This window comes from Stegodyphus dumicola, chromosome 11, assembly GCF_044657685.1.
Source record: "Stegodyphus dumicola isolate Sdum_Otavi_A_Nest chromosome 11, ASM4465768v1".
NCBI lineage: Eukaryota > Metazoa > Arthropoda > Arachnida > Araneae > Eresidae > Stegodyphus > Stegodyphus dumicola.
The window spans coordinates 135,727,741-135,986,768 of NC_140778.1; the positions used below are offsets into that span (position 1 = coordinate 135,727,741).

At 35.8% G+C, this 259,028-nt stretch overlaps 1 protein-coding gene across 1 annotated transcript; it reads right to left on the minus strand.

The window, feature by feature from the left end:
- Window positions 1-64,104: 64,104 nt before the first annotated feature.
- LOC118186143 (complement C2-like) lies at window positions 64,105-243,527 on the minus strand. Its single transcript, XM_085827237.1, has 17 exons — window positions 243,406-243,527; window positions 239,709-239,792; window positions 237,957-238,166; window positions 230,187-230,363; window positions 226,484-226,675; window positions 166,121-166,309; window positions 149,541-149,720; window positions 148,850-149,023; window positions 134,848-135,077; window positions 118,716-118,851; window positions 108,750-108,869; window positions 94,095-94,301; window positions 85,806-85,939; window positions 81,115-81,229; window positions 71,628-71,801; window positions 66,437-66,661; window positions 64,105-64,552 (listed from the first exon to the last, which is right to left on the minus strand). Exons 2-17 carry the CDS (start codon window positions 239,779-239,781, stop codon window positions 64,344-64,346), a joined length of 2,745 nt encoding a protein of 914 aa, XP_085683363.1. The 5' UTR covers window positions 239,782-239,792; window positions 243,406-243,527; the 3' UTR covers window positions 64,105-64,343.
- Between the last annotated feature and the right edge of the window lie 15,501 nt (window positions 243,528-259,028).

Below are 259,028 nucleotides of genomic sequence, written 5' to 3' on the forward strand. Positions count from 1 at the left end.
TATATAAATTATAATAATGATCTGAAATAGTTATTGACTCTTATGCTTCCATTCAGTCATGTTTAGCCTTTTTTATATAAATTATAATAATAAAAATGTATTATATGAAATTAACCTTTCATCTAAATTAAAACATCAATCTTAAATAGTTATTTACTATTATACTGGCATTAGGGTTGCCGCAATTATTTTTGGCAGCACTAGCATCAACAATAATTTGGCGATTTTTGACGGCTCTCAAAACCGAATAGTACCAAATTTTATTTCAAAAGTTAACACAGTGATATTATTTTTATTTCCTTAATGTCGTTTTCACATTTTATGTATTTGATTCTTTTAGCGTGAACTGAGAGGGAGAGCAAATGGATCACCTCGGACGGCAAAAGCTCTGGCTGTGACACTGATTTTTTTTGTGTTTGAAAATATAACAAAGTAAATTCAAAGTTATCTCTTAGGATGATCAAACATACATTTAATAACTTTACTTCGAAGTCTTCGGAGTGTTTTTCTCACCGCATTTGAATGTTTGCAGAATTAATTAAACAAAACTTTTACTGGAGATACCTATTCCTGGGGAAAATGAATTTGGGCTGATCTTCTAAATTATGCGGTATGTTATAGTTCAATTTACCTAATCGGTCTTTTAATTACTTTCAGACTTTTATAGTTTTAAAGTCTCACTACTACTGACTATTGTTTCTGAGTTTATGGTCGAAATATCTTTCATGAAAGTGAATTAAATGATCCAAAGCTAGAAATTTGCCGTATGTATTGCACCTAATATTTCATTTTTGACTGATAATTTAAAGTCTTATGATATGAGTCTTATGATTTATAACACTTGTTGCGAAATTTAATTTCATTAAACAACCTAAATCAAAATTCAGGTGCTGTGATGCAACATAAAATTCGGAAGTTTTACCCTTACCTGCCTACAAATATTTCGACAGTCGAAGATTTAACATTATTTAAACTTTTTTTAACAAAAATATGGAATTTACAGAGAAATTTATTTTGGATATTGTTAATTTAATGTTAAATTTTAACAAACATGTATATACGTAAAAAAGCAAATTTAAAGTTAAAATAATTAAAAAATGTGCAAACATATAAAAGATTTAATTTTCGAACTAATCTACAATATCATTTAAATTCAGATAGCATAAGTAAATCAAGTGCAAAACCAAACCATGAAAATATAGTCACCAATTTAGCAAATTAAAAATTAATCTAAAAAAAAAATTTAAAAATGCATAAGTGAATGACTGTTGAGCAGGCAGGAGACAGACTTATCAAGGAGAAGTTGCCTCCCAACCTAACTCTTCAATCATTCAATTCGTGTTCCGTCATTCATGCAGGCAAGGGTAAAAGCTAAAACCAAAAGTAAAGAGTGAAGAATGTCCAAAAAGAAATACCAATAAATTGGCACCTTTAGAAATTAGAAATTAAAAATTAAAGTTCTAAAAGGAAAATACTAATGAAGGTTTTTGAGAAATAAGCAATGTAAAGTATTAAATTAAACCTTTAAAAAAATAGTGAAATTTTTTAAAAAGTTAATTTTTCAGTAAAATGAATTTAGAAACCAATGCATTTTAAAAACCCTTGTCTACAGAAACCTCCCCGACACGAATATGCATATCAATAAAAAGACACTAAAAAGGAACTAGACATAATTTATAAAAAACAATAAGAAACAAAAAGAACTAATTCATAATTTATAAAAAACCAATATATACTTAAAAACATAATTTCATATTTAGAAAATACTTAAATATTACATAAAAAATACTTAAACCAAGTAAATAGTAAGTTTTAATTCTAACTTACCTACTATATTAGCGTTGGGGTCTGCAAAAGTATTTCCAAAGTGATGTAAGTGTGTTCTGCAAATTATATAGATGGCGCTTATGCAAGTAAAGTGAAGTGCCAAGGTGTTATCTTTGTTTTATTAAAAAAATTTTGTAAACTTTAATATTAAAATATTTAAGTAATATAAATCTAGAAAAAATTAAATACCCTAAAAGTATGTAATTCAAGTTTTAATTTTAACTGATCAACTATTTATGGTAGGGAGTTTAGTAGCTGAGCCAATCAATGTAAGTTTGCTTTGCAAATATCATAAAAAGAGTACTAATTAAATGTTAATTTAATGTTAGATAGATAAATTTCGACGATCTTCTTATGCAATAATTATTCCGGATAAGAGTAACAGAAATCTGGGATTTTATAAAGTTAGCATTAGGGCTCCTTCAGAATTCAAACTTATATTAGAATTTTGCAAATTAGTAATTTTTATGTTATGCACATTCAAAGATTAAGAAGATTGGCTCTGGCTCTCCTATGCTGTTGCTTTAGAAACTGACTTAAATAATCGTCTGAAATCAGACTAAAGTAAACCGATTTAAGTAAGTCTATTCGTTTAAACTAAATCGAGTTTTTGATTCCTTCTTTTTTTTTTTTTTTTCTTTTTTTTAAATGGAATACTTACTTTTAATAAGTCGGCAGAACCTCTCTTCACATTTAACATTTTTCGTATAAAGCCTACTTACCTAACAAAATATTTTCAGTTTGATATTGTTTGTTAAAAGGAGTGAAGCTTTTCTTTTCTTTCTTTCTTTCTTTTTTTTTTTTTTTTAATTTCTAAAGAGGCTGGCAGTACGGAGACAAATATCCTTATGCCATACAGAGATCCGAAAACTATGAAAAATGCAACAATAGTACAACAGAAATGGATAAAAGTTATATGTTAAGGTAAAAACAAAATCAAATCCAACAACCTGTTGAAAAGGTCTCTAGCCTCCCAGTATCTTGTACCTACCAGCGGCCGAGCGGTAAAAGCGCTGAACACTGGTAGCATGCCAAAATATGGTACTAAGGCAAATAACCAGCGCCGCATGGTATATCAGAAATAATCGTATACACCAGGAGTTAGGTGTGGAGCAACTTAGATCTCATTATTATAAATTAGCTAAGAATTTTCATGCAAAACAAATCACAATAGATAATCCTTGTATAAAAAATTTGTAACTATGACCATAATAACCTGGATAATATGGATAGGCCTTTGGCCCAACTGAACACCATGATTATGTAACCTTAGTATCATCTGATTACATGTACCATCATTTTACCCTAACACAGGAATCTGTGTTCCCTTGTTGGGCTCGGTGGTGGGCGGGGCCGTCGGACCCGAATTTTTTCTCTTTCAAATATGGCTTCTTTATTTATTCTTAAAAAACCCGAGTCAAATGAAATGAACCAAGATATTGAAATTGTAGACAAATCTATTAACAAGAAGATCCGTATAGATGCAAATGCCAAAGATATTGAAATTGTTGACAAAATCATTAGCAAGAAGATCCGTACCGATGCAAATGCCAAGGAAACTACTGAAAATCCTCGCTTCCTCGTTGTCCTTCTGGTGAACTGCAAAAGATGTCTCCTTTTCTCGTAAGCAAATACATTCAATCGTGCATAGGTAAGCCAAAGAACATAAAGCGTCTCCGATCAGGAGACCTGCTTATTGATACCATATCGGCCACCCAGTCTGCTTCTCTTTCCCGACAAACCAAATTTGGAGAAATATCTATAACTGTGTCAGCGCACAAAACACTTAATTCTTGTAGAGGTGTGATCTCGGAGATCGACCTTCTGTGTGTCTCAGAAGAAGAGTTCGTCTCCGAGTTAGCTGACCAAAATGTCTGTGGTGCTAGGCGGATCAAAATGCGAAAGGAAGATCATTTGACTGACACGAAACACGTGATCCTGACCTTCAACACGCCTGATCTGCCTAAGAATATTAAGGCCGGATATCTAAATCTTCCTGTAAGACCTTATATTCCTAACTCTATGCTATGTTTCCAGTGCCAGCGTTTCGGCCATTCTAAGATGTCTTGTCGTGGCAGCCTCACATGCGCCCGATGCTCACAGATTGGCCACGATTCTGAAAATTGTACCGCTGCGCCTTTGTGTATAAATTGCAGGGGTCAGCACCCAGCATTTTCACGCCTGTGCCCAAAATGGAAAACCGAAAAAGAAGTGGAGACTGTAAAAGTTACCAGGAACATCTCGTATGCTGAAGCCAGAGAAATAGTTCAAAGCACACAGCTCCAATCAAACAAATCATGTGCCAGTGCAGTTAAAACAACACGTAGCATTTCCACCCAAACATCAATAGGCACGCAGACTGTACCAAATAAAATCCAACCGACTACATCCACCAAGAATAAGGAAAGTGCAACTCATTTAATACAAAAAAAAAAAAAAAGAAAAAAAGAAACAGTCATTCAAAGTAAACCCAAAACTGCCACTAAAAAAATATCAAATAAAAGTAAAAGTTCCAGCAATAGCTCTTTTGATGAAATGATTTCTGAATCTGCGGATTCAGAAAGTATGGATGTAGAAGAGGGTTTACAAGTTCCCAGGCATCTACTTCCACGAAAAACAAAACAGCACAGAAAGAATAAAAACCATTCATAATGGCCACCCTCGTGTCATGGAACTGTCGCGGTTTCCACCGAAATTTGCCTGACATCAAATCTATAATAAATGCCTATCATCTTGTGTGCTTAGCAATACAGGAAACAAATCTGAAACCAGAACAACATGCAAAACTTCGGAGGTTTTCTTTTGTCAGGAAGGATAACCTTGCAGGTGAGCGTGCCAGTGAGGTCTCCTCACCTCACTGGATTATTCCTCAAATGTACTTTCTTTGACGACATCCCTCCAAGTTGTCGCTACTCAAATCAATTTTGATATTGTTGTTTCATTTGTTTCTCTGTATTTCCCTCCAAATGAGCACATTGATCAGCAAGATTTAAATGATCTTATAGAGCAGCTGCCTGAGCCCTATATCATTATAGAAGATTTTAACGGCCATAGTCCGCTCTGGGGTAGTAAAAATACAAATTCCCGAGGAAGACAAATAGAGCAGATGATCGAAGATCATAGCCTTTGTCTCCTGAATAATGGGCAGGATACTTACTTCCATGAGCCTTCAAGGACATTCCACGCTCTCGATCTTGCCATCTGTTCACCATCTCTGTTGCCATTTTGCACCTTTAGTGTCGGAAATGATCTGTACAACAGCGATCATTATCCCATTTTTGTGTCTCTTGCACGAAGAAGAGCAAACCCCATGTCGAGACTCCCTCGGTTTATACTGGACAAGGCAGACTGGGAACTTTTCTCTTCCGTTGCAGAGCTGACAGATGAAATGGTAGAAGATCTGCATATCGATGATGCTGTTGAAGCTGTTACTAATACTATTATTGCGGCAGCTGTATTTTCGATTCCTAGAACGTCAGGAAAAATACTAAGATATACGAAACCATGGTGGAATCGCGACTGTCGTGAAGCACTGAAGAAACAAAACAAAAAAAAAAGCATGGGGGATTTTTCGTAGATATCCTACTCTGCGAAACCTCATAGCATTTAAAAGAGCCAAAGCAAATGCACGAAAGGTAAGAAGGCAGAGCCAGAGGGATTCCTGGATTACATATGTGTCCTCAATAACATCTTCTACGACTAGTAAGCGGGTTTGGGAAAGAGTTCAAAAAGCATGCGGAATATATAAAGACCACTCACTTTCCTTTCTGGAAAAAGATGGCCGAGTCATTAACTCCTTAGAAGAAATTGCGAATACTATTGGTGAGACATTTGCTGCCGTTTCTTCCAGCAGAAACTATTCACCTGTATTTCTCTCTATCAAGCAGCACTCAGAAATAAATCCCATCGCATTCAACTCTTCCAAATCTGAGCCTTACAATAGAGACTTTACTATGCTTGAATTAAGGAGAGCTCTGTTGCAGACACATAGGTCTTGTCCGGGTCTGGATGGCGTGTATTATGAAATGCTAAAGCATCTGTCCTATAAGTCACTGACTGCCCTTCTAACACTTTACAATAGAGTGTGGAAGGAGCGTACTTTTCCCAGTGCATGGAGAAGAGCTGTTGTAATTCCCATTGTTAAGCCAGGGAAAGACCCGAGGAATCCCTCGAACTATCGGCCAATTGCCCTTACCAGTTGTGTTTGCAAACTGTTTGAAAAGATTTTAAACAACCGCCTAGTCTACTTCTTGGAAAAGAATAATATTATATCGCCTTATCAGAGCGGTTTTCGAAAGGGGAGAACGACCGTAGATAATATGCTTCTTTTAGAGACATCTATTCGAAAAGCCTTTGTCAGAAGAAGTCACCTTGTCTCAATATTCTTCGATATTGAGAAAGCTTATGATAAGTATACCGTATCTCCATGCCTTATGATAAGGCATGGAGATATGGTATACTCCGGGATCTTCACGAGAGTGGCTTGCGCGGCAACCTACCAATTTTCATACAGAATTTCTTGAACGCTAGAACTTTTCAAGTAAGGATTGGCTCCGTTTTTTCAGATGTTTTTGAACAGGAAGAGGGTGTGCCTCAAGGCTGTGTGCTTAGTGTAACGCTGTTCAGTTTAAAAAATAAATTCTGTATTAAAAGAACTTCCTCCCACCATCTTGGAATCACTATATGTAGATGATTTACAAATTAGCTGTCGAGGGACAGACATGAGATACATAGAGAGGCAATTGCAGATGGCTCTGAATAAGATCCAGGAATGGTCAAACAAACAGGGTTTTACTTTTTCCAAACAAAAAACTGTGTGCGTGCACTTTTGTAGGAAGCGAGGTCTCCATTCTGAACCTGAGTTATATCTGTATGGTACAATTATTCCAGTTGCGCCCGAAGTAAAATTTTTAGGAGTGACGTTCGACCAGAAATTGACTTTCCTTCCTCATGTTTTAAACCTGAGAAAGAAGTGTTTAAAAACACTAAATATCTTAAAAGTGTTGGCGAACACCTCCTGGGGTGCAGAACGTTCCTCTATGCTTCGCTTTTACAGAGCCCTTGTTCGCTCTAGACTGGACTATGGCTCAGTTGTTTATGGATCCGCTCGGTCATCAATTTTGTTAAAACTAGATCATGTTCACCATCAAGCTCTGCGGATTTGTTTAGGAGCTTTCAGGACTTCTCCTGTCCAGAGCCTGTATGTTGACTCTAACGAACCATCACTTTATCTGAGGCGTGAGCAATTGTCCCTTTTGCAATTCTATCACAACCTGAACATCCCAATAAGCTGTGCTTACTTGATAACGTATGTAACACTTTATTTGAAACACGTCCATCCTGTGTTCCTACCTTTCCTTTAAGAGTTCGTCCTATCATTGAGGAACATTCCCTCTCTGATATGCACCCCCACGCAATACAGAACTTTGAAATCCCACCTTGGGAAAATTCACGGATTCAGCTTCTTGATGTGTTCAAACATCACGTGAAGGCAAGCACTAACGAGATCGTATACAGACTACTTTTCGCTGAGCACAGGCACAAATATAGCAGTTATCTTCCAGTCTATACAGATGGATCTAAGTGAAAAGATCATGTTGGGATGGCATTTGTAATTGAAGATCACATGAAGGGCAGACGCTTGAACCATGCTTTCTCTGTCTTAACATCCGAACTAACTGCGATATATTATAGTCTTTTGTACATCTCAAGGCTCTGCCACAAAAAGTTTATAGTTTATACAGACTCGTATAGTGCGCTTAAATCATTAGAAGCTTTTTCTAACACTCAAAATTCAGTAATAGTGGATATTCTTAAGTTACATATAAACTTAACAGGTCGTAAATATGAAATCCTGTACTGCTGGGTTCCCGGGCATGTGGGAATAAAAGGGAATGAACTGGCAGATATCACAGCAAAATGTGCTGTTGAACTGTCCAGTCGTCTCATCCCTTTTGGAGACATGTGTTGTGTTGTGAAAGAGAAGATCCGAAAGAAATGGCAGCAACTTTGGGATGTTCAGCTTCAAAATAAATTAAGACATGTAAAGCCTAGAATTGAGCATTGGGAATTAACCAAAAATCGTAAGGAAGAAGTTCTTTTGACTCGCCTCAGAATTGGTCATACTAGAGTGACACATAACTACCTTTTAAAAGCTGAAAATGAGCCTGTATGTTCAAATTGTAATGTTTGTCTATCTGTCCGTCATATTTTAATTGAGTGTCCATGTTTTAACAGTCTTCGTCAGAAATATTTTAATAGCTGTCACTTATCTCTCGATCGTTTAGTCGGAAGAGAGGTCAATTGTAATTTATTTTATTATTTAAAAGAGACTGGTTTTTATCACCTAATGTAATTTGTTTTGAAGATTGTGTCTTGAATTTTAAATGTGTGGTTTTAACTTTTTTTTATATGACTTCATCCTCTGGATTTGATACATTAGTCTACTTGTTTTTATTTATTGTATTTTAATTTCATCGATTGTACACACCCCATCTCGTGTTTGGCGCACTATAATCATCTTTGGTTTTGCGCCATAATCTCTCACTCATCATGGTACAGTGAGTGAGTGATCACTCACTGTACCATGATTTTGTATGTTCTCTCTATAGCCTCTGCACAGTGTCTGTAAATATACGTTACTTAATTTTGCAGTTATAGTATGTATTCCATATGCTTTTATTATTTTGTATATACAAAAGGATTCAGATTGTGAAATTACTTGTATGCATGCTTACCATGTGTGTGTCATGCGTCACCAGTTCACCTGCTTCTGTGCCAGTCCTTCATACAGCTTATTTTCCCAACCCTACCTACTGAAAATTAAGTACTTTAGTTACTTAAGTTAGTACAGTCATATTATTAAGCTTATTAGTTCATAATAATAAAAGCTAAAATATATTACTTAAAAAAATAATAATGACTTAACATAAAATTAATAATACCAGAAGTTAATTAAATGCTTAATTGCTAAGTTATCTTTATTAAACTTCGAAGCTACAAAAATATTCTACAGGGGGTAGAGCCTAGGCTCAAGCACCTGGTGATTTTCCTCATGCATAATAAGCATACGATCCAGTTCCCTTAGAAAGTCCTCCACGAATGAATCCCTTCCTTTAGGCAACCAGCCTTCCAGGTTTTGCCGTAATCATATAACCCAAAACCCAGTATCTGGAAAAGAGAGCGAGTTCTGAACTGTTCTAATAAAGCGCTGAGCAAACGAGGAGATGCCCAGAGTTTATCATTGCATCAGAAGTCGCAGGCATGACTATAACTATTCGGAATCTGTGAGTATGTGCATATAAGCAGTCATCCATCGTAACTAGACGAAAGGCAACTACAGTGCTGGTTCTGGGATAGTCTGGGAGATTATGCATGTGACTCTCCAAGTGTTTATTTCTTGTTCTTCCTTTTATTTATAGCAGTTGCTTGGTCTTGAAGGCCATATTGATTTTTGTCAATACGTATTCATAACCGACCTGACCGTTTGAAACTTGAATAATATCGCAGCCTCTTTTGGCCAGTGAAGCTTTTCTTGATGCACTGATTTAAATAAATGGAATCATTATTTCTTATTCATATAAAAGGGTACCATACCACTACATTTCTGGCGAATTTTTCCTTGTACAATAGGTCATTTATTAACTGGGCAAATCAATTTTAAAGAAATCATTGAGAAAATATAAAAGGTGCCCCAAAAATCAGTAATATTCGCAAGCTCTTGTATTAGTGATTGATTTTTTGGCTTTTCTTATCAATAATTAGTTATTTAACGGCCTTTAACGGTAGCGGTGAAAAATATGTGTTACCTGTGTTAAAAGACGAAACCAACGCCAAATGATAATGAATTCATAGACATATTTAAAAGGATTCGAAGACATCGCTCAGTATGAAATTTTTGAAATGAATAATCAAGTTTTCAAGTTTTGAAAAGACGAAGAAATCACTCACGCCGCAGTTCCAGAGAGAAAAACAACTGTATTGACGACAGTGACTATGAGATGGAAAAAGACAATATGAAAATTAGCCAAAACTCTTTAAGAACAATGCGGTGGTTCTTCTTCTATGGATCTTTCGTTGATATCAAAAACTCGCTTGACCATGCAGCGGCTGACAGATTATAGGACTATATGCATGAAAGAAATTTGAAACTACTCTCCTGTCCATAATTAAGGATAATTCAGAACCACACGGAAATCTAACTCTAAAATATTTTTTTCCCTTATAGATTTATCGCACATAGCTTCAAGAATAATATGCAAATTACAGGAAGTCATCAGATGACACCGATAGTACATCGCAATGACGAGAATGTAAGAGAAGTGTACGTAAGGAATGGTAGCAAAGAAGTAAAATTGTTTTCACAAGCGTTCTGTAAGCCGCTCAGTACCACACCGAATAATTATGACACAGAGGACGCATATGGATGCTTTTTGGGTGGTAGAATTATCGGCTGCCTGATGGAAGTATCCGAAGAACTTGGAATAGCCCAATGTGTCATCTCTAGGCATCGGGAACGATTCCAAAATGGTCGACATTACAGTACAGGTCGCCTCCCCGCCCCAGAGATACAACCTCGAATGACTACCCGCACTTGGCAGTAATTGCCAATAGAAGCAGACGTACCACAGCACCAGACCTGTCTCGTCAGTTATCTTCAGCTACAGGTACGACAGTTTCAAGGTAAACTGTGTATAGACATTTGGGACAGATTGGTCTATATGCTCACATTTTTTCCGCTCACGACAACTCATTGTCGCCAGCGGTTAGCCTGAAGTAAAGAACATGCAATGCGGACATCATCATTGTGGGCTTGTCTGATGCTTTCCGACACGTCCAGGCTTAGCTTGCAGTCTGATTCACGTCCAACTTTCATATGGAGAACTCCAGGTATTCGTTGTCACCAAGACAAGATCATTGAACGACACCGTTACGGCGGTGGAGGATTGCTTGTTTGGAGTGAAATTTTACTGGGCTGCAGGCACAGGTATGCATGTTCAGATCGGAACCATGGCAGACCAAGCTTATCGGGACACCCGTTTATATTTAGAGACATTATCGGGACATAAAGATATTTATGTTTCAAATTTCGGGAAACGTGTAAGATATTTATGTTTCAAATTTGATAACAAAACTCAGCGGTTTAAAAGCAATGCAGTGCCTTTTGGCAAAGCGCAATATATTTATGATTCAAATTTAATAAGAAAATTCATCTAACAGCAATGTAATGCTTTCAGGAAACGTGTAAGATATTTATGTTTCAAATTTGATAACAAAACTCAGCGGTTTAAAAACAATGCAGTGCCTTTTGGCAAAGCGCAAGATATTTATGATTCAAATTTAATAAGAAAACTCATCCAAAAGCAATGTAATGCTTTCGGGAAACGTGTAAGATATTTATGTTTAAAATTTGATAACAAAACTCAGCGGTTTAAAAGCAATGCAGTGCCTTTTGGCAAAGCGCAAGATATTTATGATTCAAATTTAATAAGAAAACTCATCTAAAAGGAATGTAATGCTTTCAGGAAATGTGTAAGATATTTATGTTTCAAATTTGATAACAAAACTCAGCGGTTTAAAAGCAATGCAGTGCCTTTTGGCAAAGCGCAAGATATTTATGATTCAAATTTAATAAGAAAACTCATCTAAAAGGAATGTAATGCTTTCGGGAAATGTGTAAGATATTTATGTTTCAAATTTGATAACAAAACTCAGCGGTTTAAAAGCAATGCAGTGCCTTTTGGCAAAGCGCAAGATATTTATGATTCAAATTTAATAAGAAAACTCATCTAAAAGGAATGTAATGCTTTAGGGAAACGTGTAAGATATTTATGTTTCAAATTTGATAAGAAAACTCAGCGGTTTAAAAGCAATGCAGTGCCTTTTGGCAAAGCGCAAGATATTTATGATTCAAATTTAATAAGAAAACTCATCTAAAAGGAATGTAATGCTTTCGGGAAATGTGTAAGTTATTTATGTTTCAAATTTGATAACAAAACTCAGCGGTTTCAAAGCAATGCTGTGCCTTTTGGCAAAGCGCAAGATATTTATGATTCAAATTTAATAAGAAAATTCATCTAAAAGCAATGTAATGCTTTCGGGAAACGTGTAAGATATTTATGTTTCAAATTTGATAAGAAAACTCAGCGGTTTAAAAGCAATGCAGTGCCTTTTGGCAAAGCGCAAGATATTTATGATTCAAATTTAATAAGAAAACTCATCTAAAAGGAATGTAATGGTTTCGGGAAACGTGTAAGATATTTATGTTTCAAATTTGATAACAAAACTCTGCGGTTTAAAAGCAATGCTGTGCCTTTTGGCAAAGCGCAAGATATTTATGATTCAAATTTAATAAGAAAACTCATCTAAAAGGAATGTAATGCTTTCGGGAAATGTGTAAGATATTTATGTTTCAAATTTGATAACAAAACTCAGCGGTTTAAAAGCAATGCTGTGCCTTTTGGCAAAGCGCAAGATATTTATGATTCAAATTTAATAAGAAAACTCATCTAAAAGCAATGTAATGCTTTCGGGAAATGTGTAAGTTATTTATGTTTCAAATTTGATAACAAAACTCAGCGGTTTCAAAGCAATGCTGTGCCTTTTGGCAAAGCGCAAGATATTTATGATTCAAATTTAATAAGAAAATTCATCTAAAAGCAATGTAATGCTTTCGGGAAACGTGTAAGATATTTATGTTTCAAATTTGATAAGAAAACTCAGCGGTTTAAAAGCAATGCAGTGCCTTTTGGCAAAGCGCAAGATATTTATGATTCAAATTTAATAAGAAAACTCATCTAAAAGGAATGTAATGGTTTCGGGAAACGTGTAAGATATTTATGTTTCAAATTTGATAACAAAACTCTGCGGTTTAAAAGCAATGCTGTGCCTTTTGGCAAAGCGCAAGATATTTATGATTCAAATTTAATAAGAAAACTCATCTAAAAGGAATGTAATGCTTTCGGGAAATGTGTAAGATATTTATGTTTCAAATTTGATAACAAAACTCAGCGGTTTAAAAGCAATGCTGTGCCTTTTGGCAAAGCGCAAGATATTTATGATTCAAATTTAATAAGAAAACTCATCTAAAAGCAATGTAATGCTTTCGGGAAACGTGTAAGATATTTATATTTCAAATTTGATAACAAAACTCAGCGGTTTAAAAGCAATGCTGTGCCTTTTGGCAAAGCGCAAGATATTTATGATTCAAATTTAATAAGAAAACTCATCTAAAAGCAATGTAATGCTTTCGGGAAATGTGTAAGATATTTATGTTTCAAATTTGATAACAAAACTCAGCGGTTTAAAAGCAATGCAGTCCCTTTTGGCAAAGCGCAATATATTTATGATTCAAATTTAATAAGAAAACTCATCTAAAAGCAATGTAATGCTTCGGGAAACGTGTAAGATATTTATGTTTCAAATTTGTTAAGAAAACTCTGCGGTTTAAAAGCAATGCAGTGCCTTTTGGCAAAGCGCAATATATTTATGATTCAAATTTAATAAGAAAATTCATTTAAAAGCAATGTAATGCTTTCGGGAAACGTGTAAGATATTTATGTTTCAAATTTGATAACAAAACTCAGCGGTTTAAAAGCAATGTAGTGCCTTTTGGCAAAGCGCAAGATATTTATGATTCAAATTTATTAAGAAAACTCAGTAGTTTAAAAGCAATGCAGTGCCTTTTGGGAAAGCACAAGATATTTATGATTCAAATTTAATAAGAAAACTCGGCGATTAAAAAGCAGTATGCTGCCACTCGGCAAAATCGAGATATTTGTCCTTTCAAGCTAATATGCAAAGTTGGAGATATTTATTGTGTAATGCACTGGCGAATTCCCCCTAAATTTAACAATTAACTAGAGAATGTACTGATTTACAGTTAACTCCAAATTTTCAGGAATAATACAGGAACAGGTAATCATCGGCTTACGATTGTCCAACTTATAATTCACTTTTACGACGGCCGAAAATCAGGATTAAAAATCCTCTAATTTAAGTTCACAGATGAATTTATGTACCGAATCTTATGTTCACCGAATCTTATGTACGCGACCTTTAAAATGTAGCTGCGCTTATGTTTTCTTTTCCAGTTTTGAATGTTTTCCATTATTTGCTTGTTGGTTTGGATTATTAGATTACGGCAAAGCACTCGAGGGCTATCTGCCTTAAAGGAGGGATGCCTTCGTAGAGGACTTTTTAAGGGAAATTTGCTCGTATACACGTTACACATGGGGAAATCCACAAATACACCCATGCAGCCAGCCCGTTCGCGGGATTCGAATCTCGGATCGAACTACCAGTGTTCAGTGATATTACCGCTCAGCTGCTGGTGGGCCCTATTTGCTTGTTGTAGTGAGCAATAGAGATCTACAATAACTGCAAAAAGGCATGAGGCAGGTTGCACGATATCTTGAGAAGAAATTGTGTTAGGAATTGATATCTCCGAAGAATTTGGAAATAACTGTTACCTCAAAATTGTTGAAATAGCACCTATGCCGAATGTAGAATGAAATAGAGCACTTCAGTTCCTCGGAAATATGGACCAAAACAATTCCTTTCGCACAATTTGAAAAAGAAATTCGGGAACCAGTCGAAAGTTACCTCGAAATATGAGAAAAAGGAAAGGAAGGGGTATGGAGACACAGACAACTATTTTGCTTAAACCAAACAGATAAACAGAATTTCCTGATTAAAGAAATTATTCTTGTTCGCAGTTAATCATCCAAATGAATAATAATTATTCACTAGTTATTTTTAGTGAATGATATTGTTTACGTGCTTTGGTGTTTTTTGCTCGATTACAAGGCAAAGTTAATGTTTTATTCATCTTTCCTACTTTATTTAATTTTTAATTAGATTTTCTCACAGTTTTATTTACTATTACTTTCGTTCACCCTTCCCAGCAGCTTTCCACAGGGGTAATTTTAATATTAGAAATTGTGCTCTGCACAAGTTTATTTACTATCTGTAATTACATTATATTCATTTACATTGACGGCAGTACATCATAAAAAATATTTTTGAGCTAGAGACTGTGTATTTTTGAGCTAGAGACATTCTGAGCTAGAGACTGTGTGCGCCCTAGAAGACACCTTTTTGGAAGAGATATTTTACACGAGACACGTAAGTTGATGAGCAATAGTCATAAATTGTCTGCGCAGAAAGAGTATAGCGGTATAGTCGCTGAACACTGGTATTTCGGTCCAGGGTTCGAATTCCACGAAAGGACTGATTGCATGATCGTTTTCGGGAAATTTTCCCCATGTGTAACGTGTATACGAGCCAGTTGCCCTTAGTCCTCCACGAAGACATCCCCTCTTAGGCAGATAGCCCTCGAGCATTTGTCGTAATCAAATCAAATCGCATCGTAAATATTAAAATAGCGAACCGAAAAACAAAACAAATGAATAATAGAAGTTAAGGAAAAATTAGAGGAAGTCAACATAATTTGAGAAAGCTGAAGGAAAAGAAATAATTTTTAAATATTTAACGAAATATTATATTATTTCTTTTCCGCATATTTTTCATTCCCCCCCCCCCATCCTGAAGAAACACGATATGCTAAATCGAGGAATTTGACATCTTCATATTTTTCATTAGATTTTCTAATTCCATCAAAAATTCTGGTTGAAAAATACGAATGTTAAGTAGTAATTTGTTATTACAATGACATGAATTAAGAAAAATTCCTCGTTGACAGAGAAAAACTGCAGAGTTCTATTTTCTGTAACCGATAAGACAAAATCGGTCCGGTTCGATTACATGAATATGGCAACGCTCACAATAGCTATCTGCCTGAGGAAAAGCAAGCGTTTGTGAAGAACTTTCTAACAAAAACTCTCTCGTATTTATGATACATATGGTGAAAATCACCAAAATCTACTACGCAGCATCCCATTCGTCTGAGGTTAAACTTCCAGTATACAGCGGTGTTAGCCACTCGGTGCCACTAGTCGAGAGAAATGCAAAATGGGGAAGTGGAAATAAGCCACTCTGAGCTTTTGCAGTCAACGAATCAGTTTCCCCGCGTTAAAAAAAAAAAAAATCTTGCTATACTGTTTACTGAACACTCCACCAGTGGTCGAGTGGTTAAAACCGCTGAATGCTGGTAGTTCGAAATCAGACTAACGGCCTAGATGCAAGGTTGGTTTTCAAAGTTTTCCTCATGTGCAAAGCGAATAAGAGTCAAGTTCCTTTAGAAATTCTTCGCTTACTTTCCTCGCACAATTTACCATATTGAAGTAGCCTTACCGAACGCAATTGGAATAACGAACTAGAATTTATATACTACGCCATCTATGACTTCGCTAACAAAACGGCAGTGCCTACCAGCGGCTGAGTGCTAAAGTTGCTGGACACTGGGAGTTCCGACAATGGGCTGGCTGCATAGCCGATTTTGTGGTTTTCTCCATGCATAAAGGGTAAACGAGCCAGTTCCGCATAAAAAAACCCTCCACGAAGGCATCCCTGCCCTTAGGCAGATGGCCCACGAGTCTCTTGCCACAATCAAATAAATGAAAGCAAACACGTGCAATTTTTTTAGATACTAAACGGTCATCTTATCCTCGTGCAAATTTTTGGAGACTTTCTGATTTTACTTTTTCAAATTTTAAGCCTATCTATAAAATTGTTGTTTCTCTTAATATATTATCCTCTATGAATTAGCGTAAACAATTGTTTTGAATAAGACTTGACTTATTTAGAGTAGCACTTTACAAAAATAGGAATCTTGCAGGTAGCAAGATTTAAATTGGATGGAAAATTTTCAAAATGTTTAGGGGGACTGAAGCTAAATTTTAAAATTTTAATCCTATCATATTATCCTTAACGTATTATCCTCTATGCTTCCGAAACACAGCTCATATTTTTGTAATCTTTGAGGTGTTAAAAGATTCTCACTTAAAGAGCAAAGTGCAAACCAGCTGCTCTAATTGTGTCGGTTCTCTCCAGGGTGTCCGGGACCCCAGAGGGGGAAATGTTGGACATAATTTACCAAAGCAGATGTGATCAAGGATAGTTTATTCCTTTGTGTGACCCCCCTGTGAACTCCATGGTGAACATGATCACCCTTTGAGGGAAATAATGTCATTTCAAAGGAAAAATGCTCCCTCCCCACATAACGAAACATGGAGGACGAAACATAACGATCCGAAATACCCTTATATGCGGTCAGGTCGTAAATTTACAATTCATTTTTTCAGGGGGAAAGCAGACAAGAAGCGGAAAATCTCGCTCGGGATCTTAAGAAATTGTGGGGGTTGTTTAAACATCTAACTTCTCTACATTCAGTTTTATACAGAGGAAAATACAAATTGAATTCTTCGAATGAATGCAATTTTGTACAATGAAAATGTATTACTTAACGATAAACTGTAAGATAAATAACATCTTTTTTTAAAGCCATAGGTGTAGAAAGACAGATATTTGTTACACGAATGAATTTGTAGTAAATATTGAGTTTTTCATTTCGAATGCTGTGTTCCATGTATGCGAAGTAGCTGAGTATGTGAGATAATAGTCATAACCGAATGGCTTTCAACCTTTTCACGGCTAAGGACTGTTTCTCAATTACATCGTGGTCGCTGCTTTTTGGTTAATTTTCTAATGACATATAAAGAATAACTGTTTTTATTTGAGACTTATGAATAAAATAACGCAAACTAGACTGCAGAAAATTCTTTAAGATTGAAGTTAAATAAGGCTGAGAAATACATTATTGATGCACTTTTGTGTTTTATATGTAGTAGTATTAACTACTACTATAATTCTTAAACGGAATCTTTAAATTATATAATATCTATGTATAGGTATATATAAATGGAATCAAATATAGAACAAAGTATAAAATATCTTTATTATACAATGTTCATTACCATACGTATATTTACGTAATATCAATATAAATAGTTAGTTAGGTTTCGTACATATATAATTTATTTTTATATTTTGTATTTTTTGTATTAGATTCAGTATTGTATAAGTATCTGAAGTTTAATTTGTTCTCTTTTTGGGTTACGACTTTAAGTGAGAAAGAATTGTTAGGGCCTTCATAGGGATTACATTATATACAATCAGTTAGGATCCGACTTTTCCTTTCTTTTAATCATTATATATATTGAAATACTACTTAACGAGTATACATAAAATATAGCAGTTTTTTAAGCTACTTATTTATATATCTATTGTTTGGTCTGGTTTGTTTGATTATAGCAAAGCATTCGACGGTTATTTGCATAAGGGTAAGGATACCTCGTAGAGAACTTTCTAAGCAAAACTGAATCTTATGCACGTTACACGTGGGGAAAACATCGAAAACGCCAATACAGCCATCCCCGTCGATCCGGATTCGAACCCTGGATCGACCTGCCAGAGTTCAAAGACTTTACAGCTCAGCCGCTAGTGAGCCACACACACATCCACACGTATACATTAAATAGTATTTACATGTCGTTTATAAAGTATAATTGAGTGCAATTTAATCATAAAGAGTTAGAAAATATTCTACGGAATTACTTCACTTCGTATACTTTTTGTTAAGCTTCACCATATTTCTTAAAGAGAATCTCAATGCTAGTTCCATTTCCAAGCTGTTTATGTACCTTATTTTTCATGCTTTGAATTATATTTAGAAAATTATTTCACTTAGTTAAAGCTGAAAAGGCAGTTTTTTTATTGAAGAATTTAAGGATAAGAAGAGAATTATGTCCTTTTCTAATTAATTATTCTTGAAGCATTTAAATTTTTTAAAAAAAAGCGCACATTAATACGGATCACTGAACTAAAGTGGTCGACACAGGACAGATGAAAAAAATAAAAGAATTACAAAATATTGCAGAAATTACATAAAATAGCGAATAAACTTATTCGGCACAAGCTCGCTAAATGTAAAACAGATTGTACAGTCAGAAAGCTCACCTTGTCACAGAAATATGCTGTTCATCGGGTTTAAAGGTTATTCAGACTAACGTGCGAAGTTCAGTCAGTAACTTGTATTTTCCTTTGAATGTATAAACTAGCCAAAAAAATTGAGCACTTGACAATTAGATGCAAATTTAACAGATGGATTGAAGGAACCCTACTGCAACGTACCACTTTGTGTAAGCATTTTCGTGGATTTCCTTAAGGTATGTAAATATGAGCCCGGTTTCGTTAGAAAATTCTCCATGAAATCATGCCTAGCCAATCCTCATATGTTTTGCCATATTCAACACAAAATCATTCTTAAGATGATTAATTAATTAATTTTATGTTAGATGATACGAAGCTTTTCAAAAACTAGGATGCTTTCCGTAAACAATTAGTATTAATAAGCGCTGTTCAACTGGAACTGGGTTGGATTATTTGTTTATAGCAGTGCTTTTCAGCCAACTTACATGTACCTGTATGTATTGCTCAGAGGGGGGTGGAAGGAAATTCCTGAACGAAAACAATGTAATAATGAAATGTTAATAAACAAATAAATATAACTTTTCGTATCGTATGTAATTTGTCTCCATTCTGATACCATGTGCATCATTTATTTCTGATATACTGATACTGAATGAGACCTAAAAACACTTTTTTTAAAAATATATCTCCCCTTATGATCCCTGACACAGCCGTTTACTTTCCCCTTCCGTAATTAACGTCAGTCTCCTGCTCTTGACCGCATTTGCCAAGCCACCAACGATCCTACCTCCATGTAACGAAAGAGGGGCATGAAACTTCGGTTCGATGCAGACGCTCTCTTGGGTGGTTACAGCCGAAAACATCGCAGACGAAAACGTCGCGGAGAAAACAACGAAGGCGAAAACGTCGTGCTACAAAACATCGCTGGAGAAAACATCGCAAAGAGAAAACATCGCAAAGAGAAAACATCGCAGTTCTAAAACATCGTGGTACAAAACATCGTTGTCCAAAATAAAGCGGTTCAAAAACTTCGCAGTTGAAAAACATCGTCGTCGAAAATATCGTGGTAAAAAATAAAGTATCTACAAATCATCGCATGACGATAACATCGCAGATATACTTTTTTTCAGGTTTTAATAACTGTAAATGGATATTCCCATAATGATTTGTGAGCGCAAGATGGAAAGAAGGGTAATTTTTACTTCCATATTTTTTATTAATTAATAAATTTTTGCTGAGAAAATAAAAAGGAAACTTAAGCATAGAAAATTAATGCAACTTATAGCACTTAATAGAATTTTAAACCGACATTGTTAACTAACAAAGGCCATTAATAAATCATTTTTTATAAAGTTTTACTGGTAATTTTTCATGAAAAGTATAATCTATAAGTTGCATTTAATTTTCTATGCTTAAGTTTCCTTCTTACTTATTCAGCAAAAATTTATTAGTTAACAAAAAAATGTGAAATTAAAAATTATCCTTCTTTACACCTTGCGCTCACAAAACATTATGAGAATATCCATTTACAATTATTAAAACCTGAAAAAAAGTATATCTGCGATGTTATCGTCATGCGATGATTTGTAGATACTTTATTTTTTACCACGATATTTTCGACGACGATGTTTTTAAACTGCGAAGTTTTTGAACCGCTTTATTTTCGACGGCGATGTTTTGTACCAGGCCTTGTTTTGTACCTGTTGTTTGTACGACGTTTTGTTTCACCTTGCGTTGTTTTCTCCGCGACGTTTTCGTCTGCGATGTTTTTGCCGCGATGTTATCGGCGGACACCCTTTTGGGTACCTGCGATGATTTTCGCCATCCCAGGGTAAATAAAATTAAAGATTTTCGAACACATGAGTTTCTAATTCATTTAGCGGTTTGTGAAATCCGAAAACATGGAGAAAGCAATTATAACACATCGGGGTTGATCAGTGAGAGTTCAACGTCATAGTTATCAAGTGATGTATATGAACACAAACGAAACTTCGCTATAGCACCAACTGCAGAATGCCCAAATCAGGCAAATAAAACAAAAACCACGAGGTAGCGCGTAGTAGGTAATGTGCGAATCAACAGTGTTTGAAGGTTACAAAGAAATGCCAGTGAGTGCAAAAATCAATTACACAATTAATCAGTCACGCTGTCATGAATTATTACAAAAAGCAGTTAAGAATTAGATAGCACAAAAGTAAAGGTTGTTAATTATTTCACATGCGCTCGAAAATAAGTTTGATTTTCAATTGACTCATTTTTATCCTAAATTTTGTATAGCATCACTCTCCTTTATTGTAAATCTTGTACAATATGTGAAAGTGTGGGTTCGCGAGAGATTTTGTTCTGTGTGCCTGACAAATATGCTCTTTATGATGCCTGTTTTACGCGGAGAGAAACATCGGAAATGTTCAAGCCAAAAAGTGGATTATGTGGCCCCAAATTTGTATCCTTTATTATTATTATTTTATCCGTGTTTACATGTTTGTAAAATTAATAAAATTTATACCACAATTTTCTTAAATAAAAATCATTAAGTGATTTTTTTTCTTCTTCCACTTGAAAGAAACAGTTCATTACCAACGACATTTAACACCTACAGTGAGAATAATACGTGTATTTTAGGGGGAAAAATTAGCACGCTCGAAAACGTATCAGTATCGTGCTTTCTTGCACAGCAACAACACGCTGTAGCAAACACTTATCGAAACGCAGTGTAGAACGCTTTCCATGTCCTAACATCATAATTCTGTTGCTATTCAAAATATGTACAATCGCATTTGTAACGCGAATAACATGTAGTTTTTTTACCCCATGTCCAAATGTTATGGGGAAGATACCAATATTGCCCATAGAAAGCTACATACTATTCACATGGTTGTTCCACTAGAAATTTCATGGCACGTTTCGTGAATGTACTACAAAGACAAGTATTTGACGTGTTATTGTCCATACAGAACTGTAACATATACTGGTAATTTAGAACGCTCTGCTTCAACGTTCAAAGTTCGTGAAGCACTTGTTTTAAACGTCCTCTGAACGTTCTTGTGATAATTGGTAGATGGAATAGAACGAATGGCATGGTAATTGGTAGCTGGCATAAAACGAATGGCACACCCTTTGAACATTTCGAGAACGTTCTGTTGTTACTCCGACAGACTGTACAGGATTTTCTACATTATTCCATAATTCAAAATTCTTATTTTGTCTATTTTCTATACCTTATGGATAAATTAACATACTTAGGAGTACTTAATACTTAATACTTAGGAGTAATAATTTTATTTTTATTAAAATGTGGAGCGAGTTGGATTAAATGTGTGACTCAAGTGAATAAACACTCTCAGAGTGATGGATTAAGAAAATTATTGCCTTTTGAAAGGTAGGCAACATTTTTTAGACTAAAAATAAATATTGGAATTAAACAGTTTCTCTTTAAAGAGAGCGCCACTACAAAAGACCAAACATTCTTCTCATTCGAGCTGGATGGTTGTCACAGAAACTTTCTTTTGCTTCGAAATTATCGCATGACTTTAATAATAACAGCGTAAGCCATTAAAAGTATTTTCTTCCTTTATTTTCAGAAATGCTCTTCTACTTATGCGAAATAGTTACATCACCAACTTTTTAATTTAATTCGTTAAATAGTTAGACTTCTAAATTTTTTCAGTATCCTGAATTTTGCTTCAATTACTTCTTAATGAAGTAATTTCAAATGTTACTCTTAAAGAGCTGATACTGTTTATATGATTACTGCGAAATGGAAAAAAAAATCGACATCATTTCATCTGAAAAAATATGCAGGAACTTTTTAATATTTTTTTTGAATTCTAAATAACGTACATTGAATAAGCAGAATACAGTTTTTAAGTAACATTATTTTATCTATTTTTGGAATACAAGCCTTACGAACAGTCTTTACAATTTATTTAATGAAAATGTTTTCTATAACTAATACTGCGGCAAAATAAAAGATATTAAAGTATTTATGGAAAATGAATAATTTGACGGTTGCCTGAAAGCTAGGTAATTACTATAATTGTAATGTGAGCAGCATGTACTTTATAGCACATGCTCCAAATGCTTTAACGAAGACCATGGTACAACATGGCAGTGTTATATACTAAAATGTACATAAAACACAGGTATAACAAGCATGTCATGTAGAATGCGCTTGATAGCATGCAGTGAGCGATTCGAAAATTACCAGTGGGTGCTCTGAAACGAACATCCTAAGAAACGCGGTGTAATTAGCTTTAGCGTGTCATGAGTAATTTATACCACATTTTTTTTTATTTACGTGCTTTGCTCTTAGGCACTACACGGAAGAGGGGTGCCTTCGTGGAGGGCTTTCTAAGGGAACTGGCTCGTATACACGTTACACATGGGGAAAACCACGAAAGCCCTCGGACCAAACTACCAGTATCCAGCGAGTTTACCGCTCCGCTGGGGGCCCTATTGCACATGTTGAGAACGTTTTGAAAAATACCAGTATTATATGTCTCAATGTACGTTATAAGAACATAGTTGTAACACACACCTCTTTAGCACATCATGCAGAACGTACTTTATCGTATGTCTGGGAACGTTTCGAAAAATACCAGAGTTGTACTTTAAAATGTATGACCGAATAACACGGTTATAATACGCACAGCTTTATCACGTCCTGTAGAACGCACTTTAGCACATGGTGAGAACTTTCCAAAAAGTATAAGTGTTGTACGTTGAAATATGTGTCCTGAGAACACGGTTATAATATGCACCACTTTAGCACGTCGTTTAGAACGTATTTTCTAGCACATGTTGAGAACGTTTCGAAAAGTTCGTACGTTGAAATGTACGTCCTAAGAACACGGTTCTAACATACACAACTTTAGCACGTTATGTCGAACGTATTTTATAACTCAATCTGGGAACGTTTCAAAAAACACGATTGTTGTACGTCGAAATGTACATACTAAATACACGGTTATTACACGCACCACTTTAGCACGTTATGTAGAACGTTCTAACCGTTATAGAACTGTATGACATGGTCTCTGAACGTTTTCGAACGTTCCAGTGCTGCTTGGGATTCTTTAAAGCTCAATTGCTTAAGATATACACATAAGAGATGACGGGGGTAAGAATTAGGATGACACTTATTTTAATACATTCTTAAATATTCGACTACGTGTATAAGACGACTGTGATTTTCTGAAAGACAATTTTAAAGCAAAAGAAGCAGTCACCAAATAAAGACACTACGTCTCTTTAATTTATAAGGTTTTCGGGTGTGCTTATCAGAAAGTATCGAAATATATTCTTCAGTTAATAAAAGTTTCCAAATGTCTTGTATTAATGAAGTTGTAGTTTAATTGTATTTTTTCCTTTTATCTTTTAGGTAAGTAAATGGTTCTTAAAAGACATATCTAGCTCAGCAATAGTGGTATTTTTAACCTTCCTAAAATAATTTTAGTCCAGAACGGCTATTAATTTCGTTTTGGCATTTTGCGTTGATGCATCATAAACGGCGAATCACTTTTTAAATCGTTGTCAGCCAATATATTTAAAATCTGTCACCCTGTCTTATATTTAAAGAAATTAAATAATGCAGAATCTGCATAAATGTGTGTATGTTTCTCGCACTGTAATAAAACAACGGTACCTAGAGGCCTCCAATTTTGAATAACGTACGTCTCCACCCAAATATGGCATCTGGAAGCCCAAATTTGGAATTTGTGATAGTATCTATTTCATATTTTATAAAGCATTTATGAGTTTTTGATTAAGAAACTCAACGGTTTCAAAGCTATCCATGGCAACACTGTACGGGGAGAAAAAAAGAAATCTCCAGCCGGCGAGATTGTGTATCGGAAATTCTAAAGACGTGCTTTTTTAAAATTATTTTGTGATATTGCTGTTGCATTGAATTTTATGGTTTAAGTGATAAACATATTAAATATCATAAAACGAACATGATATTTAATAAATAAAGGTAACACACAAAACGTTAAAAAAAAAAAGCCCTTTTGGGCATAATATAAAATCTGAAGACTTTCATATCTTCTTTTTATTATTACTATTTTACATGTAATTTATTGCGTTACTCGGATTTCATGTTGTTCTCTTCCTTTTTATTTCGTTTCGTATAAACTATGTTCTTTTGCAGTCTAGTAAAGCATAAATGCATTAGAGTCATTTTGCCAATAGCATTGATTGTTTCTTGAAAGAAAGTAAAGAAGTATTCGTCACAAGATATATTTACCTTTCTTTATCATATAAATTCTGCTGGATAAATGTTTTACATTGAGCTGGAAATAAAGTGTATGTATTCTGAAGTAAAGATTTACATTCATATAATGATCCAATTCATATAATGATATAGGTGTACTGAAAATTGTTTCGTCAATTTATGGAAAATTCATCCAGCAAAAGTGGATTTAGAAATTTTTTTAGCATTGGCAATAATTTTCTCGCTTCTGCAGAGAATGATATATAAGAGAAACGCATTTTGTCGAATGTCAAATTACAGCATTTGTTTAGAACAGCTTACGTTTCTTTAAATGGCGTTCCCATCATGACTTTACCTAAATTATATTCTTATATGTTACTTGAAAGGGATAGAAGATTGAAGGTCATTTGTATTCTAAAGTCTTAACGAAAATACATAATGTAGCCCATTAGCGCACCACATGTAAGACCGCTTAACACTGATAGTTCGACCAGGGTTAAAATCCCAGAGAATGAGTTGGTTCCAAGAGAATTCCGTGATTCTCCTCATATGTAGAGTAAATGATAGTCAGTTTTCCTTAAAAAGTCCCCTTCGAAAACGAGGTTCGAATGCTGCGAACGGGCTGGTTGCATGGGCGTTTTCGTGGTTTTCCCCATGTGTAACGTGTATACGAGCCGGTTTCCCTTAAAAAGTCCTCCGCGAAGGCATCCCATCCCCTTGGAAAACATTCCACCTTTTAGACAGATATTCCGCCTGTGCTTTGCCACGATCCAAATAACATAAGAAGAAATGAGGGGAAAATGCAGTAAATATCAGTTAGTTAAGGGATAGAATTATTATTAATAGATGAAGCAGAACACTTTTTAAATCATTTCTTGAGTACCAATCCATTTAAATACGTTCGAGGATTAGGGAATTAATTAGTTCACTGCATTCACATTTTTTTTTAAAAATCAAAGTTGACCAGTACATGCTAAAAACTAAATTATTAATTTTGAAAATTTCTTTTATTTCGAAAAGAGATTTCCTTTCTACTTTCTCTTAGTTTTATTATAGAAATTTGTTTTTTAATTCAATCTTCTATACCAGGGGCCTCCATACTACAGCCCGAGGGCCAAATGGGGCCTTCGAGCACTAATGATCCGGCCCACCGGGGGTTTCTTAAAAATAATTTTATAAAATTTAAAGGAAAAAATAACGTACACATTACCTATTTTATATAACAGCCAATCTAGGAATGCTCTGCCTATCATGCACGTTCCTTTGAAATCATATTATAAACATTATAGAACCGTTTCTAAACCATTCTATATAGACTGCTTTTTAATCTCTTTAAATAAATTTATTCACTTCGAACTTTTTTAATTATTATTATTATTGTTGTTGTTTGACACATATTAAAAGTGGGGCTCAGACAGAAGGAAAATCCCCCTCTCCAAACAATAAATGACTATTATTTAGGTAACGCAGGGAAAAACGATCGAACGATTCATATTAAGACCTACACTCATGATGCGTGTGCTTGTGAAAGATTCAGTTATTTACATCATATATTATACCTGATTGATATTGTTGCGTGCGTACGGGTTCTTGATAGATTGAATGCACAAGTCCCATAAAAAGTTAGTAAAATTTATTCTAATCACAAGAAATATAACAAAACGCTGGAGCATTCTTCAAGCATATTCGTACAATATCACAATATCACGCAACATAAATAGTAGCTATTTTGTAAACCACTAAAACTTTAAATAGAACGCAATCCAAAGCACAGAGGAGGCTAATCCGATCCAACCGCGAATTCGCTACAATCAACAAACAACAGTTATCTAAACAACAACTGAGCTGAGATGTTTCTCTCCGGCTTTTATAGCTTTTTAAATCGGCCATGCGAGATAGTTCTAGCAATTTACGGGAAGCCAAAAGCATAGAATTACGGTTACAGATAACATCGTATCAATTACATTTATTCAAATTAAATATCAATTACAGAGATAAAATTTTACTTCAATGTTAAATGCACATGCTCTTGTATTTTTACTTTCCCGGCGTAGCTTTTTCTAAAAATTCGTGATGCGCTGCCTTGCACAAGAAAATAAAACAATTTTAATTATAATTATATTAAAAATATCTAACTAAATGCAAAATTTGTGACAATATATTATTAAACATAAAATAAAAACGAAATGTGTTAAGACGTAAGCGAATTTTTTTTTATCGCCCAACTTTCCGCAATTTTGGCAAATTACTTCTATAATTTAAAAGACAAATTAACCCTAGAATTAATTATTTGTCAAAATGACGAATTTTATCCTTTAGTCGAAACCATAAAATAATTATAAATGCAGTGTCTTATTAAAGGGATAACACATATTTAGGGTTCTAAAATCATGTCAAAAATATTAAAAAGGAAATTTAGCAGAAAAGTTTGTAAAATTTTAATTTAAAGCAGTTAACACAGTTTATGATAAAATTAAAAAGTTAATCAAAGCATCACAGGATTCAGAATGAAAGTAGATTAGCATGGTTATCAAATTAGATGGATGCGATAACGGCCTCTTGTGGGGGTTTGAGGCTTTCGGGGGTACGGTAAAAGACCCTGAGAAAATTAGGGGGCTTTGATATGGCACGGAGAGGCATAGTAAGATTAACCAAACATAGTCTAAAAAAAGACTTAAAAGTCCTGCTGATAATTAATTCCTTTCCATCACGTGTGCGAAAATTCACAGATTTCGATATCAGACTTCACTGCTGAGAGAAAGAGATATCATCAATTTGGTGAGAAAATCCCATTAATCCATCATCGCCAATGTCCCTTATTTGTCAAAACACATTTTCGAATGAAGCGATGCAACCTTCTAAGCTTCAAGATCTTCTAAATAAAATGCATCCGGATAAGAAAGACAAAGATATGACCTATTTTCTAGACATAAAAAACGAAGTTTGAAAATCAGCCAACTATACGAAAATTATTTTCATCAGCTTCTAAACAAGACGATGACGGACTTCGAGCTTCGTACAATATCTCATTGTTGATTGCTAAAACAGGCAAGCCACATACTGTTGGAGAAGATTTAATTTTACCAGCAGTTAAAGAAGTAATAACCAATATGCTCCATAAACCAGCTACAGATATTATCCGTAAAATTCCTTTGAGCAATAATTCTGCGCAAAGACGAATTGATGAGATGGCTGAAAACATTGAAGAATCGTTGTGCAATTATCTGCAGACTTGTCAATTTTCAATTCAGCTGGATGAGTCCACTTTACCAACCAATGAAGCATTGTTATTGTCATACGCCAGGTTTATCAAAGATGAAAAAAATATGTCCAGAAATGTTGTTTGCTACCAATTTAGAAACAGATAGAAATCTTATCTGACGCCCTGGAAGAATTTTTTGACAGTATTTTACCAGTTGCTGCGGATGGCGCACTGCCTATGACAGGGCGTCACAAAGGCTTCATAGCATACTTAAAAAATCTGATGTGTACACCACATGACTTTCTTGTACGGAATATTAAATTATACGCATTTTTTCTTGTATTTCATTTAAACTTATTGGATTGAATTAAATCTACTTCGCCGACAGCGCATAAACCACAATAGAATTAAATGCATTCTTTAAAATTAATTCTATTTTTTTATCATGGCGACATTCTGGCGCTAGGTTCACTTAACAGTATTATATTTCGTTCATATTATAACTCAGAATGCACAAAATTTATATCATTTAAAAATTATCTAATCGTTGCCACAACTTGTATTCAAATACTATAATAAAGCTAGAACGATGTATAAAAGAAATTAAGAAAACAAAACAAAAAAGAAACAGTTTTTCGCAGACGATTGAGTATTTCTCATTCAATTAATTCAGTTCTCACTTCGCGACAAGGCAAAAATACATAAAAACTCAAAATATCTGTATTAAAAATTACGAAGTGAATCTTAAACACTTATTTCCTCGAAAAAATTAAAGAAAGGATTAAGCATGATTTAATTGGCAATAATAAATGAAGGCGTTATCTTTGTTGTTGCGAAGCTAAGTTTCTCTAGATTGGCAACAAATCCACTATCCTGCTGTTTCAAATGTAAACAAGCAATGGCCGCTATGAAAAAAAATTATTAGGCTTAGAGGCACTTAAACAACTTTAAAATTGTTGATAATTCTAAAAACATTGCATACGGATTTACTAAAGGCATAAAAACCTTAACCGGAAGATAAGAACAACATAATTCAATCATTTTTAAAGCAACAAATGTACAATTAATAAACATATAAGGGTAAAGAAACTGAGATCACTGAGCCGGGTAACAGAGTGGACATACATATAAATATATTTATATACGTTTGGTGCGGCCGATCGCAACCAAAATACGAGGTGCACATCTACATGTTATAGCAGTTTTGTATACAAAATTTCAACGTTTTGAGGCTACTCGTTTTGAGTTATGCGAGATACGTACGCACGTATATACGTTAGTACAGACGTCACGAAAAATTCTCTTCAGAATTCATTTTAAAGCATTTTTATAATTTTTTGGGAGGAAAAGAGTATTTTATTCTGTCCTTAGGTACAGATGTCACGCAAAAACATCGTTAAATTGCATTCGATAGCGGTCAAAATGGATATTTTCGTTGAAATATGCTGCCTGAAACTTTTCGCGATTACAATACTTCCTTTTTACTTCGTACAAGGAAGTAAAAATAAAGTTTCGGACGCTCTTGCTGTGCATTGTGTAATTCATCGACAGCATTTGGATACGAAAAATTTGAGCGAACGCCTCCACACATCGTTGCAATATGTTACAAAAGCAGTTAATAAAATCAGAAGCAACTCGTTGAATGTCAGATTATTTAGTCAGCTTTGCATTGCAAATGATGAAATTTCAAGCGATTGCTGCTTCACACAGAGGTGCGCTGGCTTTCAAAAGGTATTTGACTCGATCATACAATCTGTTTGAATCTGTGATAGAGTTCCTTTCGGAATTGCGCGACAACCTTCATCGCCTCAAAGAACGATATTGCCTACTTAGTAGGACCTGTATAAATTGTTTAATCATGCCAATCTCCAACTTCAAGGCGACGACTTAAACTTGGATTAAGACTAAAAATAGCGTTGCTTCTTTCGTGTCAAACTGCTATTATATAATAGAAATATAGGAAGACGTGAACTCAATAACTTCCCATGTTTATCAGCAGTATCATTCAAGCACGACGACTTGCTTGTTTACTGTCAACACTTGGAGAACCTCTACAGTGACTTCAAGGAGCGATTCCAGGACATTTTAAACATGGGCATACCAAACTGGGTTTTGGATCCTTTTTCGAATGTCAATGCAGCAGGATCATTCAGTTAGAAGAACTAATAGAACTGACGACAAATGAGGAATTAAAAATTAAATTCTAGAATTTTGGCTGCAGAGGGCGATTTTGCAACTGTATTCAGGATTATGGTCGATTGTTCAACGATTTCTGATAGCATTCCCATCTTCATATTTAGCAGAACGTGGATTTAGTGCTGTAGCAACAGTGGTAACGAAAAAGAGAATTCGGCTGTATGCTACTGAACTTACGATTGTTTTTAAGTAAAATCGAGCCTGATATTAACAAGCTCCTTAAAATGCATCAAGTTCAGCCTTCTCATTAGTTAAGTTAGAAATTCGATGTCTTTAAATTTTAATAAAAGTACTTTTTAACATAATTAAGTACGCGTTTCTGAAACCTGTCAATTTATTTATTTAGAAAGCAATAGTTTATTATGCATTGCTGAATTACATTATTTAGAAAGCAATAGTTTATTATGCATTACTTCGTATCATCAAAACCCCTGCCTGTCCTTATAAAAAGTAAGCTAAAACTTTTATTCCTCTTTTTTAAATAAAGAAGAAATTCAGTACAGTTTCAATTCCAACAATATTCTCTCTATTAGTAATTTTTTTTATTTAATTCTTGTTTTCACCATGCATTATGTACGCTCTTATTTCTGTGGAGTGAGAGAGGGGCGGTATTCAAATATTCACTAGAAAAGGGGGCACCAGTTCAAAAAATGTTGGGAACCTGTGACCTAAGGGGATACGGAGGCCTTCATGGAGGACTGTTTATAGTGTGTGGGGGAGGGGGGTGTGATAGAAAAAATATTTCGCTGGTCTAATAGAAAGTGGCTCATATTCATGATATACACGGAGAAAACCACGAAAATTTCTTTGTAACCAGCCCACCTCCTGGGGATTGAAAGCCAGTCGAACTACCAATTATTGGAAAATTTTTAGCGCTCGGTAGCTAGTGGTCGAAGCTCATCAAACCTGTTCTCAGAATTTCGAAACTATAAAAAAATCAAATGCTAAATACTCCAGGCATGCAGCAGAACATTATTAATAATATGGAATAGATATCAATTAATCCAGAGAAAGTTAAAACCCAGTCCAAAGCTTTTATTTATCACAGGCGGTAAAGGGCTAATTTCGCAAGTATATTTTATTTTGTTATTAAAATCATATAAAAAAGAGAATTTTTAAGACAAGTTGAGCTTTAAATTATTTGTGACTTCTGTAATACTACTCAAAATGCGTGCGCACAGCCCGACCCAACAAAAGAATGTCTAGCCGGAGTCGGACAGGGGAGCTGGATGTCATCACCCTTTTCGAAATATAAAGAGTGAAAATTTGGTTGTTGCTTCAGTACTGAATAATAAAGACTTTTAATAATATTTTTCTTCTAAAATATCATTATACGACATTATACAACAATTCATTTCTCTAAATTTAAACCATTCTAAGTAACGTTTTAAGCGAGAGGAGTGGTCAGTAAAAATAATGTTACAAAACCACGTACTTAATTCCAAGATTTTTAGTCCCACAAACATGAATCAAATTGCTTATTCTTAGCTTAAAAATATCGGCACGAAGCGTCGCCCTAATATAGAGGTTACGAACAACAGAACAACATAGAACGAAGTGTGTTAGTAGCCGCAAACAATCATTTTTCTTTCCAAATAAAAATTTTGCAATAATTCAGCTCTCTCAGTATGAACTTTTGAAGTTTTAGCAAAATGGCCAAAGTTGGTAGGTAAAAACGAGTATACCCGATTCCGACACTTTAATAGAGGTGCTTGGTTTTATCCTAAGAATGGTAAAATGAGCTGCCTGTTGACGATGAGGTGACAATGATTTTTAAGCATCTCTTGTCAGTCCCCATAATCTTGAAAATTATCTTTTTTTATTATTTTTTAATAACAAAATAAAATACAGTTGCTAATCCCCCGAACGGACAGGCTGCATGGGTGTTTTCGTGGTTTTCCCCATGTTTAATGTGTATACGAGCCAGTTTTCCTTAGAAAGTTCTCCATGAAGGTATTTCTTCCCTTAGGTAGATAGCCGTCTGGCTTTGCCGTTATTACATAAACCAAACATACCTCTGTTAGTGGCCGCAGGCCACGAGGTACGAATTCCTGGGCCGGAGCCCTATCCCAGATTAATAAATATACAATGCCTAACGTGTAAATAGCATTTCAGGAAAAAAATATAGTTCCAGTGGGGCGAGGAGCAGGGCGAATACCTCTACTTCCTGACAGGAAAAGTGGTGGAGTGAGTGATTAGTGGGTGGAGCAAAATGACTTTATACGGGAATGAATGTAGCGTGATGTGTTGAGCAAAATAGTAATCAAATGTGAAAGTATTAGAAATTTGAAAGCATTGGGAAGAGCGAGACTCATTGTTGGCTTAATGTCTTGTCGGCTAACTGTCCGTGGCGGCAAAATGCCCTGTCGGCTAACTGTTCTTGTCGGTTAAGTGTTCTGTCGGCTAAGTGTGTCGGTTAAATGTCCTGTCGGCTAACTGTCCCTGTCGGCTAAATGTCCTGTCGGCTAAGTGTTCATGTCGGCTAACTGTCTATGTCGGCTAAGTGTCCATGTCGGCTAAATGTCCTGTCGGCTAAATGTCCTTGTTGGCTAAATGGCCTGTCGGCTAAATGTCCTGTCGGCTAAGTGTCCATGTCGGCTAAGTGTCCATGTCGGCTAAGTGTCCATGTCGGCTAAGTGTCCATGTCGGCTAAGTGTCCATGTCGACTTTGCATAGAGGTGGAAATAGATTAAGGATTTAGTAAAAATTAAACTCGAGGTCTAGTTTCATTTGACGAATATTGCTATTGTTGCTTGCGTACGGGTTCGTTATGAAATGAATACACAAGTCGGAGGAAAATTGAACAAAAACGAAAGAAATTGATTGAAGAAAATGATTGAAAGAAACAGCAAACGTTAAATTTAAAAACTGCGTAGAATTTTACTCTGCAGAACAACTTCATAAAAAAAAGTTATTACGTATAACAAAATTACAATGAAATAAGCAATATCCCTTAATACAAATATTAATTATCCTAATAAATAAATTAACCAACTTCCCTTTCCAAAATCTTAAGAACTCAAATGGTATAAAGGAGGTTAAGAACTTTGTTTCCTAAAAAAATCATTTAAAACTTTTCAGTATCTTAAAAACAGTGCAATGAGCAATAAATAACATAAAAGAATAGAAAAAACAGAAAATTCTGAAAAGCAAAGTATAATTAATGATACTTTATCGTATATTTTCAAGAGAAAAAAATTACAATTAAATAAGCTATATCCCTTAATACAAATATTATTTATCCTAATAAAAAAATTAACCAACTTTCCGTTGAAGGAAAAAAATCATGCAAAACTTTTCAATATCTTACAAACAGTGAAATGAGCAAAAATTAACATGAAAGCAACTCAAAAAACATAAAATTCCGCGCAGAATTTGACTCTGCAGAACAACTTTATATATATATATATATATATATATATATATATAAACTATAAAAATGTATTATATATATATATAAAAATGACAATGAAATATGCCAATCTCTTAAAAGCAGTGACATAAGAAATACAATGAAAAATTGTTGCCAAACCCATATTTCTAAAAGAATGAAACTATTCAAAATGATGCGATTTCATCAAAAATCTATCAGCAACAATAAGACAGGAAAATTGTTGCCAAAATCACATTTTTAAAGATGTGAAATGTGAGAAGTGTACTCGGAAGCTTCATTTAAAAAAAAATTTAAAAATACAAAATATCATTTTTCCAAAATTCTTTTTGTAAAAGCAGTCGCAAGGATGAAAGTTTAACGTGTCAAAAAATCAAAGAAAAATAAACTGTTTTTAAAAATAAACTTTTTTAGAAAACATCCCGTTGAAAAGGTGTTAAGCTCCCTTTATTAAATAAATTCGTATTTAATCGATTTATTGAAACACGAAATTTATTTTAAGTTCGTAAAATAATTAAGTACCTACGTTTCATGACGATGTGAAACTGGAGTGTTTAGAGTAAAATCTCACTTTCTCGTCCATTATATCTCAAAATGACGCGATTTTGTCACAAAACATAAAATAAAAAAATTCGAATTCGAATTTCGAAAAAATCGCTTCGAGGTGCACTGGCTCTTGTCTAGATGCACCTATGTACCAAATTTCGTAGCCGTGGGTCTATTAGGTTACGCGCAGCGCAAACGAAAGAGACGCACACACACAGACACACTCTCTCTTTTATTATATATGTAGAGATGTGTTTTACAGCAGATGTCACAGTCACTAAAAGAAAGCTTTTGCATAATAAACTTCAAAATGAGTTTGCTAAGGAGATCAAAAGTAGGCTTTACATCTAAAATCATTCCGCACATAAAGCATTTCCATTTTTATTCTGGCTTTAATTTTTTATTTCGTCTTGCTTTTTATTTGATCGAAAGTTTCGCAAATCATTCCAACTTGTATATACACTGCTTGTCTCTTGATTTTTCGCATGTATAACTTGGAATACGAATATCGTTCTCTTAAAACGTCCTTCATGAGGACTTCCTTCCTCTTCGACAGATAGCCCTCTTGTGCTCTACCATACTTCAATAAGCTAGTCTAGCTTGTAAAGATAAAATCACGAGATTATAATGATTTTGAAAAAGGAATGTACATGTCCGTAACGTGCAATTAAAATATATGCATAACTAGTGTCTAGATTATGTATTATATTTATTTCCAAGCAATTTTGATTTTTAAAGCGAGCTTTTGAAAATGCTTTAAATACTTAACTTTAGTTAGCGGAATAAGTACTTAATCTTGGGTGAGTAACTTAAAAGGATGTTAAATTATGAATTGCAAGGGGGAAAAACTTGTCATAAACGGTAAAATTAGTTTAATTTGAACCAACTGATTCTCGTTATTGTCTGCTCCGGTAAATACTTTTTGTAAGTTTTGCAATAATTATTTTTTGTTTATTCAGGCATTTTTAGATAAAGTAGAATCCCAGGTTATGTGTATTACCTCGCATTGAAAATACGAATAAATAAGCATCCATAATTATTTCGTTAAATGCTATCATTATGAAAATTTTCTGAATTAGGAAATTACTCACGGTGTTCGGATAAAGTCTTTAAAAATTCTCTTTTCACCATAGAACGTTACGTTAAATTCTCGATTATCTATGGGGAAATAACCGTTTTGCAAACTTGATTTTTGTCGTTCAAAAAGCTGTCAGATTATTCATAAAGGAAATATAGTCTCAAATACCGAACACCAAAAGGAAGCTGAAAAAGTAACGGTGGCCACGGTGGGGCTCTGGAATGTGTAGAAAAGTTATTAACTGTATAAGTGATTAAACTGATTTTGAAATCAATGGTATTTTAACTTTGTTCAGTGCGATATAGTATGCATCCAAAAAAGGGCGGAAGGAACGTAATATTTTACAAAAGAGAAATGAAAAACAGTCCTCATAAATTTTATTACTATTTTAATTAAATCTTGCTTTAAAGAGAATATTAAAAATTTCTGAAGGTTTCTTTATGTAGTGTCCTTGCCTTAATTATAAATTTTAAAATCTGTTCATACGTATGACTTAATCAATAACCATAATTGCGAATTTTTGTAGCTTGATAATAGTTATGCCATATGCTTTATGTTAAATGTATCATAAAATGTTTAATTACTATGGTATAAGTGCATGAATATGTGTTTTTAGAAAGAGATCAAAATGCTATAAATATATGCTATATATATATATATAAAAGAAATGCTATATATATAAAAGAGATCGCATTGCTAATTTTTGGATAAAGAAAATTAAAATGTGAATTAAATCATGCTTTTAATACAATTAATTACTGAAATTATACATTAATTAAACAAATCTTTCTTTTATTACATGTAGAAATGAAAAAGGAAAATCCCCAAATGATGCAATTTGCTTCTTTTTCGAAAAATCATTAAAAATATGTTTATCCATCTTAGCTGTCTTTTCCTCTGTCCTCATCCTCGGAGATGTTGGATTCTCAGATAAGTATTTTGGAACACCAGACAAAAATGCATGGATAAACATCGTTTACTATTTAGGTATCCTTTACAAACTTAAACAAAAATGCCTTCATCTTTTGATAAATAATCGTACCGAATAATTTCGTCTTCTCAAAAATATTTCTTACATAAAACGCTCACTTGGAAATTTTTTTAAATCTAGAAATCCCGTTTAATGTATCTTTTGGAAACTTGAATGCCTATATAGTATATTAATTGGTTTTATCGTAATTTGATTTGCAGCCTGGAACGCAACATCGTGCAGGCATGAAAGTAGACTTAACTCATTTTAGCTCCACATAGAAGTCCATAGCTACATTTACTAACAAATACTAAAGAAATAAGTAAACTTAACTATCAGCGTTAAAAACCCAAACAGCATAACTAAATTACTTAAATTACTAAACCCAAATTTAGTAATAAAAATACATAAATAATAATAATAATAATAATAATAATAAAAACACAGAGCGCAACGTTAATGAACCGCACACAAACTAACGTAGGAATTCTTCGCTTGCAGTGCCCACAGTGTAGTGCGAAGTTCAGACGCCTTTCGTGACGTCAGATCACGTGACTTTGAAGCTGACCAGGCCATCTTAATTCACGAAGCTCACGGTGAGAGGAAGATCAAACTATTGTGTTTAATTGGGACATTTTGGAAATGTCCCAATTAAAGACACGTTGGACATTTTGGAAATGAGAGGGCGGACGCACTGGCCAAGGAGGCAATTACCGATGTACAGGGATCAACAACGAAAGCTGTGACTATTATGAAAAATTACATTTATGATAAATAGAGGGAGGAGTGGGAAAGGTCTGATCGAAATAAAGGTTATGTGAAATTTGTTAAACTTAAAAAAGGTTTATGTTATTCAGACATTGACGTTAACCAAATCATTACAGGTCATGGCCGTTTTCCTTTCTATTTGAAAAGGTTTAAATTACGAGAGTCTGATCTCTGTGATATCTGTAAAGAACCGGACACTGCAGAGCATTATGTGGAAACATGTAAATATTTTACTGATATCAGGAAGGAGTTTAAGAAAAATGATGTTTTTAATATATATGATATTTTGAAAAAATTTGCCAGGAAAATGATGGAGAGGATTAATCATAATAAGCTTGCAGTAGGGATTTTAATCTGAATTTTGTTTTTTAGTTATGTTCTTTATGTCTGTTGAAGGTGTTTCTGTCTTGCTCTGGCGCAGCCCGCAAAAAGGCCATAGGGTGACGTAAAGTCTGCCAGGAGGGTCGGGCTGCGTCCCTCATATCATATCACTAAAGACTTTCCTTTCTGGGCGGCAGATATAAACATATAGCCAATAAATAGCCATCTGCCCACTGAAGAACTGATTGCTGATATTAAAAAAAAAAGAAAAAAAGAAAAAAAAGAAAAAAAAGAAAAAAAAAAAAAAAAAAAAGAAAAAAAAAAGAAATTAAGCTCAACTAAGAACTTGAAACTAAAAACTTTCACGCAAAACCTTGGATTACGTTAAGGATGTAATTTCATATTTTGTATCTGTAGAGTCTCAGCTTATTGGGTAGCATATATTAAAATGATATTCAAGCTGAAACTAAGAGACTTACCTTGCTACGTCAAGTACGAAGACAGAAGGGAAGAAGGGTGTAAAAAATTCTTTTATTAAATCTTAGCAATTTAACAGAAGGCAATTCTTTTGCTTAAAAAACAAACCAGCATTTATGGTGGAACTCAAAAGTTACGAATTCAAAATAAATCTAAGTAACTCGTAAGTTATCCAAAGGCTACACCGACTGAATATAGCGCAAGTTGGCTTAATCGTAGTCTAACGTGGCGAGAGAGCTACAACTAATAAAGAGGTCATCAGGAGGTATTTGAAGACGCGCGAACTAAAATTAGTATTCCGGTAGGTTGTAAGGATCCTAAGTTTTACTAACGTTTATTTTATTTTAAAACTGTACTATAACTTCTTATTTTCTACTTCCGGCCAGAATTAAATGCTTTAACTTGTTTATGCAAATTGTCTTGCTAACGCCAAGTACTTAAGCTGTGGCTTTTTGCCAAGAGGGAGTTTTAGGAAGCAAGCCGCTTGCCACTGTAGTTTTACGAGTTTTCACTCGGTTGCTGGTTGGCTTTAAGGCCAGAGGTTTAGCCCTCTTGATATTTGTAGACGTATCGTACTTTTAGCAGCTCGGCGTATTACATACGTACCTTTTTTAAATAAAGGCCTGTCTTAGTGCTAGGCATTTGTATACTAATTCAAAGTTAGCTTTTAGTTAGAGTTTTTGTTAGTAGTTTTTAAATTCTTACGTTCAGACCACAAGTGGTTGGTCTCTGTATTCCGAAGTTTCGGAAATACCTGTAAAGTATTGAAAATAAAGGGTTTCGTATACCCTTCTGCTTGTGTCGTCTGTTATACACAAATCTTGAACATAGCTTGAGTAAGCTCCCTGCTCCTAGTCAGGACCATTCATGTTTCCAGAGCAAATCAAGACAAACACAAGTCCGGACAAAGTAAACTGAAAAGGATAATGATAGTAAAGGTTCTTAACATGAAATAACTGGCTAGATAATTGAATCCTTGCATATAACTTAATTATATCTTAACTGACATAATTGAAGGTTTTTAGTTGCATCTTAAGGTAAGTTATTTTATTTAATTAAGGATTAAATATTGAGGCGAGATTTTGTTATTTTATGCCTCTGGATATCCCAAGATGCAAAGATTAATGTGATTCATTTCCTTTGTTAACTTTTGTTTGCCTGTCAGAGTGCTATGTGACGTAATGTATGTTTTCCGCCACCTGCCAACATAAGCTCTGAACTTCAGTATTTATGATGCTGATCTCTATAGCGCGAATGCTTACTTTATAAGGTATTTCTCCCACTTCCCTAGCGTGCCTTCGTGGTGTAACGGTAGCACGCTAGGCCGGTATTCCAGAGGTCTATGGTTCGATTCCCGCGAAGGCGGTAGCTAATTTTTCATCTTTCTGGCCTCCCCCCCCCAAAAAAAAGAATACCTAATGTCTCTACAACTTTTCCATTCTATTAAAAACCCTTTTATTAATACACTGCATATGAAGTTAATTTTCACAAATTAGACACTAATAGTAATCTGGAGTACAGCTGAAAAATGCATAACCCTTTAACGTAATACAGCCAATTCCCCGTTAAAGGGAGTAATACCGGGACGACGTTGAGGGTTCTGAAAAAAGGCTAATCGGAGGGCGGTTAAAAAAAAACCTAAACAGGAATAATCCAAGTTCTTTTTAACGAAAGTTTACTGTTAACAATTTACCTATATTTTCTACCAGAACATGTGAGTGTACTTACGTAAATTAAGTCAGTATTCTAAACAAAAGGACACTATAAATAACTATAAATAATGTAAGAATAAATATTATTGTTACGAATTTTGTGCATAGATAGATGATTTTTAGTGCAGTTGTATGTGAAATTGATGTATTTCTTTCGTATAATCGATGTTCTGCGTAGCTGTAACCGTAATTCAACTCTTATATACCTTCCAATAATTTCAAGAAACAGAAAGTACTAGAATTATCTCAGTGGTCGGATGCAAACTATATAAGACCGGAGACAGCATCTGCTCTGATTTGTGCTACTGCGTGTAGTTGTTGATACTTTGAACACCGTTACGGGTAGTTCTGTGGAAAGTTCCAGAACCCTGAAGTATTTCTCTTGATAAAATAATATTTATTAACCTATAATCGGACATATGTGAATTGAATCTGTTACGAACCCACATACATGCAACATTATTAAAAGTGAAGAAATTAAATTATGCATGGCATTAAGCAACTATATTTAAAAGAAAATTTGAAGGATGCCACTGAGTTCATTCTGGCTCAAGAAAAGTCCGTAACTTATCTTTTTCTTTATTTAGGCAGAGATCCTTTCTTCAGCAATAACTGTTGCCATTCCAGGAATTTTGCTTCAAAGTAAAAAGACAGCTCTATTCGATGGTGCAAAGAGTATCAAATTCTGAAATTTTTAGTTTATCAGTTAAATGAAAATATGTGCGAAAAATGGTTTCAATGTTAAAAGAAAATCAAATTTTGAAAAATTAGTTTCACCACATTGTATTGCCAGTCATGAACAGAATGCGCGCACAATTTAAACTCGATAGCTTATCATAAAGTTGTTTAAAATTCGATGACACCCCTTTGAACCAGAGCGACAAATACGAAGAGTTTATAATAGAGAGATAAATAAAAACTCGTAATAGAGGCTGACATCGATGTCATTTCCCTGCCTGAAAGGTATCTCAGCAGTGAAAGCTGTTTTATAGGCGAACGTTTTCCCTGAATTTCAGAACCCTTTTGAAATAGTACTTGCATAATCTGCAGCAGATTCTTCTATATATTGAAGTGAAGCTTCTTTAAAAATGACTTCAAAAAATTTTTTCTGCAGTTATTTATATATAGTTGCACATACAGAATAAATATTAAAACTGTTCTGTTATTTATTATATGATTTTTTTTTTTTTAGTTTTCTCGTTTATTTTTGCGTATTATTTGGTCCAGGTGCATCTCACGGAAGAAGTAACAGAAAGACGTACTCCGGAACGGCCGACGCAGTGTTCCCGAACTCTAAGCAAAAGGGGTGACTCTCTTATTTACATCCAGAGCACGTCACCTTGACAGCGATTTGGCAGTACTTCCACACATGACATTTCCGCACAAATGGAGACGCGAGGACACTTCCGCAAAATCAAACATTCATTGCTAGATGGCTAATAGCAGTTTGTTTAGTTTAATGGCATTTAGGCATATCTTGAACTTGAATGGTGGAAATATTATTGAGCGGAAATATACCGATTTAAGAGTATAAATACAAGTATTAAATACACTTGTATTTATACTCTTAAATACAAGGTAGGAGAAAAAAACTTGTTCGTATCTGCAAATGAACATCTGCTTGAAATTGGTACAATGTATAACTACATTTTGTACCTAATAAGAACAATCGGAAAACAATATTTGTACATAAAATGTACTTTGCAAAAATATTGTAAATAATTCAGTATCTAGGCTTCAATTGCATTCAAAATTTGTATAATTTCGTGATCAGTAATTAAAAGAGTTGTAAAGAAATAATATTGTTGCTTGTGTACAGGTTCTTAATAGATTGAATGTACGTAAAATTGATGACAGCTTAATGAGATTTAAGACACAATAACACTCCGAACAAATACTAATTCAGAAGTCAAACAACAAAAATCAGCGTTATATATTCAAATTTTCACAGGACTAGTTTCGATGATTTTACCGAACCGTCCTCCTCATCTGCAGAAGCGCCAATGAACGAGATACAATATTATGATTAAATAAGATAAGAAAGCCTGGACAGGAGACAAACTACTGGCGCCATCTGTTGGTAAAACCAGAACTAAAGCATAATTTCTTTAAGGGCTGAAGGCAAAGATGAATTCGAATTAGGGTCTTAAAACAAGAGTGTGGCTTTTGATGTGTTGAGATAAGAATTTTTTAACTCTTTGATTAATAATGTTAGGTGAAAATCCCCTGTCAATACCTGAATTCAAATATGGATTGGAATTAGGGTCGTCAACTAGAACAGAACTATTTTTTTTAATGTGAAATCCCTCTAGAAAATCTAGTTCACCAATGGAAGATGTTTTTTGAATAATTTTGGCAGCAGAAAAATTGAAAGTGTGATTTTCGGACCAACAATGTTGGGCAGCAAAAGACTTCTGATATGCATCATGTTCTTTGACGCGAAATTTTAAGGTACTCTTAGTTTGGCCATTGTAAATTAAACCACACTGGCAAGTAATCCTGTAAATACCACAGAAATTCATATCCGGTATGGGGTCCTTGAGTATGGAACACGGAATTTTATCGATAGGAGAATAAACGAACGGAAAGTTAAATTTCTGCAAAATACGTGCAACTTTATAGCTAATTGCTGGAAAGAAGGGAATGAACAAGAGAATTTTGATAATCACCTAAAACAAGAGTGTGCCTTTTGGTGTGTTGAGATGAAAAATTTTTAACTGCTTGATTAATAATGTTGGGTGAAAAGCCCCTGTCAATAGCTATTGCTTTTAAATAATTTAGTTCTTCATCAAGGTATAGTTTGGAGGAGCAAACTTGGAAAGACTATCAGTAAAATGAAGCTAACTTTTGTTTAGTCGCATGGCATGATTTAAAGTGTGGTGGAAGGCAAACTGATGAAGGTTCAAAGTAAACCGTAGTACTGAAGTTGGATGTGTTACGTGTGACCAGAATATCGAGAAACGGAAGAGAATTGCAAGTCTCAAGTTCAAAAGTGAACTGAATAGCAGGATGAATGGAATTCATTGTTCAAAGAACTTTATTTAAATCATCTTTATTACCTTCAAGCATGGTAAAAGTACCGTCTTTATTACCTTCAAACAGGGTAAAAGTATCGTCTACGTAGCGGAACCATACCGGGAAGTTTAACGTTTCAAACAATTTTGATTCATAATAATGCATGTAGATATCAGCCAGGATGGGACTGAGGGGGCTTCCCATGGCTAATCCCTCAGTTTGCTTGTAATATTTATTTTGGAAGACAAAATGCGTTCATTTCAAACAGAGTGAGAGAAATTAGCTCATCAATTTCGATGCAAGAGAAATGAAATTCGCGATGTCTGGTTTCTAAACATCTTAATGCCCCTCCACTAGATAATTGGTGAATAATGATTTTACATCAAAAGAAACCATGAGTAAATTTCTAGGAGAAATGTTTTAACCATTTTGCAAACTCTATTGAATATTTTATGCTGTAAATGGTATTGTCTAATAGAGTTGAAAATCTAGAAACTGAATATTTAGCTAATGGATACGAGGCAGTACCTAAATTTGATACAATTAGGCGGAAAGGAATCCCACTTTTATGAATTTTGGAAAGAGCATATAATCTAGCGCAATTCGCAACAGATGGGATAAGCGAATGTTTTAAGTTGCTTGAAAGGATTTGTGAAGATTTTATCGCAGTTTTTATTTCGGCGCAATTTTTTTGTTCGGCGTGTTATTGTGTCTTAATTATAGAAGCCTCAAAAAGGCTTATTTTTTGCTTTCTTTTTTTCCCACGTGGTTTTCGTCGTCTTGCGTTTGTATGTGTTTGAGAGCCAGAAACGGATTATTTCTTGCTTCGTTTTTTGCACATGGTGTGGCAGGCCATTCTGTAATTGCATGAGTTTCCATAAGTACTTTTTTGCAATTTTTATGTTTTGTTTCGCATATTTGGATATTGTGTTTTGCTTATCTGATTTCATGCATTTTTGTTGCAAATGTTTTGTTTTCTATTCATTTCAGTGTGGGATTTTTCTTCTGTTTTGTGCGTGCTTTATTATTGGTTAGTTAATTTAGTTTGATTTTCTGCATTGTTTATCATGCCTTCATCCATTAATCGTTTCATTAAATTTCGCGTGAAACGGCAAAACGTGCTGAATCATCTTGACATTTTATTTGGGTGTAAATGTAAAAAAAATGATCCCCAATTTCATTCACATCAAATCTAATCAAAAACCTTCCGGTCGCGTTTCAAGAATTGTGTTAAACTGCAAGCTAGCCTTACTTCGGTCCATCATAAGAGATACACGTCAACAGTTGTCCAAAATTGAACATGAGCTTTATAAGCTTCATCTGCAACTCGTTAATTCATATCCAAAATTCCCTGCCCTTGAACAAAAGTCTTGGTCTAGAACGGAGAATGCAGTTAACCGTCATAAAAACACCCTTGCAGTTAAATTCGAAAAACTTCTTTTACAGTCTTCCAGTTCAAGTAGTTCAAAAAATCTTCCAATTGCAAACATTAAGCCAATAGTTAATATTTCTAATGTTAGTTTATCAGAAGAACAAGAGAGAATTACATGCATTGAACATGCATTATTATAAATCAAAACTAATTGAAACTTTAAACTTTCCGCTATGTTTCCGCTATGTAGACGATACTTTTACCCTGGTTGAAGGTAATAAAGATTAAAAATAAAAGGTAGAAGTAATAAAAGGTTGAAGGTAATAAAGATTTAAATAAAGTTCTTTCAATAAGGAATTCCATTGATCCTGCTATTCAGTTCACTTTTGAATTTGAGACTTGCATATCTCTTTCGTTTCTCGACATTCTGGTCACACATAACACATCCAACTTCAGTACTACGGTTTACCCTAAACCTTCATCGGTTTGTCTTCCACCACACTTTAAATCATGTCATCCGACGAAACAAAAGTTAGTTTCATTTTATTCCTATGTTTTCCGTGCTCTTCAAGTTTGATCCTCCAAACTATCCCTTGATAAGGATCTAAATTATATAAAAGCAATAGCTATTGACAGGGGCTTTTCATCTAACATTATTAATCAAGCAGTTAAAAAATTCTCATCTCAACACACCGAAAGCCACACTCTTGTTTTAAGACTCTAATTCGAATTCATCTTTGCCTTCAGCCCTTAAAGAAATTATGTTTTAGTTCTGGTTTCACCAACAGATGGCGCCAGTAGCTTATCTCCTGTTCAGGCCTTTTTATCTTATCTAATCATAATATCGTATCTCGTTCATTGGCGCTTTTACAGATGAGGAGGGCGGTTGGGTAAAATCATCGAATCTAGTCCTGTGAAAATTTGAATATATAACGCTGATTTTTGTTGTTTGACTTCTGAATTAGTATTTGTTCGGAGTGTTATTGTGTCTTAAATCTCATTAGCTCTCATCAATTTTGCGTACATTCAATCTATTAAGAACCTGTACACAAGCAACAATATTATTTCCTTACAACTCTTTTAATTACTGACCACGAAATTATACAAATTTTGAATGCAATTGAAGCCTAGATACTGAATTATTTACAATATTTTGGAAAGTGTATTTTATGTACAAATATCGTTTTCCGATTGTTCATATCAGGTGTAAAATGTAGTTATACATTGTATGAATCTCCAGCAGATGTTCATCTGCAGGTACGAATAGGTTTTTCTTCCTACCTTGTATTTAAGCGTATAAATACAAGTTCATTTAATACTTGTATTTATACTCTTAAATAGCTATATTTCTGTTCAATAATTTTTCTACCATTCAAGTTCAAAATATGCCTAAATGCCATTAAACTAAACAAACTGATATTACCCATCTAGTAATGAATGTTTGTTTTGTGAGTCCTTGCGTCTCGATTTGTGTGGAAATGTCATGTGTGGAAGTACTACCAAATCGCTGTCAAGATGACGTGCTCTGGATGTAAATAAGAGAGTCACCCCTTTTGCTTAGAGTTCGGGAACACTGCGTCGGCCGTTCTGGTAGGAGTACGTCTTTCTGTTACTTCTTCCGTGAGATGCACCTGGATCAAATAATACCCCAAAATAAACGAGAAAACTGAATATATATATATAATAAATAAAAGAACAGTTTCCATATTTATTCTGTATGAACAACTATATACAAATAATTGAAGAAAAAATTATTTGAAGCCATTTTAAAAAAAGCTTCACTTCAATATATAGAAGAAATTGCAGCAGATTATGCAAGTACTATTTCAAAAGGATTCTGAAATTCAGGGAAAACGTTCGCCTATAAAACAGCTTTCACTGCTGAGATACCTTTCAGGCAGGGAAATGACATCGATGTCAGCCTCTATTACGAGTTTTTATTTATCTCTCTATTATAAACTCTTCGTGTTTGTCGTTCTGGTTCAAAGGGGTGTCATCGAATTTTAAACAACTTTATGATAAGTTTTCGAGTTTAAAGTGTGTGCGCATTCTGTTCATAACTGGCAATACAATGTGGTGAAGCTAATTTTTCAAAATTTGATTTTCTTTTAACATTGAAACCATTTTTCGCACATATTTTCATTTAACTGATAAACTAAAAATTTCAGAAATTTTTAGTCTTTGCACCATCGGATAGAGTTGTCTTTTAAATAAAATTTTCATGAAACTTTTCCCGTTTCCGTTCATAAATTATTTTATGAGTTTTAAACAAAAGATTATTTTAAAAGAACATTACTTTTTTTTTTTTTTTCTACTTTGAAGCAAAATTCCTCAAATGGCAACAGTAATTGCTCAGGAAAGGATCTCTGCCTGAATGAAGAAAACGATAAGCTACGGACTTTTCTTGAGTCAGAATGAACTCAGTAGCAACCTTCACATTTCCTTGTAAATATAGTTGCTTAATGCCAATTTCTTCATTTTTAATAAAATTGCATGTATGTGGGTTCGTAAGAGATTCAATGAACGTACATCCGATTATAGGTTAATAAAAATTATTTTATCAAAAGAAACACTTCAGGGTTGCGGAACTTTCCACAGAAATACCCGTAACGGTGTTAAAAGTATCAAGAACTACTCACAGTAGCACAAATCAGAGCAGATGTTGTCTCCGGTCTTATATAGTTTTCACCCGAACGCTGAGATATTTCTATTACTTTCTGCTTCTCGAAATTATTGGAAGGTATATAAGAGTTGAATTACGGTTACAGCTCCACAGAACATCGACTATACGAAAAAATACATGAATTTCACATGCAACTGCAGTAAAAATTATCTATTTATGCACAAATTTCGTAACAATAATATTTATTCTTACATTATTTATAATTATTTATAGTGTTCTTTTGTTTAGAATACTGACTTAAATACATTCACTTGTTCTGTTAGGAAATATATGTAAATTCTTAACAGTAAATTTCCGTTAGAAAGAACTTATGTTATTCCATTTTAGGGTCTTTTTAATGTTAAATTGACTTACACTTGGATTCTTATTTTTCCAGCAAAGCATCACCTCTTTTATTTATGTTAGATTATAAACATTAAAAATAAAAACATCCTACAATTTCACTAAAATTACAGTAGGACTCCAATTATCCGAATTAATTAGGACCGGTTCAGATAATCAAAAATTCGGATAACTGGATTTTTCCTAAGAAAGGGTCTAAGTAGACTTTAATTAATTACTGTGTGTACTGTATGTTCAAAATGGATGAAAAACTATTTTTAAAGAAAAAGTGGTTTTAATTAATTAAAATGAAAATGCAACACTTTAACGTACATGTTATTTAGGGTTCTGTACAGAACTTACATGTGCTGAAAGTCATTGTTTGCTGCACATCTCGGTCAAAGTAAGCTGTTTAATTGTCTTCAACCGTTTTCTGGCAGCCAAGTCGCGAATGCGCTTGAGAGTGAGAAGTTGCATGTGGTCTCACTCGGGCTGACGCTCCCTCCACATCAACGCAGTTTCAAGGCCTGCAAACGCTGCACTAGCTGATGGTCCCATGTCTGCTTCCACTTCGACTTTAAGGTCATCTTCTTCTTCGACACTTTCTTCTCTCACACTTTCAATAAGTTCATCATCATTTAAAATTTAAAAACCAGGGTCTGAGGAATCACACACTATTTGCTCCTTAGTGTCTGAAATCATCGAGTGTCCAACACCGTCAATCCCAGCCAACTGTTGACCCGTGACTCCTTTGTCTGATTGCTCCATAATTTTCAGTTTATCTGCTAACGATAACACAACACGTTTTCTTTTAGAAGCCGTGGTGAAAGACGAAACGCACTCACAAACAAAACAAGATGCGAAAGAGTACCGCATTCTGTACCGTACCTGTATACAAAATTCGTAACAATATCAAACTAAATTTCTGTCTGTCTCTCTCTCTTCTTTTTTTAAAAAAAATTATTTAGGAATATGTTTAATTGATGACTAAAAATACAAAATTATGAATAAAAAACCTTTGTTATTCGATACACATGATGTTGAATGAAAGGTAATCAATTATTATTTTTTAATCTAATCCCTAATGTAAGGAGGAGAGACTGAGTAATGTTCTGCTACCTAAACAGTTTCAAGACAGGAAAAAAAATATCCTGAATAGTATTAATGAGAATATCAATATATTTTAGCATCATATTACCTTATGGACTACACCGCCCAGATGGTATAGTGGTTTAGGAAGCCGACTGAGATACCAAAGGACCCGGGTTCGAATCCAGGAGATGGCAGGGTTTTAACTGATCGCAAAGGGTTTCCTGTCATAGGAGGCAACGGTGGTCGCCTATCATGAGTTGCCATTGTCAAGCAGACAATTCAATCACACACACACACACAAAAAAAAAAAAAAAAAAAAAAAAAGCGATACCTTGCAGTATGTAAATATCAGATAACTGTGAACTTAGGTCAATTAATTGTTTTGACTGTTTCAGAAATGAAGCAGTGTTGGTATGCAGAGTAACGCAATGCAGTTTTGATATGATGACAGTGAGGTTAATGTTTCAATATGAAATGGATTGTTATTTATAGTATTAGAAAGCTATTAAATTGGCTAAAATTGCTAAGGTACTGACTGATCTGTCAAAATATGTTTGCCAGAAATTTGCAATTGGATAAAAGAATGTATCCAACAATGTGTTTAAACTAAAAGTTTGCAACTTGATGGCTAAATATAAATGTAAAATTATGTATGTTAAAAAATTTGTAATTCGGCTCATAGGGCAGGCTCGTTTTCTAAGTAGACTAAAGCATACGACAGCTATCTATCTTCCTAAGGGGAGAGATGCCTGTGAGAGGACTTTCGAAGGAAAACTGACTTTTGAGAGTATTAAAAATAATGCCTGTAATTTTAGTTTAATTTAATTTATATTTAATTTATATATATACATTTCTTATGTAAACAGATCTTTTAAAACAGTTTTTTCATGAACAGATACCGTATATTTCGGCATATTTGCTGTATAACGCGCACCCTTTTCTTTATGAAGAAACCCGAAAAATACATAATTGATGCTGTTATCTTTTGAAGTCTTCATTCGAAGATTTTTCTTAGGCTTTCGAACAATGGTGTACTAAATTGATAAAGCTATAACGGAAAATTATACATGTGAGGAAGGAAAAGGAGTCCAAATGCATCATGCCACTGCAGAAACTGTACTGTACGGTACAGAAGATGATTATTTATGAATCAGAATAACAGTGATGGTGAAGATGAAACAGAACTCGGTGTGCCTGAAGATATATCGAAAGATGAATATGACGAACTTTTCATGTTATCAGATAAGGAAGTTTTTTAAGTTCATAAGGAATGTCATTTTTTTTAAACAAACAGTATTTAGGTACATGTAGAAATATATTTTTTGTATATTTGTCATTTTTATAATGGATGTGTAACTCGCACCCGTAAATTTCGATCGTATATTTTGTATTAAAAGTGCAGCTTATACTTCGGGTACGATGCGTAGATGTTTATTAAATTATTTGCAAATATATTTGGAAATGAAGGATTTATTGATTCGGAAACTCCAGGGAATGTTACTGTGGAGAAATCTAGTTATTAAATTTATCTAAATTTATAATGATTATAAATATTAGCTAAATATATAATAACTTTAACATTTAGTTGTAAACATAAATTGAAATTCTGTTGACAAATATATTTATAAAACTGTTCAAGCAAGAATTGTTCGTACTGGACAAACTATTAAAAGACGTAAAGCACATTCTATGAGATGCACTTGAGGAAGTAGTAAGGTAGAATTTTTAGAATGTGTAAGGTTGAAATGAAGGGAAAAATACTTGATAAGTACTAAAATGATGACTAAGAATGATTTCTTTACATTTATAAAAGTTCAGATGCAAGTTTTAAATAATGTTAATAACAATACCTTTTTATCCTCTTCAGAAATCATCATAGAAATTTAAGCACACATGGAAATCAGAAATCAGCAGCAATGGTTAACAAGTTATTAGAATAAAAGATGCATAAATTCGAAACGAACAAAACAGAGCACTAATCGTAGAGTGACTATGTTTTTTTATTTAAAAGGTGCATCACAAGATGGAAATCCTCTCTCATTGAAGAAAATACTATTTAGGAAAGGAGCTCTGTGAAAACAAAAGAAATCCTGCAGGATTTTAATATTAATAATACAAGAAAATGTGATTATAAATTTTATAATCGTTTGTAGATTCTCACGTGTTTGGCACCATACACTACGTCATGGCTCCAGATAGAGGTAAGCGACTTATCCGTATGGACTAGATTTGAAAACAGAGACGTACGGAGAATGTAAAAGACATTTTTATTTAAAACTCGGTAAATTGAACAGAAGGTACATCTGGTGCTTACAATTCAGACAGCATTTATGGCTAGAATTCAAAGCAAGGAATTCAGATTAAAACTGAGTCTAAATGAAAAACTAGCCAAAGGCTACGCAGGATATGGGTTCAAGCGTTATACAGTCTCCGTGTTCTTTTTGGTAGCTTACAACGTGGACTCTACGTAGAAGACGAAATAGCGAATGCTCGGCGGTAAGTTAGAATAAATATAGAGAGATTGGATTGGGTATAGAGAGAAACTCCCACTTGGCCGTCTGGATTCGGCTGAGCAATATGCCAGCGCATGTACTAGTACTGAATGTAGTTAATTACCGTTAATAAATTACTTATTTCTCTATTTATACAGTCCACTCATTAGTTTTGGAGTAATATAACCATAATACATGGTCAGCACAGCCGGGGAAGCGAACAAAATGCTGGCACTAAATAAAAATAAAATGTCGTTAAAAGGAAAACTAACTAAGTTAGAAAACGTAGTGAAGGCATATGATGGTAATTCGAATAAAAATGAAATTCAAATAAACTGTATATCCTTTCAAAGTATTCAAATGTATATTAGAAAGTTGAGAAATACTAGCTATTTCGAAAGTGTTGATGAAAAAGATGTCACAGCCATCGATGAAGAAACCTCCGACATAGAAGAAAGAACTGAAGTACTAGAGGCAAGAATTATGGAAATTATATCATCTATGGCACATTCTGAACATTAAAATGATTGTAGTAAATTTGACTCTACTGTTTAAAGGCTGCATTAACTGATGAAGCAAAAAGTCTTGAAATTGTTGATGATACTTTCAGTTCTCTATTTAAAACTCTTCAAGATAGGTATGAAAATAAAAGAATATTAATTCAGACGCATAAAAAGTCAATAATGCATTTACGTAATTTAACATTCGAAACGTCTAAGTACATAAGATATGTAATAGATAACGTTACTACAAAACGTTAGGGCTTCGAATGTTTTAAAGTATGAGAAAAATAATTCATGACATATTCTGTTATTAAATATAGTACTTCAGAAGCTACATTATGAAACTCGCAAACAGTCTGAATTAAGCATTAATGCTACGAAAGTTCCTACAAAACTGATAGTGTTCGGACTTGTGTTATAATGTAAAAATGATAATCAACCATTACATAAATGTGATTCACTTTTAAATATTAAATCCATATCAAAGATATGAAATAGTTAAAAACCATAAATTGTGTTTAAATTATCTCCGTAAGGAACATTTAAACGCAAAATGTAATTTCAAGTTCAGATGTTTGGAATGCCATAAATAACATCATTCATTAACTATCGCCTGCTCAGAAATGACGTCACCTATCGACAGTTAGACGAAACAAAAACGAAAGCAACGCGTGACGAAATTATAAACAAGAATGCAGATGGCTCTAATAATAGTCATTCAAGCTGTCTTTCGACACGGAGAAAAAATATGTTAATAGCGACTGTAATAGTATATGTTCGTAATTCAAAAGGAAAATAGAATTCCAATTCGCGCAATACTTCATAACGGCAGCATGAGTTGTTTTCTTTGCTGAGTTGCCAATTTGTTAAATAGAAAGAAAGAATTTATGCATCTGTATCCGGAATAAATGAGAACGTTATAAATATTAATTATCAATTAGATGTACAGATTTCGAATAAGGATTTAACGTACGTAAGATCAGTTAACTGCTTGGTGATTTCTAAAATAACCAGTGTAACGCCTTCAAGGAGTTTGGATTTGCAGTCAATAAATATTCCTACTGATATTGAATTAGCGGATCCGCAATTTGGAACACCTAACAAAATAAATATGTTACTAGGAATCGAATTGTTCTTTGAGATTTCAAAAGAAGGAAAATTTCAATTAGAAATTCAACCGTTGATATTCAAGAAACAGGTTTTGGATATATCGCGTCTGGTACACACAAGAGTGACTGAGAAGTAAATTATTGTGGCTTAGTTCTGAATAGTGAAGAAAGCTTGACGAAAAATAATTAGTCTCAAGCTTGATTTCAACGGCATGTTAAGTTAGAGTACAGCGCTACCTATTGGAACTGTAAAGGTACACTGTAAAAGTGTAAAGGAAAACCTGTCTGGCTTTGATTGTAACTTCAAATTCCTTTTTACATATTTCTCTGAGCATTTTGTCTATTTCAGGCCAATCAACATCGTCTTTCGGAATGACTTATGGAGGAATTCCGTTTTATTTTTTGGGTTATTCTGTGTTGTAGTCGTCTGCGTTTCATCTGTAACTTCCACAGCTTCATTATTTTCGTTAAGAGTTTCAAATCTATTATTTTACGGAATATCTGGTGGTGGGGTAGACTCAGTAATTTTCGCTCTTGTCTGTGGAGTTTGCCAATCGTTCTGATCTGTTCTTTTATCATCTGTCTTAGAATTTGTGAGCTCCGGGGTGTTCTGAATGCTTCCTAAAGTTAACTGATTTTGTTAAATTTCTTCTTGTAACTTTGAACGTATTTCTATCGCTGGCGGGGAGGTCTTCGTTGGTCTATCGCTGGTGGGGAGGGTCTTGTGTCTTCATAGACTCAATACAGTTTCATTTATCGGCGATTTCGTTTTCTAATTTGAGTGCAAGATCTTTGGGGTTAGTCGGAAGCTGAGTATTAAGATATTCTTGCGAGAAAGCTTCTGTTAAATTAGGAAGATCTTTTCTGTTTGCAGCAGTGTTTGTTAACTACTGCTGCAAAATTTGAAGGGAAGCTTTGAATTTCTTAGTTTTCTTTTCTTTTCTCTGAGATTTACTTTTCTTAGAAGAAATTAGAGAAGCAATTATACTTTGAAGCGCCGCGTCATCTGAGGAAATTACAGGCATATCTTTGGATGTAGTCGATTTTCTATAATAATTCGAATAAGTAGAATCATTATCGCTATCATAATCTCTGAAAGTAGCATGCCAAGGAATTTTGCTCCCAATGGCGGTTCGCTATTACTGGCCATATCGAGGAGAACAAGCAAAAATGATATTTACCAAAAATGAAGAGGAGCAGTCTGAGACTTGTGCGTCGCAAGAGGTTCGTCCGATACACAGTTCCGCGCACTCACAACAACTGAGAGCAGATGGTCTCTCTTATATAGTTTTACCCGGCCGCCGAGATGTTTCTAGCACTTTTTACTTCTCGAAATTACTGGAAAGCAATATGAGGGTTGAATTGCAATTGCAGCTAATATAGTGATCAATTACATTTATTCAATTACAATACCTATTTCTTTAATACATGGACCGGAACAAAATGTCGCAAAATGGTAGCTAAGTTAGGCGACTTTTGGCGATTTTCCACCAAATTTAGCGATAAAATAAATCGCCAAAACCAGCTTGTCAGCTTGGCGATATCTTGCCAAATAACCGAGATACCCATTTATTCAATGTTAAATGTACTTGCCTTTTGTATTCTTACGTTTCTGGCATAGCTTGTCTCTTTAAATGTTTGTCACATTACGTTACACAGAAAAATACAACCACTTCGCATATAATTTCATTAAAATCATCTAGCTACGTACAAATTCATAGCAGTAGTATTGTTCAGATGAACAATTTATTAAAATGAAAATAATAAAACAGCAGCTTCATGAACAACTCATTTACAACTTCATGAATAGATATTTGTTTTTCTGAAATGTCTTCAAATATTTGTGAACGAAAAATCTGGAAGTCAGATTTATGAAGCTATTCTTAAATTCCATATTTTACTCTCAATATTTCTTCTACTAATATCTTCAGGTTTGACGCTACGCGCTATTCGCGAATCCCAGTGTTAAAAGTTTAATACTATACGTTTAACTGAATTGTTTGAGCGAGTATTTTGATCTTCTTAAAATAGTTTTTCTTCATGCTTGTGGTTTGTGAGAAGAGTTTTTTATCGGTCCGCAATAAAAAAGTTGACTCCTTTTTAGACACTGCCAATTAATTCCTTCTCTGTTAATTAAAATTTTAATCCCGAACAAAAACTGAAATTGATGGAATGATCGGTTCATAAGGTTTTTTTAGTTAAAAACTGTCATTTATTTGTTATAAAATTTTTGCATCCCTGAGTATTCTCAGTTAATGATGATTCAATATTTTTCGTTTCAGAATAAAAAAACATGTTTTCAAATTTACATAAATAAAACCAAATTTTTAAATTTTCCTTAAATTCATCGATGTCATTCATTGATGATTCATTGATGTCTGCCATCAGAAATGCGACTAGTTTTCAATAAATATAGTTCCCTTTTTTAATACAAATAGAATTTGAAATAGAACTCATGCAGTGCTACTTATCTTTATTAATCGCTAATTTAATTTCTTATGTAAATATTAATCGCTAATTTAATTTCTGATGTATGTAAAGATTTGATAGACCACTGCTGACTGATCGTCAGAGCAACAAATACGTACATTTACAAATAATTCCATTTCTGGCAATCGCTATTCCTTTTTTGTTTATTCTTCCTAATATTTTTTCTCTCCAGTTAATTTTACTTCCGGCAGTATCTTCTTACTTTTCTGTGTGAGCTCATTGTTCACAACAGTTGTGATCCATCTGGAAGATTTGCTATTTGTTGTAGGGTACTATTTTTATTCAGTCCCTGAATGGCGTGAGTAACTGCTGAAGAAATCTATTTTGCCTTGCAACCCATACTTTAATCTGTGGAAGAATTTGACGAAGATTTTATTTTTGGAGTGAACTTTCAGCCTCTTATTTGTAAATATCGCACTAGGTTATAAGCGTTTTGCTGTCCAACATATCTAAAATATTTTACCCCTCTGCAGCTGCCACGGCTCTGACAGCATCACACTTCTTTTAATCTATCGATATTTTTTGTCTTCTGAATTTTCGATCATCATGTACGTCTGACACGTCCTTCATGAGAGCTTAGTAGCCAAACAAAAAGTTGTACAGCGATCCACTGCTTGATCACTACAAATTTCAGGCAATAATGTGAAATTTTGGTCCGTTAAGGTATGTGCCTACCCTAAACTCATCGTTTTGATGAACATTTTCGAAATGTTTTTTATTTATTCATTTTATAGGCCATACATTTAGGTTTCCAAAAATGCTTTATTTTTGTTTTTACGATAACTAGAAGCAAAGTTATAGTATAAAAAGTCAACCGGAAGTGAATTTTTTGGATGCCGGAAGTTGGCATTTAAATGGTCGTAAAAATGTAAACAATAAGTTTAAACAACTATTTTCTAATTATTAAACAATATAAAAGCTGTAAAAGCAACGCATCATCACTGGGTCACACCTTGCTGATAAAATGTCTACATGGGAAGGCTCAAAACAATAATGAGTGTTTTAATAAACTGTTGAGGACTATTTTACGTAAAGAAACTTTTGTCCAACTGAAAACATTGCTTTTAGGTGCACATATTGCTGTATTATTATTTAATTCAAGATATTTAGGACTTTTGCCTATTTTCAGGTATATAGAAATGGAAATTAATCCCATTATGCTTGAAAGCTACATGGGAATAGACAAACAGCGAATTCAGAAATCGAAACGCCAATCTCTACAAGCAACAAAGCTATCCAGAAAAATGCTAAAAGAAAGTCAAAATTAGTTAAGAATGAAGTAAAAGAGGGCCTAAGACGTAAATACGGCAAGTTTTAAAGGTCTGAAGTGGCTACAAAAGTTTTTGTGCCGTATTAAAATCTATAAATGCATTTTCTGAGAAATTGTGTTTTGCTTTACTATTAATTGCGATTACGTTAATTTCTCAAAATTTATTTAGAATATTGAAATGAAATTTTGCCAAAATGTTTTATTCATCTTTAGCTGTGTTCTGTAGCAAAACCTGACTTCTTTGTATTTATTGACAGTATTCTGAAGAAAAAAGGATTTTTCTTTGTTTGAATTTTGAGTTTTTGTACAAAGTTTTGAATATTTCAAAAATTTTATAAGTAACCGTTATAGGCACATACCGTAAACGTTTATTTTTTAAGTCTTGAGCTTTTCTTTTCTATAATATCTTCTGTTTACAGACTCCATTCCTCTATTTGTTTTCTGTACAAATCCATGGGTCTGGAGGTGGATGAGAGAGATGTGAAAGAACTCGTCGAGGAACAGTCTCAGGAGCTGACAACCGAGGAGTTACATTCGCAGCAGCATACGCTGGTTCAACGAAAAATTAGTTTTGAAGAGGAGCCAAAGATGGAGGAGGTTATCCTTACAAGAGATACAAAGGAGATCTTGGTAATGTGGGAGAAAGAGTTCGTGGATAAAAATCACCCCGAAAAAGTTGCAACTGGTCGTGCATCGGAGTTGTTGAACGAAACTTGCCTAGCTAATTTCCGCAATATCCTGGAAGGGAAGACGAAACAAACCTTTTTGGGCAGTTTTTTTAACCCTTTGACGCACGCGATATTATTTTTATAATTTTTTTTAACTAAAAACTCTAGAAATTGAATATTAAGATCCTAGAGACAGATAATATATGAATTAAAAAAAATCTACTCTTGCCCATTGTTTTGTGGTTGGGGGTCGCGAAATCACCTCATATGCGGTCAGGTCGTAAATTTAGAACCCCTTTTTTCACGGGGGGCTGAAAAGGAGGAGATAATCTTGCTCGTGGTCTTGAGAAAATGTGGGGGTCGTTTAAACATCTAACTTCTCTACATTCAGTTTTTATACAGAGGAAAATACAAATTGAATTCTTCGAATGATTGTAATGTTTCGTACTCGTTCAATTTATTAATGTTTCGTACTTTATCTTATGAAAACAAAATATCAGAATCTAATTAAATGTTTCACTTATTTGAAAAATAGAAAATATAAATATTTGTGAATAAAAAGAAATTATTTTTAAAAAAATAAAATGTAAATGAAAAAAATAAAAGAATTACAAAATATTGTAGAAATTACATAAAATAGCGAATAAACTTATTCGGCACAAGCTCGCTAAATGTAAAACAGATTGTACAGTCAGAAAGCTCGCCTTGTCACAGAAATGTACTGTTCATCGGGTTGAAAGGTTATTCAGACTAACGTGCGAAGTTCAGTCAGTAACTTGTATTTTCCTTTGAATGTATAAACTAGCCAAAAAAATTGAGCACTTGACAATTAGATGCAAATTTAACAGATGGATTGAAGGAACCCTACTGCAACGTACCACTTTGTGTAAGCATTTTCGTGGATTTCCTTAAGGTATGTAAATATGAGCCCATTTTCCTTAGAAAATTCTTCATGAAATCATGCCTAGCCAATCCTCATATGTTTTGCCATATTCAACACAAAATCCTTCTTAAGATGATTAATTAATTAATTTTGTGTTAGATGATACGAAGCTTTTCAAAAACTAGGATGCTTTCCGTAAACAATTAGTATTAATAAGCGCTGTTCAACTGGAACTGGGTTGGATTATTTGTTTATAGCAGTGCTTTTCAGCCGACTTACATGTACCTGTATGTATTGCTGAGGGGGGTGGAAGGAAATTCCTGAACGAAAACAATGTAATAATGAAATGTTAATAAACAAATAAATATAACTTTTCGTATCTTATGTAATTTGTCTCCATTCTGATACCATGTGCATCATTTATTTCTGATATACTGATACTGAATGAGACCTAAAAACACTTTTTTTAAAAATATATCTCCCCTTATGATCCCTGACACAGCCGTTTACTTTCCCCTTCCGTAATTAACGTCAGTCTCCTGCTCTTGACCGCATTTGCCAAGACACCGGGGTCGCACTGTGAAACCACCGCGCGTCTAGGACTTTGAAAGAAATACACCCATATGCGGTCAGGTTGTAAATTTAGAACCCCTTTCTTCCCGGGGAGGTTAAAATGTAGGGGATAATCTTGCTCCTGTTCTTGACAAAATGTGGGGGTCGTTTAAACATCTAACTTCTCTACATTCAGTTTTATGCAGAGGAAAATACAAATTGAATTCTTCGAATGAATGCAATTTTGTACAATGAAAATGTATTACTTAACGATAAACTGTAAGATAAATAACATCTTTTTTTAAAGCCATAGGTGTAGAAAGACAGATATTTGTTACACGAATGAATTTGTAGTAAATATTGAGTTTTTCATTTCGAATGCTGTGTTCCATGTATGCGAAGTAGCTGAGTATGTGAGATAATAGTCATAACCGAATGGCTTTCAACCTTTTCACGGCTAAGGACTGTTTCTCAATTACATTGTGGTCGCTGCTTTTTGGTTAATTTTCTAATGACATATAAAGAATAACTGTTTTTATTTGAGACTTATGAATAAAATAACGCAAACTAGACTGCAGAAAATTCTTTAAGATTGAAGTTAAATAATACTGAAAAATACATTATTGATGCACTTTTGTGTTTTATATGTAGTAGTATTAACTACTACTATAATCCTTAAATGGAATCCTTAAATTATATATATCTATGTATAGGTATATATAAATGGAATCAAATATAGAACAAGGCATAAAATATCTTTATTATACAATGTTTATTACCATACATATATTTACGTAATATCAATATAAATAGTTAGTTAGGTTTCGTACATATATAATTTATTTTTATATTTGTATTTTTTGTATTAGATTCAGTATTGTATACGTATCTGAAGTTTAATTTGTTCTCTTTTTGGGTTACGACTTTAAGTGAGAAAGAACTGTTAGGGCCTTCATAGGGATTACATTATATACAATCAGTCAGGATCCGACTTTTCCTTTCTTTTAATCATTATATATATTGAAATACTACTTAATGAGTATACATAAAATATAGCAGTTTTTAAGCTACTTATTTATATATCTATTGTTTGGTCTGGTTTGTTTGATTATAGCAAAGCATTCGACGGTTATTTGCCTAAGGGTAAGGGTGCCTCGTGAAGAACTTTATAAGCAAAACTGACTCTTATGCACGTTACACGTGGGGAAAACCTCGAAAACAGCCATCCCCGTCGATCCGGATTCGAACCCTGGATCGACCTGCCAGAGTTCAACGACTTTACAGCTCAGCGGCTAGTGACCACCCCCCCACATCCACACATATACATTAAATAGTATTTACATGTTGTTTATAAAGTATAATTGAGTGCAATTTAATCATAAAGAGTTAGAAAATATTCTACGGAATTACTTCACTTCGTAGACTTTTTGTTAAGCTTCACCATATTTCTTAAAGAGAATCTCAATGCTAGTTCCATTTCCAAGCTGTTTATGTACCTTATTTTTCATGCTTTGAATTATATTTAGAAAATTATTTCACTTTGTTATAGCTGAAAATGCAGTTTTTTATTGAAGAATTTAAGGGTAAGAAGAGAATTATGTCCTTTTCTAATTATTCTTGAAGCATTTAAATTTTTTTTAAAAAAAGCGCACATTAATACGGATCACTGAACTAAAGTGCTCGATACAGGACAGATTAATTAGCTACTAAATTTTGATTTTCGTTGAGTAAAAATGAATTCATCTGCATTCTATAAGAAAGTAAATATTCAAAAAATGTTTTTTTTCCTATTCTCGCAGTCATAATATTATTCTTAAATATTCAGCTAATTCATATTCAAATATTCCAATCCATTACAATAAATAATAAATTGATACAGTAAATAAATAATTAAAATCAATTAAATGGAATTTTAATTGCCATTTTCCCTCTGATAAACCCCTCTTTAGAGTTCAATAGCAGTCGATCAGCTTTTGTTGGGGGGTCATTTTTCTTTATGGTATGCTTACGTTATATATGTATGTATTATGCATTGCTCATACTTGTCAATTGCAGCTTTTAATATCTTTTGGAAAAAAATCAATATGAGAATCCAGAAAATGATTCTTAGCGACGCTAAAACTATTATTACTAGGCACTCTCATGCCACAGTGTTTAAAAAAAAAAATCCCATTGTTTAAAGGTAGATTCTATGCTCATATTTTTGTCTAAAATTAAAAGCTGCGAGCCAAAATTAAGGGGGTTGCTCTTAGAAAGCCTCAATTAGAAGTAGTTATATGAAATGTTAATCAATACTTATAATCTTACGGATTAAACACTTATTCACTATTTGATCACGTGTATGGCAAACAGATATTCGTCATTCATAAAGAAAAGAAAGGTGAATCAAAATGAGTTATATTCTTGTTTTTCCAACTGCAAAAATATCTTAAGATACTATCGGATTTCATCTTTAAATTATTCCAGTAATAATCAGAACAATGTTGGCCATTATTCTTAACTATAATTTATTAATGCAAATCCTATTTTGGTTTCAAATGGCTTTCATTAATTACGGTAATGATATGGATATTTAGCAATCTATTACACTGATACGTTTATGTACTATTTTATTAAAAAAGCGTATTTATTAATTACCTCAGTTTTTGTACTGATAAGCAATAAACTATTATAATATGAAAGAACAAAAGAAATAAAAACAATTGTTTCCTGATATTTGGGAAAATTTCACCAGGTAATATATATAAGAAGTATCTGTATTTGTTTTTAAACGAAATGAAAAACAATGCGTTGTATAGTTTGAAAGATAAATTAAACAGCTTATAGTCAAAGAATGCAACTCGTAATTTGCGATATAGATGAATACTTCATGATATAGTACTTTAACGCAGTATAATGTGAAACGAAACAGCAAGTGTTTTGCACATCTCTAAAAGTCAAAATTGATTTTCACAATCGAATAAAATTTATGACAGTAAAAAATTACTTAAAAGATATTTATCAGTTTCACAGAATTTTAAAAGCTTTCCTTCACACTTTATCCAGGCTTAGGACTGGCAGAACATAAATCGCTCTGGCGTGTTTAAAAGCATTTTTTTATTTTTTTACTTTATTTACAAAATTACATTATTAAAAAATAACTTTGTACACATTATTACAATAAACATGTATAAAATCGAGGAAATATAAAAGATTTACAAAGCAATCTACGGGTAGAATAAAAAAAAAAAAAAAAAAAAAAAAAGACAAAGGTGAAAGAAAACAAAAGAGCATTAATCGTAAATTCATTCAAATTTCTGCAAAACAGCTACTGCAAACCTTAAGAATTTTCTTAAATCTTTAGTTAATTCGTATTCGATGAAGCATTTTTCAATTCTTTCATCAATCCTAATATAATTTTTCCTTCTCCTTTTTCCTACAAGTTTGAGTTCTTTCCTGCAAATAAAAAAATCACTATATTCCGCCTCCTTTTTCAGAGTTGCCACTAGCGTGCGTACTGTAGGATGATGCGTCATTAAAGCATGGTTTAATTTGTTATTCCAGCCCTCAGCGGCATTATTTGTTCTATGCCGTCTGTTATTACAGTTCCACATTTCTATTGTGACTAATGCATTGTCCATCCACTGATTTACGAAATAATCATAAAACTCTTGAAGTTTGGGGTCTTCTGGCGAATATTCCTGTATCAGAAGCCATCCATCGTCCACATCTTCCAGTTTTAAAAACGCAAGCGCTGCGCACATCCGCGGGTGCATTTTAATTTCATCGTTTTCTTTGTATTTTTTCACTAAACCTAAACCTTGTATTTTCCTCCATAAGCACTGATTAAAGTGATAGTTACATCCTGCATTTTTAGCGGAAGGAAATACAGTTCTGAGAGCTAAAATGACTGCTTCTTCAAAATCAGTCATAATTAATGAAGGATTTCAATGTGGAATTGCTTCACATATCATATGGAGGAGTCTTTCATAAGTCTCCTTCCTTTTATTTGGAAGGAGAGCAAATGCAACGGGAAAAATATTTGTTTCTTCACGGGTGCTCCCAAGATCGGCATGGATAGTAAATAGCTGATGAAATTGCTTTGGGCAGCTTTTAAAAGTGCCATCCATGAAAAATGTATTGAATCTCTCCATGATTCTTCTTCCGTTCTTACTTGCAAACACAAGGATTCTGGTATCACTTAAATTGTCGGCTAAAAGAAAGCTTTCTCCATTTGCCATTTTTAATAATTCTTCATGAAGAATAATTTCTTTTGCATTTTTCGGCTCAGCAATCTGGCCCTGGGCAGTATGTCTAGATCGATAAAGAGCAAACGCCATTGTGAAGAGCAGTGGTTTCAAGGCGCGACCACCGTGCCTCTAGAGCATTGTGACACAATGCTCTAGTGGGGCAGTGGTCGCGCCATCAAACCACAAAGCAAATGCCATACATATAAGAGGTTTTTTTTTATATATGCAGTTTAATTTTTGCTATTTCTTATTGTTTATGATAGAAATCATGATGTGCGATGAATAACTTTTGAAATTTAAAGTTGTTTATATTAATAAAAGGAAGTTATTTTGTCTCGTTGAAAACGAATTTTAAAAGACATCCGATTTGAAGTACTAAGACCTAAAACATGTATGATTCTGTAGTCATTTTGTGTTTTAGAGGTAAAAGATCAGTAATCAATTGATTTTCACTCAAATATTTCGGAAGGAAGAAGAGGAAAAAAATTCGAAAATTGATGGTTTCAGGGCGCGACCACCGCGCAACAAAGGGTTAAACGATCTGCATGTGAAAATGAGCAAAGTGTGACGAAAAAAGCGAAGACCAGTGACGAAAATTAAGCGCTTCCGTAAGCACTTCACTTTTTCTTTTAATTACGTTTTTATAGAATATGTATTTGTTATTTATAAATAAATGTTTCATCTTGTAAATACATTTTTCTTATTCAAAAACACTTAACAAAAACAACTGAGGTGGTGTTTTGGGAGCTGGGACGGATTAATAGCATTTCGATTAATATCAATGGGAAACACTGCTTTGAGATACGAGCAATTTGACATACGAGCAAGGTTACGGAACGAATTAAACTCGTATGTCGAGGTACCACTGTAACATGTATATTTTCTTTCTGAAACATTATTTTTGATTTGCCATGTATTTGAAAAACAGCTGAAAATTAAACACTTAGGTTGAAGAGTTCGGCTGATAGACAGATGGAATTTATGTTGGACGAAGCGTTTATATAGCTCGGCATAAATTACTAGATTTACTAGCAATAGGTTTTGCATGTCCAAATTTTGGTAACGATTCAAGAGGTGGTTTCGAGAATTTTCAATGATGCGCATGAAGTTCGTTGTTTATGTCTAAAATTATCGGGATGATTCGGGAGATAGTTTCGAGAATTTTCAATAACGTGTTGTATAAAAATTACTAAACCATTCTGGCGGATTCCGTTGGATGCCACCCTGAAATACTGTATCAGTCACAGCTTCATGAGAGATAATGATTATTCAAACACCCCTTAAACTGCAATCGTATTCTTTTTTTCCTGTGAATTCTTTTACACTGGGAATCAGTAAAAGGATTTATTCCAAAGTTTTGGGAAAAAAATATTTAACGATTTCTTAGACCCAAAGATTCAAATGATCTCAATATGTTGGTCCTTATGTCAATTGCGTGGGGAAACAAAATTACTCTTTAAGCAAAAAGCCTAAACAAGTTAATAGTTTATTTTTAAACAACTATTTTTGTCTCGAATAATAGTTACTCTGCAGTGCACGTTGATGTATATCATTTAATTTACTCTTTTTAAAAGACTGCTCACGAGTTAAAAAGAACTAATCAATTTTCTATTAAGTCATGATTTGTAATTTACTGAAATAAAATGTTTTTATGTAATTGTAGACCAATAAATATGCTTCCGGTTAATTTTACTTCTATTGAAATAAAACAACAATAATTATAAACGGAGATGTATAAACGAAATCAGAATAATATATTTGGTTTCTGTACCTGGGGGGTGGGTGGGAACGCTGAGTTGCTCAGTGTGAGGGTTACAATTTTTTATTTTCTTGTGACTTAACTTTTCTGAACACAAAACAGTAGATAAGAATATGTTCTCTATATTTTGCCTACACGTTCAGAAATCTGAGTTACAAAATCATTTTCATAACTCCGAGTTGTTCAAAAATGTTATTTAGTGGTTTAAAAATGTGAATGTGCCTGCATTCTTTAATTATTTAATACACTTTAGTAATCATTCTTTATCTTCTGCCAGGTGCGTAAAAAATTTCGTTTATTTAAAATTACGTATTCTTTATTCATTTATTGTTTGTTTGATGGTTTCTGTTATCCAGGAAACCAGATTTTGTACATGAGTGTAATATCCGTACGAACTTTCGCGGCCACAGGGCCAGAAGCTCCAGCCCGTGATCCCGACTTGCGTCCAGTAAACGTTGCCATCAGAATCGAATCGTGGCTGCATGAGAGGACTTCCCCTATGACCTAGACAAGCCTCTTCTCCATCTAAAATAATAATAAAATAAAATGGTAGTTCAAAAAAGGAAAAACAAGGTAATTTTTAAAGATCTCTCTCTGACACTACATTTTAAATATTAAATACAGGAAATTTCCCTTAGTTTGATAAATTAGTATTTATAATAAGAATCTATACGGTATTTCTCCCACTTCCTTAGCGTGCCTTCGTGGTGTAACGGTAGCACGCTGGGCCTACTATTCCAGAAGTCCGCGGTTCGATTCCCGGCGAAGGCGGTTGCATATTTTTCATCTTTTCTGCTTCCAATTAACCTAATGTCTCTACAAACCTAGAAAATTCATTAATTTGGGAAAGAATTAGTGAAATGAAATTCTTAATCTAAATGAACAAACCGCTGTACATTTTCGTTAAACAGATTCAAACTCACCGTGTTGTGATTACTTTAGTTTGGATGCCAAACTGGAATCTGTTGTAGACAACACATGCTTTGAGAATTGTTAAATATTTTGAAAATTGCCAATGGTTCTCTGCTGTCTCTCCCAGAATTCTAATTAGTCTCAAAATTAAAGGAATTTGTTCATTTGGTCGATTATCTCCAGAAATGATGAATAGTTTTAAATGAAATTTTATATAAACGTAATACAATATGTAATACAACAACAAACATTAACTCGTATACTATACAAAAGTCATGGTACACACTCATAATCATGCATAAGGCTCATCCGCTCAGGAACGTCTAAAACAGGGCTTCTTAAACTTTTTTTCAGTCGCGACCCTTTTTTATCGCTGGGATTTTTTTCGCGACCCCAGGACCCCATAATATTTACGAAAATTTCACACAGCTTCACAGCGTGACTTTGGGGAAATGGGACAGTTTATAAATTCCTGTGTCAGTCGGTATCTTTTTATCAGTAACGTTTGTCCCAGGCTCTCGAGGGTTCTGGGAAAAAAAAAAAAAAAAAACGCGAGTCACCATTGTCCTTCCAAAAGCGTCCCATATATCGCTCAGCAAAACTATAGGCCTTAGGTCAGGAAACCTGGGTGGCGAATCCAACCATTTAATTTTTTTTAAAGAAAGTTAAATGGCTGTTGTCCCTTCGATCATAATGCATTTCAAGGGTTGCTATAAAAAATTGTATTCTAGAACGTCTGAACTGCAAATATATATTTGATTAAATTTTTTAACAAAAATTAGGAAACGAAACATTTTAATTTTTAAGACCTGATTAATGACTATTATTTCATATATTTTCCAAAAGCGTCCCATATATCGCTCAGCGAAACTATAGGCCTTAGGTCAGGAAACTTGGGTGGCGAATCCAACCATTTAATTTTTTTGACAGAAAGTTAAATGGCTGTTGTCAAGGGTTTGCATTCAAATCAATGCATTTCAAGGGTTGCTATAAAAAAAATTGTATTCTAGAACGTCTGAACTGCGAATATATATTTGATTAAATTTTTTAACAAAAATTAGGAAACGAAACATTTTAATTTTTAACACCTGATTAATGACTATTATTTCATATATTTTCTCATAGCATTTCTTTAGAGTTATTTATTGTATCAATTATTGTTTGCATTCTATATTATTAATAAATAAATAACTGAAATTTGTAAGGTTTGCTGCTTTCCCATCTCTCCTAATTTCAGCTTACAATTTCCTACCGGTGTATTTTTAGAATCACAGCTAATGCAAATGAGAAAGAGCGGCATTTAAGATGTAGTTCCACTGACTTCGTTAGAGAACCAGAGATTCTGATTAATTCGTTTTTTTAAAACATTTCAGTTTTATGACAATTAACTTGTCTGATGAGTTTATATTTTAATAATAAAATTAAGTAAAGCTTTTTTTCATAAGGAACGAAGTCTGTTTTATGTTCCTCAATTTTTAGTGCGAGATTAAGGCTTACCTCCACCGGCACATAGCATCCTTTCCGTGAATTTCACATTTTGGCTCTTGTTTTTTACAAAATCGACACAATTTTCTTTTGATTGCAGGGTAAGATTGACTTCCTTCGGGTATCTCCTCATTCTGAAGGCTACATGTTTTCTTTCATCCTCTCCGACATCCATACCCCAACCTGTTGCAATGGCGGTTTCATTAGGTTTGTACAGAATGCTGTCCAGTGGTAAATCTGCAAGAGAAAGTGGCTGTGAATTAAAAAGCACATGGCATATAATATGTGTCAGCTCATAACTAAGTACATTTTTGAACAGTAAATACATAAATCTCTTCCTTGAGGAAAGTCAGTGGCTATCTATAGAACTCATCCTGCATCTTTACTTAGTTGTGATCCACTATTCACCAGTTTAATAACTGTAATTTATAGAAGAACGACCCATATTACGATCTGTTTGAGTGCTCGCACACAGGGAATTCGCATTTAAAAAGACCAACTGCAATCAATATGCCAGCCTGGTTCAAGAACACAATTAAGAATAAATATACGCTCAGCCGCATTAGAGACTGCACTACCATTGCTAAAAGCATTGCTGACAACCTGGAGTGACTTCTTTCCTTGGACACCGTGCCGTCAGAAGCCTGCTCTGTACATATATTAATTTACTTAATGTCTTGTGTTTTTTTTTTGTTTGTTTTGCGGTTTTTAATTATATTTAATATTATGACTAATCCAGAACTCATTTAATGTATTCCACAATTTGTAATGTATTTGGTCATCTGTACATCTGTACCTGATTTTTATAGCACATCCTTAATATAACTGTATGCCTAACATGTACGATAATAGTGAAAAGTGTTAAGCTTAGTCTCAGCAGTCCCCACCATGCACCTTCTTTCCATGTTCTGGTTTTCACTTCAAGGTTCCTCGTTTCGTGGCCAATCCCCGGAGGACACAGTACTAAGCTCTTTATTTATATTTATTCACAGTACTAAGCTCCTTATTTATATTTATTCACAGTACTAAGCTCTTTATTTATATTTATTCATGTATTTTTTTAAATTTCATCGACGGGATCCAACAGGCTGAAAAGCACCTAACCCAGCGGGACAGCTGTTCCGTCGACGGTGAAAAGAAAGAAAGTCACTCTGTTGGCAGTATTGTTTTGTAGCGGGATGGAACACTTAAAATACTGTGGAGTTGAGTCCTCTCGGGAGGATGGTGGAAAGGGAAGAAAGATGGAAGATCCTCAGATTCTCCCTTTGGGGAGGGAGAATTTTTTTCAAAACTGGGACAGAATTTAGCAGATTCTTATGAATGCATGAGGCTAGTAGAAATATTTCACAGAACTAAGATTTTCCTTCTACCATGGGCGGGTTCCTAGCCGAAACATGTGTCACTATAACTGACGTCTCGGCTAGCTACGTTAGACACTTTGAAACAAAACTGAAAATCTTTCCTTTGAAGCTTCGTCCCTCATAAATAACCGGAAAGCTAAAATACCGAAAAAAGTCTTTCTTTTTCGACGCGCTGTTCAGGGTAGCTAGTGGATGCGATACCGCTTTTGCTCTCACCGTATAAGGTTCCCAAGATAGAAGCCAAGGACAATCATAACTTTCGTATCTAAGATGCAATAAAAATTCTAGTACTGCTGTCAGAAAAGTAAGATAAATAACTACAACAAAAAATGTGTAAATATGCAAGCAAAGTGACAATGGGGAGGTATGGAGTTCCTATCTAATAATCCCACATTAATCACATTCATGAGAGCCTTTAGTCTCGTTTCGGACTGGTGTGACGACTTAAAATATACCCTCGAATTACGTAAATTTTCAATTATATAATTGCACAAAAATTTAACATTGAAACTGAAATTTAATACTTAAAAATAAAACCATGTAAAATAATTCCTTTTTTTTCCATACCTGTATTTGTTGCATCCAAAGAACATCTGGCAATTATTTTAATCACTTTGTTATCACTCTCGGTATGTGATGTTTATTTAACTTTAAAATGAATTAGAAACGCGAAAGAAGTTTACATTACGAGTATTTGCTGAAGCGTTTTACCTAATAGACATGCTCAAAGCTTAAATTTCGTCGAAAAACATCACACCCCGTCTCTGGTGTTTCTCAATTTTTGAGTTACAGTACCCGGCGTTAAAAATGCAACACCAAGAAGGAATGGCCAGAAACTGATGAAACTCGGAAAACAGAGAGAATAATATGTGATCTTTATTTCGAAATGATATTCATAATACACAGCGAGAACAGCGTTGGCTCAGGAGGTTATAGGACCACCTTGGACGGCGATACACGAAGATATACGTCTAAGTACAACGTCAATGAGACTACGGATAGTGTCCTGAGGAATGGCTCTCCATCCCTCGTCAACCATTTAGCAAAGTTCGTCTTTTAAAAGCAGAAATGGCAGAGTCTTCAAATGGCATTCAATCACATTCCAAATGCGTTTGATTGGTGAAAGATCAGGGATGAACGGTGGCCACTGAAGTATATGTACACCTTTGCAGAGCACGTTGGCTGATACAAGCAGTGTGTGATCGGGTCTTATCCTGCTGATAAAGGGCACTGGGCACTCCCGGAAGTGAGTTTCACGGGCCACAGCACAACATCCACGTATCGTTGGGCTAAGATTTTCCTGACCTGGAATCGTACGCAATTACGCCCCAAACCATGACGTCCTATTCTCGCGCGGTTGGTTTCATGAACATGGGGCACTCCCCAATTACTTTCGGATTGAATCTGTCTCCACATTGAGGCCACACTCGTACACGGCGACTGTCATTAGAGAAACAAAAACGTGACTCATATGAGAACACGAACCTTGTGCCGTTCCATCGTCCACATCGCTCGAGCCGTTGGACATTGCAGACAATGGAATCTATGATGTGGGGTCAATGGCAGTCTTCAGTGGCTTTTTTTCTTTTCTTAACGGACGCCACGACTGCAGGTCACCAGCCACCAATCGACGGCAAATGGATCTGGACGATATGGGAACATCCAGGGTGTCTTGAACATGCTGCAAGATTGAGGTAGGAATGGCTTGAGCCTGCGCCACCGCTTAATGGCCGATGCGTCGATCCAGGCTTGCTAACGTCACCCTGGCTGCATCGGCATCCCTCGAACTTGCCACATATCCTTATTCCAAACACAGCCAGTGCACCTTTGACGCGTCCAGGTGTGTGTCAGCTGACATCTGCCGTGTGGACCAACCTGCCGTTCTCAGTCCGATCACCATGCCCCTCGTAAAATCGTCTGTGTGCTGGAACTGCCTCCGTTGACGAAGGCCTGGCATTCTGTATGCTATTATACGAGAACATACATCTTCTGAGACGAGAAAACATTTTCTACGATTATTTCCCTAGCAGGAATAACAGCACAAAAACTGAATATTTTGCAGATTCCTTCCCTTATATCTTCTTCAACATGCGATGGACATTTCACATTATTTGTGTAACATGGTGACGTGTGTCTACCCTGAAACTTGCTCAATTTTCGGGCCACTCCTTCTTGGTGTTGCATTTTTAGTGTCGACTGGTGTATATCTTAATTCTAGCTGGAGCGCACCGAAGCCCTCAGCAGTTCTTTTATGTAATCGAATCATAATTCCAGGAGAAAATGTTTTGGATTGCAAAAAGTGTGTTTTGATAATAAGTAAATCTTAGAAATCTATTCTTTCTCCACTGACGCATTCTACTTGAGGGTTTTTATAAGTTTTTAATTTAATTATCTGAGAGTATTTGTCTCTACGGTTAAAATTTTGCCATCCACTTTCAAACTATTTTCTGATAAGCTATAGAGCTCCCATTTTGCACACATAATAACTTTTGGTTGACAATAAAATGTGGTGAAGAAATGTCTTCAAAATTTGTTTGACTTTTTTAAAATTTAATGTTGAAACGTTTTCCTCACATATCTTAGTTTGACAACAAAGAAACACAAACTTTCCGAATTTTTTCCCTCCAAAATTGCTGGTATTTGACGTTATAGAATTCTTAGAAATAAAAAAGCGATTACTCATTGTTGAATAGTTTTTTTTTTGCAATTGAATAATTTGATTGATAACAGGTCATTGAGACTAAAAATACGAAAATTTAAACATTTAAAAAAAGCTTTCGCTAAAATAAGATTTTATTTTAGTATCATAAAATAATTGGTGAACTCGATAGAAAAGTCATTTATCATATAATGCAACAGCAGCAAGAGAATAAATAAAGACTATAAAGGTTACTAGCTAGGACTAACGCAATAATCTGAGAAGTACACAGTTCGAATCACAGATTATTTTGTCTCAGAGAAACGAGAGATCATGAGACATGTAATGTAACATTTTCCGGAAAATTCCAATCGGGATTTAAGCTAATAAGCACTTGGAAACAATTTCGCTGCTAAAGTGCAGAATCGTCCACTTATTTGTTTGGTGCTTTTTACAAGAGTAAGAAGAATTGAATTTTTGTCAATTTTCTTTGACTTTTTAAGTGAAAATAGGTCGATGTGTACATGGATAAAGTCAAGAGTGTGCGCAATGCCATTTTTGAGCAATTCTGGGATGTTTTTTTAAGTGAAAATAGGTCGACGTGTACATGGATACCGTTATATGCAATTCTTAAAAACGCGGCAAGCAGTGGGCGATTCTACAGTTTCTCCCAATTTCGCATCTAATCTTCATCATGATTAAGCACTTTTGTTCCATGAAAGTTCTAGCATAAGCATAATTCGGCTAGCAGATTGTTGGAAAAAATGTTGAGTAAAAAGAAAAAAAAATGCCTTTACTTCGTGAAAACAAAATGGCGTCTAGAAAAAAGAAAAAAACTAGCAGGTTGCTGTAGCAGGGTTGCTCGCCAAAATTTCTCCAAAAAATCGCCAAGTTAAAATAATCCGAAGATTGACCTAAAAAAGTAAGCGCCTGAATAACGAAATTAAACAATCGAATTGCATAGTCAAATTTAAATGATTAACTTTAGCAATTTATCATTGGCGATCTTCGCTTTAATTATCTGACTATTGAGTGACTATTAAATCGACTGCTCTCTTAAGTTTGTTACTAATTCAGAGTCTTGATTGTCTGTACTTGGTTTTTAAAGATTGATTGATTCAAGACTGCCAAAGAAACGGTATCATAAATTGTATACATCAGCACACGTATTTTGTGACATTCATAAGAACAGAGTTATACATACTTGTTGGTGGCAGACAGATAGGCCTTATAAAGGCATTGTATACGATGGGTGCCTCTAACTTCAGAAGAGCGATATCATAATCATAATTCCCGTCGTTGCTGTATTTTTCGTGAATATATATTTTCTCGACATCAATCACTTCCTCGTACGCTTCGTTCTGAATATCCGTCAGACCTGAAAAAATTGTAATTAAGCAACACTTACTCACTCTGCATGAAAGATAAAATTTATACGCTAAACCAATACAAGAGTTAAATCTAGTAAAGCTTCTCCAATTTTTGGCTACAACTTGGAACTTTTTAGTTTATTTACCAGTTTTCTTATTATTTTTGTTTTACTATAACTTCTCTTTCGTAGGCATCTACCAGGGTGCAAAATAGTTAATGCATTATTTGAGATGCTAAGGCAACAAGAATCAGCCTAATATCCATAAATTTGCAGGACTAGTTTCGAAGGTTTTTAAATATAGCACTTTCTTCATCAGCGGTAGACTTACAAATGGCGGAAGAGGAACTTGACTTATGCAAAAGAATGGAAGGAAGGCAAGCTACTAACGCCATCTCTTGACGAAAAAATGGAAATAACTATGAAATAATTTCCTTGAAATGTGAGGCTGAAGATAGACTGGAATAGAAATAAATACCTACTTAGAAAGATTTTTATGAATGTGAAACATCTCTAGAAATTCTAATTCGCTAATTAAGATGTTTTTGAATATTTTTGGGAGCAGAAAAACAAATAATGTGATTTTCTGAACAACTGTGTTGACCAACAGATGCTTTGTGTTTCTTTTCCTAACATATGCTTCATGTTCCGAGAAAAACGAAGTTTCGATTTACAAAACACTTATCAGACCCGTTTCGACGTATAATTCTGAGACTTAGACAATGACAAAACTGAATTGGATTGGATTGGATTATTCAATTATGGCAAATCACACGAGGGCTATCTGCCTAAAGGGAGGGATGCCTTCGTGGAGGATTTTCTAAGGGAAACTGGCTCGTATACACGTTACACATGAGGAAAACCATGAAAACGCCCATACAGCCAGCCCGTTCGCGGGATTCGAACCTCGGACCGAACTACCAGTGTTCAGCGACTTTACCGCTCGGCCGCTGGTGGGCGAACAAAACTGAAGGAGAATCGTATTGCAACTTTTGAAAGAAAAATTCTACGGAATATTCTGTGCTTTCCACTTTCATTACTTAAGATTACATATATTGAAGAAACGATTCTGCTTCGAAAACACAATTTCTATTCACTTCGCACTGAACAACTGATCGAATTTAGGAAAATAAGTTTTGAGCCAACTTTTTTTACTTCCTTGTACGAAGTAAAAAAGCAGTATTGTAATCGCGAAATATTTCGGGTATCATATTTCAACGAAAATATCCATTTTGACGGCTATCGAATGCAATTTAGCAATGTTTTTACATGACATCTGTGCGTAAGGACAGTGTGTGTGTGATTGTGGCAAAGCCTCGAGGGCTATCTGCCTAAGGGGAAGAATGCCTTCGTGGAGGACGTTTTAAGGGAAACTGGCTCGTATACACCTTACACATGGTGAAAACCACAAAAACACCCATGCAGCCAGCCCGTTCGCGGGATTCGAACCTCGGACCGAACTACCAGTGTTCAGCGACTTTACCGCTCGGCCGCTGCACTGTAAAAAAAAAATCTGCAAGGTTACTAAGAAAACTCATGGAAACTGGGATGCCATGGGTTATTTGAGTAACAGAAGCAGGTGTTTTCTTTGTAACATTACAAGAGTTTTGCCTGTAATGGTTACAGATCTTTTTCTTGTAATATCACAGCATATAGTTATGTAAGTAGAACATATTTTTCTCATGTAAATTCCCAAACGATATATCTGTAATGGTTACAGATTATTTGCGTGTAATATTACAGCAAATAATTATGTAAAAAGAACTATTTTTCTCATGTAAAATCTCAACAGATATATCTGTAACCGTTACAGGTTATTTGCTTGTATTATTTCAGCAAGTTATTATGTGAGTAGAAGATACTTTTCTTACGTAAAATTCAAATGGTTGTATCTGTAAAGGTTTCAGATTATTTCCTTCTAATATCTCATTAAGTAATTATATATGTGTGTAGAATATTTTTCATAGATGAAATATTAAAGGATATGTCTATAAAAGTAATAGATTTTTGTCTAAAATGATGCTTATTATAATAAAATACATTGAAATCAATATGTTTTGAGTAAAACAATGATATCTGTATGTATATATATAATTTTGATTAATAATCGATTTGAGCTTAATTTGATAATTAAGTTCAAATTAATATGCTACTTTTTACATTAAATTACATGTATATCCTTTATATAAAATAATGAAATGGCATTTGGAATTTATATTTGGCCTGTAAAATAGCTGAGAAAAAAAACAATATGCTTTATTTGCATGTTTTAGTGTCAATTATTAAGATATGTTCTAGAACTTTCTTTTTAGTAATTTTAGTTAAAATAGACACATGTTGCTTTAGATTTAACTTATATGAGTAAACATGTTGCATGTTGATATGATCATATTATTACTGTAAAAGACATTTTGTGAAATATTTCTATGAAGAACTCAGAACAGCTGTTCTTTATGTTTCAAAAATATTATATTCTCTTCTTCTAAAAAATGACATTTTCAGTAAATTAAAGAATTCAACATAGCAATGAACTTCATTTTGTTACTACAAGGAATTCAAAATTTTGTTCATAAGCTTGCATTACAACGTCCAACTAATCTTTTTATTCTTATCTGCACTTAGTGTTTGTCAACAGTGTGCTATTGTTTGAAATAATAGATGGTAAATGCATAACGTTTTTAACTTACCTTCAAATAATTTCCTTTGAATTAACAGATAGAAGTCTTTCATTAAAAGCCTAATGTCATGTTTTTTGAATAAGTATAAAACTTCACCAACTGACCATAATTTTCAAAGCCTTGCTTCCATTAAAATTCTTAATGCTTAATACAATTATGCCTTTAACAAATTTGTTTCAAAAATTAATACTTCACTTTAGCTTAAAATTTAATGCATTTTAATTTTACCTATAATTTTTTTACAAACATGATATGTTATAAATTTAAGCTTAATATTTACCATTTAGAAAGTGATACTAAAAAAGTATTCCTATTTATTATAAAGTTCGAGATTTGCATACAAAATTGTGAAATATACATGTGACACCAGAAAACAAACTTTATGCCCTATATATATATATATTACAGCATGTTAATTAAGAAGTTTATTGAATTTATAATTTTATTGTGAAATATTATGAAGCAAATAATATGCTAATTAAAATGCAGAAGTAAAAATAATTTACTTAATTCATAAATTTTACATAAAATCTGAAAAAAAGAATTAATCACAAATAACACAATATAATATTTCATAAAAATTCGTTTCGACTGCTTGGAAAAAATGAATGGTTTTTCCCTCTTTGTAAACCATGCCTCCTAAATAAAGAAAAAAACATTTTTTAAAAATCATAACCATGCTCTTAAAAAGCTTATAAAAATTATTTTAATAGATGTTTTAAACGTGTGCTTATATAACACTTTTAATCATATTTCTTTATAATATCTTAAGAAATTAAGAACAGCTTAAATTCTTTAAAATATTAGATTACAGTGAACCGTCTCATTACGACAAACTACCCCTGTCAACCACTTTTTAAATTTACCCAGCATTCCTCATAAAATAACTAATTAGTAAACATAACTTCTCTAGCATGCCCACTATCATTGAAGATCAAAATCTTCAGGAATCACGTATAGCTAGCTTAGAGAAGGTTCATTGTACGAAAACAGCCAATATGCAAATCTTTTCATAAATGAAGCAACCATAGTTATTAAATATAATATACAGTATACTTATATTCAGAATTCATAACTTGAATAAATTTCCCGAACTATTCTAGCATTAGAAAAATATTGTATTTATTACCTTAAATTTCTAAAACAATATTACATATTCGTCCAAATGAATAACTGGGACTCGGACAACATTTTCCCCCTAGCTTTCTTTTAGCACAGGATTCTGAATATGTTTTAATGATTTTGGTAATGTTTGTCTTCCTTAAGACGCTCACAAAACGAGTTACCCTAAATTTTTCGTCCGCATAGTAGTCGTTTTCATCTTACTAACTGATTTGCTAAGGGATTTTGGGTGCATGGCCTATCATTGATGAAACAATAATAGTGAACAGCTTCAAGAAAATGGGGATACCTAATGCTCTTGATGCCATATTCCCACTTATTTTACCCTGTCGATTTTGGGTACTTCAGATCGCTAGATATGTCCCTTAAGGATCGACCACATTTGTGATACCCGATAATTATACCATTCTCGAAATCAGAAAGCTCCGAACTGCGAGGCATCTTGCATGCGACTAAAGCAGATGCTGTTTCCTACACGATATATACCGGCGGAGTCCGTGACGTACCTTAGGACAGCAGATATCGTCACTTGCATAAGTGTCCAAATACTTATTGGTAGTCAGTGTATAACAAATGAAAAGTAATCATGGATAAACTACTACTATCACAATATTATCTCTTTAAAAGAAACCTATAGTTCAATAGGAATACACACAGTTGCAACATCTAATAAGTTATCTCATTTCTACTTCTTTATAATTTGAATTGCTTTCATTCTCATTGTTGTTCTTGCAACTCTTAGGCCTCAGATCATACATAAATAATTAGAGAAGGTGAGTATGCAGCTGATATGGCAAAATTGCACAGTGAATGGCAGTTGGTATTTGCTTTAACTATCATAGATCATTTTTTTTATTAGCCTGACATAATATTCAACAGTTAGAAGAGAAAGATTCAACGGGGCCTTTAGTGTGCAAAAGTTTGCCTTTGTTAGTATGACGAAAACAATCATTATGTCGACAAATCCATTTTAAAATCTTGGGATCTTCATTTTCTGAATGCATTAAAAAGGGGAAAATTCTGCAAATATTTTTTAAATTTTGAGAATCTGGTTCTAAAGCTGGGTGGGGTGGAAAATGCAACGCAATACGGTAATTCTGAAGATCATTGCTCGTGGTAGTAGAAACTGAACGGTGATAACTTGCATGCTGTAGAAGACGACACAAATTGCAGTTCCAGATGCATTAAATGCTTTGAGGTCTAGGGAGTAGTAGTGGACAATAATAAGAGTGAAATTCAAGGTATAGGGAAGTAGGAATGAAAATTATTATTAACAGATACTGAAATGTTAATGTTACTAAGCATTTTTATTGGAATGTAGGTCTCTTTTAAATAATAATATGATAGTTACCAGTAGTTCATTCATGGATATTTTTGATTGGTTTTCTTACTGTAATGATCTTACAGTAATCACATCCTTCAAAATTAAATGGATTGCTTAATTTCCCCCTTGATTTTCATACTATAATATTAGTAAAAAGGAAGAAAAAGTCTGCAAGTAAACATAACTCCTGTTTCTCTCTCTCAGTATATAGGCATGTATCTTCGTGGGCAACTAAGCAAAACAAATGCGACTTTTTCTTCTTTAAAAAAATTTGTGTTAATAAATATGATGAGAATTAAGTTTATTTTAAAGACTTATGACACATGAAATATACTGAAATAATAATGATCAAAATAAATTAGAAAATTATAAATTACGTGTTTAAGTTGCAATAATTCAGTTGTAATAATTAATACTAACAAAACCAAACATCATATTCCCGTTCTGCAAAGTATAAAAATTCTTCTGCAAAACTGCAAAAATTACCAACACTTTGATTTATTTGATAACTTTCAAATTCACTCCTTCGTTTGCATTTAGAATTTATAACTTTAATTTTCCACAGAAATTTGTTTTTGATTTAAAAAAATTTCACTGGCATAATTTTCTGCATATTCGCATCATTTAGACTGATAGAATATGGCAAAGGATGCAAAGGCTATCAACCTAAAGGAAAGTATATATTCATGGACAGCTTTGTAAGAAAAAATAGCTTGCATTTCCATTTATTCATGCGTGTGTGTATATATATATATTTACAATTGTTAATGCTAAAATCAATGCTTCATTAAAATTTTATTATTATTTTTTAATACTAACATACAGATATAGAATTGTTTTAAATTCCAATAAAAAATAATAATTTATTTTTAAGAAAACTTATTTTATGATTTATATATTATATTACATGAATAAGAGAAACATTTGTCAAGAAATGTATTAAACTTGTATTAGCAGATACATGCTATCCTAGTAACAAAACTATCATACTTCAAAACTGTATTAAAACTGGGCAAAATAAAATCAACATAAATTCTACATTAAATGTTTAAAACTTATAAGTATGCAGTGGTAGATATTTATACAATATAATAAATTTTGTCATTTATAAAATATTAATGAAATGATATTTTTGGAAATATTGTACAAAATTTTAGTTTTCGTTTATAACTAGTTTAACGAATTTTTAGAAAAATATTTTAGATCATTTCCATCTTTCCCCTGTTGATATTGGTATATTAAAATATATGGAATAATTAAGGTGCATCCAGTAAGTAAAACAGAACATAACGAAAAGTATTTGATGCGACATATTTTTAATCAATATAATTACTTCATTTTGGAATTATAACATTTTCGTAAGAAATTAATACCAGTGAAAAAAATAATATTATTACACTAAAGAATAAATGAGATTTTCGACCGCGTTGTTCAAGTTTTTGTAATTTTACTTCATAACACACTCGCACATAAACATATTATTAGACTGAATCATAAACCAAGTATAATTAATCAGGTAATCCTAAAGAAAGAATAAACTAAACCTAATAAGCAAAAAATATATACATTACATTCAGAATTCTAAATGTTTACATAAACGTTTCTCCCAAGGCCTGCCGGGAAAAAGATGTCAAACGTTCTTTGGTCAGACGATTGCTAACGAACGCTAACATAATTAATATTGTTTTCAAAAACCACATTACCGGTTCAATTAAATACCACAACAGTGATTAAATTTTGGAATAATTAGTTATAAATAATAATACGGGCAATTTAAGGCGTAATTTATCGGATGCACAATGACAAAATACTACTATTAGATCTGCATTTGGAATAAATATTTTGCACTCTTTCAACTCATTAGACATTACGAACACTGATATTAATTAATCGCTAAGCTTAAACGTTTAAATACTTACTCACTACATGTAACAGTGCAAAGTGCATGAGAATAATTTGCATAAAATGAACAAAACAAAAAAAAAATATTTCAAGCAGTAATTGTAAACATTTTCTTACTTACCTGCGCTATACAACCAACATGCATTCAGCCATGTTTTTTTAGCTTTCGAACACTTTTCTCCTGATTGGCTAATTTTCAGTCAGTCACGTAATTCATCCGAGCGGCTACTGAAACATTATCTGTAATGCTACAAGCAAATCTGCTGTACCCGCCACAGTTTGCTTTCAACCCGTTACCATTACAGGAAATTCTTGTGTAACTTTTTGATTTCTGTAAGTTTACAAAACTTTTGCTTGTAAAGAGCGAACTTTTTTCTTTTACCGTGTGGTGCGCCCTGCGTAAGGTCGCTAAAAAAGAACTCTTTTTCCCCAAACGAATTATAAAACTGATTTAACATAGATTTAGAAAAAAAAATTTTCTGGCGTCTGTACGTACGTATGTATCTCGCATAACTCAAAAACGAATAGTCTCAGAACGATGAAATTTTTTATGTGGGACTGCTGTAACATGTAGATGTCCACCTCCCTTTTTGGTTGCAATCGGCCACACCAAAAGTATGTTAATATATATATATATATATCCATTCTGTTACTCGTCCGGTTAAGGTTTTTATGTCTTTAGTTAACCTGCATGTTACAGTTGTGTAATTATCAACAATTTAAAAGTTGTATAAGTGCGGTTAACCCTATTTTTTTTAACTATAGCAGCCATGTTTGTTCACATTTGAAACTTAGCAGATGTAAGCAGAACAATGTAATAATGTTTGTTATTAAAAACAGTATTATAGCTTTGAAATATAGTACATCTTTTCCGAACGTCATTAATACATTACGGTATGGCAAAATTGCTTTCAGCAAAGTTAATTTTCCATGGAAAATATGCGTTAGCTATAATTCAGACTAAGAAGCCGTTGCTACGAAATTTGTCTAATGCAACATGAACGGCTTCATTCATGAAAGGCTTCATTCAAGATTACAGGGGCAAGTCTATTTAACATTCAGTAAATGGCTATCTCGTTAAGTTGTCGAGATATTACCAAGCTGACCATGTTTTTCGCGACTAATTTTCGTTCCCATATTTGGCGTAAAATTCTCAAACTCCGCCAATCGTGGCAACCATTTGGCGATATTTTGGTCCGGTCTTTATAAAACTATAATCCGGCAGTGTAATTGATCCCTGTAGGTACCTGTAACGGTATCCAGCCGTTATGTGCACCTTTAACCTTAATATACCTTTTAGTAATTTCGCGAAAGGAAAGGTACTGGAAATTCCTCTGTTTCCGGGAGAAAATTATATAAGACCGAGAAGAGCATCGGTTCTAAGTTGCTTAGTTCAGAATTCAGAGTACTTAGAGATCTCCGTTCAAGTTCCGCTCTTTGGTTTCGCTTTGCTTCGTTGTGTTTAACGTTAGTTAGAAGTGGTAACTACTGATTATTCTCGGTCATACTAAAAAGAGCTATACGACTACATTTGTGGAAAGTTCCAGAATTGAACAGTGTTTCTTTTGAGAAAGTAAATTTTATCAAGCTATCCTCAATTCTGTGTACACTCAATCCGTTACGGACCCTACGCACGAAATAATTTTTGTTGTCAGGACTGGGGTTAAATTCCGCTGACAAGAGCGATGGAGGATAACTAAGACAACTGGTGACTGCTGCATTCCAAGAAAAAAATGGAAAAGGTCATCAAGTCCGTGGAAGAAGAGATAAAAGTGAGCAAGAAAAGGCGGAAGGGGCCGTCAACTGTCTGTTAAGGAGGAAGTGAAGCGCGTCAAGACTTGATTGAAGCAGCTCAAGAGGAAATGAAAAGAGAAAGCTCTTCCGTAATAGAAAATATCTGCTGCCGAACAACAAATCGAAGAAAGAGTTTCTACTGTCCAAAAATAAATCGAAGAAAGGGTTTCTACTATCCATCAACGAACTGATGGCAAAGTTTCTGCAACTGTCTCTAAAGAAGTTCACAGCTTGAAGAAATCCGTAACGACTCCAAAACTTTCCACGTATAACAGTAGCCTGTTACAGGTCGATTGGAAAACATGCTGTTATCTATTCTAGCTAGCCGCTGATTGAATGGTGTTGAAGGGAAGACAGGAATTAAAGATATTTTCCTCATTCATACTTGTGGTACAGCAATGAGAACATCCAATTAGCAGTTGGAAGACTAGAATTTAATTCAAGGCGCAGGTGCAGTTGAACTTGAAATGACTCTGCACATGTATGTAAAAGAATTTCTCACCTAAATGAACAGTGATTTGGTTTTCCTTTCTTTCCTCTTCTATGGCCTCGTAGTAGACGCAATGAGCAGTTGTCAATATGTAAAGATCGTGAATGATGGATCCACTGCACTTTATCTAAATAAAGAAAAATAGAGATACAGAAATTGCTGATATGAGTAAGGTACTTAATACAGATAGACAGAAGAAAGTCTGAAATTGCTCCGAAAATCAATTTTCACGTATGTAATTTATTTTATTCAGAAAAAATGTAGTAAGACATCCTTTTTATTCGTATCAAATAATAAAATAATAAAATTAGAGAATATATTCTGCCTATTAATAAATGTTTTCACTTCAATTTATAATAAACTCATGATTTACAAACATACGAGAACGGCGACGGGCATCCAAAGGTAACAGAAAATAATTCATTTATTACATTGCCCGGTGGCGCACATAAGGACGTCCAAGGGGGCACAACCCCTCCCCCATCACCCTTGTTTTTGTTTCGATTGATTATAATTCTATGTAGATTGTACGTAAAATAAATCCAAATAAAGGTAACAATAATTTCAGTTCTAATAAATGAAAATATAAAACTTCTTTTCTCTTTATCTTTCCCTTCAAAACCGAACTTACATGCGAACATAAAACACCCTCTTATTCTCAGAACTGAACTATTGATAGCTGCCAGAGGTGGCTCTTCTACTTACTCATTTTAATCTTTTTCATGCCATAACTTCTTCTGAATTTCTAATCATTTGTTTATCTTCTCATACACTACACATATGTTAAGTTTTGTGATACTTCGTTTCTTTCTGAGTGCATGTATTTTTTGTGAAGAGAAGGAAATTTCGCTGGTTGTACTTAGAGGTGGTTAGACGTGTTTTAGATTGCTCGTGCTGATACCCTTCGCTACGTCACCCACGCGGGTTTGTCTCCTGCCATTTTGTTCCCCACATTGGAGTACAATCTTTTTCGATGTGATATTCTGATGATTCGGTTATGTGATTTAGTGACTGTGTAATTTTCTGTATTTTCTGTGCTATTTCGATGTTTTCATCATGGTGAGAAAGGAAATTCTCCCGTTAATTAATTTCTGATTCTGGAATTAAAATGATCGCGGCTTAGTTCCGTTACCTTTCTACTGCTATTTGCAAAAGACGCAATAACGACGTCTATGCAACAAAAACCTCACCTGCAAAGACGTAATAGAGACGTCTTTGCAACGGTTGCAAAACAGCGGATGTTCGCGGACACCTGGGCGTTTTAAAGACGACATATTGCAACGACATCCGCGACGAGTTTGCAACGTCGTTACGACGTTGCTGTGCTACTTGGGATATGGTGGCAATGATATGACAAGCGATACAATCTTTTAAAGTTTTCGACGCAAAATGCCAAAACGAAATTAATAGTCCTTCAGGGCAAATTGTCCCTTTGGACTAAAAATTGGTTAGAATGTGTACGATAGGATGGGGTGACAGACACTATTCTATAATCGTCATGATGAAGCTTTTCCCTGCCGTTATAACAGTCTTTGAAGAAATTTCGGTTTGGAAAGAGAGAAGCGTAGAAAGAAAAAAAGTATCAAAGCTCTAAATTAGAGATTGTAGAATTGTAGATTAAATTGTAGAAAGCTCTAAATTACACGAAATCAGTAATTGAAAGTCTCGAGGATTTTAAAATGTATGTCGATTGTATGTTTAAAGAAATATATGACGAAGCTGAAAATTCATTGAAATGATTCAGAAGGAAATAATGCAAAATTGAAAATGCCCATGTTTCATGCCGGAAAGTGCTCCGGTTATCGTAATAATTAAGACAGAACAACACGCCGAACAAACACTAATTCAGAAGACAAACAACAAAAATCAGCGTTATATTTACAAAATTTCCACAGGACTAGTTTCGATGGTTTTACCGAACCAACATCCTCAGCTGCAAAACCGCAAATCTTTCTCCATTTGAGAAGTCTAAAACATACTTAGGAAGTACCACGGATGATGAACGTTTAATTCAAGCAACGTCACCATCACTCCAGAGGAAGTTATAAATGAAACCGAAAAAAAGAAAAAACCCAAGAAAACTATATTTTATTCTGTGACTATTAGTAAGCCTATGCAATCAGACTGATGACTAAATGAAGACGCTGTAATTATGATGTTTTTAGATTTGTAATTTCAGATTAAAGTCAAATTTTTCTTCTTCTATGACTTGGTGCTTTTATAATGATGAATTTGCTTTGCTGTTTTTTTTTTGCATTATGAGAAAAGTAAATACATAAATTGATATGCTTTCTAGTAATTTAATGAAGTATTTGTTATTAATAATTTATTTTATAAATTAATGCTAATTTTATATTTTATATTCAATAATTTATTTTTTACTGTTTCTCGTTCTCGACAACGAAATATCGACCCTCGACTCCTCTTGAAACATTCCTGACTGCTCCACTGGCTCTGCCTAAGACAAAAATCCTAACTTGGGGAAGAAACTTACGTATCAACGCATCACGATTGTTACGAAGCAGGTCGTTTCGACGCCAACGTTTCGACACCGCGGCAGTTCGACGCCGTACGTTTCGACGCAGGGGCAGTTCAACGCCATATTTTTTTCGTATGTTTCTTTATTTTTAGAATAAATATAAAGTAATATAAATAAGTAATATGACTGATTTTTATTTATTGAATTAGCAATTGTTTGCATGCATATTTGAAATAAATATACGTGTGTACAGTAAGACCCCGCTTAACGCGGGGGATACGTTCCATCGAAGTAGAGCGTAATGCGAAACAGCGCTAAGCGATTATCATGTAAATAATGGGGTTAGGGAAAGACGGATAAAAAATGGTTAGGCATTAAATTTAATAATGTTTTTTTTTAATAAAAATAAAATCAAACATTTATTTCTTACAAAAATAAAAACAATATAAATGCATATACTTTTAAAAACAAATAAAATTCTCAGTCAGATCATTCAGTCTATTCCGGGTTTCCAATTTTCTGCCTTTTTGTCAAGAAGGCATTATGATAGATTGGCTTAATGGCATATTGCGTTCAATTTCGTCGTCAATCCATATAGACAGTCGTTTTTCCATTTCCTCTATAATGTTATTTCTAGAACGGGTAATTCTAGTTGCAGAGCTTGACGTAGTTGCAGTTGCCGATGACAGTATTTTTTCTTTATTCTTAAGAATTGTCCTTATTGTTGAAGTTGCCAAAATCAAATGCAGCACTAATTTGAGATTGACGTTCACCAGAATCTAATCTTCTAATCACTTGCATTTGAGTTTCCAGTGAAATGCTTTTTCTGGTTGCTTTCTTTTCTTGTGTTTTACTCGTATTATCACCCATGATAAAAACTAAAGATCATACATAATATTTGTCACTGTATTATTAATCTTTATAGTATTATATATCAAATTTAAACTTACAATAATGTCAACAAATGTTGTTTCAAATGATTAAAAAGCAAGAAACACAACTACACTGTTTCGGATATGTTATTTGGAAACCTAGCGCTGCGCACAATTTCGGAGAATCCCCGGGTTGAAATAAAAGAGCGCTAAACCGAAACAGCGCTAAACGAAACAGCGTTAAGCGAGGTCTTACTGTATATGTGTGAAAGTGTTCTAGATTTTTGTCAACGTCAACGTCAACGTCAAGGCCCCAGGACATGAGGGAGGGTTTTTTAAATTTATTTATTTCACAAAACAGCATCAAAAAGGCAAAATACACAAATGGTAAATAAACATATGGTTACAAAGTAGTTATATTGTATTGCAGACAAATATAATTACAGATAGATAAGATTACAGATAAATAAGATTACACATAAATAAGATTAGAGATAAATAAGATTAGAGATAAAAAAAAGATTACATCACAGAACTGTTATTATACTAATCCATTGCAAAGTTATGCGCCACACCCTTTCAGGTATTCCATTATTTCTCGATTTTCAAAATCTTCAACTATTACTTTAATTCTCATATCAGCTCGCAGTTACCTATTCGGCTTGTGCGGCGGTTCATCTCTACGTACAAATTTTTCATAACATTGATCAATTGATTTTTGAACACGCCTGAGACCATCTATGAATTCCCATAATGTGGGGTGGGAAATACCAAATGATGATGACACCAAATTTATTTGAATGATGATGCAAACTTATTCTAAAAATAAATAAAATTACGAAAAGTATTGCGTCAAACAAAAGCAAAAAAAGTATGGCGTCGAACTGACCCCGCGTCGAAACGACCTCGTGTCGAATTGACCACGCGTCGAAACGCTGGCGTCGAACCGTTGTCGTCGAACTGACCTGTACCGCGATTGTTCAGTCTGTTTTTAGTAAAGCGGAAAGCCTTTTCCTGATTATGAAACGACATTACAGAGTTAATAAAATAAGAGTAGACATATATATGAGAGAAATTAAAGTTATTTATAAGCAATTTCAAGTATCTTATTTAACAGCGGGTAAACTCCGGTTGAAACACTTAAGTTAATATCGCATTCCCCAAAATTAATCTTAGATGTGTGAAATGCTATTTGTGTTACTCGATATTTCATGGATGTATTATATCAAGATTCAAGAAGTTTTAAAACTGCAAAACACTTCACCTTTTTTGTTCCTACCACAATGTTTCGTACTTATGAGATGACGTTGAACATGCAACCATATCATTTATGTGTAACGAATTTTTCTTACCTTTGGTTCTTCAGATCCTGACGTAAAACAAAGTGCAGCTAACCAAGGCCATGTTTCAGTGTCTTGTCCAGTAATCGGGTTTCCTCCGTCTGTTATTGTACGATGTTTAGGGCGCAAACCACAACGAGAATAATCTGAAATATCAAATATATTTTGTCACGAATTTCTCACAGTTAAAAATTCCATTTTTATTATTTTGCCTATCCGTTTCTTTAGCACTCTGCTGCAGACTCGGTGTAATTTTTTTTTCTTGCTGAAGCCCTGTTAACTGAATCCAGGAATGCAGTGAAAGAAAAGAATAAAAAGTACTATATTGCCTTAAGAATACTATGGGGGTGACTGGTTATTCAATTCCGTTGAACTTAATTGCACACATGTGATCCAATACGTAAGTAGAAGTATCACAAGCGTGCTGTAGAAAATCTTCCAAAATTTTCATATCCCTCCCCTCTCAAATACTCAGTAATCCAATCGATATTATATTTCCTAGATTTGTATGACTTTTTTTTTTATATAACCAATATCATTGTTAATGTTTAAAGATAATTGTTCTCACTCATTTCAGCGAACTGCATTTTTAGCCCCGAATGGGATATTAGTTTCTCAACGGCATTTTGCGTCGAAACACTTAAATGCATTGTATCACTTTTCAAATTGTTGCCACTAAATATTATCGCCCTGTATTACATTTAACGAAATTAAATAACGAAGAATTTGCACGAATATATGTGCGTTTCTCACACTGTGGAAAACAACAGAACCTAAGAGCCGTCCAATTTTGAACAACGTAGTCCTGCACCCTGCACCTGGGAGATCGCATTCTGAATCTCGAATTTATTTTGCTATGATGTAAGGTTATCCTAAGTTTATAACAGTTATTTTGAAGTTAAAGCTCCTATCCTGTCTATCATAATTTCAGCTTATAAATTCCTTACCAGAATGTGCTTTTAGAATCGCGTTTAATGTAAATGAGAAAGGGTAGTATTTAAGTCGAAGTTCCACTGACTTCGAGAGTAAGAATCAGAGTTTCTGATGAACGCGCGTTTGCCACGTGTCTCTAAGCTGGGCCGTATTACGGGCCTTTGATAGCTTCACTAGCTAATTCGATATTTAGGGCCAACTACTTAGAATTGTGATTCGCTTAGCTGTTCCTCCACACTTAGTTAAGAGATAAAAAAGGATAACCACAATCTATTTCATATTTTGTAAAACTTTAACCAGTTTTCCATTGACAAACTCAACGATTTCAAAGCGAGCAGTCGCAACACTGTACAGAATAAAATACTTTTATCTCCCGCACGCTAGACTCTCTGTCGGAAATTCTAAAGATATGCTATTTTTAAATATTTTGTGATTTTGTTGTTGAAATAAATTTTATGTGGCTGAGCACCAAGAACGCAATATTTGAGTAAACACAAAGCGTTAATAATAGGTTTCACAAAGGCATTTTAGTAAGAAAACTGAGCATATATCAATGTTCAGTTTTCTGATTAAGATGGCCATCATATCAGATGAACTGAGAAAAGACTGACAAACGCTGCATCGGAAATTCATCTGACTTAACGCTGCATCTTGAATTTATCTGCATCCGACTTAACTTTTAGTTTCGAGAATTCTAAACGTATACTCTTATACTGCTTTTTAAAATTTCTGTGATTTTGCTGTTGAACTGCATATGGTGTAATTGCGAAGAAACTGATGTTTAGTAATAAAGCGAAAAAGAAAAAGGGAGGGTCTTAGTAGGTACCAATGTAACAGCAGACTGCGATTTCAGTGATTTCAGGGCCTCCTAGGCACTGGCTTTTGGATCCGCTAACACATGAAACAGAATTTTAATGTTCAATTTTTAATATAAAAATATATTGTTACGGATTTGGTATTTAAATAGATTATGTTACTTGAATTGTAAATTAAATGGTTTTATTTCCCGCTCAGTGCGGCGCGTGGCGAATATTAAAGGAAAGCTAAGCCACGTGCATTTACCATTAAATAAATAAATATCTCTTTTCGATTTCGAGAAAGTTCTCGCGCGATTTAAAAATCTTATAAAAAGGAGAAAAACCTCTCAATTGGTGATGATATTAGTTTAATTATTCCAATCTGGATAACCTGTTTCAAAACTTGATAATTATTAATATATCCAATATTTCTCATTGCACGCGTAAGCTGCTTTGCTCGGAGTCTGAACTTGGGTGGCAGACCACCCACGTGACAGGCTCCTGCCAATCATCTCCCTCTACTCCACCTGCATTTCACAAAATTTGACAAGTTTGACCTAGTTGGCGCGGCGTAAATCGCCTTAATTAAAAACTTAGACCATCAGAGACGGTTAAAGTAGCGGTTGGCTACTATTTGCCGCCTAGCTATTGACTCGATTTCGATTTCTATTTCAATTGGTGATTGTAGTTAGTTTGTTGTTGTTTTAAGAGTTTGCTTAGAAAACTGCTCTTGTTGACCGTAGCGAATTAGCTTTCTTTAGCTGTTTTGAATTAACTTCTGTTGAACGTTTGAGTAGTTAAGATAACTACTTTGAGTTATTGTAATACTGAAAGAATACCCGAGGAAATTTTTATTGTGATAGTAATAAATTTTGTCCATTTTTCACCGACTTGTGCATTCAATTCAAACGAACCCGTACGCACACAACAATATGTAAAAATAAAAAACAAAACAGTATTCTTCTAAAAAAATATTAAATATAAAAACAACATTCTAAAATATAACAAAGGTAAAAATAAAAATAACATTCTAAGATATAACATAACACATATCATAACATTATTTTTCGTGACTTAATATTGGCAAACTGACGTTTGATACCATCACTTATAAGATGTAGAGTTTACTTGTCTAACTTCTCAGTGAGAACTGTTAGAGTAGTAACTGCACAGAAGGAGTCTTAAAAGTATCCTTTATTAACTCTTTAAAATTTACCATGCGTCAACTCGACGCTAACACCCTACGCGTCCCTTGGACGGTAACTAAAATCACAGAACGAAACTAAAAATTCGAAGGTATGCACAAATAGTAGAAATAAGCTTCAGGGCTGAGATAATTCCTGTTTCTTAAACCTGCATCGGAACTAGTGGCAGCAAGTAAATGCTGTTATGCCACAAAAACTCGCAATAACTGCGGGAGCAGAAGCTTACGCAACAGAGGTAATGGCTATCCCTTTGTGGTGCACTATACTTTAAAGTCGGAATTTCAACAAAAAAAGTTGTATGCAGTCTATCTAGGCCTAAAGGAGTATAGAGGTAAAATTTTGTATAAAGTGCACTTACCGTTTTAATTCTGTGGGTGTTCCATGATGTGGAACACTGCGCCGCCAGATATTTTAAAAGTGCGACTAAGCGAGCATTGCAGTGAAGCACGGAAATGAGTAGAAGCGTTTTTATAGTAATAAAAAAAATTTAAAAAAAAAAAAAAAAAAAAAAAAAACACTGTATTATGCTGTATGCATGGTTTTCTGGATATACACAACATTCTTGAATAAATATGGATAAATGAGATAAATCTATGTATATACGTATATATAAATAATGGATAAATATAATATAAATAATGGATAAATATGGATAAATGAGATAAATATATGTATATACTATATACAAAGATATTTACAAATTTTTCGATTTCTTAGTTTTGTGAAATTGTTCAAAGCATGTCGCACCTTTTTGATAGAAGCACAAACCACCTTTGCAGGTTTTGAACACAAAACTTGTTTTGTGCCACTTCTTGCTCCGAGCAACATAACTCATCAAATAAATGAGTTTCATCCGACATATCAAAATAGGATTACACAAGTGGTTCAAGAGCATATATCTTAGCATAGCTGTAATCTTCATGCTCTGATTGAGAATAAGAGGGTAATTCATGAAGCACTTTTAGCGCTTCGGAAAGAGTTAGATCTCTCCGCGCCATTTATGGAAAGTTAATAATAAAAAATTAACTACAATTAAAACTAACAGTAAAGAAAAATAAGCTATAAGATATACATACACAAAAAATATCGACATAATTATTGGAAATAAACAGGAATGAGACTAAAAAGCGACAATAAAAAATTCGCGCAGCTCTAAGTAAAGATGACTCGAGCTACTGATAAAATTCCTGCCTGAAAACTACTCACAAAAATTTCAAAATACAGATATTAGGGCTTATATTAGGGCTAAACCACATCTCACCCCTCAAGACTGCTTTGTTTGAATTCATTCCCCCAAAACAACGGATATAGAACATATATACAACACATGTTTTCTCCTAAGACAGATGTTGTGGTGCGTAATGGCATGAGATCGCTAAAGGTGCAGTGTTTCCGCTAATGGAACACCCCGTTTTATTTAATGATTCTGCGCATGCTTTTCGTATGAAAAATATAAAAAAATATATAACAAATATTACTAGAAAATAAGTGGATTTTAATAACACATCATAAATGAAAATTCTGGATCTCCTTGTGATATGCTGCCATCGCTATTTAAAAAGAGAAGTTCGAAGTATATTATAAAGGCATTTTATCCATTTATGGTTGAATTTAACGATTTCAGAAGCGATTTAAGCTGGGTGTTCCATGTAGTGGAACACTGAGCAACAAAGGGCTATAGCCTAACTGTCTCTAACCTTCCTTCTGCATCTCGGTATTTAAACTCTTTCTTCAAGGTAGAATTTGCATTTCTTCCCGCGCGCTACCAAATTTAAATATTCTTACACTGACAATAAGGGAATGAAGGCTTATAGGAAAGAATAAAAAAATTAAATAAAATTGGTTATTTAAAATAAATATAAATCCTTTCAAAGTTTCTCCAGTCCGTTATACTCGTATTCTATATATAATAGTGACAATGCATCAAGGTTTTCTTTACTCAAATTAGACCTTCCGTATATTTTTATTCTTTTTAGGGCCGATAAAAGGTCGTTTGTCTGACGCGTTAGAAATGGGTATTGTTAAATAAATTTTCAATTGAGTTAGAATATTCGAAAAAGCTGCATTCACCATCTGGAAAGCCCGAAATTTTTCATGAATCGACGGATAATACAAGCAAGTGAGAGTCGCGGATTATTTTCGCAATATCTTTTACTTTTTTCTAAAGAATTTTTATCTTCAACTATCGAAATTTAGAACGAGAAATTGTATTTGACTTCAACTTATCGGGGCCCCTTTGGGCATTGGGGGCTCACGCCAAGCGCCCAATGGATAAACCTGCACTACACAATTAAAGAAAAATTCTAATATTTTTAATTCAGAGGCGTAGAGGCTGATCATTTTAAAGTCACTTAGGGTTCATGCAGATATTCAAATGCTTTTGAAAGTCTGACCAGTGGTTTCGGATAAATCGTTCACGCAAGCAAAAAAATTATGGTTATGAGAAAGCTTAATTTAAAGATTTAATTACTTCTAAATCCTGTAAATGCGTAATATTTTCTTAATAAAAAATATAAAAATGTACTTAGAAATTAAAATAACTTATAAACATGCATAGTTATATATTTAAAGAATGTTGCATACATAATTATATCTTAAATTTCGAACATTTTATGATTTAAAATTTTATTATAGTTATAAAGGAAAGCACAATAAGCATTACATATACCAGTTTTAAATAGATACAGTGTTTTTAAACCAATAATTTTGAAATTTTTATGAGCCAAATATGTTCTGTAGCTTTCAAAACTGCTTCATTTTGCTTTGTCATTCACCTTTTACATCTTTAGTTTGCTCTTAATACATCTCCACGTTGTCTCTTTAGTATTTGCATTAACATGAAACTACGGATTTAAATTAACATGGAACTAAGAATTTGAATTAACATGAAATGAACGATAACGGTCATAGACTACACATGGTTTGTCTTTAGATATTTAAATAAAGAGGAAATTCATTTTTCGTAAATGTTCTAAAAAGCACTCGGAAAGAAACTTGGAAAAAAAAAAACTTTAAGTTTATAAAATAATAATTTGTTATTATAATAAATAATCTGTTATCATAAAATATATAAGTAAATAAATATAAAATAAAATTTTTATAAAATAATCTGTTAATATAAAATAATGAAGAATATTCTGAATAAACATTTACAACAACCGTCACAGCAGGAATGAACACTAATTAAGAAAGTCAGGTCAACAGATCCTAAGGTTGATTGGTTGTTTCTGACAGGCTCTGTGCAAATGTCATTTATTGTCCATAATTGGTTGTATGTATTCGAAAATTTCATGTTCTTGCAATGATGGTGTGGGCAAATGCCACTTGTATGGAACTGTCATGTGTCCAAGTGTCACATCACCCTTTCTAAGAGTAAAATTATCTATGTTTCTTTGCACTGCACTCCTTGAAAAGGTCAGGACTGCTACAGGTATTTTCATGTAAAGTGGACTCGGCTTAATCACATCTACTCGAGGCTATTTTGATAACATTAAACGATAGTAAAATATACCCCTCAAATCAACAAAAAATTTAACTAATTTATTATAAGTAATTAGAATTACTTTAGAAAATTTATGACATGATGTGCTCAAATTTGTTTCAGAAAGCTCCTGGCAGACATCTTCTATCTGAAGAAGAGAGATCTGTATCTTATAGTTCTAGAAATCAGCAGAGCAATTCAAAATCTACCCCAAACTAAACAAAAGAATGCTTTTTGCCTAATTTTAAACGGTTGGTTAAAATAAATACCGAACAGATTGTTGGCTTACTTTATGACATTTTTCAGTCAATTTGGCAATTTTATATTGACCTTATTTGGAGAACTCACTTCGGTTTGAAACATTCATTAGCATTTTGATAACAATAACCGAATTGTTGATCACAGTAAGTGGTGTATTTTCTATATTTTCGTATATAAACAGACGGGACTTTGGAAGTTCGATTACAATATCCCGAATGATAACATTAACAACGATAACATTAAGCGGCGTCTACTGTGTGGGATTCGTTTACATATTTCTGAGCAATTGTGACTACTGTGCCTTTTCCTGCTAAGCAAATGCCTTGCATTAAGCTCAAAAACTACCATGATCGATGGACTCATTAAAATAGTTAAAAAGCAGAGAATAATATTTTTACGGATTTTGTGTTTGTTTAGTTATTTATAGTAGAATTTGTAATTAAAAAAAATTGTTTTATATTCCCGTGCAATGCAGCACGAGACTTATTCGAAGAGAAAGCTACGTCGGAAAAATTAAAATACAGCGGCACGCGCATTTAGCATTTTAATAAATAGATATCTCTTAATTGTACTCTTTTGTTATCCAGAAAAATCGAGAAAATACGAGAATGTTTCTCGTGCAGGATTAAAAAGATTATAAAAGCTAGAGGAAAACATCTCAATTCAGTTGTTAACTTAGTGCTGTTACTGATTGTAGCGAATTCGCGGTGAGATCGGATTAGCGTTCTCAGTGTTTTGAATTGAGTTCTATTCAAAATTTTAGTAGTTTAAAATATAACTGCTGTGAGATATTGCGATATTGTACGATTTGTATGAGGAAATGAGGAAATTTCAACATTTTGTTTTATTTGTTATGATAAGAATTAATTTTATTCACATTTCATCGGACTTGCGTATTCAGTTTATTACGAACCCGTACGCACGCAACAATATTATTCCTGGAAGTTTTATGAAAATGTTTGTTATGGAAAATCCTTCTATTATGAAAAGCAAAATATAAGAAAGCAGACTTATAGTTCTCTACTATAAATTACATTTCGGGAATTATTTACATTTCAAACATAAAGTTTTAAATAACTGAATTACGTTAAAAACTTTCTTTATTATTTTTAAATGTTAGACTGCATTTAGAGATGAGTCATTTTCATGCGAGTATTATTGTAATGAAACACTGTTTCATATGGTAGTTAACATAGTATTCCTATCAGTGTTATTATTATTTGACAGGGTTAAATTTAGGGCATGGTCTATATTGAATATAGATGGTATTAACGTTAGCAGAAGAAAGTCGATTATCCGTCGTACTTTAATTCGTTCATTTCTATTATCCGTCAGCCACTGTCCAATGAAAGAATGGATCTATATTGCGAAACCTTTTTTGCTTTTAAAAAAGAGAGATGCTTATGAAATCGCGTTCGAAATCAGATGAATCGATTAAAACTCTACGCCTGTCTATGCCTAATTTTAAGCTTTCTGCCTTGTTATCTGGGCCGTCATCATATAGATGAAAAAAATTGATGAATATTAAAAAAGTGAATGATAATTCCATTCACCTCTAAGTTTCATTTCGGGGTATTTGAAATCAAAGAAAGACCCTTTAAGCGTGAGATAAAGGGAAACTCACCTGCGGTGAAATCCGTGAGTTCTTGGCTTAGCCAATCCAGCGCAGGATAGTTCTGAAGAATAAAAGCGTGTTCATTCTTTGGCTCGGATGCGATTTCGATGAGAGACTTTTCTCGTGTGTAACTTGCAGTTCCTATAGTATAGATCTCCACACCATACTTCTTCAACACTTCAGCTTCCCAAATGATGTCTCCCATATTGTGTCGATCTGTGAGAAAATTCAGTTATCAGAAGAATAGAGTATACATCCAAAACGGCGGCAGTCAACTCCTCATTCACCAGGATATTAAAATGGGCGGTTTTCCCGGTCGGTTTGAAGTGATTTATGTGATTACGGCAAAGCCTCGAGGGCTATCTGCCTAAGGGAAGTCGTGGAGGATTTCCTAAGGGAAATTGGCTAGTATACACGCTACGCCTGGAGAAAACCACAAAACCTACCACGCAACCCAACAGTTCGCGGAATTCAAATACCGGACCGAACTTCACCGCTCGGCCGTTCAGCGACTCCACCGCTGGTGGACTCGGTTTGGTTTGGCTATTTTAGAACTAGAAAGCCCCGCGGTCATACGAAATGGCCGCTGTTCTAAGTATTATAAATTGCAATTAAAATGATTTGCGCAAAGGTGTCTGCTAATTCAAACTGAATTACCCAGGGCAGGCGGCAAGGACGCCCTTTTGCTTACTGCCCCACGGGTTTTGCCCCTTCTACTTGCTTAACTGCTTAAAGTAGAGTGCAATGAAGGAAACCACTGGCGGTACATTTCTGAAGAGCCACCGCTAGCCCGTTCTTTCACGAATTCTTGAACAGGCAACATAAAATTGACCGTGTCCAAATGCAGGCTCAGGTAAAAAAAATGCCAACACGCTTAAGCGTTTGGCCCTGAGACTCATGGATGGTCATAGCAAAGGCAAGATTTACATGAAATTGTCTACGTCTCAATCGAAACGGCAACCCTGTGCCGGGCAAACATCACCCCATTGGCTAGCCGTAAGCCGCATATATATATATATATATATATACCGGGTGGCCATAATTAAACTGACAGTGCTCACAGTGTTCTGTAGCGCGATCTACTTGCGAGAATGACGCCACATTTTGTAGGAAGATTAAACAAGACGGGAGACGAAGGATTCCGCGAAAAAACAAATTAGTTCCAAAAGTCACCGCTAGGCCTTTGGCGCTGCGGAATAGAAAATAGAGTGTTAACAAATGCAAATTAATACGGAATAAAATTACCTTTTGTTACGCACATTTTCTGATTTAGTTCAAGTGCAATATGGCAACACTTTTAAAAAAGCGAATTTAAAAAGACAATGCCTGGGGGAAATCATTTTCATGCAAGATGGAGCCCCTCCACACGTTGCTGTACGGGTGCAACAGATGCTACGACAGAAATTCACAACAGAAAGTCGTTAGCCGCTACTTTGCAATTGCTTGGCCACCGCGGTCGCCTGATCTTACCCCATGCGACTTCTGGCTATGGGGTTACCTTAAATCCAAGGTCTATCAAGGAGTGGTCCAGGACCTGGCTACGTTGAAGGATAACATATCACGGACTGTACGGGAGATTCCTGCAGATATGTTACTTTCTGCTGTTGTGCATACTGTGCACAGAATGCAATATGTGGTCCGCAACAACGGCAGCCACATTGAACCTCATTTGAATGTAAAATAAAAGGTAATTTCCGTATTGATTTGCACTATTTTCTATTACACAACGCTAAATATTCCCCTAGCGGTGACTTTTGGAACTAATTTGTTTTTTTCGCGGAATCCTTCGTACCCCGTCTTGTTTAATCTTCCTACAAAATGTGGCGTCATTCTCGCAAATAGATCGCGCTACAGAACACTGTGAGCACTGTCAGTTTAATTATGGCCACCCGTTATATATGGGATGAAGTAACATCGTCTCTGAAACGGCTGGCTTGCCGAGATATTAATTAAAAACTAATTTTCCCCTACATTTTCCACTTTCTTTCTTGGGTTTTCCCTATTAGAGGGATTTGGCTACGTGCGAAATTCTTTTTTCTCGAGTATCTACGAAACGGCTCCGAGTTGAAATTCGAGACGCATATCCTCGGATTCCAAAAATTTCTCCGAATCCATCGATACAGTTCTCATCTTCGTACGACTGTAATCGGTCGAGATATTAATTAAAAAACTGCGGAAACATTAATTTCCGCGCTCATTTTTCTGAGTGGCAACAATAAACTATCGGCGACACACACTTTAGCTGCTTATATATATATATATAAAGATATTATTACGGCTTATTAAGGCAAAATGCTAACTGGCTCATATCCACGTTACATATGGGAAAAATCTCGAAAACACCAATCTCCGGGATGATCATTACAAGTTAACACAGCTTCTACACCGCTACGCAGATAGAAGTGCTATTATCCGACTATGCACTATGAGAGCATTGGTGATTGTGATACCGAGAAGACTTGTGGAAAGTTCCAGAACTGTGAAGGGATTCTTTTGATGAAATAGATTTTATCAAGTTATTATCGGCTATTTGAGCATTCAATCCATTACGAACCAGTATGCACGCAAGAATACAGAGGCTGTTCACACATTTTTTAGACGATGTATATTGTATTCACAAAACTAAATTACATAAAATTCTTGTGTTTTAAATGTTCTATTTGACATTCCTTATTCTGAACTATCTTTCGACACCGCAATTTCCAGGATAATAATGCCTTTTGAAGTGGCAGAAGAGATATTCTATCCCATTCCTCCCGAACAGCTTTCCAGAGTCCTGTTAGGGTTTTGGGACAACGTTTGGATAATGCAGTTTTTAAAAGTCCGAAAGCACAAAAATCCGTAGGTGACACATCGGGAAATTTAGTAGGTATATCAGTGAAGGGTATCGCCTTGATACCAGATTTTGTCCCATTTCTTTTAGGAAATTTACAGTGGATTTTGATGTGTGACTGCTAGCTTTGTCATGATGGAGTCTCACAGATGGATGGCACTGTGGGTAAAGCGATGGTATTTCATTCAGAAAAATTGGCGATAAAATATGTTCCTGATAGTATTTGGAGTTAATCTTGACATTTTTTTTTTTGCACTCTCTTTACTTTTAACTTGTCATTATAAGAAAAACCAGCAACAATCATGAATCCCTTAGAAAAACTTTCTTTCGATTCTTTGAACCATGTACTTAAATTTTTTTCTCCCCTTTTATGATAATAAATGGCTCTTTTTTTTGTTACAATCATTTAAATACACCCAGGATTCATCTATTGTGACAATTGTTTTCCATTTTTCTTTGGATAAGTGTTTCTCCTATAGAATTCTGCAGCGTGTCCTGCGTTGAGCGATATGCTTTGGAAGAAGACGATGCACATTGCGTTTTTTCACTTTCTTAAGATTTAAATCAAAGTTTATCATTTTGTTTACAGTGGAAACCGAGCATTTTAATGATTTTGCAACTGTCCTTTGACTAGGGGGATTTTCTTTTAACATTAAACAACGTACCTTTGCAATAGTCGAAGATGTCCGTTTTTTCCTTTTTCCTTGGATACTTGTTTGGAATTTTTGTCCCACTTGAGGCTCCAATTTGACGTTTTTTCCTTTCTTGTTGATGATATTACCTATCGACGCTTTAGATGTCACAAAACCATGACTCTCACATCATTTTTTTATAACGAAATATGCATATTTCTCTTCGAAAAGAGCGCAAATGTAGCCTTCGAACCACTGCTTTGTTAAATTCGCCATTTTGAATAAAAACAAAACTTTCAAGCCACAGACGATAATTTTGACTTTTAAAAACATAGTACAATTGCAATTACTTCTTTTGCAGCAAAGGAATTTTTATTACCGCTTACCAAAATCGTCTAAAAAATCTGCGAACAGCCTCTGTACAGTTACATAAAATTAAATCGTTATCCAGTGCAAAAGAAAACGCAATAAATAACTGAACAGAAAATTAAACACCATGAGAAACGAAGAAGTTACGTTAAAAAAGTAGGTTTGAGCATTTAATTCTTAATTGTACAATGTTTATATATTACGGATTCGGTACATTTATGTTACACACTGTTGTTGAAACGAGATTAAGAAACAAAGAGAAATAAAAGAACTAAGTAAAGATAGGATAGATACATGCAAATACAGAAATGTGGCATTGAAATTATTATGTAATCAGTGGAAAATTTAGAAAAAAAAATTAACCTAATTGTTGAAATCACTTTTAATCAAGAGTTCGTGATCATTCATATAAAACTTTATTAAATTCACTTTTGTTCTTGTTCACAGAATATGGAATGTACAGGAAGGAAATGAGTTTGACACACAGAACTGAATGACAATTCATTCAAAACACACCAACAGACAAGTACGCGGGGATGCGGAAATCAGCAGAATTCAGAATGACATAAAAATTCATTTATAAGAGGTTCAGAAACAGTAAAAAAAAAAAAAAAAAAGAGAGACTTGAATAAAGTATCAAAGGAAGGTGTGAAAGCAGCTAACATGAAAACAGTACTTATGCTGCGATAAAATTTTTATTAGATATCAAAAGAGGAACACATTCCTGTTTCTAACGCTTCTTATTCACTGTCACTGTCTCTACCACGATATAGTTAAGTTGCCTGCACCACCAGAATCATTATCGCTAGTACCGGTATCCTACAGAAACAACATAACTTTAAACTTTGCAACTTAAAAACCTTATCATTTATATCCCAAACATAACTTGTCCGTTCTGGCCATAAATTAGAAGTTTTTAGATCATATGCTAGAAAACTAGGATGGGGGATATGTATTTAAAGATGGTAAATACACCTGTGGCATATGCGTAAGATTGGTTGACCCAAGCATCTATACTATTAAAATCTGTGTGCCTCTGTCTGTTTGTGTGTTTGTAACATCATCTTCTCAAGAACGGCTGGGTGTAGAGCTTAGCAGAAGGTACCGTTGGATTCAGAATTCCCGTGGCTCGCCATATTGACCATCGGCATCTTCGTGCGACTTTAATTAGCCGAGATATTAATTAAAAACTGCTTTTTCCCCTACGTTTCCCTACGTTTTGCACTTTCTTTCACCCGTTTTCCCTGTTTTAGGGATTTGGCCGAGTGCCAAATTCGTTTTTCTCGAATAACTTGGGAACGGCGCCGAGTTGGAATTCGAAACGCATATCTCCGGATTCGAAAAAAATCAACAAATCCATCGATACCGGTCCCATCTTCGTACGACAATAATCCACGGAGTTATTAATTAAAAACTGCGAAAACAATAATTTCGGCACTCAGTCTTCCGAGTGGCAACCGTCTCGGCAGTCGTCGGAGATAAAAATGCTATGGGAACGCCAAGGCCGTTCGCCACTAACAAACTAAGAATAAAAAATTAAAATAACTTAAAGGAATAAACTGAAAAGCTAAAATAAAACTAAAAATAGAAACATTCTCTTCATTTAGTTGTCGTTAGTTGAATGTAGATTGGTTTATGCCCTTGATAAGTCGAGTAAATGACGTCATAGATAAAATAAAAAGTTTTGTTTCCCGGTCTGGCAACAGATCAAATAGAATCAAAAGTTTAGTTTCCTGGTTTGGCAACAAAAAATTTATTTACGAATTTTGGATTTGGAAGGAGACCGTCGCAATTTTTTCCAGCATTTCAAATTTCGTAAATATTCTTATTATTACTCATTGCACTTAATCTTTATTTCTTTTTACAGGATATTTGATTGTTTTTTGCATTTATATTTGTAGTTTTAGTAATTTAAAGTAGTATTTTAGACTTTTATATGCTCCTGTTAGTTTAGAACTTGAGAATTCTTCGGAACATTAACTTGGTGACTCTTTTTATATATTTAATGTATTATTTTGTATTTTTTTAAAGATCTATTCATTCGTGTTTTATATTTCTGTTATTGTTGGTCGATAAATTGCATTTACATTTTATATTTTTGACATTTTCCTGTGTGCGATAACAATTATCGTTTTAAGGCGATCGAATGTTCTATATTTTATTAGATTTGTTATTTTGTTAGGTTTGTTATTTGAATTTCAGAATTGATTTCAGAAGTTCCTAATTTATATTTGTATTTATACCTTTTATTTATTTTGTGTTTAGGTTTTCATTTTCTGTTTATGTGCATTGTTCTCAGATTGACCTAATTATTAGAAATATTTTCATAATTTTTATCTGTGCTTGGAATTTTTCATAATATTACCCATATTATTTCTTATTTGCCAGCAATTTTTTAACAGGGAAGTTTTTGTTTTACATTTTTGATTTTTTAAAATTAATTTGCTCTTAAGTGGAAAATTTTTCATTTAGTCTAGGATTATTTTAAAATTTGTGTTGTATACATATAGAATGCATTAATTTTTTTTCCAGCAGTATTGGTTTAATGAGCAATTTTTTTCTTTCATCTGCGTAGTCAATTTTTTGAGTCGAGTTAATATTTTAGTAGTGCTTTTTTTAACGTACTGAAATGCCGAAACGGAAAAGAGGCATTACAGGAGATGCATCAAGAAGACGAAGAGCTGAAGCACAGAGTTTACGGCGAGCTGCAGAAAATGAAGAAGAAACTGCTGCGAGACTGAGCACGCAAGCGCGTCGGCAAGCAAACCTACGCGCTCAAGAAACGGAAGAAGAAACCGCTACGAGACTCGGCAGGAAAGCTCAACATCAAGAAAATTTACGTGCTGCAGAAACGGAACAAGAAACCATTAGGAGACTCAGCAGGCAATCCCAATGTCAAGAAAATTTGCGTGCTCAAGAAAGTGAAGAAGAAACCAGTAGGAGGCACAGACTGGACTCTCATCGTCATCGTCAAGTTCGAGCGGAAGAGTCAGAAGAGGACGCTGCTACACGAAGAACGCGAGACGCTGCACGCCACAGACAAGTCCTATCCGAAGAAACAATGTCCGTACGAGAAGACAGGCTACGCATGAATGCAGCACAACGTTCACACAGCACTCTTCACAATGCAGGAAGATGTGGACTCGAAGTTTATGTTGAGCAACACAGCGCCGGTTCAATGGAAGCTTCCTGCGATCTCTGCAACGGATTGTTCTTTACGGGAGAAAGGAATGCAAGAGGAAGATACATGCACTGCTGTAACAATGGGAAAATTGTCGAAGCTGAAAGAAGATATCCAGAAGAATGGCACAATTTAATGAATGGGAACCACCCGTTTTCTGAAGAGTTTTTTGCCAACATACGTACTTACAACTGCCTGCTCAGTTTTGCTTCATTGGGTGCCAATATAGAAATGCCTTTGGGTTCGGGTCCCTACTGCTTCAGGATTCACGGTGCCATATATCATCGAACGAGCCACCTTCATCCGCCTCATCCCGGTCAAGAACAGTATGCTCAGCTGTACATTTTAGATTCGGATCAAGCCCTCAGGCAGAGAATGAACATATTTGGAAATGTTGCCCTGAACGCCGAACTCCTGAGACAGTTGGACACAGTTTTAAGGAACGTTAATCCATATGCGGAAGCCTACAAGATGCTGAAGGAATTCGAAGAAGAAACTGTACGAGAGCAAGGTGCCAAAACTGCTGCGGATATCCGCATGTACATCGAGGGTGAAAGTGTTGCTGCAGGCGAGCACAGGGGACGTTACAATGCTCCGAAAGAAAATGAAGTTGCAGTCGTCTTCAAGAGTACGGACGGCGCTCCTCCATCGAACCGAGACATCGTGATCCATCCGAGAGGTGGCGGTCTCATCAACATCAGTACCTTAAATCCCAACTTGGAACCCATGACGTACGTACTTTTCTTTCCTCACGGCGAGCAAGGATTCAGAGTCGGACAGCAATACACAGAGTTACAGTTTTACAGTCACAGGGTGTCCGTACGACGAGATTGCTACAACCCGATTTTGTATGGCCGGAAATTGTTTCAGCAGTATCTCGTGGATGCATACGTAAAAGTTGAAGGCAACAGGATTGCGTACCTCCGGAGCCATCAGACGAATCTGAGAGTGGAAACTTACATGGGTCTTGCCGATCACATTTACAGAGTTGGTCAAGAGACGGGCGTCCCTCCTGGAATACCGGTTATACTTCCGTCAACATTTATAGGAAGCCCTCGCTGCATGCAGCAAAACTATCAGGACTCGATGGCCATTGTGCGCGACTTTGGTAAACCGGATCTGTTTTTGACTTTCACGTGCAACCCTAAATGGCCGGAAATAACAGAAAACTTATTCCCAGGACAGAAGGCTCACGATCGCCCGGACATCGTTTCGAGGGTATTTGACCTGAAGAAAACGGCTTTGATGCAAGATTTGACAAAGAATCACATCTTAGGTGCGACCATTGCAGATATACACGTCATCGAATTTCAGAAGAGAGGATTGCCTCATATGCACCTTTTGTTGTTTTTAGCGGAAGAAGACAAAATAAGAGATGCAGAGTGCATCGACTCGACTCGACATCCGGAGCTACACAACATTGTGAAGTCATCGATGATTCACGGACCCTGCGGTGAACTGAATAGAAACTCTCCCTGCATGAGTGATGGTGTATGTTCGAAAGGATTTCCGAAACCGTTTCAGGCAGAAATTAAAGAGAACGTGAATGGCTACCCACTCTACAGAAGAAGGGACGATGGAAACTTTATCGTGATCAAGGGTCATGCCATCGATAACAGATGGGTCGTTCCTTACAATCCGTATTTATCGAAAAAGTACAACGCCCACATAAACGTTGAAGTATGCAGCTCCATAAAATCGGTGAAGTATTTGTTCAAATACGTGTACAAGGGTCATGATGCAGCTAAAGTTGTTCTGGAAGAATCTGGAGATAGAACTTTAATGTGGGACGAGATCAAATGCTTCTTAAATGCAAGATACGTGTCTGCCCCTGAAGCAGCGTGGAGGCTGTTTGAAAAAAGAATGCATTCTAAGTCGCACTCCATCATACGACTACCGGTTCATTTGGAAAACCTGCAGCCCGTCTATTTTGCCGAATCCGAAGAAAGGAATGCTTTCCAGAGAGCTGCCGAGAAAAATACCATGCTCACCGGATGGTTTGAACTGAACAGGACAGTTCCCGAAGCGAATGGTTACCTGTATGCCGAAATTCCTAAACATTTCACCTGGAGGAATCATGCCTGGCAGACACGAGTTAGACTTGGAGATTACATCATTTCAAGAATGTATTCTGTTGGCCCGAAAGATGTTGAGCGTTTCCATCTGAGGTTGCTGCTGTGTCACGTTAAAGGAGCGAAGAGTTTTGCCGACTTAAGAACTTACGAAGGTGTGGAGTATTCAACGTTCAAGGAAGCCTGCCGTGCAAGGCATCTGCTGCAAGACGACGAAGAATGGAAAAATACTCTGGCAGAAGCATCAGCTTTTCAAATGCCACCGCAGCTAAGACAGCTTTTTTGCTTCATCTGTGTTTTCTGCAACCCTGCGGAACCCGTCGCTTTGTGGAATGAATTCAAAGAGTCCCTTTCTGAAGATTTTGCGAGATCTTACTCCTTAGAAGACAGTTTCAGCCTTGCACTGAGAAGTATAGAAGACCAGTTAGAAGTGCACAATGTTTCGCTATGTTCTCTTGGTCTCCCGCAACCAACATTGACTGATGCTGTTTCTCTCGAAGTCCCGCAGTTCGATGTCCAGTATGAAAACGAACAAGCCGAAGTGTTGAACGGGATGTTGAATCCTGAACAGAAATTAGTTTACGACTTGGTTTTGGAAGCTGTACGAGATGAGAATCCTAACACACCGAAGACATTTTGTGTTAATGCGTTTGCCGGAGCTGGAAAAACTTTCCTTTTTAGGACGATCCTTCATGCTGTTCGAGGAATGGGCCACGTTGCCATTCCCGTTACGTGGACAGGCATTGCTGCTGTGCTGTTGACCGGTGGAAGAACTGTACACTCTACTTTCAAGTTGCCCGTTCCACTTCTGGAAAATTCTTCGTGCCGTGTGAGACAAGATAGCGCTGAAGGAAGGTACTTGAAGACTGCGAAACTTTTCATATGGGATGAATGCACCATGACGCCTCATTACGCTTTGGAAGCTGTCGACAGATTGCTGAGAGACTTGACCGGACTGGATGTTCCTTTTGGCGGTAAAACCTTAGTTTTAGGAGGTGACTGGAGACAAACATTACCTGTTGTCGCACATGGAAACCGAACTTCTGCGATCGAGAGCTGCCTCAGGAACTCCTTTTTGCGGCCACATTTCAAACAATGCACGCTTTCCACCAATATGCGATTGAATCCGGAAGAACAAGAATTTTCAGAATGGCTTCTGCAGTTGGGAGACGGTCGTCTTAAAAATGACAGTGGCTTGGACGAAGACATTATCGAAATTCCATCTTTGTGTGTGGTCAACAGATCGATAGTAGAAGAAATGTTTGGCTGCGGTAATGAATTCGACTTACAAGACTTGGCCAGTAAAGCGATTTTATGTCCAAAGAACGAGGAAGCTCTGAAGCTTAATGAAGAAATTCTTTCCACGTTTCCAGGTCAAGTTTTCACGCACTACAGTGCAGACTCGGTTATTTGCGATGACGAAGAAGAACAAGAAACGTATCAGCTGGATTTCATCCACAGCCTGACGCCTTCTGGAATGCCACCTCATCGTCTGAATTTGAAAGTTGGAGTTATAGTTATGCTTCTACGAAATCTACATCCATCGGTTGGACTCTGCAACGGAACAAGGCTCATTGTGAAGAGAATTATGCCAAACGTTTTAGATTGTGAAGTCATCTCTGGACAGAATGCTGGATCGAGAGTTTTCATTCCACGTGTTGAACTTTCACCATCAGATTCAAACCTCCCCTTTCAGCTCAAGCGAAGACAGTTTCCCATCAGGCTTGCATTTTGTATGACTATTAATAAGTCACAGGGACAGACACTTAAGAAAGTTGGGATTTATTTACCGCAACCAGTTTTCAGTCATGGAATGCTTTACGTAGCTTTTTCAAGATGTTCGTCTATGAGGAATGTTCGTGTTTTAGTGAAAGACACCAAGAAGCAAGGCCGTTTGATGCCCGCATGTTCTAAAGTATTCACAAGAAATATTGTTTACAGGGAGGTTCTGCAGTAAAAAAGTTACTCGAGACATTGAAACAGTGAGATTTTTGCAACACTAAATGAAGTTAATCAAGCCAAAGCAAAAATGAAAAAGATTTGAGGTTTTTGGATGACTGGGATAAATTGAAGCAAGTCAAGATGAAGCTGAAACAGTTTGAGAATTATGCATTAGTCGGCTTTTATGTCTATTGTTACAAAGTGGAATTTGTAGTAGTTAGGCAATCGGAAGCTGTATTATTTTTTCAATGTTGTAAATATTTTTTATAAATTTTCCTTTTCAGGTCTACATACAATTGCGTTCATTAATTTTAAAACATTTTATGTATTTTTCTTTTTTAGGTATTTATGGAACTGATTTCAATCACATAAAAATATTTCTTTTTCAGGTGTATATAGAAATGATTTGATTCAAATTAAAATGTTTTTATACATTTCTTTTCAGATGTACATAGAACTTGTAAATACTTTTTTTCAGGTGTATATAGAAATGATTTCATTCAAATTAAAATGTTTTTCTTTTCAGGTGTACATAGAACATGTAAATTTTTGTAAATAATTTTTCTTATTCATTGCTTGCATTTTTGTAAACACATACAAATATATATATATCTTAATTGTGCGTGTGTGTATATATGTATATACAATTGCATCAATATATATATATATATATATATATACATATTTATATATAGTGATGCAATTTTGTCTATGATTCTGTAACAGCAGACCAGGGAAGGGGCTGATACCTGGGAGAAAAAATAACCCCCTGGTCGATAGGTTGCAGAGGAGACCCCAGGTGTCAGGCAGTTTATGCCGTCAAAAGCCCACCAATTTTTTCTGTTTACATTTTTTTTTTTCTGTTCAAGTTTTTGTGTTTAATATAAACTTATAACTAAGAAATTATTATTATTATTATTATTTCTTTTCAGATAAATACGGATTGTAGCTCGCCCATCTGGCGTACTTACTCGGTAGATTTTAAAAATTATTTTCTGTTTTTCTTTGAACTGTTGACGCAATAACTGATTTCATTCATATAAAATATTTTGTTTTGCATGATATTTAATATACTCAAGGGATAGGCCTGTAATGTCTTTCCCAAAGTTGTGTCTTTTATAGACATAGGTACAGTAAAATATTTTACGGGTTCACACGACTGACATTTTATGAAACGTTTGGAAAAGTTTCTGTGTGCTGCCCTACTGTGTTATCCAAAGAACAACAGTTGCAGTAGTTGATGATAATGTGTGTACAGCCCCAAATAATTGGACACAAGGATATTTTGGAGTTTGTTCAAAGCTAAAAAAATATCATTGATGCAGATTCCGACAAAGAAAACGAAATGAATAATGCAGTTCTTGTGGATGATTTTGTTTCATTGATTTTTTATTAAATACATGCCTATATGCATATCTGTGCAAATAAAATGTACTCTAATAAACTTAATTTTGTTGAAAATATGTTTTTTTTTTTTTTTTTTTTCAATATCCTTTAACACGAAAAAATTCTTCAGTCCCTTCGGTTTCGTGTTAATAATAATGAAAGTGAGAAAAACAATTTTAATCATAGATTTAAAATTATTTTTCTGTTTTTGATTTAAATACAAAATATTTCCACAAATTTCACACAGAAACTATTTTAGACACCAGCAAAGAATTGAGTGGGTGCAGCCCACCCATCTGCAATACTTACTCGGTAGATTTTAAAAATTATTTTCTGTTATTTATTTATTTTGAATGCGATAAAAACAGGCGACTAACTAATTTGGTTTATATGTATGTACATATATATTTTCAAATGTATATACAGGGGATATTGGACACATACAACACTATTGACACAATATGAGCTATATCCACACAATGATGGAACAAGGTGTGCAGCAGATGCAAGACATGGGCATGATTCACATGATATTTGATATACTCGAGGGATAGGACTGTAATGAGCAAATGAGTTTGTTCCACAAAGTTGCGTCTTTTACAAACACCCAACATTCGAATCCCAGTGAATGGGGTGGCTGCATGGGTGTTTTTGTTATTTTCCCCATGCCACTTTCCTTCAAAAAGCCGACAAGAAGGCATCCCTCCCCTTAGGCAGATTGCACTCGAGTGCTTTGCCGTATCTGAATACGCTACACCACTACATTACACACGGAAGTAAAAATGACACTTCCTGTGGTCGTTGCCTAATTATTCAAAATATTTTGATAATTGTTATCTGTTCTTAGAATTTCCATAGCATTGCACATATTATTATTTAACATTCTGTTATTTACCAGCAATTTTATAATCTGCAAGTTTTGGTTTTACAATTTTTGATTTTTTAAAATTAACACCTTCTTACACAATTTGCAAACGAGTTCAATAGCCAAACATTCCCTTTCATATTACATCTGAAGAACTGTTGTAGCATTATGCAACAAACATTTCGCTGTTCATTAAAATATAGGAACACTTTTCAATCAAATTTTGATTAGAATTTGATGTAGATTGAAAAGTTGTTTTCAACTCAGCTGCCTTTACACTCGCAGTTGTATTCACAATTGATTTTCACGCTGGACTTTTATCATTTGTCATATCCGCTAAATTTTAAGTGTCAGCAATTTTTTCTGCGGTAACAGCATCTACAAATGACCATCTGCCATGAATATTCTTCACACATGCACGAGTTTTATTTTAGAACCGCTGATGCTTTGGGTTTATGATACTACTTGCTAATAGTATGCATTATGATAGCATAAGTAAAAAAAAAAAAAAAAATTACCAGTATAATCAAAATAGAACAAATTCACGACTAAAATATTATCAAGAGTCTTAGAAGACCCTTCGAAGAACATTTTTAGAAGGTAAACAAAGATAACTGACGAAAACTGATCAGCTCGAAAACCCACGCTTGAAAAATGTAAACAAACGCCGCCGAAAGCAGTTACAGTTACGACTAAGATCAAAGGTTTGCTCGCAGTTAAAAGTATTACTTCCGAGCATGAAAAAATTGTAACATAATGCTTTTAAATGTTTTCTACTATTTTAAAGGCATTTAAATGCCAGTATATATTTACTGTTATGAAACATAATTACAAAAGAGATGTTAAGTATAAAATATATAGACAGCAGTTGGAGTTTACCAAAAAGAATTTAAATAAAGGAATTTTAACAACGAGTATACTGTTGGAATAACACACCCGAAAATTTTCGCGATTACACTTCGTACAAGCAGCTGAGCGGTAAAATCGCTGAACACTGGTAGTTCGGTCCAACTTTCTAATCCCGGCGAGCGGGCTGGCTGCATGTGTGTTTTCGTGGTTTTCCGCATGCAGTATCTTCTGCATGCATACGTTAACAAAGCGGGCGCAGCAAATGTAAAATCGCTGTACACTGGTAGTTAGGTCTAACTTTCGAATACCACGAAGGCATCCATCCCCTGAAGTAATGGGCTTCAGCCCGCTCAGCTGGCCCGCTAGTATCAAAAAAATTATAAGAAACGCAGCTCTGATTTTTTTTTTTTTCAGAAAATAGATAAAAACAGAAATACAAAATATGTAAGTATTAATACAAATTATAGTTAGTATAATCAAAATGCTATATCTAAACTGCTTAATGTTTTGCTTAACTCTTACGGTCCGTTACTCACCGTCTGTAAGAATGAAAATAATAAATTTCTGTCCTCTCCTACCAAAAGCCTGTTCAGTCAGATGAAGGAAGTTTTTTCTTATGTTTTCTAAGGAAGCAGCAAGTGTTGTTCTTCCACTACCTACAAAAAGACATAAATATTACGGATTAAGAAACTGAGACACTGCGAAGAAACCTACATTGAGTTACGCAACACAGCTTTAGAAAGACGCGTTGCGATCAAATTAGAAATAATTTAAACACTTAAAAACAGTTTCGAAATTCAATAAAAAAGCATAGAAAGTGTAAACAATATCTAAGGGAATTATGCAAAAATATCGAAGAGAGTTATTTTAATTCCTGGAGAAGATTCCTTTGAAATGTAAGCTAAAATAACATTGCGCTTTATTCCCAGATTTTAAATTTTACATTGACATGCTTTGATTCTATTTGAAATACGTTTATCTTAAAATTTCACTCTGATTTGTAAAAAGAATATTCAGAAAGTAAGACGAGATGATAAGTGTCTGGCTGTCTTTATAGTCTTCGTTGGATAATTTTAAATATTGCGGAACGTCACTAAAGTCGTCAAGCTAAAATAAAGCCATTTAATTAAAGCTCTTAAAATCTTTCATAGTACCACAGATAGGAATTAATTCCCTGTAATCTATTTTATTAGCGGAAATATTACGAAATCTAACTTTTTATACATTTTTTAGGTTTCTATTCTTATATTTAGAAGCATTTTGCACTTGTCAATTTGCATTGAGGAGCTGAGTTAGTAAATAAATTAGAAAAATCGAAGTTGATTCTCCCCCTCCTTAAATGCCACTTTAATGATATTCTTTTGGGATTTATTAGTTCTTTGTTTACACTTTTATTATATTTGGTATGCCGAAAACGTTTTCGTACAAATAATTTATACGTTTCAGTCTAAAAATGCGTTATTAATTATTCTCATGAAGTTTTAGACTTTAGAGTCATCGTTTGGTATGAATATTTTTCTATTTTTAATTAGTGCAAATCATATTACGAATTAGCTTGGTATCACTTCTGAAGTACACTGGTACATATTATTTTCTAGAACACGAATTCTACAAGATTCTGTGAATAAGATCTCCATTTTTTGAATATATATATATATATATATATTGTTGAAAATCACCTTTTCTAAACGATAATATATTTCTGTGATGTACAAATGCAAATATTTTGTTTTTTAATATTTGTACGCTCCTTAACGAGCCCACAGTTTTACTAAACATTAACTATAGGGACTGAAGGAATGTGTAAAAACGTAGATTTCATACATTGATTTCTTTAACCCTTTGCGGCGCAGTGTGTCCGGTCTGGACACACCTAAAAGTTTCCTTCTGTACGCGCAGAAAAATTGAATAAAAAAGGATTTATAGCTTACTATAAGTTACTCTGAACCTTCTTTATTTATAGTAGATGGCAGCTCAACCCAAACCAGTCCATATATTTTAGCCATGTTTAGTTTTTTAAGACCCTCATTTTTCAAAGAAATCTTCCAGATTTTTTTAGGGTACAAAAAATTTGTTTGAAAAGAAATTTCTATGTTATTTTTGTGGCTGTATGCTAATCTCCTTATTCTATATTAGTTTTAAATTTTTACCTTGAAATCTTGCCTAAAATCAAACGGCGAACCCTAGGTGTGCCCAGACCGGGCTCACCGATCGTCTAGGACAACTGAGAGTCTGTATTCTTTGTTTCTCCGCATCTCATCGATCAGTTCATTGACAACAATGCTCGTTTCAACACTCTTTTCGAAGCTCTATTCAATCAGTGTTCCACTTTGGGCACACCCACAGATTTAAAACGATAAGTGCTATCTTCACAAAATTTTACTTATGTACTCCTCTAGGCCTAATTAGACTGCCTACCTTTTTTTTTTTTTTTTTTAAATCAAAACTCCGACTTTAAAAGGTAGCGTGCCGGAAAGAGTTAAATTTAAGAATGCGAAACATGAAACTTTGCATTATTTAAAACAGTGTTTGAAGGCTCAGGTGCTGGGCACTTCATCAGGCTCCTCGGCTGGAAAGCCGTATCCTGTGTATATCCCGTTTTAGTTGCATATCTTTTTCTGGCATATCATGGCATAAATACTGGGGCGAGGAGAATTCCTCATGATAAGCAGTATGGCGTGATGTTCGTTGAATGAGCCTTTCGCATAAACGCTACGGGCAGTTAGTCGCGTTCATGTCAGGGGAGCAAGGCCTAAGTGTTGCTGCTTCTACGATGTCCGACACTCAAATGTCGATGGAGTGGCATAGGGATGGTCGAAGAGGTGGAGGGAGGAGCTACTGGTCACGTGCGCCAATGATTGGTCTGAAAAGAAAGTGCACAATCTTGTTTGTCAGGCATTGGTTGGGGGGCTGGGCTGAGCTAAAGTTGATACTTATTGGGGGTATGCTTTAATGTCAGCACTGTGAATAAGATATCAGAGATACAAAACTAATTATAATAAAAATATAAGGCTAAAATTATGCAGAATGCAATAAAGTGAAAGGACCATGTTCTGAGATAGTCTGTGGCCTAAATAACTATTGTTTACGGTCGTACTAGTGAAAAGATATAAATTGAAAAAAGTGTGCGAAGTTAAATTAAAATTTGGTTGACAAACTATAATAAATGCCGGAGGACAGCTCCTGGTCTCTTTTTGTTTTCCTCAATTGTGTAGTCATAGGTCAATCTGGGGATGGAGCTATTGTTGACTTTTTCGATATTGTTAAAAAATTTTTTTGCAATTTTGGCAATACAGATACTTATGCTGTCAATATTCAATTCATTGTGTATGGCTTCGTTTCTGAAATACCAGGGACTGTTAGTAATTCTTCTTAGGGTAATATTTTGGCATTGTTGGATTTTTTGCATATGCGTTTTACAAACATAACCCCAGACGGGACAGGCGTAAGTAATAATTGGTCGCAGCATGGATCTGAATACATGAAGTTTGTTATGAATAGATAAAACAGAGTTTCGGGCAATTAGGGGGTTGAGTAATGCTTTAGTTCCCCGAAACTTATTCAGGATATGTGTGATGTGTGGGGCCCATGTGAGTTTTTGGTCCAAAATGACACCAAGGTATTTGACTTGCTTGGCCCAGGGGATGGTGACTTCATACATCTGAAGAGTGATGTTCAGATCGATGATTCTTTTTTTTTGTAAAGAAAACTGCTTCAGATTTTTCCACGTTTGTTTTAATTTTCCATTTTATCATCCAGGACTCTAATGCATGGATGTGTTCTTGTAGTGTATGTACGACTGCGGCCATGGACGCATCTTGGTACAGGATCGCAGTATCGTCTGCATAAAGTGCGAGTGTAGTGTTGGGGTGGTGTGGGATGTCGTTCGTATAAATTGAAAATAATGTGGGCGAAAGTAAACTTCCTTGAGGTAAACCCGCTAGAGTTACTTTCCGTGTGGAGTGCGTATTGTTATATCGAACGACAAAGTGTCTATCGTAAAGATAGGAATTGATGATGTTTATGATGTAGTCTGGGAATCCCAGAGTGAGTAATTTGTAAGTGAGGCCCTGTAACCATACACAGTCAAAGGCTTTCGAAATATCGAGAAAGAGAGCTCCTGTGATTTGCCTCCTCTGGAAGCCGTCAGCGATCATCTCAGTGACTCTGTAGAGTTGGTGCGTCGTAGAGTGCTTCCTTCTAAATCCATATTGCTGTGGTATAAGAACGTTGTTGTCTGTTAAGAAGTCTTCTATTCTTTTTAGGATAACTGCTTCTGCAATTTTGCTGAGTGTTGATAGTAAGCTGATCGGTCTGTATGAAGTAGCCAGGGTAGGATCTTTTCCTGGTTTTAAGATTGGCGATATGATAGCTGTTTTCCAGTTGGTCGGAAAATACTGGAGGCGGAGTATGGCATTCAGTAGTTTTTAGTAATTTTATATAATTTTATATCAAGCAGTAGTAAATTTGCATATCATTTTAACTCCCATTTCTTTGAGCATTTTATTACTAATTTTATCAAGTCCAGGGCTTTTTCGATTTTTCCTCTTCTCGATATACCTAATAACCTCTGATGGCATGATTAAGGGAGTGTTGTTTGTGTGTGGTTTTGTTTGGAATTGTGTGATGAGTGATGCGACTGTGAGTTCTGTTTGGGGGTTAGATATGTTGTGAGTGCGAAATTGAGAAGCGTAGTGATCTGCAATAGACTCAGCTTTCTCAAAATCAGTGTAAGCGATCCCGTTGGGGCCGTTAATGGGCGGAATATTAGTGTTGCGTCTTTTGAATTTAGAAACAGCGTTCCACAGAGAATTATCATCCGTGGAAAGTGATTCCAAATGTTTGGCCCAGTCAAGTTGTGCATGTTTTTTGAGTAGAGTCCTGACTTGCTGGTTCAGTTGATTTAAGAGTGTTTTGTCCGTAGGGCATCTGAATTTCTGCCACTGCTTACGGATGTGGTTCCTTCGTCTGATCATTTCTCTAAGTATCTTATTCTTGTACCGTTTATCTTCTCTCACAGTTTTACTGTTCTTCAGCAAAGCATCATGTAGTTCATCAGTGAACTCTTCCGTGAAAGCGTCTAATTCATCCCTCGTCTATATCGTGTGGGTAGGGTACTGCGTGTTGTTGAGAGCTTTGGCATATCCTGCCCAGTTTGTAATAAGGGCTCGTTTGTGTGGTGTACTATAGGAGTCGGTAGTAATTTCCATCATTACCGGGTTATGGTCTGATGATAATTCCGTCAGACTTTCTACATAACTGGGTGGATTGATATTTTTTAAGATAAAGAAATCCATGACTGACGGTCTACCTATCCCATAGTGTGTTGGTTTTTCCGGAACTGCGAGGTGAATATTGGCCGCTTGGGCAATGGTGTGAATGACTTTTCCGTGTTGGTTAAAATCCCAGCAGTTCCACTCGCGGTGGTGTGCATTAAAATCTCCACCTATGATGACCCGATTGTTTGTGTTTAATAAGGTTTGCAAATCTGTCTTGACAGAATTTGTAGGTGAGTGTATTGGGAAATAGGTGGAGATGACTGTGATTGGTCGTGAAGTGTTTGGCGTGAGTGTAATAGCTAGGGCTTCAACTGCTAAAAGCTGTGGTAATGTTATAGCATGATGAGGGATGGAGCGCTTGATTAGAATAAGCAGCCCTCCTCTTGCGTTGCCTCTTGGAGCATATCTGCCTTCTGTAGGTCTGTCCCAGCGATGCGTCACGTAGTTGCAAGCTCTGAAGTAGTTTTGGGGGCCAAGCATGTGTTCTTGTAGGAATACAATATCAGGGGAAACTTCATGTAAAAACTCCTTAAGCTCGTAAGCTTTTGGGAGCAATCCATTTGCGTTCCAGGTAACACAAGTTAAATGCATATTATGGTTTTGCTGATACATTGTTGTTAATTTCATTTACTATTTCATAGAACATAAATAATTTATCAACAGGGTCACTTAATTCTTTTAACTTTGGTAAATAAGTTTTAAACACATTATTTATTAATCTTATATTGTTAATTCCTAAAATGCTATTAAATTCGGAAATATTTTTCATGAAACTCAAAAACTCGGAGCCTTGTGGCTTCTCTTGATTATCAATTGAGACATTTTCACCACATTTGTTTACATTAGACATGTTTAAATTTTTTAATGCATTACTAAGATCAGTTAACTTAATGCTTTCACTGTTTTTACTATGTGCAGCAGAAGCCGATTTAAGGACTGGCATAGCCGGATTTTCTGCGAATAAATTCGCCTGGTTTTTCAGCATGTCTGCAAAAGAGATTCATTTTTTTACCATATTATCCTTTTTTGGGGGATTGATTTTATTTTTGGGAAACTTTTCGCAGCCACGGTAGGAAGCCACGTGGTTTTTTAGGCAGTTGGCACATTTCGGTTCCTCCATTTTTCCTTTCATTGGGCAGTCCATCGTTTTATGCTCTTCTGAACATTTCACACAACGTGGAGCAAAATGACAATTATCTGATGAGTGGTGCCATTTTTGACAATTATAACATTGTGGCACCTGGTTTTTTGAGATGTATTTTTCCACCGTGACCGCGAAAAATAATAAATCACTGACATTATAAATTTCCTCTGCAATTTCATTTTTAATAACCTGCACCAAAAAAAGAGGCATTGGGGCTTTAGTTCGTCGTCGTGTGAGCTGGGTTACTTTGCTAATTCCAAATCCTTTGGCCGTAAGGGCGCCGGCAATATCATCTGTATTTGTGGTTATGGATAAACCCCTAATAACCACTTTTATGGGTCTAGCGTAATTTGCACTTATAATATAATGCTCCACTTTCTTTTCCAGAAATAATGCCGTAAGCATCCGATGATCGTCGGCTGTCCTGGGTAGAACTTTCAGAAGTTCACCGTTCACTTTTCCTAAGAACTTAGCCTCCGTTTTCAAAGATAATTCTTTTAGAAAAGCCTCGTGAGTTAATTTCCCAGGGTTAACCATAATTGGGGGAATAGTTTGGGTGTGATTACTAGTCTACGACCAACGGCTGTCAAAATAAAGGCCGGGTCTAGCGGCCTACCCGCTCAACCAGTCGAAAAAATTTCAGATAGCGTTATTTTAAGGTACGAGGTCGAGGTGCTGATGATTTAAAACAGGGATGTCAAACTCATAGGTACACTTGGGCCAAACAAACAAGATTTAACTTTAGGCGGGCCGCATAACTTTAGGTGGGCCGCATGCAATATTTCTTCAGAAATATTCTAACAATATCACAAAATGTCAAACGTTTAGCAAAAATCAATTCAAAACAGAGAAACTAATTCCATCTCACAGCGAAATCGCTACAAATCAATCACAGCATTAAGTAAACAAACAGTTTGCTAGAACTACAGCTACTACTGAAATGAGTTGTTTGTTCTCGGCTTTTATAAGCTTTAAGATTAATTTCTCGAATATACTGGAAACATGTATAAATATCTGGATTTTTGTGGATGGCAACAGCAATTACGAGATATTTATTTATTAGGTATTAAATGCACGCGCTGTTCTATTTTTAACCTTCCAACGCAGCTGTCTTTTCAAAAATCGTCTGCGTTGCTAAGGCAACATGAAGCAAATCTAATTATAATTCTAAATAAAAAAAAAAACTAACTAAATAAATAACTATGAAATCCGTAACAATATGAATTAAGTAATAATTAATAATAAAGCAAAGTGGATGCACATGCATGCACCAATATATCGTACAAAACTATGATTGGAAAACTGAGACCATGAGTTCGGCCACATTCGGCTATCGTGGGATGCGTACAAGTTCTGAGTGCACGTGTCCCCCAAAAGCCGAAGGTAGCTGAACGCAAGCTACTCACACGCATTTGTAATTTAAGTAGTGTGTGTGTCAGCTCGCTGTGAGTAATCTAACAACACTGAATAAATTATCGTTAATTACTTAGCAGTAAACATTTCATTTTTTTCTTCGTCGATATGTTATTTTATTATTATATATTATTATTTGCCGATATATTGGCCGGGCCGCAAAAATATTTGTTGTGGGCCGCATGCGCCCCGCGGGCCGCGAGTTAGACATCCTTGATTTAAAACAACACAGCTTTCACGGTTAACTGTTATGGTGAAAAACATTTAGATATTTTCCAATGACAACATCCACTTTTTTCCTGTGCAAACTTTCATTAGAATTACAAGTTTCCAACGTGCTCTCTTCGCAGACTATAATGCATTGCATACGGGAGTTTACTGACAACAATAACGAACGTAACATCGCAAGAAGAGTCTGTATAACTTCATATTTTATGCCATCTTCAAATTCTGGCAAATATCATAAATATGATGATGTGCACACCTTAGATTTCAGGTAATTCCAGAAGCAGATATCCATAGGAGTGAGGTCGGAAGATCGCGATGGCCTCAAAACTGGAACATTGCTGGTTATTACTCCATCTCGAAACACTGAAAACTTGTAATTCCAATAAAATGTTTTTCTCTGTCCTCTCTCGTGTTGCCACTGTTCCCTTTAAAATGTTCGTCTTTGAAAGTGTGTTACGGCGGCAATTTTAGTCCTACGTGTATCACGCCAGCGCCATTTATTGTTTCTCAATGCGCTAATCAATTTGCGCAAGAAAGAAACGGGGGTTGCTATCGTAAAATTTAAAAATATTTTCACCGGTCGTAACCGTGTGAGATCTATTGCTTTAAAATGTCACAACCTCGATCACATACTTTCAATATTTTGGTTGATTGAGCAGATAGATCCGATAAGTGTTTATATGTCTGGGAAGTTGCTTTATGTCACCCTGTATAGACAGCTTTATTGTCTAATTCTTCTTCATCAGACCCGGTAACTTTTCAGTTTTTTCTCTCATATCATGTTTTATGTTTGGAGTCTTAAAATTACAACATATAAACGCATTTATCTCTCATTTTGATTTTGTGGCTTTTGGCTTAGCCTTTCGCTGAAAGGCACATTTTCTCTTGATTTATGTCTACTTTCTTTAAATTGATTATTTTTTAAATTCACGAACCAAAAATTATTATAAGTAAATAATTTCAATTCCTTCTAACTCTGCAATCTTATCTTTATGTGTGGGCGTGTATGCAAGATTATTCATTATTCTGTAAAACATATTAAGAAATCATAATAAGTTTACAATGCATCCAATATTAAATTTGATTACCATGCAGTAATGACCCTCACTAATTTTGTTCACATATTTAAGAAATGGTCAAGGGTGCACACATTTTCTGATGCTTTGTACATGTTTGGAATAAACTCTTCTCTCTCACATACGTTTATAGTAAAACCCTGGCAGCAGATATCCGTAATGCTAAAAGACTCCGTAAATTTTAACTAAATAACTGATTAATAATTAATAACTTAATAGTAACTTAACAACTAATACCGTACAGCCATTGATGTTACACAGGATTTACAAAATCAAGCCAGGAGGTCAAGAAAAACTGCCAGGATTGACTTTCACAAGCCATTGCAGTGAAATTTACATTTGCGACTCGGACGCAAACTCAGCACATCTGTGGACAGTTCACAAATATTACTCAACAATAAATACCGGCTAATCTTTGGAATATGGTAACAGGTAGTTTGGCGACATTTTGGTAAGGCGATAAAGGTTACTAGCTAGGACTTTAGCAATAAACTGAGAAGTACACAGTTCGAATCACAGATTATTTGGTCTCACAGAAATGAGAGATCATGAGATATGTAATGTAGCATTTTCCGGAAAATTCCAATGGGGATTTTAGCTAATAAGCACTTCGAAACAATTTCGCTGCTAAAGTGCAGAATCGCCCACTTATTTGTTTGGCGCTTTTTACAAGAGTAAGAATTGGATTTTTGTCAATTTTCTTTGACTTTTTAAGTGAAAATAGGTCGATGTGTACATGGATAAAGTCAAGAGTGTGCGCAATGCCATTTTTGTGCAGTTTTGGGAAGTTTTTTTAAGTGAAAATAGGTCGACGTGTACATGGATACCGTGCATATGCAATTCTTAAAAAGGCGGCAAGCAGTGGACGATTCTACACTTTCTCCCTATTTCGCATCTAATCTTCGTCATGATTAAGCACTTTTGTTCCATAAAAGTTCTAGCATAAGCGTAATTCGGCTAGCAGATTGTTAGAAATTTAAAAAAAAAAAAAAAAAAAAGCCTTTACTTCGTGAAAACAAAATAGCCCTCCCCCCTCCAAAAAAAAAAAAAAAAAAAAAAAACTATCAGGTTGCTGTAGCAGGGTTGGTCACCAAAGTTTCACCAAAAATTCGCCAAGTTACCATAATTCGAAGATTCACCTAAATACCTAGCTAAATGCAGTCGAGACCAATAATAATAATAATCTTTTGTTGTTAATTTGCAGTTAACAAGCTCCGATAATTAACCTACTTCCCAATGTTTGAGCCATAAGCAAGTGAAAATAAGACTGACTTTTAAAACTGCATTTATTTTTAAAAGTCAGGCAACTTAAAGCCTGACTTTTAAAATTAATTGCAAATAATTGAAACATTGTTACTTTACCAGTGTCCTCGAATTTGTCCAAGGCGCGGAGAACATCTTCCGTACGCCTGTAGCTAGTAGGTGAGAATGCTATTTTTTCAGCGTTAGAACCAAACGTGGAAGCTCCAATTCTTGTCCCATACTCGCTTACGCCAACCTTTAAAAAAAAAAAAAAAAAAAAAGGAGGATTAGAAGGAAATGCTATTACTTTATTTTGTCTGTGTGTTCTTAGTCTGCGGGCTTAAAATAGAATTGTTACTTATCGTGATGCACATTGTAAAGGGTTACTGCATATATTTCTGAAACTCCCTTGTATACGCAAAAATGTATGCAGCGTTTTTCTATAATTTATTATTATTCTTCTACGTTAACGTTCTATAGGGCCATAAAAGGTATATTTGTTTTTAAATTTGTTTCTTCTCAAATTTTAGTACTTATTCCTTTGCATTTCACTATTTTTAATAGTCTATAATAATTAATTAGCTTCATTATTATTTTAATTTTGTGTGCCTTTTATGCACACATTTTTATTTTTATCTATTGATTTATTCTTTGCACTAGTCAGATTGTAATTAAGGCTTTTTGTGATAATTATTTTTAATTAAATATTTGTTCTGAAATATTTCTGTGACTTTTTTTCAATACCTTTGTGTCGTAATTCGATAACTGCATTAATTTTAAACACCCACATGTCATGTCTAGTTTTTCTTAATTAATTATATAATTATAATTTTAATTTTTTAATTAAAATTTTCGGACTCCGACATCTGCTTGCTCATCAGCTACTTAATTATCTAAGTTGTTCTTTTCATATTTTGTATTCTTGTATATGTTTCTATACTAGAGCAGCTACTTAGTACTAATTAACACCAGTACCACTATTGTGGGTCACGCACTTAAATCAGCTTATTGCTCATTTATCTCTGCATTATACTTGCTTGCGTAATAGCATTGTTTTTTTTTTCCGTAGTAGCATTCATGTTTTTTTAATGTCTCAATTCCACTTTGTTTAATGGACTTTGTTTAATGGGCTAATTACCTTGTTTAATAATTATTTTATAATTGCTATTTGATTTCATGTATTCTAGTGACTATATTCATAACTGCTGGGCTGTATCTTGTATGTATTAACTCAATTAAAAATTAGGGACCTTGTTTAAATTTAAATTTCCTTAATTGCAACAGCTTCCTCCTCAGCTACTTGATTACCTAATTTTTTTCAATATAGATTTTGTATTCTTTACTTTTATTTATTATTTATTTTTATTTGTTACTTGTTATATACTTTTATTTTTTTTAATATACTGGTACAGCACCAGTTAGTACTAATTAGCACCAGTGCCACCATTTTGGGCCAGACTTCAAGGCTTACGAATAAAAATAGTCCAACAACAGAAATACCGTGGGCTGATTATAAATAATAGGTTGTCCTGGATGTCACATGTCAAATGTCTGAAGCAGAGGGTAAGCACTCTCACAAATGCAATGAAGTACACAAACTTTCTCAAATGGGGAGTGCCTACAAAACTTCTTAAACTAGGGTATAAGTAACAGAGAAGGTGGTTCTATATGGCTCATCTGTATGGGGCGTGAACCTAACGGAGAAAATGAAGCGCATTCTGCTATCTATGCAGCGACAGCAGCTCTTAATGATATGTAGAGCTTATAGAACAACATCGATTGCAGCACTAAAGGTCATAGCCGGAAGCATATTTTACAAGTGCATATCAGTGCAGCCACTGAAGGAGGGGTTTCGAAAATTGACCAATGAGCTGCTATTGCACTTGTGACGCTAAATCTTCATGTATATGAGCGTATGTTGTTTACGTTTTAATTTGCATTTGTTTCGCAGTTATAAATATATAACGTAATAGTAGAAAATCTCGGTGACCGACAAAATACCCACAGGAAAAAAGCCCACAGGAAAAATGCTCACAGAATAATACTCACAGGTATAAACGCTCATAGGAAAAAAGCCCACACAGAAATATGCCCACATAGAAAAATGCTCACATGGAAAAATGCTCACTTAGAAATATGATCACATGGAAATAAGCCCACTGGTAAATAAAATACGTAGAAATATCCTTACATTAATCAATTAATAATTAATCGATTTGAACATCGTACACAATTTTTCAAAGAAAAATTATTTAAATTACCAAAACATCTATGGTGTATATATATATATATCAAAAACTGTATAACTTATGTGTAGATTTAGTTGCTATATAAGATTGACAAATGGGCCATTTTGAATTAGGAAAAATAGAGGAGGAAGAAAGAAAAATGAAACACAATATACAGCGAAAAATTATTAAATTTTAGTTGTTGAAAAAATAAAATAATAGTAAGTGTAAGTTACACATTTTATAATATAAACATTTAGAAGAATAAGCAAATGGAAATAATTATTTTATTTAAATTACGTAAAATACCTTGTTATATATAAATCATGTATATTTCACATAAAATTTTAAGGTATTTCTCTGTCCTTCTTAGCATGCCTTCGTGGTGTGGTGGTCTGCACGCTGGGCGCGTATTCCAGAGGTCCGTGGTTCGATTTCCGGCGAAGGCTTGCTCATTTTTCACATCTGCTGCTTCCAAAATACCTAATGTCTCTACAAACTTACTGAACATTAGTTAATAGATGTAAATATCTAATTTGATCATGGATTTCATCATAGTTTCTAACATAATTCGCAATTATCAAATGTAAGTTTTCATATTTTCTTTTTCTTTCAGTACGCTCTGTATTTAGAACAGCTAGTAATAAACGTTGACAGGCTAAATCTTTTTCAGTCCGTCAAACAAAAACCACATACTGGGATGGCTACAATTAAATAATGAATTTAGTACCTTATGAAAGCTTTCGTAGTAATTTGTTGTTTTAGGAGATTTTTCGAAAGCTTCATAATGATGCCACACTTCGATTGGAAACTATATCTAACTATACTGTGGTCTTCTAGAACTTTTTCCTGTCCAAACTTAAATAACTACATTCAAACATCAATTTCTATAGATACACATCAAAGGTATGCAAAAATAGAGCAAATAAAAAACAAAACTATTGGCAATTACAGGGAAAAAAATGTCGTACAGGGGGCAGTGGTATAAAATATTATAGTGCATGCAAAATTTTACAATAGTTTTCATTCTTTTATGTACCGCCCCTGAAAAGGTTAATATAAGCATTTGTCCAATAATTTTTTCAAATGATCAAATAATTTTTCTTTAAAAACTTCAAGTAGGTGTATGATGTTCAAATTTATTAATTATTGATTGATTAATGTAAGGATATTTCAACATTTTTATTTATCAGTGGGCTTATTTCTATATGAGCTTTTTTCCGTGTGAGCATATTTCTAAGTGAGCATTTTTTCATGTGAGTATTTTTCTCTGTGGGTATATTTCTGTGTGGGCTTTTTTCCTTTGAGTATTTATACCTGTGAGCATTATTTTGCGAGGATTATTCTCGCGTGTTTCTTTTTTTTTTTTTTTTTTTCTGTGGGTTTTTTCCCTAGAACCGAAAATCTCTCACTGCTTTTTTTTTTTTTTTTCCTGAGTTTGATGAATCACTGACATTTCACTTTCGCGATTTTTATCACGCATTAATATTAGAATTGATGTTCACGGCATATTATGTGGATTAAGAGAATTCAAGTGTATATTTTTTTTAATTGAGCTGAGAATGAAAGTGTTGCAATGAATGTAGTGTTTTCTTATTTCAGTGCTTGCATTCTTTTGATTTTTAAAGTGTAAGATTCAGAGTACTTATGATCTGATTATATCCACTGCTAACATTAAAAATTATATGTGAATAAATTGAATATACTCGTTGTGAATACGATAAATTCCCTCTGTTTGATGAGTATTTCTTGTGTAGACAGTACATTTAAGAGAAAGCATTTATTAAATGGGCAGTTTAATGCTCTAAATGTGTACGAATGCAAATTAGTAAAGTTTTATGTAAAGCTTGCATTTGGGCTCAGATGATTCGCAACATGATTCACATAGTATTTCTTTCTTCATCTTATTCACTACTTATTAAATAATATTTCACATCGATATTTTTGCGAAGTTTCCAACATGTGTTAGTATTTATTTCAACCAAGTAGTGAAATCTTCATAATTTCCTATATTTGATCTAACTTCGCAATGAAAAAAAGTTTCAGAAGCAATCGACGATGCTTTAATTATTTTGTAAAGAAAATTGCGTTGCAGAATATTTTCAACCATCTTGCTTAATTCTTAAAGCACGCGAAATGTCATGTGACATGACAGAAATATTACTGGATGCTCATTGGCCCATCCCAGAAGCCACTCCCTCGGTGGCTACACAGATGTGCACTTATGAAATATGCTAGCCGGAATACTTGATAGTTGAAAGAGAAGCGGCTCCAACACACGTCATTCGGATGAACACTTCGTCTAGGCTATGGGATAAAATTTACACATGTACAGACTACGAAAAATTAAATACTATTAATGGGTACCACCGGCGAGCTTTGACCTGGAAAGACTGATCCCTCAAACTACACTGTACGAAGAGTATGATATGGCCATGTACGCGACGGCTCGAAAACGGAACTGGGTACAGGAAGCAGCTACTGCTTAATGATAAAGAGTAATATAACTGGAAGTAACATACCTGGAAAAAACGTCTGGGAGCACAAAATTCTGTGTTCCAAGCGGAATTGACTGCTCTGCAAGCAACGGTTGCTATGGTCTCCAACATTCTAAATGTAGGACCATCATATACAGTGATTCAGCTTCAAGTTTCGCTGCAACAGCAGGAACTCACAGTAGAAATCCTTTAGTTCAAAATATACAGAGAATGCTGCTGAAAAGACACCTGGGTCCTAGACCGATCTTGTTCTGGGTACCTGCCCACACAGGAATCCAGGGCAATGAACACTCTGATATGTTAGCAAAAGAGGCAGCTAATAATGTGTCAACTAGGGAGCAGACTATGGCATTTCCTGTTTCCTTCCTGAAATGAAAAACGTGGACACAACTAACATCTAAATAGCAAACGCTCTTGGATACGACAAACATGGGAAGAAGGTTGTATCGGCACTTCACAAAAGTCAGCGCAGAAATAAAGAGTAACTTTTCGTTTCCCACACAGTTCCTCACTGGACATGGGCCCTTATCATCATACTTGCATCGCTTTAAACTCAGTAATTCTAATAAATGTGAGTACGGTGGTGAAGGTGATCCAGGCCACTTTGCATTTCAATGTAGGAATACTGCGGGCTTCCACTTACGCAAGCCTGCTCCTGAGCACTCGCCGACATGGACAGCTAGCGTTCTAGAAAATAGATCAGCATTGAACAAACTTGAACATATCCCATGAGTTACTGCACAACAGCCCATATGAATGTTACGCAGACCTGCCATTAGCTATACATCTATCAATTTGTAAGATAGCTAACCATTTCATTGTACTTTGTAGCTCTCTTATCTTTTCTGCAGCCCAGCGTATTTTGTAGTTTAGTATGCATAGTACTATTATACCCATTCTGTATAGCAGTTTTAAATATATATTTGTAAGTTTATATGATTGTATAATATGCCTTAAAATGCAAATATACACTTTGAAGTGAAATGATTTGAGATTTATAAATAAACGTTAGCATTTTTACATTTACATTTAATTCCACATGTGTACAATAGTGCGCCTTAACCTTATGTAATACAATACTCTGATTAATCGTAAAACAACTCCATGAAAGCATGTACTCTCTTCAAGAGCCTTGTATGGCCATGTTCTTTCACTATTGGTATCAATTCATTCTTAACTTTAATATGTATTTTGTGTAACCCAGAAGTATATCGGAAATTGAATTTTGCATTTGTCTACAGCAGGGAGCATCTACGAGTATATTACATTTATCTATATATTAAGATAGTTTGCTATTGCCTTGCGCTTCATAGCTCTAGCATATTTTGTATATTTAGTATACTTAGTACTATTATTTCCATTCTGTATAGCAATTTTGTTATATACTTTTAAGGTAAAACGATTTTAATATATGCCTTAAAATGTAATTGTACACTTTGAAGCAAATAGTAGGCTTTAATTGATTCGTACATATTAAACATACACATGATTCGTACATATTCGTACTCATAAATGAATGTTAACATTATTATATTTACATTGAACTGCATTTTTGTATAAATGTATATCATTGTCTACAATAGTGCGCCTCCACCTTATGTAATAGAATACTCTGATTAATTGTAATACAAACTACAATGATGTTTCTACATTGAAAAAATGTTCTCTTTTCAAGAGCCTTGTATACTCATGTCATTTCACCAGTGGTATCATCTCATGCTTAACTTCAGCATGTATTTTATGTAACCCAGAAATATATCGGGAACTGAAATGTGCATTTTTATGGTGTACAGTAATGTGCATTTATATTACATAGCACATGCACAGTCTTCTTTATGCATTGTATTACTCCGTTTATCAGTTGTACAACACCTTAATAATGTCTCTTTGCTTGTTTGCTCACGTTTTATTATTATTATTATTATTTTATTAGTAACACAATAATACTGTCTGTACTGTCATTCCAGCCATTGGCTGGGGTTTGGCCGAAAGTCTATCAGTTCCGATGCGCAGGTGAAAATCTTGTATCGAGAATAACCTTGGTCGGGAGCCTGCTCAGCGGCGAGTAGTAGTTGTAGGATATCCTTACTAAATCCCATCCTCAGGATATCCTTACTAAATCCCATCCTCAGGATATCCTTACTAAATCCCATCGACAGCGTACGGGATGTTATTAGGATCTGAACTCCTACTTACTACATCCAAATATATCCCACTAGCCTCCTAAACACATCCCATTATATCCTCAAAACATCCTATCTAGGTCTCATAGACAGAGTATAGCATGTTATCAAGATTTAAAGTCCTACTTACTACACCCTCAGGATATCCCGTAATATCCCAGTTTCCTCCTAAACTCATCCTCTCGAGTGCTTAATGTCACATCCCAGTATATCCTTAGGACATCCTATCTAGGTTCCACCGGCTGCATATGGAATGTTATCAAAATTGGAAATACTAGTTACAATATCCCTTTAAACTGTTTAAATACATACTCCCAACTGCTTAATGTCACATCCCAGTATATCTATAGGAAACTTCCTTATATTCCAGTGAAAGTATGTGTAGGTGCTGTGCTGATTTAAAACCTACTTATTTTACACAGATAGTCTCAAATCCTTCTCCTATGGTTACTGTGGAAAAATAAGAAATGTTGAGAATATCTATACAACTTATTTTTTTAAAATCTGAATTTCAATTTATTTAATAATTTGTAAATATACTAAAAATGAGTAAGGTACTTAAAAGGAATTATTAATACCAAATATTATAACAGAAAATTTTGCTTTTATTTTTACATTAAAAGCAAAATGTGTACAATTACATTAAAGATATAAAAAATCTTCCGATCATTTTTTAAACATTCAATAGCCCTGTTCATGCGATGCGTGCGTTGTTATACAACAATTTCAAATTAACTAGAAGTGGACTGTACTAAATATTTTATTCGACAACTTTAATCAAATGCGTGCCATCTTTCAAGCGATGACTTACTACTAACAACAACAGCAATAAAAAAACTGAGTAAGCGTTTACAGGGTTGTTGTAATGAACATCTGCGCCATGCAAGGCGCCAAGAAGAGAAAAAATGACGTAATCTTACAGTTAAATAGTCTTAATGACTTAACATACCCCCCGGCATTGAAGGGTTACTTCAATAATTTCGTGCGATAATACTCATAATAACCTACAAAATTGTACAATTACTACCTTATACAATAATGCAATACGGATAACATCTCTTAATTCAATATAATAATATTCAATTTTCAATAAAAATTTTATACACAATACAATGTACAATACAAGTTTTATAATAATAAGCTAACACTTAACTAACTTAGGAAGCTTCTTCTTGGGGTAAAATTGCAATTTTTGTAATTCCACGCTTAATGATTCCCTTTGCTGTCTGTATTTCTACTACTCTAACCTTACCGTCAACTCCAGGAAAAATTCTTGTAATGCGCCCTAACACCCATCTACAAACAGGAAGCTCATCCTCCTTAACTAGTACTAGCATACCTATTTTAATCGTTTGTTCTATTTTCCATTTTGAACGCTGTTGTAGTGTGTTTAAATAGTCCCTATGCCAACGATTCCATATCAACTGGACAAATCTGGTAGTTCGTTTCCATCTTGAGAGTCTGTTTTCAGGTATATCAATTAATTCGGGTTCTACTATAGCATTCAAGGGTCTTCCAATGAGAAAATGACCTGGTGTTAATGCCTCTAAATCATTTACATCGGAAGATAAGGGAGTAATAGGGCGAGAATTTAAAAAAGACTCTATCTGAGTTACTACAGTTAATAACTCCTCGAAAGTCAACCTTGCATTGCCTACAATCCGCTTTAAGTGATATTTCACGGATTTTATTCCAGATTCCCATAGTCCACCAAAATTAGGTGTCCGTGGGGGAATAAACTTCCATACTATTCCTTCTTCACTTAAATAATCTGCTAATTTTTTGTCAGGATTTCTAATTAAATTGTTAATTCTTTGCAATTCGGCATTTGCGCCAACGAAGTTTTTTGCGTTGTCTGAGAAAATGATTGAGCATTTTCCGCGCCTAGCAATAAATCTCTTTAAGGTGGCAATAAATGCGTCAGTGGTGAGTTCACTCACTAGTTCGAGATGCACTGCCTTTGTTATAAGGCAAATGAAAAGAGCTAAATATACCTTATGAAGAGTTCCTTTCCTCTGTCCCTTGTACCTAATAAGAAATGGACCGCAAAAATCGGTGCCGACGTGATTAAAGGGTGAGCTTGGATTTACGCGCTCTGCAGGTAATGACCCCATAATTTGTTCGATAGTGACTGGTTTATTTTTACTACAAATTATACATTCATGGGTAATCTTTCTAGTTAAATTCCTACCTTGTAATGGCCAAAATTTCTGTCTCATAAAACACAATAATGCTTGCGAACCTACGTGTAAATATTTCCGATGATAATGCTCAGCAATCAGCTTAGTTAGTTTGCATTTAACAGGCAAAATTATTTGATGTTTTTGTGAAAACATTACATTGGCCCCTTGTAATCGGCCTCCTACTCTCATTACATTATTTGCATCCAAAAAAGGGTTCAAAGAAAGTAAATTACTTTTATTATTAATGGGTTTACCTTGTGCGAGGGAGTTGTAATCTGAATAAAAACTACATTTTTGAACCTCTCTTACTAAAAAGGATTCTGCCTCATTTAACTCCCTTGAACTTACTCCTCCTGTTTTTCTCTGTGCTCCTTTCTGTTTTGCACACCTAGAGTTCCAAATGAACCTGAAAATATAACTAACAATACGTAATAATTTTAAATAATTGTTAGTGATATCTAGGACATTATCAATAAATTTTGAAGGCAAAGTGCATAAACAAGCAATGTCAGTTCTTTTTCTCAGTTCATTAGAAAATGTCTCTGTTTTTTCTAATTGTTCAAAGTCAATGTTCTTGTTAGGTATGACACCCTCACTCAAGAATGGAGGACCTTTCCACCACAGATCAGCATCATGCAGCTTGTCAAAACTCAGTCCTCGGGAAATAAGGTCTGCTGGGTTCTCCTCTGAACGCACATAATTCCACTGGCATGTATGTGTTAGCTCTTGGATCTGCAACACTCGATTAGCAACAAAAGTTTTTAGTACATGCGGAGGATTCTGAAGCCATGCTAACACTATGGTTGAGTCACACCACAGACATATTTTACTGATGTCCAATTTCAATAAAGGCACGACCTTTGCAACAAGCTGTGCCAGCAGTACAGCTGCGCAGAGTTCCAGTCGAGGTACTGTCAGCGGTTTTAGTGGAGCTACTCTGGACTTGCTGCAAAGCAAATGTGAAGATAAATTATTGTCACTTCTACAGCGTAAATAGATGGCTACTCCGTATGCGTGTTCTGATGCATCTGAAAATCCATGAATTTGTATATCAGAAAAACTATCCTGTAAAACATATCTACTGACTTTCAAATTGTTGATAGATTGCATTGAATCAATAAAAAGTTGCCAATCCTTAATTATCCCTTCGGGTAGCGGATCGTTCCAATCAAGCTTCAATAACCAAAGTCTTTGGATGAAGATTTTTGCTTTTGTTATCCCTGGACCAAGCAGTCCTAATGGATCATAAATGCGAGCAATATCAGACAACACTGTTCTCTTTGTGTAAGTAGTTGGTTTCTTGATCGTTGATTTGTACGAAAAACAATCTATCCTTGGATTCCATAATAATCCTAAAGTTTTGATGCTCTGATCGTCATCGAAATTACTGAAAGAATATTCCTCTTGTCCATCCGGAAACTGCAAAAGATCAGGATGATTAGCACACCATCTGTGCAGACGCATTCCTCCACGTGATAATAGGTTAATCAATTGCGACTGTGATCCTTTAGCCTCTATTAGAGTATGGGCTCCTGTGAGTACGTCATCGACATAAATATCCCTTTGTACTATTGGCACTGCTAACGAAAAATTGTTTTTCTCGTCTTCTGCTAATTGATTAAGTGTGCGTGTTGCTAGATATGGTGCGTTGGAAGTACCGTAAGTTATAGTCTTCAGTCTATAGACCTTAACTGGTTCTTCTTCACTACTCTTCCATAAGATGCGTAATAAATCTCTTTGATGTTCTTTAATCAAAATCTGACGATACATTTTTACAATGTCTGCTGTGAAGGCAATTTTATGCGTTCGAAATCTGCAAATAATATCAAATAGTTCGTCTTGAACTAACCCTCCATTCAGCAGAATATCGTTTAACGAAATTCCAGTAGTCGTAGGAGCAGTGGCATCGAACACTACCCTAAGTTTAGTGCTAGGTTTCTCGGGCCTGAAAACCCCATGGTGAGGAAGATAATATGAGAAACTAGAGCTATCCCCTTCATAAATTTCTTCGGAATTGCCTAATTCATTATATTCCTTAATGAAATCTTCGTATAAGTGTTTCATTGCGGGATTGCGAGTGAAGCGTTTAAGTAGATAATTCAGTCTTTTGCTAGCGTTTTCTCTCGATTCCCCTAAAAGGCTAAGTCCTTCCTCCTTAATTGGCATTTCCACTACATATCTGCCATCATCTTGCCTCGTGTGTGTACGAAGAAAGTGCTGTTCACAAAATTCCTCTTCCTGACTTTTCACTTTTTTTGCTTCATTAATTCAATCTCCCAAAACCTTCTCATGTTGTCAGATAAATTATCCCCATTTTCCACAAACCCACAAAAATTATCAACACTGCCTTGCTGCGGCGTGCGTACTGACCCGCTAACGATGTATCCAAAAACTGACTGATGGAGAATCAGGTCTTGCATATTTATTCTATTTGTTCCCAGTAAATCAAAAAATATTTCGTTAGATAATAAAACATGTATTTGACCAGGTTTATAAAACTCTGGATCAGCTAAACCAATGAGTTGCAACTGCTTAACATCAGGAATGTTTATATATCTAGCAGGCGTTACGCGAGTTATTTTTGGAACAACAAAAAATTGTAAGGTACGAATAAAATCTCTAGTAGCGTTAGCGATGGTTGCTATAGCTTTTTCCTTAACACCCATAACTGTACCATTGATACCTGAAATAGAAGCGTTTATTTTTCTTTTCTTCAAATTCAATAACTCAGCACCTTCTTTAGTAATGAAATTATTTTGAGAACCGGAATCCAGCAAGGCTCTCAGCGAGATAAATTTTCCATCATTACCCTTAATGAAAATAATTGCAGTTGAAAGTAGAACTTGTTTATTAAAAGAACTGGAAATATTCAGCGCAGAACCGTTAATGGACTTTGCTTGGTTGGTTTCATTAGTGTCACTAACCTTTTGGCTGTTTGCCATTGGAGTAAATGTATCAGCATTTGGAGAAAGATTACTGCTTAATTTATTAGTCTTGTTTGTGATTTGATTCGATGTGCCGTTTGCTCTATCGAAATTTTCTTCATTTCGATCAAAATGTAAGAGCGAATTGTGAAATTTCTGACATTTTCTGCATGTATTAGAACTTTTACAGTCCTTGATTGTGTGGACCGAAGATAAACAATTGAAATTGTCTTTACAAATTCAAATCGTTTCTTGACTGTTAGATTTAAGAATTGCGCACATTTCAACAATAAATGATCAGCTTTACAATAAGGACAATTTTTTGAATTTTCCGAAAGTGATGTAAGAGCTTTGGTATTAAATGAGCGTTTCGATTCCCCAGACGGAGGTTTGTAATGTGATAGGGTGCGAGCGTGTTCCTTCAAAAAACATGTCAGTTGTTTAACCGTTCCTATCTCGTCTTTTTTAAGTGACCTTTCCCACTAACACCGAGTATTTCTATCCAACTTTTCAACTAATAAATAAACAATTAACGTGTCTGAAAATTCTTCCACCTTTTGCTATAATGCTTCCAAGGATCGTAAACATTCATGCACCTTATCGATAAATTTTAAAAGTGACGAAGTAGAATCACTCGTTTGAGGTATAGAAATTAATTTCTTTATGATAGAATTGATCAAATCTTTTTTGTTGCAATAGCGATCAACCAACAGATTCCATGCTATGTCATAATTCGAATCTGAAATTGGAATGGACTGAATAATATTTAAAGCGTCTGCCTTACACGAACTCTTTAAATATTGCAATTTTTGCGCATTAGTTAATTTGCTATTTTTATGCACAGCTGCGGAAAATAAATCCTGAAATTCAATCCATTCTTCGATTTTCCCACTAAATATTGGAAGAGACAATTTAGGTAATTTTATATCCGAAACAATTATGTCTTTACTCGAACCGTTTTCATTTGAACAGCTATTCCTTTGAGAACTGATCTCAGAAATTTTTCTTTTAATTTTCAAATGAATTTCATCGAGATTATCTACTACATTTTCCTTTTCCTTAATGAATTCGTCAGTGTCCTTTTCTTCACAATGTGCAAATAAAGAATCGAAAATGTTACTTAATTCCTTTTTAAATTCTAATATTTTTGATTCGTATAACTCCAATAAGGAAATATCTGCTTCATCCACTGTAGAATTTACCTTATTTTCAAACTTTCTGATACTGCATTTTAAATTTTTTTGTTAGCTTTAATCGCTTTCAATTCACTCATCATGAACAAATAAATAATTTATCACTTACCGTGATTGCAGATTTCTCGACAGCAACACCGGAAATGAACGATGACACAGTATCCAATCTTAATTGCGTAATCCACACGAAAACGAAAGCATTCCAAACACTCTATATGAAGTTATGCGTAATACAACCAAACGAAAGTATTCTAAATGTTCTAAAAAGTTAATTTTAGCAACAATATCTTTTACCTATGGCTCGGCGGGCCATAAAGTGTTCATGCGATGCGTGCGCTGTTATACAACAATTTCAAATTAACTAGAAGTGGACTGTACTAAATATTTTATTCGACAACTTTAATCAAATGCGTGCCATCTTTCAAGCGATGACTTACTACTAACAACAACAGCAATAAAAAAACTGAGTAAGCGTTTACAGGGTTGTTGTAATGAACATCTGCGCCATGCAAGGCGCCAAGAAGAGAAAAAATGACGTAATCTTACAGTTAAATAGTCATAATGACTTAACAAGCCCAAAATCGAGTTCTTCAATATATTCATAATTAAATTATTCTACAAAATCAGTTTCTAATTTCAGTTAATTTCTATTAAAAATTCAATAATAAAAATAGCCATTTTATAATCTTTACAGATTAAATGAATCATCTTTCTTTAATACATGTAAAGAATTATTAGTGTTTTGATCAGACTGTTGGGAAATTATTAAAAGAAAATTTTATTTTTAAATCTAAATCACTTCCTAGCCACACAATAAATAAGTATATTTTTCCATAACATGAAAATGCTGCAGGCTTTTTTCATATTTTTAATATTTAGTTGTAAAAATTATATTCTTGACCTTGCTAACAATTTTTTTGCATTGTTAGAAAGGTAACTCAAGAAGCTCTTCTGAAACTCTATCTTCTATCTGATATGCTATGAAATTCTATCTAAAATATCTTTCTGCTCGCGCATTAAAAAAAATATTTGAAGGGCGTCAGGTTTTAGCAGTCATTCAAAAGGGCTGCGATGACAGGAAGTGAGTTCTTGAATAAACCGTTATCGTTTCAAGATCTTAAACTATACATAAAGCATGCAAATAATTCTGCGCATTGCTTGTGAATCCGTATCTGATGATAATTCTTCTTTTTAGGAGAAAGAAAATAATATAATTTTAATATGTAATATCTCTACCTATATAATCCTATTTCTCAGTCAAATTTCATTTATCTTGTACAATATTACTTCATTAGTCGGATACGTTTATGCTTTCTTGTTCAGTCGCAATATTTTCATCTTTGCCATTTTAGGCATGTACTAAAAAGAAACTCAATTGCATTTGCTTCATATATATACTGCGGGAAATAAAAGGACAGTTCTATATCTCCCGTTCTACTGTGCCGATTGACGAAATTCAACTTGTGTTTTTCATGTCTCGAAAGCGCGACTTAGGATATGTATTATATTTATATATAGCATTGCCCTAATATAGTTATTTTGAGACAAAAATCGGAATTTTTCTGAAATAACATACCAATTTTTTCACATATTTCAATTTTACGACTCAAATTACGCCAAAATACCAAGTTTTGTAAAAATCGCACGAGTAGTTTTTAAAAAATTAGCTCTAAATATTTTAGCTTCTCAATTTTAGTTTGGGTTATTTATTAATCTCTCTTTTTTTTTATTAAACTTATTTCATTCTTCCTTTCACACTTCGCAATTTAGGTTCATTGCAAATAAAATTCACCCATTTTTTATGGTTTATTTTAAAAATTTGTATTTTAAAATAATTTTCATAAATTTTTCAAAAAAGAAATCTATAGAAGATTGACCATTATCATCTTAAAGTAGACGTATTCCTAAGCATAGCTGCAAAAATTAACAGTTTTTTTTTTTCAAAATTTCCGAAGATATACGCGAATTTATATATTTGCGCATTTTGAAATTTGGTATATTTGTTGAAAGCAATAAAACATCAAATGTGGTTTAGACACTTTGCAGAAACTATTTGGAAGCAGAAACGATGCGAGTTTTTTTTCCGCTCGTGCACAATGTAAAAAGGTAGGAACGAGGTGCCCTTTTTTCCGCTCCGGCATAATGGAAGGAAAAGGAAAATTATTTGCCACATATTAAGAAGTTTGCCAAGTGAATTATTCTTGGCGAAAACTGAAAAAATTCTGTTAAGATAAATTTTTAAAAATCTCCGTAAATTTTGTACCAAATTTATTATTTAGGCATAATTTGAGTCTTAGAATTGAAATATGGAAAACATTTGGTATGTTATTTCAGAAAAAGTCCGATTTTGTGTCAAAATACCTACGTTAGAACAATGCTATATATAAATCTAGTATATATCCTAAGCCACGCTTTCGAGATATGAAAACGCAATTTCGGTCCAGTAGAACGGGAGATATAGAACTGACCCCTTTTTTTTTTTTTTTTTTTTTGGCGCAGTAAGAATGCTTTCCTTTCAGTTTTGAATAAATTTATTACTATATACTGCAGCTTCAGGTTTCTCTAAAGATAATTTTTATTAATAATTGTGCGCAAAAAACTGCACACAAATATTAGTAATCATACCCAGACAAGATATTCGCAAAAGAATACACTGTAGACTCTCACTCTTTCTGGTAGCATACACTAAGCCTAGACCCTTGAAGACCCTAAGCCGAAATTTTTAAGGCGCAGTTCGGCTTAACCTGCACTGACTGTACAGCACTATTTGCAAGAGTAAAGTAATGCTATAGACAGAATGCTAACCTGGACTATCAACTAGTAACGTGGCCTTCAACAGGTGGAACACGCTTTGGCTAAATCAGTCTGAAACTCTCACTTAAATACTGTATCTTTCTATTCCATTTAAATACGCACGCTCGAGATAAAATTTGCATTCTGGGAGGAAAACGGAAAGGAAAAAATGAGAGTAAAATTTCTTAACACGAAATAACCGGTTAATTTAAATAAATAAATCCCTTGCAAATGATTCATTATCACTTACCTTCCTTATAATGGCCTTGGCAAAGTCTACAGTACTGCGCAAATTGCGCTTTCCAAGCCTACGTGACGGGTTAAATACAAAATACAGAATGAATCTCTCGCTTCTTTTCTTGGTTCTGTGGAGCCAAATGGCCTGAGATGGAAGACGTTCTTTTTGTTGACGTGTTATGTCGTCCAATTTTAATTTCAAAATTCTGCTTACTCGATCAATGTCATCAAATTCATAGGGACCTAAAATAAATGCAGTAGTTTTTCAAAACTTTCTTTTACTAAAGTACTTTTATTGAAGTACTTTCTTTTATTAGATTTTTGGAAATAAAATCTAATTGTTACACTCCTAGCTATAAAAATTGCAATATCATGAAGGAATAATCAGACTGAGATGAGCATCACACATAATACGTACATAAAATGCATTTCACAATGTATAAAACACATTTCTCTTTCAACCAGCTGTATTCTTCAGAAAAAAAAAAAAAAAAAAAAAAGAATGAAGAAAAGATAAAGTGCTGAGAACTATTAGGTATTAGTGTTCTTCATTTCCCAACGCATTGATAAAAATATATATGTACTTTAAAATCAGTTAAAAAAGATTCAAATGCAAGTATTCAAACAGAATTACTTCACAAATTAGAGAAAAGATAGGTACACAATGAACGTAGGTGATAAATACAGAAAAACATGTAAAGACCAAGGGGAAAATGCATTCGGGGAGGACTTTTTAAGGTAAGGTTTCCTCTATTTTTGCACATGGGCCACATTTTTCGTTTCAGATTAAGCAAACATTCAAGATAATTCCTGTATGACTAAAGATTTTATTCACACTAATTGGTAATGTAATTTATTAGAACAGTCACAGTCACACACGAGGGATATGCCATATCCATGGAAAAATTTCTCTCCAAGCCAAACCGTAATAGCGAAATATAAAATGGAATAAGAAAAATGTCAGATTTCCAGCAATATTAATATCTTAGTATGCAAACAATAAACAAGAAATGACTAATTTTAATTTAAAAATTTTCTGAAAATGTTCGGACTGTGATTAAGTCAGGAATAAGAAACTTAACTAGTTTCATTAACAGAGCATGAAAAATAATGAAGTATTTTTTATTTTATTTTGTCTGTAGTACATTTACTTATACTAAAAACCTTCCGTTTTGATGGCTGTATTACCTTTATTACCTGACGGCTTTGAATATTACCATTTAGGCACATGTTGATAAATCAGAGAGATTTTGTGTGTTAAAGCTTCAGATTCAGAAATATTACAACTTCAGAAATAATGCAACTCAAAAACAAAATGATTAAAACGACAAAAGAATATACTGTAAGCAAGCGAACATGGTAAATTACTCTTTTTGCTAATTTCTATGAATTCATAAATCGATAGCAAAATTTTAATGCATAGTATATGAACTATGACTTTTTTTTTTTTTCAAATTTATTACGATCATTGTTTTCGATTTACATAGACTTCAATAAAACATTTCATGTTAATTTACCGTTTTTCTTGAGATTTATCTATGTATTTACTTAATTTTTGCATTTTGTTTACAATTATAATACCGAAAGAACATAAGAGAACATTTTTCTTGAAAATGTCCATATTTTTTCCCAAACGTTATTTCTTTAATAGCTTTGAAGAAATCTACTACACACATAGTTATCTTATATTGCTGAGACAGCCGATGGTCCTGCTAATGTTTGAGGAAAGTCACGAAGCTAGAGAATTTAAGTAATATTTTTAGGTTATAGCCGAAAACATCGCGGCAAAAAATCGTGGACGAAAACGTCGAGGAGAAAACAACGCAAGGCGAAAACGTCGTGCTACAAAACATCGTGGGAGAAAACATCGCAAAGAGAAAACATCGCGGTACAAAACATCGACGTCGAAAATATCGCAGTTTAAAAACATCGTCGTCGAAAATATCGTGGTAAAAAATAAAGTATCATCGCATGACGATAACATCGCAGACATGCTTTATTCAGGCCTTAATAACTGTAAATGGATATTCCTATAATGATTTGTGAGCGCAAGATGGATAATTTTTACTTTCATATTTTTTATTAACTAATAATTTTTTGCTGAGAAAATAAGAAGGAAACTTATAAGGTATTTCTCTCACTTCCCTAGCGTGCCTTCGTGGTGTAACGGTAGCACGCTGGGCCGGTATTCCAGAGGTCCGTGGTTCGATTCCCGGCGAAGATGGTTGCATATTTTTCATCTTTTCTGCTAATTGAAAATTAATGCAACTCATAGCACTTAATAGAATTTTAAACCGATATAGTTAACTAACAAAGGTCATTAATAAATCTTTTTTTTTATATAAAGTTTTTACTGGTAATTTTCATGGAAAGTATAATCTATAAGTAAGTATAATCTATAATCCATAAGTATAATATAATTGTCATCAAAAACGTATTAGTTAATAATAAAAATGTGAAAGTAAAAATTATCCTTCTTTACATCTTGCGCTCACAAATCATTATGTAAATATCCACTTACAATTATTGAAACCTGAAAAAAGCATGTCTGCGATGTTATCTTCGTGCGATGATTTGTAGATACTTTATTTTTTACCACGATATTTTCGGCAACAATGTTTTTAAACTGCGAAGTTTTTGAACCGCTTTAGTTTCGCCGTTGATGTTTTGTACCGCGATGTTTTCTCTTTGCGATGTTTTCTCCCACGATGTCTTGTAGCACCACGTTTCCGCCTTGCGTTGTTTTCTCCGCGACGTTTTCGTCCGCCATGTTTTTGTTGCGATGTTAACGGCGGACACCTACTTTTATCAGTACGGAGAACTTCTTACTGCGTTTCTGATGAAAACTGACCGAATTTAGCAGTTCGTTACTAACCTATGAGCCTTTAATTACTTTTTATTTGAAAAAAAAAAAAAAAACGCAGAAATTATCATCAAGATTTTCTATACAGATGTATTTTTTCTACTTTTCATGGCATTAAATTTCTAATGAAATTTGATTCATTGCCAAATAGCTAAATCTTTTTTTTTTTTTTTTTTCTTTTTTTCTTTTTTCTTTTTTTTTTTTTTTTTGCATACGAATGCATTTCGTATCTCATATACACCCATTACATATGATTTAAAAAAATTACAAACAAGTTAGAAGTTAAGTGAATATTTCCTGAAATACTGTACATTTCATTTCGGAAAGCTTACATGAATATCTTCATTTTGAATTCTTCAATGTTGATGTTGGCGTGTTTTGGTAAATCATTTTTGTGAAGTACCTTATTGATAACCTTTACAATAGTTTGACTATTACCACTTTTAGATTATTGCCGCTGCAAGTCATTGAATTTTCAGATATTTTCCTATTTATCTTTTACAACGCTTTGCAAAGGAAATGAGAATTATTCTTCTGTAAATATGTTTCCCGTTGACTTAAAAGTTTCTTCTTTTTCATATTCGAAATGAATAATTAACCGTACATAACTAATATATTGTATTTATGAACCAGGATTATATAACGCACACACGTATTTATTGCACTTTTTAATAAAATCTTAAAGACACTTTCTGACTTCATTCTACGGAAACGAAAACTTAATTGCTAAGAAAAATTTGTACATGTTGTACTTTTGATTAATTTTCATACCACTTGATTATTTTTGAAAATTTGTTTCCTGGTCCAGTGCTACTATATTACTGATTTTCGCCTTTTTAATGCATTTCGTATGTGATAAAAACTCAGTTTAGAAACTTTTCTTAAGACCTTGTTTTGCATTGCTGAACCGGGGCCATGTTTTCATTTCTATGATTTTTTAAATCAAATATTTTTTAAAAAAGCATATTTTTTCCATCTGTTAGCACAATTTTAACCATCTGTCATCATCCAAAGGATGCCTCACTCTCAAGGATGTCTCTGTCATCCAAAGGATGCCTCACTCTCAACGATAAGTTTAGGCCTTTAGAAGGCATGCACCTTTCTAAAGCTACTGAGTTTATCAGGTTCAGTGTTCCTCTTTACTTGCTTGGGGAACATTTAAATGACCTGACTCGGAACAGGGAGCTTACTAAAGCTATGTTCAATAAATGTGGGAAGTAGACAAGATACACAGGAAGGGTATACGAAACCCTTTATTTTTCTCTCTTTACAATGATTTCCGGACTTCGGAATACAGAGACCAACCACTTGTGGTCTGAACGTAAGAATATAAAAATATTAACTAAACTCTAACTAAACTAACTTTGGATTAATAAACAAGTGTCTACTCGAAGATTGGCCATATATTAACAGAAAGGCCGTATGTAGTACACAGAACTGTTAACACTACGATACGTTTAAAATTATCAAGAGGATTAAACCTCTGGCCTAGAAGGCAACCAGCAACCGAATAAAACTGCTGAAGCAAGCGGCCTGCTTCTACCAACTCCTTCCTCTTTCTCTCGCTTGGCAAAAAGCCACAACTTAAGTACTTGGCGTTCGCAAGACAAATTTGCATAAATAAGTTAAAGCTTTTAATTCTGGCCGGAAGTAGAAAATAAGAAGTGATAGTAAAGATTTAAAATAAAATAAACGTTAGTAAAACTTAAGATCCTTACATACTTCCCGCCAGAGTTAATTAGTTTGAAACTGAGGTCTAAAACGACCTTGTTGAAAACTTTTAGCTCTAGAATCTAACGCGAGGCCAATCTTTTACAAACATTTCTCACTAGAAACTAGAAATTTAAAAAAAAATTCGTTTTTACATTACCAATTCCATGGACAATTACTTTTCATCTGTACTGCATCTAAACAGGAGTTTCTAGTTGAAATCTGGTTCCTTCCAGAGATCTGGAAGGAAAACTAGTTTAATGAAATGTTACACAATGAAATGGCAAGTAACATGAATATTTATATTTCTCTTAACATTCTTATTTCATTCATGACTTTATTTAATTATCTCTTCCCGTGCTCTCTGACATGTGTTGTAAAAGAAAACACCAAACACGAATGTGTTTATGTACAAGTGTTCAACACTACCGCCTGCAATCAAAACACTAACGTGTTAAAATTCAACATAACAAGACCTCATAACACACCTTATATTCATCTCTAAACCCTGAGGTCCTATTCTGAAAGTGGCTAACTCTGAAGTGTAGCGTCAGAGAGCCTAACTACATTCATTCAACCTTTAACACATATTCACAATAATTTTCTCTTTTTACAGTCACACGAATAAGTTTAAAATTTTTTGGCATTACTTTCACTTTTAACATATCACAGTATTTCTTAACGTTTAAAATAACAGTTCACATAGTATATAAGAACATGTTAACATGCCTTTAATTTTACGCATTTTAAAACATACATTAGTAGTACATTGTTAACTTCTATTCTTTTCCAAGCAAGTGCCAATTCTTCGACATTGAAATACTACATTTCAATGTCGAAATTGAAATACTACATTTCAAAAGTCTTTCAGACTAAAACTTCTTTCTTGCCAGAATCTTTTAAATAGAATTTTATACAATAACTTTTACAATATTCAAGTATTTACACATTCCTATTATATATTAATTTTAGTTTTACTCGCGAGTAATTGAAAAACATAATACCAAAATAGGTAACAACTCATTTCTCGCCTTTTTGGCGATAAAGGTAGACCTCACATGAGGTAACGTCTTGAATTCTGCCACTTGCAGTAAGAATGAAAGATTAACTTAAGGTTGCAAAGTAACATAAAATTTTACTTATCTTTGTGATATTCGGACATTCTTTTTTCTGCCCAGTCCTGGAAGGAAGCAAAGATTAGCGTTTGGTTTATCTTCCTTCTTGTGCGGGCTCGCCCTTCAGCTCCTTCCTCTATGAGCTTTCTTTTCCTTCCAGTTCGGTCACCCTTGAAGACCTTCTTTTTCGCCTCTGCCTGTGGTCTTGGCCGTTTGATGGCAGCTGGTCTTGGCGGAACCGGGACACTTCTCTCTCGTTCCTGCTTGGATCTCGTTGCTGGCCGTTCAAATTTTCCTTGTATCTTTGCCTCCGCCGCTGGTGTTCCTTCCGCAATTCGTCGACATTTGCTGCGTAGAGTCCTGTCCGATGGGTAGATCTTCCGTTTGGGAGCCGGGTTATAGTTGCCGTTATTTCTCCTGGCTCTCTTTGCATTCGTCGTACTTCTCCCTTCTTCATTCTGGGGGTGGTCGTGCGCTCTCTTTTCTGGTCGGTGGAACGGCTTCTTTTTCTTGTTACCTTCAATTTTCCAACGGGGAAACTTTCTTTTCAATTGCTCCTGCCTCCTAATGGCTTGCCCTTGTGCTTGTCGTTGTTCCACCTCTGGAGCTTGTGCCTGCCGTGTCTGCCCTGCCGGATCCTGCAAAAAATCTTTGAAAATTTGCATTTTATTACGATCATAGTAGGGTTTTATTTGATCAATGTTTGCGGAGCATGTTTCACCATTTCTGGCTTTTAACACCACTACAGCGTGAGTTATTTTTTCTATGACATATGGTCCTTCAAATCGTGGAAAAAGTTTGGCGGTTTTATCTTCTGGTGCTGAAGAAAATGAATGCTTAACTTTTAATACTTCATCTCCTACTTTATAAGTTACTCCCCGTCGTTTCAAATCGTAATAAAGTTTTTGTATTCTCTGTGCTACTTCAGTGTTCTTTTTTTTGCTTCTTTAATTAATTTTTCTATATCACCCATTTTAAATTCTGGGGCTCTTTGTTGAACATAAAATAATTTATCTAACGGCGTTATAATCTTTCTACCTAAAAATAACTCAGCAGGAGTTTTGCCCGTTGTATCATGTTTTGCGGTCCTAAGGGCGAAAGCTAATTCATTGACATAGTTATCCCAGCTTTTATGAAAATTTTTAACATAACTACGGATAATTTTCACTATATTTCTATTGACCCGTTCCGCTATATTTGATTGCGGTCGATACGAGACCATTTTTAAATGACGTATGCCCAGTTTTTGGCACATGTCTTCAAATATATTACTTACAAATTGAGGACCATTATCCGATATAACTTTTAGGGGCGCCCCGTATTTTAAAATATATTTATTTAAAATAGAATCAGTAACTAATTTCGCGGAGGCTCGTTTTAAGGCAACAATTTCGGTCCACTTACTAAAATGATCAACCATAACAATAACAAGGAGATACCGACTTTTATTAATAAAAATAACAAGGAGATAAATGGTAAATAACAAGGAGATACCGACTTTTATTTAACTGACTTTTTGGGAAAGGGCCCAATAAATCGATGCCAATTATTTAATTTGGAAATTCGGATTTAATACTATTTAGAAACCCGGCCGGGCGGAAATTAATATAATTAACTGCTTGACATGTTGGGCAGGACTGGACATACGCCCTTGTTAACTTTTGCAGTTCAGGAAAATAGACTGCCTCGTGTACGCGTTGGATAGTTTTTCGAATACCAGCATGAGAAGCTAATGGGCTGTCGTGTAACTCCTGCAGGATATTTAATCTAAGAATAGCTGGGATAACAGGTCGAAATTCGTTGTTGGAATTTGTAGTTTTTGTATAAAATAATAGACCATCTATTAGTTCGTAATGGGCCGCCCTATTTCTTATCGCCACAATATCTTGGTGGCTAAAATTTTCAGGATCCTTTAAATACTCATAAATGTTTCTAAACTCAGGATCCTTACCCAGTTCGGTTATTACAGTTTCTTGGGAATTTATTGTACATGCTGTGAGCATTGCCACCTTTACAGTATTACCTTCTTCATCTATTTTAATTCTGGATAGGGCATCTGCTACGATATTTTCCTTTCCGGGGGTGTGCTTGATTACCAGATTATACTCTTGTAACTTGAGTGCCCATCTTATTAACCTTGGGGATAAGTTTTTCCCTGAGTACAATCTAGTTACCACCGCATGATCAGAATACACTGTTATTGGCGCCCTTCCAAAATAGACTCGGAACTTTTGCACTGCTAACAGAACTGCAAGTGCCTCTCTCTCGGTCGCGGAATAATTTCTTTGTGTTTGATTTAAAGTTCGACTAAAAAATGCCACGGGCTGCTGATTTTGCGAAAGTACCGCTCCTACCGCATAATCCGAAGCATCCGCTGAAATTTCTAAATTTTCATCCTTTTCAGGAAATTTCAAAACCGGGGCTTGCGTTAATGCTTGCTTTAATTTTTCGAAAGCACTATTGGATTCGGCCGTCCACGAGAATCTTGCCTTTTTCCTTTTTAATTTTAACAATGGTTCAGCAATAGCTGCAAAATCTTTTATAAAGGACCTATAATATGAACAAAGTCCTAGAAAAGAAGAGAGCTTCTTCGCCGTATTTGGCGGCGGATACGTTTGCACAGCGATTATTTTTGATTCGTCTGTCTCGATTCCTTTCTGAGATATTTTGTAACCTAAGTATTTTAATTCAGGGGCTGCAAATTTGCACTTTTCGACATTAACTTTTAGACCGGCCTCATTTAATAATGAAAACACCTGTCTTAAATCCTGTACATGTTGGTCCAGATTATCACTAGTAATAATGATATCGTCTAAATAGATAAATGTGGACTTTCCAAGAATAGGCCTTAGCACAATGTCCATACATCGCTGAAATGTTGCCGGTGCACCTGAAAGGCCAAACGGCATACGCAGGAATGCATAAGTGCCAGACTTGGTTATAAAAGCAGTCTTAGGCACGTCTTCCGGTCTAACCCCTATTTGAAAATAACCAGTCGTTAAGTCTAAAGTCGTCATGTATTTAGTAGACGTTATGTTTTTCTTCAATAATAGGTAACGGATATACCGGATATTTAGTCATGGAGTTTAATTTACGATAGTCAATCGCAAAACGCCACCTTTTTGAATGTGTTACTGGATAGTCATTGTTTTTCTTACATAAAACCACCGGGCTAGCATAACTACTTGAGATGGGCGTTATGATCTTTTTACGTAACATATCTCTAATGTGCCATTCTATAATTTTTTCCTTATTCTTATCATACCGGTATGGTTTTTGGCGAACTGGCATTGCATCTCCGGTGTCAATACTATGGTTAGTAACCTGAGTAAATCCTGGAATATCACTAAATAACGAAGCAAATTCACTTACCACTTGTCGGATTCTTCCTTGCTCGTCATTGGGGAGGTGGTCAAGTTTTAACATTGGCGGTTCAGCCTTTTCTGCCCGGACTGGTTTCATTGTCAGCTTAAGGGACGCTTCGTTAAAATCCAGTGTTGCTTCTGCCTCTGAAAGAAAATCTATTCCTAAGATGATATGTGCTTGCAGATTCTTTACTATAAAAAACATAATTTTTACTTGTTCGTCCTTGATACGAACGTATAGCGGTAATTTACCTATGCACTTACATCTTTCTCCCTGCGCAGCTAACACTGTCGTATTATCCGAATTATATATGCGGTATTTCCGAAAATACTTCCTAAAAAAATCTTCTGCCACACAGGAACACTGCGCGCCTGTATCCAGGAGTGCGGTGGCTGGGATTTTATTCACCAACACTTCAATCTTTGGAAGAGTCAAATTTTTCACCATTAGTGTATTTAACTTGAAGGAAGAGGGGTTTTCTTGGCCTTCGGATTTCCGCCCCCTCCCGTCAGCAGAAATCCGTTTTAGTTTAAATCTTCTTTTTTCCTTTCCATGCTTTCCTTCTTTTTCCACTGGTCTTCAGGCTTTTTTCCTGGATTGCTATTGAACTGTCGACGTTCACCGGCTGTTTTTGGATACTCGGGTTTCCTTGCCCACTGATTCGCTTTGCTTCCGTAGCCGTGTGCTTGACTTTGCTGTGGTCTTGGTGCACGAAATTGGTTTTGGCGCACCAAATTGGTGACTTTGCTGTGGTCTAGGCGCACCAAATCCTTAATTCAATAAAGTCTTGTACTTGGGGAAGTAACCTCGGTAAAATCACTTGAATTATCTCAGGATCCGGACGGTTTCCATACAAGAGTTTGAAGACGTGAATATTTCTTAAAATAAAGGTAGAAAGATTTTCGATTCGTTGCTGATATATGCTGAAAAGTTCCGTTTCTAATTTTGCACGATCCCTTACGACAGGGAAGGCTTTTACTAGGGCAGTCTTGAAATTTTTTTAAGTATAGGTGGGACTTCCTGCTTGACCCAAGAGACTTCTGCCTATACATTTGAACCAATTAAGCGCTTGGCCCCTCAAAGCGCTGGTAGCTAAGGTGACTTTCTGGAACTCGTGCACGGGATACATCATGAAGTGGTCCTCCAATTTTTCCAAAAAACTGGTTACCGGTGAGTTTCCATTAAATGTTGCTTCTGGTTTCATCGAAGTGCGCATGGTCTGGACGATGTAACCAAATCCTTCCAGGGCGGCAGCTGGCATTTCTGGATTCTGAGCCGCTTCTGCAGGCAGCACAGGTTCTTCTTGAAACTCGGCCATGGTTATTCTTCTTCGTCGGGGGCCACTATCAGGTTCAGTGTTCCTTCTTACTTGCTTGGGGAACATTTAAATGACCTGACTCGGAACAGGGAGCTTACTAAAGCTATGTTCAATAAATGTGGGAAGTAGACAAGATACACAGGAAGGGTATACGAAACCCTTTATTTTTCTCTCTTTACAATGATTTCCGGACTTCGGAATACAGAGACCAACCACTTGTGGTCTGAACGTAAGAATATAAAAATATTAACTAAATTCTAACTAAACTAACTTTGGATTAATAAACAAGTCTCTGCTCGAAGATTGGCCATATATTAACAGAAAGGCCATATGTAGTACAGAGAACTGTTAACACTACGATACGTTTAAAATTATCAAGAGGATTAAACCTCTGGCCTAGAAGGCAACCAGCAACCGAATAAAACTGCTGAGGCAAGCGGCCTGCTTCTACTAACTCCTTCCTCTTTCTCTCGCTTGGCAAAAAGCCACAACTTAAGTACTTGGCGTTCGCAAGACAAATTTGCATAAATAAGTTAAAGCTTTTAATTCTGACCGGAAGTAGAAAATAAGAAGTGATAGTAAAGATTTAAAATAAAATAAACGTTAGTAAAACTTAAGATCCTTACAAGTTGACTCTACACGTAACCACTACAAAGTCAATATCTAGGACTACTGTGTGGCAACGACTGCATATAAACTGTATGCCTGAGTGCCATTAGTTCGGATCTGTTCAAATATGAAAGCCAAACGAGTAGAGTTAAAGTGGGGTCGTTAGCATGAGAATTAGAAAGTGAGTGAATGATTCAACGTGATTCAAGTTATACACTGAGGAATCTAAATTTGAGTTAGAATCGGAGCTGCATTAACTGTGCCATTCCAGTCCAATTTTAAGGAATAAATGATTAAAAATATAATTAGGCATGCTTTGTTTAATCTAGATATTAATTATGAATATTTAGCCGAATCACCCACATTTCGCGAAATTATGTATCGATCAAAATGCAATTTTTCTTAGTTTTGCCCAATTTACTTCTGAAAATGCTTTAAACACCTAATCTTGAAAAAAAAAAAAAAAAAAAAAAAAAAAAATGTATGTTAAACTGATCATGAAGAGACGGTGTACGCTACCGTCCGGCTGGATAAATCATGTAATATTCGACATATATTCAAACGTCTTACACAAAATAAATTGGGGATTATTTTGTGTACATCTCGGCTACATCCGCACTGTAGGTTGAAATTTCAAAGAACATGTCTAAAATCACAACAAAAATTCTGAGACCAATTGAATGTGGACTTTTGTTTCATTTTATTATTTAGGCTAATTTCAATATTCAGACTCATCGTCAAACGATTATTTAGGCTCTCCTGAAGCTAGACATTGAACCTCAGAAGATCAAAATTTATCTCGAATACAGTATATTGTTCTATTATTTTTATTAAGGGGATTCGTACACCTTAAAGCCCATAAGATCTTCGATATGCAATTGTTGCAAGAATTGGGATAACTTACTTATTTTAAAAGCAATTACTTCCAACGTTTTACAGCTGATTATATGATATAGCTGGTTTCTGAAATAGTAATCAGAAAGTCTGTGTTGCCACAATTACTTTTATAATTTAATCCGCTTTGTGACCAAAGTTTTCGTCATGTTTCTACCTTGCGCGCACAGTTCAAAACATTCTTTTGAATAATTTAATTCTATGTTTAATATATAGATTTTATAACATTTGGAAATTGCTGTGAACCACAAATTCAAATATGCATGTTAAATTTTTATTTTATTTGGAGTTAGGTTTATAAAATATATTTTATTAAAAAAATCTGTAATGTTTTCGTGCATAAAATTTTTTAATATTAAAATATTCATCGGACTTTTGGTTCAGTTAGAAGATAGTGCCCGTATAAAGAATTCCATCAAATTTCAAGGATGTGATATTAACCATTTTTAAAATATCATGCGCGCCAGGTGGAAACATGACGAAACATTTTGTCACAAAGCGAATTAAATTACAAAAATATTTGTGGCAACACAAACATTCTGGTTGCTAGTTCCCAAAGCAGCTATATTATGTAGTTAGCTGTAAAATGTTGGAAGTAATTGCTTTTAAAATAAATAAAATATCCCAATTCCTGCAACAGTCACATATTTCGAAGATCATAAGTGGTTTAAGGTGTATGAGGCCCCTTAATAGTTATTTTAATTTTTTAGCCTTTTCTGTCTTATTTCAGCCAGTATGTAAATCAGTTAGGATGAACGAATGTGTATTTAAACTGAAATATCAAAAAGTTTAGTTAGAACGTGGTTTGGCTACAGAGAGCTCACGTTAATTCTTCTAGCTGTTTGAACTTTGAATCTCAGCTTCGCATTCTTGCTACTGAAATTATTACCGGCCGGTGTAGGTATGAAAATAAAACGGGATGCAGAAAATAGTCAGATTTGTACGAAAATTTCTACATTCTGATATAAGCAAATGATTAGCGTTCCAATGCATGAGCACCAAGCAGGTATGAGTAACACCATTGTTCATAAATTGGAAGATTGCACAAAGCATTTCTTGTTTGAAAATTACATTTAAACTTTGGATTTTGTGTAAAAGTCATGTTTATGTTATTTGTGATGATCTAGAACAATGTCTGGCAGGCGAATATGAAATCAATGAGATCAGAAGGGCCCTACTGAACGCCATGGAGTATCTCAGAAGCCCGGGGCCACTAACGCTCTAGAGGACAGACATGCTGTCCTCTCGAATTTTTGCTATCTTACAGCCAGGTTACGTTCCCTAAGTCAAGAACTTAACTCTTGTTCAGAACGACAAATGTCCCTACACGGACGGTGCGATGACATCTGCGGTACCACAGACTGTCAGCACGGCGAACGAAATCACTGGGTGTACCAAAGGCATTATGTCGTTTTTTGAGACTGATCTCAGGTATAGTAATTTAATGTAATATACGAGTGTGCTGCAATTCTCCTGGAGGATAACAATCGGCCTCATGAGTAACGCAGCGCACCCAATACATATTAAAACAAAAGTACTGTTAAAAATATCAGACGAAAATTTCCAAAATTGTTCTATTGCCATTTATAATGTTCATCAAATACTTTGGAAATCTAAACTCTTTCCTGTGGCAATATACTTCCTTCATGTTGCCATGTTTTTCCCTACATATCGCAATAATACGCAGTCTTCGACGAAATGCGACTAATCTCGTGCATGCTCACAGCATTATGTTTGACGTAGTCATGTGTGGAGGCACCGAGGAGAATGAACGTTACCAGCTTGTATTCATCACCGTAATATGGACACAGCAAATGGAGTGCTGTTATTGGGTGTCATTGGGCATCCAGGTCATCTCTTATTCGCACTGCCGGTTATTTGGACAACCACAGTTATATTTCTGACACATTAAGGTCCATGACTCTTGCTTGTCCATGACTTTCGTAGAGGCCTAAGTCACTGTATCTTTCAAAGATTGTGTATGGCTTCGAATATGACGGCTTGTATGGCTATGATGGTTTATGTTGAGGAATAAACGGCAGATTGTTCCTCAACATACAAAATTTAAAGTTTAGAATAGATAATATATATAATAACACCTAAAATATTTTACGTGTTCCTATAAAGATTTTAAACTTACCGATACATTTCATTCCTTTTGCTGACCAGGTTCTGTTTGGCAGACATTCTATAAGACCCGATCCCATTGAAATATAACCAGGCCTACATTGAAAGCGAATCTTACTTCCCATATCATAATGACTACTATTCTTCATTCCATTCACAGGAATTCCAGGGTCAGGGCAGTAGTTATCTAGGACAGTAAACAGATCTAAGTGCAAGCATTTAAAATGAGCCTTCAAATTTCAATCACGTAATTTAACAAACGTACGTTATGGAGTTAAGTTTTTGTATCAAAGAGATTTACCTCTTTATGAGTGGTAAAAATTGTGGGAAATGTCAAAGAAATAAATAATTAGCTACATGAACTGGAGCAACTTTAAATACATTTGTAGCACTGCGCAGATCCGAAGGTCAAACGGAACCTTCGTTTCGAGTTACGAATGTGAAAAGAGAAAATTAAAAACATGTATCTTATGTAGAAAAAAAAGAGTTGAGAATTCTTTTGCCCAGCGACTGAAAAAGCGAAGTCATCATTTATTTCTGGTAATAAACGAAAAGCAACTGAGAAGGCAATGGATGTATACATTGTATCGATATATGTTAGTATGGTGTTATGATTATATGTTATATGTTATTGATTATATGTTATATGTTATTGATTATATGTTAGAGGCAGAATGTTATGCTTTTCACTTCATTAGACTTACCTTCGTTGTCACATCTGGCTACTTCTCCGTTCCATTGGCCATTAGGCATACAATACCTTTCAGATGATCCGATGAGATTGTAACCATTGAAGCAAAAGAAGGTGACTTTGCTGCCAACTTTCAAGCTATCTCTGGAAGATAAGCCATACTCTGGAACCCCTGGATCTGGACATCGGATCTCTGTATAAAAAGAATTCAATGCATTTAATGGTTTCATTCACAGTGGGTTCTTCTTACCCGAATCATTTCTTAATAAAGTATTAATTTTAATGACGGAGAATGTGTGACAAAGTAAACAGTACCTCTGAAATTTATGGTGACAAGACAAAAGCCCACTGGACGAAAGCGCACGCGATAAAAGCCCACAAAAAAGACCCCACTGAGATAATTGCCCACGCGACTAATACCCACACCGATGAAAGCGTACATTGATAAAAGCCCACACAGATAAAAGCCCACGTTGATAAAAGCCCACATAGATATAAGCGCACGCTGATAAATGCCCACATTGGCAAAAACACACATCGCTATATATGCTACGTTAAAATTAATATTTTTCCCTTTTTTCTTCAGCTTCACAAAGCAGATTCATGAATAAAGATAAAATGAAAATTAAATTAATAACAAATAATTGAACAATAACTTTAAGTAGCGGAACACATTTAATTTTGGGCTCCGACTGAATTAAAATCCTGTATGTATATAGAACAGAGAGTCAATCAAAATAATATAATTAAAAACCTATACATGTATGTGTAACTTTGTTTTTATATTTACGCGACAAATGGAAGTACCTTCGTATAAGTCCGACAAAGGGAGGGGAAAGGGAATACTGGCCACACTGCTTTTTTTAATTCTACAAAATTATAAGGAGTATAAAATGGATGTAAATTTTCATCATACACGGAGAATAATTTATCACTGCAGACAATTTTGCATATAATGAATTTAATATGGAGCCGAACATTTATTTCAACGAAAAAAATAAAAGTACCGTATTCTGTTAAGATTATGAAAACATTTGTGTGCTCTATCACAAACACTGTTTTTAATGGTGAATTAAAAACACGGTTTCAAATAATCTAGTTAAATTTTGACAACTTGGATTTTACATAAATTAATTTCATTCCCACTTGAAATTTCATTTTTAATCATAACAATTATTACTCGTAAAATTTTTCAGGGAGTCATAGCTATTTTGGATTTCCTGAAAATGGGTGCTGTTTTTAAGTGGGCATTCATCTTGTGGGCTTTTGTCATGCAGTTTTCTAACTGATTCAGGCGGGAAACCATTGCGTTCCTTTTCTTTTGCCCCCAGCTGTGTGAAAAAGTAGTTAAAGAGCTTAATTGCTAACCTGGGGTGCCAAAGAATGGCCTCTGAAGGAAAGGGGTGGCAGGAGAGCAATTAAAGGTTGGTCAGGAATAAATTAAAGAGGATTTTCAATGTTTTTTGTTAGTTACTAGAAAATAACAATATCTGAAATTACGCTTGTAACTGAAGTTAACCCCTTTCTTGCATTTTTTTAGTCTAGTTCTTGAATAACTTTTTATCTAAGGATTATTTAGAATTTCAATTATTTAAAAAATTTCAATAACTGGAAAACGAAAGGAATTAACTATTTCTTAACCATTTTTATAGGGACAATTGACTGTTTTTCAGTAAAACTGCAGAGTGGAAAAATATGCTAGTTCCTGATTCGATACTGCCTCTAACAACTTTTTCATGAACTAATTAAACATGTTTGTTATATCGAAGCAAAGCCATTGTTTAAAAGTAAAACTGCTGAACTATTTCTAAAAAAATTATTACATATATTAAAATTTATGAATTATTACATATATTAAATTATTACATATATTAAAACGTGAAAACATTTTTTTTGATTGGTAGAACGTATCTCATCTAAGACTTAATCATTTATTTTCGATTCGCAAAACTTTCTAGATATTGTTCCTTTGAAAATAAATCTGGGAAAAAGTTCAAATATCGGAAAAAATAAATAATTAGTTAGATGAATTAAAATTAATAAAAAAAAATGGAATAAAAGCTGTACATTAAGAAAGCGTCAGTCATCCAATTCTTAAGCTTTTCATCTAAGCACAAGACTTACCAGCAGCCAAGCGGTAAAAACGCTGAGCACTGGTAGCTCGGTCCGGGGTTCAAATCCCGATGGAAAGGCTGACTGCATGGGCACTTTCGTTGTTTTCCTCTTGCGTAACATGTATACGAGAGAGTTTCCTTTAAAACGTCCTCCACGAAGTCATGCCTTCCCTTGGCTTAGTCCCACGAGCGGCCGAGCGGTAAAATCGCTGAACACTGGTAGTTCGGTCTGAGGTTCGAATCCCGCGAACGGGCTGGCTGCATGGGCGTTTTCGTGGTTTTCCCCATGGTTAACGTGTATACGAGCCAGTTCCCTTAGAAAGTCCTCCACGAAGGCATCCCTCCCCTTAGGCAGATAGCCCTAGTGTGCTTTGCCGTATTCTCAATACACCACACCACCCTTGGCTTAGTGCCATTTCGTCCGTCCTCTTTTCATGCCGAGTTCGAAATAGTGTCATTTGTCCGCTGCCGTTCGCACTTATTCTGTCTTTCCCGTTTCATTCGCTGTTCGAAAAGACACTTTATGATTAAGAAAAGATATATTCAGAAGAAATGACCTTTTTACTACTTTGACCTGACTTAGCCTTTGAGTCTAATATTTACCAAACATTTTCTTTAGATAAACTGCGTCCACCAGCGGTCGAGCGGTAAAGTCGCTGAACACTGGTAGTTCGGTCCGAGGTTCGAATTCCTCGAACGGGTTGGCTGCATGGGGTTTTCCCCATGTGTCAAGTATATACGAGCCAGTTTCCCATTAGAAAGTCCCTTAGAATTCCAGACATGTTCAAGAGGTATGTTTTTGAATCTAATTCCATTTTTGCCATATAGTGTCCATTTTTTTAATTTCACATACTTCTAAAAAATTGAACCACTGTACCTCTGCTTTGACAGAAAATCAAAATGTAGCAAGTGTATAACGAAGATGTAGATATTTTATTAAAAATGTAGCGAGCTCTCTAATAAACACAACCGTTCACGGTTTTAAAGGATTTTGGTTGTAGATATGGTGGTCTTAGAAATGTGATATTCGCTGGCAATGTTTGTTCACATGTTTCACTCTTAGAAATGTCGTCAATAGATATAATTCACTATAATTATTTTCTAATAGATAATGGAATTAGTTTAATCTAATGTGAATTAGAAACCGGTTGTTTACTATAGGAAGATTTAAAAGCACTATAACTGTAAATAAGAGCATTGTAATTTTTCTTTCACAATCAGATGTTATATAAGATTAGCTGCTTTCTGTGTATTTTCCATGTTATATAACTGATATCCGTGCGTCTTGAACAAATATACAGCAAATGCCAGACAAATTATTAAAAAATTTCAATTTGAAACATTAATACTAATTTTCTATTACTATACATAATGCTATTAATGAATGATGAATTTATATAATATGTATACTTAGAATCTAAAAACGATGAACTTTGAATCTGATTACTCTATAAATATATATTTATGTAGTTACAAAATTTAATTAGATGTTATTATATGCATAGTTCTTTGTAATCTTCACAATCTCTAATAAAATGCTACATATTTATTACTATAGTTTGAGGTGACTGTACTTAGATTTGTAGATATGTTGACTTCTAACAGTTGTTCCATCCCCCTCCAAAAAATTAATAAATAAATAAATGAAATGAAAATTAAAAACACTATTCCAAATTGCTGTAGTTGAAAGATTAAAAGGTTACATTTGGAATTCATTTTCTGACAGGGTGTCAGCTGACAGTTTTAATTTATTAAGAAATCTAAAAGAAAATATTTCTAGAAAATCGCCAAATTATAATTGTTACATTCAAAACAGCTTTCAAAGAGAAATATGTTTAAACTTTGATAATAAGCTCAGTCTAAAGTAAAGAATAAAATATCTCTTAGCCAAGTTTTCATTGTGCTTAACTATTTTAATATTCTTAAACTAAAAAGAACTAAAAGGAACTAAAGGAAAAGCTAAAAAGAAATAAAATTATTTATTCTGATTATTTCGACCTAATAAATTAAACAAATAAAGTAGTGATAAAATATACAAACAGACATAGTTGAGACATTAAAATTTAGATCTGAATACTTCGTTTATTATAATTAAAATTATAAATACACGGTTTAGTAATAAAAAAGCATAAGTCCCTTTTGATTATGTGCGCTTTTAATCAGTGTGGGCTTTTATCAGCGTGCGCTTATATCTATGTGGGCTTTTATCAATGTGGGCTTTTATCAATGTGGGCTTTTATCAATGTGCGCTTTCATCGCTGAGAGTATATGTCGCGTCGGCAATTATCAGAGTGAGCTTTTTTTTATGTGGGCTTTTGTCGCGTGCGCTTTCGTCCAGTGGGCTTTTGTATGGGAACCAAAATTTATTTATCAGGACTACTATTCCTTCTTATCTGCTTTGCGAGCATGATGTGTCCTGAATGGGAACAGTGAACTGGAAGCTATGTTCTGTGGGAATTGGAAAAAAAGATGACTAAGATGCGAAGGGTTCAACTACCCTTTATTCTCCACGATATTACAGGCGCTCCCGCACTTCGGGATACAAGACCAAACGTAAAAATATAAGAACTACTAACTAACAAAATTTAAATAAGAGCTAACACTGAATACTTTATACAGAAGACTAACACTAAGGTTGGCCTTTTAGTTTATTAGTATTCAGAGCGCAAACTGAGGAAAACTACAATACGCCTTAAATATCGAAAGGACTAAAGGGGGTTCACTAAGGAGGACAGTGGTAAAGAGGCTCACTCTGTTCTTGGCGAAAAGCCACAACGTAAATACTTAAGCGTTAGCCAGTACAATTTGCATAAACAACGTAACTCGTTTATTCTGGCCGAAGTGGAAAATAAGAGATGATAGTAAAGTTTTAAAATAAAGTAAACGTTTGTCAAACTTAAGATCCTTACATATTTACGTCCAGCGTTTTTAGAATCCTGGCTCTTTTCATTTTCATCGACAAGTATTCAAACACGTTTTTCGGCTTCAAAACAATTCTAAATAACTGCACAAATACACGTTTTTGCAAAAAAATCGAAGCATCAAGAAGGACTTTTGCGATCGTGACGCAATTTGGTATGCAAAAAAATCTTGATCGAACATGCAAATGATCAAAGTTTCAAGACATATGAACAGAAATTATGATCATACAGCGCATTTCTAGTTCGCAATTCTCAAAGAATAAAACCAGTAACAGAGGCGGAAAATTTTTTTTTGGGTTGCTGCCATTGTAATTCCGTAAAGAAGAAACTAAAGATGCCATTACGACGATAATTACAGACAACTAAACGACTTCGAACGTGGTCGAATTGTAGGGTTGCGTGAAGCTGTGGGGTCATACTGAGCAATAGGACACTGCTGTGCAAAGATGTTAGCAGCAATGGTTGCTACAAGAAAATTGCCGACGAAATGAAGGCTTTGGAATGCCAAGGATCACAAATGCGAGGCAAGATAGGATGATTGTTCGCCAGGTCCGAACCACCCCAACGGTATTGTTGTCGACTATTCAACGCACTACAGCCACGTATATACCTCCCGTGGTACCGTCCACCATCTCACGGCGCTTGTCTGAGGGGGGGGCTTATACTCACAGAGGCCTTTCAGACGTTTGCCTTTGACCCACAACATCGACGGAGTCGTCTGGAGTGGTGTCGCAGCCGATCATCATGACTGCCATCAGAATGGCATCGTTAGTGTTCAGCGATGAATCCCGCTTCAGGAATGCTTTACTCTTGAAGCAGATATCCACCGTGTTCGTGTCTACAGAGGACGGGGCCAGAGGTTCCAATCAATCTTTGATTTACAAAGGCATACAGCCATAACCCCTAAGGTGATGGTGTGGAGGGCTATTTTTTATGACAACAGGTTATCTTTAGTTATCTCCCGTACATCGTTAACAGCTCAACGATATGTTGACACCGTCGTGCGGCCAGTTGCTTCCTTGGCCAAGGAATACTCTTCCTTGGCCCCTTCCTTCAACAGTACTCTTCCTTGGCCAGCAAGGTCACCAGACCTTTTACCAATCTAGCATGCCTGGGACATGGTAGGCCGCCAGATTCAGGCACCACAAAATGTCACAGATCTGGAGCGACAACTGATGAATGCCTGGCAGAATGTGTCGCAGGAAGACATTAGGAACCTCTACCACTCCTTATCTCGACAAATTCAAGCATGCATTGCCGCCAGGGGCCGTTCGACCAACTACTAATCTGAACAGCAAATATCACTAACATGTAGTGGGGTATGGGTAAATTTATTCCTCTAAATGACTAAGTGGAACATGCTGAATTCATGTTTTTAATGTTTTATTTATTACTCTTTTACAGAAATGAGAAATCGCTGCTTGAGGATGAAATGGTTTCAGAGAAATAAGAAATCCGTTGATTAAAATTCTGTTGCCTGAAGTATTTTAAAAAATAAACGTGCCTCCGTTAATAGTTTTGCATTTATATACACTGCTGGCCACCCAAATTGCAACACCAAGAAAGACCAGAGATATCACAACAAAATTTATTTAGTAGATAACATGTTGACCAAGTAATCAAATGATTAAATTTATAGACTTCTGTGAAGTGTGGTTCCTTCCAGAATCAGTAGCCAAAGTAGCCGCCATTGTTGGAGATCACCGCTGCCACACGCCTCGGCATGGATTCAAAGAGACTTTGAATGTGTTCTTGGGGTACAGCACACCAAGCAGCTTCCACACGTTCCCAAAGTTGATCTGGTGCAGCAGCTTGGGATGTAATCTGGGTCATTCGTTCAGCAACCATGGACCACAGGTTTTTTATCGGCGAAAGATCCGGAAAGCGAGCCGGCCAGTGAAGCAATTCAATATGGCGATTGACGAAGAAACCTTGGACAATGCGTGCCACATGTGGGTCGCACATTATCCTGTTTAAATATGGTTGTGGGCAAGCCCTGAAGGTAAGGAAGGACAACTGGCTCCAATACCTCGGAGATGTACCGCTGGCTGTTTAAAGTACCGGCAATGCGTATTAGAGGAGTACGAGAGGGATATCCAATACCGCCACATACTATAAAACCCGGTGCAGGACCAGTGTGGCGGTGCATGGCGCAGCTGTTCAGCATCCTCTCTCCACGGTGTCTCCAGACTCGAATCCGACCATCGTGGTACAAATAGGGCGCAGTCCACCTAATCGACAAGATTTTATGACAAACAAGGGCTGCGCCAAGCAAAAACAAAAACAAAACAAATATATATATATAAAATACATATTAAAATACATAATTATACATGAAATACATATAAAATACATAATTATATAAAAGCATAAAATACACCACATAACGCACTGAATAAAATTATGCTAAAATTCCATATAAACACCAATATCTCAATTTAAATTATTGCAACACAAAATTTAAAAACAAACTTTTATCAAATAAAAATACCACCATCAGAGCGATTATTATTTAGAAAACACATAAGTTCCCTTGCAAATTTAAATTCTTTTTCAGCACCTGTAAAAATTTTAATAAAATTATATTTTTTTCGTATGTCATAAGTAAGTGTACATTCTTCCACATAGTGCCTTACCGATCCGACAACTCCACAATTATGACAATATTCGGTTGATCTTTACAATATGGTAACTGGTAGTTTGGCGACATTTTGGAGGCGATAAAGGTTACTACCTGGGACTTTGGTAATAATGTGAGCAGTACTCAGTTCCGATTACGCATTATTTTGTGTGAGGGAAATGAGAGATCATGGGATATGTCATGTGATATTAATGGACGAATTACGGTTCTTTAATCGGAAAAGGGGGGAAATTGGGAAAAAATCTGGAAATTTTGTATTTGGCTTTATTCTGTGTTGTGTGAAACAGTGTTGGTTAATTTTTGGATCCCATGGCCGTAACTTAAGTGAATTCGAAATGGGTATTTAGTGGTATTGAAAAGGGTAGTAATAAATGTTTGTTTAAGGTTGTGCGAGATAGAAATAAAGATGTTTTATTAAGTTATTTATTTTACCTGGTACCTTGCTGTGAAATATAAATATGATTTTAAAGATCCTGAAACAGAAAGAAGAAAAGTTTATCGGACACGTAATCAAGATTCTGAAGAAGATTAGGTAAGTTAGTATTTTTAATTATTTGAGGATATTATTTTTATGCATTGTTCTAAATGTAAGGTGGAAAGGAATTTGGTATTATTGGGAAAATTGTTATTAGCAATGATTTAGTTTAAAGTAATTAGGATTGTAAGGTAATTTTTATTAATTTAATGTATGTGCTCATTTATATTTTAAGTAGTGTTTTTGAATTTAATTATATTTTAATGAAATGATAGTCATTTTGTGAATTTTATGTTTGTAGGAATTTGGTATACGTTTAAGTTGAAATAAACGTGCATGGAAATAATTTAAATATTTGATACTAAGTATTTGTAATGCTTGCGGTATGAATTCGTTGGTGACGTGTATAATGTAATAGATGATTTAGAGGTAAAAGTTTTTGGATATTTTATTTATTTTACATGTGGAAATGTTCATATTTGGAAAGGGTAAATACTTTTTCGCGATCAGGTAATTTCATATATGTTCTTTTTACAGGGTTTAAAGATTGAGAAAATTGTCATGTATTTTCGTGAAATTTTTCTAATTTATGAGAAAAAAGCAGTGTACATGGATATAGTGAAGAGTGTGCGCAATGCCATTTTTGTGCAATTCTGGGATGTTTTTTTAAGTAAAAATAAGTCGGCGTGTACATGGTTTATGCGTATGTGTTATTTTGAAAAACGCGTAAGGAGTATGGTATTGTGCACTTTTTCCCAATTTTGCAGTGAATATTTGTCATGATTAAGCAGTTTTGTTTGATAAAATTTCTAGCATAAGTGTAATTCGGCTAGTAGATTGTTGGAAGAAGTGTTCAGTAGAAAAAAAGGAAAGAAACATGTCTTTACTTCGTGAAGACAAAATGGCGGCGGAGAAAAAAATAGAGGGTTGCTGTAGAAGAGTTGGTTGCCAAATTTTCGCCAAAAAATCGCCAAGTTACCATAATGTAAAGATCAACCCAATATTCATTCTCTTGTATGCCAAATCTTTTAAGATACACCGGGAAGCGCCCATGTCCAGTAACAATTTGATTAAAATCCAAATGACAAGAAATACTTTTATTAAACATAGGTTTTAAATAATAGGCATATTCTTTTCTTCTATTCGAATTATTCCAATTATCATACTACAAATCAATATAATACTGTTTGATTCTAGTAATAACCATTTTTCTTGAAGGCTGGACAACGGAACACTCCCCGGAAACATCCAAAGTCGCCTCTTTGGCCAACACGTCGGCCCTCTCGTTACCTTCAATACCCACATGGGACTTAACCCATCTAAATTTAATATCATGCAAACCTTCAATTTCTTTATATAAACACTTAATATCCATAACTAAATAGTTATTACAATTGTAGCTTTTCAAAGCCTGTAATCCAGATAAACAATCACTATAAACTACAATACTATAACTCTTAGATAGGTTTTTCTTAATCCATTTCATAGCAAAATAAATAGCAGCAAGTTCAGCCTGAAACACAGAATTAAATTTTTCTAACTTTATCTTTGAATAATCAATTTCTATACCATAATAGTAAACAACAAAAGATAGGCCAACACTTTCCCCAAACCTAGAACCATCAGTGAAAATATCAAGTTCACCAAAACAATCAAAATTCATTTCATAATTAATGCTCATTCTCTTGGCTGGGTGTATGCAGTAAGGATTAACATTATAAAATACGGTTAAGCTAAATAATCATCATAATACATAAAATCTATCTTACATGTAGATAACAAAAATTTATCATAAAAGAACTTATAAAAAATCGAGAGGGGCGGCGTGCCGGCCAATACACAGGCAGTTTCAGTTGGAGTTGTCCTAACACACCTAGCCAGTGACAGCAGCCAGGGCCGCTGAATCGTCAATAACTTATTCCTGATTCTCAACAACTCCGCCGCTCTGGAGCCCCAACAACCAATTCCGTATAACACAATAGGGAACAACAACTACTCTATAAATAGTTCTAATAATATCTCTCTTAAAGTCGATGACACCCGCTGGAAAATTTTTCTTATAAAATAAGAGTATTGAATCTGTTCTCCTTTGAATTTCCTTGAAGTGTGACTCGAAATTCAGTTTATCATCTATAATGACTCCCAAGTATTTGAGTTGTTCGAATCTTTTTAATAATGTTCCCTGGAATCGTAATCTGGGAGGTCTAGTCTTTTTTCCCCCATTTGAGAAAAACAAAAAAGATGTCTTTTGTAAGTTGAAGATGAGTCTTTCTGTTATAGCCCATCTCTCAAGGACATCACACATCAATGTAAATCTTTTTTCTAATTTTTCAAGAGACACATCGTAAACCACACAAAGTATGTCATCTGCATAACAGATGATTTCAACGCCCTCGGGAAGACTCGTATTCAGCAAGTTGTAAATTACTGCACCCCAGAGCAGCGGAGCACTCGAGGATCCCTGTGGGCAACCTTTATAAACTGATTTAACCACTTCAGAATCCTCACCATATGAATAAACAACCTTCCTATTGTGAAAGTAGCTACAAAAAATTTTTAATATATTGCAAGGAATCTGAAAATTCACGAGCGTGGAGAGCAGCGATGACCATATAATGTAATCAAAGGCCTTTGAAATATCAAATAAGACAACAGTTACATGATAATCTCTTTTTTTCTCAGAAATGATATTGATCAATTTATACAAAGCATCATTGGTTGATCTGCCTGCGACAAAGCCAAACTGTCTATCCGAAATAAAATTTTCTCTGTAGAAAAAATGGTACCATCTATTGGTGAGAAGTCTATCCAGGACCTTACTAAAAAATTTTAACAAGCAAATTGGTCTAACCGCATGTTCATTTTTCCGTATAAATATAATTCTTGATATTTTCCACGCCCTCGGGAAAACCAACAAGCGGAAACATGTATTATATAATAAAACAAAAAACTCTTCATAATACTTATAAAGGCACTTCACAACCACTGCAGAAATGTTGTCCAGTCCAGGAGCACTTTTATTTCTTAGTTTATTAACTACATATCCGATCTCATTAGAAGTAACAGGCAGATCATCAGCACAACAATTTGAAAATTTTAACAATTCATGATCAATAATACCATCCTCAAACTCACCACAGTCAAAATTCTTATTAAAATATTCCTCAATCACCTCAGTGTATTCCTTATGTTCACCCTCCTGGACTCTACTTATTATCTGTGGTAGCCGACGCTTTCCCTGGGCAAAACGAAAGTAACAGTCATGATATACCTTATTTTCCAAAAAATGTTTGATTTTACTCTTATATTTACTCTTCTTAATCTGCTTTCTATAAAGTGCCATCTCTCTTTTATATAAAACTTTTCTCTTATTTCTTGTTTCTTCATCAATATCTATGAACTGCAAACTCTTTCTCAATGCTCTCGTCCGTCGCTTCATTTTTTGCAAACTCGTATTCCACCAATAGTTTTTCTTGACCTTATTTCCACGTATAGTTAGGTACCTCTTAGTCCTCTGGACAATCAACCTTTCAAAGTCATCCACAAAATTCTCCAAATTATTTTCATCATCTATTGATCTCAGTCTATCGGTCATTAATTCCATATCCAGTTTAAGTTTTTTACAAAATTTATTTATTCTAACAAGATTTTTTGTAAAAACAGTACTCTCATGTCTCACAGGTTGAACATCTTCAATATCAACAGCAACATATCTATGGTCGCTATGACTCTCCTCTTCATGTTTCTTGAGTTCAATACGAAACGGGGAGAGAGAGAGGCAGAACTGAGAATCAAGTCTGTCCAACCTTCCCCTACTGCGGAAACAAAACTTGGTAATGAGTCTGATTGATTATATAAAATAATATTATTCTGTATTAAAAAATCCATGGTTAAAACACCCCTATCATCCAGAGTCCTAGAACCCCAATTAAAATGTTTCGAATTAAAATCTCCAGCAATAAAATAAAATGTATACTTGTTCAAAACGTCTTCAAGTCTTGTCAAATGTAAATTCAAGTTTTCCGCAGGGGAGAAGTATACCGACACAACACCCATTGTAAAGTTCTCCATTCTCAAGGAGATGGCTACTATCTCATTTGTTTTATAATCTATAATAAATTCAATCTCTTCTTTGGTAACAATTATGGCAGATCTTCCCCTTACATCATACACTGCTCTCCAACCCTTTTTTAAAAATGGGATTTCTGTATTTACATAATAGGGCTCCTGGGCAGTACTTCTGTTCCAAAATATCCTCAACAGCAGCCAACTGGCATGCTGCCACCGCACAGTGATTCAAGTTTATATTTAGCACTTTCATAATCAAGGGAACAGTACAATAGCTAATAATAAAAAAACAAAAAATTATACACCATAAGATAATGATCAGTATAAAATATAATAAAACAGCCCAATCGCAGTTCTAACCCTTAAAACCCAAAATAAATCATTCCACTAAACGTATATGTTTTGAAATAAATCTAACTTCACGTTTGTATAGTTCACAATCTCCTGATAAAACAGGGTGATGAACATCCAAATGAGTACCATATTTCGAGTTAGAGTTCTTACAGTTTACACAAATCTCTACATCCATTTTACATTTTTTAAATTCATGTGGTTCAGAACATCTAAAACATACAATTTCATTTTTACAATTTTTGGTAGTATGCCTGAATCGAAAGCAACGCAGACACATCTTCGTATTAAGATAGAGCTTAGCCGAATATGCCTTCCAACCTATACGAACTCTGCAGTCTTCCAGGTCTTCCTTGACATCGAGGGTCTACACAGAAAACGCGATGAGAAATCTCGTCGGACTCTTTACATTTTTGTCTAAAGAGAGGACGAACACAACTTCCATCACAAATGTACTCCTCCTTCATTTTATCCATAATCTCCTTATCATCTATTAAATTGCATACGCCATATACAATTATCTTCGGTTGTATAAACCTTTTCTTCCTTGTATAAAGTTTATCCCTTAAATTTTTCCTGGATTCAATAACATTCTGTACCTTGTCTACTTCTCTGCTATCTTTAAACCTCATCTTGTCTACAAATTGCCTCATCTTTAACTTGTCTACAAAATCATATAATGATCTAACAACAACGAGTACACTCTCAATTTTTCCCTCATTGTTCGGTCTATCATTACCACAGTCCATAATTTCTTTTATTTCATCCGGACTCTCCAAAGTCTCTCCCTCAACTTCCACAAGTTTACTCTCCTTATTACTCTTCAGTTGACTCATCACAAAAATCACGAAAAGTTCACACTATTATTCACTAATATAACTGCGACGGGGCAGCATTAAAATTTTCAGAATAAAAACATATACACAAATGTAAGATTTACAATAATTACAATTTAAACTTAGATAAAATGACAAGAACTCTCATATGTACCATAAAATTCAGTAAAATACAGAGTGGTTTGTATCACATAAACAGAAACACACACAAAAACATATTATACATTCTACAAAATTAAGATGATTGCAAAACGCATCAAAAATGTTTTTACAGCACAATTAAATCCATCCAGCTTCAGCATCCGAACAATCCAATTTTATAAATATCAGGAATAAATAAAACTAAAAACGCCTTAAAAGCTGAAAATATTGAGATTTACAAATTAAAATAATCAAAAATACTTAAAAACACCTCAAATCTCAAAAGCATTCATAGTAAAATATAAAATCAATCTTACATGCGAAAAAAATATCCAAAAATTGTCCAACGGGCTGAAAAACATATATCATCAATGCACCAACTTATATATAAGTCTCTCCTGCCATAACATTTAAAAATCCGAATTTTCAATATTTTCCAGTTGGCTAAAAGTTGACATGCCCACGGTGCAAAATCACAAAGATTCAAACGTAAACAAAACGTAGTATCAAATTTTCAAATACAAATAACTTTAAAAATAGGCCATGAAATTAAATCAAATTCACCATACAGATAGAAAAAGATGTATAGATACTAAATATCAAAACAAAAGTACTTCACCAAGTCGATGTAAAAGAATACAGGCCAGAACTTCAAAGTCATATGCAAATGAGGCCCTAAACACGCATGAATCCTAAAATGCCTGTAATTCGGTCAAAAATCCTCGAATCTTCAAAAGCAAGACATCTTCCCAAACCGAAAGGCCTTTAGATTCCAAATACAGCACTTTTAGACACCAAAAATCAGTATGCACAAATATATAAGCCCTTCTACACAAGCGCAACAAACTCAGCAAACATCACGGCTGACAGTTACGGTTCCAGCACAACAGCCGACAGTTACGGTTCCAGTGGTGTTGCAGACAGAACCGTGACTCGTCAGTAAAGACAAATTCATTCCATTCTGCTGTCCACATCCTTCTTTCATCATACCATTGGCGGCGGAGACGTCTGTGGTTCTGCGTCAAAGGTAGACGAAGCAATGGACGTCTTGCGGACAGACCACTCTGCTGTAAGCGGCGTCGAATGGTACGCGCAGACACTGGATGATACGTTACAGACTGAATGTGCTGTGCTATGGTTAGTGATGTGACTGAGCGATCCGTCACTGCCACGCGTACAATGTTCCTGTCATCACGTGAAGGGATGCACTGAGGTGGATGCGATCGAACACGTCGGTCCGTCGTATCCTCCTGCATCCAACGGTCACATATCCGCATTACAGTTGTTTGGTTTCGTCCAACACGACTACCGATTTCCCTGAAAGATAATTCCCACTCTCGGTAGACCACTATCCTTCCTCTGTCGAACTCAGATAATTGATTAAACGATGATCTCTGTTTACTACGAGGTATAATTGATCGTTTTTTTTTTTTTTTTTTTTTTTTTTTTTTTTTTGTAAAAAACCACAAGAAAATCACAATTGCCGAACTTAAATCGTCGAAACCAAGCCTTAAGTAGCGCTTTGAAGTGGCGCCATGATTTACATCTAACGAAAGTGTCTGCGCTCATACAATGACGGATCGAATTTTCGATATGTTTGGTCACAGCTAGTTTCTGATTTTGAGTTGTCAGGACGAGAATAGTTATTTTTGTTTTGTAATTTAAAACAACGCTTACGAGTATGACCACTGCGTTTACAAAAGGTACAAAATTCTTTTGTCTATTAGTATCATAGTTTCCTGCATTTATTGCAGATATAAATGCCATTGAAGAATTAAAACTTCGACCTGCTTGTTGTTCTAACAACTTGTATTCGTCAGTGAGTTTCGTTTTCTCAAGATCTGTAGCTATAAGAGTTTCCTCTCTACCTCCAATTGCAGTTATAAGATTATTGTGTAATTCGGGCATTGAAACTAACAAAAGTGCAGCTACATTCTGATCCGGAATGTTCTCACCGATAGCCTTCAAATTTTCGACAAAGTCCATCGTATCATGCAATCATATCATCGTGTTCAGCCATTTTTACCGCATATAATTTTCTAAGAAGATATAATTTGCTGCTCAGATTGGAGCGCTCGTGAATTGACTTTAACATTTGACATGTAACGGCGGTAGTCGTTTCATCTCTAACATGAATGAATAATCTGAGAGGAGTCAGTGCATAGATTTATTGTAGCTTGCGTTTGTTTATGCCTCATTAAAATTTCATCATCAGGTTTAGAACGTAGGGTAGAATAAAAAAGATCATCTCATCCATCGCACATTAAAAGCATTTCTATCTTGAATTTCCAAGTAGCGTAATTTTCGGAATTCAGTTTCGTTACATGCATGCAGTCTTTAAGACTTGACTGTGCCATTATTAATTCTTATTTAGCAGTTTCAGAAATAGTTTCGGGACTTAAACGTCAGTCTCATAATCAACGAAGATAAGATAACAAACTTAACTTACCTTACAACAGTTTTCGTGGTTTTCATATGTGTAACCGGGATATGATCCAGTCCCTTAGAAAATCTTCCCTGAAAGCCTCCCTGTTCGTAGGCAAATAGTCGCGTACAGCATTGGTATTCTGCACCAGGTACGATCGCCTGACGACAGTTGAGACTTTAACTTGTATTCCGTTGTAATGAAGAAAAGAGAATGCGCGGGTTGGTGAAGTGTTTATATCACGTAGGTAAACATATCAGTCCATAATTAAATGTATAATATTTAATTAGAGTAACCTTATTCAGAAATTCAAGAACGCCAGAGCACAGTATACAATGCCCCAGCGGGAAAATCTGCATGAATGTCTTCCTGCGTGGAGAGTTGAGTTGTAGAAAGTAGTCTTTTGAAATCGACTATTAATATCGATACGACCCGTACAAGGGCAAATTTTACAGTTCCATTACTATCAATGGATCATCGCAATCAATATATTATCGCGGCTTTTCACTGGAGGTGAGGTGATCAGAAAGTACCGAATATGATTCCTTAAGTGTGAACTAGTAAAGTGAGCCTCTTATATTAGTCACTTGCTCAGATAGAAAGCATGGTTATAAATCTTACCTTCACAGTATGGTGTATCTCCAGACCATCCATTCTTACTGCAGAACCGCCAGCTACTTCCAATTAATCGGTAGCCTTCATTGCACACATACGTGATCTCAAAGTCGTAAGGGAAAGCTGTAATATTGGTAGATTGTACCTCCGGAATAGAGCCATTCGCAAGTGACTCTGGTAGATCGCAAAAGATCTCTAAAAATATTAATTACAAAGAAAATAACTATTGGGGATGACTTAAACAAAGTTAGCTCTTTAAGTTAGAAATGTATACGAAACATTTATATTTGAATATTCCTAATTTTTAAAGAAAATAGGATATGTATATTTGAGATCAGAATAAAAAGCGTTCACAGTCAAATATACAGGGGTTGGACAAAAATATGGAAACACCTTTAAAAAAACATGTTTCTTTGCTTAATATGGTGTAGGAAACCCGTTGGCATCCAAAACAGCTTGCAGTCTTCTCGGAATGGATAAATACAGTTCCTGTATGTTTGGAAAGGGAATATTATACCATTCTTCCTGCAAAACGGTGGCAAGTTCAGATAACGACGTTGGCGGTGGATGACGAGAACGGACTTTCCGTTCCAATGTAGACCTCAAAGGTTCGATAATATTCAGGTCTGGTGACTGTGGTGGCCAGGGGAGATGGGACAACTCATCCTCGTGCTCAGAAAACCAGTCCTGGACAATGTGAGCTGTGTGAACAGGGGCTTTGTCGTCTTGGAAGACACCATCACCATCGGGGAACAAAGTTAGTACCATGGGATGAACTTGATCGGCCAAAATGTTCACATAAGTCTTGGCAGTCATGTGCCCTGACACAGTTATCATGGGGCTAGCAGAGAACCACGATATGGCTGCCCAAACCATAACAGAACCCCCGCCATGTTTCACTCTTGGCAACAAGCAGTCTGTATTATAGGCTTGAGATGGCGTTCTCCAGACGTAAACTCGACCAGAAGTGGGAAACTATGTGAAAGAAGACTCGTCAGACCATATTACTCGCTTCCATTGCTCTATAGTCCAGGCTTTATGACTTAAACACCACCTTTCCTGTTACGGGCATTAGCATCACTGATGAGTGGCTTCTCAATTGCAGCACGGCCAGCAATTCCCTGTTTATGAAGCTCCCTTCTAATTGCTTTGGTACTCACAGGGTTCGGTAGCACAACATTCATTTCAGCAGTAACTTTTGCAGCTGTGGTCTTCTTATTTCTCGTCACAATTGCCCTTAATGATCGTCTGTCACGATCACTCGAGACACACTTTCGTCCGCGCTGTGATTTAGCAGATGATGTTTTTCCGCTTTTCAAATATGCGGAATAAATCTTCGATACGGTACCTCTTGAAACACTAAACACCTCGGCTACCTTGCTTACGGAAGCACCTACCATACGTGCTCCAACAATTTGCCCACGTTCGAAGTCTGTTAACTCTGACATAATGCAATGACAACCTCACATAACAGTACTCCGACAACAACTGAACTGTTTAGCACATTTACGAAGTTGTATAGGTGGCGTCAGTAGTCAAAAACGCCAGCGCCACCTACATATTTTATTAAAATCAATCTTTCTTTTCAAACATGCATTTCACAAGGTGTTTCCATATTTTTGTCCATCCACTGTATGAACTACATTTTATTTATGTTTCTGAAATTTCGAGTATCGTAAACAATAAGTTGAGTACTGTAAAGGCTCTTATTTTCGCGAGGCTTTAATTTTCGCGAGCCCGTCGTAATCGCGAAAATTTAAGCCTCGCGAAATACTTTTTTTTTTCGCCTCAAATAATAATAAAAAATCAGAAATTTTTCACTTACCCAAAATTTAATAATTTATTGCACAGTTACAAGCTTTTTCTTGACCACTTTCTTTGTTATAACTATTTTTGAATAATATACAACTATATTTCTCGAATATAAAACAATAAAATTAATAGAAGGCAGCTCATTCACTTAAAATACTATTTATACCAGCTTCTTTGAAGCCATTCAAAATTATCTCATGTTTGGCTTCAATACCGTTAAATACGCGCACAAGCCAAGAAGCGTGAATCGGTTTTAGTCGTGATATTCGCAAGTCCACAGATTCTTTTTCCTTTAGAAATTGAAGCTCATTAGAATACCACTCAATAAACTCATTCTTGAGCAAACGCTTGAACTCGCCATTTACAGTTAAGTCCAAAGGTTGAAGCTCTCCTGTGCAGGAAGCGGGCCCAAAAACTGGAATAATATTCCTCTTCTCTAGTTCAGTCAGAAAAAAATGATCTTGGTGCGCCTTAGAAACGTCGAACAATTCAATCGAATTTTTCAACTTTCTCAACTTTATTTAGGTACTTTTGAAATTTTTCAACTTTCGGTTCTGTTCATGTAAAATTCGCGAAATTTTCAACTCTCGAAATCACCGATATATTCGTTTTCGCGAAAATTATGGCCCGCAAAAATAAAAGCCTTTACAGTAGTTAAAAATAACCTGTTGGATTGCGAGTTCCAAAAGGTTATAGAGACATTAAGATTTTTTTGGAAGCAGAAAAGATGAAAATATGCAGCCGCCTTCGCCGGGAATCGAAACACGGAACTCTGGTATACCGGTCCAGCGTGCAGAACCACTACACCACAAAGGCACGCTATGAAAACGGGAGATATACCTTATAATGTTAGTTTTTACATAGCTTGAATATCCTCGGAGGCACTGCAAATGAACTTCCCAGCTACGAATACAGGTGAAACTAGGGCTAGCCGTCATTTCTCTGTAGCTAAAAACTTGGCAAAACCTATTTGAATGCTACAAGTTCTTGAATATTCAAAGGAATGCTAGAAATACCGCATCCCTAAATAGTAAAAGTTTTTCTAACATTCTCATCATAATATATAACAATCAACGAAACATACCAGATATCATAGATGAAAGCTTGTAGGTTTGATTACCTAATCTATTCTTGAGAGCATGTTCACCTGAGAGGTACTTCACCGACAATTTCTTTCGAGAGATTTATCGCTTTGACGAAAACTGATACGATCATGGTTTAAAATGCAGCAGGCTTTACTTTATCTTCTCTGTAAAACTCTTTCCACACATTACATCTGTCATTAAAAAGTTTCGAGTAGGTAAACACTCACACTTCCCCTTAATTGCTCGACACAGTGTACTTTCTATAGACAACAAGTTACTTATTTATAAATCCATGCTGCGTCCACTTTGTTATGCCTACCCGGTTTGGGCGTACTCATGCAAATCTGCCAGAAATAAGCTATAAACTGCCTATAATCGCATACTGCGGCAAATTACTAATTCTTCGTGGTACGTGAAAAATTTAAAATTACATCAGGAATCACCCATTGAGCAGCTTAAAGTATTCTATTTCCGCACTGCTCGCAAGCTCTTTAATGATCAGGAACGAATCAATAATTCTATCATCAGGGATTATGATGTAAATGACCCTCCATATAGTAAAAGACCAATGGCCATACTTGGCAACACCAGATCAATGTACCTGTATGCTTTAATTGGCATGTTCTTTGTATTTGTAGTATCTTTGCCAAAACACTTGAGCTCTTCGCACGACTGATAATTTAATTATCGAATACCTTTAGCCTCTCTTAATCCTCTCTTAACTTAAAAAAAAAAAAAAAAATAAAAAAATAAAAACTATGTATGCATGCAAATATGTTTGTTATGCACATTTCTTTGAATGTATTAGCAAACTGTACAAATTATTTTGCTGCATCATTCGTAAACTACACTATTCTTCAATGTGGGTGGGGTCTCTTACCCAAGCACCCAGGTGCTACACCAAAATTTTCTCTTCTTGCGAATTTTTATTATATCGCTCTTGATGAATTATCCCTCAATCCAGAATTTACAGAACTAAGGGAAACTGGCTATAATTGATAAAACCACGAAAACGCCCATGCAGCCAACCCGTTCGCCTGAATCCAAACCCAGGTCAGAAGTACCAGTGTTTCAGCAATTTTAGCGCTCGGCCGCCGGTTGCCCTCTTTGAATCAATGAGACATTCAAAGTCCTTGAAATCCCGCATCCATGAAATGTGGGAATCGTGCCTCAACGAAGCACCAGATGTCGCTACCTATCTCTACTCTGTAGGAACTCTCCAGGTAACACAACTTTAGTTGGTTCGAGAAGTCCGAAAGAAGCGGTCTAACAGAACGCTCGCGAAGGAGCTACAACTAGACGCTTAGTGGTCGCTCGTAGGCGATCGGACTTGGAACTTATCTAAAGTGACCGCACGTAGGCGGTCACTTTCGCGTCATGGACGCCACGAGCGACAGACGTGCGAGCTCAGAGCTCCGCAATGCGAACAAGGATACCACGAATACGGCGCCGCCAGCAGGCAATCACTCGACTTCGCAACCTTTGCAAGTACTCACAGATATGGACACTACGAACTCAACTCCTCCAGCTTCTCCTTCAGCCCAAGAACTCTCAAAAAGTGCACATCAAATATACGCGCTAAAGACCCGGCACACCGATCTTCTCTTTGACATTCAGCGTCTACAGAGATCTGAAACTCCCAACAAAGACCTGATGATGAAACAACTACAGGATGAGGGTGAGAAAATTTTATTTTCCTTACACACACTGTGCACCCGCCTCAACATTAACCTCTTCACTCTACCAGCTACAGAAGATGAATTTATTAAGGAATTTCGAAAGACCACCAAAACCTCTGAACCTGAAAACAATAATCCAAAATCTACCTCACCCTCATCCTCAGACCCACCCAAAGAAACTTCTCAAACTGATACCAAAAAAAGATCCAGGCCAGTCGACAGTGACGGCTTTGCAATCCCCCCTAAACATTTGATTGCAAAGAAACCACCCAACACTAAAGAAAACTCTAACAACATTACAATTACAAACTCTTACACTAACATTCAAAACGTCACAGAAACCACAGAAAACTTAACGCAGCAGCCGGCTGAAACTACAACACCTAAAACTCAGACACCACCACCCATCTTCATTAAACCGCGTGCTGATTGGTTCTTTTTACTGAATCAGCTACGCAGACACGCACCGACTGTCCAATCCAAACAAGACATCGAATTTCTACGCCTCACTACCACTAACGAAACAGATTATCGGACAGTCGTTAGATTTCTCACCGAAAACAACATTCAATTTAAGTCTCACACACTAAAATCGGACAGACCACTCAAAGTGGTCATTAGGGGATTACCCTCCAACACACCGATCAACGTTGTGCAGAATGCGGTCGAAGTACTTGGTTTTAAGATCCATAAGATATCGCAGCTGAAAAAATTCAAGACAAAAACGCCTATGCCACTCTTCTATCTTCAGATACATAACAGCCTCAAAGCTTCAGAAATATATTCAGTTACCGAACTCCTTGGCACAGAAGTGGTGATGGAACACTTCAAAGGGCAGAAAGGTCCCTCACAATGCTGGCGTTGCCAGGGATTCTTTCATTCTTCGGAGGTCTGTACGTTACCCCAACGATGTGTCAGATGCGCTGGTCCGCATCAGGCGAAGGAATGCATCAAGCCCTTCGAAGAAGCCAACAAATGTGACAACTGTTCCGGGAGCCACGCAGCAAACTGGAGATCCTGTCCAAGATTCCCTGGATCCAAAAATCGTCAACCACCAAAGCCAAGTACAAAACCCAGTCAGACCGTTGGCAACACGAACAAATTTAATATACAACACAATTCATTTCCAACACTGCCGGCTGCACACACTCCCAGTGCAAATAATACTCGTCCTGGAGTATCCTACTCTGCTGCCCTTACGGGTATGCAACAGGCAGCACCTCCAACTATTCCAAATTTATCGGTCCCCTTAGGAGCAACCTCGACTCTAAATTGTACCGAGATCCTTTTGGCTATAATCCAAATTTCAAATCAGCCTGGCATTGACCAGAGCAAATTACTTCTGGCATTCAAAAACGCCTTACCGCAGCTCAGAGTGGCTCCATCTGGTGCTGACGCGGCCTATTACATCTTTGAGAGTTATATTACTCTCCAATTCTCTGACTCCCACATTCATTAAAATTCAATACCTTGAAAGGGTTGAAAAATCTAAAACTATGCACCTGGAATGCAAATGGCATTCTTTCCAAATTCCATGAGTTTAGAGACTATGTAGAAGAGAAGGATTTTGATATCATTTTTGTCCAAGAGACCAAACTCCAACCAGGGAGAGCACCCAAGCTTGTAGATTATGCACTATATAAAAATGACAGACAAGCTTCAAATACACGTGATGTTTATCATGGTGGCACTTGTATTTACATAAAAAACTCCATCCCGCATCGTAGAATTGACACACCAAATATGAACAAACTTGAAGCAACAATCATCGAAATTTTTATTCAAAATTCACCATCCCTAGTTATGATCTCTGCCTATCTCCCACCAGGTGGAAATTTTCCTGTGGTAGATTTCAATAAACTGCTCAATTTTTCAAATAATCTTATCATAGCTGGTGATTTAATTTGTCACCATCAGCATTGGCGTTGTCATAGATCAAACCCTGCTGGTCGTGGCCTTCTAAAATGGGCTCAGTGCGCCCAAATTAAAATTATTGCGCCGGATTCCCCTACTAGATATGGTTCACGGGGTGCCCCTTCATTCATAGATTTGGCACTCTTTCGAAACATCCCTTTTGGATATCACGTGACTGTTGAAAACTGTTTATCTTCAGATCACAACCCCGTAATCATAGACCTTAACTGTACTACTTTTAATCAAAATTCTCCGGCACTCGTCTCTACAAACTGGGACAATTTTGGTTTCAAACTTAAAAGTAAAAATTTGCCCTCCCTTGAAATTAAATCCAGCCATGATATAGACTCGGCAGTCGATCACTTAACGACCCTTTTAACAGATACTTATAGGGAAGTATCAAAACCCACCCTTAGACCCAATTTTCGTAAATTACCTCAAGAAATTAAACTCAAAATTAAAGAAAAGAATAAAGTACGGAGACTTTGGCAAAGAAATAGAAATCCAGGTTTAAAAATTCAACTCCGTGCTCTCCAAAATGAGATCAAGGCATCATGTGACCAGTTCTTCCAATCACAATACACGAATTACATTCAGTCCCTAACGACCAATGATAACAGTCTTTGGCGCGCATCAGCCCGCCTACGCAAACACAAATTTAACATTCCGTCCCTAGTTACGGACGCAGTGGTGGCTCACACAGACGCTGAGAAATCCGAATTAATTGCGGATTCTCTTCAAACTCAATTTACACCACATAATGAAGGAATTTTTGCGAACAGCGCAAGTTCTTTCCCACAAGATGTTGAACGTTTCCTCTCCTCGCCTTTCGCGAGAGATATACACTATACATCCATGAACGAGGTAAGTGAATACATTACCAAGCTCAAACCCAAAAAAGCCCCTGGTATGGACGCTATTTCTAATCGTATGATTAAAAATTTACCCACCAACTATCTATTTTTCCTAGTAATGCTTATTAATTTTATGATACAGCATTGCTATTTTCCTCAAAGCTGGAAACAAGCACTTATTGTGCCTATTCCAAAACCAGGCCAAAGCCTTTCTAATCCTCAAAATTATCGACCTATCAGCCTCCTATCCTCGTTATCTAAGATATACGAGTTTGTGTTACTTAAACGCCTGAATGATTTTCTCCGAAATGACAACGTTCTGATTGATGAACAATTTGGATTTCGAGCAAAACACTGCACCACGCACCAGCTGCTTCCATGTACTTTCAAATAAGAGAACGTCACCATTAAAAATTAAAAGAACATACAGTTAGAATTTTAAGTGTATGCTTGACTATGGAATTTTATTATTACAAATATTACCCCCATCTGAAAAGGCTTGAAGCCGGGCGCCTCGACCACAAGACATTCCAAATAGAAAAAATATTTTAAATAATTGCTTAATTTGTTTGAAGAACTCGCATCCAGAATTCGAGTTACAATAATATTAATCTTAAATAGACACTCTCATTATCACACAACCAATAATAATATCAATATATAAATTGTAAATTATATATAAATATATAAATTGCAAACATTAATATTTTTTGATATTAATGTTTGCAAAAAATTTTTAATATAACAAAGATAGCAGCCTGACACTCAGCTTTACCTACATAAGCGCCATCTATATAATTTGAAGAACACACTTCTCTTTAAAACACTTTTGCAGACTCCAGCACTCATATAGTAGGTAAGTTAGAATTAAAACTTACTATTTATTTGCTTTAAGTATTTTTAAAAATTTTTTGTGTAGTATTTAAGTATTTTCTAAATATGAAATTATATTTTTGAGTATATATTTGTTTTTTAAAAATTGTGAATTAGTTCTTTTTGTTTCTTATTGGTTTATATGGATTATGTCTAGTTCTTTTTTAGTTTCTTTTTACTGATATGCATATTCGTGTTGGGGAGGTTTCTGTAAACAAGGGTTTCTAAAATGTATTGGATTCTAAATTAATTTTTCTGGAAAATTTAATTTTTAAAAAAGTTTGATTTGATACTAAACTTTTCATTGTTTATTTCTCAAAATTCTTCATTGGTATTTTTCTTTAAACCTTTAATTTTAAACCTTTCATTTTTATTTTAATTGCTAATTACTCAGGTACCACTTGGTTAGTATTTCTTTTTGGACATTCTTCACTACTTTTGGTTGTGACTTTGACCCTTGCTTGCATGAATGACGAAACACGAATTGAATGATTGGAGAGTTAGGTTTGGAGGCAACTTCCCCTTGATAAGTCTGTATCCTGCCTACTCAACAGTCATTCACTTATGCATTTTTTAAAAAATTGTTTGGATTAATTTTAATTTGCTAAATTAGTGAATTTATTTTAATGGATATATTTTGTTTTTGCACTTGATTTGCTTATACTTCTGAATTTAAATGATATTGTAGATTAGTTCAAGAATTAAATCTTTTATATGTTTGCACATTTTAAAAAAATTTAAAAAAAAATTATTTTGGCTTTTTTTTAAGATTTTGGCTTTAATTTTTTATTTTATCTTTATTTTGGCTTTAATTTGCTTTTTTACTTTTATACGTGTTTGTTAAAATTTAAATTTATTTAAATTTAAATTGTAAATAATATATCTTAATATATTGACATTTATAGAAAATAAAGAAAAATAACATTATGCATGTTTGGGAAAACATTTCTCAAGAACAGTTTCAGGTCTGGATCCAGGTCTTTAGAGATTGCTGCAAAACATTAGAGCAGTTCTTATTTTACAAATCTTTCATTTCCAATTCGCCGTGGCTTTAATATTAAAATTTCTATTTGAGGTGAGGTATTCCTCTATTTTTTTCTTCATATCATTGACAATTGCAATACTTGACTAATTTCTTAACATTTCCTTTTGACTTTTAGTTTGTTTACAGTATTTCATTTTGACTACTTATTCATATAAAACACTTATTTTGATAATAATCATTTTACACAATAATTTTACTTGTATTTTACCTTTTACTATCGACAATGACAATTATGTCATATACTGCATTGTCGTTCAACACAACTTTCAACTTCAATAGTATTTTATAATTACCATTAATGTCATTGCCAAAAAATTGACACATAAATACAAAATAAATACAAAGATACAAAATAACACACCAAAAATTTTACAGCACAGAAAATTAGACATTAAATAATTAGACGTGTTCTAATTACCTTTAGTAGCAACCACATTTGAGCATTTACCAAAAGGTGTGTCTACCTATTGGTGAGGTAGTTTAAAATTTTCTGGGTCTTGGTAGTGTCGTAGTCTGGAAACATGGACAATATCAGTAGGTTTCTTTGTATGGCAATTCTTTTTATCAATTTCATAATTAACCTCAGATAATTTTTTGACAATTTGGTATGGTCCAGAATAGGGAGCTGTCAATTTACGTGTATTCGGAAATTCAAATTCATCAAACAAAACTAGATCACAAGGTTGAAAATCTACATCTGCAAATTTTGTGTCATAACAACTTTTATTCCTTTTATGATATTCAGTAGTTCTCTCTTTAGTTAGTTAGTTACTAGGGTTTGGTTCACACGCTCTACTTTCCCATTTGTCTGGGGGTGATGGGCAGTAGTTAGAAGTTGTTTTACATTATAATTTCTAAGAAATTTTTTGAATCTAGTGCAGGTGAATGCGGCATTGCGGTCACTAAGGATTTTTTCGGGGACTTGAATTTGGAAAATTTGTTTCAAAATATTAGCATAAGTTTCTGTAGTTGCACTTTTAGATGAAGCCCAGACATATCTTGTGGCGTTATCGATCACAAGATGTAAATATTTTTTTTTTTTTTTTTTTGTAGAATTATAATAATTAAAACCGCCGACTGTATCAATAGAAAGACATTCAAAAGGTTTATCAGTTGGGGGTACTTCTTGCATAAGTATAAATATTTTGGTTTTTTTCTTTTTATTAATTTGACAAACATGGCAATGTTCCACGAAATTTCCAACATCTTTACTAATGTAGGGCCAATAATATTGTGGAGTGATTAAATTTAACATAGCATGAATACCTGGGTGTCCAAATTTTTCATGAGTTTCAGTTAATAGTTTTAATCTTAACGATTTTGGTACGACAATTTTATAACCTTTTTTCTTCTTAATTACCATCAAATCATTTAGTTCTACATATTTTTTATCACACACATTATCACTTTTTTGCTGTTGTATAATTTCATCACGATTAAGTAAATACACAGAATGTTGGAGTTGGTGAGAAACAGGTTGTCTAGAAAGCATATCAGCTTCAATGTTTGTAGAGCCTTTTTGATATTTAACTTTGTAATCAAACATACTGAGTCGGAGTGACCAACAGAATAATCTGCCTCTTAAATTCTTAACATTTTTAAGCCAAACAAGGGCTGCATGATCGGTGTGGATTGTAAATTATTGACTGTGAAGATAGTAATAAAATTTATCTAATGCATCAACAATAGCTAAACATTCAAGTTCTGTAATTGCATAATTTTTTTCGTAATCTTTTAAAGCTCTAGAATGGTAGGAAACAGGGTGTAATACATTACTTTCATCTGGCTGCTTCAAAACAGCTCCCACAGCAATCTGTGATGCATCAACAAAAACATGACAAGGTTTATTTGGATCATACAATTGTAAGACTGGTTTTAAATAAGAATATTTTTCAGTTCATCAAAAGCTGTTTGACATTGATCATCCCAATGCCATGGTACATCTTTTTTCAATAATTTATTTAGAGGAGATCTTAATTTAGCATAATTAAGTATGAATCTATGATAAACATTTACACTGCCTAACACTCTTTGTAGTTCTTTTACATTACTTGGATATTTCAAATTTTTAATACTTTCAATATTTTGGTTATCTGAGGTAACTTTACCCTTTCTAATTTCATTACCCAGAAAATTGATTTTATCTTTGGCAAAGACACATTTACTCTGGTTCAATTTAATACCTTCTTGAATAAATATTTCAAATAATTCACTCAAATGCTGTAGAAAAAAAGAGATAGAGGGCGCTGCGCCGCCCGTATGTTTAGCTAATTAAGAGTTTTCAGCAGAGAGGGTTGAGAGGTAAATGAGAGTGGTTGAGAGAAGTATACCAGTTATCCTGCAAAATGTATATAATACTTGTACATAGTCTTCTCTTCATTAAATAGATTAATTAAAGGAAAGTGTCTTTGGCCAATATAACACAAGAACCACTGATAATAGAAGATTAAGTAAGTTATTACATACATCAGGTTTTTGGTAGCATCAGGCCAGAAGGTGAGTCATTTCATTTTATCTGCATGCAATTTATCTTTGAAAATGAGTTTTGAAGAAACCGTCGAGAGAAATAGAAAAATTAGAGGTTCGGTTTGTACCAGTGTAACAAAATTAATAAGGAAATTGGATGAGGAATTGCAAAGCGAGAATCCGAACCTAGAAGTGTTGCAGGAATCGCTTTCAGTGTTAATCGAGAGAGAAACTAGCTTGTTAAAATATGATGTTAGTATATTAATGTTATAATATATAAGTTATTAATGCTCAAAGCACTGTTCAGGAATTAGAGACAGAAGTAGAACATTGTTTAGAATACAGTGAATCCATCATTAGATATAAGTCAATAGATATATTCAAAATGTGGGTAAAACCGGAACAATTTCACAAGTTTCGGAAATCAAAACTAATTATAATACTAAATTGCCTTGCATTACCTTAGAAACTTTCAGCGGCGATTTATGTAAATTTACTGAATTTTGGGCTCAGTATAAAGCTGCCATTCACAAAAACAATACGCTTCAAGATGTTGAGAAGTTTAACTATTTAAGATCTTTACTCACCGGTTCAGCTGCAAAAGCTATAAGCGGATTGCCATTAATAGGAGAAAACTATATAAAGGCCATCGAAATCTTAACTGACAGATTTGGGGAAAAAGAAATATTGGTTAGCGCGCATATGAACGTTCTCCTAGCTTTGAAGCCAGTACGTCCTTCAAGTGATGTATCCAGTTTAAAAAAACTATATGATGAAATAACAGTTCAAACAACAAGTTTAGAGACATTAGATATTAATTTTAATTCTTACGGCAATCTTTTACTTCTTATTTTATATAAGTGTATACCACAATATTTAGGGTTACAGTTTAGTAGGGAGCAAAAGGTCGGCACAGAGTCAACAGTGTCAGATTTATTGTTGTTTCTAAAAAGAGAAGTAGAAGTGCCCGAAAAGTCATTAACTCTGGGTCTTAAACAACAAACACTTCGATAACCAGTGAAAGAAATACCGACAACTATCCTAAGAGTGTTGCTCCAATTAAAAAGAAAATGGTATCAGCGGCGACGCTTAATACATCAGTCGAAAACTATATGTGCGACTTTTGTCTTAAATCTCACCTCTCAAAAGACTGCGAAGTAAGTATTTCAGAGAAACACAAAGCGCCATACAATCAATTTAAGTGCAATCGCTGTTTAAAAAAGAAAACCATTTTGTAAGGCAAAATGGGTTTAGATGTAATATTTGCAAATCTTTGTCGCATTTAGAGATGGGCAAGAAAATAAATCCATTAAAAATACTGCAAGCGCAGCAAAGGAGACAAATGTTAATTCACTATTCCTCGAAACACTGAGCAAACAAATTCCTAATGACGTGATTTATTATCAAACATTGAGAGGTCAACTGGTAGGAAATAATTCCACATTTAACGTTAGATTGTTATGCGACTCAGCTTCCGAAAGATCTTATGTTTGTCAGTCTATTTCCAGAAAAGCAAGTTTACCAACTATTGGTACAGAAAGATTAAGAATTCATACATTTGCATCTTCGAATCCTCCAGTGCGAGAATTTAAAAGGAAAAGACTTTCTTTAAAAAATAAGACCGGGTTCACTCTAATCATCGAAGCACTCGAAGTAAAAACCATATGTTCCAATGCATACCCAGGCCATCTGCAGAAATTATAAACAAACTTCGCCAACAAGGATTTCACTTATCTGACAGCTGCGATAGTGAAGTGGCAGAGGTACCGATTTTAATTGGGAATGATTACTTGAACTACATTTTAACGGGGAAAACACATCGGTTAACAGACTATTTAATACTGCATGAAAGCATATTCGGTTGGACGTTGAGTGGTAGAGTGGGGGGGGGAGACAGTAAGAAGTTAAGTTCAGGGTCAGACTCCACCGGCTTGTTTATACATATCGATTCGGAAGAGGAATTAAAAATATCAGAACAGATTCGTCAGCTTTGGGAGATTAAAAGTCTAGGAATCTCTGAGTGGGCGTCAGAAAGGAGTGCTGGCGATGAGCGAATAATTAAACAATTTGAAGAGGATTTGAAATATGTAGACGGGAGGTACGAGGCTCGCTTGTTGTGGAATAGGAGTCCAGAGCATTTGGAAAATAATTTTGGTTTAGCGAAAAGGCAGTTCGAGCTTTGTGAGGGAACAGTTTATGGAGATAATTAAATTTCAGACACAAAACAACATTATTCAAGAGTGTGAGGATACGAGAGAGGGGTACTTTATGCTATTCCAAGCAGTGGTCCGTAAAGATAAAAAAAGCACTCAAGTTCGAATGGTATTTAATTGCAGCAGTATGGAAAGAGGAAAGCTATCGTTAAACGATTGCTTAGAAAAGGGCCCAAACCTAAATCCGAATATTTTGGATATCATTCTTGCCTTTCGAAAATTTAAAATTGGATTCTGCGGTGACATAGAAAAGGCGTTTTTGATGATTGGGATAGCAAGGGAAGATAGGCAGTATTTAAAATTTCTCTGGTATCCTGATAATCACAGTGAGGACTTTAAAATTATGCAAATGAACAGAGTATTATTTGGATGTAGTTGTTCACCATTTTTATTGAGTGCAACGATCAAATGTCATTTAAAGAAATATGCGGAAACAAACAAAAACTGTGTCGAGATGTTAAATAGCTCACTGTATGCAGACAATTTGTGTTATGGAGGGGAAAGTGTAGAATCAGCTTTCAGCCTTTCATCGGAGGCGGTATCTATTTTGAGAGACGCAAGTTTTAATTTGAGAAAGCTAAACACTAATTCTAAAGAGCTATATGACTTGTGGGTTCAGAAAGGGTTGTGTGAAGAAAGTAGGTCTGAGAGAGATAGTAAGCTGAAAGTGTTAGGCTTGGTGTGGAACTTAGAAGAGGACAGTTTGAGAGTAGACGTTGCATCATTGTTGAGTAGTTTAATTAGTTGAGAAATAGTAAAAGATCGGTGTTAAGCACAGCAGTTACAGTGTTTGACCCAGTCGGATTTATTTCTCCATTTGTGGTGCGAGTTAAGAGACTGATGCAGGAAATATGGGAGAGAGGTTTGGAGTGGGATGCAGAGTTGCCAAAGGAGTTATGGTGCAAATAATTGAGGAATTAAACGTGTTGCAAATAGAGAGGTACTACTTTCCAGAAGTTCTAAGTAAAGGGCAGTTGGTTAAAATTCATATTTTCAGTGATGCGTCACTAGTGGCATATGGAGCGGTGACATATTTTAGATGTAAGAATGAGAGAGGAGATGTATGTACATCGTTTATAATGTCGAAGAGTAGGATAGCTCCATTAAAAAAGTTGTCCCTCCCTAGGTTGGAATTGATGGGGGCTGTAGTTGCAGCTAGGTTAGGAAAATATTTATTGAAAATGTTTCAGAATTTGGTAGGTAAGTTAGTTCTGTGGACGGACTCCGAAATTTGCTTGTGTTGGATAAAGGGGTTAGCGCGTGAGTGGAAGCAGTTCGTGTCGAATAGAGTTGCAAAAATACAAGACCGTACCTCGCCTGAAAAGTGGAAATATTGTCTAGGGTCGGAAAACCCAGTAGATAAATTAACTTGTGGTGAAACAGCAAATGCATTGGTGAAAGATAATAACAGGTGGCATGGTCCATCATGGTTGAAAGATTCTAAAGATCAATGGCCTGAGCAGAAGTTTAAAGTAGAAACTGATACTCAAAATTTGGAACATTTAAGCACTTACGTTAAGGTGACTATTCCAGAAGAAGAAAATGTGTTAGACATTACCAAATTCAGTAGTCACGAAAAATTGTTGAGAGTTACAGCTTGGGTAAAGTGGTTTGTCGCCAAGCTAAGAAAACGTGCCTGTGAAGAAGGTCATCTTACTGTATTGGAGATCCAAGAAGCTGAAGAGTACTGGATAAAACACGTACAGAGAGCGAATTACTTTTCGAATATTCAACAATTAGAGAGGAATAATCTAATAACACCAGATTCTAAGCTTTACAGTTTAGCACCATATCTGGACAGTAGAGGTATTTTGCGTGTCAGAGATTGTTTGGAACAAGCAGAATTAATAGATGATGAAAAACATCCCATTATTCTGCTGAAAACGAAGTTCACTGAACTAGTGATATTTAGTGAACACATAAAATTATTCCATTCAGGAGTCATGGCAACATTGTCCAAAGTCAGGAATAAATTTTGGATATCTAAAGGAAGACAAGTAGTAAAGAAAGTTATTAACGCTTGCCTGGTGTGTAAAAAGTTCGCAGTGAAGCCCGCCAAAAAGTTAACGGGTCAGTTACCCAGAGATCATGTAGTCCAAAGTAATCCTTTCACAGTTGTAGGCATTGACTTAACGGGAGCGGCTACTATTAGAGAAAAAGCGGATAACCACAAAAAGGTGTACACTGCTCAAAAAAAAAAAAAAAAAAAGGACAGTGCTATATCTCCCGTTCTACTGGGGTGATTCACGAAATTCAAATTGCGTTCTTCATGTCTCGAAAGCGCGACTTAGGATATATATTAGATTTATATATAGCACTATTCTAACATAGGTATTTTGACACAAAATCGGACTTTTTCTGAAATAACATACCAATTTTTTTACATATTTCGATTCTACGACTCAAATTATGCCAGAATACCAAGTTTTGTAAAAATCGTACAAGTAGTTTTTGAAATATTAGCTCTCAAAATTTTAGCTCCTCAATGTTAATTGAATTTGGCAAATATTTATTTATATCTCTTTTTTTATTAAACATTTTTGATTTTTTCTCTCACATTTTGAAATTTAGGTTCATTCCAAATAAAATTTACCCATTTTTTGTGTTTTATTTTTTAAATTTCTATTTTTAAATCATTTTTATAAATTTTTCGAAAAAAATTTTGAATTATAACCTATAAAATTTTTACCATCATCTTAAAGTAGGTATATTTTTAAGCATATCTTCAAAAAAATTAGACTTTTTTATTCAAAATTTTCTAAGATATACACAAATTTACATATTTTTGCGTTTTGAAATTTGGCATCTTTTTTTTGAGCGATAATAACGCCAAATGAGGTCTATGGATTTTTGTTAACACTGTATTGCCACAGCTATTTTTAACCTTAAATTTCAAGTAAAATTTTATGGAGAATTTATTATATGGCATGTTTTCCCTCAATGATGCGTAATAAATATTTGTTAATACTATATGAAAAGCTATTTTTTTAAATAAATTTTTTAAATTTCTCTCTATTTTTTTTTTTTTTTTTTTTTAATAAGAGTAAATTTTTGTAAGAGTAAATTTTTACCTTCGGCGTTTTATCGTCTGCTATGCAAGTCATCCTAAGTTAAAATGTCGGTTATACATCTCTCTTATTTATATATATCTTTTCTGAACGGAACATTGAAAGGCATGTAAAACTGTGCTTTACTGTATTTTCTCTTTTAATATAGTATGTAGTTTTCAAACTCATCGTAGTCTGGGTTACAAAGTATTCTTCCAAAAGAAACGCAGTTCAAATAAATAAAATCAAATTCTGGAATATTGATATTAATAAATACATTTAAAATGCTCAGTTAGAAGGAATAAATAGAAAATTTTAAAACAATTATCTGAAGAGACAATGCAACATAAACAATTAAAATAAAAGTATAAAAATTTAAAAAATACCTAAAATAATATCTATGACGAAAAATATATATATAGAAAACTATTTGAAAAAAATAAACGCTGCACCTTTATTTACGCAGTTCGAATAGGTAAATAGAAATTTTTTAAAACAGTTATTTGAAAGAAAAAAAAAAAAAAAAAAAAAAAAAAAAAAAAAAAAAACGTGCAACTTAAACAATTAAAATGAAATTCGAAAAAGAAAAAATTACTTAAAATAATAAGTTATAATTAAAAATATAATATAAAGAATATTATTTGGAAAAAAGGAACGATGGTGACTTTTTTTCCTCTCACGGGAAAGGAAACTAGGTTGCCATATATTAAGAAGTTCGCCAAGTGAAATATTCTTGGCGCAAACTGACAAAAAAGTGCCGACATAAATTTGTGAATTTCTCCGTAAATTTCGCTCCAAATTTTACAAAATTTCATATTTAGGCATAATTTGAGTCGTAGAATCGAAATATGTAAAAAAAATTGGTATGTTATTTCAGAAAAAGTCCGATTTTGTGTCAAAATACCTATGTTAGAATAGTGTTATATATAAATCTAATATATATCCTAAGTTGCGCTTTCAAGACATGAAGAACGCAATTTGAATTTTGTCAATCGGCCCAGTAGATCGGGAGATATAGGACTGTTCTCTCTCTTTTTTTTTTTTTTTTTTTTTTGAGCAGTGTACATAGCCTTATTTACATGCGCCGTCACTCGTGCTGTACACATTGAAGTGGTTTCAGATATGTCAGCAAAAATTTTCATTTTTTCATTACGACGTTTTTTAGCAAGAAGAGGGAGCTGCAAAGTGATTTATTCAGATAATGCCAAAAATTTCCGCAGCACATGTGAAATAATTAAAGGATTTAAAAGAATCAAAGCAGATCCAAGTGTGAGTGATTTCTTGACATCCAAAAAGGTAACATGGAAATTCATACCTGAGCGTTCCCCATGGTGGGGAGGGTTCTGGGAGCATTTGATGAGAAGCGTCAAGGAACCTCTGAAGAAAATTTAGGGAGAGCATTACTGACTTTCGAAGAGCTCTCTACAATATTAACTGAACTCTAGTATGTGCTAAATAATAGTCCTTTAACATACGAGAGTAACGAGCTGGGTGAACCTCGCCCGCTCACACCTTCACACTTTTTATTGCCAGGACGTGGTACATTTAACTTTCCCGAGCATTTCTTGGAAATTTTTAATAAGGTATCCGACAAAGAGACTTTAACTAGGAGGAAGCTTTACCAATCTAAGCTCTTAAAATTAATATGGATCAAGTAGAAAGAGCAATATTTACTCCATCTTAGAAATGCGCATAACTTTGCTAATCCTAAAACAGAGCGGAACCTTAAGACTGGAGACGTTGTGTTGGTAGAAGGACCAAAACAACCCAAACTACTTTGGGACATGGGTGTAATTGAAAAGGTGATTATAGGAAGAGATGGACATGTTCGAGCGTGCCTCGTTCGCACGCCCAATTCAGAAGATCGATCCAGATGTTATATCCTTTCAAGATTAAATTTAGAACTTTGATATTATTGAGTTTTTATTATATTATTAATTATTATGTTCATTTGTGGCTTTGATATATACTAGTATAGATTATTCTTTTATATTATTCATTTACATATGTCGTACTATTTAGTATTAATCCATTATTAATTAATGTTGATATTGTTATGTAAGTAAGTTTGTGTACTCTTATTAAAGAGTACAGGTTAGGAGTGATGTAGAAAAAAGAGATAGAGTGCGCTGCGCCACCCGTATGTTTAGTTAATTAAGAGTTTTCAGCAGAGAGGGTTGAGAGGTAGATGAGAGTGGTTGAGAGAAGTATACCAGTTATCCTGTAATCTGTATATAATACTTGTACATAGTCTTCTCTTCATTAAATAGATTTAGTTAAAGGAAAGTGTCTTTGTTTGGCCAATATAACACAAGAACCATCGATAATAGAAGATTAAGTAAGTTATTACAAATGCTTTAGATGTTGTTCTTTGGAAGAAGAGTAAACAATTATGTCATCAAAATAACTACAAGCAAATTGGATTTTAGTTTTAGTGAGGATGCATTTAATAACTCTGTTAAAGATAGCCGGTGCATTTTTGAAGCCAAAAGGGAGTCTTAGCCATTCATACAGTCCAAAATTTGTAATAAAAGCCAATTTTTCGGTGTCATCAGGGTGAATAGGAATGTGCCAAAACCCTGATCTTAGATCTATTGTAGAAAAAACATTTGCATTACTTAACTTGTCTAATAAAATGTCTATCCGGGACAGGGGATGAGCATCAACTTAATTTGCTAATGAATTCAACTTACGATAATCAATACACATTCTGGTTTTTTTGCCCTCATCGCGTTTTAATACTAAGGTTACTGGGGATGCATAAGGACTACTACTTTCTTTAATAATTCCATTTTTTAATAATTGATCAATTTGTCGTCTAATTTCTTCTTCTTCCTTAGGGGAAGTTCGATAAGGTCTTAAAGTGACAGGCAAATCAGAAGTCAAGTTAATTTGTTGTGGTTCAATGTTAATTTTACCTACATCATATTTATTTTTGGAAAACACATTCTTATATTTATTTAACAATTTAATTAATTCAGGGTTTTCTTCCTCCATACTCTCTGAATTTGTTGTTATTTCACATCACTTTGTTGACTTTTTACATTATCATTATTTCATTTAGTTTTACATTACTTTCATTAGTTACATTAACTCTTGTTACTTTAGACATCTTATCATCATTAAACTTCATAATATTAGACTTATTACCTTCATTAACTATTATACCTTTACACACATTATTTTCATTAGATATATTACTTTCATCAACACTTATTACCTCAGAGATATTACTTCTAGGTTTTGTCTTAACTGATGGCATTACATTACTGTTTTCTTCAAGTACTTGATCAAGTTGTACATGCAAAGAAACTGTTATTTACAATCACAGAATTTGAAATGTCTTCATTTCTTTGAGTTACCACTAAATTACTACAATCAATTTTTAATTCAAATAATTTACATTCATTTAAACCCAAAATAACATAATTTAAATTAGTATCTAACACTAACAAGTTAATTAGTTTAATAATATTTCCAATTTTCATTTGTAATCTACACATTTTATCAATAGAAAAATTTCCTTTAGTTTGTCTAATTTTAATACCTTTTACCTTTTGAACTTTTAACTGTAAATTGCTTGCAGATTTTTCTGAGATGATAGACAATGTTGCGCCAGTGTCCACGACACAGTCGACAGATTTGCCATGGGATAAAAATCCCTTAATTCTTAGTTGTGAAATTCCTTAAGAATCAGACCCCGAATTTTTGTTTTCCACATTAGAATTAGTTTCAGTTTCGTTGTTCTCATTTCGGAATGGGCAGATTTGAGCCCAGTGATAACAATTTGGTATCCCTTTTTTGGTACATATTCTACAAGGTGATAGGGCTATACCATCAAAATTACTATTAGTATGGTGACTTACAACTTTCTTTCCGTTGTTGATATTGCTGTTAGATTTATTTCCAATTTGTTGAAAACTATGAGGTTTGTAGATGGATTGGGTCGATTAGCAACAAACTGACGATTATTATTTCAGAAATTAGCTTGTCTGAATTGTTGACTATTCCTATCTCTGTTATAATTTTGCGAATTTTCATCTTTAAATTCATGAATTTGTCAAAGTTTGTGGGCTTGTTCTAGCCAAGTTATAGGATCAGCAGGACTTTGAACAATCATCAAAGACTTTAAGTTTGTTGGCAAACCATCTGTTAAACCTTCTAAAATCATTGATTTATCCAAATTAAGCCACTTACCCACTTCCATTTTCTTTCGAAAGTAATTCGTGATGTCTTCTCTGGCGTTATATTTTAAATTAGCGAAGTCGCCGAAAGTAGTTAAGGTGGGATCGATAAAGTTTTCTTTTAATATTTGTTCAAATTCTGAGTAAGTTTTTAGCTCATAGCAATTTTTAATACAGAGCCAGAGGGCTTTTCCCTTAATGTAACGAGAAATATTTTGAAGTTTCCAATTTTCGTCCTTATTTTGGCAGACTTTGTTAAAATAACCTAACCAAGAAATTATGTCACTGTCCTTAGAATCTTCAAATGAAATAATATTTAAATCTATTGTTTCTTGATTCACGTTCAGTGAATCGTCAAGATTAACGGGTTCCTGATTTGTCAACATTGTAACTGAAACTTTAAAATTTTCTTGAGAACAAAAAATGTGCACTTTTCTCAAAATATTTTTACAATAGTTAAAATATGTTTTTTTTTTAAAACCAAAAACTCTTCAGAGTATTATCAACACTTCTTAGAATAATAGACTTAATTAAAATTTGTATTCTCAAATTTTATGATTATCACTATACATTACAGGATAATATCAAATCTTACTTAGAATACTATTAATTAGAATAAGACTGAAATTTAAATAAACTCGTCATGTGGAAAATATCACCAAAAAGTATTTAAATGCCAATCCAAATATGCACGAACCACATGTCCATTTTGGCGGATATACAGTCAAAAGTCGTTAATTCGGACACCCATAATCCTGAATGATCTATAATCCGGACCTCAAAGCTAAAAACTTTATGCGCATAGGTATTTACGCGTGCTTTACGACTGCGCCTATGCGTGTGCACAAGCGCAGAATACGTTTCCGCGTGCGCGTTTTATGTATAATGGACGGTATAAGCTAAAATTATCTAATTATCTATTTCAGTTAATGTTGATGACTGTGTTGTTCCTTAATCTTCACATTGGATCTGGCTTATTATTTTTTGCAAACTGTAAGAGCAATTTTATAAAAGTAAATTTGAACTCTCGATTATGTCAAATAGAATTTCTGATTCTGGAGCTCCCAAAGGATCATACAAAATGAAAGTATGTTTCGATGTCCATCAAACAAAAAGTGGAATTGCTGCAAAAAATGGATAAAGACATGAAGAATGTGACAGAGAGGTTAGTGAAGACGAAAAAATTTCGATTGACGAGTTAGTCGGTATTCTCTGCACAGCAATTAACGGGACTTGAACAGTGGAACTTTGTAACTGAACAAGAAATTATGTCTGTTTATAGAATTAAAAAGAAAGTATTATCACATAAAACGAAGCAACTTAAAAACTTACACTGAAAGAAATGTTTAATAAAGTAAACAAATAAATATTAAGCCTTTTTTTTTTGTAAATTTTAATACCTTTATAATTGTTCTTTATTTCATAAATTACGGTTTCATATTTTTAATTTTAGAATTTCTGCATGCCATCTTACGAGATTTAAACTGATGATCTATAATCCGGAAAAATCGATAATCCGGAATCGCCGAAGTCCCGCAGATTACCACTACCGCAGATTACTTTTTAATATCTGCGCCATCAAAGATGCTTCCAATTTATCACACACACACATATCTAGCGATCTTGTCCAGGAATGACCTCTTTTATGCAAGGCTTTTAACATCTTACTTTAATAATTTGTTTGGCAATTTATTCTGCATGCACTTTTTTTGACCATTTACTTATTCAGTTTTTTTACAGTCTTTTACCTGCAAACAGTCCATTTTTACAGAGTCATTCCCCTGTCTAAAGTATGGCGCTGAAACCCGAGAAGTAACAAGGAAAAATAGAAATGGTGAAGAATACAAAAGCCTATGATGTTCCTGCAAAGGATGTCACACATATCAATCAATAAGAAAACAAAACACTTTTATTAGTTTTGAGGATGTCAGAAGTCGCTGTAACGGCACACTTTTCGTTATTAGAGATTTTGGAACTTGTTTATTATTAGAGCTCTGATACTTTTGAGCGACTACTCAGAAGTTTACTGATAAAACACATCACACTATATGCAATTGGTAGAATTTGTGCCATGATGTCTCTGTAGAGATGTTCGAAAAGAGAGATCCTTTCGGTGGCCCCAGGCAAGTGGTGGAAATTGACGAATCACTTCTACAAGGAAAGTGAAAATATATCTGGGTCGCATGCTTCTTGGAGATGAAAGAGTTGTCTTCAGATGATTCTGACACAGGAGATATAGTAAATAAAAGAAACCATGGCAAACGGATTGAAGGAGGACCTTGAGTCTTTGGTCCAATGTGTTGAAAAGATAAATTGGAAACACATTTTTACTTCCTTGTACGAAGTAAAAAGGAAGTATTGTAATTAGTTCATTCACGAAGGGTTTCGTAACAAAATGCTTACTGGCGCTTTATTTCTTGACATAGCCAAAGCATTTGATAGGACTTGGCATATAGGAATTATTATCAAGCTCATACGACTTGATGTTTCGGCCCATTTAATTCATATAATTAATTCGTACCTCACTAATAGATCTTTTTCTGTACGAGTTAATTCTTTCATTTCGGCACCCCGTCCTATACTAAGCGGCGTCCCCCAAGGGTCACTTTTAGGCCCAATTTTGTTCAACATTTTCATAAATGACATACCAAAATCACCAAGTATCACTCTTGCACTCTATGCAGATGATACGGCCATCCTAGCTCAACACAAACGCCTCGAAAACTTGGTCCAAACCATTCAGAGTTATCTCTCTAGCCTTGAGCACTGGCTCATCACTTGGAAAATCAAAATTAATGTTGCTAAATGTGCTGCTATGATATTCAAACGTAGCCCCCTCCCGTACCCTTCCATTAATATTAAATTCTTTGATGACTATGTTCCCTGGTCAAATTCTTACAAGTACCTGGGAGTTGTACTTGATTCAAAATTAACCTGGCGCCTTCACATTGAAAGTGTTCTCAATAAAGCGAAAGGTGCTAGGGCCCAACTTTACCCATTTTTAGCTCGTAACAGCCAACTGTCAATTAAAAACAAAATTCTTCTCTATACATCCATCATAAGACCTGTCTTTATGTATGCATGTACAATCTGGGGTACTGCTGCAAAAACTCATGTGAAAAAACTTCAATCTTTTCAAAGTAAAACCTTACGTATGGCCCTGAATGCAGCCTGGTACGTCCGTACAGATGTGATTCATTCGGACCTAAATATTAAACCAGTAGATTACCATATTAAAAAGCTTAGTCAAAATTTATTCCTCAAAATTGAACAGATTGATAACCGAGCACTTCAGCGGATTCCAGCATACGATCCTGCTATTCGCAGCTCACAGAAGAGACCGAGAGCCGTGATTGGCCGAGAGTTCGGCATCTACCCTCCATCCAAAAGGGCAAGACACGCCCTCTCAACATCAGTTCCAGCTCCCGCGCCATGAAGGAAGGACGTCTCTTCAGCGAGCTGCCATATAATTGCTTATTACATCTTCGGCTCAGGCAAACTCGATGAGTTTATCGCAAAGTGGGTGCCCGCGTAACAACGCTATCCCGGGATAATATGTGCGATTTTCGATTCCGTTAAGCTTCGAACAGTTGGCATTTAGATCCGAATACAATGTTCATAAACGAACCGATGAGAGAGTCCCGAAGAAACGCCCAGTGGTAGGCCTTTTGACGAAGGTAAGTGGCAATGTCATGAAAAGAAATTCCCTTTAGTCCGAACAAGCGTCCGTGTGACCACTCATAATATATAATACAACATAAATACAAAGATACTTAAGTATTACATGGAAAACATATATCAAATATAAAATGGGAGATATGTACATTATTTACAAACATAAAGTGCCAGGCGGCAGTACAAAACTATTCATAGGATCAAAGAGAAAACAAAAGCAAAACTGAAGTAGGGGAGGGTGTTTACATAAATAGGTTATAAAAATGAATTAATTTAGATGTCTTAGAATCGCAAGCGGCCGCTTGCTATTAATATCCAGTGAGTAGTCATAATGGGGTACTATAATTGAGCTATTATTAACATTAGGAATGTTTTGGTAAAATTTTTCTGCAAGGAGTGCAAAGTAATTTGAAATAGTTGGTATTTCCAACTCCTCGTGAATGGCCGTATTTCTAATAAACCAACGGCTTCTAGATAATTGTCTAAGCGTAACATTCTGCAAGACTTGCAGTTTATTAATATTGGTTTGGCTGGTATATCCCCAAACAGGGCAGGCATAAGAAAGTATGGGACGCAAGAGGGTCTTGTAAATGAGCAACTTGTTATCAATAGAGAGAACGGAGTTCCGGCTAATTAAAGGGGTAAGTGTTCGTTTACGAGCACGGAACTTGGCAATAAGTTGTGTAATGTGTGGGGTCCATGTGAGCCGCCTATCTAAAGTGATGCCTAGGTATCGGGCTTGCCTAGTCCACTGAATAGGAGTGTTATACATGAGGATGTCCTCCAATTCGGTACGAACTTTTTTTGTAAACCAGATCGCCTCCGACTTGTCCACATTGATTTTAAATTTCCAGGCAGTAAGCCAGGACTCGAGTGTGTGGATGTGAGATTGGAGTGCTTGTATAACTGGACCAGTAGATGCATTTTTTGAGAGTATTGCCGTATCGTCAGCATACATAGCCAGGGTGGTGTTTGTGGGATGTCGTTCGTGTAAATATTGTAGTAAATAGGCCCAAGGAGGCTCCCCTGTGGGACCCCAGCCCTGATAGCCCGTGTGGTTGAGTATGTGTTGTTGACACGAACGACAAAGTGTCTATCCTTAAGATAGGAGTAGGTGATGGCTGTGATGTAATCTGGGAAACCCAGAGTGATGATTTTGTGCATGAGGCCCTCCAGCCAAACACGATCGAAGGCCTTAGCTACATCAAGGAAGATGGCACCTGTGGTCTGCCGCTCCTGCAGTCCTTTGGAGATGTAATCTGTCACCCGGTACAGCTGGTGGACAGAGGAATGATTCTTCCTAAATCCATGTTGCTGAGGGATAATTATATTTTTATTATCCATGTAGTCTTGGATTCTCGTCAGTATGATATGCTCTGCCACCTTGCTGAGCGAGGACAGAAGACTGATTGGTCTGTAGGAGGCTGGATCAGTAGGAGTCTTCCCAGGCTTTAGGATGTGTTAGTGTGGCTTGTGTTAGGGAGTGCAAATAATTATAGAGATCGCGATGAAAATATTCTTAGGCAGATTTGAAATCTGCGGGAGATGTGATTCTTAAGTAAACAGATTGATAACTTTGCTTGAAGATCTTGATAGTGGTTGCAGAAGATGTAATAAGCAATTATATGGCAGCTCGCTGAAGAGACGTCCATTTCTCTGCAAAACTGTGAGCGAGATGGCTGAAGAAACTGCTTCTGTGCGCTTCTCCTCGGATTACTTCTTGCTTTTCTAAGGTGCGTCTTTTTGTGCTGTCTTTAGTGTTTCGGCTCGAATCACCATGGAAACGGCGAACAGCGCGGCGAATATTTCTCCTACGGAGGAAAATTTTCCCCGTCTTTGTGATACTTCGGCTTCTACCGGCGGCGAGGAAGCTAAGCCTACCTCGTGGTCCGACGTGATGGAAAATAACGACACTATGGATACTGATACGGACTCGATCGAAAACGGATTTTCTGAAAAGGAATCATTGGAATTTCTGCGAAACGTTAACAGGCTAAATCCCACAAATATTAATATCATTAAGAAATGTATTTCTATTAACGTGCAAGTTGTTAAGAAGTTGGATCAGGCTCACGCGGATGCAGTCATCAAGTTCTACGGTGTGTGCCTAGAAAAATTACAAGCTGCTATCCAACGGGATTGTGCGCTTTTGGATACGCCAGTGTTTTTAGGTGATCACATAATTCGTGAAATCAAGCAAAATGTGAAAATGTATCAAGATTACTCCGTGGACTTGCAAGGTAAGTGTGCATGGTTATCTTATAATCTGTACGACTCTGCCAAACTTGTTTTAGATGTTGAATGTAACGTTAATGTAAGTAATTCTAATGGCACCAAAATTGTGAAAAATAAAAGGAAAAATTCGGCTAAACATGCCAAAATTAATGATGACGATGGTTTTCAGAAACCATCATAAACTGCAAAGGGTGTTCGGCTCACACAGCCCCAGGCTATCCTGCCTTTGCAAAACAAATTTGCTAATTTATCGGTGAAAAATCCCAATAATGAAAATTCTCATGATGTTGTAGATGAACATGTAAATTCTTGTATTGAAAGTGTTGTTAAAAATTCTGATAATGCATGTAATAATGGTTCTGATAATATTATTGATAATGCAAATTACGTAAATCAAGCTGGTGATGTAAATCCTCAGATAGGTAACCCGCACCCGCAGTATGACTTGCAAGCCCCCCCTCCTATCATGGTCAGGCCGAAAGTCGGCACCAAATATTATGAGTTTTTGAAAGAGGTAGCTACAGAACTACCAGACTGCAAGTTCTTTGGCCGGGTAACTGGCGAATTTCTAAAAGTACTCCCTTCTACTGCCGATGACCATCGGACTCTCAGTGAATTCTTCCTGACTCATAAGATTGAGCATTACGTAGTAAACCCAAAAAGCAAAAAACCAGTCAAGGTCCTTATTAGAGGTCTCCCCATAGACGCAGATGTAAACATTATAGCAGAGGCACTGCGTGACTTAAATTTCAATATTAATAAAGTAGTGCAATTAACTAAATACCGCACCAAGGCACCCATGCCGCTATATCAGGTACAAATCTTTCCAGACAAAAATTTGGAGGATATTTACAAAATCAAGCATTTGATGTATTTTAATATTACTGTCGAAAAATATATTAGCAAAAACCAGGTCCCGCAATGCCATAACTGTCAGAAATGGCATCACTCCTCAGACAATTGCCATGTTGCACCTAGGTGCGTCAAATGTGCGGGTTTTCATAAAACCGAAAATTGTGATAAACCTGGAAAAATTGAAAATCCGGTTTGTGTAAACTGCCTTGGGCCACACGTGGCCTCGTATAGAGGGTGCCCCAGGTTCCCTACATATAAAAAAGTTAATAAAAATAATAATACCAAGCCAGGAGTTAGCTATGCCCAGGCAACTAAGAATTCTACTAAAATCAGCAATGCCTCTGCCACAGGTGTCTCTGCGGATGCGGGTCAGGCAAAAATGATACGCCCTAACAAGGCTGATTTACCGAACTATGTAAATAAATCAAATCCCAGGCAAGAAAATGCTATCAAACCTAATTCTGAATTTACAAGCAATGACAAGAAAAATTTTAGTCATGGGTCAAATGATATTTTTGAGCTCATGAACATTATGAAGGAAATCGAAAACATCTTTAGATGTAACTTAAGTAAGATTATTAATGTATACAAAAGTAAACTGCCCGAACTAAGGAAACGTGAGCATATTCTGGATAAGATCCAGGTCCTGCATATTATGCTTGAGGAAATTCACGGGCTCGCACAAAATGAGGGATAATGAATAATGATCTTATAATTGTAACATGGAACGCAAACGGATTGTACCATAAATTGGATGAATTACGCATTTTTGTAAATGAGCACTGTCCTGATATTTTACTCCTACAGGAACACAAGCTTAGTCCACACATGAACGTCCAGATCGCCAACTACTGTGTTTACAGGCTCGACCGGGAAAGGACCAACAGCCATCCAGGAGGTGGACTTCTAATCCTCGTCAAGCGCTCCATCACCCATCATCACACAACACTGCCACAGCTTTTAGGCCTTGAAGCCATAGCTATTACAGTCACTACACTCACCTCACATCCACTCACTGTTATCTCTGCCTATGTACCCAGCAACAAAAGATCACAAGCAAATATTGCGCAGGACTTTGAAGCGCTATTCCAACTTAACAGGAAAACTATCATAGGCGGAGACTTCAATGCACACCACCGCGCATGGAACTGCAGTAGATCAAACTACCTAGGCTCTGTAATTCACCGATTTGCCACTGAGGCTGGTGTTACCATTGCAGCTCCAGACACACCAACACGCTACGGTGCCAGAACAGCAAATGTTCTGGATTTCTTCCTTTTAAAAGGTTGTTTTCACAGATCTATTCAGACCCTCACCGAGTTATCCTCAGACCATAATCCGGTCATGATACAGGTGGGAACTGCTGTTTGTAGCACACCACACAAAAAGGCCTTTATTACTAACTGGGCAGGATATGCCAAAGCCTTAAACAACACCACATTACACATTCCAACAGCCACCACGGGTGATGAGTTAGATGCTTTAGTCCAAGATTTTACTTCAAACTTGACAACTGCCTTGGATGCAAACAGCATACCAGTCATTCACCGGCACAAAGCAACTGATCCGGAGCTCAAGAAACTTATACAAGCAAGAAACGCTGCCAGAAAGATCTGGCAAAGGCATCGATTCCCGGCAGATAAAACCACCCTCAATAGACTAAATCATCTGGTCAGGACTCGAACCTACAACCATACACAACGCGACTGGACCAATTATCTCAAGTCCCTCTCAGCGGATCCTAGCTCTGTTTGGAAGGCGGCTGCCAAACTCAAGAGATGCTACACAAATATTCCGCCCCTAAACGGCCAACAAAATATTGCCCTCACAGATATTGAGAAAGCTGAGTCACTAGCTGATCACTATGCTTCTCAATTCTGCACAAACAACATTTCTCACCCTCAAACAGAACACCTTGTTAACACCACACTCACAGAATTCCTTTCAAAACCACGCACGGACAACATCACTCCTGTCAGACCCTCGGAGGTCTACGGCTACATTGAAAAGCTGATCATCAAGAAAAGCCCTGGCATTGATAAAATCTCTAACAAAATGATCAAGAACATGGGCACACTCATGATACTGAAGTTTACTGCCATCATCAATGCTATTCTTAGACTTGGACACTATCCAATGCCTTGGAAGATTGCAATTATCGTACCAATCCTAAAGCCTGGGAAGACTCCTACTGATCCAGCCTCCTACAGACCAATCAGTCTTCTGTCCTCGCTCAGCAAGGTGGCAGAGCATATCATACTGACGAGAATCCAAGACTACATGGATAATAAAAATATAATTATCCCTCAGCAACATGGATTTAGGAAGAATCATTCCTCTGTCCACCAGCTGTACCGGGTGACAGATTACATCTCCAAAGGACTGCAGGAGCGGCAGACCACAGGTGCCATCTTCCTTGATGTAGCTAAGGCCTTCGATCGTGTTTGGCTGGAGGGCCTCATGCACAAAATCATCACTCTGGGTTTCCCAGATTACATCACAGCCATCACCTACTCCTATCTTAAGGATAGACACTTTGTCGTTCGTGTCAACAACACATACTCAACCACACGGGCTATCAGGGCTGGGGTCCCACAGGGGAGCCTCCTTGGGCCTATTTACTACAATATTTACACGAACGACATCCCACAAACACCACCCTGGCTATGTATGCTGACGATACGGCAATACTCTCAAAAAATGCATCTACTGGTCCAGTTATACAAGCACTCCAATCTCACATCCACACACTCGAGTCCTGGCTTACTGCCTGGAAATTTAAAATCAATGTGGACAAGTCGGAGGCGATCTGGTTTACAAAAAAAGTTCGTACCGAATTGGAGGACATCCTCATGTATAACACTCCTATTCAGTGGACTAGGCAAGCCCGATACCTAGGCATCACTTTAGATAGGCGGCTCACATGGACCCCACACATTACACAACTTATTGCCAAGTTCCGTGCTCGTAAACGAACACTTACCCCTTTAATTAGCCGGAACTCCGTTCTCTCTATTGATAACAAGTTGCTCATTTACAAGACCCTCTTGCGTCCCATACTTTCTTATGCCTGCCCTGTTTGGGGATATACCAGCCAAACCAATATTAATAAACTGCAAGTCTTGCAGAATGTTACGCTTAGACAATTATCTAGAAGCCGTTGGTTTATTAGAAATACGGCCATTCACGAGGAGTTGGAAATACCAACTATTTCAAATTACTTTGCACTCCTTGCAGAAAAATTTTACCAAAACATTCCTAATGTTAATAATAGCTCAATTATAGTACCCCATTATGACTACTCACTGGATATTAATAGCAAGCGGCCGCTTGCGATTCTAAGACATCTAAATTAATTCATTTTTATAACCTATTTATGTAAACACCCTCCCCTACTTCAGTTTTGCTTTTGTTTTCTCTTTGATCCTATGAATAGTTTTGTACTGCCGCCTGGCACTTTATGTTTGTAAATAATGTACATATCTCCCATTTTATATTTGATATATGTTTTCCATGTAATACTTAAGTATCTTTGTATTTATGTTGTATTATATATTATGAGTGGTCACACGGACGCTTGTTCGGACTAAAGGGAATTTCTTTTCATGACATTGCCACTTACCTTCGTCAAAAGGCCTACCACTGGGCGTTTCTTCGGGACTCTCTCATCGGTTCGTTTATGAACATTGTATTCGGATCTAAATGCCAACTGTTCGAAGCTTAACGGAATCGAAAATCGCACATATTATCCCGGGATAGCGTTGTTACGCGGGCACCCACTTTGCGATAAACTCATCGAGTTTGCCTGAGCCGAAGAGACGTCCTTCCTTCATGGCGCGGGAGCTGGAACTGATGTTGAGAATCAACCTCAGTGGAACGGTGCCTTGGTACACCAGGGTACCTGGGCCGAAGGCCCTACCCCATGTAGAATATATTTAGAAGTTTCGAATTGCTGCTTTTCATTAAGTTTATACATATTAGTCTAATCAAGTTTTTTTTTTTTTTAACAATTTTAAGTATATTTAGAATTTTTTAATTTTTTTTTTTTGGTGGATTTTAGGGATTTTTTATATATTACCAGAAGGCCAGAAAGCTGTCGAGTGATGAGAAATCCTAGAAACACAGATGTGAAACACAAGGCAGTGCCCAAAGTGATGCCAGCCCTTGGCAAATAAATATATACAAATTTATATACATACATGAGTGTACAATAACAATAATAAAATAAATATACATACTGAAGGTGTTGCTAAGAAGACAGTAATTATATAAAGCAGAGAAACCATTACTATGCTATGCCATTACATGATCCATTCATTTAATATGGCCAAAGGCCTGTGTTTGTTGTCCAGATTGTATGGGTCGTACTCAGGTATATTAATGGCAGGGTTTCCAATCTCTAACTGCCTGCTATGAAATCGTTTGGCAATTTTGTAGTATACAGATTTAAGCGGGCGCACGCCCAGTTCCTCATGAATTTTATTGTTCCTCACGTACCATGGTACATTGGCAATTTGCCTGAGAGTGGAATTTTGGGCAATTTGTAGCTTGCCCCGATACCTGTTACATGAGTACGCCCATACAGGACATGCATAGCATAGTAATGGACGCAAAATGAATTTATAAATGAGTAACTTGTTATCTATAGACAAAACACTGTTTCGAGCAATTAAGGGGAAGAGTTGAGCTTTACGGGCTCGAAACTTATTAATAATATTTGTGATGTGTGGGTTCCATGACAGAGTTTTATTGAGGATCACCCCAAGATAAGGGACTTGCTGGGCCCAGGGGATGGAGCTGCCGTACATTACCAGGTTTTTTTTGAACTTTTTCCTGGTAAACAGGATGGCTTGAGTTTTATCTATGTTGACCTTAATCTTCCATTGAGTGAGCCAAGTCTCCAGTGCATGTATGTAATTTTGTAGATGTTGTATAGCTGTACCAGCAAATGCACTTTGTGTGAGGATTGCTGTGTCGTCAGCATACATAGCCAGTGTTGTGTCCTGAGTTGTAGGGATATCGTTCACGTAAATATTAAAGTAGGTGGGCCCTAAAAGGGACCCCTGAGGGACCCCTGCCCTTATGGGGTGTAGATTAGAATTTGTTCCTGAGACGTGAACGACAAAGTTTCTACCTGTTAGGTAGGATTTAGTGATGTTTGTGATGTAATCTGGGAAGCCCAGATTGTGTATTTTGTAAACTAGTGCCTCCAGCCAGACCCGATCAAAGGCCTTGGCTATGTCAATAAACAGACCGCCAGTAACTCTCCTCTTGTGCAGACCATCCGATATAAGCTCCACTACCCTGTAGAGCTGGTTCGTGGTTCCCAAGCCTTTCCGGAAACCGAATTGGCTTGGGATTAAGATGTTGTGTTGCTCCAGGTGATGATTTATTCTTGTGAGAAGCATAGCCTCGTAGACCTTGCTCATGGAGGAGAGCAGACTGATCGGCCGGTAAGCAGTGGGGTCGGATGCTGGTTTCCCCGGTTTCAGGATGGGTACAATTTTTGCCGTTTTCCAGGCCTGTGGGAAATGCTGTAATTGCATGATCCTGGTGAATATCTTCGCCAGGATGAAGATGATCTTAAGTGGCATTTTCTTTAGCATATAGTTGGTGACCCCATCCAAACCAGGGCTTTTCCGCTTCTTGAGTTTATTGACACAGTCACGGCTTCTTGTATATGTCCTTTTATGAATTTCGACTTTTGCCTTTTCGTGCGCTTCTTTGATCTTTTCTGTGAGCTCCTGAATGAAACTATCAATGTCATCCCTAGTCTGTATCGTAGGGAGTGTATAATGTATGTTGTTGAGAGCTTTGGCAAAAATATGCCAGTCTGTTTTAAAGGCTCTTGTGTCTGCTGTGGTATACCTACTAATGTCCAGAATCATCTTAACCGGATTGTGATCCGATGACAGTTCATCCAGCACGGAAATATCCAGTGGAACACTAGTATTTCCGAGCAGGAAGAAGTCAAGGATCCCGGTGGACCTAGTGGTGTACCGTGTTGGGGTTTTCGGAGCTGCTATGTGTAATCCAGCCGAGTGGGCTAAGTTGAAAATTACACGTCCAATGTCGTTTGAATTATAGCAGTTCCACGCGCGGTGTCGTGCATTTAGGTCTCCACCTAGGATAATGTGTTTACCTAGACTCAGTAATATTTGTAAATCAGCCAGGACTGCAGAAACAAGACGTCCTGGGGGAATGTAAGTGGAGACAAGAATGTATGTTGTGGAAGTGTTTGTTGTGAGTGAAATTGCAGAGGCCTCCACGACCGAAAGCTGCGGTACTGTGACTGGAAGATGTGGGATGCAGCGTTTAATCAGGAGCGCTGTTCCACCTCCTCTTGGGCGGGAGATTACCGGATCTCTGTTTGACCTATGGACAACATAGTTTGGTACATAGATAGGAATGGCTGGGCCAAGCTTGTGTTCTTGTAGGAACATAACGTCAGGAGTGTACTCATTTATAAAATCTCTTAGCTCATGAATTCTATGAGATAATCCATTTGCGTTCCATGTAATTATGTTTAGCACAGACTTCAAATTATACATTATTTGCAGTACTCATAGATCCAAAAAGTTCTTCAAATAGTTCAAATAGAATAAATAATTTATCTACAGTATTTTGAGTAGCCTGTAGTTCAGGCATTTTTTTCGTGATCTTACGTATAACAGTGACAAAAGAGATTCCATTGAACATATTGATAATATCCTTAATTAATTTAGACATTTCAAAAAGGCCAGACAGGCCCACATCGTTCATGTTAACTGGCTTCTCAGATTTACTGGCCATTTGCACAGTATTTTCTTTTTTAGCTGCCTCAACCGTGCTCTGGGGAGTTTTCCCGCTTACAATATTAGCAAAGGAAATTCCGGGTTTTAAATGGCTTTCTTTAACAAGTACTTCTTTTTTGTTTAGCGGTCTGGCACCCTGAGGAGCTGGGAATTTAGGGCATCCGCGATAATTCGCAGGATGTCCTGCTTGCCCACAATTACAGCATTTAACATCAGCAATAAATTTGCTGGAACACTCCTTAGTTTTGTGGGTGCCAGCGCATTTAACACAACGGGGTCTTAATTTGCAATTTTCTGATGAATGATGGAAGTGCTGGCAATTATGACATTGCACAACACTCCCATTCACTCTATAAGGTTGAATGCTTACATAGAAATTCAATAACTTAGTAATATCATAAATTTTATCAATTTCTGGGGTACGTTCAATGTGAATTTGGAACAAGGGCATGGGGACTCTTGTTCTAATTCTGTGCATTTGTGCCACCTTTCGTACTTTATAACCCAGTTGGGTCAATTCCTCATGCACGTCTTCCGGAGCACAGTCGATCGGAAGGCCTCTGATGACCACTTTGAGTGGCCTAGCAAACTTAGAAAGTATGATATAGTGATCTACTTTCTTTTCATCGAGAAATCTGGAGATTTTGCGATGGTCATCTTCTGTCTCCGGGAAGATTTTGAGGAAGTCCCCCTGCACCTTGCCCGCAAATTCACATTTAACATTATCCCGCAACACCTTCATAAATTCATTAAACTTTATATCTGGCTTCACCATAATGGGTTTGGGTTTTGAAATTTTCGCGGCAACACTTTCCATTACCACATCTTCAATATCATCATCTGGTTTGCTATTAGTATCCTGAGTGCTCAATTTTTCAAATTTATTAGCCAGTGGCAAATCGGCGTTACATTTGATTATTTTGCTAGGGCGCGCAGTGGTTTTCGGCAGAATGAAACCATCTGCGTCCCTATCATCATTGATAGAACGTTTAGCAAATTTTTTCGAAGGGCGCTTAGGCCTAGATTTTGTCTCAGCCGGATTGCAATCACTAATACCATTAGACTTAATATTAACATTATCATTACTAGTACTTATATCATTTGCAACAGAACACAGGTTTTTCATTAACACATTTTTACAAGCACTTTTAACACTATCCGAATTTAAATCACAACCAAGGGCAGAAGCAGCACTTTGGCACTTACCTTCTAGGCTGGATCTCAGCGATGCTCCAATTACTTGATCCTTGTCCAGGGTCTGTCGGATGCTTTTCACAACCTCTTCATCGGTCATCTGGATTAGAATATTTTTACACGAGTCTCCCCGCGCAATGAGGTCCGTGTTGATTTTTGCCACCATCTCCACTCCGCGACAGAAATCATCATAGTTCCAATTTTCCTTAGTAAAGAGTTCCTGCCAGTCCAGATCGAGTATCCTATTTCCATAATCCATTACATCGGCGGCGAGTCCACACAGTATTCCGCTAGGAGTTTTCTTGTCCATTTTATCCTTAACCGGTAGCGGCGGGAAATCACTGCCCACCATGTGTGTCGAAAATACACTATCACCACACACACACAAGAATCTTCTAAAAAATTCACAAAATCACAATCGAAGCACTACACTAGAACCGAGAAATACACATTGAGCACAAATAAACTTGTAATCCAATATGAAATCACGAAAAGATGGGTAACAGCCAAAAAAACACAAAACCATCCAAGATGGCGGCGAAAATGGCGCAGGCAAGCACGAGGTAATCCACGGAGCGCACAAGAACACGTCCTACTCTCACCAAGTCACCAGCCGAATCCTCGAACTGATGTTGAGAGGGCGTGTCTTGCCCTTTTGAATGGAGGGTAGATGCCGAACTCTCGGCCAATCACTGCTCTCGGTCTCTTCTGTGAGCTGCGAATAGCAGGATCGTATGCAGGAATCCGCTGAAGTGCTCGGTTATCAATCTACGGACCCTTCTGAAGTCATGGTTTTCATTGACAAACTGAAACCTGACAAGGCACCTGGCATAGATTCTATTTCAAATCGCATGATCAAAAACTTCCCCCCTATGTTTATCGTATGGATCACGGTCCTCATAAATTTAATGCTCAGGAGAAGCTATTTCCCCGACTGTTGGAAAATTGCAGCAGTCGTTCCCATTCCAAAACCGGGACAAAATTTAAACCTGCCCGTCAATTACAGACCCATCAGTCTGTTATCTTCTCTCTCTAAGATCTATGAATTTGTCTTACTTAATCGCCTGAATGAATTCTGTCGGGATAAAAATTTACTAATCCCGGAACAATTCGGCTTCCGACCTAAACACTCCACGGTACACCAGTTACTCCGTGTAGTGGAATTCATTCATGAAGGCTTTCGTAAGCGAGAGAGAACTGGAATTGTCTATCTAGACGTTGCCAAAGCCTTTGACAGGACTTGGCATGACGGGATTATTTACAAGCTCATGCGGCTTGGTTTTTCGGCTCATCTCATTAAAATTATTAACTCGTACTTGACCGGACGCAGTTTCCGCGTGCGAGTTAACCACGAATTCTCCTCTCCCCGCCCAATCTATGCTGGGGTGGCTCAAGGAAGTCTCCTCGCCCCCGCAATCTTTAACCTTTATGTAAATGATATTCCTAAGGCCCCAAATATCGATCTTGCATTATACGCAGACGATACAGCCATCATTTCTCAACACTCCAACACCCTCCAGGTAATCTCACAATTGCAGAGTTACCTTTCGACCTTAGAACTCTGGCTCGGTCTGTATAAAATCAAAATTAATGTCGCAAAATGTGCTGCCACCATGTTCATCCGAAGAAATATCCCAAATTTACCCAATTTAATGCTCTTCGGTGAACCTATTCCCTGGGTCTCTTCTTACAAATATCTAGGTGTTTTACTAGACTCAAAATTAACTTGGCAGCCTCACATCCGCAAAATCATAGCGGGTGCGACAGCTGTCAAGACCGCCCTACGCCCCCTCTTAGCTAGTCATAGCGACCTGTCAACTGATAACAAAATCTTGCTCTACAAATCAATGATTAGGCCGGTTCTTACGTATGCATGTCCCGTATGGGGCCCATGCGCACTGACTAACAGAAAACATGTCCAAATTTTTCAATCTAAAATGCTTCGGCAAATTCTAAAAGCTCCGTGGTATGTACGGAACGAAGAGATCCATAACGACCTCAAAATTATGCCCATTAATCGCTATATACAGCGACTTTCGGGAAAATTTTTCAAAAATATTCAACGTGTCGCTAATCCTGTGCTTCATATGCTACCCGTATACGATCCTGCAGTTGCTTCTTCCCGAAAGAGACCCAGAGCGGTACTCAATAGGGAATATTCGACTCTGCCTTTTAAACGGGCTAGATATGAGCACACCGATAACCACGTGAATAATTACCTCTCGTTCCTTAACCCCCCCCGCCTCTAAAGTTCTTTAATGCACACGGCATTAACTCGAGGAACCTCTTTAACGTTTCTTTAACAAGAAACATCACAGTCAAATAGGACTGCTTTAACTTACTATCATCTTTCAACTAAAATAAAACTGAAAAAGTTCCCTCTAAAACTGAAAAATATTCTTTAAATTTTAACTTCTCTCTTCTTTTAAGAAGGAACTTTCCTAGGCGCTTAACAGCATCCTTTTTGGCTTTTAAAAACCGCAATGACTAGCGGTCAAAAATAAAATGAAACTTCTCCCTCCCAGCTGATCACTGACTGAACCACTTTTTCGACCTGTAAACAGGTTCCCCCCTCCCCCCCCACCTCGAAGAGCGCGCATCGGAATTCCCCTGCGTGCCCTTCATCTGACGTATGCCAAGAAAATGATTATCAAGGTTCAAGGAAACTTCACCTTTTATATTTCTAGTCAAAATTTATATGGCTGCCCCTATCTAAATTATTCTGGCCCTTTTTCGGCGCAAAATTAAGACCTTCTGAGTTTTTTGCTTTTTTTTGACTCAGTGTGAAGGCACTTACTCCAAGTCATTCGGCTTATCAAAATTTTTACCCTATTTGACAATACCCTCTTTCGGATGATTAAATTTCCTTTGAAGATGTGGAGGTAAAGGCGTAATTGCCTATGAACTCCGTAAATTGCACTTCCTTGATCCTTGATCCTTGATCGGTTATCAATCTGTTCAATTTTGAGGAATAAATTTTGACTAAGCTTTTTAATATGGTAATCTACAGGTTTAATATTTAGGTCCGAATGAATCACATCTGTACGGACGTACCAGGCTGCATTCAGGGCCATACGTAGGGTCTTACTTTGAAAGGATTGAAGTTTTTTCACATGAGTTTTTGCAGCAGTACCCCAGATTGTACATGCATACATGAAGACAGGTCTTATAATTGATGTATAGAGAAGAATTTTGTTTTTAATTGACAGTTGGCTCTTCCGAGCTAAAAATGGGTAAAGTTGGGCTCTAGCACCTTTCGCTTTATTGAGAACACTTTCAATGTGAAGGCGCCAGGTTAATTTTGAATCAAGTACAACTCCTAGGTACTTGTAAGAGTTTGACCAGGGAACATAGTCGTCAAAGAATTTAATATTAATGGAAGGGTACGGGAGGGGGCTACGTTTGAATATCATAGCAGCACATTTAGCAACATTAATTTTTATTTTCCAAGTGATGAGCCAGTGCTCAAGGCTAGAGAGATAACTCTGAATGTTTTGGACTAAGTTTTCCAGGCGTTTGTGTTGAGCTAGGATGGCCGTATCATCTGCATAAAGTGCAAGAGTGATACTTGGTGATTTTGGTATGGCATTTATGAAAATGTTGAACAAAATTGGGCCTAAAAGTGACCCTTGGGGGACGCCGCTTAGTATAGGACGGGGTGTCGAAATGATAGAATTAACTCGTACAGAAAAAGATCTATTAGTGAGGTACGAATTAATTATATGAATTAAATGGGCCGAAACGTCAAGTCGTATGAGCTTGATAATAATTCCTATATGCCAAGTCCTATCAAATGCTTTGGCTATGTCAAGAAATAAAGCGCCAGTAAGCATTTTGTTACGAAACCCTTCGTGAATGAACTCCACTGTCCTCAGCAGCTGGTGCGTGGTGCAGTGTTTTGCTCGAAATCCAAATTGTTCGTCAATTAGAACGTTGTGATTTCGGAGAAAATCATTCAGGCGTTTAAGTAACACAAACTCGTATATCTTTGATAACGAGCATAGGAGGCTGATAGGTCGATAATTTTGAGGGTTAGAAAGGCTTTGGCCTGGTTTTGGAATAGGCACAATAAGTGCTTGTTTCCAGCTTTGAGGAAAATAGCAATGCTGTATCATAAAATTTATAAGCATTACTAAGAAAAATAGATAATGGGTGGGTAAATTTTTAATCATACGATTAGAAATAGAGTCCATACCAGGGGCTTTTTTGGGTTTGAGCTTGGTAATGTATTCACTTACCTCGTTCATGGATGTATATTGTATTTCTCTCGCAAAAGGCGAGGAGAGGAAACGTTCAACATCTTGTGGGAAAGAACTTGCGTTGTTCGCAAAAATTCCTTCATTATGTGGTGTAAATTGAGTTTGAAGAGAATGCGCAATTAATTCGGATTTCTCAGCGTCTGTGTGAGCCACCGCTGCGTCCGTAGCTAAGGACGGAATGTTAGATTTGTGTTTGCGTAGGCGGGCTGATGCGCGCCAAAGACTGTTATCATTGGTCGTTAAGGACTGAATGTAATTCGTGTATTGTGATTGGAAGAACTGGTCACATGATGCCTTGATCTCATTTTGGAGAGTACGGAGTTGAATTTTTAAGCCAGGATTTCTATTTCTTTGCGAAAGTCTCCGTACTTTATTCTTTTCTTTAATTTTGAGTTTAATTTCTTGAGGTATTTTACGAAAATTGGGTCTGAGGGTGGGTTTTGATACTTCCTTATAAGTATCAGTTAGGGTGTTCGTTAACTGATCTACTGCTTTGTCAATATCATGGCTGGATTTAATTTTGAGGGAGGGTATGCTTTTAGAATTTAATTTAAAGCGAAAATTGTCCCAATTTGTAGAGACGAGTGCCGGAAAATTTTGAGTAAAAATAGTACAGCTAAGGTCAATAGTTACGGGGTTGTGATCTGATGATAAACAATTTTCAACAGTCACTTGATATCCAAAAGGGATGTTTCTAAAGAGTGCCAAATCTATAAAAGCGGGGGCACCCCGTGAACCATATCTAGTGGGGGAATCCGGCGCAATGATTTTAATTTGGGCGCACTGAGCCCATTTTAGGAGGCCACGACCAGCAGGGTTTGATCTATGGCAACGCCAATGCTGGTGGTGACAATTTAAATCACCAGCTATGATAAGATTATTTGAAAAATTGAGCAGTTTATTAAAATCGACCACAGGAAAATTTCCACCTGGTGGAAGATAGGCAGAGATCAGGACTAGGGATGGTGAATTTTGAATAAAAATTTCGATAATTGTTGCTTCAAGTTTGCTCATATTTGGAGTGTCAATTCTGCGATGCGGGATTGAATTTTTTATGTAAATACAAGTGCCACCATGATAAACATCACGTGTATTCGAAGCTTGCCTGTCATTTTTATAAAGTGCATAATTTACAAGCTTGGGAGCTCTCCCTGGCTGGAGTTTGGTCTCTTGGACAAAAATGATATCAAAATCCTTCTCTTCTACATAGTCTCTAAACTCATGGAATTTGGAAAGAATGCCATTTGCATTCCAGGTGCATAGTTTTAGATTTTTCAACCCTTTCAAGGTATTGAATTTTAATGAATGTGGGAATCAGAGAATTGGAGAGTAATATAACTCTCAAAGATATAGTAGGCCGCGTCAGCACCAGATGGAGCCACTCTGAGCTGCGGTAAGGCGTTTTTGAATGCCAGAAGTAATTTGCTCTGGTCAATGCCAGGCTGATTTGAAATTTGGATTATAGCCAAAAGGATCTCGGTACAATTTAGAGTCGGATTTGCTCCTAAGGGGACCGATAAATTTGGAATAAGTGGGGGTGCAGTCTGTTGCATACCCGTAAGGGCAGCAGAGTAGGATACTCCAGGACGAGTATTATTTGCACTGGGAGTGTGTGCAGCCGGCAGTGTTGGAAATGAGTTATGTTGTATACTAAATTTGTTCGTGTTGCCAACGGTCTGACTGGGTTTTGTACTTGGCTTTGGTGGTTGACGATTTTTGGATCCAGGGAATCTTGGACAGGATCTCCAGTTTGCTGCGTGGCTTCCAGAACAGTTAGCACATTTGTTGGGTTCCTCGAAGGGCTTGGTGCATTCCTTCGCCTGATGCGGACCAGCGCATCTGACACATCGTTGAGGTAACGTACAGACCTCCGAAGAATGAAAGAATCCCTGGCAACGCCAGCATTGCGAGGGACCTTTCTGCCCTTTGAAGTGTTCCATCACCACTTCTGTGCCAAGGAGTTCAGTAACTGAATATATTTCTGAAGCTTTGAGGCTGTTATGTATCTGGAGGTAGAAGAGTGGCATTGGTATTTTTGTCTTGAATTTCTTCAGCTGCGATATCTTATGGATTTTAAAACCAAGTACTTCGACCGCATTCTGCACAACGTTGATCGGAGTGTTGGAGGGTAATCCCCTAATGACCACTTTGAGTGGTCTGTCAGATTTTAGTGTGTGAGACTTAAATTGAATGTTGTTTTCTGTGAGAAATCTGACGACTGTCCGATAATCTGTTTCATTAGTGGTAGTGAGTCGTAGAAATTCGATGTCTTGTTTGGATTGGACAGTCGTTGCGTGTCTGCGTAGCTGATTCAGTAAAAAGAACCAATCAGCTCGCGGTTTAATGAAGATGGGTGGTGGTGTCTGAGTTTTGGGTGTTGTAGTTTCAGCCGGCTGCTGCGTTACGTTTTCTGTGGTTTCTGTGACGTTTTGTATGTTAGTGTAAGAGTTTGTAATTGTAATGTTGTTAGAGTTTTCTTTTGTGTTGGGTGGTTTCTTTGCAATCAAATGTTTAGGGGGGATTGCAAAGCCGTCGCTGTCGACTGGCCTGGATCTTTTTTTGGTATCATTTTGAGAAGTTTCTTTGGATGGGTTTGAGGATGAGGGTGAGGTAGTTTTTGGATTACTATTTTCAGGTTCAGAGGTTTTGGTGGTTTTTTGGAATTCCTTTATGAATTCGTCTTCAGTAGCTGGTAAAGTGAAGAGGTTAATGTTGAGGCGGGTACAGAGTGCGTGTAAGGAAAATAAAATTTTCTCACCCTCATCCTGTAGTTGTTTCATCATCAGGTCCTTGTTGGGTGTTTCAGATCTCTGCAGACGCTGAATATCGAAGAGAAGATCAGTGTGCCGGGTCTTTACCGCGTATATTTGAAGTGCACTTTTTGAGAGTTCTTGGGCTGAAGGAGAAGCAGGAGGAGTAGAGTTAGTAATTTCCATGTCTGTAAGAACTTGCAAAGGTTGCGAAGTCGAGTGATTGTCTGCTGGCGGCGCCGTATTCGTGGTATCCTTTTTCGCATGTCGGAGCTCAGAGCTCGAACGTCCATCACTGTTGGCGTCCATGACGCGAATACTGATCAAATCAAATCGTTTCATGATCGTAGCAGTATTAGTCGATCTCGACTTTAACTGATTCTTTTGTAGTTGTTTGCCCTAAGGCGATGGAGTAAAAGGAGAAGGCGAAAAATCGCCGCGCCGTTAAGGGCGAAGCTCCGTTGCGTGATAACGCTATCTGGAAAGGCAAGAAAGCTGTTCGGTGATGCGTGAATGGCGGGATCGGTCAATGACCCCATACGTAGCGTCTTTAAACGCTCTTTTGGTGAAACTGGTTCCTATGAATGTTCTCGCGGTGAAAAGGCACTCGTGAATGAGGGAAAAGCGATCTTCGTACACAGAGAGTTTGAGTAATTAGTAAAAAGTCTTTACGCAATAAACTAAGTCCATTAGTAGTTTACACTGAGGTATTTACACTATTTACAATATGTTGTAATTATAAAACACTAGTAAAAATCTTGGTTAAAAAGGTGAATAAAATAAGATGAAAAAATTGAAAATAAAAGCTTGATTATATAGTAGATAAGAATAACACAATAGTTATGTGCGGTCGGGTACTGGACCAAGTCCGTTTTATAAAGTCATTATAAACACTATTTACAATTACCACTTGGAATTGTGGAATATGTTCCTCGGTCTTTTAGTTGGTGCGATGACTGTCGGGTCGTAATCTATAAGTTTTCTGATATGTTCATATTTTGAATGCGTAATTTTAGAGTAGAGGTTATGGCTTGTTCTTAAAATTTCGTCTTCTATGGCATTTATTTTCATATCTTTGTGGAGTTGGATGTTTCTTGTAAACCAAGGAGCATTGAGGATTTCTCTAATAATTTTATTTTGATATATTTGAATTTTCTTCCGGTAGGATTTGCATACGGTGGCCCAGACTGGAACAGCATACAGGAGCATTGGCCTGATTAGTGTGAGGTAAATTCTTCTTTTTAATAAAATGCTAAGGTTAGATTTTCTATTGAGGAGTGGTCGTAATGCCATTTTAGCAGCTGTGGCTTTCCGAATGGAGTAATCAACATGGGTTTTAAAGAGTAGTTGCTGGTCGAAGTAAACTCCGAGGTATTTAATGGTGGTAACTTCATTGACTTGTTGATTATTAATTTTGATACTGTTTAGAATGGGGGTATTTTTATGGTATCTTCTGATGAAAATGACTTGGCTTTTGGTAGGATTAATTTTGAGCTTCCAGATATTGAAGTAGTGGGCGATTTGATTAACGGCAGTTTCTAGTTTATCAGCTGCAAGTTGTGGTTTCAGGGATTTGGCCCAAGGCCCAAGGCGATATTTTCCGGAGTACCTTTGCAACTTAATGCAATTACCTCCACAACTTCGTTAAGGAGAACTGAGGTGATTAAGACAAAGCACTGGCTGAAGGTAATGAAGGAGACCATTATGGGCTTACGGGGAAGGAAGTGAATAAGGAGTCCATTCTATGGACGATAAATTCTTTCTGCTTTCAACCTGTTTTACTAGGTTGAAAGAGAGAGAGGTGACGGATAAAGGCGGATTCCTGAATGCATTGCATTAATGGAATCGCAAAGATTGAAAGACAATTAGCCGGGAATCATAATTTTCCAGGGCTCGGGAAAGGTATATTAGGTAATACGGAAAACCGCAGTAATCGCTAATGCCTTGGGGATGGGCTGGGGGGGAGAGAGTCTTACGACTAAAGCAGAGCAATGGATGGTGGAACGAAAAGAAGGGGGGAAAAGATTCAAGAGTAGAAAAAGTTCTCCTACCGCCCGTGGCGAGAGTACAATAGGAGCAACTTTTGGAGCGGAAAGAACCGTGAAAAAGTTAACTGTAGAAAAGACGGAGAAGTTTTAGGATAGTTAAAGGGAAGGGAAGTAAAGAAAAACGTTAAAAGTTGGAGAGGAGAGGTGGATTAAAAAGTGGAAAGAAATAAAAATGGGGACAGAATTAACCAAAATTACCTGATTGCAGTTGGTGTTTGAAGATATGCAAGCTTGTATATATGCAGATTGCTGGAACAAAAATTCATGAAAAAAGTGTTTTGAGTAGCATATGGGGGAGTTAGATTTAGAAGATTAGAATATTAATTTAAATTTCAAAAATTAGGCAGTTTAAGTTGAATAATTAAGTTAGGTGATAAAATAATAGAGAAACGTTAAAACTATTGCAAGTCTGATTTAAAATTGTCTGGGCCGTGTTTTATGAAAAGATGAGGTCTTGGCAAGTGGAGGGGCATCAGGGATTTGGTGATTATAGCTGTATCATCTGCAAATTTGAAGATCTCTGAATTTAAGGGGATAGGCATATCGTTGGTATAGATATTGAAAAGTATAGGGCCAAGAACACTTCCTTGTACCACTCCACTTTTGATTTTTTTCTTTTTGGAAATGCGATTGTTGACTCTGACTTGAAAACATCTCCCTTTAAGGTAGGAATGGATTAATTTAATGAAATTGATAGGCAGTCGGGCAAGGTATAGCTTATAGAGTAAACCCTCATGCCATACCTTGTCGAAAGCCTTTTCAAGATCAATAAAACAGCTTGCAATGGTATGTTTTTTTGGTTATGGCCTCTGCCATATATTCTGTGACATTAAGTAGTTGATGGGTGGTGCTATGATCTTTTCGAAATCCGAATTGCTCTTTTTTAATAATATTGTTGTTTTCAAGGTGGTTGGTAAGATGCTTTTTCATAACCCGTTCGAAGACTTTGCCCATACATGGTAGCAGGCTAATTGGTCTGTACGAGTTTAATTCTGTTGGGTTTTTTCCTGGCTTGACAAAGACAGTGATAATGGCGTGTTTCCATTGCCCTGGGAAGTAGTTAAGACGAATGCAGGCGTTAATAATATTGGTGAGCAGTACTAGGTAATTGTGGGGGAGAATATCCAGTATTTTATTAGTGATTCCGTCAAATCCAGGGGCTTTGCGTTTTTTAAGGTCGTTGATTATAATTTTAATTTCATTAGGAGTAGAAAAGGGCATTCTTTCAGCGTCGGTATAATAGTTGAGTTGGTTGATAAAATTTTTAACTTCGGTTTCAGTATCTTCATCTTGATAATTATTGGTGGTAAAGGTATTTTCAAAGTGGTCTGCTAAGGCTTCTGCCATGTCACTGTCTGTGTAAGCCGTTCCTGTTCCGGTGTTGATGGGACCAAAGCTGTTATTATTGTTCCTGAGAGTTTTGGCGATTTTCCAGACAGTGTCCTGATTAGTTTCTATAGAATCTAGTAGGAGCTCCCAATTATTAGATTTATATTCGTTCATTAGGTTTTTGATATTTCTAATTTTTCTATTAAGTATGTTTTTGATTCTAGGATCAGCTGTGAGTCTCCAGAGTTTTGCTGTTCTGTTTTTATCTTTAATTTTGTTGCGGATTTCTTCGGGTAGTTTAGGTTTTTTGTATTCTTCATACCTGGTAGCTTGATGCAGTGCAGTATTGATGCTTCTATTGATTTTGGTGATATTATATTCTATGTCAGCGGAGTTGGCAAGAGCAGGTCTAGCTGGAAGTTTTTCTAAGCAATTATGGAATATGTCCCAGTTAATTATTTTTTTCATTGGAATTCTATTGTCGAAGCCATAATAGATGAATCGCACTGGGAGGTGGTCAGAGGTAAGTTCGTGGATGACTTCAAGGTAAGGTGCTTGGTGAATATTTTTGGTTATGAGGATGTCGAGAACTTCAGAAGTGCCGGTGTGGTGGTACCTAGTAGGTTGAGTAGGTCCTTGGATTTTCAGGTCATTGTTAGTGGCAAAGTTATAGAGGAAGGTTCCATTGGGGTTATTGGTGCTTGAGTTCCAAGATATGTGTTTTGCGTTCAGGTCTCCTGCAATGATGATGGGATTGTTGCTATTGGTGAGTTGATAGAGGTCGTTATATGTAATAATATTGTTAGGTGCACTGTAAATGGAAATGAAAATGGTGGGTTCGTCGATGTGCGAGTGTACAATAACTGCGCAGTATTCCAAGCTGTTAATGCCATTAATATTGTAGCTGGTAGCTTGCAGGTGTTTTTTAGTGAGGATGAGGGTGCCCCCTCCTCGGTTGTGTCTTCTATCTGATCTGAAGGTGTTATATCCTTGTAGTTTGAATTTATTCGCGGCTCGTAAATGAGTTTCATTAATTAAAAATATGTCGATATTATGTTTTGAAATAGTCTTCGATTTCTGTGCGCTGATGCGCAACTCCGTTAGCATTAAAAAATGCTATGTTTAGGCTGCTGGGGGCAGCAGTGTGATAATTATTGATATTGCTGTTGTAATTAATTATTACAGCTGACTAAAAGTTCAAAGGCTTCCAAGCCTATTTGGATCTTGTCCATAATTGATTTGGCATTGAAAAATCTGTCTAGGAGCGTTTTTCCTTTATGGAACAGATTTTTAATCCACATAAGCATGTCAGAGGTGGATGTGGTGGAGTTTTCTTCGTTAGTGTTGGTAGTTTGACTGTTATTATTATCGTTTGTGGTTTCGCTGTTACTGGCAGGGGTGGAGTGTCTGCTAGGCAGTGGTGGGAAATTAACAAAATTGTTGATGGGTACAGGTGCTGCAGTAGAATTAGATTTTTGTATTCTCTGTTGTTCCATGGATTTTTTGATGTTGTCTGGATGCTTTTCGCATCCACGATACGACGAGACGTGAGGTCCTCCGCAGAGACAGCATTTTCCAGGCAGGTTCTTGTCCTTCTTGCAAAGATAAGTGAAATGTTTATCTCCGCATTTAAGGCATCTAGGATTGTGTTTACAGTGTGCCTTACTGTGTCCGTAACGTTGACATTTATGGCACTGTTTATGCCCTGGTGTGGGTCTGAAGGGGCAAATTTGCACTCCTAAGTCTAGTATGTGGGTGATTTCGAAAATTTTTTTGCCATTATTGTTTCTGGCGACTTCTGCTACGTATGTGGGTAGTTTGATGATTTCGTTTTCTATTTTTTTGGTGATTTGTCGGACGTTAGTGACAGGGATCCCTAATTCTTTTAACTCTTGCATGATATCTTCGGTGTTGGTATGTCCAGGTAGTTTTTTGATGACTGCTCTGATAGGTTTTTCGTGGGGAAGTGGAAAGGTATGGTAAGGTATGGCTTTAGTATCAAGGAATTTGGTTATTGATCTGTAGTCGTCGGAGTCTTGGACTTTTATGTGGATGTCACCACCTTTTAAATTACTTTCAAATTTTTCGACAAGTTTTTTGAGCTCGTCCCTTAAGGGTTTCCATTCTATAACGTCGGATATGATTATAGGAGGGATTCTCTTAGCTGTTTTGTAAGGTTTGATAAAACCTTCTTCATCAGTGATCTGAGAATTCAAAATTTGCGTATTGTCTGTTGTTTCCATTTCATCTTCTAGTCTTAGGGCTGTGTATCGATTTTTAACAGATGTTAATGAGGAATTACTTCCGTCACTCAGCGTTCTTTTGTGTGTTTTCCTAGGAATGCACCATTTACTTGTGTTATCATTTAGAGGTAGGTTGGAGTTTTGATAGTTACTATTTTCGTTGTTGTCATTATTGGGAATATTTTCGGTAATAGCCTGCTCGTAATGGCCATCTAATAGGATTTTCTTGGCAGCTAGCCGATCATAGGTGTCACAAAGACTGTCGAAAATATCAGGAGTGACCTGAATCGTTTGGTTTAAGATCAGATATTTTTGGATAGCGAGATGAGTGATTTGCGCGTCAATCTCCTCGCGAGTGCCTTTTTTGATGAGATTTTCGATTGCATCAGGATTCCGTATGAAGTTGTACGGTTCCATTACGTAAAAAAGCGTGATACTAGTCTGGCATGTCAATCATGAATTCATAAAAGTCGCAATACTTACGGAGAGTCAAGAAGAGCTGTGAAGTACACCCTGCTCGGTTAAAATCCAAAGCTCGAATGCGCCAAAAAAACGCGAATACTGCCAATGCCAATGATTTGAAAATTACGGAGTTCCTATGGTTCAAAACCATTTACCTCCTCATCAGAATTATTAAAAGTGAGCAGAAATGAGAAAAAATTTTGCATAAGTGAATTACTTGATGCACACTAGAGGGAGCCACTGGCTCAAGAAAGTTTAGGGATAGAGATGAGATAATAAAAACTTAAGAATCATAATATTTTTTAAAAGTTTTTAGGTTTTATAATTTTTTTGTATTTTATATTTTATACTTTTTTTGGTTTTTATAAATTTTTTATACACAATACAACACTAAAGCAGAAAGGAAAGATTTTAAGATTAATAGGCTCATTGGCATGTGGCTTGTGTAGGATAGTGCAAATAATAAATATGAACGCGTTGAAAATATTCATAGGCAGATTTTAAAAAATCTGCAGGAGATGTGACTCTATGCGAACAGATTGATAACTTTGCTTGAAGATCTTGGTTGCAGGTAGAGATGGTAATAAGCAATTATATGGCAGCTCGCTGAAGAGACTTCCTTCCTTCCTGGCGCGGGAGCTGGAACTGATGTTGAGAGGGCGTGTCTTGCCCTTTTAGATGGAGGGTAGATGCCGAACTCTCGGCCAATCACGGCTCTTGGTCTCTTCTGTGAGCTGCGAATAGTAGGATCGTATGCTGGCATCTGCTGAAGTGCTCGGTTATCAATCTGTTCAATTTTGAGGAATAAATTTTGACTATGTTTTTTGATAAGGTAATCAACAGGTTTAATGTTAAGGTCCGAATGAATCACATCTGTACGGACGTACCAAGCTGCGTTTAGGGCCATACGTAAGGTTTTACTTTGAAAAGATTGAAGTTTTTTCACATGAGTTTTTGCAGCAGTACCCCAGATTGTACATGCATACATAAAGACAGGTCTTATTATGGAAGTATAGAGAAGGATTTTGTTTTTAATTGACAGATTGCTCTTTCGAGCTAAAAATGGGTAAAGTTGGGCTCTGGCACCTTTTGCTTTGTTGAGAACATTTTCAATGTGAAGGCGCCAGGTTAATTTTGAATCAAGTACAACTCCTAGGTACTTGTAAGAGTTTGACCAGGGAACATAGTCGTCAAAGAATTTAATATTAATGGAAGGGTACGGGAGGGGGCTACGTTTGAATATCATAGCAGCACATTTAGCAACATTAATTTTTATTTTCCAAGTGATGAGCCAGTGCTCAAGGCTACAGAGATAACTCTGAATGTTTCGGACTAAGTTTTTCAGGCGTTTGTGTTGAGCTAGGATGGCCGTATCATCTGCATAAAGTGCAAGAGTGATACTTGGTGATTTTGGTATGTCATTTATGAAAATGTTGAACAAAATTGGGCCTAAAAGTGACCCTTGGGGGACGCCGCTTAGTATAGGACGGGGTGTCGAAATGATAGAATTAACTCGTACAGAAAAAGATCTATTAGTGAGGTACGAATTAATTATATGAATTAAATGGGCCGAAACGTCAAGTCGTATGAGCTTGATAATAATTCCTATATGCCAAGTCCTATCAAATGCTTTGGCTATGTCAAGCAATAAAGCGCCAGTAAGCATTTTGTTACGAAACCCTTCGTGAATGAACTCCACTGTCCTCAGCAGCTGGTGCGTGGTGCAGTGTTTTGCTCGAAATCCAAATTGTTCATCAATCAGAACGTTGTGATTTCGGAGAAAATCATTCAGGCGTTTAAGTAACACAAACTCGTATATCTTAGATAACGAGGATAGGAGGCTGATAGGTCTATAATTTTGAGGGTTAGAAAGGCTTTGGCCTGGTTTTGGAATAGGCACAATAAGTGCTTGTTTCCAGCTTTGAGGAAAATAGCAATGCTGTATCATAAAATTTATAAGCATTACTAAGAAAAATAGATAATGGGTGGGTAAATTTTTAATCATACGATTAGAAATAGAGTCCATACCAGGGGCTTTTTTGGGTTTGAGCTTGGTAATGTATTCACTTACCTCGCTCATGGATGTATATTGTATTTCTCTCGCAAAAGGCGAGGAGAGGAAACGTTCAACATCCTGTGGGAAAGAACTTGCGCTGTTCGCAAAAATTCCTTCATTATGTGGTGTAAATTGAGTTTGAAGAGAATCCGCAATTAATTCGGATTTCTCAGCGTCTGTGTGAGCCACCACTCCGTCCGTAGCTAAGGACGGAATGTTAGATTTGTGGGTGCGTAGGCGGGCTGATGCGCGCCAAAGACTGTTATCATTGGTCGTTAGGGACTGAATGTAATTCGTCTATTGTGATTGGAAGAAATGGTCACATGATGCCTTGATCTCATTTTGGAGAGCACGGAGTTGAATTTTTAAACCTGGATTTCTATTTCTTTGCCAAAGTCTCCGTACTTTATTCTTTTCTTTAATTTTGAGTTTAATTTCTTGAGGTAATTTACGAAAATTGGGTCTGAGGGTGGGTTTTGATACTTCCTTATAAGTATCTGTTAAAATGGTCGTTAAGTGATCAACTGCCGAGTCTATATCATGGCTGGATTTAATTTCAAGGGAGGGCAAACTTTTACTTTTAAGTTTGAAACTAAAATTGTCCCAGTTTGTAGAGACGAGTGCCGGAGAATTTTGATTAAAGATAGTACAATTAAGGTCTATGATTACGGGGTTGTGATCTGAGGATAAACAGTTTTCCACAGTCACGTGATATCCAAAAGGGATGTTTCGAAAGAGTGCCAAATCGATGAATGAAGGGGCACCCCGTGAACCATATCTAGTAGGGGAATCCGGCGCAATAACTTTAATTTGGGCGCACTGAGCCCATTTTAGAAGGCCACGACCAGCAGGGTTTGATCTATGGCAACGCCAATGCTGGTGGTGACAATTTAAATCACCAGCTATGATTAGATTGTTGGAAAAGGTGAGCAATTTGTTAAAATCAACCACAGGTAAATTTCCACCTGGTGGAAGATAGGCAGAGATCATTACAAGGGAGGGCGAATTTTGAATGAAAATTTCGATGATTGTTGCCTCGAGTTTACTCATACTCGGAGTGTCAATTCTTTTGTGTGGTATTGAATTTTTAATATAGACACATGTGCCACCATGATAAACATCACGAGTATTAGAAGCTTGTCTGTCATTTTTATATAATGCATAATTTGCAAGCTTGGGAGCTCTCCCTGGCTGGAGTTTGGTCTCTTGGACAAAAATAATGTCAAAATCTTTCTCTTCCACATAGTCTCGAAACTCATGGAATTTGGATAGAATGCCATTTGCATTCCAGGTGCATAGTTTTAAGTTTTTCAATCCTTTCAAAGTATTGAATTTTACTGACTGGGGATATCAGAGAATTGGAGAGTAATATAACTCTCAAAGATATAGTAAGCCGCGTCAGCACCAGATGGAGCCTCTCTGAGCTGCGGTAAGGCGTTTTTGAATGCCAAAAGAAGTCTGCTCTGGTCAATACCAGGTTGGTTTGAGATTTGAATAATTGCCAATAGGATTTCGGTGCAATTTAGCGTCGAATTAGCTCCTAAGGGGACCGATAAATTTGGAAGAATTTGGGGTGCAGCTTGTTGCATACCCGTAAGGGCAGCAGAGTATGATACTCCAGGGCGAGTATTATTTGCACTGGGAGTGTGTGCAGCCGGCAGAACTGGAAATGTATTATGTTGTAGGTTAAATTTGTTAGTGTTGTCAACGGTCTGACTGGGTTTGGTGCTTGGCCTTGGAGGTTGTCTGTTTTTGGAGCCTGGGAACTTCGGGCAGGAACGCCAGTTAGCAGCATGGTTTCCCGAACAATTTGCACATTTGTTCGGTTCTTCAAATGGTTTAGTACATTCTTTGGCTTGATGCGGCCCAGCGCATCTGACGCATCGTCTTGGTAATGTGCAGACTTCAGATGAATGAAAGAATCCCTGACAACGCCAGCATTGGGAGGGACCTTTCTGACCTTTGAAGTGTTCCATGGATACCTCAGTTCCAAGGAGCTCGGTTATGGAATAGATTTCTTCAGCTTTGAGGCTGTTGAAGATTTGTAGATAAAAGAGAGGCATTGGCATTTTTGTCTTCCATTTCTTAAGTTGAGAGATCTTGTGGATTTTGAAGCCAAGCACTTCAACCGCAGTCTGCACAACGTTGAGCGGTGTATTTGAGGGTAATCCCCTAATTACCACTTTAAGTGGTCTATCTGATTTGAGTGTGTGAGATTTGAATTCAATATTATTGTCTGTGAGGAATCTAACAACTGTTCTATAGTCTGTTTCGTTAGTAGTTGTGAGTTTTAGAAAATCAACGTTTTGTTTGGAAAGAACAGTTGGTGCGTGTCGGCGAAGCTGATTGAGGAGAAAGAACCAATCAGCTCGCGGTTTTATGAAAATTGGAGGTGGTGCTTGAATTTTTGGTGTTTGAGTGACAGCCGGCTGCTGCGTCAAGTGTTCAGTGTTATCAGAGTTTATGTTTGTGAAAGAATTGGATGTTGTGATGGTTTCATTACTATTAGTGTTGGGAAGTGTTTTTTTGGCAATTAAATGTTTTGGAGGAACTACAAATCCTTCGTTATCAGTTGGTCTGGTTCGTTTTTTAGAGTCAGTTTTAGGATTTTCTTTTGGAGGATTTTGATTGGCTGAGGATGAGGGTGGATTTGTATTTTGAATTTTAGGGTTAGAATTTTGAGTGTTGGAGTCCGAATCAGGGGTTTTAGAGGTCTTTTTACATTCTTTGAAGAATTCCTCTTCAGTGGCAGGGAGGGTGAATAAATTTATGCCGAGTTTAGAACATAGGGTATGTAGGGAAAATAAAACTTTCTCACCCTCATCCTGTAACTGTTTGATCATCTGGTCCTTATTCGGAGTGTCCGTTCGCTGTAATCGCTGGATGTCGAAAATGAGGTCTGTGTGCCGATTCTTTAGAGAGTAAATCTGGATCGCGCTCTTGGATAGCTCTAGCGCTGAAGGAGAGGCAGGTGGAGTAGTTGTAGATATATCCATTTCAGTTTGAATCATCAAAGGTGGTGGAGAAGAAGGTTGATTGCCCGCTGGCGGCGCCGTATTTAGGATACTATTCGCTTTGACATTACGGAGCTCAGAGCTCGTACGTCCATCGCTGTTAGCAGCCATCATTTCAATGATAATCACACTCTAATATATTACCCAGCGCAATGAGCAAAATTCAAAATACTCCTACCACTCCGAGCCAATCAACATCCAGGAAACCCTCAACTGAAAACCAATCATATGCAAGCGTCACAGACAATATCAAAGAAAAGGAAATAAATACGAAATCCCAGAAAATTCGAATCATTCGAAGATTTTCAAAATTTCATCCAGGAACTCTACCAAATTTATACGAAATTTAGAAATGTTAAAGAAAACCAATCCAAACTAAAACTGGCCATGGAGGCCATACGGCTATTCGAAAACCATAATTATGAATAACGTCAACAATAATATTAATATAAATAATCAGCACATCAATTACGCAAAATTCACTGCATTCAACAGTAACGGAATTAAAAGACAACTTACAGAAGTAAAAGATTATCTACAGAAAAATAGCATTGATATACTAATGATCTCAGAAACCCATCTGCAACCTGCAATCAAGTTCAAAATCCCTAATTATGATATTTTTCGTATCGACCGAACCCACAACAGAGGCGGAGGAACCCTCATCGCCACAAAACGATATCTAAATTGCTACCCGTTCAATTTGCCCTCTCTCTCCAGCATGGAAGCTACAGCTTGTATCTTAAATAGTAAAAATACCGAATTTCTATTAATTTCTGCATACAAACCACCCAATAACTTCATCAGTACCAATGACCTAGATATCATCTTCAATCTCGGATACCCAACAATAATAGCAGGAGACCTTAACTGCAAATTGGCATTCAAAAACCAACAATAATAACGGCATCATCTTAAATAATTATATCCTCAACAGCAACGCTGAAATTTACGCCCCTGAAGACCCCACGTACATCCCTACCACACTTTTCGGCCAACCCGATGTTCTTGACGTCGTCATTACTTACAATATACAGCAAACACCTAATATCCAAGTTGCAAACTGCCTCTCATCTGATCATCTACCTATGGAATTTACATTATACGGACTCAGGCATGGCCTCCCACCCCTAAGAACCAAGATAAATTGGAATAACTTCACCTACCTCCTCAATCAGCACATCCAAGCTACCACCAGCCTAGGTTCAGGCCCAGAAATTGACGCGGCAATAGATCATCTTAATAAACATATAAATCAAGCCATCAATCACTCCAAATCTGCTAGCAAAGATACCCCAGCAACGTTACCTCCTTATATTCTTCGGAAAATCACTGAGAAAAATCACCTCAGAAAAATAGCACAAAGAACCCAGGATCATAGAGACAAAAGAAAATTCAACAGAGCCCAGAAAGAACTCAGGAAATTGCTTAAAGACCACAACGACAAAGCTTGGAATGACTTTGTATCCAGCTTAAATAATACTGATCATTCTGTCTGGAAGATTGCAAAGGCATTAAAAAATAAAAATTACACAATAGGCCCAATCAAAAGAAATAATACCACTATCTCGAAACCCGAAGAACTTGCAGAAATTTTCGCCAATGACTTTCAATCTCAATTCTCTAACAGCGCATACCCATGCAGTAATGATATTAACGTAATTAATCATGTGAATCAATTCATCTCTGAAAACCGCAATAGCCCCAACCTCCCTACCAATCCTCGTGAAATACGAAATATCATAAAAAGTCTCAACATCAAAAAAGCAGCAGGTCATGATCAAATCAGTAATAAAGCCATTAAAAACCTACCTAAAAAAGCGATCATCCTTTTATGTAACATATACAATGCTTGCCTCAGAAAGAACTACTTCCCAAACTGCTGGAAACACGCCATTATCTTCATTCTTAAGAAGCCTGGAAAAGATCCATCTAATACAGCAAATTATAGACCCATATCTCTTCTCCCTTCCATAGGAAAAATTTTTGAACGGATCATCATAAAAAGAATTAAAGACCATCTCAATCAAAACAACATCATCAAAAATCACCAATTCGGTTTCCGTACTGGATACTCAACTGTACATCAAATAACCAGGCTAGTGGAATATATCGGCGAAAGTTTCATTAAAAAGGAAACCGTAGCCGGTATATTCCTCGACATTGAAAAGGCTTTTGATAAAGTCTGGCTGGACGGACTCATTATCAAATTAATAAATTATCAATTTCCACCCAGCCTCATAGTGCTCATCTCAAATTTTCTGAAAACCAGATCCTATCAAGTTAAAGTAAAGAATTCCTTATCAGCCATTCATTACCCCACTGCGGGACTAGCTCAAGGTTCTATAATTTCTCCCACCCTCTTTAATATCTATATCAATGATATACCAACTGACCCAAGTATACAAATCTACAGCTACGCTGATGACACAGCTATTCTAAGCAAATCCTTAAATCCCAAAAAAGCAAAAAATAATCTACAAAAGCATCTCAACATAGTCTCACAATATTTCAAAGCCTGGAAAATTAAAATAAATGAAAGCAAATCCACCCTCATCTACTTCAGAAAGAATAACCTCCGACGACAACTTGAAAACATCATTATCAACAACCAAACCATCCCTCAAGCAAAAGAAGTAAAATACTTAGGAGTATTCCTTGACAACAAACTCACCTTCCGGAAGCACATGCTCTATACAAGAAATCAAGCCTTTAAGGCATTTAACGCAATTATTGCACTAACAGGCAGGAATTCTCATCTCAGCCTAAACACAAAAAGAATCATCTATATTCAAGCAATCCGACCTATCTTATTATACGCATCACCCGCTTGGGCAGCCACAGCAAAATCTAATAGAGAACTCCTTCAAACTCTCCAAAATAAAATGCTCCGAATTATATCTAACGCTCCATGGTTTATCAGAAACAATACTATCCACAGAGACCTAAAAATATTGCCACTCAATAGCGAAATAATCAAAAATAGCCACAACTTTTTCTTAAATTGCAGCAAACATCCAGACTCCACAATAACCAACCTTCTTAACTACGACGCAACTCTGATTCAGCGACATAACAGACCACGCACCATCTTTCATAACGAAAGATGGTAAATGTACATATGTATATATTTTATTTTATTCTCCATATTTAATCAAGTTTCTATTATATTTCGATGCGATTCCTTTACCAGAAGGACTAAAAATTAAGGACTGGCAAATCGCATTTGTGTATTGTATCATGTGATCTTCTCAACGAATCAGAGTTAGCGCTCGCTTTAAAATATCCAGAGCATCACCTATCATTTCAGTCTGCACTCAAGATTCACAAAGGAAAGACGTACGGAGCGCAGCTCCAATCTCATGCCATTTTAATCATCATAATGCTTATCAACTTAAAATGCCATCTACTTATGCCATATCTTCCCGATAAGAAAAATGCCATCTACTAAATGCCATATCTACCAGATACGGAAAGACCATTTACTAAAGTTTTCTCCACGATTCAAAAAATGCCATTTCTGCAGTACAGGTGCCATACTTTTCTTTCTCAGCACTAAGGAGGTGCTTTGCTCCATTTGAAACGTTTGTTTCAGGAAGTATTTACATCTAGGCTCCCTAATAAGGGTATTTTGGCCTGGTAAAAGTCCTTCTCAGGACTGTATACCAGTCAAAAGGCTAAGGATACGGATACGGACGAGGCGGTCAGCTGTGTGATTACTCTCCTAAACATACTTAATCCATTTGTACATACTCATTCCGTTTATCTTTTCTTCCATAATCAAGAATAAAAAAACCTGATACTTTGAATCGTGAGTTTGATTTCTGTTTGATGATAAGACGTCACCCTCACAGAAGTTTTCAAATCCTCCAAAACAAGGCACCGGGTTTTAAGCTTGGCTAATATCTCGAACGGTAAAGGAACCTCATGTGGATGGCAAACTGGTTACATTTCAGCCTCCCCATGTTCTTAGTAAGAAAGCTAAGATTTATTTTCATTTGTAACGCCATTTCGTTTTACCAAACCAAACGTTTAAAACTGAGACTGACTTTTTCTCACTTAGGTTTTTAGAAAAGTTTTATTTTTCTTAAACGTTTGCCCATTTTATCCTTTGCTCATTTTAAATTTATGTTACTTTCTTATATTAGGGGACCCGGAAAGTAATATCGCTTTCTTACATTAAATTCAAACGAATACATATTTAACAAGTTTTTATTTTTAATCAATAATATAATCGTCCTCGTTATCAATAACCTTTTGCCGTCTAATGTGCAGATTTTCAATCCCGGACCGATCAAAATCAATTGGTTTTTGAGTAAAATATCTCTAGAGGACATTTTGGACATCTTTCAAATTTTTTGCCACTAAGAAAATGTTGTAGGGATCCGAAAAAATGGAAATCCAGTGCTGCGATACCGGCCGAGTATGTTGGGTGAGAATGACAGTACCTCCCACCCCAATTCATTCATTTTTCCAGTGTTCGTCTTGCATTGTCGTGTTGCGGAATGAAGCTTTTTCTGTTGACAATTGATATTTTTCGATTAAAGATTGGTTCACTCCATCCAATTGTTCACAATAAAGGTCTGCATTAACAGTTTGTCCAGGCTTCAGCAATTCAAAATGAACAATTCCGCGAATACTACGTCAGACACCCAGAAGCGCCTTTTCGGGATGTAAACCCTTTGTAACTCCTATTAAAACTGCCTTTTGAGTTTTGGATTATCATACAGGACTTATTTTTTTGTCTCTACTAATCAAACGATCAAAAAACGGTTCTGTGCGGTGCCGTTGAAGCAATACGTTGCATGTGATGGATAGGTTGGCTTTGTTCTTTTCGGACAGATTATGGGGGACTCAAACACCTGCTTTGCTTATTTTTCCATTCTGCTTTAAATGTTCTTGGTGGTGGTGGTGTATTTAATTATGGCAAAGCACACTAGGGCTATCTGCCTAAGAGGAGGGATGCCTTTCGTGGAGGACTTTCTAAGGGAAACTGGCTCGTATACACGTTACACATGGGGAAAACCACGAAAACACCCATGCAGCCAGCCCGTTCGCGGGATTCGAACCTCGGACCGAACTACCAGTGTTCAGCGACATTACCGCTCGGCCGCTGGTGGGCTTAAATGTTCTTGGATGGTCGACCAAGGTTGGTTAAGAGTGTTTGACATGGATTTGCTTCCACTTCTGCCCTTAGCATGTTGTTGCCGACATGCGCAGAAACGACATTACTTTCCGGTCCCCCTAGTATTTATTTATTTTGGCCTTTTAAGACTAATACAATGGTAACTCACAACTAATACATTGGTAACAGAATAGTAACTTTTCCCCCTTTTTATTACACTAATGCGAATGAAAAGCAGATTAGTTAATGAGTTCGTTTCTTTAATTTTAATTTTATTTACTAAAAAGCATATTTTTTTTAACATGCCTTTAGCCAAAATGTCCAACAATGTTACTGTAAAAGATTAAGGGGTTTAACATTTTTGGTTTATAATTAATTCCCTGTAAATTTGGAGTGATATTTGTATCTAGAGTTTGTAATTTTATTATTATTTATTTTTTATTTTTATTTTAATTCAGTAATGTGCTTTTAATTTTTGTTCCTCTCGAGCTCTTAATTCTCCTTGGGGTGCATTCTTGCCTGTTTGAGAATGAGTAGTAACACATTCTGTAAAGAAAAAAAAGTAAAGGTGTATTTGAGTAGGGTATTATTATAAATAAATAATAATACCCCACTCAAATATTAGTCAAGAAGGACATTTTTAGAACTCCTAAATTGTTATTGCTTAATGTTTTAAATAATTACCTGCTCATGAGTCTGGAACACTAAAGGATGAGTAATTATTACAGGTCTTAATGTTTTTTTTTATTTTTTTTTTTATTTTTTTTTTTATTTTACGGAAAATTACTTTTATTTATTTTATTTATTTTGCTCAATCTTGATAACCATTTGTTTCCTTAATAAATATTTTCCAATTAAAATTATTCTTTCAAATTTCCAGCGTAGTGCAATCTTTAATTTGAAAAATTAAATGTTTCAGTCTCATCTGCTTAAGCTGTAGCTGCTTAGGCTGTTGCTCATCTGCTTAAGCTGTTGCTGCTTAAGCTGTTTGATGGCTTAAGCTGTTTCAGTCTCATCTGCTTAAGTCTCACCTGCTTAAGATGTTATTGCATGAATTCAAAATTTTAATTACTTTGACGAATAGTGATTATAGTAATATATTGCGATTATTTTTTTTAATTTTTTTTTTAAAGATGTTATTAAACAAGTATCGCATACCTTTACATTCTGAAAAATCCACCTTCCATCCAGTCTCTCTCGAACACCAGTTGAAATCGAAACCCAGATATTTGAATCCTGGCTCGCAAATGATCTCCACTTCATCATCCCATATGTAGAAATCCCCCGTTTTCTCCCCTATGACTGATCCATGAGGAATGGGAGGAGGGAAACTACAGTATTCGTTCAAAGCTGAAAATAGCATAGAATTATCACTAGGTAGTCTTCTTTGATCGTTCTGCATCGTTCAGTAATAAAATTTAAATTCAATAAAATTTCAATATTTACATTAAACTAAAATCTTTACTCCTATTACTAGTGCGGGATAAAAATAAAATACATCTCCTAACTGCTTGGAGCTGGGAGACTGACCTAAGCTTAGTTAGGTCAATAAGAACATAACTTCAAAAGTAAATTAATTCAATTCACCAAGGTAATCAAGGTAAAATAACACGCCGAACAAATATTAATTTAGAAGTCTATGATGTTGCGTCGCCCCAACTGGTCAGCAACAGTAGTAGTGACTGCTATAAACTGCAAATTATACAAACTCGTAAGAAGGGTTTAAATCCCTTTTTATTCCACTTTAGAAATCACAGTTGCGTTCACTTGACGCTCACAAACTATGCCAACCCGTCGGTTAAACAAAATAGAAAAGTACAACTAAAAATAAATGACAGGATGAATAAATAACGAAGTCACTATCTACGAGGCTCTATAATCGTAACTAACTTAACCTCGTTCTAAGATACAGCTGAGATTCAGCAAACTTACTGTTTAAGAAGTTGAAAGATTCAACGAACTGCCGAAATAGGCACACAGGCCGAAACGCACAGTTCTTAAATTTTCTACCTAGCAACCTTCACGCTCGTGATTCAAGAAGCACACTTACAATCTCGTTTCCCTTCTATTTAACTCAATTTACTTCTGCTAAAATTTGAATACTCTGCGCGTTCTACTAAGATTTACATACTCTGGCATTGGCAATTCTAGGGGAAAGTAAAGGCTTGACAGGAAAGATAGCTTAAAATAAATGTTAGTTAAAATAAATATAAATCCTACAAGTCAAATGACAAAAATCAGAGTTAGATTTGTAAATTTTCGCAGGACTAGTTTCGATGGTTTTACGGAACCATTAGCCTCAGCTGCCAAAGCGCAAAGAATCCAGATAAGATAATAGTGATAAGATAAGAATGGCTGGACTGCTACTGGTATCATCTATTGATGAAACAGACTAAAACATATTTTTCCTTAAAGGCTGAAGGCAAAGATGGATTGAAATTACAGTCGTTAACTAACAACAGAAAGATTTTTTTGTATTGTTGGTCCGAAAATTACACTTTCCATTTTTCTGCAGCCAAAATTATTTAAAAAACATCTTCCATTCTGGAATTAGATTTTCTAGAGGCGTTTTACATTAAAAAAAATCTACCCTAGCAGTCGAGTGTTCTGTTCTAATTAACGTTCCTAATTTCAATCCATCTTTACTTTCAGCCTTTAAGGAAATTATATTTTAGTTTTCTTGTTTCATCAATAGATGGCGCCAGTAGCTTAACTCCTGTACAGCCGTTCTTAGCTTATCATTATCTATCTTGTCTTGTTTATTTGCGCTTTGCCGCTAAGGATAATGGTTCGGTAAGACCATCGAAATCAGTCCTGTGAAAATTTGCAAATATAACAGTGAATTTTGTTGTTTGCTTTCTAAATCAATTTATCAACTCAAAAACATGAAAGTAAAGCGTAATAAATCTTCTTAAGTGCCTTGGTATAATAATCAAAACATATATTTTAATAAAAATGAAAATTGAATTTTATATAAATGTGCTATCTCTCATAATTACCTATTTTATTCCAGCCTCTAATAGAATTCCTAAAATATATATATCAAATTATCAAAACATACTTATTCGGAAAGTCTAACCACTAACTGATTTTTTCAAATACATTAATACACGACATCACCACAAAACATTTTTACTATTTTATCGGCACTCTTTAATAACTAAAATTCTCTAAGGAAGATGGTAATTTTTACGTGCTGTTTAAAGCATAATATTCTATTTAACTCCGAATTTCTGAAAAATCTAACGATTCAAATAAATGGAGTGATGAATGTAGAACAATAAATAAAAATAACATTACACTAATTCACATTTTAAGCTCCTTCCTTATTTCTAAATTAATATAAGCCAAGGTATTGAGACATTGTTCTTTCGAAGCAGAAGACATGCAAAATGAGCAGTGCTCTCGCCGGGACTCGAAACACGTATGTCTCGAATACGCGTCGAGCGTGCTGACCGCTACACCACGAAGGTATGCTATGAAGGCGGAAGATATACCTTATAAAGGCAGCTGGGATAACTATTATTTCTCAATACAAATATAAAAAATCATTATTTTTAAGTTAGTTTACGACATTACAGTTAACAGAATTATTTTTCTCTTAAATAGTTAAAACATTTAGGCGCAATAATTTTATGGTTAAATACTTTTTCTTTGATTATAACACACTACGATATAAAAAATATATATATACAAAATTCAACTCAGGTCTGCCGGGTGTGTGTGATTATAGTCCAATTCTATCTCACAGTTAAACGCAGTAAAAGGTGTTATAGCCCTTCCCCTGGAAAAGACTCCGAACAACCTCTCTCTGTACAAAAGCGATTCATGGTCCAAATAGGTTCTGTTTTGATTATTGAGCGAAATTTTTTTCACAGCCTTCCCAGGCCGCAGCTGTATTCTAAACTATTTGGAAGGACATTATTGTGACGCATTTTTCATTCCTCAAGACATTATTCAAATTATTGAATTGAAAATTTACTTTTCAAGAATGAATAATCACTCTTTTAGTTCTATTGATTGTCTTAGTTACAGTCGTAGCATGAAATCCGTTATTTCTAACTTTATTTTAAAATTTATATATAATATCCGCTGTTACATGCTGATGCCATTCCGATGGTTGATAGCATTAGCAGTTTATTTAGAAAGTTACATCACATGATTTTTTTTTCATCATTCTTGTCTTAACAGAGGATAAACAGTTTGTTTCGTAACCAGTTACAATTTCAAAACTTTATAGAACCCGCAATTTTTATAAAGAAAATTTCAACTAATAGACTTCAAAAAGCCGAAGAAATCGAACAATTATTGAAAATTCAGCAAATAACCAAAAATTATGTTTAAAACTTGCTAAACTGGAAATTTAAAAAGAATCTAATTCAAAGTTTTAACAAACCGCTTCACTATTGTATTATCGTTCATATACAGTTTGTATGCAGAGATTGAGCTTGATAGCTCATTAAGAAATATTTGAAAAATCCGCGACAACCGTAGCAAAATGCACTATTAGTAAGCTAAATAAAAGCTGATAAACACAATTAGAGGATTCGATCATCTACCGCAGCTGTCATTGCCATAGCTATGTGGTAAACCGGAAGTACAATATGACCCTGAAGTGAATATTCTACAGTAAAAGAGTATAACAGGCAATTTATTGCGATATTGCGCCACAGATTAATTTAAAAATTTCCGAATTTAGTTTTCTCTACATTCCTGAAACGGTACACTTATGGCAAATACTACTACAATAGCTTTATAAGCAGTTAACATTCGTACGACTTAAAACTAAATAATTAGAAATATTAATATTTATACATAACAATTAGCAAAAATAATTTCACAAAGAAGGAAGAACACTTACGACGACAGAGTGGTCTTGGTGCACTCCAGTTACCAGTGGGCAAACAAACGAGAGTATCTATCCCAACTAATTCAAAACCTTCTTTACAGGAATACTTCAAAACATCTCTGACGAAACAACAATTTCCCTCCCTTGCACCATCGACTGATACTCCAGGATCAGGACAAGGCTTCTTCTCTGTCAGAAGTAAAAATGTTATTGATCGGCATTTCAAAAATCAACTTAAACTGTGTTCTACATACGTATGCAAATCAAGGAAATGCGCATTCAACAGAAGAACAGTATTACAAGATCTTAATATTTATTGAGCTCTAAAGCTTTTATAAGGAACATGGAATTTCACACAACGGCAGTCAGCTTATGAAAAATACGGCTTCTTGGAGACTTTCCAAATGATATACGAAACTAAACTACCTTAAATGTTAATATCTAACTCCGCCAATACACCTCGTCTAATAACACCGACGCAGGAGAAAATCTTTTATATATATATAAGCGGCTAAAGTGTGTGCCGCCGATAGTTTATTGTTGCCACTCGGAAAAATGAGCACGGAAATTAACGTTTCCGCTGTTTGTTAACTAATATCTCGGCCGATTAAATTCGTTCGAAAATGAGAAGGGTATCGATGGATTCGGAGAATTTTTTGGAATCCGAGGATACGCGTCTCGAATTTAAACTCGGCGCCGTTCCGTAGATATTCGAGAAAAAAGAATTTGGCACGTAGCCAAATTTCTGTAATAGGGAAAACCCAAGAAAGAAAGTGGAAAAATGTAGAGAAAAAGTACGGGAAAATTAGTTTTTAATTAATATCTCGGCTAATTAAAGTACTCAAGAAGACGCGAATGGTCAAAATGGCGTGCCACGGACTTGCGGAATCCAACGGTGTGCTTCGCTAAGGCCGGAAGCGAGACCTTTCGGAGGAGATGATGTTACGTCACCCCATATATATATGGGGCTTAAGTGTCTGTTTGTCGCCGATAGTTTATTGGTTGCTTGCGTAACTGTACTAGCCAATGGAGTGAAGTTGCCACGTCACAGGGTTGCCGTTTCAATTGAGACGTAGACAATTCCCTGTAAAACTTGCCTTTGCTATGACCATCCATAAATCTCAGGGCCAAACGCTTAAGCGTGTTGGCATTTTTTTACTTGAGCCTGTACTTGGACACGGTAAACTTTATGTTGCCTGTTCAAGAGTTCGTGAAAGAACGGACATAAAATTAAAAATAATTGATGGTACTCTGCAAGGCGAGCTTAAAAGTGATGGAAAGATCTACACAAGAAATGTTGTGTACAAAGAGATCTTTGACATGTGAATTAACATTTCATTATTTAAATCACCTTTACTGATTGAGCAAGCGGTGGGCTGTTGAGAAATGTACCTCCAGTTGTTTCTTTCATTGCACTCTACTTTAAGCAATTAAGCAAGTAGAAGGGGGAAACCCCGTGGGGCAGCAAGCAAAGTGGAGTCCTCGCCGTCTGCCGTGGGTAATTCAGTTTAAATTAGCAGACACCTTTGCACAAATCATTTTAATTACAATTTATAATATCTAGAACATCGGTCATTTCGTATGACCGCCGGGCTTTCTAGTTTAAAATAAACCATTTTCATTAGCTCGCGAGCCTAATATCCCGCGCCCTGTGTAATAACAGAAATTTAACCCCGCAGCTTGTAGGAAGAGCAGAAACAAGCTTTAAATTCGTTTTAAACTAATAAAATATAAAATTTTACGTGACAGAGATCGCCTAAATTTTGGCTCAAGCCCTTTGCATCCCTGAACAATTACGGCTAGCAAATGTAAAGTAAATGCAAACGACACGTTTTCGTATAGCGTCTACATTTACTTGAACTGACTGAAACTGAAACAGTAGAAAAATTGCCAACAATAGCTAACGCAAACACTCCCTTATACGGAATAACTTTTAGCTTAAATATATAAAGTAATTAGCATCTTGGTGCAAATAAATTAGGTAATGAAAGGCGAGGAAATTTTAAGTGATTGTACAGGCAAAAATAATGAGATAACTAGCCAATAAATGTAAATTCCTAGAGCCATCATCACTAGATTTTACAGAATCGAATACGATCTTAATGACCTTTAACCTTTCAGCACCCGCGTATGCGCACAATTTACGACAAATTCAGTTTTTAATACACATTTTTCGCATATCGAAGCTGAGACGTGTGTAGGTCATTTCTATTAATCCATACTGGCTCAACACCGGACGTATCTGAAGACTCATAACTTGCACCTTCACGAGATTTATTTATCTCAATTACGAACTTTTTAACGTTAGGGTAGAAAAAGATAAGCCATTTTCGCACGAATTCAACACAGGATGGGTTTTCAAAACCCGGGTGCCTGCATACAAGTGTTTTCTAACACCTGAGTCTCTTCTATTAATCCTTTCTACTCTTCCCCACATCATGGAATGCGGCAACAGGAAATCATTTGACTTTTTTTTTTTTTTTTTAATCTGGGCTTTTATGCTACATAGCAGCTTTTTCATAAAATTTACGATACGCGCGTGCTCGTGTTTTAAAATTCGGAAAGTATTTTTTCTCAAATATTTTGTAATTTTGTGTTATTAATTGCCGTGTATTATTTTAATTTGAATACATTTGGCTCTGTAAATTTTATATCGGTTCTCATGGCAAAAAAATATGTGCAACCATCTGATTTTGCTCGGATTCTTCAAGAATTATCTGATGAAGTAAAGGAAACCTTTGGATGGGAGAACAATAGCGATTTCCATTCCTTATTTTATTTTATTTCTATTTTTTAGAATAAATAAAAATATTAAATCTACTTTAAAGTGCTTTTTTGTAACCAGTAAGAAGTAAATTTCCTTGCAGAAGCAAGTAATGCTAAACTTACTTTTTTTCCTACCAAAGTGTTTTCCTTTTTTATTGTCTATACTTGTCTTGGATGAATATTAATTAAAATTAGCTTCGATTTTAAAATATAATTATTAAATAATAAATTAAAAAATTTCTATAATGAAATACGTCATTGCGTTTCCATCTCACTAACAGAAGAACTTAAAAATAATTTACTTATACAGTAAGACCCCGCTTAACGCTGTTTCGTTTAGCGCTGTTTCGGTTTAGCGCTCTTTTATTTCAACCCGGGGATTCCCCGAAATATTATGCAGCGATAGGTTTCAAATACATATCCGAAAGAGTGTACTTGTATTTCTTGTTTGGTGCGGTATTGTACAGACATATTTTGAAGGGGAAAATGTGGAAGATGTCGAAGAAATAATTCAAGAAGCAGCGGCTAGTCTTTCTAATGATGAGCTCAAGGAGTTAACTGAACAAGAAGAAAACAAAAATGTTGACAGCAATGATTCAGAAGAAGAGCAAAAAGAACTTTCGATGGCGTTTGTAAAAAGGAGTTTGTCTACCATAACTGAAATAATGGATCAATTCATTGAAAATGATCCGAATTTTGACAGGAGCTCAAAAGTAAGGCGTGGTGTTAGAGATGCTCTATTCGTTTATGAAGAACTTTTAAGAGAACAACACAAAAGAAAAAGGCAAACAACATTAGATGCTTTTGTCACAAAAAGGCAGAACACTGAAAACGCGGAAGGCTAACTAAATATGACTGACTGAGAATTTTATTTGTTTTTTTTAAGAATATTCGTTTTGTTATTTATATTTTGTTTTTATTTTTGCAAGAAATAATAATGTGGTATTAATTTGGGCTTTAAGAAATAAATGTTTGGTTTTATTTTTATTAAAAAAACATACTTTTTAAATTTAATACCTAACCAATTTCCTAGCCATCTTCCCCTAACCCCAATATTTACATGTAAAGATAGCCTCGTTTAGCGCTGTTTCGCATTACGCTCTACTTTGATGGAACGTATCCCCCGCGTTAAGTGGGATCTTACTGTATTTGAACGTGATATTTGTATTTTGCAATAATAAGATTAATATTTTATTTCTTATTGATTATGAATTGATTATGAATATTCACTCATTTCTGTCATTTTTCGTGCCCAAAACGGTAAAATAACGGATGTCGTAAAAAAAAACGTCGCGCGCGTGCTCATGTAAAATTGCAAAGCGCGTGCACATAGCTAGTTCTGTGCATAAACAGTTTACTTAAGCTCATCTAAATCCTCCCGACACGACACGCTCTGTTTATTTTGAAACTCGACACGACACGCTTTGTTTATTTAGAAGCTCGACACGACACGCTCTGTTATACACGACACGCTCTGTTTATGTAGAAGGTCGACACGACACGCTCTGTTTATTTAGAAGCTCGAAACACGAGAAACCAGCAATCCCGCCGCCGAAATTTGAAATACACTATTTTCACTCATCTATTCCAATATAATTTCCACTTGGCATGGAATTTATCTGAAAATTTATTATTTAGAATCTTCTCTCTGTCTTAAACTCAAGCAGTCGTCACTGCTAGATGATTTTCTCAGAGGCTGTCACCATAGCAGAGGTAATGATACTGCATTGGATTCCCAGGTTCGGAGTGCCTCTTTAGTCACATTCCAATCAAAGAAGAAATTTTGCCTCCCCTGTAATTAAAGAACTCTATAAGCTACTGGGCATTGAGAAGACCGAAACGACACCTTTACGTCACCAGTCAGACGATATGGTAGAGAGGTTTCATCCAACCATCTTTAATGACATCTCGTTGGTGGTTTCCAGAAACCAGCAGAGCTGGGACAAGAAGTTATCTCTATATTTTCTGGCTTATCGCAGTGCTGTCCACGAGACTACAGGCTATTCCCCATCTCAGATGCTCTTCGGTCGTGACCTTCGTTTGCCTTGTGATCTCTTGCTGGGTCGCCCTCCGGATGCGCCTTCATCGCCCGAGGAGTACATGCAAGATCTTCAGGCACGTTTTGAAGTGAATGCACAATTTTGCCTGAAAGCGAGTCAACCTGGCAACGGAGAAGGTGAAGACCTGATACCGCACGAGAGCTACAGGACATCGATTCAATGAAGGAGAAAAGGTATAGTTGTGGAATCTGATTCGACGGAAGGGACTCTTTCATACACCTTGGTATGGTCCTTATACAGTCCTAAGGAGGCTGAACGATGTCGTTGTTTGGATCCTCAAGTCTTCGAGTTTTAAGCCGAAAGTCGTTCATTACGACAGGTTAGCTACTTACTATGGTCATGGTACGTAGAGCAGATAATGTAAGTAGTATAAGACCATGGTCCTATTTGTTTCTAACTTTGTGAATTTGTGTACGCATTTATTGATTTAGTATTTGATTTGTTGTTGTAGGATACGGCTTTATTGGAAGGATCAATCCAAGTATCTAAAACAGCCCAAGTATCACACAAAAACAATGATGTATAATAAAAGAGAACAAACATTTAAAATAAGAACCAGAACAAATTCACATGGAAGCAATAGTAAAAAGTTCAAAATTTAAACAACAAGGAAAGGAACATAAGAGATGCAGTTTTTGAATTTAATTTGTTTTAAATTACTTACTGCAATTATTGCTTCTGTTATTGTGTTGTAATGTTTATTATTGTATTGATGCCTTAGCTGTAAATATGGCTTCCTGTTCAGGGATTGTAATGCCCCGTACGTGCAGTCCTAGGGAAGGCGGCAATGTTACGAATTTTGTACAGTACAAAGTCTGTAATCCGGACGTTCATTATCCAGAATGATCTATAATGCAGACCTCAAAGCCACAAACCCACAAACGTTTTTTTGGTATGCTTTAAGCATGCGCGTTAATGCGCGTTTAAATATGCGTTGGGAGGATGTGTCTTGGCATAATTTATGGCCAGCTGTCATATTTCATTGTGAGGACGATGAAGATGATAGCCGCGAGTTTGAAGGTTTTCGGACATCGCAAACTAAAGGTGAAATTTTCCAGTTATTGGATTTTGTAAAGAAATGTGGAGAATCGGTAATAAATGAAGATGATATAACAGAAGTTTTTCATTGCGACGACAATGCCCCAATCATCAATCAATTAACAGACGGCGAAATTTGTAGTATGGTTCTAGATCCAGAAAATACCGTTTCCGATAGGTGGAACTTTGTAACTGAACAAGAAATTATGCCTGTTTATAGAATTAAAGAGAAAGTATTAGCACAAAAATGAAGCAACTTAAACAACTTACATTGAAAGAAATGTTTAATAAAGTAAACAAATAAATATTAAGCTTTTTTTTCTTTTCTTTTCTTTTCCTTTTTTTTTTTTTTTTTTTTTGTAAATTTTGATACCCTTTATATCATAATTGCTCTTTATTTCTTAAATTACGGTTTCATATTTTTAATTGTATAATTTCTGCATGCCGTCTTACAAGATTTAAATTGATGATCTATAATCCGGAAATACCTCTAATCCGGAGTCGTCAAAGACCCGACGAGTCCGGATTACGGAATTTGTACTGTACTTAGATAGGTAAGTTTAGCAGAACTATAGGTAAAAGTTTTGTATTTTTTCGTGTAATGTAGCGCGAGATAAATTTTAACAGAAAACTATGTCGGAAAAATAACAATACATGGGACAAGTGCAAATAAAATTGAGTAAATGGGTATCTCGGTAATGTGGCGACATATGGCCAAGCTGACGTCGTTTTTGGCGACTTTGTGTCGAGAAATTGCCAAAAGGCGCCAAATTGGACGGCCATTTGTGTGACATTTTATTCATGTCCCTGTATCACCGTAATATGTATTGTAACTGAATAAATGTAAGTGACCACTATATTAACTGTAACCGTTATTTTACCCTGGTACCTGCTTTCCAGTAATTTCCAGAAGCAGAAAGTACTAGAAATGTCTCGCGGCCGGTTGAAAACTATTTAAGGCCGAAGAAAGAGCATCTGCGGTTAGTTGCTTAACAATTGTTGTTGCGAGTTGTTTAGTTCCGCGTGAACTAAGATATCCGAGTTAGCTTCTTTTTAGATGCGCTTTGCGTTGCGTTGTGTTTAACGTTTTTAGTAGTTTTAAGTATAACTATTGTGTGATACTATGAATGCATGTACGAATTTTTCTGTGGAATATTTCACAGTTCTGAAGTATTTCTTTTGATAAAAATAAATTTTTATTAACCTATCGTCGGACTTGTACGTAGAATCTGTTACGAACCCGTGCGCACGCAACAATAACTTCGACGCAATACTAACAAAACGAAACTGAGCCTGGCTATATAGCACTTGATTTCGATACGGAAATTCATTGGCTGTTGCCAATTATCTCGACAGCTATTTATTTTTCTGGAGTACGCACGAGCACTGTTCCCTTCAAGGATGCCGACAGCACAGTCCAGTCGAGCCGGCAAAATGTTTCCGTTTGTAGAAAGAATGGTATATATGCCGTAGACATCCGGAGAAACATATTCGAAAAGACATTGCTTCAGTCAGCTTACCAGATGACTCCCTCAACTAGCGGGAATAATATACAGGCTTAGATTTTTAAATCTGCTATGAAGCTTCTCCACGGCAGCACCTGGCGTTTATTCCGGTATATGTTACAGTTACTTAACAGTCTCTTATCTATCTTTTACCTCTTTCTGTTACCTATCTGTCTTTTAAACTCCCTTCCTTACTCTTAATTTTCATAACCTTCTTGTCTGAACGAATATGTAGGACATGAACCAAAAGAGGACAGTAGTGTTTAGCTTAAAGTATAATTTAGTAGGACAAAAATAATGATCACACGCTGATCAGAATTTTGTTAGAATCTGGAAGATAAGCATGAGGTAAACACTCCTATATTAAATATGATAAATGCTTTATTATATCAAATTAATTTAAACTTTCTTACCTTTGCAACTCGGAGTTAGATTGCTCCAGTGAGTGTCATTCGTCTTCACATCCAATTCGCATGTCAAAACATTTGATGTATCGTTTTCTAACTCGAATCCTGTATCACATGAATAGGTTGCTGTTGATCCGATTACCCTCCTGCCATCCTCGCCTGTTTTCACCGTATAGTTGCCATTAGAGATAGACGGAGGCTCTTCACATTCCATCTCTGATCAATCCCAGGGAACAAAGAAATGTGTAGTATGAGAAACTATAATGTTTTTTCCAGTACGTACCTTAAACATTACAGAAACATACTTAAAAATGCATTTCTTCACCGGTATAGTTCATTGAAAAGCCTAAATCTCTGTAACTCCGAAGACATAATCAAGTGGCTTAGAGTTACTATTCAAATATTTCAAAATATTTTTTTTTTCTTTTTTGGACAGTATAGTTAACATTCGCGATATTATGATGGAAAGTTTCAGTAGCAGGTGAAAGTCTAAAACTGTTCAGTTTCACCTTGAAAATTAACACCCCATTACTTTGACTCAAAGAGAATACCGCAAGATGTTCCGAAATAGCCGAGTGCTCCAACTAACTTGTTGAATTTAGGGTTTCAACCGTTTTGTTGGAGCACTGAATTCAACTATTCAGCTACAAGTAATGGCTTTCTTAATTATATGCTGAAACCATTTCAAGGTGGTTTCAACCCCCGCATTACTCAAGAACTATTAGACCTACAAACTTGCAATTTTGTATATCCTTTGAACACCTAGAATCCTAAATTATAGAACCTCTTATACTTACGGAATTATTCAGGTCTGAAAAGTGTTATTTTTATAACTCACTGACTGACTGACTGATCAAAAACCTAGACCACTTCTAAATGTCTTAGATACTTGAAATTTGGCATCAAGGTAGATCATTAGATCGGATGTACCTGAAGGAATTGTTTTAAGCCTCATTTATGAAGGTCTCTGCAAGGAACAGTCTCTGAACGATGGGCAGCCCAGATTCTTTTAAGAATTCAAAAGCAGAAAAATGGTGTTTGCTATGAACAGTATTTCGCAGTTTTACAGTGCGAGCCAGAGACATGTTACAATCTTCTACAGTGAATCGTAACTGGTGATGGTCCTATATTTCGATCTCGTGGGAATCATTGGAGTGCAAGAAACCTGGTGAAGCTCTGCGAATAAAGGAAAAGTTTCAGCAGTCAACAAACCCGATAACGGTAACCATTCTGGGACTGTAAAGGAATCTTCCTTTGTAGTCTTTAAAGAAGAGCGAAAATCAGTAATCAGATATTAATGCAATTAAAGAGAAAAGTCATCGTTTTCTAAACACTCGAATTTATTTTCTCCATGATAACCTTCCTGCAAATTTAGCTGTCATTTCTAAAGGAAAGTACGAAAATACGGGTAGAATCATTTTAATCGTCCCCCCTTTCTGTCCAAATTTAGCTTTAAGAGATTATTACCTAATCTCGAAATTAAAATATGATTTCCTGCCTGTATATTCCTGCGTACCACTATGTACACAAAAAGTTCATGCTCGTTGTCATGAAATTTTTGAACTAAATGATTTAAGTACATAACGTAAAAAGGCGATATAAACATTGCAAAAAAAAAAAAAAAAAAAAAGTAATAAAGAATGCAGTAGATGAAGCATTTTCTTTTATACAAAGCAATTAAGAAAAAAAATCGTGTAATTTTAATTTAAAATATATATTTATGGTTGTAAGTTTCTCTATATAAATATAAATTCTTACCGCCTACGACCATTTGCAGGAGAACTGTGACCACACAGATCTCAAGCACCAGCTGATGCATACGATGCGACATTATATCTCTATCTAAAACAAAATTTCGAAAGTGTAAACATTTTGGAAATATGTATTTATTATTGCACTATAAATAATCTTTTATAGTGAAACACACATTTTATAAACCAAAAATAAAAAATATTAGTACAGCTCCAGTTATCCGAACTCTGACTATCCGAATCGCTGATTATCCGAATCGCTTTCAGAATTTCAGAATTTTTCAGAATCAGCTGAAGAAGAGAAAGGAAAGGAGAAAAAGAAGCTCAAGAAAAGGAAACAGAAGAGGCAGGAGAAGATGAGGATGACGTGTCACTTGAAGAATTAAGGAACATTCTTTTAAAAATTCCTGGATGTTTAGAAGTTAGTACTGAGGATACAGCAGGGAATGGATGGTGTGTGATACGTCAGACCCTGGGTTTCAAATTCTAAATGATGATGAACTTATTGAAAGTGTGAGAGAAGATGACTTCAATGTCGATATTGAAGCAGTCACGAGACCATCAGCTAGTGCAGGGTTTGCCGGCCTTGAAACTGCGTTGAAGCAATGACTTTCATCACTTTTTAGTACTGTACAGTACACTGTATAACATGTACCGTAAAAGTGTTGCCTTTTCATTTTAATTAATCAAAACCTCTTTTTCGTTAAAAAAGTAATTTTTTTCTCCCATTTTCAACATATAGTATTTAATTAAAGTGTACATAGACCCTTTCTTTGGAAAAAAATCCAGTTATCTGAATGAGGCCCGGTTTCACTTGATTCGAATAATTGGAGTTCTACTGTACTTGATTTGAAACAAAATTACATATTTTATTTTATGAGGATTGGAAAGTTACTATTAGTATCATAAGCCATGGTAAGAAAGAAACTGGTTTGTTTGTTTTGTTCCTGAAAAATAACAGTATTGAAAAATGGTACGGATTACTCGGAAAAATTTTAATAACGAATGCAACTGGCACACTTATTTTCCATTAGCCATTGGCGATTATATCTAATACAGAAAACAAGATCTTTTTAAAATTTAATTACGATACAGATATATGTATGAATTACGCTACAGATACGATGAATTACGATTTTCTTGAGGCAAAATCTTGGAAGTTAAACCATCAAAAGTAAAGAATCACATTGAAACAGAAAGATAAAAACTCTTGAGGAGCTGTCACCATATAGTGTGTAAAAATACAATGTTCTAAGGAATCATGAAAATTGTGTCTAGTACTACTATTACAGTTTTTAATGAAATAGATTCATTAATTTACAGGCTTTTAAAAATGTGACTGTCATCAGAATGTTAACCCTATACAGAGGAGTGGATTTTTTACGACCACCTGCCTAACAGACTTATTGTATTGCATTGAAACAAACGACATGTTTCCTTCCCCCTCTTCTTACACCGTGTTTCATCTAGCCCAGCCTGTTCGTTTGAGTACCTGCTCTTCGCTTTCTAATATCTACCCACGAACTAAAAGCTTAAAAACAGAAAGGCTGAAATGGTATGATTTTTGATGTTTTCGTCAACAGCACCCGCAGAAGAGGGGGGAAAGCCTGAAATGGCAAGATTTTTGTAGCCACCTTCTGAAAAGCAGACTGGGAAAGCCCGAGATGGGATATCACACCTATGAGAGCACCAAAAATTCGCATTTCCACAGGCACAACATCAGTATCATTGTGTCATATCAGTATAATTGTCACATCAGTATCAGTATCACAACGGTATCATTGTCACCACAAGAAGTCGCATAAAGGGTTTTTTTTGGGTGGGGGGCATGTTTATTTTTATCTTGAAAATTAGCATAAAAAAGTGCAATTTGTAAACGTTTAAAATTATTAAATTTTTATAATTTTCAAATGTTTCCAATATTAGATCTACTGTTCATTAATACGAGACTCAATTAAGTGACAGAAAAACTGAACTTTGGTCATGTTTGCAGTAATCGCTGGAAGAAATCAAGCTGTTAACAGGAATACTTAAAGTATAAATAAGGCCACGGTGAAGAAATAAGAATAAGGACAGATTTTTAACATAAATAAAAACAGGCTAATTAAAATAAACCTTACGATCTAAAAACTGTGTTAAACTATTCTTGGGAAACATAAACTAGAACGAGACGCAGCAACCTGAACCTAAACTGAACCTATGTCCGGTAATCTGACAAAGAGCGCAAGAAGATAATACCCTTTTATTAAAACCCAGTAATTTAACAGAAGGTGCTTCTTGTCCTTATAAGTTAGTTGATAACAGCGGCATCATTCTGTCTATGGCACTGCTTTAATCTTGCAAAAAATGCTGTCATGCCGGTGTAGGTCTGAGTCAACTTATGCGCTAGATATTTCTGCATAGCCTTTGGCTAACATACTTAGATTTAATTCAAATTTGAGTTCCTTATGTTTGAGTTTAGGACATAAATGTTGGCTGGATTCGTAATCACTAGGCGTACCTTCTGTTCAACTATTTGATTTCTTAATGAAAGTAACTTTTAGACTCTTCTTAAGCTTTTGCTTAATTAACTAGACATAGCAATAAGTCGGCTATGTGTATTCAAGAGTATAGACTTACTGTATGTTATAAAAAAGAGTGAGACTCTACAAGCGTTTCAGTATATCTAAGAAAACTTGTCAGAGTTGCAGTAAAAATTTATTTTTGCATGCCAGTCTAAAAATTTATTTGCTCAGTCTGTAGCGTAAACTAAACTAAGCCTTTCTATTCTAAAGATAATAAAAAGTTATTATTATTTTAAAAGTTAACTTATAATAACAAAAGAATAGTATCGCACATTCACTGGACATTGACACATTAATTAAAAGCATTTGCTGATCAAAAAGCAAGAAATGTGAAGATTGAATTACGCTGAAAAATTATTCTACATTGGAAAAAGGTCGAAGATAGAAAGAGAATATTACTTAATTTTCATTATTTATTATTTATTATTATTGTTAACTTTTAGTTAAAGTACTTTAACTAAAGCTACTTTAACTAACAGCAAAGTATTATAAAATCTGGAAAGGATTTGAATAAATATGCAGTAAAATACAATAAATTATTGTATTTCTTTTTTAACTTTTCATTAGTATTATCAAACGCCACATTTCAGTTTTTACAGCGCTTTTATTCCATTTCACTGTGGAGAAGTACATAACTTTGAAAGCTATACAAATTCGCTATATATGTAACAATATATGCGAAATGCATTACATAAGTATATATAATTTTTGTTTTCGAAATAAAATAATTATAGGGAATAAATAATACGATACTGTGAACCTGTTATACAAAATACAATTTTAAATTCAGCCCCGTTTCGAAAGCACACATATCACAACCTGGGAGGGAGAAAGAGCACTATTCTGTGGAACTCAGTTTGAAAAACTACTCACTGAGATTAAATTAAATACAAATGCATACAATTTCCTAAAATCCTTCTGAGTTATTATCATAATTTGTTAAAAAGTATAGCTTAACTAAAATCGCAATAATTTGGATCTTTGATATCTGCATCGATTTGCTTATTATACTGACGTTACTTGAATTTGTGACGTTATTAGAATATTATATTGACCTTACTTGTAGAATAAATATTATGCAGATTGAATGCTGTACTGGAAGGTATCGAACGTTACAAACGAAATAAAAGTGAAACTCACCGGTATTTGGAATTTTTGATTTTCTTCAAATATATGTGTTCCTCTTCTGTTTGATAAAAGGAACACTGCCAGTAGCAAGGAGCAGCAAGCTTTTAATATTATTTAAAACTTATCGGGTGAGAAGTTCTTTTTCTTAAGTAGGAGGTCAAGAGATGAGATATGCGCAATAACATCATTCAACACTTCAGGAAAATATTTGCCGCCGATCGTCTGATAGTCTGGGAATCAAAGGAAGCAAACGTACAGCGAAATTTTACTTTCACATTGACTCTTAAATACTAAGTTTGATTAGGCTATGCTACGTGAATTTGAAGTTTTTAATGAATGCAAAATTTTAAACCTGTGCTTGGTGAAATACCCAATTAGAAGGTAGGTTTTAAAAATACATTGGTATTTATTACAAAGATATAAATTAAATTGATTAAGTAAAATACAAGTCTTCAATTCTGAGTTTTTTTTTAATCATTTTGATAAAAAAAAAAAACTGTTCCAGTAACAGATTAGATTATTTACATTGTTTCAGAACCTTTTTAATTGAAAAGAAACGGAGAGGTGAAAGAGCTTATACATATGCGGCTCAATTCTTTTATAGATGACCCGTTCGAATATCTTACCTAGTCCTGGGAGTAAACTAATCGGTCGGTATCCCTCCGGTTTGGTAACATCTTTTCCCGGCTTTGGCAATACCAACCAATAGTATTATTAATGTGCCTACAACTACAGTTTCAGAAGGCAAATTGTTGAATGCTGATAATTCGTCCGCAGTCACCACTGCTGCTGCACCTGCCCGTGTTCATCCAACCCCGAGACCTCTCATGCCTAATTTCAATAGTCAGTTGAATGATATGCAGTCACTTTTTTCTGTTATGAACGAATTCCAAAGAGAAATTGGTACTAGTATACCCACTTTAATTCAAATTTTCAATAAACACTTGCCACAACTTAGAAGTGCAAACACGTATATGGAGAAGATATACATTTTGTATATAGTAATGGAAGAGGTCAACGGGTTAGGTGAACACTCTATTAATGGATAATTTGCTTACTATTGTGACATGGAATGCAAATGGCCTAAGGCATAAGTTACATGAATTTCAATTGTTTATAGATCAGTACAACCCTGATGTCTTACTCCTACAAGAACATAAGCTTAGTCCTACCTTTTCTTTCAGTATACCCAATTATTCTCAGTACAGACTGGACAGAGTGAGACGTAATAGTCGCAGCCTTGGAGGGGGACTCCTCATACTAATTAAGCGCTCCATCGCTCACCACCACACAACATTACCACAGCTTTCAGCACTTGAGGCCCTAGCTATCACAATCACTCCACTCACTTCACCACCAATCACTCTTATCTCCTCCTATGTACCAGGCACACACAGATCACGAAGGATAATTTCGCAAGATTTTGTTGCCCTATCCAGACTCAATAACAGAATTATATTTGGAGGAGACTATAATGCACACCACCGCGAGTGAAACTGCAGAAATGACACATTCCTTGGACGTGTAATACTCGAATTTGCCGAAACGGCTGGGTTTACCATTGCAGCTCCACACACCCCAACACGTTACGATCATACTTCAGCTTCAGTACTGGATTTCTTCTTGTTAAAGGGTTGTGCCTCCAGACATGTTGAAGCTCTGAACGAGCTCTCTTCAGACCACAATCCAGTCATTTTTGAGCTGGACGTCTCTGTTCGTAACTCACCACCCCAAAAAGTCCTTTATCACTAACTGGACTGGTTATACCAAAGCCTTAAACAACACCACACTGTTCATCCCAACACCTCAGACGAGCGATGAGTTAGACGCATTAATTAGTACTTTCACCAATGAATTACAAACTGCTCTGCAAAAAAATAGCACCTGCACCAACCGACCAAAGAAATGTAACAGGCTGCTCATTAACCTTTTCAAAAGAAGAAATGCTGTAAGGAAACAGTGGCAGAGCTCACGTTACCCTCCTGATAAAACGTTGCTCAATCAGCTAAATCGACAAGTCAGATCCCTAACACAGCAAATCGCAGACCAAGACTGGGCTACATACTTATCCTCTGTTTCTAGCGAGGATAATTCAGTTTGGAAAACTACCTCCAAACTGAAAAGATGCCACACAAACATTCCGCCCTTAACAGGCCATGCAGGAATCGCAATCACAGCGACTGAGAAAGCTGAGTCGCTTGCCGATCACTATGCTACTCAGTTCTGCACAAACAACATTTCACACCCTTACACAGACAATCTTGTCACACAAACACTCTCCAACTACTCAACACAACCCCACACTACCAACACCTTCCCTGTACTGCTTGAGGAGGTCTTTGACTACATCGAGAAGCTGAAAACTAGGAAAAGTCCTGGCCTGGACCAAATATCGAATAAAATGATTAAGAACATGGGACTGCACATGCTGTTAAAGCTCACGAAGATCCTTAATCACATGCTCCGGCTGGAGCACTTCCCCACACTGTGGAAAACGACAGTCATTACTCCACTACTCAAACCCGGCAAGCCTTCAGAAGATCCTGGATCATACAGGCCTATCAGCCTTCTTCCGGCGCTCAGCAAGGTTGCTGAGCATGTGATAATGAACAGACTGCTAACACACGTCGAAGAACACAACCTGCTGATCAATGAACAACATGGATTCCGCCAAAAGCACTCGACTGTCCACCAGTTGTATCGGGTGACTGAACTTATTTCCAAAGGCCTGAATGACAAAACCACTACAGCAGCACTGTTTCTCGATGTGGCCAAGACCTTTGATCGTGTCTGGCACGGGGGCCTACTCTACAAACTCATTAACCTGGGCATACCAGGATACATCACACACATCCTTCACTCTTACCTAAAAGGTCGACAATTTGTCATTCGTGTTAATAACACTATCTCCACCCCCAGGCCCAAGGGTTCCTTCTCGGCTGGGGTCCCCCAAGGGTTCCTTCTCGGCCCCCTCTTATTCAACCTTTACACGAACGACATCCCACAAACACCCAACACCACACTGGCACTCTATGCAGACGATACTGCGATTCTCTCTCAAAGCGCATCTTTTAGCTTAGTCGTTACAACATTACAAAATCACATACACGCATTGGAATCATGGCTTGTCGCATGGAAGATCCAAATTAACGTCCAGAAATCTGATGCCATCCTATTCCCCAGGCTACGAAAGGGACATTGATAGAAGCATCACGCTCCATATGTATGGAGAGCCAATCCCTTGGACTAAGCAGACCCTTTACCTAGGCGTCATATTAGACGACCAACTCACTTGGGCCCCTCACATTACACATATTCTATCAAAGTTCCGAGCGCGTAAAATTACACTTACCCCCTTAATTGCTCGGAGCTCAGCATTGTCTCTTGAATGCAAGTTACTGATCTACAAGGCTATTTTGCGTCCCGTGCTCACTTACTTATGCGTGCCCCGTATGGGGATATGCAAGCCCCACTGCAATAAAAAGGATTCAAACTACGCCCTAAGAGAGTTAACTAAGAGCCGCTGGTTCATACGAAATAAAGCAATTCATGAAGAAACAGACATATTAGAAATTCAAACTTATTTTGCCGAAATAGCGAAAAGATTTTTTGACAATATCAACAAAGTCAACAACCCCACAATTCCAATCTTATATTACGACCCTACAAGTAACGTAAACAAAAAGAGACCTCGAGCGGTGCTTCGGCACCTCCTCTAGGCCGTTTTATATTGCGTAGTTTCAAAAAAAAAAAAAAAAAAAATTATAAAATTTTTGTATTCTCATATTCTTTTGTTTTATTGCATTGTATCTCAGATTTATGTTGTCATATCTCTTTGTATTACTTGTACGTATAGTATATGTTCACATATGGATCTCACACTTCTTCGGGTAACTTTATCTGACATTTCTTGACTCGATATCATTCTGCGCACTTGCTTATACTTCTCTCTCACCTCATGCGTACTGCCCCCTGGGGTAGCAATGTTTTCCTCGGTTCTACAGACGTCCATCAACTCCTATGCCATCATGTCTGTCTACTAATTCTACCACTCTTATCCAAGGACTGTTATGCAACTTTGTTTACTTTCCTCTTCTATATGTTAGAAAATCGGACACTGTGTTATTCACGGGGTAACGCACCTGCGTAGGAACCCGAATTGCAAGCCCCAGCCTTGCCTGAACCGAAGAATGACTTTCGCCTTTTTCCATTTTTCGAGAAAGTAGTTATTTTCCAGGCAGGCATTGAGAATGCTAACATATTTTGTGACCGTGTTAAGAGGCATTTTCTTAATTGCAACATTCGTTATTTCATCATAACCAGGTGATTTCCGGTTTTTCAATTTTCTGATAATGTTTCTAACCTCTATCGGGGATGTATATTCAGTGCGATTTTTGGCCCCGGGTCCTTCAAACCAGTCTCTGATAAATTGCCTAGTATTAAAGGAGAAAACTGGGTCACAAGGGTCTTGATTCGGCACGAATTGTTGCTCTAAGTGCTCTGGCATAAGGGTGGCCTTTTCTTTGTATGTAAGCGCGATTCTGTTGTTACTATAAATTGGTTTATTGCAGTGGTGGGGGGGGTGGCCTGCGCCTAAGGTTTCTTGCGAAAGACCAGAAATCATTTCCAGATACATTGAAACTCTCAATTTTATTATTCCAGACCTCATCCCGATGTTTCCGAATCTTGCATCTGATTTTATTATTAAGTCTGTTAAGTTCTTTCTTGACCCCTGGGTCCCAAGAGATATGCCACCTCTTTCTCAATCGGTTTCTCTGTTTAATCATATCTCTGATTTCTCTGGGTAATCGCAAATTGTCTCTATCAATTGGGATTTTCTTGGTAGCAGTGTTGTATGCACCGAGGATACTATTGTTGAGAATTTCAATCGCATTATCAATGTCATCTTTATTCTTAAGTGAGCTAATAATTGGGGGGTTCTCTAACAATTGAGTGTAATATTGCTGCCAGTCGGTGATATTTTTAAACTTGTTTTCTTCGCATTTGTTAGTTCCTAAAAAAGCTATAACCGTCACGTGGTCGGAGGTTAGTTCAACTTTAACGTCTAAATACATTGAAATGGCGGTATTTGTGAGCACAATGTCTAAAATGTCTCCTCTTCTAGGATTATCTGGGAGGTAAGTATAGTCTGCAGGTGCATAAAAATAAATAGGATAGTTATTGATAAACTCGAGCAGGACTTCGCCATTATTGTTGGTTCTTCGACAGCCCCATTCAGTATTTTTTGAGTTCAGATCTCCAGCCAGGATGATATGTTTATTATTTGGGAGAAGCTCAGCTAATTTATCTATGTCAAGGAGATTGTTCGGTGAGTTCGAGAAAGTAGTTATTTTCCAGGCAGGCATTGAGAATGCTAACATATTTTGTGACCGTGTTAAGAGGCATTTTCTTAATTGCAACATTCGTTATTTCATCATAACCAGGTGATTTCCGGTTATACAGTGCAATAAAATAGGCAACTGCATAATATGGAAGTAGAACTGAGGCAGTAACTGCTTCATATCCGTTATCGCGATCCTCGCTGATGAGGCAAGACTGTAGGGTGCTTTTCACAAAAATCGCGACCCCAACACCTCTATGACTCAATCTCTCACATCTATAACATCTATAGTTTGCGATATTCATATTGTAACAGGGAGTCGCAAACGTTTCTGTGATGAGTGCAACGTCAATATCATACACAAGTAAAAAGTTATGAAGTTCCGTAATTCTATTCTGGACGCTATGCGCGTTTCAGGTCATGAACTGAATAGGGGCTCGACTATTTCTGTATTGACCCATGACCATGTATGTGTTATGGCAGTTTCTGGACTGGTTTGAATAGTCTGTTTTGTTTGTTGTGTTAATTGCAAGAAGCCGGCGCCTTTAATGATTTTTTACTAGCTCTGCTAGATTAGCAAAAACTGTTTTTGCTTCATTGATTGTTTCCGTATATAGTCCTGATGATATGGCCTGTGCATAACTTTTATCTTCTATGATACGGTTTGAGTATGTTTTGTTTTTGACAGTATAACTTGTGCTGCTATTGTTCTTGGGATACTTTTCACAACCCTTAAAGCTAGATGTGTGAGGTCCTCCGCAGTTCGCACAGACTAGGGGCTTATCAGGATTTTTTCTGTCAGGGCATTCTTTAATTGAATGGCCTCCGCCACATCGGACACATAATTGCATTCGGCTTGGGTGTGGTTGAAGCCCTGACAGCGAAAACACTGTATGTGCCCCTGTCTGTCTTTATACTCCACTACTTTAATTTTCATGTCGCAGAGTTTGTATTCATTATAGATTCGTTTCGAGTCGTCAGTTTTTGGGAGTGGGATGACTTCCCCGCCTCGTCGTCTTGACATTTGTTTAATTTCAATAATTTTGTAATTCAATTCCTCTAATTCAGTTTGAATTTCCTCAATATCTGAAGTAGTAGTGAGTCCATTTATGACCACTTTTAAGTTTTTATCTTGAGGCAATATGTAGGAGTGGTGCTCAACTTTGAGCTCTTTGAGTACTTTAACCATGCCTCTAACTTTCAGCATCTCCTGCAATGACTTTTATGCCATAGTTCCTCAAGTTTTGTCCAATAAATGAGAATTTTTTGGTATGAAATACTTTTTTGATATTTCCCCAAGTCATGACATTTTCTTTAAGAATTAGTGGTGGGAGTATTTTTTTTATTTTTTTTTTTTTTTTTTTTGCGTGTTAGTCTCTGAATTTTGCGTATTACCTTCAGTGCGTTCATTATTTGTCATCGTCTGATTATTTGTGTTATCCTGATTTTCTGTTTTGCATACATTGGTACCCATGTTATTGTCTGTTTCGCTATCCTCATTATATTCTGCTTGTGTTTGGACACTATTAATCGACGTTTGATCATTCGTGCTATTACTAGCTTGATTAGCCGTAAGGATCGGAGAGATTATTTGTGTGTGCGTACTGAGTTTCACTTTTTTAGCAATTGGTTTGTGAATTTTTGTTCTAACGGTCTGGTCGCCTCTGCGGCGTTTAAATGGTTCTTCATCCGAACTTGTATCTTGATCAAGTGCTTTTTCCTCGGTACTGTTAATGGGATCATCATGTAAGTTTATTGGACTTCTGGCCCTGCTGTTTTCATCAAAGTTTTTACCTGTGTTAGATGTAGGTGTTTTATCATTGACGCTATTATTTTGTTCTTTCAAAGCATTTACAATCTCAAGGGAGCTAAGCAGAAAATTGTAAAATGTTTTTTCAATGTCAGATAATTTCCCATCATTTTTTTCTCTGATTTTATCTAACTCCTTAAGCTGATTTGTGTAAATTTCTGCGAGCCTCTCCATGGTCCGCTACGCAGAAATAAACGCAACAAAATCCAAAATCCAGCGCCCATAAAAATGGAGTCCTGCACCCCGGAATGGAGCTCTGGCTCGATAGCCTTCTCCACAGACAGATGTGCAGGCGAAGAACACACGAGGCCCCTGACAATCACCTGAAGTGAAAGCTTGGGGGTAACTACGTGTGTTATCCGATCCTAAAATCCAAAATCAAACGCGCAAAATATTTTAGTTTTATCCTATTAAATATTCAAAACGCGCAGTTAATCTTAATGATAAGCAATATGGCAGTATTAGTCGCAATACCAGCAATCAGGCAATTTGGCAAGACACGTGGTGGTGAAAATCTAAATTTTGCGAAATAATCCTAAAATAATATAAAATAGTGAAAGCATATAAGCATTTCACAATAAATACCAACCGTAAAATAGCATTAAAAAATGCTGATGCAATCAGATTCGTATGAGCACGTGGTCGCACAGGCAAACCACTCGAGACGGACGTACTTGCTAACCGGATCTGAGAGGCAGGCACAATCTCCGACGGTGAACCTTCATCCACCAAGTCCCCGCTCCGAATCTATGAGATGGACCTGACTGACTGACTGGCAGGTTATTGTCGGCAATGCAGTCCTGTGAACTGCGTATCCGGCTCTATCAAACTAGCCCCAATGGCGACATCACGATAAGTCAATCGTCACTTACATACAGTAAATAGGAGGTGGCAAAGGGGGGACCGGCATCATTCGGTCAGGAGAGCTAAGCATTATGGACAGAGGTGGAGATGTTGTCATATAATACAAACAAACTATTTTCAAATATATACAAAATTCTCAAGTGGGGAAGTTTGAGTTACAGACGTGGGCCGCGAATGGACGTAGGTCTTTATCCTCCATTAATATGACATAGTTGAAAGTCAGAAAAATATTCATGTGATCACACTTAAGTGCCTTATCATAAAAGTGCCTATTAAGTTTGCGTATGTGCTCCTCAAGTGTATCCAGACGCAAGTCGTGGTGAAGAGTTAAGTTACTGACATACATATGCGCGTTAGTAATAGTACGAAGCACTCTATTCTGTATTAGTTGCAGCCTTTTAATATCATTTTTACGTATCGTCGACCAAGCAGGCGATGCATATGTGATGACTGGCCTAATAGTAGTGAGGTAAACTAAACGCTTTCTTCTTAGGTCAAGACTTGAAAATTTCCCTAGAAGGGGCTTTAAGCTATTAATAACATGGAACGCCTTTTTGTGAACATGTGTGATATGGTCCTTCCAGGTAAGCTGTTCATTAAAGACTATACCAAGATAGGTGGCATTTCGAACTTTTGGGACAACTTCATTAAATAATGTAATATTCTCCTGCACAGGCGTCCTGGTGTGTTTACGTCGCACTATGAGCAAGTTAGATTTTTGGGCGTTTATGGATATTCTCCAATTTGCGCACCAGTTCTCAATACTAGGCATGATGTTCTGCAGCTTACGAATAGCAAAATTTGCTCTTGTAAGCATTGCATTATTATCTCGTAAGCATTGCATTTGCGGACTTAACGGCCAAGGCCGTGTCGTCCGCGTAACATCCCAGGAAGAAATTATTATCTAGCTGTGACCTAGGAAAATCTGCTACATACAAAAGATACAAAATGGGACCTAAAATGGATCCTTGAGGGACCCCTGCATTTATTGGTCTGACGCTGGAGTGATCTTTTCCAATAGCCACCGTAAAAGTTCTATCTTGGATGAAGTACGCAATTAGCTGAATTAGCTCTCTCTCTATATTATAATGGATTAATTTGAAGATAAGTCCCTCATGCCAGACGCGGTCGAAAGCTTTCGCCACGTCTAGCATGAGGATTGCCACATTCTGTTTCTTATGAAGTGCGTCTCCGCAAAACTCTGTAAGTCTTACTAACTGCTTTGTGGTGGATAACTTGCTTCGAAACCCGAACTGCTCCGGGGGAAGGACGTTCAGATAAGGCTTTTAATCTGTTAAATATAACTCTTTCGTAAATCTTTCGAAAGCCTGGAAGCAAACTGATAGGCCTGTATCCATCAGGTTTTGTTTTATCTTTGCCGGGCTTTGGAAGAAGTATGACCTTCGCATGCTTCTATTTAACGGGAAAGTAACTTAACTTTAAACTTGCATTTATGATGCTAGTAAATATCGCGATGCAATTGACAGGCAGGTTTCTAATAGCCGTGTTACTAATCATGTCATAGCCAGGTGCCTTTCGTCTCTTTAATTTCTGAATATCCTGGACCTCAGAGGGCGGTGAAAATTTTGGGAGATTTCTGACTGTCGGCGCGTTTAGGCAGTCGCGTAAATAATCGCAAACTTCGTAGGTAAAATCAATATTACGTGGGATGCGGTTTGGAATAAATTGCTGTTCAAGGTGTTCCGCCAGTACGTGTGCTTTTGCGTTGTTAGTAGTGGCAATATTGTTGTTAGTATAAATGGGCCTGTTGCAAGTAGCAGTACCTTTAAGGTTTTTAATAAACTTCCATAGCGAACCGTCCTCTGGGTTTAAATTCAGGATCCTTTCTTCCCAAACCTCATTTCTATGCTCAGCAATTTTCTTTTTAATGAGCCTGTTTAATTGATTTAACGCTCTCTTAACCAGAGGACTCCAAGTCAAATTCCATCTTTTCCTTAGTCGGTTTCTATCTTTAATTAAGTCCCTAATGCTCTTCGGCAGTCTACCGGCAAATTCCTCCTTATTAACCTGACGAGAGGCATTATTGACTGCAGTGTTTATGCTGTCTGTCAAATTATCAATGGCTGCATCTATATCATTTCTGGTTCTTAGACTTCCAATATTCGGAGGGTTCACCTGCAAGATGTCTTTGAAAAGGTTCCAATCAGTAAGATTAATTTTGTCGCAGCTTCTTTCTTTGGTCGTACCAAGTGTAACGGGGACCGGCAAATGATCAGAAGTCAGCTCATGTACAACTTCAGTGAACATCGGAATTGAGGTGTTAGTAAGTAGCAAGTCGAGGATATCTGCCTGATGAGTATTATCAGGACGATATGTAAATTCTGCAGGCGCTTCCAGTGTATTTGGGTAATTGTTAAAAAAGTCATACAGAGTTTTCCCGTTTTTATTTGTAGAACGACAACCCCATTCTCTGTGCTTAGCATTGAGATCGCCTGCTAAGATAAACTGGTTCTGTTCAGGACAAATATTCTTAAGAATATCTTCGTTGAATTTCACTTGAGGAGGATTGTAGAAGGGCACTAAAATAGATGGTACCGAGAAAAGGTAATAAAACCGAAACTGTAACTAACTCGTGAGAGTTGTTTCTATCCTCGGCAATTAAGCAAGACTGAAGGGAGTTTCGAACGTACACCGCAACACCCCCCCCGTCTGTGACTCAGCCTGTCGCAACGATATGTACGAAAATTGTTGATCCTAATGCTACTACACGGAGTAGCGTAGGTCTCCGTAATCAGGGCGATGTCAACTTCATGATCAAATAGAAAATTTTCAAACTCCATTAATTTATTTTGAATGCTGTGCGCATTCCAATACACTAATCTGATGGGAGCCTTAGTAATGGTGTTATTGGCCATTATGTTCACCGGATTTGGGAGTTTCATCAATTAAATTTTTGGCGTGTTTTAATTGTTTTGAAAGTAAGAAGCCGGAGCTTTTAATGACACTTACTAATTCCGCTAAATCCTCGAAAACCTTTTTTGTTTCTTTGATAGTGTCCGTGTAGAGGCCAGCAGATAAAGCCTGCGCAAATGTTTTATTTTCGACTACACGGCTTGGGAAGGTCTTAACCTTGTCTTTGGTCGTACTTTGGTCTTCTTAGGGAAGTTTACACACCCCCCTGAAGTTCGAAGTGTGTTCTAATTGACAGTTCGCGCACTTCGGGGGGTTCTCCTTACTTTTATTTGGACATTCATAAGAATAATGTTCTTCCGCGCATCTCACACACTTGGGGTAAAGTAGCAACCGGCCTGGGTATGTTGGAACCCCTGGCAACGGTAACATTGCAGGGCCCCAGCCCGACCGCGGTAATCCTCAATTTTGGTACCAAGTCCACATAAATTAGTGATATTATAAATTTCTTTCGATTCGTCTTTTTTGGGAAGTGTAATTAAGAATAATGGTAACTTTATAACGTCACCGTTACGCCTACGGGTCATCTGCTTGATAGATTTAACATTAAAGTTTTGAGCTTCGAGTGTGTCTTGTATGTCATTGATTTCAGTATCAATTAGTAAACCCCGGATTACAACCTTTAAATCTCTATCCTGAGGGAGTATAAATGAGTGGTGTTCACTTTTGGCAGCACGAAGTAGTCTAACAATGACTTTGTAGTCATTATCATCCTTTGCAAAAATTTTAATACCTTTAGGGGTATTTTTACTCATGACATCTATGTTTCTCTCAATGAATGTGTTTCTTAAATTTTAAAAATTTTATTACTAACTCTGATGGTAATGGGCGGAACCCTACTTTTCTTAACGAATTTCGCTTCAAGGTCATCATTTTGCGTGGTATTTTTGAAGTGCTAATCTGCTCATTAGCAGCAGAGGAAGTATCCATTATTTCGTTATCAGCTGTATTTGCATTTTCTACATTCTCTTCAATATCAGAATTTTTAGCGTTATTCATTTTATCCTCATCATTATTGTTCACCTTAGAAGGAGATTTAGTCATATTTTTATTTTTACCCGCACTCTCTGTGTTGCGTTTAGCGGGTGCAATATCGGGTTTAGTTAAGGGAGGTAAGTTACTTATAACAAGTGCTTTGTGCTCTTATTTTGATTTCATCACCGTCGCCTTAACAGTACGACTACGTACAGTTTGATCGCCTCGCCTTTTCCTGTAAAATTCCTCATCGGAGCTTACATCTTGATCTAATGTTATTTCATGATCCGAATTAACCGCAGAGTTTTCATTCAACTTTATAGGGCTACGAGAATGATCATTGTCACTGTGTGTAGCATTCCTGTCATCTTTATGTGCATCAGTGTTATGTCCAGTAACGCTACGTGTATCACTATCTGATCCTGCAATGTAATTTTCAATACATGCTAGCATTTGTTGATAAAATTTATAATCGCGCTCCTTATCACTCGCAAGTGCACCAGCAACGCTACGTACCTCATCCAATTCAGCTAGAAGCTGCTGAAAAACTAGCCTTACTCTGTCCATGATCCAAACGAAAAAGAAAATCGAAGCGCCCCAAAACGCTCAAAAGACACCTGCGCCCTGTAACCGGGCCCGCTCGACGGCGTCCCGGCAGACAGATGGGCAGGCGGAAAACTCACTGTGCTCCTGACTAACGCGTAACTGCGAAAGCTAGGGAGTAATTAAGTAAGTTAAAAAAACCAGCAAAAAATCAAATAAAACAAATCAGTGCTAAACCAACACCAATAAGCAAGCAGACGTTTTAGAGCAACCACGTGATAAATCAATCCTCTGGCGTTGAGTCGAACCGAGCATCCACTAAGCCTAGCACGTGGCTGTACTCATCAAAGTGTGAAATCGTCGCAGAGTCCGACAATTTCAGATCAAAAAGAAAGCACAAATTTGTACGCTTGTATCCCACACAAGGCCTTTTTACAGATCTCAGAACGCAAGGTTCAACGAGAATCTAAACTTTTCAGAGCGAGATACAAGGAAAGCTAAAATAATAGATAAATCAGCAAGGCTTAGCACAGAGCGAGGGGACTGAGCACCTTCACGCTCAGCGTCCAGCAAGCGAATGCGACTAATGAAATTCTGACTCATGAGATGGACCTTAAGTACATTTCCATTTTAAGCGAGCTTTCCCTTTGTATGATCTTATCACACTTCACAAAGGGAAGAAGGCGTGACTCCGGAATGACAAATTGGTTGTCAGTCACCTCTTTTCATTTTCCTTGCATTCTAGGATTTTGTAAAACACGAAGCAACAGGTGTCTTTTGGGGTTAGCATGCCACATTTAACCCCCACAGTTGTGTAAAGTTTTGACCCCAGATGGCAATTTTGAAATCGACGAGTCTTTCTCTTGGGAAAGGGATAAGTGCTGAAATAAAAATTTTAGCTGAACACAGACCAGAGTCGTAGCTAGGGTTTTCAGCGCCCAAGGACAACTGAAGATTTCGTGCCCCCTACTGCTTGCCAAGGATGGAAAACATTTAATTCTAAAATGTCGTAACATCAGTTTGGCGCTCCTTGGATTCTGCGCCCGGGAACAGATGCCACCCTTGCCCCCCTCTAGCTACGCCCCTGACACAGACGAATGAAACTTGAGCTGAGTACACAAAGAATAAATGAAACTAATATACTTGTATTCAGTCCTAGCGCAGAGTCAGTAAACTCCCCATTCCTGAGTGAACATAATATTTAATCCTAAACGATTTATAAATTAATCATGAAAAATTATTACATCATAAACTGTTATAATAATAAAGAAATTCTGTCATGTCACAGAGTAGAAAAGGAGAAGACTGGTGCTGCCATCTATTGGCGTGGTACCCTCAGTGTGGGCGCCGGCATATATATTATATACCGGTTTTAAAATCGTATAAATAATCTTCTGTTAATTATCACTTCTGAATGAAATAAAGTAAATACATAAGAATCAGCATGTGTACGTCATATATTTGCAGATTTTGAATTTTTTCTTTCCCTCCAATAGAATTTATCAATTTTGCAACATGATACCTTGGAACGAGGAATATTAATTTCATAACTGCAAAATATTGAGTATTCATAGGGTGATGCTGCCATTTAGAATCGAAAGAAAACACTAGACACTTACGATTATAGCTTTTGCTGTAGAAAATTTAGCATTTTTTCGGAGGTTAAAAAATTGATAAACAACCGGTATATATTATATACAGGTGCCCTTCAAAGAGTTAATTCACTCTCGCAGTAAAAACTGAGGAAGATAAAACAGATTTCCTTCCTCATTAAAAAAAAAGCATTACTTAATTTTATTAATAAAATAAAAACTCATCAGACAAGTTATTTGCCATAAATATTGTTAAAACTGAAATATTTTAAGAAACGAATATTTAACTAATGGTCAACCGAGCTAACTGGAGTTTAACACTTCGCAGAATGTCGTCCGGCTAAACCGTAGTAACTATTTTCAGCATACAAAAATAGAAATAAATATATATAATACTGTAGAACAAAAGTATGCATTAAAATATAGATATCTACATGCTTTTACATACTTGTGCTCCTTCCCATATTTCTGCTAGCTTCCAATTGCCACTCTTATCTATAAGGAAACAAAAAAAAAAAAAAAAAAAAAAAAGAAAGCAAATTCATTTTTAGTGCATACTTCTTTTCAAATAGGATGAGAATACCGTTGAAAAATGTTTAAACCTAATCACTTCCTTTTACACCTATTAAATTATACGCATATCCTGCTGCACTTCATTTAAATTCATTTTCCTCCAGTTTCGTTACAGATATATTTCTCATTGAATCAATTCTGTCCTCACTTCGCGGCAAGGCAAGAGTACATAATCAAAATAGTTTCATTAATATTTGTGAACTACTAAAAACCTAAAACACCAAATACAGTTAAAAACAGCTTTAAAATAATTCTTAGAATTAAAATTAGAGTGTCTGTCTTAAACCAAGTAATTCGGTCAGTGGCAGTTAGATCAAATTTTAGGTGCAGATAATTCAAATTCAACTTTTAGTCCCACTGAACAAAACAACACTGAAGCTGGTGCATCAACTGACTGAATTCGCTATCCTACTAGAAGTTCCAAGCGTAAACCAATGGCGATCTTGTTAGGCCTAGGGCCACTTAAACTTTTAAATTGGTGATAATTCTACACTTGTTACATGCAGATAAACTAAAGGCGTAAATACCTGAATCGGAAGAAAAGAACAATACAATTCAATGGGTTTTAAAGCAAAAAATGCACAATTTACCAACATATATGAATAAAAAAACTGAGCTCACCCAGCCAGATAACAGAGCGGGATATATACATATATACCTATATGTTTGGTTCAGGCAATTACACCGGAAAGGGAGAAGCACAACTAGATGTTATAGGATTTCAACGTTGTACGCCTCCTGGTTTTGAGCTTTGCGAGATACATACATACGTACGTACGTACAGACGTCACGAAAAAATATTTTCTGAATCCATTTAAAATCCATTTTACAATCCTTTTTGGAAAAAAGAATCATTTATTTTGTCCGTACGTACAGATGTCAGGCAAAAACATGGTTCACATGGATTCGAGAGCAGTCAAAATGGATATTTATCTTGAAACGCGATACCGAAATGTTTCGCAATTGCAATACACCCTTTACTTCTCAGAAGTAAGTAAAAAGGAAA

What these genes read in the sequence shown, in the direction of transcription:
- LOC118186143 (XM_085827237.1), bottom strand. Translation starts at nt 239,781, where the DNA reads ATGTCGCATCGTATGCATCAGCTGGTGCTTGAGATCTGTGTGGTCACA. An exon ending in AGATACACCATACTGTGAAG is followed by an intron (nt 149,721 to 166,120) that starts GTAAGATTTATA and finishes CTTTTTATACAG; the next exon opens with AGATCCGATGTCCAGATCCA. An exon ending in ACTCACGGATTTCACCGCAG is followed by an intron (nt 85,940 to 94,094) that starts GTGAGTTTCCCT and finishes TTGATATTTCAG; the next exon opens with ATTATTCTCGTTGTGGTTTG.